The sequence below is a fragment of the Gorilla gorilla genome, chromosome 4 (genome assembly GCF_029281585.2).
Source record: "Gorilla gorilla gorilla isolate KB3781 chromosome 4, NHGRI_mGorGor1-v2.1_pri, whole genome shotgun sequence".
Classification (NCBI taxonomy): Eukaryota; Metazoa; Chordata; class Mammalia; order Primates; family Hominidae; genus Gorilla; species Gorilla gorilla.
Window position 1 is genome coordinate 54,559,255 of NC_073228.2, and position 288,358 is coordinate 54,847,612.

General features: G+C 39.7%; 4 protein-coding genes across 4 annotated transcripts; 3 read left to right on the forward strand and 1 right to left on the reverse strand.

Annotated features, from left to right (window-relative positions):
- Window positions 1–55,666: 55,666 nt before the first annotated feature.
- LOC129533810 (neurofibromin-like) lies at window positions 55,667–178,528 on the forward strand. Its single transcript, XM_063705966.1, is given in 18 exon segments — window positions 55,667–55,681; window positions 63,809–63,952; window positions 66,836–66,919; window positions 70,994–71,184; window positions 77,728–77,834; window positions 89,339–89,406; window positions 89,636–89,711; window positions 90,432–90,589; window positions 108,028–108,201; window positions 108,643–108,658; window positions 108,661–108,764; window positions 109,013–109,087; window positions 113,877–114,008; window positions 114,789–114,833; window positions 121,028–121,134; window positions 121,750–121,855; window positions 142,431–142,558; window positions 178,331–178,528. Coding segments are annotated over 17 exon segments (1,614 nt in total). The 3' UTR covers window positions 142,443–142,558; window positions 178,331–178,528.
- Window positions 155,234–158,384, forward strand: LOC134758532 (dual specificity protein phosphatase 7-like). Its single transcript, XM_063706487.1, has one exon. It carries the CDS (start codon window positions 155,239–155,241, stop codon window positions 156,496–156,498), a length of 1,260 nt encoding a protein of 419 aa, XP_063562557.1. The 5' UTR covers window positions 155,234–155,238; the 3' UTR covers window positions 156,499–158,384.
- A 35,956-nt stretch (window positions 178,529–214,484) lies between the features above and the next one.
- LOC101139671 (uncharacterized) lies at window positions 214,485–271,055 on the forward strand. Its single transcript, XM_055388414.2, has 14 exons — window positions 214,485–214,547; window positions 224,676–224,759; window positions 227,528–227,589; window positions 241,925–241,981; window positions 242,738–242,845; window positions 249,173–249,331; window positions 249,514–249,571; window positions 250,122–250,302; window positions 258,568–258,666; window positions 259,939–260,053; window positions 260,980–261,106; window positions 269,113–269,334; window positions 270,020–270,134; window positions 270,556–271,055. The coding sequence occupies exons 10-14, from the start codon at window positions 260,033–260,035 to the stop codon at window positions 270,644–270,646; spliced, it is 576 nt and encodes a 191-aa protein (XP_055244389.2). The 5' UTR covers window positions 214,485–214,547; window positions 224,676–224,759; window positions 227,528–227,589; window positions 241,925–241,981; window positions 242,738–242,845; window positions 249,173–249,331; window positions 249,514–249,571; window positions 250,122–250,302; window positions 258,568–258,666; window positions 259,939–260,032; the 3' UTR covers window positions 270,647–271,055.
- On the reverse strand, window positions 252,589–255,085 carry LOC129533812 (C-C motif chemokine 4). The gene is made up of 3 exons (XM_055388416.2): window positions 254,722–255,085; window positions 254,048–254,162; window positions 252,589–253,454 (listed from the first exon to the last, which is right to left on the reverse strand). Exons 1-3 carry the CDS (start codon window positions 254,795–254,797, stop codon window positions 253,367–253,369), a joined length of 279 nt encoding a protein of 92 aa, XP_055244391.1. The 5' UTR covers window positions 254,798–255,085; the 3' UTR covers window positions 252,589–253,366.
- Window positions 271,056–288,358: the final 17,303 nt, after the last annotated feature.

Here is a 288,358-nt window from a genome sequence, read left to right on the forward strand (position 1 = left end):
TTTCTTTAACTTTTGATTTGAAACAATCACAAATTACACTGGATTCTTAAAAATGTTGAAGGATCTTTAGGGAGCTCAACTGCAGTCGAGATGCTGATTTTTTTTTTAAATACTTTAAGTTCTGGGATACATGTGCAGAATGTGCAGGTTTGTTACATAGCTATACTCGTGCCATGGTGGTTTGCTGCACCCATCAACCTGTCATCTACCTTAGGTGTTTCTCCTAATGCTATCCCTCCCCTAGACCCCTACCCCGCAACAGGCCCAGTGTGTGATGTTCCCCTCTGTGTGTCCATGTGTTTTCATTGCTCAACTCCTGCTTATGAATGAGAACATGTAGTGTTTGATTTTCTGTTCCTGTGTTAGTTTGCTGAGAATGATGGTTTCCAGCTTCATCCATGTCCCTGCAAAGGACATGAACTCATCCTTTTTTATAGCTGCATAATATTCCGTGGTATATATGTACCACATTTTCTTTATCCAGTCTATAATTGATGGGCATTTGGGTTGGTTCCAAGTCTTTGCTATTGTGAACAGTACCGCAGTAAACATAGGTGTACATGTGTATTTATAGTAGAATGATTTATAATCTTTGGGTATATACCCAGTAATTGGATTGCTGAGTCAAATGGCATTTCTAGTTCTAGATCCTTGAGGAATCACCACACTGTCTTCCACAATGGTTGAACTAATTTACACTCCCACCAACAGTGTAAAGGCGTTCCTATTTCTCTCTCTTTTTTTTTTTTTCTTGAGACGGAGTCTTGCTCTGTTGCCAGGCTGGAGTGTGGAGTGTGGTGGCGTGATCTTGGCTCACTGCAAACTCCGCCTCCCAGGTTCAAGCGATTCTCCTGCCTCAGCCTCCCCACTAGCTGGGGTTATAGGTGTGTGCCACCACACCCAGCTAATTTTTTGTATTTTTAGTAGAGACAGGGCTTCACCATGTTGGGCAGGATGGTCTCGATCTCTTGACCTTGTAATCTGCCCGCGCTGGCCTCCCAAAGTGCTGGGATTACAGGCGTGATCCACTGCGCCTGGCCTTAAGAGCTCCTATTTCTCCACATCCTCTCCAGCATCTGTTGCTTCCTGACTTTTTAATGATCACCGTTCTGACTGGTGTGAGATGGTATCTCATTGTGGCTTTGATTTGCATTTCTCTAATGACCAGTGATGATGAGCTTTTTTCCTATGTTTTTTGGCCGCATAAATGTCTTCTTTTGAGAAGTGTCTGTTTATATCCTTCGCCCACTTTTTGATGGGGTTGTTTTTTTTTTCTTGTAAATTTAAGTTCTTTGTAGATTCTGGATATTAGCCCTTCGTCAGATGGATAGATTGCAAAAATTTTCTCCCATTCTGTAGGTTGCCTATTCACTCATGATAGTTTCTTTTGCTGTGCAGAAGCTCTTTAATTTAGTTAGATCCCATTTGTCAATTTTGGCTTTTGTTGTCATTGCTTTTGATGTTTTAGTCATGAAGTCTTTGCCCATGCCTAAGTCCTGAATGGTATTGCCTAGGTTTTCTTCTAGGGTTTTTATGGTTTTAGGTCTTACGTTTAAGTCTTTAATCTATCTTGAGTTAATTTTTGTGTAAGGTATATGGAAAGGGTCCAGTTTCAGTTTTCTGCATATGGCTAGCCAGTTTTGCCAACATCTTTTATTAAATAGGGAATCCTTTCCCCATTGCTTGTTTTTGTCAGGTTTGTCAAAGATCAGATGGTTATAGATGTGTGGTGTTATTTCTGAGGTATCTGTTCTGTTCCATTGGCCTATGTATCTGTTTTGGTTTCAGTACCATGCTATTTTGTTTACTGTAGCCTTATAGTATGGTTTGAAATCAGGTAATGTGATTCCTCCAGCTTTGTTCTTGTTGCTTAGGATTGTCTTGGCTCTACGGGCCCTTTTTTGGTTCCATATGAAATTGAGTTTTTTCTAATTCTGCGAGGAAGTCAATGGTAGCTTGATGGGGATAGTATTGAATCTATAAATTACTTTGTGTAGTACAGCCATTTTCATGATATCGATTCTTCCTATTCATGAGCATGGAATGTGTTTTCATTTGTTTGTGTCCTGTTTTATTTCCTTGAGCAGTGATTTGTAGTTCTCCTTGAAGAGGTCCTTCACATCCCTTGTAAGGTGTATTCCTAAGTATTTTATTCTCTTTGTAGCAATTGTGAATGGGAGCTCACACATGATTTGGCTGTTTGTTTGTTATTGGTGTATAGGAATGCTTGTGATTTTTGCACATTGATTTTGTATCCTGAAACTTTGCTGAAGTTGCTTAACAGCTAAAGGAGATTTTGGGCTGAGACAATAGGGTTTTCTAAATATACAGTCATGTCATCTGCAAACAGAGACAGTTTGACTTCATCTTTTCCTATTTGAATACCCTTTATTTTTTTCTCTTGCCTGATTGCCCTGGCCAGAACTTCCAATACTATGTTGTATAGGAGTGGTGAGAGAAGGCATCCTTGTCCTGTGCCGGTTTTCAAAGGGAATGCTTCCAGTTTTTGCCCATTCAGTATTAGTATACCTATGTAACAAACCTGCACATTCTGCACATGTATCCCAGAATTTAAAGTATTTAAAAAAAAAAATCAGCATCTGGACTGCAGTTGAGCTCCCTAAAGGTCCTTCAACATTTTTAAGAATCCAGTGTAATTTGTGATTGTTTCAAATCAAAAGTTAAAGAAAGCAACAATTCCCACAACTTCTAGGCCCAAAAATTCTTTCAGAAACTTTTATGCTTATAACACAACATATACCAAAATTTAATAAAACACTGAATTAAAAGAGTGCGTTTACCACATTTAACCTAGTTCAAAAAAAAACAACAACCATGTATTAGTTTCATATGCGTACCATATTTGAAAGCATAATTCAGTTTCTCTATAGTTCAGCCCTTATCCCTTAAGTCAGGCTGCACCTAACCCCTAATTCACAAACATTGAGTTTTAAGCCATATTTTAGCATTTTTCCAGGCGTTCAAAAAGAAATGCCAAAGAATATCTAAAAATACATATCATGATTTGGTTAGAAGGGAATAAGAATGGTAAACAAGGGACATTCTGCCATATAAGACCAGTTATATGACAAATGCTTCTCTTCAAGAGCATGGAAGATTTTATTTCATATATTCATTCATTCAACAAATATTTATTGAGTCCCTTCTATATGCAAATCACTATTTTTTTTTTTTTTTTTTTGAGATGGAGTTACGCTCTGTCACCCAGGCTGGAGTGCGGAGGTGCAATCTTGGCTCACTGCAAGCTCCGCCTCCCGGGTTCACACCATTCTCCTGTCTCAGCCTCCTGAGTAGCTGGGACTACAGGTGCCTGCCACCACGCCTGGCTAATTTTTTTGTATTTTTTTTTTTTTTAGTAGAGACAGGGTTTCACCGTGTTAGCCAGGATGGTCTCGATCTCCTGACCTCGTGATCCACCTTCCTCAGCCTCCCAAAATGCTAGGGTTACAGGCATGAGCCACTGTGCCCGGCTCATTTTATTTTTATTATTGTTTTTTGAGATGGAATCTCACTGTTGCCCAGGCTGGAGTGCAGTGCTGCTATTTTGGCTCACTGCAACCTCTGCCTCCTGAGTTCAAGCAATTCTCCTGCCTCAGCCTTTGAAGTAGCTGGTACTACAGGCGTGCCGCCACGCCTGGCTAAATTTTTGTATTTTTAGTAGAGATGGGGTTTCACCATATTGGCCAGACTGGTCTTGAACTCCTGACCTCAGTTGATCCTCCTGCCTCAGCCTCCCAAAGTGCTGGGATTATAGGTGTGAGCTACCATGCCCAACCTCCAAAACCATTTTTATTAACTATATTCTTTATTAAGTATATGTTTGATAAAGACAAGCATTTTTCGTTTTTTCACTGTTACATTTTTTCTGTTTAGAATAGTGATTTGCAGCCAGGCGCGATGGCTCATGCCTGTAATCGCAGCACTTTGGGAGACTGAGGCAGGCGGATCACGAGGTCACGAGATCAAGACCATCCTGGCTAACAGGTGAAACCCCATCTCTACTAAAAATACAAAAAAAATTAGGTGGGCGTGGTGACGGGCTCCTGTAGTCCTAGCTACTCGGGAGGCTGAGACAGGAGAATGGCGTGAACCCGGGAGGTGGAGCTTGCAGTGAGCCAAGATTGCACCTCTGCACTCCAGCCTGGGTGACAGAGCGTAACTCCATCTCAAAAAAAAAAAAAACAAAAAAAAATAGTGATTTGCATATAGAAGGGACTCAATAAATATTTGTTGAATGAATGAATATATGAAATAAAATCTTCCATGCTCTTGAAGAGAAGCATTTGTCATATAACTGGTCTTATATGGCAGAATGTCCCTTGTTTACCATTCTTATTTCCTTCTAACCAAATCATGATATGTATTTTTAGGTATTCTTTGGCATTTCTTTTTGAACGCCTGGAAAAATGCTAAAATATGGTTTAAAACTCAATGTTTGTGAATTAGGGGTTAGGTGCAGCCTGACCTAAGGGATAAGGGCTGAACTATAGAGAAACTGAATTATGCTTTCAAATATGGTACTCATATGAAACTAATACATGGTTGTTGTTTTTTTTTAAACTAGGTTAAATGTGGTAAACGCACTCTTTTAATTCAGTGTTTTATTAAATTTTGGTATATTTAATATACCAAATTAATATACCAAATGTTGTGTTATAAGCATAAAAGTTTCTGAAAGAATTTTTGGGCCTAGAAGTTGTGGGAATTGTTGCTTTCTTTAACTTTTGATTTGAAACAATCACAAATTACACTGGATTCTTAAAAATGTTGAAGGATCTTTAGGGAGCTCAACTGCAGTCCAGATGCTGATTTTTTTTTTAAATACTTTAAGTTCTGGGATACATGTGCAGAATGTGCAGGTTTGTTACATAGCTATACTCGTGCCATGGTGGTTTGCTGCACCCATCAACCTGTCATCTACCTTAGGTGTTTCTCCTAATGCTATCCCTCCCCTAGACCCCTACCCCGCAACAGGCCCAGTGTGTGATGTTCCCCTCTGTGTGTCCATGTGTTTTCATTGCTCAACTCCTGCTTATGAATGAGAACATGTAGTGTTTGATTTTCTGTTCCTGTGTTAGTTTGCTGAGAATGATGGTTTCCAGCTTCATCCATGTCCCTGCAAAGGACATGAACTCATCCTTTTTTATAGCTGCATAATATTCCGTGGTATATATGTACCACATTTTCTTTATCCAGTCTATAATTGATGGGCATTTGGGTTGGTTCCAAGTCTTTGCTATTGTGAACAGTACCGCAGTAAACATAGGTGTACATGTGTATTTATAGTAGAATGATTTATAATCTTTGGGTATATACCCAGTAATTGGATTGCTGAGTCAAATGGCATTTCTAGTTCTAGATCCTTGAGGAATCACCACACTGTCTTCCACAATGGTTGAACTAATTTACACTCCCACCAACAGTGTAAAGGCGTTCCTATTTCTCTCTCTTTTTTTTTTTTTCTTGAGACGGAGTCTTGCTCTGTTGCCAGGCTGGAGTGTGGAGTGTGGTGGCGTGATCTTGGCTCACTGCAAACTCCGCCTCCCAGGTTCAAGCGATTCTCCTGCCTCAGCCTCCCCACTAGCTGGGGTTATAGGTGTGTGCCACCACACCCAGCTAATTTTTTGTATTTTTAGTAGAGACAGGGCTTCACCATGTTGGGCAGGATGGTCTCGATCTCTTGACCTTGTAATCTGCCCGCGCTGGCCTCCCAAAGTGCTGGGATTACAGGCGTGATCCACTGCGCCTGGCCTTAAGAGCTCCTATTTCTCCACATCCTCTCCAGCATCTGTTGCTTCCTGACTTTTTAATGATCACCGTTCTGACTGGTGTGAGATGGTATCTCATTGTGGCTTTGATTTGCATTTCTCTAATGACCAGTGATGATGAGCTTTTTTCCTATGTTTTTTGGCCGCATAAATGTCTTCTTTTGAGAAGTGTCTGTTTATATCCTTCGCCCACTTTTTGATGGGGTTGTTTTTTTTTTTCTTGTAAATTTAAGTTCTTTGTAGATTCTGGATATTAGCCCTTCGTCAGATGGATAGATTGCAAAAATTTTCTCCCATTCTGTAGGTTGCCTATTCACTCATGATAGTTTCTTTTGCTGTGCAGAAGCTCTTTAATTTAGTTAGATCCCATTTGTCAATTTTGGCTTTTGTTGTCATTGCTTTTGATGTTTTAGTCATGAAGTCTTTGCCCATGCCTATGTCCTGAATGGTATTGCCTAGGTTTTCTTCTAGGGTTTTTATGGTTTTAGGTCTTACGTTTAAGTCTTTAATCTATCTTGAGTTAATTTTTGTGTAAGGTATATGGAAAGGGTCCAGTTTCAGTTTTCTGCATATGGCTAGCCAGTTTTGCCAACATCTTTTATTAAATAGGGAATCCTTTCCCCATTGCTTGTTTTTGTCAGGTTTGTCAAAGATCAGATGGTTATAGATGTGTGGTGTTATTTCTGAGGTATCTGTTCTGTTCCATTGGCCTATGTATCTGTTTTGGTTTCAGTACCATGCTATTTTGTTTACTGTAGCCTTATAGTATGGTTTGAAATCAGGTAATGTGATTCCTCCAGCTTTGTTCTTGTTGCTTAGGATTGTCTTGGCTCTACGGGCCCTTTTTTGGTTCCATATGAAATTGAGTTTTTTCTAATTCTGCGAGGAAGTCAATGGTAGCTTGATGGGGATAGTATTGAATCTATAAATTACTTTGTGTAGTACAGCCATTTTCATGATATCGATTCTTCCTATTCATGAGCATGGAATGTGTTTTCATTTGTTTGTGTCCTGTTTTATTTCCTTGAGCAGTGATTTGTAGTTCTCCTTGAAGAGGTCCTTCACATCCCTTGTAAGGTGTATTCCTAAGTATTTTATTCTCTTTGTAGCAATTGTGAATGGGAGCTCACACATGATTTGGCTGTTTGTTTGTTATTGGTGTATAGGAATGCTTGTGATTTTTGCACATTGATTTTGTATCCTGAAACTTTGCTGAAGTTGCTTAACAGCTAAAGGAGATTTTGGGCTGAGACAATAGGGTTTTCTAAATATACAGTCATGTCATCTGCAAACAGAGACAGTTTGACTTCATCTTTTCCTATTTGAATACCCTTTATTTTTTTCTCTTGCCTGATTGCCCTGGCCAGAACTTCCAATACTATGTTGTATAGGAGTGGTGAGAGAAGGCATCCTTGTCCTGTGCCGGTTTTCAAAGGGAATGCTTCCAGTTTTTGCCCATTCAGTATTAGTATACCTATGTAACAAACCTGCACATTCTGCACATGTATCCCAGAATTTAAAGTATTTAAAAAAAAAAATCAGCATCTGGACTGCAGTTGAGCTCCCTAAAGGTCCTTCAACATTTTTAAGAATCCAGTGTAATTTGTGATTGTTTCAAATCAAAAGTTAAAGAAAGCAACAATTCCCACAACTTCTAGGCCCAAAAATTCTTTCAGAAACTTTTATGCTTATAACACAACATATACCAAAATTTAATAAAACACTGAATTAAAAGAGTGCGTTTACCACATTTAACCTAGTTTAAAAAAAAACAACAACCATGTATTAGTTTCATATGCGTACCATATTTGAAAGCATAATTCAGTTTCTCTATAGTTCAGCCCTTATCCCTTAAGTCAGGCTGCACCTAACCCCTAATTCACAAACATTGAGTTTTAAGCCATATTTTAGCATTTTTCCAGGCGTTCAAAAAGAAATGCCAAAGAATATCTAAAAATACATATCATGATTTGGTTAGAAGGGAATAAGAATGGTAAACAAGGGACATTCTGCCATATAAGACCAGTTATATGACAAATGCTTCTCTTCAAGAGCATGGAAGATTTTATTTCATATATTCATTCATTCAACAAATATTTATTGAGTCCCTTCTATATGCAAATCACTATTTTTTTTTTTTTTTTTTTTTTGAGATGGAGTTACGCTCTGTCACCCAGGCTGGAGTGCAGAGGTGCAATCTTGGCTCACTGCAAGCTCCGCCTCCCGGGTTCACACCATTCTCCTGTCTCAGCCTCCTGAGTAGCTGGGACTACAGGTGCCTGCCACCACGCCTGGCTAATTCTTTTGTATTTTTTTTTTTTTTAGTAGAGACGGGGTTTCACCGTGTTAGCCAGGATGGTCTCGATCTCCTGACCTCGTGATCCACCTTCCTCAGCCTCCCAAAATGCTAGGGTTACAGGCATGAGCCACTGTGCCCGGCTCATTTTATTTTTATTATTGTTTTTTGAGATGGAATCTCACTGTTGCCCAGGCTGGAGTGCAGTGCTGCTATTTTGGCTCACTGCAACCTCTGCCTCCTGAGTTCAAGCAATTCTCCTGCCTCAGCCTTTGAAGTAGCTGGTACTACAGGCGTGCCGCCACGCCTGGCTAAATTTTTGTATTTTTAGTAGAGATGGGGTTTCACCATATTGGCCAGACTGGTCTTGAACTCCTGACCTCAGTTGATCCTCCTGCCTCAGCCTCCCAAAGTGCTGGGATTATAGGTGTGAGCTACCATGCCCAACCTCCAAAACCATTTTTATTAACTATATTCTTTATTAAGTATATGTTTGATAAAGACAAGCATTTTTCGTTTTTTCACTGTTACATTTTTTCTGTTTAGAATAGTGATTTGCAGCCAGGCGCGATGGCTCATGCCTGTAATCGCAGCACTTTGGGAGACTGAGGCAGGCGGATCACGAGGTCACGAGATCAAGACCATCCTGGCTAACAGGTGAAACCCCATCTCTACTAAAAATACAAAAAAAATTAGGTGGGCGTGGTGACGGGCTCCTGTAGTCCTAGCTACTCGGGAGGCTGAGACAGGAGAATGGCGTGAACCCGGGAGGTGGAGCTTGCAGTGAGCCAAGATTGCACCTCTGCACTCCAGCCTGGGTGACAGAGCGTAACTCCATCTCAAAAAAAAAAAAAAAAAAAAAAAAAAAATAGTGATTTGCATATAGAAGGGACTCAATAAATATTTGTTGAATGAATGAATATATGAAATAAAATCTTCCATGCTCTTGAAGAGAAGCATTTGTCATATAACTGGTCTTATATGGCAGAATGTCCCTTGTTTACCATTCTTATTTCCTTCTAACCAAATCATGATATGTATGTTTAGGTATTCTTTGGCATTTCTTTTTGAACGCCTGGAAAAATGCTAAAATATGGTTTAAAACTCAATGTTTGTGAATTAGGGGTTAGGTGCAGCCTGACCTAAGGGATAAGGGCTGAACTATAGAGAAACTGAATTATGCTTTCAAATATGGTACTCATATGAAACTAATACATGGTTGTTGTTTTTTTTTAAACTAGGTTAAATGTGGTAAACACACTCTTTTAATTCAGTGTTTTATTAAATTTTGGTATATTTAATATACCAAATTAATATACCAAATGTTGTGTTATAAGCATAAAAGTTTCTGAAAGAATTTTTGGGCCTAGAAGTTGTGGGAATTGTTGCTTTCTTTAACTTTTGATTTGAAACAATCACAAATTACACTGGATTCTTAAAAATGTTGAAGGATCTTTAGGGAGCTCAACTGCAGTCGAGATGCTGATTTTTTTTTTAAATACTTTAAGTTCTGGGATACATGTGCAGAATGTGCAGGTTTGTTACATAGCTATACTCGTGCCATGGTGGTTTGCTGCACCCATCAACCTGTCATCTACCTTAGGTGTTTCTCCTAATGCTATCCCTCCCCTAGACCCCTACCCCGCAACAGGCCCAGTGTGTGATGTTCCCCTCTGTGTGTCCATGTGTTTTCATTGCTCAACTCCTGCTTATGAATGAGAACATGTAGTGTTTGATTTTCTGTTCCTGTGTTAGTTTGCTGAGAATGATGGTTTCCAGCTTCATCCATGTCCCTGCAAAGGACATGAACTCATCCTTTTTTATAGCTGCATAATATTCCGTGGTATATATGTACCACATTTTCTTTATCCAGTCTATAATTGATGGGCATTTGGGTTGGTTCCAAGTCTTTGCTATTGTGAACAGTACCGCAGTAAACATAGGTGTACATGTGTATTTATAGTAGAATGATTTATAATCTTTGGGTATATACCCAGTAATTGGATTGCTGAGTCAAATGGCATTTCTAGTTCTAGATCCTTGAGGAATCACCACACTGTCTTCCACAATGGTTGAACTAATTTACACTCCCACCAACAGTGTAAAGGCGTTCCTATTTCTCTCTCTTTTTTTTTTTTTCTTGAGACGGAGTCTTGCTCTGTTGCCAGGCTGGAGTGTGGAGTGTGGTGGCGTGATCTTGGCTCACTGCAAACTCCGCCTCCCAGGTTCAAGCGATTCTCCTGCCTCAGCCTCCCCACTAGCTGGGGTTATAGGTGTGTGCCACCACACCCAGCTAATTTTTTGTATTTTTAGTAGAGACAGGGCTTCACCATGTTGGGCAGGATGGTCTCGATCTCTTGACCTTGTAATCTGCCCGCGCTGGCCTCCCAAAGTGCTGGGATTACAGGCGTGATCCACTGCGCCTGGCCTTAAGAGCTCCTATTTCTCCACATCCTCTCCAGCATCTGTTGCTTCCTGACTTTTTAATGATCACCGTTCTGACTGGTGTGAGATGGTATCTCATTGTGGCTTTGATTTGCATTTCTCTAATGACCAGTGATGATGAGCTTTTTTCCTATGTTTTTTGGCCGCATAAATGTCTTCTTTTGAGAAGTGTCTGTTTATATCCTTCGCCCACTTTTTGATGGGGTTGTTTTTTTTTTCTTGTAAATTTAAGTTCTTTGTAGATTCTGGATATTAGCCCTTCGTCAGATGGATAGATTGCAAAAATTTTCTCCCATTCTGTAGGTTGCCTATTCACTCATGATAGTTTCTTTTGCTGTGCAGAAGCTCTTTAATTTAGTTAGATCCCATTTGTCAATTTTGGCTTTTGTTGTCATTGCTTTTGATGTTTTAGTCATGAAGTCTTTGCCCATGCCTAAGTCCTGAATGGTATTGCCTAGGTTTTCTTCTAGGGTTTTTATGGTTTTAGGTCTTACGTTTAAGTCTTTAATCTATCTTGAGTTAATTTTTGTGTAAGGTATATGGAAAGGGTCCAGTTTCAGTTTTCTGCATATGGCTAGCCAGTTTTGCCAACATCTTTTATTAAATAGGGAATCCTTTCCCCATTGCTTGTTTTTGTCAGGTTTGTCAAAGATCAGATGGTTATAGATGTGTGGTGTTATTTCTGAGGTATCTGTTCTGTTCCATTGGCCTATGTATCTGTTTTGGTTTCAGTACCATGCTATTTTGTTTACTGTAGCCTTATAGTATGGTTTGAAATCAGGTAATGTGATTCCTCCAGCTTTGTTCTTGTTGCTTAGGATTGTCTTGGCTCTACGGGCCCTTTTTTGGTTCCATATGAAATTGAGTTTTTTCTAATTCTGCGAGGAAGTCAATGGTAGCTTGATGGGGATAGTATTGAATCTATAAATTACTTTGTGTAGTACAGCCATTTTCATGATATCGATTCTTCCTATTCATGAGCATGGAATGTGTTTTCATTTGTTTGTGTCCTGTTTTATTTCCTTGAGCAGTGATTTGTAGTTCTCCTTGAAGAGGTCCTTCACATCCCTTGTAAGGTGTATTCCTAAGTATTTTATTCTCTTTGTAGCAATTGTGAATGGGAGCTCACACATGATTTGGCTGTTTGTTTGTTATTGGTGTATAGGAATGCTTGTGATTTTTGCACATTGATTTTGTATCCTGAAACTTTGCTGAAGTTGCTTAACAGCTAAAGGAGATTTTGGGCTGAGACAATAGGGTTTTCTAAATATACAGTCATGTCATCTGCAAACAGAGACAGTTTGACTTCATCTTTTCCTATTTGAATACCCTTTATTTTTTTCTCTTGCCTGATTGCCCTGGCCAGAACTTCCAATACTATGTTGTATAGGAGTGGTGAGAGAAGGCATCCTTGTCCTGTGCCGGTTTTCAAAGGGAATGCTTCCAGTTTTTGCCCATTCAGTATTAGTATACCTATGTAACAAACCTGCACATTCTGCACATGTATCCCAGAATTTAAAGTATTTAAAAAAAAAAATCAGCATCTGGACTGCAGTTGAGCTCCCTAAAGGTCCTTCAACATTTTTAAGAATCCAGTGTAATTTGTGATTGTTTCAAATCAAAAGTTAAAGAAAGCAACAATTCCCACAACTTCTAGGCCCAAAAATTCTTTCAGAAACTTTTATGCTTATAACACAACATATACCAAAATTTAATAAAACACTGAATTAAAAGAGTGCGTTTACCACATTTAACCTAGTTCAAAAAAAAACAACAACCATGTATTAGTTTCATATGCGTACCATATTTGAAAGCATAATTCAGTTTCTCTATAGTTCAGCCCTTATCCCTTAAGTCAGGCTGCACCTAACCCCTAATTCACAAACATTGAGTTTTAAGCCATATTTTAGCATTTTTCCAGGCGTTCAAAAAGAAATGCCAAAGAATATCTAAAAATACATATCATGATTTGGTTAGAAGGGAATAAGAATGGTAAACAAGGGACATTCTGCCATATAAGACCAGTTATATGACAAATGCTTCTCTTCAAGAGCATGGAAGATTTTATTTCATATATTCATTCATTCAACAAATATTTATTGAGTCCCTTCTATATGCAAATCACTATTTTTTTTTTTTTTTTTTTGAGATGGAGTTACGCTCTGTCACCCAGGCTGGAGTGCGGAGGTGCAATCTTGGCTCACTGCAAGCTCCGCCTCCCGGGTTCACACCATTCTCCTGTCTCAGCCTCCTGAGTAGCTGGGACTACAGGTGCCTGCCACCACGCCTGGCTAATTTTTTTGTATTTTTTTTTTTTTTAGTAGAGACAGGGTTTCACCGTGTTAGCCAGGATGGTCTCGATCTCCTGACCTCGTGATCCACCTTCCTCAGCCTCCCAAAATGCTAGGGTTACAGGCATGAGCCACTGTGCCCGGCTCATTTTATTTTTATTATTGTTTTTTGAGATGGAATCTCACTGTTGCCCAGGCTGGAGTGCAGTGCTGCTATTTTGGCTCACTGCAACCTCTGCCTCCTGAGTTCAAGCAATTCTCCTGCCTCAGCCTTTGAAGTAGCTGGTACTACAGGCGTGCCGCCACGCCTGGCTAAATTTTTGTATTTTTAGTAGAGATGGGGTTTCACCATATTGGCCAGACTGGTCTTGAACTCCTGACCTCAGTTGATCCTCCTGCCTCAGCCTCCCAAAGTGCTGGGATTATAGGTGTGAGCTACCATGCCCAACCTCCAAAACCATTTTTATTAACTATATTCTTTATTAAGTATATGTTTGATAAAGACAAGCATTTTTCGTTTTTTCACTGTTACATTTTTTCTGTTTAGAATAGTGATTTGCAGCCAGGCGCGATGGCTCATGCCTGTAATCGCAGCACTTTGGGAGACTGAGGCAGGCGGATCACGAGGTCACGAGATCAAGACCATCCTGGCTAACAGGTGAAACCCCATCTCTACTAAAAATACAAAAAAAATTAGGTGGGCGTGGTGACGGGCTCCTGTAGTCCTAGCTACTCGGGAGGCTGAGACAGGAGAATGGCGTGAACCCGGGAGGTGGAGCTTGCAGTGAGCCAAGATTGCACCTCTGCACTCCAGCCTGGGTGACAGAGCGTAACTCCATCTCAAAAAAAAAAAAAACAAAAAAAAATAGTGATTTGCATATAGAAGGGACTCAATAAATATTTGTTGAATGAATGAATATATGAAATAAAATCTTCCATGCTCTTGAAGAGAAGCATTTGTCATATAACTGGTCTTATATGGCAGAATGTCCCTTGTTTACCATTCTTATTTCCTTCTAACCAAATCATGATATGTATTTTTAGGTATTCTTTGGCATTTCTTTTTGAACGCCTGGAAAAATGCTAAAATATGGTTTAAAACTCAATGTTTGTGAATTAGGGGTTAGGTGCAGCCTGACCTAAGGGATAAGGGCTGAACTATAGAGAAACTGAATTATGCTTTCAAATATGGTACTCATATGAAACTAATACATGGTTGTTGTTTTTTTTTAAACTAGGTTAAATGTGGTAAACGCACTCTTTTAATTCAGTGTTTTATTAAATTTTGGTATATTTAATATACCAAATTAATATACCAAATGTTGTGTTATAAGCATAAAAGTTTCTGAAAGAATTTTTGGGCCTAGAAGTTGTGGGAATTGTTGCTTTCTTTAACTTTTGATTTGAAACAATCACAAATTACACTGGATTCTTAAAAATGTTGAAGGATCTTTAGGGAGCTCAACTGCAGTCCAGATGCTGATTTTTTTTTTAAATACTTTAAGTTCTGGGATACATGTGCAGAATGTGCAGGTTTGTTACATAGCTATACTCGTGCCATGGTGGTTTGCTGCACCCATCAACCTGTCATCTACCTTAGGTGTTTCTCCTAATGCTATCCCTCCCCTAGACCCCTACCCCGCAACAGGCCCAGTGTGTGATGTTCCCCTCTGTGTGTCCATGTGTTTTCATTGCTCAACTCCTGCTTATGAATGAGAACATGTAGTGTTTGATTTTCTGTTCCTGTGTTAGTTTGCTGAGAATGATGGTTTCCAGCTTCATCCATGTCCCTGCAAAGGACATGAACTCATCCTTTTTTATAGCTGCATAATATTCCGTGGTATATATGTACCACATTTTCTTTATCCAGTCTATAATTGATGGGCATTTGGGTTGGTTCCAAGTCTTTGCTATTGTGAACAGTACCGCAGTAAACATAGGTGTACATGTGTATTTATAGTAGAATGATTTATAATCTTTGGGTATATACCCAGTAATTGGATTGCTGAGTCAAATGGCATTTCTAGTTCTAGATCCTTGAGGAATCACCACACTGTCTTCCACAATGGTTGAACTAATTTACACTCCCACCAACAGTGTAAAGGCGTTCCTATTTCTCTCTCTTTTTTTTTTTTTCTTGAGACGGAGTCTTGCTCTGTTGCCAGGCTGGAGTGTGGAGTGTGGTGGCGTGATCTTGGCTCACTGCAAACTCCGCCTCCCAGGTTCAAGCGATTCTCCTGCCTCAGCCTCCCCACTAGCTGGGGTTATAGGTGTGTGCCACCACACCCAGCTAATTTTTTGTATTTTTAGTAGAGACAGGGCTTCACCATGTTGGGCAGGATGGTCTCGATCTCTTGACCTTGTAATCTGCCCGCGCTGGCCTCCCAAAGTGCTGGGATTACAGGCGTGATCCACTGCGCCTGGCCTTAAGAGCTCCTATTTCTCCACATCCTCTCCAGCATCTGTTGCTTCCTGACTTTTTAATGATCACCGTTCTGACTGGTGTGAGATGGTATCTCATTGTGGCTTTGATTTGCATTTCTCTAATGACCAGTGATGATGAGCTTTTTTCCTATGTTTTTTGGCCGCATAAATGTCTTCTTTTGAGAAGTGTCTGTTTATATCCTTCGCCCACTTTTTGATGGGGTTGTTTTTTTTTTTCTTGTAAATTTAAGTTCTTTGTAGATTCTGGATATTAGCCCTTCGTCAGATGGATAGATTGCAAAAATTTTCTCCCATTCTGTAGGTTGCCTATTCACTCATGATAGTTTCTTTTGCTGTGCAGAAGCTCTTTAATTTAGTTAGATCCCATTTGTCAATTTTGGCTTTTGTTGTCATTGCTTTTGATGTTTTAGTCATGAAGTCTTTGCCCATGCCTATGTCCTGAATGGTATTGCCTAGGTTTTCTTCTAGGGTTTTTATGGTTTTAGGTCTTACGTTTAAGTCTTTAATCTATCTTGAGTTAATTTTTGTGTAAGGTATATGGAAAGGGTCCAGTTTCAGTTTTCTGCATATGGCTAGCCAGTTTTGCCAACATCTTTTATTAAATAGGGAATCCTTTCCCCATTGCTTGTTTTTGTCAGGTTTGTCAAAGATCAGATGGTTATAGATGTGTGGTGTTATTTCTGAGGTATCTGTTCTGTTCCATTGGCCTATGTATCTGTTTTGGTTTCAGTACCATGCTATTTTGTTTACTGTAGCCTTATAGTATGGTTTGAAATCAGGTAATGTGATTCCTCCAGCTTTGTTCTTGTTGCTTAGGATTGTCTTGGCTCTACGGGCCCTTTTTTGGTTCCATATGAAATTGAGTTTTTTCTAATTCTGCGAGGAAGTCAATGGTAGCTTGATGGGGATAGTATTGAATCTATAAATTACTTTGTGTAGTACAGCCATTTTCATGATATCGATTCTTCCTATTCATGAGCATGGAATGTGTTTTCATTTGTTTGTGTCCTGTTTTATTTCCTTGAGCAGTGATTTGTAGTTCTCCTTGAAGAGGTCCTTCACATCCCTTGTAAGGTGTATTCCTAAGTATTTTATTCTCTTTGTAGCAATTGTGAATGGGAGCTCACACATGATTTGGCTGTTTGTTTGTTATTGGTGTATAGGAATGCTTGTGATTTTTGCACATTGATTTTGTATCCTGAAACTTTGCTGAAGTTGCTTAACAGCTAAAGGAGATTTTGGGCTGAGACAATAGGGTTTTCTAAATATACAGTCATGTCATCTGCAAACAGAGACAGTTTGACTTCATCTTTTCCTATTTGAATACCCTTTATTTTTTTCTCTTGCCTGATTGCCCTGGCCAGAACTTCCAATACTATGTTGTATAGGAGTGGTGAGAGAAGGCATCCTTGTCCTGTGCCGGTTTTCAAAGGGAATGCTTCCAGTTTTTGCCCATTCAGTATTAGTATACCTATGTAACAAACCTGCACATTCTGCACATGTATCCCAGAATTTAAAGTATTTAAAAAAAAAAATCAGCATCTGGACTGCAGTTGAGCTCCCTAAAGGTCCTTCAACATTTTTAAGAATCCAGTGTAATTTGTGATTGTTTCAAATCAAAAGTTAAAGAAAGCAACAATTCCCACAACTTCTAGGCCCAAAAATTCTTTCAGAAACTTTTATGCTTATAACACAACATATACCAAAATTTAATAAAACACTGAATTAAAAGAGTGCGTTTACCACATTTAACCTAGTTTAAAAAAAAACAACAACCATGTATTAGTTTCATATGCGTACCATATTTGAAAGCATAATTCAGTTTCTCTATAGTTCAGCCCTTATCCCTTAAGTCAGGCTGCACCTAACCCCTAATTCACAAACATTGAGTTTTAAGCCATATTTTAGCATTTTTCCAGGCGTTCAAAAAGAAATGCCAAAGAATATCTAAAAATACATATCATGATTTGGTTAGAAGGGAATAAGAATGGTAAACAAGGGACATTCTGCCATATAAGACCAGTTATATGACAAATGCTTCTCTTCAAGAGCATGGAAGATTTTATTTCATATATTCATTCATTCAACAAATATTTATTGAGTCCCTTCTATATGCAAATCACTATTTTTTTTTTTTTTTTTTTTTTGAGATGGAGTTACGCTCTGTCACCCAGGCTGGAGTGCAGAGGTGCAATCTTGGCTCACTGCAAGCTCCGCCTCCCGGGTTCACACCATTCTCCTGTCTCAGCCTCCTGAGTAGCTGGGACTACAGGTGCCTGCCACCACGCCTGGCTAATTCTTTTGTATTTTTTTTTTTTTTAGTAGAGACGGGGTTTCACCGTGTTAGCCAGGATGGTCTCGATCTCCTGACCTCGTGATCCACCTTCCTCAGCCTCCCAAAATGCTAGGGTTACAGGCATGAGCCACTGTGCCCGGCTCATTTTATTTTTATTATTGTTTTTTGAGATGGAATCTCACTGTTGCCCAGGCTGGAGTGCAGTGCTGCTATTTTGGCTCACTGCAACCTCTGCCTCCTGAGTTCAAGCAATTCTCCTGCCTCAGCCTTTGAAGTAGCTGGTACTACAGGCGTGCCGCCACGCCTGGCTAAATTTTTGTATTTTTAGTAGAGATGGGGTTTCACCATATTGGCCAGACTGGTCTTGAACTCCTGACCTCAGTTGATCCTCCTGCCTCAGCCTCCCAAAGTGCTGGGATTATAGGTGTGAGCTACCATGCCCAACCTCCAAAACCATTTTTATTAACTATATTCTTTATTAAGTATATGTTTGATAAAGACAAGCATTTTTCGTTTTTTCACTGTTACATTTTTTCTGTTTAGAATAGTGATTTGCAGCCAGGCGCGATGGCTCATGCCTGTAATCGCAGCACTTTGGGAGACTGAGGCAGGCGGATCACGAGGTCACGAGATCAAGACCATCCTGGCTAACAGGTGAAACCCCATCTCTACTAAAAATACAAAAAAAATTAGGTGGGCGTGGTGACGGGCTCCTGTAGTCCTAGCTACTCGGGAGGCTGAGACAGGAGAATGGCGTGAACCCGGGAGGTGGAGCTTGCAGTGAGCCAAGATTGCACCTCTGCACTCCAGCCTGGGTGACAGAGCGTAACTCCATCTCAAAAAAAAAAAAAAAAAAAAAAAAAAAATAGTGATTTGCATATAGAAGGGACTCAATAAATATTTGTTGAATGAATGAATATATGAAATAAAATCTTCCATGCTCTTGAAGAGAAGCATTTGTCATATAACTGGTCTTATATGGCAGAATGTCCCTTGTTTACCATTCTTATTTCCTTCTAACCAAATCATGATATGTATTTTTAGGTATTCTTTGGCATTTCTTTTTGAACGCCTGGAAAAATGCTAAAATATGGTTTAAAACTCAATGTTTGTGAATTAGGGGTTAGGTGCAGCCTGACCTAAGGGATAAGGGCTGAACTATAGAGAAACTGAATTATGCTTTCAAATATGGTACTCATATGAAACTAATACATGGTTGTTGTTTTTTTTTAAACTAGGTTAAATGTGGTAAACGCACTCTTTTAATTCAGTGTTTTATTAAATTTTGGTATATTTAATATACCAAATTAATATACCAAATGTTGTGTTATAAGCATAAAAGTTTCTGAAAGAATTTTTGGGCCTAGAAGTTGTGGGAATTGTTGCTTTCTTTAACTTTTGATTTGAAACAATCACAAATTACACTGGATTCTTAAAAATGTTGAAGGATCTTTAGGGAGCTCAACTGCAGTCCAGATGCTGATTTTTTTTTTTAAATACTTTAAGTTCTGGGATACATGTGCAGAATGTGCAGGTTTGTTACATAGCTATACTCGTGCCATGGTGGTTTGCTGCACCCATCAACCTGTCATCTACCTTAGGTGTTTCTCCTAATGCTATCCCTCCCCTAGACCCCTACCCCGCAACAGGCCCAGTGTGTGATGTTCCCCTCTGTGTGTCCATGTGTTTTCATTGCTCAACTCCTGCTTATGAATGAGAACATGTAGTGTTTGATTTTCTGTTCCTGTGTTAGTTTGCTGAGAATGATGGTTTCCAGCTTCATCCATGTCCCTGCAAAGGACATGAACTCATCCTTTTTTATAGCTGCATAATATTCCGTGGTATATATGTACCACATTTTCTTTATCCAGTCTATAATTGATGGGCATTTGGGTTGGTTCCAAGTCTTTGCTATTGTGAACAGTACCGCAGTAAACATAGGTGTACATGTGTATTTATAGTAGAATGATTTATAATCTTTGGGTATATACCCAGTAATTGGATTGCTGAGTCAAATGGCATTTCTAGTTCTAGATCCTTGAGGAATCACCACACTGTCTTCCACAATGGTTGAACTAATTTACACTCCCACCAACAGTGTAAAGGCGTTCCTATTTCTCTCTCTTTTTTTTTTTTTCTTGAGACGGAGTCTTGCTCTGTTGCCAGGCTGGAGTGTGGAGTGTGGTGGCGTGATCTTGGCTCACTGCAAACTCCGCCTCCCAGGTTCAAGCGATTCTCCTGCCTCAGCCTCCCCACTAGCTGGGGTTATAGGTGTGTGCCACCACACCCAGCTAATTTTTTGTATTTTTAGTAGAGACAGGGCTTCACCATGTTGGGCAGGATGGTCTCGATCTCTTGACCTTGTAATCTGCCCGCGCTGGCCTCCCAAAGTGCTGGGATTACAGGCGTGATCCACTGCGCCTGGCCTTAAGAGCTCCTATTTCTCCACATCCTCTCCAGCATCTGTTGCTTCCTGACTTTTTAATGATCACCGTTCTGACTGGTGTGAGATGGTATCTCATTGTGGCTTTGATTTGCATTTCTCTAATGACCAGTGATGATGAGCTTTTTTCCTATGTTTTTTGGCCGCATAAATGTCTTCTTTTGAGAAGTGTCTGTTTATATCCTTTGCCCACTTTTTGATGGGGTTGTTTTTTTTTTTCTTGTAAATTTAAGTTCTTTGTAGATTCTGGATATTAGCCCTTCGTCAGATGGATAGATTGCAAAAATTTTCTCCCATTCTGTAGGTTGCCTATTCACTCATGATAGTTTCTTTTGCTGTGCAGAAGCTCTTTAATTTAGTTAGATCCCATTTGTCAATTTTGGCTTTTGTTGTCATTGCTTTTGATGTTTTAGTCATGAAGTCTTTGCCCATGCCTATGTCCTGAATGGTATTGCCTAGGTTTTCTTCTAGGGTTTTTATGGTTTTAGGTCTTACGTTTAAGTCTTTAATCTATCTTGAGTTAATTTTTGTGTAAGGTATATGGAAAGGGTCCAGTTTCAGTTTTCTGCATATGGCTAGCCAGTTTTGCCAACATCTTTTATTAAATAGGGAATCCTTTCCCCATTGCTTGTTTTTGTCAGGTTTGTCAAAGATCAGATGGTTATAGATGTGTGGTGTTATTTCTGAGGTATCTGTTCTGTTCCATTGGCCTATGTATCTGTTTTGGTTTCAGTACCATGCTATTTTGTTTACTGTAGCCTTATAGTATGGTTTGAAATCAGGTAATGTGATTCCTCCAGCTTTGTTCTTGTTGCTTAGGATTGTCTTGGCTCTACGGGCCCTTTTTTGGTTCCATATGAAATTGAGTTTTTTCTAATTCTGCGAGGAAGTCAATGGTAGCTTGATGGGGATAGTATTGAATCTATAAATTACTTTGTGTAGTACAGCCATTTTCATGATATCGATTCTTCCTATTCATGAGCATGGAATGTGTTTTCATTTGTTTGTGTCCTGTTTTATTTCCTTGAGCAGTGATTTGTAGCTCTCCTTGAAGAGGTCCTTCACATCCCTTGTAAGGTGTATTCCTAAGTATTTTATTCTCTTTGTAGCAATTGTGAATGGGAGCTCACACATGATTTGGCTGTTTGTTTGTTATTGGTGTATAGGAATGCTTGTGATTTTTGCACATTGATTTTGTATCCTGAAACTTTGCTGAAGTTGCTTAACAGCTAAAGGAGATTTTGGGCTGAGACAATAGGGTTTTCTAAATATACAGTCATGTCATCTGCAAACAGAGACAGTTTGACTTCATCTTTTCCTATTTGAATACCCTTTATTTTTTTCTCTTGCCTGATTGCCCTGGCCAGAACTTCCAATACTATGTTGTATAGGAGTGGTGAGAGAAGGCATCCTTGTCCTGTGCCGGTTTTCAAAGGGAATGCTTCCAGTTTTTGCCCATTCAGTATTAGTATACCTATGTAACAAACCTGCACATTCTGCACATGTATCCCAGAATTTAAAGTATTTAAAAAAAAAAATCAGCATCTGGACTGCAGTTGAGCTCCCTAAAGGTCCTTCAACATTTTTAAGAATCCAGTGTAATTTGTGATTGTTTCAAATCAAAAGTTAAAGAAAGCAACAATTCCCACAACTTCTAGGCCCAAAAATTCTTTCAGAAACTTTTATGCTTATAACACAACATATACCAAAATTTAATAAAACACTGAATTAAAAGAGTGCGTTTACCACATTTAACCTAGTTTAAAAAAAAACAACAACCATGTATTAGTTTCATATGCGTACCATATTTGAAAGCATAATTCAGTTTCTCTATAGTTCAGCCCTTATCCCTTAAGTCAGGCTGCACCTAACCCCTAATTCACAAACATTGAGTTTTAAGCCATATTTTAGCATTTTTCCAGGCGTTCAAAAAGAAATGCCAAAGAATATCTAAAAATACATATCATGATTTGGTTAGAAGGGAATAAGAATGGTAAACAAGGGACATTCTGCCATATAAGACCAGTTATATGACAAATGCTTCTCTTCAAGAGCATGGAAGATTTTATTTCATATATTCATTCATTCAACAAATATTTATTGAGTCCCTTCTATATGCAAATCACTATTTTTTTTTTTTTTTTTTTTTGAGATGGAGTTACGCTCTGTCACCCAGGCTGGAGTGCAGAGGTGCAATCTTGGCTCACTGCAAGCTCCGCCTCCCGGGTTCACACCATTCTCCTGTCTCAGCCTCCTGAGTAGCTGGGACTACAGGTGCCTGCCACCACGCCTGGCTAATTTTTTTGTATTTTTTTTTTTTTTAGTAGAGACGGGGTTTCACCGTGTTAGCCAGGATGGTCTCGATCTCCTGACCTCGTGATCCACCTTCCTCAGCCTCCCAAAATGCTAGGGTTACAGGCATGAGCCACTGTGCCCGGCTCATTTTATTTTTATTATTGTTTTTTGAGATGGAATCTCACTGTTGCCCAGGCTGGAGTGCAGTGCTGCTATTTTGGCTCACTGCAACCTCTGCCTCCTGAGTTCAAGCAATTCTCCTGCCTCAGCCTTTGAAGTAGCTGGTACTACAGGCGTGCCGCCACGCCTGGCTAAATTTTTGTATTTTTAGTAGAGATGGGGTTTCACCATATTGGCCAGACTGGTCTTGAACTCCTGACCTCAGTTGATCCTCCTGCCTCAGCCTCCCAAAGTGCTGGGATTATAGGTGTGAGCTACCATGCCCAACCTCCAAAACCATTTTTATTAACTATATTCTTTATTAAGTATATGTTTGATAAAGACAAGCATTTTTCGTTTTTTCACTGTTACATTTTTTCTGTTTAGAATAGTGATTTGCAGCCAGGCGCGATGGCTCATGCCTGTAATCGCAGCACTTTGGGAGACTGAGGCAGGCGGATCACGAGGTCACGAGATCAAGACCATCCTGGCTAACAGGTGAAACCCCATCTCTACTAAAAATACAAAAAAAATTAGGTGGGCGTGGTGACGGGCTCCTGTAGTCCTAGCTACTCGGGAGGCTGAGACAGGAGAATGGCGTGAACCCGGGAGGTGGAGCTTGCAGTGAGCCAAGATTGCACCTCTGCACTCCAGCCTGGGTGACAGAGCGTAACTCCATCTCAAAAAAAAAAAAAAAAAAAAAAATAGTGATTTGCATATAGAAGGGACTCAATAAATATTTGTTGAATGAATGAATATATGAAATAAAATCTTCCATGCTCTTGAAGAGAAGCATTTGTCATATAACTGGTCTTATATGGCAGAATGTCCCTTGTTTACCATTCTTATTTCCTTCTAACCAAATCATGATATGTATTTTTAGGTATTCTTTGGCATTTCTTTTTGAACGCCTGGAAAAATGCTAAAATATGGTTTAAAACTCAATGTTTGTGAATTAGGGGTTAGGTGCAGCCTGACCTAAGGGATAAGGGCTGAACTATAGAGAAACTGAATTATGCTTTCAAATATGGTACTCATATGAAACTAATACATGGTTGTTGTTTTTTTTTAAACTAGGTTAAATGTGGTAAACGCACTCTTTTAATTCAGTGTTTTATTAAATTTTGGTATATTTAATATACCAAATTAATATACCAAATGTTGTGTTATAAGCATAAAAGTTTCTGAAAGAATTTTTGGGCCTAGAAGTTGTGGGAATTGTTGCTTTCTTTAACTTTTGATTTGAAACAATCACAAATTACACTGGATTCTTAAAAATGTTGAAGGATCTTTAGGGAGCTCAACTGCAGTCCAGATGCTGATTTTTTTTTTTAAATACTTTAAGTTCTGGGATACATGTGCAGAATGTGCAGGTTTGTTACATAGCTATACTCGTGCCATGGTGGTTTGCTGCACCCATCAACCTGTCATCTACCTTAGGTGTTTCTCCTAATGCTATCCCTCCCCTAGACCCCTACCCCGCAACAGGCCCAGTGTGTGATGTTCCCCTCTGTGTGTCCATGTGTTTTCATTGCTCAACTCCTGCTTATGAATGAGAACATGTAGTGTTTGATTTTCTGTTCCTGTGTTAGTTTGCTGAGAATGATGGTTTCCAGCTTCATCCATGTCCCTGCAAAGGACATGAACTCATCCTTTTTTATAGCTGCATAATATTCCGTGGTATATATGTACCACATTTTCTTTATCCAGTCTATAATTGATGGGCATTTGGGTTGGTTCCAAGTCTTTGCTATTGTGAACAGTACCGCAGTAAACATAGGTGTACATGTGTATTTATAGTAGAATGATTTATAATCTTTGGGTATATACCCAGTAATTGGATTGCTGAGTCAAATGGCATTTCTAGTTCTAGATCCTTGAGGAATCACCACACTGTCTTCCACAATGGTTGAACTAATTTACACTCCCACCAACAGTGTAAAGGCGTTCCTATTTCTCTCTCTTTTTTTTTTTTTCTTGAGACGGAGTCTTGCTCTGTTGCCAGGCTGGAGTGTGGAGTGTGGTGGCGTGATCTTGGCTCACTGCAAACTCCGCCTCCCAGGTTCAAGCGATTCTCCTGCCTCAGCCTCCCCACTAGCTGGGGTTATAGGTGTGTGCCACCACACCCAGCTAATTTTTTGTATTTTTAGTAGAGACAGGGCTTCACCATGTTGGGCAGGATGGTCTCGATCTCTTGACCTTGTAATCTGCCCGCGCTGGCCTCCCAAAGTGCTGGGATTACAGGCGTGATCCACTGCGCCTGGCCTTAAGAGCTCCTATTTCTCCACATCCTCTCCAGCATCTGTTGCTTCCTGACTTTTTAATGATCACCGTTCTGACTGGTGTGAGATGGTATCTCATTGTGGCTTTGATTTGCATTTCTCTAATGACCAGTGATGATGAGCTTTTTTCCTATGTTTTTTGGCCGCATAAATGTCTTCTTTTGAGAAGTGTCTGTTTATATCCTTCGCCCACTTTTTGATGGGGTTGTTTTTTTTTTTCTTGTAAATTTAAGTTCTTTGTAGATTCTGGATATTAGCCCTTCGTCAGATGGATAGATTGCAAAAATTTTCTCCCATTCTGTAGGTTGCCTATTCACTCATGATAGTTTCTTTTGCTGTGCAGAAGCTCTTTAATTTAGTTAGATCCCATTTGTCAATTTTGGCTTTTGTTGTCATTGCTTTTGATGTTTTAGTCATGAAGTCTTTGCCCATGCCTATGTCCTGAATGGTATTGCCTAGGTTTTCTTCTAGGGTTTTTATGGTTTTAGGTCTTACGTTTAAGTCTTTAATCTATCTTGAGTTAATTTTTGTGTAAGGTATATGGAAAGGGTCCAGTTTCAGTTTTCTGCATATGGCTAGCCAGTTTTGCCAACATCTTTTATTAAATAGGGAATCCTTTCCCCATTGCTTGTTTTTGTCAGGTTTGTCAAAGATCAGATGGTTATAGATGTGTGGTGTTATTTCTGAGGTATCTGTTCTGTTCCATTGGCCTATGTATCTGTTTTGGTTTCAGTACCATGCTATTTTGTTTACTGTAGCCTTATAGTATGGTTTGAAATCAGGTAATGTGATTCCTCCAGCTTTGTTCTTGTTGCTTAGGATTGTCTTGGCTCTACGGGCCCTTTTTTGGTTCCATATGAAATTGAGTTTTTTCTAATTCTGCGAGGAAGTCAATGGTAGCTTGATGGGGATAGTATTGAATCTATAAATTACTTTGTGTAGTACAGCCATTTTCATGATATCGATTCTTCCTATTCATGAGCATGGAATGTGTTTTCATTTGTTTGTGTCCTGTTTTATTTCCTTGAGCAGTGATTTGTAGTTCTCCTTGAAGAGGTCCTTCACATCCCTTGTAAGGTGTATTCCTAAGTATTTTATTCTCTTTGTAGCAATTGTGAATGGGAGCTCACACATGATTTGGCTGTTTGTTTGTTATTGGTGTATAGGAATGCTTGTGATTTTTGCACATTGATTTTGTATCCTGAAACTTTGCTGAAGTTGCTTAACAGCTAAAGGAGATTTTGGGCTGAGACAATAGGGTTTTCTAAATATACAGTCATGTCATCTGCAAACAGAGACAGTTTGACTTCATCTTTTCCTATTTGAATACCCTTTATTTTTTTCTCTTGCCTGATTGCCCTGGCCAGAACTTCCAATACTATGTTGTATAGGAGTGGTGAGAGAAGGCATCCTTGTCCTGTGCCGGTTTTCAAAGGGAATGCTTCCAGTTTTTGCCCATTCAGTATTAGTATACCTATGTAACAAACCTGCACATTCTGCACATGTATCCCAGAATTTAAAGTATTTAAAAAAAAAAATCAGCATCTGGACTGCAGTTGAGCTCCCTAAAGGTCCTTCAACATTTTTAAGAATCCAGTGTAATTTGTGATTGTTTCAAATCAAAAGTTAAAGAAAGCAACAATTCCCACAACTTCTAGGCCCAAAAATTCTTTCAGAAACTTTTATGCTTATAACACAACATATACCAAAATTTAATAAAACACTGAATTAAAAGAGTGCGTTTACCACATTTAACCTAGTTTAAAAAAAAACAACAACCATGTATTAGTTTCATATGCGTACCATATTTGAAAGCATAATTCAGTTTCTCTATAGTTCAGCCCTTATCCCTTAAGTCAGGCTGCACCTAACCCCTAATTCACAAACATTGAGTTTTAAGCCATATTTTAGCATTTTTCCAGGCGTTCAAAAAGAAATGCCAAAGAATATCTAAAAATACATATCATGATTTGGTTAGAAGGGAATAAGAATGGTAAACAAGGGACATTCTGCCATATAAGACCAGTTATATGACAAATGCTTCTCTTCAAGAGCATGGAAGATTTTATTTCATATATTCATTCATTCAACAAATATTTATTGAGTCCCTTCTATATGCAAATCACTATTTTTTTTTTTTTTTTTTTTTTGAGATGGAGTTACGCTCTGTCACCCAGGCTGGAGTGCAGAGGTGCAATCTTGGCTCACTGCAAGCTCCGCCTCCCGGGTTCACACCATTCTCCTGTCTCAGCCTCCTGAGTAGCTGGGACTACAGGTGCCTGCCACCACGCCTGGCTAATTTTTTTGTATTTTTTTTTTTTTTAGTAGAGACAGGGTTTCACCGTGTTAGCCAGGATGGTCTCGATCTCCTGACCTCGTGATCCACCTTCCTCAGCCTCCCAAAATGCTAGGGTTACAGGCATGAGCCACTGTGCCCGGCTCATTTTATTTTTATTATTGTTTTTTGAGATGGAATCTCACTGTTGCCCAGGCTGGAGTGCAGTGCTGCTATTTTGGCTCACTGCAACCTCTGCCTCCTGAGTTCAAGCAATTCTCCTGCCTCAGCCTTTGAAGTAGCTGGTACTACAGGCGTGCCGCCACGCCTGGCTAAATTTTTGTATTTTTAGTAGAGATGGGGTTTCACCATATTGGCCAGACTGGTCTTGAACTCCTGACCTCAGTTGATCCTCCTGCCTCAGCCTCCCAAAGTGCTGGGATTATAGGTGTGAGCTACCATGCCCAACCTCCAAAACCATTTTTATTAACTATATTCTTTATTAAGTATATGTTTGATAAAGACAAGCATTTTTCGTTTTTTCACTGTTACATTTTTTCTGTTTAGAATAGTGATTTGCAGCCAGGCGCGATGGCTCATGCCTGTAATCGCAGCACTTTGGGAGACTGAGGCAGGCGGATCACGAGGTCACGAGATCAAGACCATCCTGGCTAACAGGTGAAACCCCATCTCTACTAAAAATACAAAAAAAATTAGGTGGGCGTGGTGACGGGCTCCTGTAGTCCTAGCTACTCGGGAGGCTGAGACAGGAGAATGGCGTGAACCCGGGAGGTGGAGCTTGCAGTGAGCCAAGATTGCACCTCTGCACTCCAGCCTGGGTGACAGAGCGTAACTCCATCTCAAAAAAAAAAAAAAAAAAAAAAATAGTGATTTGCATATAGAAGGGACTCAATAAATATTTGTTGAATGAATGAATATATGAAATAAAATCTTCCATGCTCTTGAAGAGAAGCATTTGTCATATAACTGGTCTTATATGGCAGAATGTCCCTTGTTTACCATTCTTATTTCCTTCTAACCAAATCATGATATGTATTTTTAGGTATTCTTTGGCATTTCTTTTTGAACGCCTGGAAAAATGCTAAAATATGGTTTAAAACTCAATGTTTGTGAATTAGGGGTTAGGTGCAGCCTGACCTAAGGGATAAGGGCTGAACTATAGAGAAACTGAATTATGCTTTCAAATATGGTACTCATATGAAACTAATACATGGTTGTTGTTTTTTTTTAAACTAGGTTAAATGTGGTAAACGCACTCTTTTAATTCAGTGTTTTATTAAATTTTGGTATATTTAATATACCAAATTAATATACCAAATGTTGTGTTATAAGCATAAAAGTTTCTGAAAGAATTTTTGGGCCTAGAAGTTGTGGGAATTGTTGCTTTCTTTAACTTTTGATTTGAAACAATCACAAATTACACTGGATTCTTAAAAATGTTGAAGGATCTTTAGGGAGCTCAACTGCAGTCCAGATGCTGATTTTTTTTTTTAAATACTTTAAGTTCTGGGATACATGTGCAGAATGTGCAGGTTTGTTACATAGCTATACTCGTGCCATGGTGGTTTGCTGCACCCATCAACCTGTCATCTACCTTAGGTGTTTCTCCTAATGCTATCCCTCCCCTAGACCCCTACCCCGCAACAGGCCCAGTGTGTGATGTTCCCCTCTGTGTGTCCATGTGTTTTCATTGCTCAACTCCTGCTTATGAATGAGAACATGTAGTGTTTGATTTTCTGTTCCTGTGTTAGTTTGCTGAGAATGATGGTTTCCAGCTTCATCCATGTCCCTGCAAAGGACATGAACTCATCCTTTTTTATAGCTGCATAATATTCCGTGGTATATATGTACCACATTTTCTTTATCCAGTCTATAATTGATGGGCATTTGGGTTGGTTCCAAGTCTTTGCTATTGTGAACAGTACCGCAGTAAACATAGGTGTACATGTGTATTTATAGTAGAATGATTTATAATCTTTGGGTATATACCCAGTAATTGGATTGCTGAGTCAAATGGCATTTCTAGTTCTAGATCCTTGAGGAATCACCACACTGTCTTCCACAATGGTTGAACTAATTTACACTCCCACCAACAGTGTAAAGGCGTTCCTATTTCTCTCTCTTTTTTTTTTTTTCTTGAGACGGAGTCTTGCTCTGTTGCCAGGCTGGAGTGTGGAGTGTGGTGGCGTGATCTTGGCTCACTGCAAACTCCGCCTCCCAGGTTCAAGCGATTCTCCTGCCTCAGCCTCCCCACTAGCTGGGGTTATAGGTGTGTGCCACCACACCCAGCTAATTTTTTGTATTTTTAGTAGAGACAGGGCTTCACCATGTTGGGCAGGATGGTCTCGATCTCTTGACCTTGTAATCTGCCCGCGCTGGCCTCCCAAAGTGCTGGGATTACAGGCGTGATCCACTGCGCCTGGCCTTAAGAGCTCCTATTTCTCCACATCCTCTCCAGCATCTGTTGCTTCCTGACTTTTTAATGATCACCGTTCTGACTGGTGTGAGATGGTATCTCATTGTGGCTTTGATTTGCATTTCTCTAATGACCAGTGATGATGAGCTTTTTTCCTATGTTTTTTGGCCGCATAAATGTCTTCTTTTGAGAAGTGTCTGTTTATATCCTTCGCCCACTTTTTGATGGGGTTGTTTTTTTTTTTCTTGTAAATTTAAGTTCTTTGTAGATTCTGGATATTAGCCCTTCGTCAGATGGATAGATTGCAAAAATTTTCTCCCATTCTGTAGGTTGCCTATTCACTCATGATAGTTTCTTTTGCTGTGCAGAAGCTCTTTAATTTAGTTAGATCCCATTTGTCAATTTTGGCTTTTGTTGTCATTGCTTTTGATGTTTTAGTCATGAAGTCTTTGCCCATGCCTATGTCCTGAATGGTATTGCCTAGGTTTTCTTCTAGGGTTTTTATGGTTTTAGGTCTTACGTTTAAGTCTTTAATCTATCTTGAGTTAATTTTTGTGTAAGGTATATGGAAAGGGTCCAGTTTCAGTTTTCTGCATATGGCTAGCCAGTTTTGCCAACATCTTTTATTAAATAGGGAATCCTTTCCCCATTGCTTGTTTTTGTCAGGTTTGTCAAAGATCAGATGGTTATAGATGTGTGGTGTTATTTCTGAGGTATCTGTTCTGTTCCATTGGCCTATGTATCTGTTTTGGTTTCAGTACCATGCTATTTTGTTTACTGTAGCCTTATAGTATGGTTTGAAATCAGGTAATGTGATTCCTCCAGCTTTGTTCTTGTTGCTTAGGATTGTCTTGGCTCTACGGGCCCTTTTTTGGTTCCATATGAAATTGAGTTTTTTCTAATTCTGCGAGGAAGTCAATGGTAGCTTGATGGGGATAGTATTGAATCTATAAATTACTTTGTGTAGTACAGCCATTTTCATGATATCGATTCTTCCTATTCATGAGCATGGAATGTGTTTTCATTTGTTTGTGTCCTGTTTTATTTCCTTGAGCAGTGATTTGTAGTTCTCCTTGAAGAGGTCCTTCACATCCCTTGTAAGGTGTATTCCTAAGTATTTTATTCTCTTTGTAGCAATTGTGAATGGGAGCTCACACATGATTTGGCTGTTTGTTTGTTATTGGTGTATAGGAATGCTTGTGATTTTTGCACATTGATTTTGTATCCTGAAACTTTGCTGAAGTTGCTTAACAGCTAAAGGAGATTTTGGGCTGAGACAATAGGGTTTTCTAAATATACAGTCATGTCATCTGCAAACAGAGACAGTTTGACTTCATCTTTTCCTATTTGAATACCCTTTATTTTTTTCTCTTGCCTGATTGCCCTGGCCAGAACTTCCAATACTATGTTGTATAGGAGTGGTGAGAGAAGGCATCCTTGTCCTGTGCCGGTTTTCAAAGGGAATGCTTCCAGTTTTTGCCCATTCAGTATTAGTATACCTATGTAACAAACCTGCACATTCTGCACATGTATCCCAGAATTTAAAGTATTTAAAAAAAAAAATCAGCATCTGGACTGCAGTTGAGCTCCCTAAAGGTCCTTCAACATTTTTAAGAATCCAGTGTAATTTGTGATTGTTTCAAATCAAAAGTTAAAGAAAGCAACAATTCCCACAACTTCTAGGCCCAAAAATTCTTTCAGAAACTTTTATGCTTATAACACAACATATACCAAAATTTAATAAAACACTGAATTAAAAGAGTGCGTTTACCACATTTAACCTAGTTTAAAAAAAAACAACAACCATGTATTAGTTTCATATGCGTACCATATTTGAAAGCATAATTCAGTTTCTCTATAGTTCAGCCCTTATCCCTTAAGTCAGGCTGCACCTAACCCCTAATTCACAAACATTGAGTTTTAAACCATATTTTAGCATTTTTCCAGGCGTTCAAAAAGAAATGCCAAAGAATATCTAAAAATACATATCATGATTTGGTTAGAAGGGAATAAGAATGGTAAACAAGGGACATTCTGCCATATAAGACCAGTTATATGACATATGCTTCTCTTCAAGAGCATGGAAGATTTTATTTCATATATTCATTCATTCAACAAATATTTATTGAGTCCCTTCTATATGCAAATCACTATTTTTTTTTTTTTTTTGAGATGGAGTTACGCTCTGTCACCCAGGCTGGAGTGCAGAGGTGCAATCTTGGCTCACTGCAAGCTCCGCCTCCCGGGTTCACGCCATTCTCCTGTCTCAGCCTCCCGAGTAGCTGGGGCTGCAGGCGCCCAGCTGTGGGTTTGTTATAAATAACTCTTATTATTTCGAGATGCTTTCTGTCAATACCTAGTTTATTGAGAGTTTTTAGCATGAAGGGGTGTTGAATTTTATCAAAGGCCGTTTCATCTATTGAGATAATCGTGTGGTTTTTGTCATTGGTTCTGTTTATGTGATGGGTTACGTTTATTGATTTACATATGTTGAGCCAGCCTTGCATCCCAGTGATGAAGCTGACTTGATCATGGGGCATAAGCTTTTTGGTGTACTGCTGGATTCGGTCTGCCACAATTTTATTGAGGATTTTCACAGATGCTGAATTTTTTTCTGGGAAGAATTTACTTTGACTTTTTCATCCTACAAGAATTATTCTGGTTCGGAAGGATGCAAGTGTTTCAATGGTGTCCCATTAATATCCCCAGGCCTAGCACAGTTCTTGCTTGGTTATAATAGGCAATTAACTGTTGAATGAATGAAATAATTTTAACTTTATTCTGTGGGTTACAGGGAGCCGTTGAAGAGTATTAAGCAAGTGAGTGGCATGCTCACATGTTTTGAAGAGTGTTTCCTGGTAGTGATATAGAAGATGGATTTGAAGGGACAGTAAAGGCAAGAATACTAATTAAGAAATTGTTATAATAGGGATAATCTGAGCCAGGGTACTCATTATAGGAAATCAGGGGCAAGCTGGACATGAGATTTGTTTAGGAGATGAAATTGGAAGGCTTCAGATGGATGATAGGGGTAAGGAGGAAAGGAGGAGATTTAATTGAATAAGAGAAAGGAGGAGATTTAAGTGAATAAGAGTTGAGAGGGAGGAGTTGTAAATGACAAGTTTCTTGTTTATTGTTTTGAATAAAGGGGAAAATTGCTTTCAGTTATTCCTAAAGGACTTAAAAATGGGCTTTGATCCCAAAAGTTGTTTTGAAGTTATTTCCTGCTTTATCTTTGGAGACCCTTCCTCCCACCCCCACATCAAAGCAAATGCCCTCAACTGCTTTGGATGCAGTCTTGCATTGAAATAGGTATCACATTGTTTTATTTTGCTTGAATGGGTGCTGTTGGCTTAAACATCTAATTGCATCTGCTTTGTCTTCTTTAGTTGTTCTCTACTTATGGGCCAAAAGAGCATTTCTACCTCTGTAATTTCATTTGCATATTGGTTTTCAGATAAGCTGAAATTTAATTATATGAAGTGTATGGTTTGTAATCTCAATTGAAGGTGAATTTTTTATTTTCCTGGTTGAATATAATGGAATCATTTTGGTATGGAGAAGAAATGGTTAAAAATAGACTAGTGGGTCATCTCAATGTGAAAGTCAAGAGGACTTCTAGGCTTAAGCCTCGTAGCTAAATTTCTATTGGCTCTACCCTCTTCATGATGAGTCCAAGTTTATTTTGATCTGCATCTTTCTTTTTTTAATGAATGAAATTCTCCTTCATTCAGCCTGATAAGTAACCTGGCCATTAGTACATGACTAAATAGCTCAAGCTTCTGGCTTGAATTAAGTTATAAACTTAGCACAGTGGCAGGTGCTTGAACTGCCATGTTAAAACTAGCGCATAGAATCTTTGCCATTCAAAAACTGTTTTCTCAATCCCATGAAGGAGATGAAGCCTACATGGGAATCTTCACTGATTGTACTGACTTTTCTTCTACAATTTTTCGTTTATTACATGTATAGTTTGTGAATTGTGCTAGGATATTTTGTTAATATGTTCTTAAAAATTCAAATCTCAGGGGTAAACATCAAATAATTTAATTGTGCCTATTCGACTTTATGGGAGAGTTAACAACCATATTTTTATATATGGTTAAATGTGTATAATCTTCATTCCCAGTCTTTCAGAATCCTTATTTTCCATTTTCATTTTTAGCATTAGCTGCATTATTTCTTTATACAGTGAGGAAAAGGGATTATTGAGAAATTTGGCTGATGGCTTTTTATTTTGTAGAGACAGGGTCTGTCTCTGTTACCCGGGCTAGTCTCTAACTTCTAGTCTCAAGTGATCTTTCCACCTCAGCCTTCCTAGTGTTGAGATTATAGGCATGAGCCACCGCACTGGCCAGATGGCATTTTAAAGAATAATGTTAGGAAAATAATTAATTTTTGCAAGTGAAGATAGTTGAAATGTAAAATGATGACCTAGAGGCAGCTTGTTTTGGTAAATATCTTAGTCAGTTTAGGCTGCTATAACAAAATACCACAGATTTGGTAGTTTATAAACAACAGAAACTTACTTCTCACAATTCTAAGGGCTGGGAAATCCAAGAATAACATTCGTTTAAGCAAGGTTGAATGTACCAGCTTGGGCGATAGTGGCAAGTAGCCTCCTATTCCATTGTTCATTGCATTTGTTCTAGAAAGCATTTTTTCTCTTTTCTATTATTTTTGTCTCTTTGTATGTTTCTGTGTTAGGGGGAGAAGGAGAGAGAATATTTTTATATTTTTCTTTTGGGGGGATATTTTTATTTTTAAATTATAAATACTTCTAATTTGCAAATGATCCCAGATATAGCTGAAGCTGTCTTTAAACCGCTCTCCAATCCCATTCTATCCTCTCTGTTAACTACTATTCTGGAGTTAATTTGTACTCTGTCGATTTTTATCCTTTTATTACATGTGTTTGTGTTCATAAGAAGTTACAGTTTAACATTTTTACATAAAAAAAATTCTTGTAAATATTCTGCAATTTGCTTTTTTTAATTTTATTTTTTATTTTTAATTTTTTTTTGTAGAGCCAGGGCCTTGCCTTGTTGCCTAGGCTGATCTCAAACTCCTGGCCCCAAGCAATCCTCCTACCTTGGCCTCCCAAAGTGCTGGGATTATAAGTGTGAACCACCACTCCTGGCCTTGCAGCTTGCTTTTTAAACCTATTCTAAGACTTGCTCCCTATTTATACATTGTATTAAGTTAACTCATTTTAACTGCACTTATAATATTCTATTATCAGTATGTCAGTTTATCCATTTCTGGTATAGAAGAACACTTAATTTGTTTTCAGGGCTTTTTTTTTTTTTTGCTTGTGTTTTTGTTTTATTATAAACAATACTTCAGGAAGCATATATTGTATTCTTGAATTTTTTTTTTTTTTTGAGACAGAGTCTTGCTCTGTCGCCCAGGCTGGAGTGCAGTGGTGCGAACTCGGCTCACTGCAAGCTCTGCCTCCCAGGTTCATGCCATTCTCCTGCCTCAGCCTCCCGAGTAGCTGGGACTACAGGTGCCCACCACCATGCCGGGCTAATTTTTTTTTGTATTTTTCATACAGGCGGTGTTTCACTGTGTTAGCCAGGATGGTCTCCATCTCCTGACCTAGTGATCTGTCCGCCTCGGCCTCCCAAAGTGCTGGGATTACATGCATGAGCCACTGCGCCTGGCCTTGAATTTTTATTTGACTTAAAACATACTGTGAAACTTGTAAGATTATATGAATCATGTTTGTATAGTTTATACTTTTAAAAAAAAACATGGTGAACTCTTATCAATTCACAAAGTAAAAAAACAACATTCCCAGTGCTGTGGAAACACCTCTATGGCCCAAATCACAGTTCTTTTCTTACCATTCCCCCTACAACTATCTTGAATTGTATTTTAAAATTTCCTTGCTTTTCTTTATGTCTCCATGAACAATGTATTGCTTTGTTTACTTATTTTTATTTTCATGTAATGGAATAATACTGTAAGTATTCTGATTTCTTTTGTAAGCATCATTTTTCTTTTGAGCATTATCTATGGTATTGTATGCAGTTCATTCAGTTTTACTGCTATACAGTAGTTCATTATTTGTATATATCACTATCTGGGCTATTGATGCACATTGGGATTGTTTCTAGTTTTTTGCTATTACTAGCAATGCTGCTTATGAACATTCTTATTCATGTCTTTTGTGCACATGCAGGAATTTAGAGTATATATCTGGGAGCAGAATGTTTCAGTTTATGGGATATGAGTTTGTTTAGCTTTACTAAGTAATGCCAAATTTTTCTAATTTTTAAAAATTTTTAATTAATTTTTTTTTTTTGAGATGGAGTTTCTCTCTTCTCCCCCAGGCTGGAGTGCAATGGCACGATCTGGGCTCACTGCAACCTCTGCCTCCCGGGTTCAAGTGATTCTCCTACCTCAGCCTCCTGAGTAGCTGGGGTTACAGGAACGAGCACCATGCCCAGCTAATTTTTGTATTTTTATTAGAGACGGGGTTTCACCATGTTGGCCAGGCTGGTCTCGAACTCCTGACCTCAAGTGATCTGCCCACCTCGGTCTCCTGAAGTGCTAGGATTACAGGTGTGAGCCACTGTGCATGGCCACCAAATTATTTTTTAAAGTGATTGAATCAGTTGACACTCCCAACTGCAATGTGTAAGTATTCCTATTGCTCTGTGTCGTTGCCAAAGCTTAGAATTGTTTCTTTAAAAAATTTTATGGGGCCGGGTGCAGTGTCTTATGCCTGTTCAAGGCCAGCCTGGCCAACGTGGTAAAACCTGATCTCTACTAAAAAATACAAAAAAATTAGCTGGGCATTGTGGCATGCGCCTGCAGTCCTAGCTACTCGGGAGGCTGAGGCAGGGGAATTGCTTGAACCTGGGAGGTGGAGGTTGCAGTGAGCTGACATCCTGCCATTGCACTCCAGCCTGGGCAACAAGAGTGACACTTTGTCTAAAAAAATAGAAAAAAAAATTATGTATCTGGTGGGTAAGAAATGTTGTTTCATTGTAATTTGAATCTGTATTTCCTTGACTACCAATGAGGTTTAGTTTCTTTTCAGATATTCATAGAGCATTTGTGTTATTTATTCTGTGAAATGTATTTGTGTTTCCAATTCTGTGAAATGTCTGTATATACTTTTTGCCCATTTTTCTGTTTGGATTGTTTAATTTTTCCTGATTGATTAATAGCAATTTTTTATGGTTTTAGATCTAACTCTCTTGTTTTTTGAGACAGAGTCTGGCTCTGTCACCCAGGCTAAAGTGCAATGGTGCAATCTTGGCTAACTGCGACCTTGGCTAGGCTCAAGCTATCCTCCCACCTCAGCCTCTTGAGTAGCTGGGACTACAGGGACGCACCACTGTGCCCGGCTAATTTTTGTATTTTTTGTGGAGATGGGGTTTTGCCATGTTCCCCAGGCTGGTCTTGAATTCGTGAGCTCGAGTGATCCACCCACCTCAGCCTCCCAAAGTGTTGGGATTATAGGTTTGAGCCACAGTGCCTGGCCTAGATCTAATTCTTGATTTGTGTTGCAAATATCTTTTCCGATTTATGATTGGATTAAAGAAAACTTTGGTGATTGAAATTCTTGATCTTACTGCAGCTGAATTTATCAGTCTTCTATGATTTATGTTTTAAAATTTTGTTGTGTCTCATATCATTAAGATAATTCTCTATTTTCTAAAAGTTGTTTGCTTTTCACTTTTACATTGAAGTCTCTAATCCACATGGAAAGACTTTTTGTAAGGATCCACTTTTATTTTTTTGCCATATGATAACAGATAACTGATTGTTCCAGCCTATTTATTGAGTAGTGCATTTTTTCTCCTGTGATCTCAGTGCTTGCTTGGGTGAATATTAAGTGCCAGTATATGCACAGGCTCAGTTTCTAGACTCTCAGTTCGGCTCTCTCCTCTAGTGCCAGTAATCCACTTGATTATTTGTCCTGATTGTGGTTGCTTTATAATAATTCTTAGTATAAAATATGGCAGGTCCCCAAAAGACTGATAATAATGCCTTTCCATATTGGTTTTACAGTCAGGTTATTGATTTCCACAAAAAATGATACCGGGATTTTGAATGGTATTGCATTGAGTCTTTGGATCAAGTTGGGAAGAATTGATTGACATTGTTATGATATTGAGGCTTCCTATTTAAGAACATAATATGACTTTCTATTTATTTTATGTTTTAAAAAATCATTCCAGTTAAGTTTTATAATTTTCTTTTTATGTAAAGAACTTCTACATAAAATGTCAATTTTTCCTAGAGTATTTTTATTATTTATACATATTTAAAAAGTTGTATTTTCTGATTGTATATAGAAATGAAACTAACTTATGTTTTGTCTTTATACTTTTTTTGTTTGTTTGTTTAAAGAAACGGGGTTTTGCTATGTTGCCCAGGCTGGTCTTAAACTCTTGGCCTCAAGTGATCCTCTGGTCTCAGTCTCCCAAAGTGCTAGGATTACAGGTGTGAGCCAACACATCTGGCCTGTTTTTGTGCTTTTATTGACTTATATCTAGATTCTTTGGGGTTATCCATGTAGACAGTGGATGATCTACAAATAGTTGTAGCTTTGTTTCTTTATCTTCAATCTTTTTTTTTCTCTGTGTGTCTGTTGAGGGCTTTTAATGTTGAATAGGGGAGATGACATTGGGAAGATATGTATTGTTTTTAATTAATATATTCTTTTGTACATTGACCTCTTCTGTACCTTGCACTTCTGTTTTGTTTGGTTTTGTTTTTGGAATGCAGGGACACAATCACAGTTCACTGCAGCCTTGATCACCTGGTCTCAAGCCATCATCCCACCTCAGCCTCCTGAGTAGCTGGGACTCAGGCGTGTGCCACCATGACTGGCTGATTTTTGTATTTTTTTTTTTTTTTTTTTTTTTTTTTTTTTTTTTTTTTTTTAGAGATGGGGTTTCATCCTGTTGGCCAGGCTGGTTTCAAATTTCTGAGCTCAAGTGACCCACCTGCCCTGACCTCCCAAAGTGTTAGGATCATAGGCGTGAGCCACTGCACCCAACCCTAGGGTTGTTGCTTCTTTATTGAGCTTGCCACTCAGTGCCTTTTAACTGGGGCATTTAGCCCGTTTACATTCAAGGTTAGTATTGATATGTGTGGATCTGATTCTGTCATCGTGTTGTTAGCTGGTTATTATGCCGACTTGTTTGTATGGTTGCTTTGTAGTGTCACTGGTTATGTACTTAAGTGTGTTTTTTTTTAGTGTCTGATAATGTTCTTTCCTTTCCATATTTAGTGCTGCTTTCAGGAGCTCTTGTAAGGTAGGTCTGGTACTAATGAAGTCCCTCAGCATTTGCTTGTCTGAAACGGATCTTATTTCTCCTTTGCTTATGAGGCTTAGTTTGGCCCAATATGAAATTCTGGGTTGGAATTTCTTATCTTTAAGAATGTTGTGGCTGGGTGTGGTAGCTCACGCCTGTAATCCCAGCACTTTAGGAGGCCGAGGAGGGCAGATCTTGAGGTCAGGAGATCGAGACCATCCTGGCTAACGTGGTGAAACCCTGTCTCTACTAAAAATACAAAAAATTAGCTGGCCATGGTGGCCGGCGCCTATAGTCCCAGCTACTCGGGAGCCTGAGGCAGGAGAATGGCGTAAGTAAACCCCGGAGGCGGAGCTTGCAGTGAACCTAGGTCGCACCACTGCATTCCAGCCTGGGCGACAGAGCGAGACTCCGTCTCAAAAAAAAAAAAAAAAAGAATGTTGAATATAGGCCTCCAATCTCTTCTGACTTGTATAGTTTCTACTGAGAGGTCCATTGTTAGTCTGATGGGCTTCACTTTATAGGTGACACGTCCTTTCTCTCTAGCCGCCTTTAACATTTTTTTCTTTCATTGCTACCTTGGAGAATCTGATGATTATGTTTCTTGGAGATGATCTTTTTGTGAAGTGTTTTGCGGGAGTTCTCTTTATTTCCTGAATTTGAATGTTGACTTCTCTAGCTAGGTTGAGGACGTTCTCATGAATGATATCCTGAAATATGTTTTCCAAGTTGCTGCCTTTCTCCCCATATCTTTCAGGGATACCATTGAATCGTATATTTAGTCTCTTTATATAATTTCATATCTCTTGGGGGTTTTGTTTGTTCCTTTTCATTCTTTTGTCTTTATTCTTGTCTTATTTCAGAAAGCCAGTCTTCAAGCTCTGAGATTCTTTTTTCAGCTTTGTCTGTTCTACTGTTAATACTTGCGATTGCGTTATGAAATTTTTTTTTTTTTTTGAGACAGAGTAGTGACGCGATCTGAGCTCACTGCAACCTCTGCTTCCTGGGTTCAAGCGATTGTCCTGCCTCAGCCTCCTGAGTAGCTGGGATTACAGGCACCCGCCACTACACCCATCTGATTTTTTTGTATTTTTCATAGAGACGGGGTTTCACCATGTTGACCAGGCTGGTCTTGAACCCCTGACCTCATGATTCGCCTGCCTTGGCCTCCCAAAGTGTTGAGATTACAGGCGTGAGCCACTGCGCCCGGCCATGAAATTCTTACAGAGTGTTTTTCAGCTCTATGAGGTCGTTTATATTCTTTTCTATACTGGCTATTTTGTCTGTCAGCTCTGTATCATTTTATTGTGGGTAGCTTCCTTAGATTGGGTTTCAACATTCTCCTGAATCTCAATGATTTTCATTCCTATCCATATTCTGAATTCTGTTTCTGTCATTTCAACCATCTCAGTCCAGTTCAGAACCCTTGCCGGAGACCTAGTGCAGTCGTTTGTTTTAGAGGAAAGAAGATGCTCTGGCTTTTTGAGTCATCAGAGTTCTTGTGTTGGTGCTTTGTCATCTTTGTGGGCTGATGTTCCTTCGGTCTTTGAAGTTGCTGGTTTTTTTGTTTTTGTTTTTATCCTATTTGATGACCTTGGATGTTTGTGGTACAAGGTGGGTTCAGTTAACTGGATTCATTACTGGAGGGGCCAGGGCTCATCTGAGGACTCCCAGAGTACATGGGTCCTTTAACTCTGGGGGACTGGCATTGGGCCCCAGCTTTGTTCTCTGGTTCTTTAAGGTTAGGAACCTGCTGCACTGGAAGGGCCGAGGTGCTCCTGGACCTCTGGTCACAATACTCCCGTGGGTTGTGCCAGCCAAAGTGTAGGGGGTGGCAGTGGAATCAATTCTTGTTCGCATGTGCCAGTAGCAGTGGCAGCAAGGCCACAGGGTGCTGGCCTCCATGTGGGCATTGGCAGCAACAGTGGCAGTAAGGCCAGGGTGGGGGGCTGCTGGTACACATGCACTGGTGGTGGTGTTAGCACAGGGGCAGGGTGCTGGTGGGTGCAGGACTGGGTGTGCCCTCTGTGCACGTTCATGCTGGCTTCAGTGGCCGCTAAGGCGTGGGGGTGGGTCCTCTGTTTTCTCTGCCTAGTTTCATCTTGGTGCAGGGGCTCAGTGCTGGTGGGGTTGGCACTGGTGGGCTCTGTACCTGCCAGTGCTCCCTTGACAATGGCCATGGAGGGATGGGCAGGGTATACTCACACTGGCTGCAGTGGCATGGGAGGGTGCTTGCACACATGTGTGCTGGCGGGGAAGGGAAAACAAGGTACGCCTGTGCACACATGTGGGCAAAGCATTTGTGGGGTGGCCATGGGTGAGTGCCTGCCGTCAAAGCAGCATGGAGCAGCCTTCAGTGGGAAGAGGGTATTGGCAGGCTCGTGCTTTTCCACAGGGATCACGGTGGTGGAGCACTCTGCCTGTCAGCACCTTGTCAGTGCAGGAGCTTGTATGTGGCCCCCCTGGCAGTACTGCAAGCATCCTGGCCAGGCTGGGGCCCCATGAGAGACCAGCAGACTGAGGGTACTCAGGTCACACCACCCCCACCTTATGGGCAAGACTGCCCTGCAGAGTTCAGGTCTGGCAGTTCCTCTAGGGCTAAAGTCTCCTATGGGAGCAAGTCGAGCCTTGGCGGATGGGCATTCCTGGCCCTGTTGCACTACAGATGCTCCAGCACCAAAACCTCTGAGCTCTGCTCTGGCTGGAGTTCTGCCCCTACCACTTCTCTAAGCAGCTTTCCCTGCCAGCTCAAGTGTCCTTGGTGGTTGAGGGGTCTCCTTGTGGAGGAGTCTCCTCCTGCAGGGATTCCAGAGTCCCCTGGTGAGAGTGGGTTGCTGCTTCCCTATTCAACTCAACTGCCTCTTCAGGAGTCACTGGGGGCCAGGAAAAAGTCCCGGTGCGCGGTAGCCCTGTGCAGGGTTCCTTGCTTCTTCCCTCTTCAGTTGAGCATCTGTGTCTTCCCTCTGTCAGCACTCAGTGCTTTCCCTCTGAAGATCTGCTAAGAGTGTGCCAGTCATCCTAGTCCTTTGGGAGATGTTCCTACTGGCTGCAGCTAGTTGGCCATCTTGGAGCCCCCTCCCTGTGGCTTTTCGTGCGTTCTAATAATTACATCGATGTTACATTTTGTGGGCTGTTCTTATTGAAATGTAAAAATTTAACAAATCATTTGTTGGTGTAAACTTGCTGATATTTTGTTTGGGATGTTTGCATCTATGTTTGAGTAAGATTGGTTTGTAATTTTCTTATATAGCCATTGTCTGGATTTCATATCAGGGTGGTTCTAGCCTTACAAAATCAATTGGGGAGTTTATATAATCTATTTGATCTCTGTGTTAACTGAAGTTATGTCTAATATTTCACTCCTGATGTTTATTTATTTATTTTTTCTTGATTTTTTTTTCTGTTTGTGTATTTCATTTTATTTTTATTTTTTTGAGAAAGGGTCTCACTCTGTCATCCAGGCTGGAGTGCAGTGATGTGATCACTGTTCACTGCAGCCTTAACCTCCTGGGCTCAAGCAATCCTCCCACCTTAGCCTCTCAAGTAGGTGGGACTACAGGCACTTGTCACCATCCCTAGCTAATTTTTAAATTTTTTTTTGTAGAGACGGGGTCTCACTTTGTTGCCCAGGCTGGTCTTGAACTCGTGGGCTCAAATGATCTTCTTGTCTTGGCTTCCAAAAGTGCTAGGATTACAGGCGTGAGCCACTGTGGCTGGCCTCAGTGTATTTTTAAAGACTCATTTCTAGGCCAGACTTGGTGAGTCATGCCTGTAATCCCAGCACTTTGAGAGGCTGAGGTAGATGGATCACTTGAAGTCAGGAGTTTGAGACCATCCTGACCAACATAGTGACACCGTTTCTACTAAAAATACAAAAACTAGCTGGGTGTGGTGGCGGACGCCTGTAATCCCAGCTACTCAGGAGGCCGAGGCAGGAGAATCGCTTGAACCTAGGAGGCGGAGGTTGCAGTGAGCCAAGATCATGCCGCTGCATTCCAGCCTGGGCCACAGAGTGAGACTCCATCTCAAAAAAATAAGAAGACTCATTTCTTAGCTTTTTAAACTTTGTTTACTGTTTTGTTAATTTTGTTGTTATATTTCCTTTCCTTGGGTTTATTCTGCTATGCATTTTTCCCCTAACTTTTTAATGTTACTTATTTATTTATTTTTTGAGACGGAGTTTCACTCTTGTCGCCCAGGCTGGAGTACAGTGGCGTGATCTCAGCTCACTGCAACATTTGCCTCCCGAGTTCAAGTGATTCTCCTGCCTCAGCCACCCAAGTAGCTGGGATTACAGGCGCTTGCCACCATGCCCGGCTAATTTTTGTATTTTTAGTAGAGATGGGATTTCACCATTTTGGCCAGGCTGGTCTCGAACTCCTAACCTCAGGGGATCTACCTGCTTCGGCCTCCCAAAGTGCTGGGATTACAGGCATGAACCACCGTGCCTGGCTTTAATCTTATGTTTAAGTGTGGAAAAATTACATAACATAAAAGTTACCATCTTAACTGTTCCTAAGTGTATAGTTCAATAGTGTTAAGTACATTCACCTTGTTGTGTAACCAATCTACAGAACTCCCTTCATCTCAAAAAACTGAAACCCTTTTCTCATTAAACTAGAACTTCCCATTCCTCCATGTTCCCAGCCACTGGAAACCACCATTCTACTTTCTATTTCTATGAATTTGACGACCCTGGAGACCTCAAATAAGTGGCGTCATACAGTATTTGTCTTTTTATAACTGGCTTGTTTCCGTTAGTATAATGTCTTGAAGGTTAATCCACATTGCAGCATATGTCAGAATTTCCTTCCTTTTAAAGGATGAATAATATTCTGTTATTTGTGTAAACCACATTTTCTTCATCCATTCAGGACATTTGGGTTATTTTCACCTTTTGGTTATTGTAAATAATGCTGCTGTGAACATGGGTGTGCAGATACCACTTCAAGACCCTGCTTTCAGTTCTTTTGCATATGTACCCAGAAGTAGGGTTTCTGGATCATATGGTAATTCTATTTGTAATACGTTGAGGAACTGTTTTACTGTTTTCCATAGGTAGATGCACTATTTTACTTTCCCATCAGTAGTGCACAAGGGTTCCAATTTCTCCATATCCTCATTTACATTTGTCATTTTGTGTCTTTTTTTTTTTTTTTTTTTGAGACAGAGTCTCACTCTGTTGCCCAGGCTTGAATGCAGTGGTGTGATCTGGGCTCACTGCAACCTCCGCCTCCTGGGTTCAAGTGATTCTGCTGCCTTGGCCTCCCTAGTAGCTGAGACTACTGGCACCCGCCACCATGTCTGGCTAATTTTTGTATTTTTAGTAGAGATGGGGTTTCGCCATGTTGGCCAGGCTGGTCTTGAACTCCTGACCTCAAGTGATCTGCCTGCCTCGGCCTCCCAAAATGTTGGGATTACAGGCATGAGCCACTGCATCTGGCCTTATTTCATGTCCCTTTTTGATAGTAGCCATCCTAATGAGCCATCTTGGCTAACACGGTGAAACCCCATTTCTACTAAAAATACAAAAAATAGCCGCGCGTGGTGGTGGGCGTCTGTAGCTCGAGCTACTCAGTAGGTTGAGGCAGGAGAATGGTGTGAACCTGGGAGGCGGAGGTTGCAGTGAGCCGAGATAGTGCCACTGCACTCCAGCCTGGGTGAAAGGGCAAGACTCTGTCTCAAAAAAAAGGAAAGAAAGAAAATACAGTAGTCTCCCCCACCCCACCACCACTTATCAGCAGTATTGCTTTCCATGGTTTGTTGCCCACAGTCAACTGCAGTCTGAAAATGTTAAATGGAAAATTCCAGAAATAATTTATAAGTTTAAAATTGCATGCTGTTTTGAGTAGTGTGATGAAATCTCACACAGTCCTGCTTCGTCTTACCTGGGATGTGAATCATCCCTTTGTCCAGTGTATCCACGCTGTGTATGGTACCTGCCTGTTAGTCACTTAGTCGCCATCTCATTTATCAGATTGACTGTCATGATATTGTAGTGCTGTGTTCAGTTAACCCTTATTTTATATAGTAATGGCCCCAAGGAGGAGGAGTAGTGACGCTGGCATATTGTTATAATTGTTCTTTTTTTAAAATTAGTAATTACTGTCGATCTCTTACTGTGTCTTATAAATTAAACTTTTTTGTAGGCATGTATGTGTAGGAAAAAACATAGTATATATATAGGGTTCGGTACTATCCCTGGATTCAGGCATCCACTGGGGGTCTTGGAACTTATGCCCCGTGGATAAGGGGGGACTACTGTATCTTTATTTCTCTCTTATTCTGGAATGATAGTTTTGCTGGATATATAGAATTCTGGACAGTTATGTTTCCCTCAGTATGTTAAAGATACTATTTCACTATCTGTCTGCTATCTAGCCGTTGAGAATTCAGTTGACATAATTGCCTTTATTTCATAGGTGATATTTTCTCTCTGGTTGTTTTTTTAGGTCTCCTTTTTGTTCTGTAGTTCTACCAAAATGTTTGTAGGTATATGGATCTCTATTTATTCTGCTTTGAGTTTTTGGACTTCTTGGGACTGACATTTGTTGTTGTCTAACAGTTCTAAAAAGCCATTACCTTCTCAAATATTGTTTCTTTTCTGTATTTCTATTAGTTTTCTTCTGGGACTACAATTAGATGTATGTAATATTGTTTGAGGCTGAGCCAAGTAGTGTACTGTGATTAAGTTTACTTTCTGCTACAATGTTTGTGTCTCCTAAATGTAATAAGTCTCATTTAGTCTCATTTTTTTCATTTGCTTCAGTTTTTATGTCCCTATTGTTATTTCTTTACATCATTAACATGTTCTCAGTACAGTGTTTCACATAGGGTCAAACCTGTTAATCTGTCCGGTGTGACCATTTTCCTTGAGGATTTCCTCCCATGCTACTGTTTAGAATTGGCTGCTTGCTATGCCAGGTGTGCAGCTATCATACTGTGTTCTCCCTTCACCATCATTTTGGAAATTCCTATTGCTTGTCTCCTGTGTTGATTTCCTTGTTTTGTGGATCTCATTCATTTACAGCACACCTTCCACTAGCTTGCTGGAAAAAAAAAAAAAGTACAAAGGAGATAAATTTTGAGACCTTGAATGTTTGAGAATGTCTTTATTCTACCTTTTTTGAAAAAAAAAATTGATAATTTGTCTAGGTGTTAAGTTCTAATATGAAAATATTTTTTTTTCTCAGAATTTGGAAAGAATTTCTCCATTGCCTTTTAGTTTATCACTGAGATTATTGCTAACCCCAATGCCATTCTGGTTTCTGTTACATTGTCATCAATCTGTTTATTTTTTCTCTTCTAGAATCCTTGGAATTTTTTTTCTTTATCCTTGCTATTCTGCAGTTCAATAATAACATGTTGGGATACCAAATGGGTCTTACTTAGTTTAGAGACTCTTCAAGTCTGGAAAACTTCTTGTATTATTCTTTGGCAACGTCTTCCTATCTTATTTATTAATTTTTTTCTTTTTTTCACATGTTGGAATTGATTACTCACGTAATTTTTTACTTTTTTTTCTTTCATGGTCTTTCTTTTGTTCTTTTTTTGTAGAAAATATCTTGACTTTATCTTCCAACTCTTTAATGTTTTCTTTCTTTCTTTCTTTTCTTTCTTTTCTTTCTTTCCTTCTTTTTCTTGAGACAGAGTCTGGCTCTGTCGCCCAGGCTGGAGTGCAATGGCACGATCTCAGCACTCTGCAACCTCCACCTCCTAGGTTCAAGTGATTCTCCTGCCTCAGCCTCCTGAGTAGCTAGGATTACAGGTGCCTACCACCACACCTGGCTAATTTTTGTATTTTTAGTAGAGACAAAGTTTCACTGTGTTGGCCAGGCTGGTCTCGAATTCCTGACCTTAGGTGATCCACCCGCCTGGGCTTCCCAAAGTGCTGAGATTATAGGTGTGAGCCACTGCACCTGGCCTGCTCTCTTTATATTAAAAATAGCATTCTTTAATTTTTTTTTTTTTGAGTCTGCGTCTTGCTGTGTTGCCCAGGCTGGAGTGCAGTGGTGCAATCTCGGCTCACTGCAAGCTCTGCCTCCCAGGTTCACGCCGTTCTCCTGCCTCAGCCTCCTGAGTAGCTGGGACTACAGGCTAATTTTTTTTGTTTGTTTTGTTATTTTTAGTAGTGACGGGGTTTCACCGTGTTAGCCAGGATGGTCTCAGTCTCCTGACTTCGTGATCTGTCTGCCCACCTCGGCCTCCGAAAGTGCTGGGATCACAGGCAGCATTCTTTACATTTTTAAGTACTTTTTGAAGATACTAATAATTTACTGTATTTTGAAGTTTTCTTCTCATTCTTCATTATCTTTTTTCTCAAAATTAGTTGTGTGTACTTGGTTCTTTTTCTCTCATGCTAATAAGGTTTCCTTATACCTGGTGATTCTGAGCTGTTTTCACTTTAAATATCTAAGTTTTGTTTGTTTTGTTTTTTGAGACAAGAGTCTCATTCTGTCGCCCAAGCTAGAGTGCAGTAGCATGATCTCAGCTCACTGCAACCTCCACTTCCCAGGTTCAAGAAATTCTTGTGCCTCAGCCTCTCAAGTAGTTGGGATTACAGGCATGTGCCACCATGCATGGCTAACTTTTGTATTTTTAGTAGAGACAAGGTTTCACCATGTTGGCCAGGCTGGTCTGAAACTCCTGTCCTCAAGTGATCGGCCTGCCTCGGCCTCTCAAAGTGCTGGGATTACAGCATGAGTCATTGTGCCTGGCCTACTCTTAGATCTTAAATGTTTTACACAGACACACACACACACACACACACACGGTAACTGTGATGATGGATGTGTCTGTTGATCGTGGTAATCATTTCAGAATGTATACATCTATTAAATTATCATGTAGACCTTAAATTATTATTTTTGTCAATTATACCTCAAGCTGGAAAAAAATGCAGATCTACTCTTAAATGTGAGATAATTGGAAGCTCATGTGCATGGGCTAGGGTAAGTTGGTGGAGAACTAACTTTATTGTTGGAGGCTTTCTAAATGTATGTCTTTTCTTTGAACATTAGTTTGTTCCAGAAAATATTGCGTGGTTGGTTGCCTGGGAAGATATATGTCTGATTTTCGGACTTGGAAGCAAGATAAAGGAAAGAGGCTGCTGGTTTATGGTATAGAGATTTTCACTCATTAAGGAAGTAACAAAGTAAGGAAGTAGGATAATTGTAGAAATATTATTTTACAGTTCAAGTTTGTAAAACACAGGTGAAGGTAATCGTTGGTGGGTCTCTTCCTCTGAGATCACCAAATTATCTGTAGACTGGTTGGTAGACTTGCAGAGACCACTTGTTCTTGGACAACAGTTAGAAGCATACTGCCCTAGGCAGTAAAAAGGTGGTTGTTGAGGGCAGCAAGAGGCGGTGTAACATACCAGTTCATTTTTCTTTTCTTAGCAAGCATGTACTAATTGCCTTTTAAAACTCCTGACGATAGGGATAAAACAATTACAAGAAAGATACCTTCCCTGCTCAAATGGAATTTACATTCTAGCACAACAGTGGATATTAAACAACGTATTATCTGGTTATGTAATTACAGTAATAAGAATCATGTAGGAGAGGTCAAGGAAGCTTACTGCTGTGGGGTTCAGGATGGCATCTCTGAAAATATGAATAAGGAAAGTGGTGGGAGAATAAAAGGAGAGTGGCCGAGACTCAGACTGAGAGATTAATTGGGATAATGACAATTGTGGGACTCAGTGAGGTGTATAATGTGTTTAGTGCCTGGTACTTGTGCTCAGTAAGTGCTAATTAGTAGTTGTTTATAGCAATACTGTTATCTTGGATGATCAAATAGAAGATCCCTAGCAAGTAATTTTATAGAGACAAAAATTTCATGTCAACTCTATAATAAAACAATATATCCTTAGAATCAGTTATCACTTAAAATCCTTATTTTGTAGAAATTTTTGTGTTTCAAAAGTATAGCTAGGGCAAGTCCCCCTTCAGGGTGGATACTTAAAGGAAATGAAATCACCTCATAAAGGTGTCTGCACTCCCATGTTCATTGCAGTGTTATTCACAAGGTAGCCAAGATATGGAAACAACCTAAATGTCTGTTGATGGCAAATTGATAAAGAAAATGTGTGTGTATGTGTGTGTTTATACAATGGAACGTTATTCAGCCTTTAGAAAGAAGGATATTCTGTCATTTGCCACAACACGGTTGGACCTTATGCTAAGTGAAATAGACCACGCACAAAAAGAAAAATACTATATAATCTCACTTATATGTGGAATGTTTTTAAAAAGTCAAATGTACAGAGACAGAGAATAAAACAGTGGTTACCTTGGGCAGGAGGAGGAAGGAAATGGGGTTATATAGATAATAAAATAGCAGATATGTAGAATGAAGAAGTCTGGAGAGCTTATGTATAACATGAAAACTGTAGTTAATAAAACAAAATTGTATTAAGGATTTTTATTAAGTAATTTAGCTGCTCATAACACATACACACACGCACACAGAGTAACTATGATAGATATGTTTTCACTGTATTAATCATTTTGCTATCTATACACATCCCAAGATATCAGCTTGTAAATCTCATATACACAAATTTTTTTTTTTAAGGTATTGTTGGGGCAGGGATCAGGCTTAACGTTGTGGTTGTATCTGTAGTACCCAGCACAGTGCCTGACATGTAGAAGGTGTTAGTCTTGTTTTTTGTTTTTTGGTTTTTTTTTTTAAGTATCTGAAATATTTACCAGAAATTCTATTCTCTCAGTTGAGAGACATCTATGTGATTTTAGGTATTAATAAAAGAAATACTCTTCCTTTTTTCTTACCACAGTGTTGGTATTCGTGCTGTTTCTTCAGGGACATCATTGATGGCCTTTTAGTTAGAATTTAAATGTTATCCTTTCTGTAGCCAGCAGGGATCTGTCGGGATAAAGTCTTATTTTTCTTTTCTTGAGAGTAATTGGTGCTTTCTAACTCTTCAGCACTTAGACTCACAGTGTATTACTTATCTATTGCTGCAAAACACATTACTTCAAAACTTAGCAGTTTAAAACAACAGACATTTATTATCCCACAGTTTCTATGGGTCAGGAAGATAGGAGTACCTTAGCTGGATGCCTCCGGAGCACGGTCTCTTGAGGTTGCAGTCAGGCCGTTGGCTGGGGCTATATCATCTGAAAGCTTTACTGGGGCAGGGGATGATGTACTTCCAAGTTCACTCCCCTGATTGTTGGGAGGAGGACTTAATTCCGTTTCTTGTGGGCTTCTTCCTGGTTTATGTTTGTTACCTGGTGTCTAGAGCTGATGTACTGGGCACTTTCCCCCTAGCATGGTTATTTTCTTTGTTTTTTCTCTCATTTAGGTGAAAACTTAGGTGAATTTTAATGTAAACCCTACCCCCATTATGGTCTAAGGGGCCTTTTAGAAAATGAGTAGCATGTACACAGAGGCAAACATTTTAGCCTGTGACCTTTTGAAGAATTTTCTAAGTGAAACTAGAAACAAATTAACCATTGTTCACAGAGTGCTTTGCTTTATGTTATGCCTTCTTTTGCTAAATCCTCTTGTTTGTTGAAATCTTATGTCTTAAGTTGCTGATAGTTTGTTAATAGAGATCATAGTTAAAAGGTGATTATATTTCTTCATGCAGTTTAGCTTTACATTTCTTCCATTATACCCAAAGATTTCTATAATATAGCAAGAAATATTTTTAAAAAGTGTTTTTCCTCAATTGTGTGAAAGTAATGTATCTAACTGAAGAGAAACTCATAAAAGTAAAAATTTTTAAAAATCACCTTATTCTTACCTCTCAAGTACAATGACCTCATATTTTTAATTTTGCTCAAGGTTTTTTCCTCCTCATTCTAGGCATAATTATTTTCTTATATGTGTTTCAATATTACTTTTTTTGTGAAAAATGTGGTTACAAATGTGGTCTAATTTCATTTTGCACTTTAAAAATTATTAATGAGGCCAGAAATGAGGCCGGATGCGGTGGCTCACGCCTGTAATCCCAGCACTTTGGGAGGCCAAGGTGGACAGATCACGAGGTCAGGAGATTGAGACCATCCTGGGTAACACGGTGAAACCCTGTCTCTACTAAAAATACAAAAAATTAGCTGGGCATGGTGGCAGGCGCCTGTAGTCCCAGCTACTCGGGAGGCTGAGGCAGGAGAATGGTGTGAACCCGGGAGGCGAAGCTTGCAGTGAACTGAGATCGGGCCACTGTACTCCAGCCTGGGCGATAGAGCAAGACTCCATCTCAAAAAATATATATATATTAATGAGATGGTCATATTTTTATGTATTTACGGATCACCTATCTTTGAATTGCCTCATTTCTTGAAGTTTTTCCAATAAATATTCTTATTAATAGACAAGACAACCTTATCTGTTAGTTATGTAAACTTTTTGGTAGCTAATTGTATGTACATTCTTTTACCTCCTGTTTCTTTATTAGCAGTGTCTTTTCGTTATAGAATTTATACATTTTCTTGTAAGCAAATATCAGTGTTTTTATTATAGGTGCTGTATGTTTGTCTTGCTTAGGAAAATCTTTATTACTCCAATATTATTAAATTATTCTTTAGTATTTGTCCTAATAGTTTTATGGCTTTGTTTTTTTTAAATCACACACACACCCACACACGCACACGCACACGCACACACATTCTTTGAGACGGGTCTTGTTCTATCACCCAAGCTGGAAGGCTGTGGCGCAATTATGGCTCACTGCAGCCTCAACCTCCCGGGCTCAAGATATCCTCCCACCTCTGCCTCCCAAGTAGCTGGGACTACAGGTGCATACCACCACCACCAGCTAATTTTTAAATGGTTTTTTTGTAGAAACAGGGTCTCACTTTGTTGCCCAGGCTAGTCTGAAACTCCTGGGCTCAAGTGATCCTCCTTCCTCAGCCTCCCCAAAGTGCTGGTTTTACAGGCATGAGCCACCACACCTGGCAGCACCCATATATTTTAAAATTTGGTATGAATTAGTCTTTTCTTTTTGATGTGAGCTCATTGTATTGACTAATCCATTCTTTACCATTGATTTGAAATACCACCTTTATTATATTAAATTTCTGTGTAAATATGAATATTTTTTCTGTGATTGCAATTAATTTATACTTGTACAGATTGTGTTGTAAGAGCTTAACAGTATATTTCAGTGCTTGGTCATGTCTCTTGTTCTTGTTTTTCTTTTCTTTTTTTTTGTTTTGTTTTGTTCTTTGAGACGGGGTCTCGCTCTGTCACCCAGGCTGGAGTGCAGTGGCGCAATCTCGGCTCACTGCAAGCTCTGCCTCCCGGGTTCATGCCATTCTCCTGCCTCAGCCTCCCGAGTAGCTGGGACTACAGGCGCCTGCCACCACGCTCAGCTAATTTTTGTTGTATTTTTAGTAGAGACAGGGTTTCACCGTATTAGTCAGGATTGTCTTGATCTCCTGACCTTGTGATCTGCCCGCCTCGGCCTCCCAAAGTGTTTGGATTACAGGCTTGAGCCACTGTACCTGGCCTTGTTCTTGTTTTTCAAAAATTTCTTTGGTATTCTCACAAGTTTATTCTTCCAAATTAACTTCAGAATCAGCTTACCATTTTAAATAAGCATCCCCCTTCTAAATCTATTATAACATCTCACTACTTTCTCTTCTATTCATATTAGCTTAACTTAAGCTACCATCCTCTCTTAAGACTGTTTTCTAACATACAGCAACGAGGGTTCTTTTTAAAACATAAATCAGATTATGTTATTCCTTTGCTTAAATTCCTTCAGTGCCTTCTTCCCCTGTCTTTTGGTTATCTATTGCTGTATAATAAGCTACTCCAAAGCCTTGCAGCCTAAAAACAACCATTTTATTGTGTTCACAATTTCTGGGGGTCAGGAATTCATGACAGGTTCAGCTGGGCAGTTCTTCTTTTCCATATTGTGTTGCTGACACTGGAGAATCCCTTCCATTATGGCTTCTTCAGTCACATGTCTGGCTCCTCAGTGCTTCTTGGCCTCTCTCTCCACAATGGCGTCCCATTCTTCAGAATCTCTGCATGTGGCCGCGGCTTCTCACAGCATGCTGATCTCAGAATAGTCCCATTGTTTACATGACAGCTGGCTTCTAGGAAGAGGGAAATAAAAACTGTCAGACCAATTAAGGACTATGGCCTGGAACTACACAGTGTGCCTTTAAGCTGTATTTTATTGGTCAGAATAGTCACTGGACCTGCTAGATGAAAGGAGGTAGAAAAATAAATTTCTTTTCCTAATGAGGGAGTGGCAAAATCTTATTGCAGGAAAGCAAGTGGGATGAGAGATACTTGACAGTTGGAAAATATAATCTGTGACATCGTCAAATTCAAAATAAATTCAGAGTTCTTAAAATGGCCTATAAGACTTTTCATGATCTTACTCCTGCTTCTTGAATCTCTGACCGTATCCCCTAGATTTTCCTCTTTTGTTCCCTTTGGGTTAACCACATTGGCCCTCTTGCTAGGCTTTGAACATGCCACACCCAACATCAGATCCATTTTACTTGCAACTACTCTTCTTTAGATCTTTGCATGGGTCTTCCCGTTCTCATTCATTCATTCATTCATTCATTTTGAGACAGGGTCTCACTCTGTTGCCCAGGCTGGAGTGCAGTGGCCCTATCTGGGCTCAGTGCAACCTCCGCCTCCTGGGTTCAAGCAATTCTCCCACCTCAGCCTCCTGAGTAGCTGGGACTGCAGGCATGTACCACCATGCCTGGCTAATTTTTGTATTTTTTGGTTTCATGAGGTTTCCCCATGTTGGCCAGGCTGGTCTCAAATTCCTGACCTCATGTGATCCTCCCGCCTCGGCCTCCCAAAGTGCTGGGATTAGAGGTGTGAACCACTAATCCCACGGCTGGTCTTCCCATTTTTTTACTTCATTTAGGTCTCTGCTCAAATGTCACATCTTCAGAGAGCTTCCCCTGACCACCTTATCTGATAAATTCTTGGTTACTTAGAACTCCTTAATCTTGATTTTTTTTCTTTTTCATAGAATTTGGTGCTGTTAGTAGGAGCCTGGGGGGCCTGAGTACCACTTTTCTTCCTTCCCTGCCTGGCTTCTGAGCAAGCTGAGAAATGAGTAAAGGTGGAGGCCAAAATGTATTTTTAAAATTCCTCTGATTAAAGGGAGATGAAGTAAAGGGAACAAAGGAAGTATCATGAAGAGTCTCAGATGTCCGACATGGGAAACTGGGTAGATTGTGGTACTATTTACCAGGACAGGAAACATGGTAGGAAGATTATGAATTAAGCTTTGGAAATGTTGAGTTTGAAGTGCCTACAAGTTATCCATATGGAGAAACCAAATGGACATTTGGATAACACATCTGAAGCTCAGGACAGAAGTTTACATTACAGATTCAGGTTTGGTAGTTGTTCTAGTTTTCTATTGCTATGTAACAAACTACCACAAACAGTAGCCTAAAACACGCAGAATTACTATCTTAACGATTTCTGTGGGTCAGGAGTCAAGGCATTGCTTAGCTGTGTTCTCTGCTCAGGTTCTCATCAGGCTGAAATCAAGGTTTTGCTTGGGGCCTCAGTCTTATCTGAAGCTTGGGGTTCTCTTCCAGGCTCATTGGTTGTTGGCGGAAGTTTCAGGAATCTGGGGAGACAAGATTTTTGGGAGCGCCAACCCAGATGTTTCCATTCCATGTGTCAGAGTCTTGTTCTTTCCTAGCCAGGCCCCTGATCTGGACGTAGGAGACCTGCTGCCTTTGGGAGTTCAACTTTTGAAGCCCAACACATATAGATTTAGATATCTAATCTGTCTGTCCATCCATCCATCCATCCATCCAATCTGTATATCTCTGAGATATGTAAGTATAATAAATGAGCGATAATTAAGTGCTGGTTCTGGTCCTTAGGTTTCTCTGCCCTCCTGCTGCAGGAGAGGAGAGTCTCTGTGTTTTCAGAGAGGTTCTCTGGCTTTCAAACTTAGTTTTCAATTGGAAGTTAATCAGCTTTTTTGTTGTTATCTTTTTTTCTTTGAAATCAACATCTGGGAGTGAGGAGCACTGGGCAAATGCAGTGCAGGCCCAGCACCAGCTTTGGCCAACCCCCATGGGGAGCCGGGAGGGAGAATGGGAGCCTGGGGCAAGAATGGCTCTTCTGAGTTGCCCAGAATTGCGGTGGCTGAGGTGTCCAGGCCTTCATATTGCCATATCAATTAGTCATTGGATGTGGGTTGTCTTGGGAAGGATATGACCTTGAACAGGGTTGTTCCCTGTAGGTGAGGCAATCCCTGAAGGGGCTGAGCGACAGCACTCCCAGCATTTAAGGTAAGTCCTTTTTTGAAGGAGGAACTGGGTAGCACCTCAGTGTCTACCACGATTTCTCTGTATCCACCACATGGCCAATTTGTTTTTGTTTTTTATTATCATTATGCATTCATGGATTTAAGCATATATTTAGCAAACTTTCTGTTAAATTATATGTATAGAAAAGGGCACAAATTGTAAATATACAGCTCAGTTAAATGTTCACAAAGTAAACACACCAGTGTAACCAGTATCCAGATCAAGAAATAAAACAATACTGTGAATCTAGAAGTCCTCCTTGTGCTTCCTTTCAGTCACTGTCTCCCAGGGATCTATCCTGACTTCTAGAATCATGGGATGAATTTAGCATGGTTTTGAAATTTATGTAACATCATACAGTATGTCTTGTTCTGACTTCTGTCTGTCAGTATTGTATTTGTGAAATTAAGCTCACAATTGAAAGTCATTCTCTTGCTGTATATTTTTTCATGATATGACTATACCAGTTTTTAAAAACCATTTCTGCTACTGACATTTGGATTGTTCCAGTTGTTGGGAATTATAAAACATGCTGCTATAAAACATTGTTGTGCATGTCTTTTGGTGAACATATATACATTTCTGTTGGGTGTGTATCTAGTGAAATTGCTGAACGTGTGTGTGTGTTCAGTTTTAGCAGATAATGCCAGTTTCCAAGGTAAGTACTGAGTTACATGCCTACTAGTAGCTCCTGAGATTTCCAGTTGCTGTAATTTGCTCCTGTTTGTAGAAGACACAGCCTTCGAGGGCTTATCACTGAGAACTGTATTTACTGAGGTCTCCACTAGCAGATTCTGAACTCTTTTGTCCTCTCGAAGCTGCAAGGCTTTCAACTTCTGCTTTGCTTTTCAGAAGTTTTTGGTTTAGCCTTTTTACCTTCTTCCACTCACTGAGGCATTTGAGATTCCCTCACGTCTTCAGTTTTGCCAATCTAGCCCTCAGTGAACACCAGAATCTCTGATGGTTTCTTCTTCCATTAGAGGTACATTGCCTGGGAAAAAAGCCTTATTTCTCAATCTCTTTTCCTGACTAGAATCTGCAAATGCCCCAGGGGAAAAGCAGCGGCAGAAGATCCCCTTACCTCATTATAGCTCACTCTTTTTGGAATCTGAGTGTTACTACTCCCTATTCCTTCGGTAGCTCTCTGAATTCTTCAAACAGATGATTTTTATATTTCATCTTTTGTTAGAAATTAAGTTTGTGGTGGGAGCTATTTTGCAGTGAATTATTCTATCCTACATGGAAACAGTAGTATGGATTTAAATATATTTAATATGTTTCAATAAATTGCCATCCTTAACAGTGTTCAAATTATTACACTTTTGGCCAGTGGGGGCCTCTTTAAAATTCATTCCTAACCATTTTTGACTTGACCCTTATTAGTCAGTGCTGCTATCTGGTATGACAAGATGTTCCGGGGTCATTATGTCTTTTTTTTTTTTCCTCCAGACGTAGAAGCAGCCATTTCCTAAAGGAGTCCAGATTCCTTTTACTGGGAAATGGTTGTTCAAGATTACAACTGAGTGAGGATTACTATGGGACTGGCCACTAGTCATTACTATGCGATTGGTCATTGTTTCTAGGCATTTTCAGTGGACAGAAGTAGAAATATGTTTTTTAAAATACGAAATCAAACATCTTGACTTCATATAGATACTTCTATTTCAAATTCAAGACTACAGTTTCTTTACTTTACCATTACTTTTATTTCCCATGCTAAAAGTCTTGGGTTTTTAGAGGCACTAGGAGTGATAGAATTAAAATACCACAGAATTATTTAGTTCCTCTCTTTATACCATTAAAGAATTAGATACATTTATACCATTAAATAATTAGATACAGATTTCAGTTCATTTATTTTTGATTTCTAGACTTCCTAAAATTTTAATTTTATGTTTATGTAAGTTACATAGTTCTAAAATGAAATCTACAAAAACAATATGTATTCCATATAGAATATGGATTTTATCCTTGTCACTTCTACTTTATTTCTTTTCATTTCCTAAAGGCAACCACTAATTTTTTTGAGCATTTCATTCTTCTACTGTTTTGTTTTGTTTCTTAATATAAGAAACATATATTTCTATCTCTTCCCTCTTCTTAGATGAATGGAACATACTGTGTATATTTTCTCCATCTTGTTTTTTTTTAACTTAAGATATATCCTGGAGATTATTCTATCATTTAATGAATTTGGATTCATTTTTTGGTTTTACGTTACATTTAATTTTATACATGTCTTTTATTTAAGTGTCACTGTGTTCATGTTATTTGCTCTTTCAGCATATATAAATATATACACATATATACACGTACACACACACACACACACACACACACACACACATTTTTTGAGACAGAGTCTTGCTCTGTTGCCCAGGCTGGAGTGCAGTGGGGCTTAGCTCACTGCAGCCTCTGCCCCCTGGGTTGAAGCAATTATCATGCCTCAGCCTCCCAAGTAGCTGGGATTATAGGCACGCGCCACCATGGTCGACTAATTTTTTTGTATTTTAGTAGAGATGGAGTTTCAACATGTTGGCCAGGCCGGTCTCGATTGCCTGCCTTGGCCTCAGCATATATTTTTGTATTTAGAAAGATTTATTCAGACCAGCATTCATACTGTGTAATGATAAGGAATTTATTGTAGAAATTAGATTGTATACAGCTTTGAGGGGACTAAGTGAGGTGAGTATCTGGAATGGGGAATTGGAGGATCAGAGGAGTCCACTAACCAGATTGTCCAAATCAATGACAATGGGTAGATAAGTTGGAGCTGTTTGGGAAATCTGGGAAGTCAAATATATCCAGCCACTGAAGTGAGATTATGAAGGAGGAGCTTGAGGCGGGTACTGTGGGAAGCTCTTGGCATGTAAGGTTTGTCTTAACAAAGCCCTGTAGGTTTGCACCCAAGTATCTGGTGGTAGGTTTGGGCTAGTATTGGTCAGCAAAGTGACCACTGGTCCAAAGAAAGAGCTAGACATAGAGTGAAAGAGAGAGAGAGTAAAAGCTGGAACTTTCTGGGTGCCTCTGTATCTGTCTCTCATTGTATGTTACTGTGAAACCTTCAGAATAATAGCTGCTGCTTCGCTTCCACATTTCAAACAAATTTTATACAGGTCGAGTATCCCGTATCTGAAATGCTTGGGACCAGAAGTGTTTTGGATTTCACATATTTTTGGGTTCTAGAATATTTGCATTTTACTCACCGTGATCATCCCTAATCTGAAATGAGCATTTCCTTTGAGAGTCATGTTGTTGATCAACAAGTTTGGATTTTAGAGTGTTGCAGGTTGCAGATTTTTGAATTAGGGATAGACAGCCTGTACAAATTACCCTTTAGACCAACTCTAACCCAGAACCATACAGTGAGTGGGATCTGGGAAAGTAGTTCTCAGCTTAACAGTTAACCCACCATGCACCAACAGTACAATTTGTGTTTTTGTTCTGGTGGTTACCATTATATTAATACCTTTATATGGTATTCTAATTTCCTTCTCTTTTGGGGTGGAGGGGTATTATGTGTTGGTTTTTTACTCTGAGCAATATTGAACTAGAAACCTCCTTTCATCATTTCCTTTTTCCCTAGCATTTTACTCTCAGTTAATAACAAGACAATCAAGAAGCATATTCTACTATTTATATGCTCTCACCACCCTCCTTCTCCTCAATTTTGATAATTGTCTTGTATCTATATTACCAAGTACATAAAGCAGTTACCTAATATACTTTCTTCCTTATTACCACCATTCTCAGTTCTTTTAGAAAATAGAGTGATGCTCTGGCTGGGCACGGTGGCTCACACCTGTAATCCCAGCACTTTGGGAGGCCAAGGTGGGTGGATTACCTGAGGTCAGGAGTTCAAGACCAGCCTGACCAACATGGTGAAACCCCGTCTCTACTAAAAATACAAAAAAATTAGCCAAGCAATGGTGGTGCATGCCTTTAATCCCAGCTACTAGGGAGGCTGAGGCAGGGAAATCGCTTCAACCTTGGAAGCAGAGGTTATGGTGAGCTGAGATTACGCCACTGCACTCCAGCCTGGGTGACAGAGCAAGGCTCTGTCTCAAAAAAAAAAAGAATACAGTGATGCTCCACATAATGACGTTTTGGTCAATGATGGACTGCATATGTAATGGGAGTCCCTTAGTATTATAATACGGTATCATTACCTTTTCTATGTTTAGATACACAAACACCATGTGTTCAAGTTGCCAAGAGTATTCAGTACAGTAACATGCTGTACAGTTTTGTACCCTGTATACCATATAGCCTAGAGGTGTGGCAGGCTATACTATCTAGGACTGTATAAGTACACTCTGTGATGTTCACATGACAGTGGAATCATGTAAGGACACATTTCTCAGAACATACCCCATCACTAAATAGATTTAATGATTCCTATTAATGTGGATGTCTCTCCAGTTATTCTGATAATCTGAAGCATATTCTCTAGTATATCCTCCAGGAAAAGGGAACAAAATTTCCAGGGTTCTTGCAGTTTAGCACAGTTTGTCATTGCTATAAAATTGTCTCTCAGTATCTGGGACATTGGTTCCAGGAACCCCCATGGACGGTGAAATCTGCAGATGCTCAAGTCCCTGATATGAAATGTGTGGTATTTGCATATAGCCTACACGTATCCTCCTGTGCACTTTAAATCATCCCTTGATTACTTACAATACTTAATACAATGTAATACTATATAAATAGTTGTTATACGCTATTATTTAGGGAATGATGACAAAAAGTCTGTGCCTGTTCAGTACAGACATATTAAAATTTATTTTTTGATCTGCAGTTTGTTGAATGCATAGATGGAGAACTCATGGATTCAGAAGGCTGACTGTATTTGAATTCAGTTTGGCTAGATATAAAATCCTTGGTTTATGTTTTTTTTTTTATTATACTTTAAGTTCTAGGGTACATGTGCACAACGTGCAGGTTTGTCACATATGTATACATGTGCCATGTTGGTGTGCTGCACCCATTAACTCGTCATTTACATTAGGTATATCTCCTAATGCTATCCCTCCCCCCTCCCCCCACCCCACGACAGGCCCTGGTGTGTGGTGTTCCCCTTCCTGTGTGGTTTATGTTTTCTTTAAATATCTTAAATTTATTTTACTTTATTGTTTTCTGACATAAAATTTTGTCAAAGTCTGATGAGAGTCTAATTTTTGGGGTTTTTTGTATAAATAATTCCCTCTTTCTGCCTGTAAGTTCGAAAGATTATTTTTTCTTGTTCACAGAAGTTCAAAATATGTTCAGGTGTTGGTCATTCTGGGTCACTTTTCCAGGTGTGTGGTATGCACATTAAAGATACAGTTTCGAGTTTTTAAAAATTTCAATAATAATGTCAGCAAAGTTTTCTTGAATTCTAGTTTTTAATATCCATTTTATTCCATTGGTTTGGTTTCTTTCTTTGGTGACTCCTGTTATATGTATGTTGGATCTTCTTTTTCTATCTTTTTTGTCACTTTATTGTAAATCTTTATTATCTCATATGTAATTTCTTTTTTATATTAGAACTTTCCTCCTTAGTCCCCCCTTTTTTTCCAACATTTGTTTACTCTTAAAGCATTATCTTCTGTGTTAATTCACTCTTGTGTATCTTCTGCTTAGTTTTCAATTCTGAAATGATTTATCTTCTCATTCTTTCTTGAGTTCTATCAACTTATTTCTATCTGTAATTCTTATTTGTGTTATTCCACATCTTTTGTCATTTTCTTAATTTCTCTTGGCTCACTTTGAAATAATTTATAGTTTTCATCTGTTGGTGGATATGTCTTTTTGGATACTTTGATTTTCTGTTGTTTAGACCCTTATTTTTATGTTTTTCTGTTTCCTACTCCTTTTTCTTATAATAACTTTACATATTATTTGACCATAGTACTTCTCTGTTGGCTCATTTTTATGTGAAATTAATTTTTCTGAATTGGTAGGAGGGATTTGTAGGCCAGGATAGCTTTGTAGCTTTATGGCTCTAGAGCTTATTCTTTTTTTATTTTCATGAAATAAAAACAAATGGTCTCATTCTTTCAGAGCTCTCTTGTTCATCTTTCTCTTTTTCATTTTTATTTGGACCTTTTTCCTTTTCTCCCTTTACCCCTGTTTTCAATTTGGAGTTTATTCTCAGCAGTTTCTTCTGAGTGTGGGCTAGAACTGTGCTGTCCAGTCAGATCTAATAATTACATGTGTGGCTACTTAAAGCTAAATTTAAATAAACTTTATTTAATAGTAACAAATAAACTTTAAGCTTTTGATTTCTTATCTATACCAGCTATGTTACAAGTGGTTAATAGCTACATGTGACGACTAGTGGCTGTTGTATTGGGCATTGCCCATGTAGAGCAATATCATTACCACAGCAAATCCGATTAGACAGTGATGCTTTTGAGTGTGCTCCATTCTCTTCACACTTTTATCATAGGCCTTTTTCATTCATCTGCAAATTGCAATGAGCATAACTACCCTCTGTTTTGGCTAATATTCCTAAATTGGGCTGCTGTGCTTTTTATTAAGGATGCAGTACATTGGGAATCTCCTCTTGTCAGATCCATTTTACATTCTCCTTCCACCTGCTTTCTCTTGCATAGATGCTTATACCACACCAGTATTTTTGTTTTTTGTTTTCCAGACACAGGATCTCGCTCTCTTGCCCAGGCTGGAGTGCAGTGGCTAGATCACAGCAACTTTCTGGGCTCAAGCAGTCCTCCTGCCTCAGCCTCTTGAGTAGCTGGATTACAGGCACACACTACCAAGCCTAGATTTTTTTTTTTTAAAGTAAAGATGTCTCACTCTGTTGCCCAGGCTGGTGTTGAACTCCTGGACTCAAGCAGTCCTCCTGCCTCAGCCTCTCAAAGTGCTCGGATTACAGGCATGAGCTATCGCTCATGTCGCCAACCAGTTTTGTAGCTGTAAATGGTTTGTTTCTATTTGTTCACTTCTCTGGGTTTGGGAATGAGGGGCCTTGTCCCTTCATTTTCATGTGGATGTTCATCAGTTTGTGGTTTTACTAGAGAAATTCTAGTTTATTTGATTTTTTTTTTTTTTTTTGAGACAGAGTCTCTGTCGCCTAGGCTGGAGTGCAGTGGTGCGATCTCAGCTCACTGCAACCTCCACCTGCTGTTCAAGCCATTCTCGTGCCTCAGCCTCCCTAGTAGCTGGGATTACAGGCATGTGCCACCGCACTCAGCTAATTTTTTGTATTTTTAGTAAAGACAGGGTTTCACCATGTTGGCCAGGCTGGTCTTGAACTTTTGACCTCAAGTGATCTGCCTGCCTTGGCCTCCCAAAGTTCTGGGATTACAAATGTGAGCCACCGCACCTGGCCGTTTCTGTGATTTTTATGGGATACTTAGGGAGATTCACAAGCTGCATTTTAGCTCCTGCTGTCTTCTAAAAGTTCCATTTTTGGCCTTTCAGGTTTTTTTCCTCCATAATCTTTATAATTAACATTACGAAGTTCTGTAGTTTCTGTTCTGCCCCCTCCTTTACACTCTAAAAATGCTCCCCCCGCCCACCCATTTCATTTAGTATTTCCTTTTTTTTTTTTTTTTAATTTGAGATGGAGTCTCGCTCGATCACCAGGCTGGAGTGCAGTGGCGTAATCTCGGCTCACTGCAATCTCTGCCTCCTGGGTTCACGCTATTCTCCTGCCTCAGCCTCCCGACTAGCTTGGATTACAGGTGCGTGGCACTACACCCAGCTAATTTTTGTATTTTTAGTAGAGTCTGGGTTCACCATGTTGGCCAGGATGGTCTCAATCTCCTGACCTCATGGTCTGCCAACCTTGGCCTCCCAAAGTGCTGGGATGAGCCACCGTGCCCAGCCTATTTAGTATTTCTTTACTATCAAAATAATCATCCATTATTAACTGATTGAGCAAACTTGGGCATGCCCCTCGGTCTCTTTCCGCCTTTAGTTGTACTGTGTTAAAAATGAGAAAGTTACATTCAGGTTTGTTTTTTTCACAGAGGAACATTGCTAGGTTTCTCTGTTAACATTAGCAGGGTTTAATATTAACAGTAAGTATGTCCATGATGCTTTAAATACAGAATGCTATTTTTGAGCAGAGTAGAGATGAACTTCTGGACAGTGGAACTTAACTCATTCACAGAGAAATGTAAATGTGATCTTCTCATAGAATATTTTTTCTCATGGGATTTATCTACTTGTGTTCTGTTATCCCTTCAGTTGTGTAGCTGAGGGTGCTTATCTTACTGAGTCAGTCTTATTTTTTTTTCCCAGGTTTTATAGTTTGTTCTTGCTTCTGAACAATCAGCAGTTGTTTGCCATTATTGACTAGGGGTCTAGGGCATAGATTTTCTTGATCTGTTTTTCTTTGAATGTTTGAGTTCAATGGATAAGGGAAACGGTTGTATGCATTTTATTGCAGACATTCTCTGAAATAATTTTTAGCCACAAGGAGATAGCTCTATTTCTGTGAGTCATCATTTCTTCTTATATAGTGCTGGGTAAAGAATTTAATTTTGTAGATAGAGATTTATGACTTCCAGAAAGAAAGCTGCAAAAATGGAAGTTTCCAAAGAATTTAAGATTTGCTATAATAAATGCTATCATATATTGGTGTTTGAGATGCAGATATACATATCTGTGTATCATATATTGGAGTTTGATTGAAAATCGGAGTTTGAGATGCAAATACAGGTATCTGTGGTTGATGCAGTTTTCCTAAAACGTCATGATTTTCAATGGGAAGTAAGTTATTTATAGTCGTTTTTAAGGATAAGCTCTTAACGTGTTTTTTTTCTTTTTTTTTCAGCTTCCAATAAAAATAGGACAGCAGAACACACATACCAAAGTCAGTACTGAGCACAACAAGGAATGTCTAATCAGTATTTCCAAATACAAGTTTTCTTTGGTTATAAGCGGTCTCACTACTGTTTTAAAGAATGTTAACAATATGGTGAGTATTTGGGTTACTGTGTTTTGGGGAATTTGCTTTCTTTTGTTTTTGATTAAAAAGTTTAGAACAGCATATTTTGAAGTGTGGAAAGTGATTTTCTGTGGACTTTGGATATAACCATTAATCTTATTTTGTTTACGAGCACAGATAACCTTTTTAATTTTATTTTGTCAAATTTTTAATCAGCTGGGTTTTAGATTCAGTGAGTACAACTGTAACTTTCATTTTAATTTATTATTTCCCTTAGAAACATCTCCTATCCTTTGTGACCATGTCTCCTGTTCCAGTATGTTTCTTGAATTAGGATTTCATAGAGCTTTTGTGGCATACATGAATTGACCACAGTAATCTATTACACATATTTTTCTTTAGCATCTTGTTGGAATTTACATATGATTGTCCCAGCCCTAAGTAGATGATAAAATATGATCTCGTAGTCCTAAAATGTGGATTGATTTTTTTATGAAGATATTAATGTGTTTTTTCTTCCTTCTGTAACCTGTGACAGATTCTGTAGTAGTTACCCTGTTGTTGAAACAGTTTTTCTCAAATACCAGTTTCATCAAATAATTCTACTGTTAAAAGCTCATAATTTCTTTCTTCTTCCCATTTTCTAAAATCGATTGACATTTCCTAGACTTCAGAGTACTCCAACTGTTCTCCCTCTGTACCTTTGAACATATAGCATCTTTTATCTTTCTCAAGTGATCCCTTCCTCTCCCTAAATTCCTATTTAACATCTCCATTCCAAGCTGTTTCAAACTAACATACTGCGTTCATGGCAACTGATGTGGATTTTTCTTGATTAACTCTGAACTCTCTGCCGGTCTTTAGCATTTATTTATTTATGAATGAATGAATTAATGAATGAATTAATGAATGACAGGGTCTCATTCTGTCGCCCAGGCTGGAGTGCAGTGGCGCAATCTCGGCTCACTGTAACCTCCCCCTCCCCAGTTCAAGTGATTCTGCTGCCTCAGGCTCCCCAGTAGCTGGAATTACAGGCATGTGCCACCATGCTTGGCTAATTTTTTTGTATTTTTAGTAGAGATGAGGTTTCACTATTTTGGCCAGGCTGGTCTCAAACTCCTGACCTTAGGTGATCCACCTGCCTCGGCCTCCCAGAGTGCTGGGATTACAGGTGTGAGCCACCGCGCCCAGCCTGCATTTATAATCCCAGTTTGTGTTTGTTTGTATTGAGTTGTGAAACAACTTCTGGTTATAGATTGTGAAGATTGTTCCCCCTCCCTTTTTTTTGAGATGGTCCTTAGGTTTATTAGATAATATCCTAGTATGACATTGAAAAGACATGAAATTACCTTTTTGCCTTATTCCCATATTTTAGATACTTTTGTTCTATTTTATTTTTTAATTGACATACAATAATTGTACATGTTTATGGGTACATATTGATGTTTCAATACATATAATACATAGTGATCCCACTAGGGTAATTAGCATATCCATCATCTCAACATTTATCATTTCTTTGTGTTGGGAATATTGAATATTCTCTTGTTATTTGCCAGGCGCGGTGGCTCACGCCTGTAATCCCAGCACTTTGGGAGGCCAAGACGGGCGGATCATGAGGTCAGGAGATCCTGTCTAACATGGTGAAACCCCATCTCTACTAAAAAAAAAAATACAAAAACTTAGCAGGATGTGGCGGCATGTGCCTGTAGTCCCGGCTACTCAGGAGGCTGAGACAGGAGAATGGCGTGAACCCGGGAGGCGGAGCTTGTAGTGAGCCGAGATGCGCCACTGCACTCCAGCCTGGGTGACAGAGTGAGACTCCTTCTCAAAAAAAAAAAAAAAAAAAGTTAAGTATATAATGTTAACATAGTCATTCTACAGTAGTACAGAACACTAAGTCTTATTCTTCCTATAAAGCTGCATTTCGGTATCCTTTAACAAATCTCTACCCAACCCGATTCCCCCTACCCGACCCTTCCTTCCTCTAGTGTCCTCTCTTCTACTTTTTACTCTTTTTAGCTTCCACATGAGTGAGAGCATGTGGTGTTTAACTTTTTGTTTGCATCATCCTTGGTGTGTGGTGTTTAACTTTTTGTTTGCATCATCCTTGGTGTGTTTCCTTTTAAGAAAGTTGCTTACACAATACCCTAAACTTACAAAACTAGTAAACTGGAGGTGTAGAAAATCATTTACCTTCTTTATGGAAAAAATCAGTATTTTCCCCCCAAAATCAGGACCATTCATAAATACGTAAAGAGATTTACGGAAAGACATTTAACATTTTTTGTAGCTCCTCTGTTGCAGTGTGTGGGGCACAGTTTAGTATTTGCACATATGAATATGTGGCTGTGTTCCCAGTTAGATTGAAATATTTTAATATTTGGGACCCTCTTTTCAAAACAAAACAGCATTGTTACATTGGCTTTTATTTAGTGCTTATTAAATAAGTTTTCAAAACCATAGTCTCTTGTTAATAAATACATATGTAGTATTCATTTTGAGGATAGTGAGTACTTAAAATTCACTGTGGTGCTATAGCATGTTTTTGCTATAAAAATTAAGACTTTGATTATTTCGTGGCATAAAAGTATAGTTAAATCCCCAACTCAAGATTCTGGTACAGATCTGTATGCGTGTCTAAATCCTACATATTTTTAAAGCATGAAGCAAAACAGCATCTTTTACTGTTAAAAGGTTAATGGCAGACTCTAATAAATGCCATTTCTGTTTGCCTTAGAATTTAGTTTTTATGAGGATTAGGATAAAATCAGAAATAATATATTTAGGTATAGTATAATCTGGGAGATAGAAGACTATTGTTGATCTTTTAGTCTTTCACTTTTCAGATGTGTGTTGATTGGTAGCAGAAAGTGAAACTAACTTTTGTGTTCTGAATATCTTTTCTGTTAGAGAATATTTGGAGAAGCTGCTGAAAAAAATTTATATCTCTCTCAGTTGATTATATTGGATACACTGGAAAAATGTCTTGCTGGGGTAAGTAAATTGATCTTAAGTAGGCAGGCTTTGTGAATTTAATCTTGAGAATGATCTTATGTCCCAAAGTACAGATGTGGACCAAGAGGACAGTCATATGGACTTTTGTCTGAGACATATGAATATGAGTTTTGTTAATATAGCTGACCTGGTGACAGACAATTTTTCATGAGAAAATTCTCTCATCTTTTGTAAATTAAACAGATATTAAGTTTACTTATAAAATGTTATGTTTCAGCCACGTATCTGTCTCTCAGGTTTTAAGGAAATATTTTATGAAGAGATCACTATTTGATTTAACGGATCTCTCAGAGAGTTGTGGGAGAATGGGATTCAGAAGACCAAGAGTAATCTTGTATTTCCTCCTATATGAATATGATTTTAATATTCTACTTTTCAAATTTATGTAAATGAGAACTTAGAAATTAAACCTATTAAGGATAGATGTTACCTTGAGAACACTTGTTTTATGTAGACACACACATATGCGATAGGTATGTGGAGGAGGAGAGTACCAAACCATTATTTCTCTGGTTTCCTGTAAGTCGTTACCACAGTGTATTTCAACCATGACTTAATTTGAACTTTTTCAAGAGTATTTCTATTGTGTAAAGAAAGTATTTCTATACATCATTATCCTTAATTCTTCCTGGAACATGGTAAGAGTTTATATAAATATATAAATTAAATACCTCCGTTTTAATGATCTGCCTAGTCCATGTGTATTGAAATTAACTCATTTTGTATGTTCTCTCTTCCTTTGGCTCAGAATTCAGAATTTTGCTTTTATTCAGAATTGCTTCCCTCTTCACATTATGTTGCAGTTCTCTATAGTAAAACTAGTTGAAAGAGACCTTAATATATGAGGACTGATAGTGTGGTTGAGAAGTGTTGGTGGAAGCATTGGGATAGGGAATTGAAAAAAAAAATTGTCACAACTGTGTAACCCTAGGGAAGGCTGTAAGCCAAAAAATCTAAGCATAATATATATATGTATTTTTCCTTTGAGACAGAGTCTCACTCTGTGGCACAGGCTGAAGTGCAGTGGCACCCTCTCGGCTCACTGTAACCTCCACTTCCAGGGTTCAAGCTATTCTCATGCCTCAGCCTCCCAAGCAGCTGGGATTACAGGCATGCACCAGCATGCCCAGCTAATTTTTTTGTATTTTCATTAGCCATGGGGGTTCACTGTGTTGGTCAGGCTAGTTTTGAACTCCTTTCCTCAAGTGATCCGCCCATTTTAGCCTCCCAAAGTCCTGAGATTAGAGATGTGAACCACCGTGCCTGCCCTAAGCATAATATTTTAAATTTTCTTATTGACCCTTGACCATATTCCAAAATTGTGGAGACGGTGTTTATAAGTTTTCTACTTAAAATCGAAGGTGAGCTAGTTGTTTTTGCATGGTATTTTCCGTTAACTTGTGATATGCTGTTGTTCATATGTAAAATGGAGTGAAAGAGCAAAAGAGCTGTTACATAGGATGATGGAACTGAGAAGGTGGGCAAATTTTAAACTTTTCTTGAATCAGTTTTTTCCAGTGGTCTTATTACTTTGACTGCAAATTACCAGTATATCAGCCACACCCATGACTGAATGGTGGGGCGTGAGATCATTTATTGCCTTGTTCAGTTTCACAGCTTTTCTCCATTAACATTTGTAATTGAGAGGTAATGATAAATGTATTTTGGAGAATGATTACTGATATTATTGGCCTCTGTTTGATTTACTACTCTTTGAAGATAGCCTAATAGAAATGCTAATAAGTGGGCCTAGTATAACTTATATAATGCATATTATCTTGCCGTGCTCTACTGTTGAAAAATGTGTATGCTTTTTCATTAAATTTACAATTTAAAAAATAATGCAATTTATATTGAACAATTGTTTTATTTCCTTCAGTGATTTTACAGATGTTTCTTGATTCTTAGTTTTAAATCAAAGTAAATTGAGGCAGTTTAAGAAGAACGGAGCTCACAAGTACACGTTTGTCATATACATAGTTGGAATAGTTAAGTGAAAGAAAAATACTTACCAATATGTTACGACTGAAATTTTGTAGAATTTGAGGAATCTGAAGTATTTTTGTTCCTGTGAATATGACTATTATTTAAGATTTAATACTTCTCAGATTTTTATTTGTTAGAGTTAACATCTGTATTGTTTGGTTAGCCTATAAACAAGAAATAGGCATTGTAATGTGAATTCACAGGATTTGGGAAGTCTGTTTATGTACTGTCCCTATGTTCCAGTGTATTTGCATCTGAGAGTGCTTGGATTGCAGTTAGAGAATTGAGCGTAGCATACAATTGTACCCATTTTTGTTCTTTGCCATCTTGCTCAGTGTTATTAAAATTCTTATCCGCATATAGTTATCAAGACTGTTAGGTGAAATAGTGGTGTGGAACAGCATACCTACAGGATAGCTTATCCATTGATTGTGTGTTAATTGTAAAGTATATATTTACTTTACAAAGTAGAGATTTCACTGTTAACACCAAAGTTATCAAACTTGGTGTCAGTGACGGGACCACCTGGCCTTATGTTCTCATGGTGTGATGTAATATAACCTATAGTGAATCCCCTAAACTGTTTAACCTTAATCTAATCAGACCATTAGGTTTAAATTTTAGCTTACAGAAAATATACAGGCCGGGCGCCGTGGCTCACGCCTGGAATCCCAGCACTTTGGGAAATCGAGACAGGCGGATAGCTTGAGGTCAGGAATCCAAGACCAGCCTGGCCAACACGGCAAAACCCCATATCTGCTAAAAATACAAAAATTAGCCAGATGTGGTGGCGCATGTCTGTAGTCCCAGCTACTTGGGAGGCTGAGGCAGGAGAATCACTTGAAACCAGGAGGCAGAGGTTGGAGTGAGCCCAGATTGCGCCACTGCACTCCAGCCTGGGCCATAGAGCGAGACTCCGTCTCAAAAAAAAAGAAAAAAGAAAATATACAATACAGTAACTAGAAGAGCAAATCAACCTATGTCCCTGGGAAATAATTAAATCAAGGATATGGAACATTCTGTAAGGCAGCTGGCCCACTTAAATTCATGGGAAATAAGAGTGGTGAATATGGGCCAGGCGTGGTGGCTCACGCCTGTAATGCCAGCACTTTGGGAGGCCCAGGAGGGTAGATCACTTGAGGTCAGGAGTTCGAGACCAGCCTAGCCAACATGGCAAAACCCCCGTCTCTACTAAAAATACAAAAATTAGCTGGGCATGGTGGCGGGTGCCCGTAATCCCAGCTATTCGGGAGGCTGAGGCAGGAGAATCGCTTTAACCCTGGAGGTGGAAGTTGCAGTGAGCTGAGATTGCGCCCTTGCATAGAATAGTGAAACTAAGGAAACATCATGTTGCAATTGGTGAACTTTTTTGGATCCTTATTGAATAAAAATGCCTATGAAGGACATTTTGGGGGCAGTGGTGAAATTTGAATTCAGACTTGGTATTAGATGATACAAGGGAATTGTTTATTTTTCCTTGGTGTGTTAATTGTATTGAAGTTACATTAGAGAAAATTCTTACTTTTAAGAGATGCCAAGGCACATGGGGTGAAGTATTCTATTTATAACTTACTTTGAAAAGATTCAACCAAAATAAAACTACTTTGAGTAAGTAGTGTCTGTTTCGGTCAGTCTGCACAAAAGCAAGTGTGATGGCTCACCCAGGAATTTACTTAAATGTTAAGACAGATGACACAATGCACTCATCAATCAACATGACTTAAGTTGATTCTGTAATTGTAGAACTCACAGCAAACTGGGGATTCCCAGGGAAAGGCTCATTTGATGAACAAGAGAGCAAGCAGGAATGGGAGGACTAGTAAGGATGGCAGGGGGATTGAACTTTAATTGTGATTATGGGGTCAGAGATGGAGCCATCCTCTTTATTAAACTATCTATAGACAGATGTAGCAAATATGATGAAACGTTAACAGTTGTTAAATCTAGGTGGTGTGTATGTAAGGTGTTCGTTATTTTTGTTCTGTGTGTGTGTTTGAAAATTTTCATAATAGAAAATGTTTACAGGTAAAATTAAAGTTTAGAATAATGTGATTATTTCTATTTTAGCAACCAAAGGACACAATGAGATTAGATGAAACGATGCTGGTCAAACAGTTGCTGCCAGAAATCTGCCATTTTCTTCACACCTGTCGCGAAGGAAACCAGTGTGCAGCTGAACTTCGGAATTGTGCCTCTGGGGTTTTATTTTCTCTCAGCTGCAACAACTTCAATGCAGTCTTTAGTCGCATTTCTACCAGGTTAGTGTGTAAATTCCACATGGGACTACTGAAGTAATATGAATATTAGAAGTGTTGTTTTTTGTCTACATAAAAATAAAAAGTTAGTGGAAATGAGGTTTTTTTGTTTTTGAGACAAGTTCCGTTGCCCCTCACAGCAGTTTCGACCTCCCAGGCTTAGGTGATCCTCCTACCTCAGCCTCCAGAGAAATGAGTTTGTCTGGGCTTTCGTAGAAATTTTATGCATTAATATCTTTGACATTTTAATTGTGTAATATTGTGATATTGATATGTGCAATTAAATAAGAGCACTGTTATGAATGTGAAAGTCTAAATTTCAGATAAAAATATCTGCCGTGAGCAGGCTTTAAAAAACAATACTAGGTATGAACTTTTGGTTTGGCTTTTTAAACATATTATCCCTTTAAATGAAACTACCCAATCAGATGGAATAATTAATGAGAGTCGTCAAAATTCAAATACTTTCACAACTCTACCCTTTTTCACAAGATCTTAGGTTACCAAAAAACAAAACAAAAACAAAAACAAAAAAAACCTAAGTGATGTGAAAACACAAGGAAGTGAATAATTGCAAAGTAGAATTCTCCAGAAAGTGGACTGCATTTTAAAGGTATGTAAAATACTGCCATTTATTGAGTATTTACAGCATTTCCTTTGCTGTCTCATCCTCACAGTAACCCTGATGATACTTCCCTCATTTTACAGGTGAGCAAACTAATACTCAAAAAAGTTCAGGTGATGTGCCAAATAATGGAGGACCCAAAATTTCTAAGTCAGGCTGGCTTCAGAATTTATATTAGTTTCACTATACCAGATTGCTTCCCTGTCTATTTTAGCCACATTTTGATGAAATCCGTTTTATAAAATATACTTCTGTTTTTAAAGATTTATCAAAAATATAATTTAAGCTTTTATTGACGACTCAAAATCATCCTGAGCATTAGTTGTGATATGCTACATACAGGTGGAGAAATTACTATAGGTAGTGCCCTATGGAATAGAATTATAAGTGACAGTAGCAAGTAACTGCAAATTGTTGTTATGCACATGATTTGCCTTTCTAAGGCAAGTAAAGTCAAATAGGTTATTAACTTAATTAGAAACTATAGCACAAATTATTTAGTGATTCGTGAATGAAGACTAATACCGAATAGAGAAAAACAATCCTCTTTGTTGGTGCCTGCATCTTTGGCTCGTCAGTGTTGTACGAACAGTGGACTTTGATTAGTCAGATTTACTGATTCCCTTGTTGTTTTCCAGCAGGTGTGAAAGACAACATACATCACCATTTGAGAATTTGTGTTACGGTTTTTTGGGGGAATTGATTAACTTCAAAGTCCTGCAGTCTTTTTAATCAACAATGACATTTCTATAATTAAAATCCTAGGCAGCAATATTTTTCAACCTCAATGCAATTCTTGATCCAAAGAAAATTAAAGTTTTATTTAATAGTATATTATTGATAATGTTGGGTAATATTTATACGGTAGAAAAATGTTTTCATGAAATCTTTTGAGCAGTAACATTTTATATTCTGAGTAATAATACAGTGGTTGAGTCAGCAAGGTAACAAATACCTAGAGAATAGGAGGGTGGAAAATTGTATTTAATAAAAAACGCAAACCCTTTTCATTTAGGTGACTGCTAGGCCAGCCTTACTATTTGAAACACCTGTTACATTGAAGGTAGAAAGTGATACAAAAAAACCCAAATGTCTTTTAGTCTATCAATGCATGAACTGCCTTAGAGAACACAACAAATGTGCCACCTTGGAGAATTCTAGAAAATTTCTAGTCACCAAAGGTTTTACTTTATGGGATTTTGCAGCATTAGCACATGTAAAAATAGCAACTTTTGTTTATTTCCTGAATCTGGTTCACTGCTGCCGGAATAGAAACCAAGTGTCTAAAATTTTATTAGCTTTCAGAGGACAGACCGCTCAGAAATGGCATCTGTGAAATAACATTGTTTCAGACAACTGCATTTGCAGTTTCGTTTACCTTGTATCAGAAATAGGAGCTGATCTTGTTGAAGGATCACTCACCTAAAAGACCATTATGATGGTTTACTTTAGGTGGGAACATCTTATGCTGTCATAGTATTAGGTGACTTAAAATATGTGTGTGGCTTGAATGGCAGTTCTTTCTAAAGATTGATTTTATATTTTATATATAATAGATGGAATCAGTACCATGAAGATGTTTCATGTTTGTCCATTCTCCCCGTCAGTGTTTCTCCTTTAAGATTAAGATTGGGTTTTTATATTTCTGACCTTTACTTTTCTTTAGGGGAAGATAGGCTATAGATTTCTTTCTTTCATGTTTTTGAGACACAGACTCTCTCTGTCACCTAGTCTGGAGTGCAGTGATGTGAACATGTCTCACTGCAGCCTCGACCTCCTGGGCTCAAGAGATCCTCCCACCTCAGCCTCTTGAGTAGCCGGGACTACAGGCACGTGCCACCATGCCCGGCTAGTTTCTTTAATTTTTTTGTAGAGACAGGGTCTTGCCATGTTCCCCAGGCTTGTCTTGAACCCCTGGGCTCAAGGGATCCTCCTGCCTTGGCCTCCCAAAGTGTTGGGATTACAGGGTGTGAGCTACCATGCCTGGCTGGCTATAAATCTTAAGATAGCTTTATTTTTCTCTGGGAGTATACCATTTTCTGTGGCTCATAGTATTTATGTAGCGGAGTAACTGCTTTCTTCACAGAATTACTCCACAAATGCAGTTGATCTAGTTGTTTTGTAGTGAGAAGGTGCTTCAGAATATCTAATTTGATATACCACCAGAAGCAGAAAACTCAATGACTTTAAAAGTCATTTGGTTCTTTACAGTTTACTATTTGGTTCTATACAAATCTGTTTGTTATGGTTTCTTACTCCTGTTTTAAAAATAGTTTTCAGTTTTTGTGTATGTCTCTGATCAGTTAAAACATATTTTATGTTCTCTTTAGTATTGTTTAATATTGATTTGTTTGTGCTGATTCATTCATAGTGAATTGTTTCATCTCAGTTTTGGAATCCTCGATTGCAAAGTTATCTTTAGTGTGGCCTGTATTTTGTTTGAGAATCCTTGTAGCCTTGGGCTGAGAGAGTGTTCTAGTGATGGTTTTGCATTTGCATTAGCCAAGTGCCCAGTTCTGGAGCTATTTTTTTCTTAATTTCTCAGTCCCAGCCTGTATGGGCAGTACAAATTTGAACCCTAAACTCGTAGAAGGTAAACAGCTCTAGATGACTTTTTTCACTTTATCCAAAGTTTAGGCAGAGCAGGTGAGCTTCTTTGTGCTGGTAGGTTTTTTTCTTTTTTTCTTTTCTTTTTTTCTTTTTTTTGTGGGGAGTGGGGGCGGCAGGGGGAGTGCATTGTTCTTTCTAGTTCATGTTTTATGCAGGGCCCAAGTTAGAATCCTGAATTATTAGGGTACAAGGCTTTATATCCAGTCTCCATGTGGATGTTAAGCCCCAAGCTCGTAGGTTAAGGAGATCAAAAACCTCACTCATCTTTCCTTTGTTGCAGGGCCGGGTCATGTACTCGTGCACTTAACTCTCTGGTTTTCAGTTTTCTTCTTCTTTTCTGGACCTATACATTTAAAATATCTTTCAGTATGCCTAGTCTTTCTAGCTGTTTTAGTGATAGGTTTTCTACTCTTCATTTCTTTTGCTCAGACTACCCTTTATTTGATTTGTCTGCTTCGGAAATGATGTTTAACCTTCACAAAATACCTGCTCCCTATAAGGGTACCAGACTATAAAAGGGACAAGATTTTTCTCCCATTTTTCACAAACAACCACAAGAGTCAACTTTTCAGAAGTTGGTGTTGCTGATCTGTGATGTTGTGTTTTCTAAGGAGCCGTACTCCATATTTCTACGCGCTTTGCAGCATCTGTGGAATTTTTAGCATTCAGGACAACCTCATTCCCAGCTTGAAATGCTGAGCTTTTCTTACCCTGATGATAGGAAGAGAGTTCATATAAGTGCTTAGAATAGTTGTACTGTTAGCTGTAGTCTAATTAAAGCTAAAGTGAGTGAAAGGAGAATTTGAGAAGGAAGAATGGGATTGATTACATTCTTATCAACTGAAGGTTTAGTGTGATGATTAATAACTCCTTTGCAAATTGCACTAAATGATTGAAATTCAAGTTAACACGTATAAACTATAAGACCATATAGTATTTGTGCCTTTTCACCGTAGCTCTATTGCTGCATTTATAAAAGTTTGCAATTTAATTGTGCTGCTTATATTTTTGATGTCTATTAATATGCATAATGAGTATGCCTCATTAGGTAGCATAATTTAATAGATTAACAATACCAACTTTTGAAAATCAGCACTGTGGTTTTTGGTGTAAAATGGAAGAAAAGTTTAATTCCTTTTATTAACATTTAGGCTAAGTGAATTTCTTTTATCAGTTTCAAAATATCTACATATCTGTTAAGTGTTAAATGTTTCTACATTTGTGATAACTTCATATTCAACATAAGAGAAGCTTGGGTTTAAACAGATACTCCTGTCTTTGTAAGCTTACGTTCTACTGTGAAGGAGGGATATTAAGCAAATAATTACATAAACACGTGTACAAACTGTGAAAAGTGCAATGAAAAAAGGCTTACTCGGTTTTCAAATACAAAGTAAATGTACCCTGTGAATATAAAGTTTTGTTCGTGTTTCAAAAATGTAGTTGATAAAAGTAGAAGTTAGTAAAATCAAGCTTACTTATTATAGTTTTACTTTGAATTCAAGTTATACTTTTACTTGTAATTGGAAATATGAATTTTTAAAACTATTCATTGTGGAAAAATTAAAAAATACACATAGGAGAGAGAACAGTACTTCAAATCCCCACGCATCTCTTACCCCGCTTTAACTGTTTCCGGCATGCTATGGTTTCTCTTCCTCCCTTTTCAGTAATTTAAAGCAAACCCCAGATGTCATTTCACCTGTAAATATTTCAGTATATATCTCTAATAAATAGATTTTTAAGCATTTAACTATAATATTGTCATACCTATCAAGAATCATAATTCCTTAATATCATGCATTGCCCAATTTGTGTTTTTTTTCATTATCTCAGAAATGGCTTTTTTATTTGTTTTGTTCAAATTAAGATACAAACAGGATGCATACTTTGGAATTGGTTGATATTTCTCCTGAGCCTCTGTTAATCAGTATCATTTCTTCATTTCTTCACCTTGCTCTCCATTTTTTCCCATGCTGTTTATTTGTTGGCCTGCGTTATTTGCCTTTCTACATTCTGTATTTGGGTTTCAATGGATTCAGGTTCATTTGGTTGGGGGGGACAAGAATACTTTACTGATGATGCTATGTGGTTCCTAATGAATCACATCAGGAAACATGTCCTATTATTGACTTCTAATGTTATGATCAGTGATAGGATTTCGATGTTAGCAGCATTATGCATTCATTATACAGTTTCCCATAAATTTTTGCCTAATGTTTTTAGTAATCACTGATGATCACTGCCTGGATTCCACTTCACTGGGGGCTGCAAAATGAAAAGTTTTCTATTCTGTCATTCATTCTTTATTTTAAAATTGTGACTTCTATGAAAGATTTTTGCTTCATTGTGTGTTTTAGTTATCTTGCAATACAGTCCATGTAGGGAATGCAGGATACAGACTTGACTTTCATTATTCATTATCAGAATGAGTTGGTACCCTAACAGTTGCAAAAGGTTACCCATGAAGTTTTTTCTTTCAATATTATAATAGGCTCATGTATTTTAATTTATTGTATGTGTTTCCATTGTAGACATAATTCTTTTGATCCTCAGATTATCCCATTTGTGACGGTTGAGATGCCTAAAGTGCATACCTGTGTGATATTTGACATGACTCTGATAGTTGTTGATAGTTTCCATGTTTTCAAGCCCAAGGTGACCTGCCCTCACCTTGTGTATCTTTTGCCCCCATCCTGGAATTAACTAATTTTCCCAAAGAACCCTGGCGCCGAAAGTCGGAAATATCTAGACACCTCAATCTTAAGGATAAGGATGCTACGATGCTATGTTTACTGGATTATCATGGTTTCTTGTATCATATCCCTTAAGTTAGTTATGTTCCTTTAGGTTTTTATAAGAAATATTTATTGCCTTATTTTTATATGTGTCTTTACTCTTATGAACTCATCTTTGGGGGAAGAATCTGTTGAATTCAGAATTTAGAGATACCCTAAGACTTTTTTTGTTTTTGTTTTTTTTTAAGAGATAGGGCCCACTCTGTTACTCAGGCTGAAGTACAGTGGTGTGATCACAGCTCATTGCAGCTTCAAACTTCTAGGCTCAAGAGATCCTCCTCCCTTAGCCTCCTGAGTAGCTGGGCCTATAGGTGTGTGCCATCATGCCCAGCTAATTTTTGTATTTTTTTTAGAGATGATGTCTTGCTATGTTGCCCAGGCTGGTCTTGAACTCATGGCCTCAAGTGATCCTCCTGCCTTGGCCTCCCGAAGTGCTGGGATTAAAGGTGTGAGATAGCACACCTGTCCCCTAATACTTAATTTGATAAGTTATTTTTGGTTTTTACTTTTTAGGTTACAGGAATTAACTGTTTGTTCAGAAGACAATGTTGATGTTCATGATATAGAATTGTATCAGTATATCAATGTGGATTGTGGAAAATTAAAACGACTCCTGAAGGGTAAGTTTAAATGTATAATATATCTGAAAAAAATCACTGGGTCAAAAACCAGTATCATGAATGTACTAATTATATTAATCGTGCTGAACTAGAACATCAAACTGGATTTTATAATGACATTTCCTTGTGAAATAACCAGTAATACATATGGTTAATTATTTTTCAATCTTTGAAAATAATGCAGTAGAGAAAATGAGCATTTTAAATCTTGGCAATGGAAAGTTTTGCTTAACTACCATTTTTGTTTTCAATACAGAGAATGCAAGGGTGCTATTATTTCATTTTTCTGGAATTTGATCTCTCAAGGCAGGCTATAGGTTACAGAAGCTATCTGTTTAGCTGTTATAGCGCTTTACAAAATTGTCTGTAGTGGGATATCAAAGTTTTATTGCAGAATGGAACGAGGAGATTGTGATGTTATGGTGAGAGGATGAATTGAGCCAGAGATTTCATTTCTGACATTTCTGTTTTCAGCTCTCTACTGACTGACTTTACAGCATTACAAAGTCCCTTAACCTTCCATTGGCTGGTTTTGTCTCCTTGTAGAACAAGTCAGTAGTAGTTCCCCATGGGGATATTATAACACCTAATATGTGACTTTAAAGCTTTGGAAGTACTTTACATGATTATGTGGATTGAAATAAATGATCAGAAGGAATTGAGATATATTCTGTAGTAAGCAGTGATGTGTTCATGTAAATCAGATATCAATGAGTATTCATAAACTGAGTATGAATATCTAAATTTCATTTTACAAAAAAATGTTTTTTAGTTTTTGGCATTATTAGACCCTGGCTAATTTAGATATGAAACCTTATACAGTTTACACATATTTTTATTTGTAACTTAAGGAATTGTCAAACAATAATAATTTTAATATCTGACCTAAAACAGATTGAATTATATTAGCTTCAGAAACGTCAGTTCTGCAATGTAGTTTTCAAAATACCTGGTTTTGTTTTCTTAATATTTGCTTTAAACTCAATAACTATCTCACCAGAGATGTAAAAAGGCAATACCTATATAGAGGAATAATATAAAGCTGTGTTCTATTCATATTACCCTTGTTCATTACCCTTGTTCATACTTTATGATTTTAGGTCATTACCATTGTGAAGCCAAGCAACAATTAATTCAGTAACCTTAATAAAGGAAAATATAGGGATGATTTTAGCTGTTATGCCAAGATACAAACATGTGGACAGCAATTATTTTAGATTATAATACACCGCCATTGAATTAATAGTTGAGATTTGCAAGATTTTAATATCTATTATTAAGTGTTGAGCAGTTGAGGAACTGAATGGTAAAATTTAGAGATCTCTGTGAATTAAAGTTAAGAAGTATTAGTGGGATTTTATGATTTTTCATAACTATTCAGTGATGTTTTGGAAACAAGTCTAGTCCAGGTTGCCTGTGAATAGATGTTTATAAAACAATAGAAATGTTCTATCCATAATAATTAATTGAAATGGCTCTTGTGTCCAAATAAGAGAAACTAATTGAATGTGTGGGTAAGTGACTTTCTTTTATACTGAAGTAACTTTCCCATTGAATGCAGCTCCCTCATAAACATAAATTTAGAATATATGCTGATAAATATATAAAGTATAAAACCAATATTAAATAGGCCAGCAAAAGATGGCTCTTGGTGACAGTGGTAGAAGGAATGCACCCTTTCAGTAATGAGTAGTAAAGGTAGTAATGTGTTTTAAATACAATTCAACAAGCATTTGTTGAGAAACTATGTATAAGAAGCCATGCTAAGTGCTGGAATTACAAAAATTAATAAAATATGGAATCTGTCCCTAAGGAGCTCATGGCATGGTTTATGAGACAAGTGATGTCATTATCAATTTATTTGTGGAAAAAAAACTATGATAAACTCAAATAGGGTGAGTGTAAAGTGAGAGAGGAAGTATATATTTGTTTGAGGGGATGAGAGATGAGCAAGATGTGAAGGTACAAGAATAGGTCAGATCATTTTAATAAAAATATGGCCAGGCCTGGTGGCTCACACATGTAATCCCCACACTTTGGGGAAGCCGAGGCAGGAGGATTGCTTGAGCTGGGGCAACATAGAGAGACTCCCATCTCTACAAAAAAAAAATATTAGCTGGGTGTGGTGACACGCACCTGTAGTCCCAGCTACTTGGGAGGCTGAGGTGGGAGGATCACTTCAGTCCAGGAAGAGGTTGAGGCTGCAGTAAGCTGTGATCGTGCCACTGCATTCCAGCCTGGGTAACAGAGTGAGATCCTGTCTCTCTCTCTCTCTCTCTCTCTCTCTCTCTCTCTCTCTCTCTCTCTGTCTCTCTCTCTCTCTCTGTCTCTCTCTCTCTCTCTCGATATACCTATCTGTATATAGATATATCAATCTATATGTATGTATCCAGATCTATCTATAGATATATCTGTATCTCTATAGATATATCGAGAGAGACAGAGAGAGAGAGAGAAACATTTGTTATATTTTCAGTCTGCGCCGGGCCTTGTGCTATGCAGTTTGCATGCCTTTTCTCATCAATTCTTACAATAACCCTGTGACGCAATACTAGTATTAATATTATCATCTCTTGTGTAGATGAGGAAACTGAGGCCTAAGTAAATTTCCAAAGTCACAGAGCTAGTAATTGTTCAGTAAAGATTGAGTTCACATCTGCTCGTCTCTAGAACCAAAATACTTGACTGTTGTGCTTATGAGTTCTACGAAGCTTTATTTTAGTGGCCCTGGGAAGTGATAGAAAGGCTTTGAGGTAGGGAATACCTTAATCAGTATTTTATTTTAGATATACCCCTTTGCTTGAAATTTGCAGGATGGCTTGGTAGAGGGTTACCTGAACTTCTGGGACTTGGTTATACAGTAATATAAGTGAGAAATAATGAGAGTTGTGGAGATCCAGATGATGGAATGGGGTAGGGTAAGGATGGGGACCAGTTTGATAGGTATTTAAAGAAGTGGAGGCTGGGCGCAGTGGCTCACGCCTGTGATCCCAGCACTTTGTTAGGCTAAGGTGGGCGGATCACTGAGGTTAGGAGTTCGAGACCAGCCTGGCCAACATGGTGAAACTCCATCTCTACTAAAAATACAAAAAATGGGCCGGGCACGGTGGCTCACGCCTGTAATCCCAGCACTTTGGGAGGCTGAAGCGGGTGGATCACGAGGTCAGGAGACCATCCTGGCTAACACGGTGAAACACTGTCCCTACTAAAAATACAAAAAATTAGCCAGGCGTGGTGGTGGGCGCCTGTAGTCCCAGCTACTTGGGAGGCTGAGGCAGGAGAATGGCGTGAACCCGGGAAGCAGAGCTTGCAGTGAGCCAAGATTGTGCCACTGCACTCCAGCCTGGGCAACAGAGTGAGACTCCGTCTCTAAATAAATAAATAAAATAAAATAAAAATACAAAAAATTAGCCGGGTGTGGTGGCACGCGCCTGTATTCCCAGCTACTCAGGTGGCCGAGGCACAGGAGAATCCCTCGAACCTGGGAGATGGAGGTTGTAGTGAGCCAAGATCACGCCATTGCACTCCAGCTTGGGCAACAAGACCGAAACTCCATCTAGAAAAAAAAAAAAAAAGAAATGGAATACATAGCATTTGGTAGTTAATTTAGATATATGAGGTTAGAGAGATATCACCAAATATTACAGAATAAGCTGGTTAGAGCAGAAAAGGGAAGAAAAGGTTGATGGCAGAAGAGAGGGGTTGACCAGAAAAATGACAAATTCAGTTTTAGATCTTCTGAGTTTGAGCTATCAGTAGGATGTCCAACAAGAAACTTGTAGAACTGAAAGTTACTTACTTTGGCTTTGAGAATAGATTATGGTGTATAACACATTTAAGATGTCATAAAGGTAAAGTTGTTGCTAAAGAGCACTGTGAAGAGTAATGTCATTATTTGGAAATCAATGGAGGGTGAGAGCAAAGAGAATTCAAAGGGGTACTTTTAAAAACTGATTTGGAGAGTTACTTATTTGCAAGTCTAGAAAAAAGACTCATCTCTCTCTTAGACACTTACATAGATGTAATAAAAACCTTTATCCCTTCATTAAAAGTCAACAGGAGAAGTTCTTTGCCGAGGGACCATTGCCAGTAAAATTGTTTATAGACAGGTCATTTTTTCCAGACATAACTCTTTTTCTAGATGTAGACGATAAACTTATAGAAGAAGAAATTAAAGTACCCAACATATTTAGATGGAGAAATGTTTACTGTTACTTGCGTTAAAATGCAGTCTACTATTTTGAACACTCCAATTAACAAAATAAAGAAAATGAACATGGTTTTATGATGACAAAGATAGGATGAAGGCACTTTTGTATGCTGCTTGGTGATAGCAGCATTTGGCCCAACCCTAGTGAAAGGCAGCTTGGTAATCTTTTTCAAGGGCCCTAAAAATATTCATCTCTTTGACTAGACACTTCCAGAGATTCCTTATCTTAAATAAGCAGTGATGTGGGAAAAGATTTTGATATAAAAATATTTATTAATGTTATTTATAAGAGTGAGATAACAGAAATAACTTCAGTGTTAAAACTGGAAAACATTTAAATAACCAGTGACTTAATACAGTGACTTAAATATTATGAGGGACATCAAAGCATACTGAAAAGACCTTGGTTTTAAAGCCTAATTCAATCATTTATTAGATCTGTAACCTTAGACACACAGGTTGTTCATCTGTAATATTCTGAAAGCATTAAGATTCCAAAAGAATTAAGTATATCATACTAAAAATACATGATATGTTTTAATTGTTTGTGTAATAGTTACTATTGCATATACAGCCATCAAAAATAGGCCAGGCACGGTGGCTCACACCTGTAATCCCAGCACTTTGGGAGGTCCACGTGGGCAGATCACGAGGTCAGGAGTTCGAGACCAGCCTGACCAACATGGTGAAACCCTGTCTCTACTAAAAATACAAAAATTAGCTGGGTGTAGTGGCGCACACCTGTAATCCCAGCTACTGGGGAGGCTGAAGCAGGAGAATCGCTTGAACCTGGGAGACGGAGGTTGCAGTGAGCCAACATTGCGCCATTGCACTCCAGCCTGAGGGACAGAGCGAGGCTCCATCTCAAAAAAAAAAAAAAAAAAAAGAAGGGTTTTTACTGATATAGAAATAATTAGGGATACTATGAAAAAGAACAGGTTTGATATAGCCTATGTGATGTCAGTTATGTTAAATATATTTGTTTTCTACATGCATAGGAAAAGTGATGGACGTAAAACCACCAGATGTTAACTGCGATTGTCTCTGAATGATAGAATCATTGATGGTTTTAAAAATTTCCCGTAAACGCTTGTGCTTTTGCTTTTTTTTTTTTTTTTTTGACGGAGTCTTGCTCTGTTGCTCAGGCTGGCATGCAGTGACATGATTATAGTACACTGTAGCCTTGAAATCCTGGGCTTAAGCTATCTTCCCACTCCTGCTTTCGAAAGTGCTGAGATTATAGGCATGAGCCATTGGGCCTGGCCCTGTATATGTTTTTAAAATTTTTTTATTATACTTTAAGTTCTGGGGTACATGTGCAGAACGTGCAGGTTTGTTACATAGGTGTCCATGTGCCATGGTGGTTTGCTGCACCCATCAACCCATCATCTACCTTAGGTATTTCTCCTAATGCTATCCATTCCCCCACCCCCCACCCCCCACCCCCCGACAGGCACCGATGTGTGATGGTCCCCTCGCTGTGTACATGTGTTCTTATTGTTCAACTCCCACTTATGAGTGAGAACATGTGGTGTTTGGTTTTCTGTTCTTGTGTTTGCCGAGAGTGATGGTTTCCAGCTTCATCCATGTCCCTGCAAAGGACGTGAACTTATCCTTTTTTATGTCTGCATAGTATTCCGTGGTGTATATGTGCCACATTTTCTTTATCCAGTCTATCATTGATGGCCATTTGGATTGGTTCCAAGTCTTTGCTGTTGTGAACAGTGCTGCAGTAAACATACGTGTGCATGTGTCTTTATAGCAGAATGATTTGTAATCCTTTGGGTATATACCCAGTAATGGGATTGCTGGGTCAAATGGTATTTCTAGTTCTAGATCCTTGAGGAATTGCCACACTGTCTTCCACAATGGTTGAACTAATTTACACTCCCACCAACAGTGTAAAAGTGTTCCTATTTCTCCACATTCTCTCCAGCATCTTTTGTTTCCTGACTTTTTAATGATCGCCATTCTAACTGGCGTGAGATGGTATCTCATTGTGGTTTTGATTTGCATTTCTGTAATGACCAGTGATAATGAGCTTTTCTTTATATGTTTGTTGTCTTCTTTTGAGAAGTTTCTGTTCATATCCTTCATCCTCTTTTTAATGGGGTTGTTTGTGTTTTTCTTGTAAATTTAAGTTCTTTGTAGATTCTGGTTATTAGCCCTTTGTCAGATGGGTAGATTACAAAAATTTTCTCCCATTCTGTAGGTTGCCTCTGCACTCTGATGGTAGTTTCTTTCGCTATGCAGAAACTCTTTAGTTTAATTAGATCCCATTTGTCAATTTTGGCTTTTGTTGTCATTGCTTTTGGTGTTTTAGTCATGAAGCCTTTCCCCATGCCTGTGTCCTGAATGGTATTGCCTAGGTTTCTTTCTAGGGTTTTTATGATTTTAGGTCTTGCGTTTAAGTCTTTAGTCCATCTTGAATTAATTTTTATATAAGGTGTAAGGAAAGGGTCCAGTTTCAGTTTTCTGCATATGGCTAGCCAGTTTTGCCAATACCATTTATTAAATAGGGAATCCTTTCCCCATTGCTTGTTTTTGTCAGGTTTGTCAAAGATCAGATGGCTGTAGATGTGTGGTGTTATTTCTGAGGCCTCTGTTCTGTTCCATTGGTCTATGTATCTGTTTTGGTACCAGTACCATGCTGTTTTGGTTACTGTAGCCATGTATAGTTTGAAGTCAGGTTGTGTGATTCCTCCAGCTTTGTTCTTTTTGCTTAGGATTGTCTTGGTTATGCGGGCTCTTTTCTGGTTTCATATGAAATTTAAAGTAGTGTTTTCTAACTCTGTGAAGAAAGCCCATGGTAGTTTGATGGGGATAGCATTGAATCTATAAATTGCTTTCGGCAGTACGGCCATTTTCATGGTATTGATTCTTCCTATCCATGAGCATGGAATGTTTTTCCACTTGTTTGTGTCCTCTCTGGCTGGCATCTGGTGGGTGCCCCTCTGGGACAAAGGTAGGAACAGGCAACAATCTTTGTTGTTCTGCAGAGGTAGGAACAGTTCCAGAGGTAGGAACAGGCAGCAATCTTTGTTGTTCTGCAGCCTCCACTGGTGATACTCTGGCAAACAGGGTCTGGAGTGGACCTCCAGCAAACTCCAGCAAACCTGCAGCAGAGGGTTCTGCCTGTTAGAAGGAAAACTAAGAAAGGAATAGTATCAACATCACCAACATCAAAGACCAAAGGTAGATAAATCCACGAAAATGGGGAGAAACCAGTGCAAAAAGGCTGAAAGAAAAACGAGCACGCCTCTTCTCCTCCAAAGGATCACAACTCCTCACCAGCAAGGGAACAAAACTGGACGAAGAATGAGTTTGACGAATTGACAGAAGTAGGCTTCAGAAGATGGATAATAACAAACTCCTCCGAGCTAAAGGAGCATGTTCTAACCCAACGCAAGGAAGCTAAGAACCTGGAAAAAAGGTTAGACGAATTGCTGACTAGAATAACCATCTTAGAGAAGAATATAAATGGCCTGATGGAGCTGAAAAATACAGCATGAGAACTTCCTGAAGCATACACAAGTATCACTAGCCAAATCGATCAAGCAGAAGAAAGGATATCAGAGATTGAAGATCAACTCAATGAAATAAAGTGAGAAGACAAGATTAGAGAAAAAAGAGTGAAAAGAAACGAACAAAGTCTCCAAGAAATATGGGACTATGTGAAAAGACCAAATCTACATTTGGTTAGTGTACCTGAAAGTGATGGGGAGAATGGAACAAAGTTGGAGAACACTCTTCAGGATATTATGCAGGAGAACTTCGCCAACCTAGCAAGGCAGGCCAACATTCAAATTCAGGAAATACAGAGAACACTACAAAGATAATCGTCGAGAAGAGCAACCCCAAGACATATAATCGTCAGATTCACCAAGGTTGAAATGAAGGAAAAAATATTAAGGGCAGCCAGAGAGAAAGGTCGAGTTACCCACAAAGGGAAGCCCATCAGACTAACAGCGGATCTCTAGGCAGAAACCCTACAAGCCAGAAGAGAGTGGGGGCCAATATTCAACATTCTTAAAGAAAAGAATTTTCATCCCAGAATTTCATATCCAGCCAAACTAAGCTTCATAAGCGAAGGAGAAATAAAATCCTTTACAGACAAGCAAATGCTGAGAGATTTTTGTCACCACCAGGCCTGCCTTACAAGAGCTCCTGAAGGAAGCACTAAGCATGGAAAGGAACAACCAGTACCAGCCACTGCAAAAACATACCAAATTGTAAAGACCATCTATGCTACGAAGAAACTGCATTAACTGATGGGCAAAATAACCAGCTAGCATCATAGTGACAAATTCACACATAACAATATTAACCTTAAATGTAAATGGGCTAAATAACCAGCTAGCATCATAATAACAAATTCACACATAACACTATTAACCTTAAATGTAAACAGGCTAAATGCCCCAATTAAAAGACACAGACTGGCAAATTGGATAAAGAGTCAAGACCCATCGCTGTGCTGTATTCAGGAGACCCATCTCACATGCAAAGTTACACATAGGCTCAAAATAAAGGGTTGGAGAAAGATTTACCAAGCAAATGGAAAGCAAAAAAAAAGCAGGGTTGCAATCCTAGTATCTGATAAAACAGACTTTAAACCAACAAAAAAGATCAAAAGAGTCAAAGAAGGGTATTACATAATGGTAAAGGGATCAATGCAACAAGAAGAGCTAACTACCCTAAATATATATGCACCCAATGCAGGAACACCCAGATTCATAAAGCAAGTCCTTAGAGACCTACAAAGAGACTTAGACTCCCACGCAATAATAGTGGGAGACTTTAACACCCCACTGTCAACAATAGACAGATCAACGAGACAGAAAGTTAACAAGGATATCCAGGAATTGAACTCAGCCCTGCACCAAGTGGACCTAATAGACATCTACAGAACTCTCCACCCCAAATCAACAGAATATATATTCTTCTCAGCACCACATTGCACTTATTCCAAAATTGACCACATAATTGGAATACAACACTCCTCAGCAAATGCCAAAGAATGGAAATCATAACAAAGTCTCTCAGACCACAGTGCAATCAAACTAGAACTCAGGATTAGGAAACTCACTCTAAACCACACAACTACATGGAAACTGAACAACCTGCTCCTGAATGACTACTGGGAAGATAACGAAATGAAGGCAGAAATAAAGGTGTTCTTTGAAACCAGCGAGAAAAATACACAATGTACCAAAACCTCTGGGATACATTTATAGCAGTGTGTAGAGGGAAATTGATAGCACTAAATGCCCACAAGATAAAGCAGGAAAGATCTAAAATTGACACCCTAACATCACAATTAAAAGAACTAGAGAAGCAAGAGCAAACAAATTCAAAAGCTAGCAGAAGACAAGAAATAACTAAGATGAGAGCAGAACTGAAGGAGATAGAGACACAAAAAACCTTTCAAAAAATCAGTGAGTCTCCTGACCTCGTGATCCGCCGCCTTGGCCTCAGTGAAATCCCATCTACTGAAAATACACAAAAATTAGCTGGGTGTGGTGGCCGGCACCTGTAGTCCCAGCTACTCGGGAGTCTGAGGCAGGAGAATGGCCTGCACACGGGAGGCGGAGCTTGCAGTGAGCCAGGATCGTGCCACTGCACTCCAGCCTGGGCGACAGAGCAAGACTCTGTTTAAAAAAAAAAAAAAAATCAATGAATCCAGGAGCTGGTTTTTTGAAAAGATCAACAAAATAGATAGACCACTAGCCAGACTAATAAAGAAGAAAGAGAGGAGAATCAAATAGACGCAATAAAAAATGATAAAAGGGATATCACCACCAATCCCACAGAAATACAAACTACCATCAGAGAATACTATGAACACCTCTATGCAAATAAACTAGAAAATCTAGAAGAAATGGATAAATTCCTGGACACATACACCCTCAGAAGACTAAACCAGGAAGAAGTCGAATCCCTGAATAGACCAATAACAAGTTCTGAAATTGAGGCAATAATTAATAGCCTACCAACCAAAAAAAGTCCAGGACCAGATGGATTCACAGCCAGATTCTACCAGAGGAGGAGCTGGTACCATTCCTTCTGAAAGTATTTCAAACAATAGAAAAAGAGTGAATCCTCCCTAACTTAGTTTATGAGGCCAGCATCATGGTGATACCAAAACCTGGCAGAGACACAACAACAAGAGACAATTTTAGGCTAATATCCCTGATGAACATTGATGCGAAAATCCTCAATAAAATAATGGCAAACTGAATCCAACAAGCACATCAAAAAGCTTATCCGCCATGATCAAGTTGGCTTCATCCCTGCGACGCAAGGCTGGTTTCAGCATACGCAAATCAATGAAAGTAATCCATCACGTAAACAGAACCAATGGCAAAAACCACATGATTATCTCAATAGATACAGAAAAGGCCTTTGATAAAATTCAGCCCTTCATGCCACAGACTCTGAATAAACTAGGGATTGATCAGACTTATCTCAAAATAATAAGAGCTATTTTATGACAAACCCACGGCCAATATCCTACTGAATGGGCAAAAACTGGAAGGATTCCCTTTGAAAACTGGCACAAGACAAGGATGCCCTCTCTCACCACTCCTATTCAACCGAATATTGGAAGTTCTGGCCAGGGCAATCAGGCAAGAGAAAGAAATAAAGGGTATTCAGTTAGGAAAAGAGAAAGTCAAATTGCCTCTGTTTGCAGATGACGTAGTTGTATGTTTAGAAAACCCCATCGTCTCAGCCCAAAATCTCCTTAAGCTGATAAGCAACTTCAGCAAAGTCTCAGGATACAAAATCGATGTGCAAAAATCACAAGCATTCCTATACACCAATAACAGAGAGCCAAATCATGTGTGAACTCCCATTCACAATTGCTGCAAAGAGAATAAAATACCTAGGAATCCAACTTACAAGGGATGTGAAGGACCTCTTCAAGGAGAACTACAAACCACTGCTCTAGGAAATAAGAGAAGACACAAATGGAAAACCATTCCATGCTCATGGATAGGAAGAATCAATATCCTGTGTGTGTTTTATACTTTTTTTTGAAAAAGCAAGTTATTAAAAACAAAAGGAAAAGCTCACAATCATGGACGTCCAAAGCATATTTGCTGTGTATGGAATTTTTCTTTCCTAGCAGACAACTATCGAGTTTTGGGTTTATGTTAGGTGTCTTTACCTTTCATTGCTTACAGATAATATTGGAGCAAAAGTAATATGTAAATGGAAAGTTATTTTGCTCTGAGTTGTATTTGTGTTAACTTATTCTAGAGTTAATTTTTAAACATTGTGTTTTTTCCAGAAACAGCATTTAAATTTAAAGCCCTAAAGAAGGTTGCGCAGTTAGCAGTTATAAATAGCCTGGAAAAGGTAAGTTACAACCTTTCTGGTATTCAAAGTTTGTTTTCAATGATAAAATTTGCTGCTGTTAGCATTCTGAATCAAAAAGTTATGACTTGAGTGATGGTTTCACATTAATTTTGAGGAAGAATACATTGTAATATTATTATGAAGGAAGTTAGAAGTTTGTGACATTTTATTTACTATATTACAAAAGATCACTGCTTTCATATAAAGACATGTGGTTCTTTATTTATAGGCATTTTGGAACTGGGTAGAAAATTATCCAGATGAATTTACAAAACTATACCAGATCCCACAGACTGATATGGCTGGTAAGGATACGATTGATTTTTTTTTTTTTTTGTCTTTTAAATGCCTACTTGTGACATAAAAACCTATCATCATTTTCCAAGTTATTTGTGTTATAAAGGTGCTTTTACATCTTCTATTGTCAACTGGTGTCAAATAGGAAATACTGTTTTTCTCTTAATTTCTAAATTACGCCCAACCCTCTTCCTTTCCTTGGAGCAAACAAAGTAGTTTGAAATGAAGGTCAGATCTTTAGAGCTGTGATAGGATGGGGTGTTTGGCTCTTTGTTGTAGAGAAGCATGTGCTCTGAAGCTTTATTTTGTATTTAGGGAGATGTGTATAAAGTAGTAATATTCTCACCTATAATGTAAGACACAACTGCAAGGCAGAGAATACAGATTCCTGGAGAACTTTGGTAATTCTTTTTGGGAAGCTGTTCAGTCTTTGTTGCTTGGGTACATCACACTTTGCATAAGGCCCTTCACGGTGAGACTAAATACACAATCATCCATTCTAAAATGTAAGCTTTTCCAGGAGAGATCAAGATAACTCTTCTAACACTTAGAGAATATTACATTGCTTGTCTACTTATCAGAATGCATTTGTGTAGTTGCTTAAATGAAGTTCCATGTTTATCTTTTAAAAATGTTGCCCTTGGGTTTTTACATAGTGTCAGCTTTTACTTTAATGCCAGGGATTTTGTTCCTATCTAATAATGTCATTTAATATATTTTTCGTGCAGAATGTGCAGAAAAGCTATTTGACTTGGTGGATGGTTTTGCTGAAAGCACCAAGTGTAAAGCAGCAGTTTGGCCACTACAAATCATTCTCCTTATCTTGTGTCCAGAAATAATCCAGGATATATCCAAAGATGTGGTTGATGAAAACAACATGAATAAGGTAAGGAGGGCAAAATTATTTCCATTATATCTAGATGTGAAGCAGTTTATTTTACTCTAGGTGTGTATTACTTTAGGCTTATTATTTAAGCAAAGTATTTCAGGGAACCATTTAAATTATCATTTTAGGTTTCTTTGTTTGATGGACTTAGAAGAGACATACTCATACATAATTTTATTTGGCAGAGGGAAAATAATACCAGGCAATGATCAAAGATTTAAAATAATCCCTTAATTTCATTCTTTTGTCTGAGAAGACTAAACGATACCTCTGTTATTATTAAACGTAGTTTCTCTAATATTCACTGAAAGGATTGCCCTACTTGAGCTCATCACTTTTATAGTGTGTTATTTGCATGTACTTAGGGTGTGTGTCCATATAGTGCTACTGAAATTATCTAGTAACTCATTTTAAGTATTTTAGAACAGTTTTCAAAGAATTTTGCCAGGAAGGTAAGGCTCTTGCATATACCATCTATAGTGAAATTGGCACCATGACAACTGGTAATTCTAGGAGGCTCTTAAAATTTTTTTAAATAATCACCTAGGCGATTGGAAAAAAAAAGAACTGAGTATTAATCTTAGGGTTTTACTGAAATTTCAATATGCAGTTTGTTTTGCAAATTTTTTTTTTTTTCATTTTCCGCTGCTTTTGGAGAAACACTCTTAGCTGGCTAAACATGAGATGGGTTCCTTCGTGGTTTGCCTGTAGATGGAGATGTTCAGAATCAGCTGAATGATTTATTACTTCGTAGAAGTATTCGACAGGGAATTTATACATTAAAGGGTAAATAAATGAACCAGGTAATCCTTGAGAGTCTGTGATTGCATGTTACTCCACTTAGGTGTGTATCTCAACTTTTCCATTATGAGGACACCATTTTTCATGGTAGATTGTTTTGGAGCCCTTCAAAATAGTAGGTTTGATGATAAATACTGAGTGTCAACTTGATTGGATTGAAGGATACAAAGTATTGATCATCCTGGGTGTATCTGTGAGGTTGTTGCCAAAGGAGATTAACATTCGAGTCAGTGGGCTGGGAAAGGCAGACCCACCCTTAATCTGGGTGGTGCACCATCTAATCAGCTGCCAGCACGGCTGGAGTATAAGCAGGCAGAAAAATGTGAAACGAGAGACGGGCCTAGCCTCCCAGCCTACATCTTTCTCCTGTGTTGGATGCTTCCTGCCGTCGAACATCAGACTCCAAGTTCTTCAGTTTTGGAACTTGGACTGGCTCTTCTTGCCTCTCAGCCTGCAGACGGCCTATTGTGGGACCTTGTGATCGTGCTAGTTAATAGTTAATATCCCCTTTATATAAATATTCTATTACTTCTGTCCCTCTAGAGAACCCTAATAGAGATTTTGGTACAAGCGGTGTGGTTCTAGAGGAACGGAATATTAAGGATGGAGTTTCTTAGTTTGGGGGTTTCTGGAGTTTGCTGCTTAATATGATTAGACCCTAAAATGCTAAGGACTCTACTTCTAATATTGTGGCGAACACTGATAGTCGTTGGTGTGAACTGTTTAGAGAGTTTGCAAAATAAATGCATTTGACACTCCTGATTCACCACTAATGAGAGGCAAGGAGTTTAGTGACTCTATACATAATACCTTTGACCATATATGGAGAACCAAGGAACATAATGAAGCTGGTTGGTTGCTCCTAAATTCAGTGGACAAAGTGGTGAAAGAAAATGATGAACTCAGGGATTCTGTCTCCCAGCTTCAGAAGCAGATACTGAGCCTCAAATCTGCTAAGATTGACCTGAGTGAGACCCTTATCTCCTGTAGAAAAAGAGCTGAAATTGTGAAAAAACAAACACAAACTCTTATCATGCAAGTGGCTGACCTGCAACAAAAGGTGCATGTACAGCCTAACCAGGTGTCTGCTGTTAAAGTGTGGGCATTGATTGGAAAAGAATGGGACCCTGCAACTTGGAAAGGGGATGTGTGGGAGGACCCTGATGAAGCTGGGGACTCTGAGTTTGTAAACTCTGATGAACCTTTTTTGCCAGAAGAAACAGCTTCCCCATCCCCAGTAGTGGCAACATCCCCTCCCTGAGCCATGCTGCCATCAGCCTTTCCACTTCTGTCTGAAGAGATAAACCCTGCACTGCCTGAGGCAACAGGGATGGCCTCCCCTGAGGCAGTTGCCAGGTAAGATAATGTTGATTCTCTTCAGGAGCCACCCCCAACACCCCTGTTTGTTTCTAGACCTATAACCAGACTAAAGTCGTGGCAGGTCCCTGGAGGTGAGGCTGAGAGTGTGACCCATGAGGAGGTGCACTACACTCGTAAAGAACTGCTAGAGTTTTCTAATTTATATAAACAAATCTTACTTGGAGAGACCTTGGTCACGTTTCAAATCCACAACATATGACACTGGTCTATTACATTAATGATATTATGCTGATTGGATTCTGTGAGCAAGAAGTAGCAAACTCACTGGACTTATTGGTGAGACCTTTGGGTGCCAAAGGATGGGAAATAAATCCGACTAAAACTCAGGGACCTTCTACCTCAGTAAAATTTCTAGGGCTCCAGGGGTGTGGGGCCTGTCAAGATATTCTTTCTAAGGTGACGGATAAGTTGCTGCATTTGGCCCCTCCTACAAAAAAGAAAGAGGCACAATGCCTAGTGGGCCTACTTGGATTTTGGAGGCAACACATTCCTTATTTAGGTGTGTTACTCTGGCCCATTTATCCAGTGACCCAAAAGACTGCCAGTTTTGAGTGGGGTCCAGAACAGGAGAAGGCTCTGCAACAGGTCCAGGCTGCTGTGCAAGGTGCTCTGCCACTTGGGCCGTATGACACAACAGATCCAATGGTGCTTGAAGTGTCAGTGGCAGATAAGGATGCAGTTTAGAGCCTTTGGCAGGCCCCCATAGGTAAATCACAGCGGAGGCCTCTAGGATTTTGGAGCAAGGCCCTGCCATCTTCTGCAGATAACTACTCTCCTTTTGAGATACAGCTCTTGACCTGTTACTGGGCTTTGGTGGAAACTGAATGTTTGACTGTGGGTCTTCAAGTCACCTTGTGACGTGAACTGCCTATCTGTGAACTGGGTGCGTTCTGACCCATCTAGCCATAAAGTGGGTTGTGCACAGCGGCATTCCATCATCAAATGGAAGTGGTACATACACGATCGGGCTCAAGCAGGTCCTGAAGGCACAAGTAAGTTACATGAGGAAGTGGCTCAAATGCCCATGGTCTCCACTCATGCCACTCTACCTTCTGTCTCCCCACCTATACTGATAGCCTCAGGGAGTTCCTTATGATCAGTTGGCAGAGGAAGAGAAGACTAGGGCCTGGCTCACAGATGGTTCTGCACAATATGCAGGCACCGCCTGAAAGTGGACAGCTGCAGCACTACAGCCCCTTTCTAGGACATCCCTGAAGGATAGCGGTGAAGGGAAATCTTCCCAGTGGGCAGAACTTTGAGCAGTGCACGTGGCTGTGCGCTTTGCGTGGAAGGAGAAATGGCCAGATGTGTGATTATATACTGATTCATGGGCTGTAGCCAGTGGTTTGGCTGGATGATCAGGGACTTGGAAGAAGCATGATTGGAAAATTGGTGACAAAGAGATTTGAGGAAGAGGTATGTGGATAGACCTCTCTGAGTGGTTAAAAACTGTGAAGATGTTTGTATCTCATGTGAGTGCTCAGCAACAGGTGACCTCAGCAGAGAAGGATTTTAATAATCAAGTGGATAGGATGACCTGTTCTGTGGATACCACTTAGCCTCCTTCCCCAGCTACCCCTCTCCTCACCCAATGGGCCCATGAACAAAGTGGCCATGGTGGCAGGGATGGAGGTTATGCATGGGCTCAGCAACTTGGACTTCACTCACCAAGGCTGACTTGGCTATGGCCACTGCTCAGTGTCCAATTTGCCAGCAGCGGAGACCAACACTGAGCCCTTGATATGACACCATTCCTCGGGGTGATCAGCCAGCTACCTTGTGGCAGGTTGGTTACATTGGACCTCTTCCATCACGGAAAGGGCAGAAATTTGTCCTCACTGGAATAGACACTTACTCCTGATATGGGTTTGCCTATCCTGTATGCAATGCTTCTGTCAAGATTACCATGCATGGGCTCACAGAATGCCTTACCCACCGTCATGGTATTCCACACAGCATTGCCTCTGACCAAGGCACTCACTTTATGGCTAAAGTAGTGTGGCAGTGGGCTCATGCTCATGGAATTCACTGGTTTTTTGTTTGTTTGTTTTTTTGAGATGGAGTGTTGCTCTGTTGCCAGGCTGGAGTGCAGTGGCGCGATCTCGGCTCACTGCAACCTCTGCCTCCCGGGTTCAAGCGATTCTCCTGCCTCAGCCTCCCAAGTACCTGGGACTACAGGTGTGTGCCACCACGCCCAGCTAATTTTTGTATTTTTAGTAGTGATGGGGTTTCACCATGTTGGCCAGGATGGTCTCAATCTGTTGACCTTGTATCTGCCCCCGTCGGTCTCCCAAAGTGCTTAGGATTACAGGCATGAGCCAGTGTGCCTCGTCACACTGGTCTTGCCATGTTCCCCACCATTCTGAAGCAGCTGGATTGGTAGAACAGCAGAATGGCCTTTTGAAGTCACAGTTACAATGCCAACTAGAAGACAGTACTTTGCAGGGCTGGAGCAAAGTTTTCCAGAAGGCTGTGTATGCTCTGAATCAGCGTCCAATATATGGTACTGTCTCCCATAGCCAGAATTCCCGGGTCCGGGAATCACTCACCATCACCCCTAGTGATCCACTAGAACATTTTTCTTCCCTTTCTTGAGACATTATGTTCTGCTGGCCTAGAGGTCTTAGTTCCAGAGGGAGGAACGCTGCCACCAGGAGACACAACAGCAATTCCATTAAACTGGAAGTTAAGATTGCCACCTGGACACACTTTGGGCTCCTCCTATCTTTAAGTCAACAGGCTAAGAAGGGAGTTACAGTGTTGGCTGGGGTGATTGACCCTGACTATCAAGATGAAATCAGTCTACTACTCCACAGCGGGGGTAAAGAAGAGTATGCATGGAGATCCATTAGGGCGTCTTTTAGTATTACCATGTATTGCCATGCCCTGTGATTAAGGTAAATGGGAAACTACAATAGCCCCATCCAGGCAGGACTACAAATGACCCAGACCCTTCAGGAATGAAGGTTTGGGTCACTCTACCAGGAAAAAAACTACCACTTGCTGAGGTGCTTGCTGAAGGTAAAGGGAATACAGAATGGCTAGTAGAAGAAGGTGGTCATCAATACCAGCTACGACTGCATGACCAGCTGCAGAAACAAGGACTGTAATTGTCATGAGTATTTCCTCCTCCTTTTGTTAAAAACGTGTTTGTGCATGTATACACCTGTACTAAGAAAATATCTTCATTTTATTTCCTTTTTCTTTTATCATATGACTTAAGATTTATTGACTTCATATCAGCATTTAAGTATTGTTAACTTTTAGTATTTGGGTTGGGATAGGTGTGTTTCTGGTTGTATGAAGGATAGTTGTATTATGTTAGGCATAATTATGACCTTATTATCTTTATTTGAAGAGTATGTATGATCTCAGGAGATATGTATGGGTTCAAGTTGACAACGGGTGGACTTGTGATGGTTAATACTAAGTGTCATCTTGACTGGATTGAAGGATACAAAGTATTGATCCTGGGTGTGTCTGTGAGGGTGTTGCCAAAGGAGATTGACATTTGAGTCAGTGGGCTGGGAAAGGCAGACCCACCCTTAATCTGGGTGGCTACCATCTAATCAGCTGCCAGTGTGGCTAGAGTATAAGCAGGCAGAAAAATGTGAAAAGAGAGACGGGCCTAGCCTCTCAGCCTATATCTTCCTCCTGTGCTGGATGCTTCCTGCCCTCCAGCGTCAGACTCCAAGTTCTTCAGTTTTGGAACTTGGACTGGCTCTCCTTGCTCCTCACCCTGCAGACAGCCTATTGTGGGACCTCGTGATCATGTGAGTTAATATTTAATAAACTCCCCTTTATATAAGTGTATATTCCCTTAATTCTGTCCCTCTAGAGAACCCTGACTAATACAGTAGGGTGTTTTGTTTTGTTTTGTTGTTTATTGGAAAAATAGAAATAAATAAATAAGCTATAGATTCAGTAGTACTCGAGTGAATTTACGTTTTAATAATCACAACTGTAGCTTTCTAAGTGTTTACTGGTTATTTGTGTATCTTCAGGGAATTGCTGATTTTTCCATTGAATTGTTTGTCTTTTATTGATTTGTAAGGGTATATGTGTACATTTTTACTTGGTTTCATTTTTAAACTTTATGAGTTCTTTTTACTATATAGATATTTAAAATTTGCATGTAGTCACCTCAGCCTTGTTCCTTTTTGTCTCCTAGCTTTTTTGATCAGATCTCTCTTCCCAGAAGATATTACTCATTTTATGGAGATATAATTCACATACCATAAAATTTATGTTTTTGAAGTGTAAAATTCAGCGATTTTAGTACATTAACAAAGTTGTACAATCATCACCATTGTTTCTGTGCAGAACATTGTCATCTTCCCAAAAAGAAACCCGTTAGTAATCACTCCCTGTTCCTCTCGCCTCACTCGTAGCCCTTGGCAACCAGTAATCTAGTTTTTTCTCTATAGATTTACTTATTCTAAACTAGACATTTCATACAAATGGAATCATTCAGCATGTTACCTTTTTGTCTGGCGGGTGCCAAGATTTTTGAAGTATGCTTTTTAATTTTTTTCTGGTATTTTCTAGATTTAAAAGTTTAGATTTTTAAATCTTTCTGGATTAAAAAGATTTTTTGTTTTTTTGTTTTTTTTTTTGAGACTGAGTTTCACTCTTGTTGCCCAGGCTGGAGTGCAGTGGCACAATCTCTGCTCAGCGCAACCCCTGCCTCTCAGGTTCAAGTGATTCTCCTGCCTCAGCCTCCTGAGTAGCTGGAATTACAGGCATGCGCCACCACACCCGGCTAATTTTGTATTTTTAGTAGAGATGGGGTTTCTCCATGCTGGTCAGGCTGGTCTCGAACTCCCGACCTCAGGTGATCTGCCTGCCTCAGCCTCCCAAAGTGCTGGGATTACAGGCATGAGTCATTGCACCTAGCTAACAAATGTATTTTTTAAAATGTATTACAAAAAAAAAAAATAGTTGGCCGTGGTGGCAGGCTCCTGTGATCCCAGCTACTCTGGAGGCTGAGCCAGGGATAATTGCTTGAACCTGGGAGGTGGAGGTCACTGTGAGCTGAGATCATGGCACTGCACTCCAGCCTGGGCGACAGAGCGACATTCCATCTCAAAAAACAAACAAAAAATAAAAAATAAAATAGTATTCTCACCCTTTTCTACTCACATTCCTTCTGAGCTGGTTAGTGTTATTGGCTGGGATGTATCCTTCCACTCACATCTATTTACCCATGTATTCAAATGCAAAATATACGTACATAGGGTGGTGGTGGTGGTTGTATTTTAAAATGAAATTATTTTATGTACATTACTCTGCATCGTTATTTATCTAAGAAAATATTTTAGCTGTTCCTCAAAATAGTTGATAGAGATCTAACACATTCCTTTCAGTATTAGGTAACATTCTGTTACACTAACGAGCCTCATTTACTCAGCCATTTCACTGAATGGGTGGATATTCAGATGTTTTCAGTTTTTTGACACTATAGCTAAGCCTTAAGTAAATATCTTGTTCATATAGCCTTGTTAACTGATGCTCTTAATTCTATAGACTAGAATCTAAAAACTGGGGGTTCCTGTGTCAAGAACATTTGCATTTAAAATTTGTAATAGTTATTACTAGATTTACATTCCGCAATAGTTGCAGCAGGTCAGAGTTTCATCCCCACTGAATTGCCTATTTTCCTGCATTTTTTCAGGATTAGCTGTTGTTCAATCTTCAAAATTTTGCGACACTAATAAGGTAAGATAGTATCTCATCTCAAGTATTCTTACCTTCTCTTTCAGAGGTAAACTGTGTGATGTGATGGGTATGTTATTACCTTGATTGTGGTACTCATTTTAGAATGTATAAGTTTATCAGAACATCATGTTGTACACCTTAAATATATACAATTTTTATTTTTCAATCATACCTCAATAAAGCTGAAAAAATGCCATTCAGAAAGGAAGCAAACAGTAGATACTAGCATTAAAAATATGTTGTAAATTTTCAAGCATAGAATGATAACATAAGATTAGGAACAAGAATATGTGTATAGACTTAAACATTTATATCTGTGAATATTAATGCATAGATAAAAATGTTGAAGGCAAGTTACAATCTTGAAGAAAATGAAAATTATGTTGTGTACCTATAATATGAAAATAAAAAATCACACAAAGGCATATACCTTCACTCAAGGATGTATACTCGAGTATACATATTATTTATAATAGCGCAAATTTGAAAACAGCCCAAATGTCCGTCAACTGGTGAATGAATAAACCAGTGGTGATGCTTTGAAACTGTGGAATACTATTCAGCAATAAAAAGGAACTAACTACTGACTTGGCAACGTGTGTAAATCTCAAAAATATTATGCTAAGCGAAAGAAGCCAGGCTCAAGAGATGACATACTATATGATTTCTTAAAACTTCTAGAGAAGACAAAATTCACGACAGAAAGCAGATCAGTGGATGCCAGGAGTGGGAGTTAGGGGAGGAAATTTATTGCAAAGGAGCAGTAGGAGATTGATTGTGATGTTTGAAATGTTCTATGTCATGATCATGGTTGTGGTTACATGACTATTCTGAAAGTTCATATTTAATAAGTGATAAAAGAAAAAAGTATTAATGACTTAAACATTAATTTTCCAAATGAGAGCACTAATAAAAATTCTCAAATAAATGTTGAGAACAAAGATAGTATCTCATTGTAATTTTTATTCTTTTTAAGGTTAGCGAGGTTTGAAAACAGTTCATATGTTTCTTTGCCATTTGCATGTTTTCTTTTGCAGGTGTCTGTTGACTTCCTTTACCTATTATTCTGTTATGTTGCTTCCAGTTCCTTATGAATTTGTGGAACTTTTTGTATATTAAGAACAGTAATCCTACATTTTTAGTCTGTAAATGTTTTTCCAATCACCTGTTTCTTTTGACTATAGTATCTTTTTTAAAAAAGAAGTACTTGAAATGTACAAAGAATATAACAGTTCCCCATATTCCTATTAACATTTTTGTATTTTGCTCATCTTTTAAGAAATTTATATATGTGTCCACGAAGAGTCAAACTCTATAAAATATTTTAAGAGATTTATTCTGAACTAAATACGAGTGACTATGGCGCGTGACACAGCCCTCAGGAGGTCCTGAGAACATGTGCCCAAAGTGGTTGGGATACAGGTTGGTTTGATATATTTTAGGAAGGCATGAAACAGCAATCAGATACATTTAAGAAATACATTGGTTTGGTTTAGAAAGGTGGGACAACTCAAAGTGGGGGCTTCCAGGCCATAGGTAAATTTAAACGTTTTCTGGTTGACGGTTGAGTTTGTCTGAAGACTTGGGATTAATGGAAAGGAATGTCCAGGTTAAGATAAAGGATTGTGGAGACCAGGTTTTGTTGTGCAGAGGAATCTCTCAGCAGACTTCAGAGAGAGAGAAGGTTGTAAAATGTTTCTTATTAGACCTAAAAGGGTGCCTGGCTCTTAGTCGATTATCTCCTGGATCTGGAAAGGAAGGAAGGAAGGAAAACAAAGGGAAAAGGGGATTCTCTATAGAATGTGGATGTTTTTTCCCCACAGGAGACTTTGCACGGCAATTTCAAGGTATGGCAAGGAAATATATTTTGGGGCTAAATATTTTTTCCTTGTCTCATAATGTTATGCCAGAGTCAGATTGAAAAGTAAGTCACGATATATAGTGTCAAATAAAACCCATCTGATGAGAATTTATGGTTTGTAGGGCATGACTCCCTAGACCGCTTAGGTAGGAGTTTGGGCAAGTTAAAAAATCAGAGCTTAGTCCTCACATGGCTTTTAAAAATTGTGAATAAGTAATACTTCCATAAATTCTGACTTAATTAAAAATCCCACTAATTTCTTTTTTTTCTTTTCCAGGGACAGCCACTGCAAAGGGTTAAATGTGTATTCTTCCAGTCTAGCTTCTACATTTTTATGAGGATGGGGAGCTAGACAGAGAAGTATATAGCTCAGTGTTTCTCAAAGTGTGGTCTTTAGACCAGCAGCGTCAGCGTCACCTGGAAACTGGTGAGAAATGCCAGTTCTTAGTTTCTAACTAAATACTTAGTTTCTCACTAAAAACAGCAGTTTTTATTAAGTCCTTCAGGTGATCGTGATGCACATTAAAGTTTGAGAACCATTGTTCATCTAGGTCATCGTCTTTAACTGCTGTATGGTGTTCCCTAAATTGAATATACCCTTTTTTTAAAAAGAGACTAAGTCTTGCTATTATGTTGCCCAGGCTGGTCTCAAACTTCTGGGCCTATGGGATCTTCTTCCACCTCAGCCTTCAGATAGCTACAGCTATAAGCATGCACCACCGTACCCAGCTTGAATGTGCCATATTTTAAATTCCATATTGTCAAGCATTTAAGTTACTTTCCTTTAAAAAATTAACGTTAATGCAAAGGAAACAACTGGCAGAGCGAAAAGACAACCCACAGGATGGGAGAAAATATTTGCAATGTATGTATCCAGCAGAGGATTAATATCTAGAATATACAAGGAACTCTGACATCTCAACAGCAAAAAAAAAAAAAAAAAAAATTAAAAAATGGGCAAATGACCTGAATAGACATTTCTTAAAAGAAGACAGACACATGACCAACAGATATATTTTTTAAAAAAGCTTGACATCAGTATACTGTCATCAGGGAAATGCAAATCAAAACCACAGTGAGATATCATCTCACCCCAGTTAGAATGGCTACTATCAAAAAGACAAAAAATAGCAAATGCTGGCAAAGGTGTGGAGATAAGTGAACTCTTAAATGTGGCTAGCGGGAATGTAAACTAGTACAGCCACTATGGAGAACAGTGTGAAGGTTCCTCAAAAAACTGCAAATAGAACTACCATGTGATCCAACAATTCGTTATTGGATATTTATCCAAAGGAAGGGAAATCAGTATATTGAAGAGACATCTGTACCCCCATGTTTATTGCAGCACTATTCACAATAGCCAAGATATGGAATCATCCTAAGTATCTAACAGATGAATGCATAAAGAAAATGTGGTATATATACACAATGGAATAGTATTCAGCCATGAAAAAGAATGAAATTCTGTATTTTGAGGCACGTGGATTGAATTAGAGGACATTATATTAAGTGAAATAAGCCAGGGACAGAACATTAAACACTGCGTGTTCTTATTCATACGCGGAAGCTAAAAAAAAAGTTGATCTCATAGAAGTAAAAAGTAGAACAGAATACTACAGGCTGGAAAGGATAGGGTGCGGGGAGGGTAGGGAGCGATTTCTTAAAGGATTCAAAATTACAACTAGATAGGAAGAGTAAGTTCTAGTGTTGTATACCACTGTAAGATGGCTGTAATTAACAATATGTTACACAGTTTCAAAGAGCTAGGAGGAGGATGTTGAATGTTCCCAGCACAAAGAAATGGTAAGAGATGATGGGTATGCTAATTACCTTGATTTGATCTCTGTATAGCTATGAAAACGTTACTATGTTCTTCATAAATATTAATACATCAAAAAATTTAAAATTAATAATGAACAAAAGATAAAGGGCCCTGAACTCTAGTTTTAGAGCTGAATTGTATCCAGTCAGATAGTTTCGATGTTACTTAAATGTTCACTTTAAATTTGGAGCTGAAATATATTTGGAAATCTTTACTTTTAGTATGTTCATTTGTGTGTGTGTGAGGTAAACTTGGTTGGCTATTGGCAAATATATTGGGTCGTTGCTTAATAAAACATTTCCTTCCAGTGCTTCAGCTTTCTGATGCTTAAAAAATATGTATATTTAACATAATACGCATTATCACTTTTGAAAGTAACTAATTATTCTAACAGTTATTTGTGCCAAATTAGTAATGTGAATTTGGGAACTATCAGTCTTTTCTATGGCCCGGAATAATTTAAATAATAGAAATTATCTGATTAGATAGAAATCATTGTAAAATCATCAAGGTTAGAAGCTGTTAAGATTTCCTTTGACTTTTGCTTATCATTAGTTGTAAAGAAAAAAATAAATTGACATAATGGAAATTTTCACTGTACATCAGGAAGGGAATTCAGTGGAAAAGTAAGCTTGCTATTCACTCTTGACCTTCAGTTTATACTTTTTTTCCTAAGTCAAGTACTGCTACTGGTTTCTTATGCTATTTCTAGAACTAGCCTATCTGTCTATTGCCTATTTAAAATAACTCATTAATCACCTTTTATTTGAGCTCCCTTATGGATCTGTGTAGTTTTTCTGTCTCTTTTTAAAATTTTGTATGCGGTAAAATACACATAACATAAAATTTACCATCATAGCCATTTTTAAGCATACAGTTTAGTAGCACTATCTTTCACATCGTTGTGCAATCAATCTCCAAAACCTTTTCATCTTGCAAAACAAATTCTGTATCTATTAAACAGCTCTCCATTCTTCCCTACCCTCAGCTCCTGGCAACCGTCCTTTTACTTTCTGTCTTTGTGAATTTGACTACCTCATATAAGTGGACTCATACAGTATTTGTCTTTTTGACATGGGCTTATTTTACTCAGCATAATGTCCTACAGTTCCATTCATGTTGCCTTGAAAGACAGGATTTCATTCTTTTTTCGTGGCTGAAATAGTATTCATCCATGTTGTAGCATGTCAGGATTTCCTTCCTCTTTAAGGCTGAGTGATATATTCCGTTGTATGTATATACCGACATTTTATTTATCTAAATTTATCTGCCAATGGATTTTTCAGTTGTTTCCACCTTTTGGCTATTATAAATAATGCTACTGTGAACATGGGTGTACAAATAACTTCAAGACCCTGCTTTTAATTCTTCTGAATATATATCCAGAAGTGCAATTGCTGGATCATATGGTTATTTTATTTTTGATTTTTTGAAGAATTTCTGTTGTTTTTAAAGTCACTTGTGATGGTTTGTTCTTTGCTAGAAAATATATATTTCAATTTTATCAGTGCAGAGTTGTATATAATACATATTTTACTTGTACAATTATATAAAGGTTATATTATATTTCCATATTCTCATATAATTATCTTTAGTATCCATGTTTGTAACCGTTTACTCATTTCTCTTTCCTCGTTCATGTTTACTATTTTATTGGTCTTTAAAACCTAGGCTTTGATTTTGTTTCCTAGCATTTAAATTTTTCTGTTTCATTAATTTTAGCTTTCATTTTATTTATACTGTTATTTCTTGAGGCAATGGCTTGGTTCATCTATTTTCAGTTTTTAAAAAAACTGTAAAGTATTTGTAAGGCTCTAAATTTTATTTTATTTCTTAGTTATAGGAATTTTTAATATATTCTGGTTATTCATCCCTTATGAGATACATTATTTGCAAGCATTTTCTCCGACTCTGTGGATTGTTGTTTCATCTTCTTGATAGTGTCCTTTGATACACAGAGGTTTTTATTTTGATGAAGTCCAGTTTCTCTGTTTTTTCTTTTGTTGCCTGTGCTTTTTTGGTATCTTATACAGGAAATCTTTGCCAAATCCAATGTTGAAAATATTTTTTTTCCTATATTTTCTTCTAGGAGTTTTATAGCTTTACTGTTAAGTTTTGGTCTTTGATCTATTTTGAGTTCATTTTTGTATATGATGTAAGAAAAGGGTCCATCTTCATTCTTTTGCATGTGGATAATCAGTTTTCCTAGCATCATTTGTTGAAAAGACCGTCCTTTCTCTATTGAATGCTCTTAGCACCTTTGTCAAAAATTGGTCATATGTGTGAGGGTTTCTTTCTAGGCTCTCTATTCCATTGGTCTGTATGACTGTGCTTATGCTAGTACCACATTGTTTTGATTACTGTAGCTTTGTAGTAAGTTTTCAAATAAGAAGTGTGAGTTCTCCAACTTTATTCTTTTTGAAGATAGTTTTGACTATTATGCAGCTCTTTTGAGATTCCATATGAATTTTAGGATGAGTTTTTCTTTTTTTTTTTTTTTTGAGATGGAGTCTCGTTCTGTTGCCCAGGCTGGAGTACAGTGGCATGATCTCAGCTCACTACAAGCTCCGCCTCCCAGGGTCACTCCATTTTACTGCCTCAGCCTCCCAAGTAGCTGGGACTACAGGTGCCCGCCACCACGCCCGGCTAATTTTTTTGTATTTTTAGTAGAAACGGGGTTTCACCAAGTTAGACAGGATGGTCTCCATCTCCTGACCTCGTGATCTGCCCGCCTCGGCCTCCCAAAGTGCTGGGATTACAGGCGTGAGTCACCGCGCCTGGACTTTTTTTTTTTTGGAAAAAAAATACCATTGGGATTTTGATAGAGATTGCACTGAATCTGTGTATTGCTTTGGGTAATATTGTTACCTTAACAATCTAGGAACGTGGGCTATCTTTCCATTTATTTATGTTTAATTTCTTTCAGCAATGTTTTATAGTTTTTTATTAAGTTTTTCACCTCCTTGATTAATTCCTATATATTTTATTTTGGATGCTATCATAAGTGGAATTGTTTTCTTAATTTCCTTTTTGTGTTTTTCATTGCTAATGTTTAGAAATCCAGCTGATTTTTGTGTGCTGATTTTGTATTCTGTGACTTTGAATTTATTAGCTCTAACAGCTTGTTCTTGGTGTGTATGTGTCATCTTTAGGGATTTCTACATATATATCATCTGTGAATAGTCATAGTTTTGCTTCTTTCTGTCCAATTTCAATGAGTTTTCCATCTTTTTCTTGCCTACTTGCTCGGTCCAGAATTTCTAGTATTATGCCAAATAGAAGAAGAAAAAGTGGGCATCCTCATCCTGTTCCTGATCTTAGGGGAAAAACTTTTCAACCTTTCACTATTGAGTATGTTGTTAGCTATTGGTTTTTAATATATGGCTTTTATGATGTTGAGGAAATTTCCTTCTATTCCTAGCTTGAGTGTTTTTTTATCATAAAAGGTGTTGAACTTTGTCAAGTGGTTTCTCTGTATTGATTCAGATGATCATGTGGAGTTTCTTCTTCATTCTATTAATGTGGTATATTACATTGATTTTTTCATTGTTGAATCATCTTGTGCTCCTGGAGTAAGTTTCACTTGGTCATGGTGTGTCATCCTTTTAATAAGCTGCTGATTTTGTTGAGTTTTTCATCAATATTCCTAAGGTGTATTAGTCTGTAGTTTTCTTGTAGTATTTTTGTCTGGCTTTGGTATCAGGGCAATGTTGGACCATAGAACTAATGAAGCGAAGTGTTCCCTTCTCTTTAATATTTTGGAAGTGTTTGAGAAGCATTCTTTAAATGTTGGGTGGAATCAACCAGTGAAAGCTATCTGGTCCTGGCCTTTCCTTTGGGAGCTTTGTGATTTCTGCTTTAATCCCTCTTTACTAGTTATAGTTCTATTTAGATTTTCTATTTCCTCATGAGTTAGTTTTGGTAGATTGTGTGTTTGTAGAAATTTGTCCATTTTGTCCAGGTTATCCAAATTGTTGGCATACAGTTTTACATAGTATCATCTCATAATTCTTTTTATTTTTGCAAAATCAGTAGTGTCACCTCTTTTTTGTGTGGGGGGGGTCGGGGGGGGATAGAGTCTTGCTCTTTCGCACGGGCTGGAGTGCAGTGACAAGATCTTGGCTCACTGCAACCTCCGCCTCTTGGGTTCAAGTGATTCTCATGCTTCAGCTTCCCTAGTAGCTGGGACTACGGGCATGCACCACCATGCCTGTGTAATTTTTGTCTTCTTTACAGTAGAGACGGGGGTTTTACCATGGTGGTCAGGCTGGTCTTAAACTCCTGACCTCAAGTGATTCGCCTGCCTTGGCTTCCCAAAGTGCTGGGATTACAGGCATGAGCCACTGCATCTGGCCATGTCACCACTTTCATATCTGACTTTAGTAATTTGGTGTTCTTTCTCTCTGTCTCTCTTTCATTTATTTATTTTTTTGTTAACCGATCTAGCTAGAGTTTTGTTGACTTTTTCAAAGAATCAGCTTCTGGTTTTGTAATTTTTCTCCATTGTTTTTCTGTTCTCTGTTTTCACTCTGATTTTTATTATTTTCTTTCTTCTGCTAGCTTTGGTGTAGTTTACTCTTTTTCTAGTTCCTTGAGGTATATGGTTAGGTTATTGAATGAGAACTTTCTTATTTTTTGATGTAAATGTTTACAGCTTTACGTTTTTCTTTTAGCCCTGCATTCACTGCATCCTATAAGTTTTAGTATGTTGTGTTTTTGTTTTCATTTGTCTCACGTTGGTTTCAAATTTCCTTTGTGATTTTTTCCTTTGATCTATTAGTTAACATTCACAAATTTTCACATATTTGTGAATTTTTTAGTTTTTTATCTGCTGTTGGGTTTTCATTTCCATTATGATCACAAAACATACTTTGTATGATTTCCATTTCTTTAAATATATTAAGGCTTATTTTGTAGCCTAACATATGGTCTGTTTTGGAGAATGTTCCATGTACACTTGGAAGAATATATTATGCTGGTGTTGGGTGAGTTTAGTTTTTGACATGTTACATTTGAGCATTCATTTAGGAGAAAAGCCAAGGGAAGACATTTGTTAATGAACTGTAAAGAGGGGTTGACATCACAAGAGTAGGTAATTTTTTTTGAGAAACAAATTTAGAGCAACAGAACAGCCTTGAATATATTCTTATTTAGAAGGCTGAAGGTTGAATATAACCTGGAGTGTTAGAAAAGGGTGGAACAGTTTATCATAGACCAGAGCCAAGATAGTATAATATTTAGACTTTAAATATCAAAAAGAAGATATGATCAGCTGAATTCAAAGTTGAAGACTAAGCGTGGTGGCTCATGCCTGTAATCCTAGCACTTTGGGAGGCCAAGGCAAAAGGATCACTTGAGCCCAGGGGTTCAAGACCAGCTTGGCCAACATGGTGAAATCCTGTCTCTACTAAAAATACAAAAATTAGCCAGACATGGTGGCAGGCGCCTGTAAACCCAGCTACTCTGGAGGCTGAGGTGGGAGAATCGCTTGAACCCCAGGAGGCAGAGGTTACAATGAGCCGAGATCGTGCCTTTGCACTCCAGCCTGGGCAACAGAGGAAGACACCATCTTGGGACAAAAAAAAAAAAAAGTTCATAAAACAGCTTGTTTGGGAAGGACTGTTTTTTGTATTCCTTTAACAATTCAATAAAGAAAATAGAAAAAGGTTTTTTTTAAATTTGAGAAACATTTAAATGATGACCACTACTTAAATTATGAAATTGAAAACCACAAATAGAAATTAAGCATTCTTTATAGTATGAGTTTTAGAGGCTGTTAATTTGCTATAATATTAGGTACATCTGGAATAGAAGAAACTTCATATATTATCTTATTGCTATATTTGCATTCTGTAGAAGTTATTTCTGGACAGTCTACGAGAAGCTCTTGCTGGCCATGGAGGAAGTAGGCAGCTGACAGAAAGTGCTGCAATTGCCTGTGTCAAACTGTGTAAAGCAAGTACTTACATCAGTTGGGAAGATAACTCTGTCATTTTCCTACTTGTTCAGTCCATGGTGGTTGATCTTAAGGTAACATGCTTATTCTTTCTCTACTACAAACTTTAAGAAAATTAAATGAATTTTCTAGCATAAGTATTATGTCAAAGATAATTGCTAACATTAAAGTTCTGATTCTTCGTTGATAAGTTCATAGGACTTGCTTTTGTTGTTACTGTGTTCATCAGCCTAAATGGACTGAGAATATGAAGAAAACACCATTTTCTTAAATGAGCATAAATATACAGACTTGGGTTTAAAATAATTTGGCAATTAGGGCCTGAAAGGAACCTATATATGGTATAGGAAGAATTGTATCAGACTGATGAACCACAGTATGGGTGCTTTGTGCTTCTTCTGGCAGCTGGATTTTACTGCCATTTGTGTGGGTAATGTGTTGATGTCATTACATGTTAGTAAAGAAATACTGCATGGGTATTTAAAGGCTTTTGTTTTCTGTTGGGGTTTTTATAGAACCTGCTTTTTAATCCAAGAAGCCGTTCTCAAGAGGCAGTCAGCCTGCAGATGTGGATCTAATGATTGACTGCCTTGTTTCTTGCTTTCGTATAAGCGCTCACAACAACCAACACTTTAAGGTGAGAGCATTGGTTTTTATCTAACTGTATTTACTGACGTTGTTATCCTTTATAAACAAAAAGACTATAGAGATTAATAGGTTCACTTTTATCTGTATTTCTCACTATTATGTATTGATGTTCGTTTCAAGACCTTAAAAACTCAGTGTTTTTTTTAACTTTCTATTTGCTGTTCTTTTTGGCTTCATTTGTATTACTGAGTATTTTTCTCATAGAAATAATCTGCTTTTTTTTTTCTTTTTCTATAGATCTGCCTGGCTCAGAATTCACCTTCTACATTTCACTATGTGCTGGTAAATTCACTCCATCGAATCATCACCAATGTAAGTCCAAAAGGTATTGCTAAATTACTAAAAAAACTTTTTCTTTCTTTTCTTTCTTTTCTTTGCAATTTCTTTTTAAGAAATGCACTCCTGGTTTTCAAAAAGGTTCTGAATTTAGATGTATGAAATAGGAAAATTTCTCCACAGTGATTCTATTTGATAATTGATAAATATTTATATTTTTCATATTAAGTCTTGTCCGAAGGGACCATATTAAGGAAGATGGAGTTAATAAGATGCTTTGGAAAGATTAAATCTAAAACGTTTTATTCAGATCAGAAGCCCTTGAGAAAAATGTCACTGAAAATACAATTTAAAATTTTCATGCCAAAGCTTTTCAAACATATTATTTGAATACTCTTAGCCCTTTTACAGCATTTGATACATTGACTTGCCACCTTACCATTTAAGTTAAAAGTAATAGTATTTATGTTGTAGTCTAGTATAGCACATTGACAAAATGATGGGACTATATTTGATGGTACTTTTAAATCTTTTGATCCTAAATTCATTCATAGTGTAAAATTTCATTTTTCTTAAACAAAATGAAATATTAACATACTTTAAAGTAGGTATTCACAAGATACAAAAGCATATCAGACAAAGTAAGTGAAATCATTAAAAGGTACTTGCGAAACCTTCAACTCTGTCTGACGTGGAGACATTAAATAGACAGCAAAACTTTATCAGATTTGGACTGTGGATTTTTAAAATTCTGTTGTTGTAATTATGAACAACCCTATTTTGAAAGTTTTCAGGTGTTATTTTCCATTGTTCCACTTTTATCAAATGATACTCACATTTATGGGTAAATTGGTTGATGCTTTCCTTCCTTAAAGGAGGCTGTAATCATTGATAACTTAGTATATTTGACCTGTTTATAATCAAATCCCATTTTAAGACTGTGCCTCTGGTGAGTTGAAAATAACCCTTCACCTCATTTGCCCTGGATGTTGTATTTATTTAAAATAAATACTGCCCATATTCTATCCATTCCTGCGGTGGAAAATTAACTATTGATAAAGCTATTTGGTGACACATTTAATTTTTCTCAGCAGGTGTTTAGTGAGCATTTTGGGAGGACAGTCCTTTGTTGTGCAGGATGCCTTGGGCATTGCAGGACCTTTAACATCTCTGGCCTCATTTCATTAAATGCCAGTTGTGCTGCATCTCCCCATCCCTAGTCATTATGAACAAATAAACATGCCTGAGGGAATGATACCTCCTCCCTTAGTTGAGTATCACTGAGTTAAATTGTAGGTGAAAGTAACATTGAATATGCTTTGTTCCAAAAGGGAGAGTTTAATGAAGATTGTAAATAAGGTATGTTTGTATTAAAAACTTTAAAAAAAGTCACTGTACTTTTGTCAGCATAATGAGCCAGGGCATTGTACCTTCAAGGTTTACTTTCAAGGCCATTAAAAAAAAAAAGATGATTTCCCCCCTCAAGTTTATGTGTAACTCAGAAATAAGACATTATTGCTTTTTTCTGCTGTGGCTCAGAACACTAAAAATATTCAGAGAGTGGATAGCTTTGCATAAATGCTTAAAATTTGTATATAATAAACCCAAATATATACTTTTTTGATACTTTGTGGCTAGTTACTTTAATTGTGAAATATTTTTGTCTACAACTGACTACATAGAGCACTTTCAAGCATGGACTTGGCACTGCTGTAAGTGGCTGAGCTGCTCCTTTCTGGGTTCCAAGCATGCCTGGAGTGGTGCTTCATGCATGCCTCAGTGTACTTGGTGAAAGTGGCTGTGCATCCTCTTCTACTCTAATGAGCACTGCATGTGTGGAGGGTGGAGTGCGTCTGTATCAGAGATCAAGTTATATGAAAATCTGTTTTTATAAAAAAAAAACTACATCGACTAATTTTTAAATATTAAGTATCAATAACTTTTCAATGAAATAGCTTGAAAAGGAACATAAATATTAGTTCAAAGTATCTTTTTAAATTATGCCTTGGGTAGTGACACTTTATTATTATAGATAGCATGGGAAATTGTTTCTCGTTAGGATATTTTGCCCGTTGGTTTGAGGCTAATCGCTATTGAATCTGAAGTACTCTTTTGGTTGAAAAGGACTATTTATAAAGTGAATATACAAATTTATGAGATTGCCTATTTTAGAGTTTCATTGAAGACATTTATTATGGCAATATTTTTGTCTTGAAAAATCACAGGAAATTATTCTTAGATATGTGGACTTCTGATCTTAAATTCATTCATAGTGTAAATTTTTTTTCTAATGATTCTTGGTTCAGTGTACCTCATAAGTTCTCTTCTCCCATGGTTCTTTAGCCAGTCCACACATTTTTTTTTAAAGCATCACATTCTCAAGTAAGATAAAAGTTTTACTGATGTGTATTGAGGGTTTGTGTAGAAGTAGTAAGGTGTTTGGAGTTCTACTTTTGTGAAACATACTCATACTCAGTTCATAAGTACTGAGTTTAGATCTAAAATATTCTAGTGTTTCTTCTTAGAAAATCTTAGAATATATCCACTATTTGATTCTTATTATAATGCAGGTTCCTAGCAGTTGCTAAAATAGCAGTTGTACCGTCATCTTTTTTATTATGATGTGCCATAAGAGATGAATTATAGTTGTAAGATCTATGTTATATGCATAATCTTCATAGACTTCCTTTAGGTTAAATTAGATATGTAATTGGGAAATTTAAAAAGTAATATACACACTTATGAACCAGTTATCTTAGCCATCACTGGTACATGCTATAGCTGGTATATTACTTATTTCTGTTTTTTTCCTTACGACAATTTATCGTAATTTACATATGGATAGTTCACATACTGAAAATGAGATGATTTCTTTCTACTGAGAGGTTGTAGTTGAAAGGAATTATTTCCAAGGCATTTGAAAATTATTTAAATCTCTTGAGGAATTGCCACATAGTTTGTCCATATCAATGTTAAGTGTTGCCATTTGGCTATAAACATGGTATTTCCAAGGAAAAAAAGAGTAAGTCTACTTTAATTGACTGGTGTTCAGGAAGGGCACATTTAGTAACTGCTCAAAATACTAAACTTTTTTGCCAACCACATGATGTCTAGTTTTTCATGCTTATTTTATTTGAAAATGTATATTTTACTTTAAAATGAATATATTATGAAAAATGAAAACTATGAAAATTACTAAATCTTAAGCCTGAAGTTATTTTATATGGTGCACCTGGTACCACAATACAGTTTCAAAAGCTATTAAAAAAAGACAGAGTAATTTGAATAGGATGTTGTATGGGATGCCTTTCTTAATCAGTTTCTGACAAGATCTTATGAGATGTGTTGGGTAGGGAAGACCCTTCACTCAGTGACTTTGTTATTATTCAGCTTTTTGTTACTTTAGGCTGATTAACACAAGCTGTATAATTTAGTAAGTATAAGAAATCAAGTTGCATTGGTTGCTTTGGGCAAGTCAAAGTTGCTGAGAGTTGGAGGAATCCATTATACTATCAGACTAAAAATTGATCATTTGTAGGAACTAGATTAAATAAAGTAGGAGTTGAGGGAAAAATGTAAACAACCATACTGTCCCAAAAAAGCATTTCTTCCCTCCCAGTTTTGGGATTCCTCCCTGAATGAGTTCAGTATTCAAAATGTGTATCATAAGTTGGTTTTATATTTTACTATCCGGTGAACAGGATTTGTAATCCACAGTTTGGGTTAAGGTAATATAACTTGATGCTATTCAAAATATTCTGAGAATTCCAAGTGAAGAAATTAAAATGTCAAGACTTCAATTAGCTTAGTTTTGAATAAGAAAAAATGTGGGAATGAGATGTGAGAGATGTGAGGCTATTCAATCTCTCTTATCTACAATTTGAATGTATTATTGTTCCAGATATTTTTTATAAACATCTGGAGTATTATAAATTAGAAGCCTGCATTTTAGGTCATTTAATGCATACTCTACGTATGTAGTGAAAATTCATCCAGTCAGTTTTGTATTAAATGATAGACTTTAAAGATACAGTGATTTTCACAATTGTCATTTTTTAATAATATATCAAATCATTCATTTTAAAGTTAAAGATATACTTCCAAATAAAATAGGCCCTAAAAAGTAGACATCAGAGCTAAACAGGTTAAATTGAAATAGAAAATACATAAAATAATTGTTTAAAAAATATTTCACTAGGATCAGTTTGTCTTTGTTTATGGTAATTGTTAGTCTCCCATGTATCATGTCATCATTGCATATCAATTTAAGATTATAGGTTTACTTAATAGTTTTATTTCATTTACTGATTTCGTGTTGTAATTATCATTGTTGTCTGTAAACATATAAGTAATGGTTTTCCACATACACTTTTAATACGGTATTGAACCACTAATCACTTTTAAAGCTTTGATAATAGCATTCTTACCTGGGAAAATATATGCCATGTATGCATGTGTTGCAGAAATTGTAAAACATTAAACTTAAAAAAAATAAAAGAAGAAGATTGGCTACAGATTAGCTCTCTGAAGAGTTTATTTTTCAAATTCACTGGCTTATCATTGAGAAAAGATTGTCTCACATGCACATGCTCCTGAAGTGGGCAATTTGTCTCGTGCCCACTATTATGTTTTATAATATAATATATATGAGTTAGTGTTTGAATTAAAGACATTGTTTGAAGACTTTGGAAATCATGGTGTGTGTTTGCATGGTCTTAGAAAGTTCCCGACAAAAGGATAAAACTTAAAACTACAGTGATAAACAGAGCATACAATTCATGTAATTTTGTACTTTTTCTTCCTTATGGTCTTTGTTTTTTTCTAGTCGGCATTGGATTGGTGGCCTAAGATTGATGCTGTGTATTGTCACTCGGTTAAACTTCAAAATATGTTTGGTGAAACACTTCATAAAGCAGTGCAAGGTTGTGGAGCACACCCAGCAATACACATGGCACCGGTAAGATAAATCACGAATTTTGAATCTCACCTCCTTTCTATTGCATTTTTTTAGTGTCTTTATCCCATTCCTGCTGCTTTGGTTACTTTAGAGAATTGAATGGGTCCTTCATTTCCTCTAAATGTTGTGGTATGTTGTATATAGGATATTGTTGAATACTAGATTATAATGTTTGTTTTCCACTGTTTCCATGAGTTGAACTTAACTTTTCTTAGATAAATTTTCTCACAAAACACTGAAAGTCTTAATGAATGTCACCTTTTTTTTCTGTTTTTAAAGTTTTTTTTTCTCTTTAAAACTTTTGAACGAAAATATTTTGATTAGCTTCTCACATTTTGGGGATGAGTAAGGGAAGCTGACTCCTGGGTTAGAGTGAATGTTGCTGCTAATGCACATTTTAGCTCATTGGATGGTGGCTATTACACATAGGAAACGAATAAAATTTAGAGTTTTTGTATTTAAAATAAGAATATTTTATATTTCAACAAATATGCCTTGAGGTTTTACAAATGACAGGAACTTTGATACTGACATTTGACTCTAAACTTAATAAAAAGCAGACTTAAAATTGGGTGTTCTCACAGATTATTACTCTTAATATGGAATTTAAAACTCCTATGGAATCAATTTAAAAAGATAATTATAAGATTGTGGAAGTCATTTTTTGGGGTTTATGTATAGCAAGAGTATTATACAAGAGCAACTCTTGACATTGATTAATGGTGCTTTGTCTTCTGCTTCTTATTTTCTATCATTGGCTGCTGTCGCTGACATGATCAGATGCCAACCAGTCACAGTTTTGCATGGCAGTGGGCTTCTGTGGCTGTAAGTATGACCCATTGTAACTATATCAGAAAAGTCCTTGGTTTCTTTGACTTTTCTGTGTATAGTTAACCATTATAGTCACATCTTGTCATTTCAACTGAAAATATAGCATGTCTTCACCTGTTGGTTTTATCTAGTAAGTTAGTCATTTCACAGTTAGGAGATAATGTAAACAGCTTCCTCCCTGGCATGCTTCTCTTTTTCCAAGTCCCCTTAGTCAGTAAAATATTTTGGTTTTATACAGTTGTGGTTCACTCTTATCCAGTTGTCAGTAATTATTCCTGAGGATTGTTTATCTTAGATGTTCAAATAGAGAAGTTTTTTATGTCATATATTTCGGGATTATTGAGCCTAAAAAATATAGCCAAAAGATCATGGCAGTGATGTTTCCTTAAGTAAACTTTAAAATGCAAGGTTACCTTTCAGTTGACTTTTTGTAATGCCAAGTACTTCATTTTTTTTTAAGTTGAAAAAATTTTCAATACAGGTATAAGTTGATTGGAAGTAAGCATAAATAATAGCTGTTTAAATGTTATTTACAAGACGTTTTTAAAAAATCTTTAAAAACTACTTGAAATAAGTTGTTTAAAAGTTATTTATTGACCTGTTGATTCCAGAGATCTTCTGGGAAATTAGAAGTTTATTTGACTTTTTTGTTTTAAGTTTACTACCTTTTCTGGTAGAAAATTAATGGCCTCCAATAATAGGGCTTGGTGGGAGGTTAATATTCACTTCCTATTTAACTTCAATATCCACTTCACCAGCTGCCCATAATTTTCTGTGAATAAGGACTAAAAATGAAAGTAAATGATTATTTTGAACAGAGGTAAAATTTGATTGGTAGTCTGAATATGTTCTCTACACTTAGAAGTTATTTTACTTCTTAGCCCTAGTTATAAGCTGATTCTCAGAGCTACATATTATTTTACCAAAAAGCCATAACTAGAGAGGATTCCTCTTTTGGCCCAAGGATACCTGTAATAAGAATTTAGTTTTTATTTCTAATTATTTTCTGAAAATATCAATATACATTTAATTTTCAAAATCATTCCTAAGCTGTTTATGTTTTTGAAATGTTATATGTATGTATATTTGTACATAATGACTAAAGGACAGCTTTCGGGCTGATATTTCCAGGAGAGAAAATAAATAACAAATTTAATATGAAACAATTTTTAGAATAAGAAAATTTTAGGTTTTGAATGGCTGTTAGGGTAAAATCTCACCCCTCATAAACTTGGTGAGTTAACAGTCAGATAACCAGTATGGAAGTATTGACCTACTTTTTGCCAGGGAAGCATGATGAACTAAACATACACAGCACTTCCCCTCACTGAGATTCCAAGCAAAAGGCTTATAGCTTTTGCTTGAAAATGCATAATGAAGAGCTCAACACCGGGCACGGTGGCTAACGTCTGTAATCCCAGCACTTTGGGAGGCCAAGGTGGGCGGATCACCTGAGGTCAGGAGGTCGAGACCAGCGACCAGCCTGGCCAACATGGCGATACCCTATATCTACTAAAAATACAAAAATTAGCCAGGCGTGGTGGTGCATGCCTGTAATTCCAGCTACTCAGGAGGCTGAAGCAGAAGAATCGCTTGAACCTGGGAGGCGGAGGTTGCAGTGAGCTGAGATGGCGCCATTGCACCCCAGCGTGGGCAACAAGAGCAAGAATCTGTCTCAAAAAAAAAAAAAAAAAAAAAACTCACTACAGGTGGTGTGGAGTCTGGCAACACAGGCAAATATATATAATAAGTGGTTTACAGATAATATCTAACATCAGAGTTTCCTACTGTTGGCACTATTAACATTTTGGACTGGATAACTCTGTTATAGGGGGCTGTACTGTGCATTGTGGGATATTCAGCAGCATCTCTGGCCTCTACCCACTAGATGCCAATATTCCCTTTACCCCCCTTTACCTCCCAGTCATGAAAACCAAACATGTCTCCAAACATTTCCACATGCCCCCTCGGGGACAAAATCACCCCCAGCTGAGAACCACTGTATTACAGAGTATGTTCAGTGGGTTGTCCCTCATTTGTATTGCCTTAAATGATTTGAGACTGATAAACCTGAGCCATTAACTTGCTTCAGAAGTAGCAATCAAGGAGTTCTGTTGCAAAACAGTCAAAGTAAAATAATATCTGCTTCAAGGCTTTACTAACATTTTGTATTTTGGAGAGACAAGTTACTTGTTGGAAGGAGCTAATTATTTGAAAATTTTCTCTTCGACCAAGATAGAATCATGTCTCTGTCACTTCCAGCCATCATTGATCCTCTTTCTTTTGGAGCTCTATAGAATACTTCTGATTCTTCCACCAGGTGGCCCTGCAGATATTTGAATAAGGTTATTCTGTACTGCTAGAATTCTTTTTATTTTTATATCGTTTTGGCATTGGAAGGGATTTTATTCTTTTAGCTCTCTCTTTTTTTTTTCTTCTTGAGACAGAGTCCCACTCCGAGTCCCACTCTGTCACCCAGGCTGGAGTGAGTGCAGTGATGCAATCTTGGCTCACTCCAACCTCTACCTCCCAGGTTCAAGTGATCTCCTGCCTTAGCCTCCCAAGTAGCTGGGGTTACAGGCGCCCACCATCATGCCAGCTAATTTTGTATTTTTAGTAGACCATTCAGCACCATTTTGGGCAGGCTACTCTTGAACTGTGACCTCAAGTGATCCACCTGCCTCGGTCTCCCAAAGTGCAGGGATTATAGGCATGAGCCACTGCGCCTGGCCTCTTTTAGCTCTCTTTAAAAGTGTATGTGTGTTTGTTGGGTCTGTTTTTATAGCTAAAGAAACTGAAGCTTAAATAAAGTTATATTAACAACAAATGCATGGTTAATGAACAGTCAACCAGAGTTAGTTCTGTGGTCTCTTGACATTCAGTTCAGTGTCTTTATCAGGTTCTTTAGTTGTCGTTCTTCACTAGCAAGTTAGCTTGATGAAAGCAGTAGCTTTGTCTGGCTTATTCAACACTGAATCCCTAACTTTTGAACAACATCTGATACATTTTGGGCGTTTAGTACATGTTTGCAGAATGAATGAAGGAATGAATTTCTTACTTGATCTGGTTTCAAAATCCTCGTCCAGGCCAGGTGCAGTGGCTCACGCCTATAATACCAGCGCTTAGGGAGGCCAGGGCGGTCAGGTCACTTGAGACCAGGAGTTTGAGACCAGCTGGGCCAACATGGTGAAACCTTATCTCTACTAAAAATGCAAAAAAATTAGCCAGGCGTGGTGGCAGGCACCTGTAGTTATAGCTACTCAGGAGGCTGAGGCAGGAGAATCGCTTGAACCCGGGAGGCGGAGGTTGCAGTGAGCCAAGATTGTGTCACTGCACTCCAGCCTGGGCAACAGAGCGAGACTCTGTCTCAAACAAAAACAAAAAACCAAAAACCCTCCTGTTTCTGATTTGCTTCTCTTCTGGAAAGACCAACCTGACAAAAATTTTTAAAATTAAAATGCCGTATTAAGATCTGATGTTAGTGATACAGATGTAATACTATGATGTAACAATTGATAAAAGCTATTAAACTGTTGTGTTTGTATACCCTGTTTCTATTAATACAATCTAAGATAGTATTATTATTTTATATTGACTTTTTAGTTATTTAAACTCTTTGGCCATTTTTATATGAATGTTGAGCCATAACTTCTCCTTTGTACTTTTGTAGTATTTTTTTAATATTTGAAATGTTTGTTTTAGCACTAATTTTACTATTTGCAAACTAACATCTCCTGCTTTCATAAAATTGAAAACTGCCAATAACAGATGTATGAATTTTCACAAATATTTGTTATTTCTCAACATTTTTTATCTTAAATGGCATGCTGGCTCACCTGATCTTTCTTACATGCCTGTTATTCAGTCACACGGTCTAAATTAACAAGTGGTTTGGGCCTTTAATAGATACCTGAAGACTCTGGTTCATGAATTTCTTCCCAGACATGATTGCATCTCATCTTTGGCCAGATCACATGTACCAGCTTGTATTCCTACTAGTACCTGCAATATAGGAGATCAGCTAATGAATGAATGAATTTTTTTCTTACATTTCTAATTAAGAAACACATTGCTTCTTTAGCATGTTGTTCCTGACTTTCTGTAACCCACTAAAATTAAAAGGTATTTGAGATGAATTAAATTTATTGGAATTTCTGAAGTCATACATTTCATATTAGGCAGCCATGTTGGAACAGAAGTTACATGTTAATACTTGGGATTAAGAGGTGACATAATTAAACTAATATAGTCATACATCACTTAATGACAGGGACATGTCTTGAGAAATGAGTGCATCCTTAGTGATTCAGTCATTGTGCAAACATCATAGAGTCTGCTTACATGAACCTAGATGGTTATACAGCCTGCTACATACCTAGGATATATGGTTTAGCCTACTGCTCCTAGGCTGCAAACCTAGGCTAAACAGCATGTTACTGTACTGAATACCGTAGGCAGTTGTAGCACAATGGTAAGTATTTGTTTATTCAAACAGAAAAGGTGCAGTAACAATAAGCATAAAAGAAAAAATATATAGGACACTTAACACAAATGGAGTTTGCAGGACTGGAAGTTGCTGTGGGTGAGTCATTGAGTGAGTGTTGAGTGAATGTGAAGCCTAGGACATTACACTACTGTAGACTTAAAATTTTTTTAAATGTATTTTACTTTTAACACTTTTGCATTTTTCTCATACTCAGGATCTATACTGTAGACTTTATAAACACTGTACACTTAAGCTATATCAAATTTATAAAAAATATTTTTATATGATTAACTTTACGGTAGCTTTTAAAATATAAACTTCTAAATTTTTTAATTTTTTGACTCTTGTAATAACACTTAGCTTACAACACATTGTACAGCTAGCTGTATAAAATATTTTTCTTTATATCCTGTAAGTTTTTTCTATTTGAAAATGTTCTATTTTAATTTTTATTTTGAAAACTGTTTTAAGATCTGGGACACAAACATACACATTAGCCTAGGCCTACATGGGGTCAAGATCATCAATCAGTGTTACTGTCTTCCACCTCCACATCTGCTCCCATTGGAAGGTTTTTAGGGGAAATAACGTGTGGAGCTGTCATCTCTTGTGGTAACAATGCCTTCTTCTGGAATACCTCCTGAAGGGCCTTCTGAGGCTGTGTTTCACAGTTAACTTTTTATCTTTAAGTAGGAGTATAACAATACAAAGTATACTATAGTAGGCTGGGCCTGGTGGCTCACGCCTGTAGTCCCAGCACTTTGGGAGGCCAAGGCAAGTGGATCACCTGAGGTCAGGAGTCGAGACCAGCCTGGCCAACATGGCAAAACCCCTTCTCTACTAAAAATACAAAAAAATTAGCTGGGCGTGGTGGTGCACGCCGGTAGTCCCAGCTACTCGGGAGGCTGAGGCAGGAGAATGGTGTGAACCCGGGAGGCAGAGCTTCTAGTAAGCTGAGATGGTGCCATTGCACTCCAGCCTGAGGGACAAAGCAAAACTCCGTCTCAAAAAAAAAAAAAAAAAAAAGGAAGCAAGCTGGATATGTGCGTTTAGAGGTGCTGTACATTTTCAGCATTATAAATGAATAGAGATGAGTGGCAGTAGTTTTTTTGGTCCATAGATTTTTGGTATCTTAACTAGTTTTGGTCTCTTCCACTAAAGGGATTGCCTGTTCAACGTTGTTAGGAATGTAAGTACTGAAGGCAAAATGCCTGGGTTTGAATTTTGTTCTGTCCCTTGCACCCTGCCTGGTTTCAAATCCTAACTCTGCTTATTAAGTTCTTTTAAGGGGATGACCTTTGAGCAAATGTCTTAGCTTCTGTTTTCCCCAGTAAATGGATACAATAGTTGCTACTTTGTGAAAGATTCATGTAATTGACCAGCATTTACCAAGAAGCATCAGTGTTTAGTTTCAGTCATTGGTGATTCTGCAGTTGGACTGTGAGGGGGTATTGGGGTGGGGGGTGGTGTGTGTGTAGCACTTAATTGCAGGCAGGAAGGAAAAGATACTTTTGATAACCGACAGGCAGCTTTTCTCCGCTTTTGTGTCAAAAGGGAGGAAGGGAGTTTGGAGAGGGAAATGAATTCTCTGTAACACTAAGCTCTCTTCCACAAAAACAGAGGTAGATAGAATGTGTAATAATTTACAGAATTTCTAGACTTCAATGATCTGATGTTTTTTAATTTATTTTTATTTTTTCAGGTTGAGACTGAGCTAAAGTTAATCTGTGGCGACGTTCTGGATGTACTGGACAAACACCTCATTCCAGCAGCTACCACTGGCAAGTCCAAGGTTTTGTATTATGAAATGTAGGTTCTATACTAGAAAGGAAAATGTAAGATTAAAAGTTGGCCTTTTTAGAATCATGACTTTCTTCTATGTAGGTTTCCAACTTTTATTTACAAATAATTGTTTAATGTTAGTAGAAGGATAGTTGATGTTGGAATAAAAGGATGGTCAGGCTATTATAAAAATGCATTAGCTTTTGCTTTACTTATTTATATTGTTTTACTTTCATGGGACCTATCTCATTCCCCTCCCCTAAACGGCCACACATTGCACAGTGCTGGCTGAGTGTTTCATGTAGAAATTTTATTTTATGATTAATACACTCGTGCCATTTCTTGAAACCACTTGCTTGTTTAATTCTAGTCTATCAAGTGATAGTTTTGTTAATATTTAGAGGCTCCTCAGTTAATTTCTGTGGGATTTTTGGTTATATTTAATAAGGAAAATGGTATGAAATGTCTAAGAAAAAAATGAAATGAAGCCAAATATTCCTGAGTGTTTAAAGTTGTTGAAGTACACTTGTTAATTGTTACGTATATTTTCTTCACATATTTCATATTATATAGAACAATTTTAGCTATTTTACTTTAAAAGTCATCGTTCCTGGCTTAATTTTTTTTTTAATTTTGCTGTAGGAAAGGGGACTACCACAGGTATCTGGCAGAATTTGCCACAGGAAATGACAGGAAGGAGGTGGCAGAGAACAGCCTGGTGGCTTACAAAGCTGCTAGTGATATTGCAGTAAGAGAACTTTCACCAATGCATCCCATTCATTTATGTCTTGCTCTCAATTTTTCCATATTCTCCTGTGAAATTCTGAATTTCCCTGACCCTGCCTGCAGGTAAGCTGTGGGGTAGAACGCAACCTGTCAGTGTGAAAGTGAAGAAGGATAGCCATTTGAGTGTTCCGTCTTGTTTCTTGGGACTGCCTTTGTAGGCTTGGCTGCGTAGTAATTCTTACGGCTCTTAGTTGAAGCTGCCTTGTATTAAAACAGACCCATCTCAACCCAGTAGCATAGCAGTCAGGATAATTATTTTGATGTGGCATATTGTTGTTGTTAGTGGACTGAAAAGAAATCTAACATGTTAATATAACTAGAGGAAGGAAATGAGAGAAAATTATAATAGAATTATCTTAATTTTTGTATATTAGTGTTCAGTCTTTGTGGGCATGTTTTTAACAGTTATTCTCCTAGCAAACATCATTTTATATTTTCTGTTTTAGCATAAACAAGTTTCATTGTTACTGATGTGTGTTAAATTGTTCCTCTTTTTATACTTCAGCTTGTTCCCAGTTTTTGATAATGTAGATACAAATTTAAGGAATATTTATATGTATATAACTTTTTACTTTTAAAAAGTTGTGACAAAATATACATAAAATTTATCATTATAGCCTTTTTGAAATGTACAGTTCAGTGGCACCAAGTACATCAATAGTGTTGTGTAAACACCACCACTATGTGAAAACTTTTTCTTCACTCACACAAAACAAACTATAGCCATTAAACAATAACTCTTCATTTCCCCCTCCCCAACTGCCAGTAACCTCTATTTTACTTTGTCCCTATGAATTGGTCCATTTTAGATACCTCATAGAAGTGGGATCATATAATATTTGTGCCTTGTGGCTGTCTTTTTATTTCAGTTAGCATAATGCTTTCAATGTTTTGTTAATATTAAGCGTGGATCAGAGCTTCAGTCCTTTTTATGACTGAATAATAATCCATTTTATGTGTTTTTCACACATCGTTTAGCCATTGAACTTTTGATGGACAGTGAGTTTCTTTTCACCTTTTCCTATTGTGTGACTAATGCTGCTATGAACATTGGTGCACTATTTGCTTGAGTTCTTGTTTCAATTCCACCTGGGAGTGGAAGTGGAACAGATAATTACTTTTTTTTAAGACACAGGACCTTATTCTGTCCCTGCAGTGGTGCAATCATAGCTCACTGCAGCCTCAACTTCCTGGACTCAGGTGATTCTCCTGCCTGAGCCTCCCAAGCAGCTGGCACTAGAGGCTCGTGCCACCATGCCTGGCTCATTTTTAATTTTTTTTGTAGAGGCAGGGTCTCGCTATGTTGTCTAGGCTGGTCTTGAACTCCCGGCCCAAAGTGATCCTCCTGCCTCAGCCTCCCAAAACTCCATCTCAAAAAAAAACAGCAACAACAACAACAACAAAAGGGGAGGGAGACCCTCTCTCTAAATCAAAAATGAGCCGAAAAACCCCACATAGCCCTCCAAATGGATTAATTTCTCACGTCAGTTTGTAGTTGACACTTTGCAGAAGTTTGTATTCAAGGCCAAACTGTTTGGTAGATTTATTCTGGTTTTTCTCTTATATATTTGTTTTGGGCATTATTTTTGGTATTTTAATAAAATTACATACAAAATTTTATTTACAAAAATGGTTTATCTTAATGCATTCTTTTAATAATCCCTTTGTTTCTGACAACTTCATAACTATTACCATGAAGTCACAATATAGACTAATGAAAAAACTAATAAAAGTTTTGTACTTAACGAGGACAAGAGTTCCTTGGGGAAATATTGAGTGAATGATTACAGGGAAGATAATTCTTTAGTTACAGATTAATTCCTTGAAAGTTAAATTCAACTTTAAAACATGGTCATTTATATTTTATTTTATTTATTTATTTATTTATTTATTTATTTTTTGAGATGGAGTCTCGCTCTGTCACCCAGGCTGGATTGCAAGTGGCCTGATCTCGGCTGACTGCAACCTTCACCTTCTGTGTTCAAGCGATTATCCTACCTCAGCCTCCTGAGTAGCTTGGATTACAGGCACGTGCCACCGCGCCTGGCTAATTTTTATATTTTTTCATTAGAGACAAGGTTTCACCACGTTGGCCAGGCTGGTCTTGAACTCCTAACCTCATGATCCACCCGCCTCGGCCTCCCAAAGTACTGGGATTACAGGTATGAGCCACCTCGCCCGGCTAAAACATGGTCATTTTTAAAGAAATAAGCTTATTTATGAAATTAGATTAACTGAATAGAGCTTAGTTGATAATGAAGACTGGAAAACAATGAACATTTTCTTCATTTAAACAAAACTTTCCCTTTTTGAAATAAGATGATTTCTTAACTAAAAGGCATAAGGAATTAACTTTCAACTTGAATATTATGGGTTTAGATAGTACTAGTAGTAATGTATAACATCTGACCTTTTTGTAATCATTTGATGAAGATGTAAATCCATGTTGTTATTTGTGGCTTTCTTTACAAATATAAAATTTGAGTCTAAAATATAAGGTTTGACTTGTATATAGAAGATGAATCTCATTAGAGGATTAGGTTTTTGTTTCTTCACAAACATTAGTGAACAATGGAATTTATGGATAAATTATGGATAAATTTATGGATAAATTATGTTGGCCTTTATTATGTTGTAAAAGACTGCTCATAAAAGTGAAATAGAATGGACATAGTAAATGATTGCAAATTTATGAATGTTAAATATGATTGGCTTGGGCTGCTGAGTGTGGTGGCTCTCGCCCATAATCCCGGCACTTTGGGAGGCAAGGCAGGCAGATCACTTGAGGCCAGGAGTTTGAGACCAGTCTGGCCAACATGGTGAAACCCTGTCTCTACTAAAAATAGAAAAATTAGCCAGGCATGGTGGCGTGCACCTATCCGAGCTGCTTGGGAGGCTGAGGCACGAAAGTCACTTGAACTTGGGAGGCAAAGGTTGCGGTGAGTGGACATCGCGCCACCGCACTCTAGCCTGGGTGATGGAGTGAGCTTCTGTCTGAAACAGACAGACAACCCCTCAAAAACCAAATAAATATGATTGGCTTAGCAGGTGCTGTGGTCTGAGTGTTTGTTCCCTTATACCACCAAATTCATATGTTGAAACCTAATTCCCAGTGTGATTGTATTAAGAAGTGGGGCCTTCAGGAATGATTACTTCATGAGGGCTCTGCCCTCATGAATGCGATTAGTGCCCTTCTAAAAGAGGCCTGAGAGAACTTGCTTTGTCCCACCATGTCAGGACACAGAAGGTACCGTTTACGAGGAAAAGGCTCTCACCAGACACTGAATCTGCTGGTACTTTGATCTTGGACTTCTCAGCTTCCAGAGCTGTGAGCAGTAAATTTCCCTGGTTTATAAATTATCTAATCTGAGATATTTTGTTATAGCAGCCTGAACAGATTAAGCATGTTTTGGGGGAATAATAGTGCACGAGAATCATCACTGATTCCTTTAGGAAACCTGAAAACTTGTAACCTTGTGTGTAAGGTGCCCCCCCACCACTTCCTTCTTTCTCCCTCCCTTCCTCCTTCCTTCTCCCAGAAACAAAAGAACCAACACAGAGTTGAGAAATTACAAGAATTTTATGAAATTATACCTATTCAGGCACAGTGGCTCACGTGTATAATCCCAGCATTTTGGGAGGCTGAGGTGGGAGGATTGCTTGAGCCCAGGTGTTTGAGACTAGCCTGGGCAACGTAGGGAGACTCTATCTCCACCAAAAAACCCTCAAAAAACCGAAAAATTAGCTGGGTATGGTGGCATGGACCTATGGTCCCAGCTACTAAGGAGGGTGAGAGTGGGAAGTCAAGCCTACAGTGCACTACTGTACTCCAGCCTTGGCAACAGAGTGAGACCCTGTCTCAAATTTTTTTTTTTTTTTTTTGGAGACAGAGTCTCGCTCTGTCACCCAGGCTGGAGTGCAGTGGCGCTTTTTTTTTTTTTTTTTTTTGAGACGGAGTCTCGCTCTGTCACCCAGGCCGAAGTGCAGTGGCGCGATCTTGGTTCACTGCAACCTCCGCCTCCCGGGTTCAAGCAATTCTCCTGCCTCAGCCTCCTGAGTAGTTGGGACTACAGGTGCACGCCACCACACCCAGCTAATTTTTTGTATTTTAGTAGAGACGGGGTTTCATCGTGTTGCCTAGGCTGGTTGCGAACTGCTGAGCTCAGGCAATCTGCCCGCCTCAGCCTCCCAAAGTGCTGGGATTACAGGTGTGAGCCACCGCGCCTGGCCTCAAAAAATTTTTTTTAATTTAAAAAATTTAATATTTTTTTAAAAATAGAGATGGGGTCTCACTGTGTTGCCCAGGCTGATCTTGAACTCTCGGTCTCATGTGATCTTCCCTGCTTGGTCTCCCAAATGCTAGGATTATAGACCTGAGCCACTGTGCCTGGCCAAAAATTCTTTTTAAAGAGTAAAATGCTGGATTAGATGCAACATTTATTATTAATCTTATTTTGTTTAATGAGTTAAAGACAATCAGTTATTACGATTTGGTTAGATTTGTAAAGGAAATTGGACTATTAGCTGTCTTTTGACTAAGGTGTTTTTTGTTTTTTGTTTTTTTTTTTTCCTCTCCTGAGGGAAAGAAGGATACTTGGAAACATTTTTTAATATAGTTGAACTAATGAGTACCACATTTTTGATAGCTTCAGAAGTTTGTGAACCAGGAGAATGATAAATTGTGTATTTGATTTGAGAAACTGCTGGAAGCCAATGAATAAACTAGAACATTTGTCATCAACATATGTTAAATAGTCATTTTGTTATATTATGGAAACAAAAAAACTAATGAATACTTAAGGACATTCTCTCCATGATATGTTTAAGACTCTTCTGCAGCGTTTAAGTGTACAACAGATTTCCTGTGACAATAAACTAAGTGATATCTTTTTAAATTTATGTTCTGTTCTTGTGGGCAGTTTTCAAAGACACATTCCTCCTCAGAAATTAATTTAAATTGTTAATTTTATAGTGGCGTATTTTACATGTTTCAGAACGGGAGCATTCATTCTTAGTAGAGAAAAACCCATCCAACTTGCGTATTTCTCCATTTGTCCTCTAAAGTTTAGAAATTGTTACTGGTTGATTCATGGACAAAGAGCTTTGTTGTACAACATACAGATTTCATTCTATATTTTTCTTCACATTTTTATGCTTGTTAATACGAACTTTCTGATAGAAAAGAGCAGAATTTTCTCAGACTACGATTTTTTTTAATGTGATGTATTCAAGCTCAGGGATGGTGGGGGAACAGAAGTAGTGGCAGATGGGGCAACCTGATGCTTTGCAAAGATGAGGTGGTTCATTTTGATTATAGACACTGGCAGTCTGTGAAGTAAAGATATGGAGCCACCATCCATTCTACAGGCTGTACTAACCATGTGTATTGTGGTAAAGCCAAGAACAACTTTGTATGGACATAGTAGAAGGGAAGAGTGGATCCACTTTTAGTTTCCAGGCACATACCCACATATAGTAATACTGTTAACACTATATCTTTGTGTTAACATTGAGCACTGAGGCCAAATGGCATATATATGTATATATGTATCTTTCTCTCTACACACTGTTTTCTACTTTGAATTACAGATGGTCTGCTTGGGAATAGAAATGAGGACATAATAGCAGGGTGCCAGATTTATACCTTCTGAATGACAGGATAAGTGGATATTGATTTTTCTTCATTATTTAAACAGCTACCCTTAGATAGGCTATACAGGATAGGTTCTTCTATAATTTTTAAAAAGTTGAATTGTAGAAACTATCTAAGCAATAGTGAACAAGAGGCTAGGAAAAGCACAATTGTGGGAATGTAAATTGGTAGAGCCACTTGGAAGGAAGTCTGGCAATATGTATTAAACCAAAAAACTGGGAATGACCGTAGTGCTCACTGGAGAAGCACTCTCTGCATGTATCTAAGGAGGCATGTATATGATTTTTCATGACTGGTAACAGCCTAAATATGAACAGTAAGAGAATACCTGTATATTACTAATGTTATATAATGAAAAACTATACAGCACATAAGGAATGAACTAAATCTATATGTAGTAAGTTGCATTATAGTATGTATTATATGCTAACCGCTGTAAGTTTCTGTGGGGGTACATCTTATAAAAGCATGGAAAAAGATCTGAAAGGAGACAAACCAAACTGATTATCTCTTGGGGAAGACTGAATGGGCACGGGAGGGATTAGGACTGAGGGGAGGAAGTAAGTAGGATTTTATGGTAGTGGTATGTTTAGCTTTATATATACCGGGTTTTTGTTGTTGTTGTTTGTTTGTTCTGAGGCAGAGTGTTGCTCTGTTGCGCAGGCTGGAGTGCAGTGGCATTTTCTCAGCTCACTTCAATCTCCGCCTCTCAGGTTCAAGCAATTTTCCTGCCTCAGTCTCCCCTGTAGCTGGAATTACAGGCATGTGCCACCACACCTGGCTAATTTTTGTATTTTTAGTAGAGATGGGGTTTCGCCATGTTGGCCAGGCTGGTCTCGAACTCCTGACTTCAAGCGATCTGCCTGCCTTGGCCTCCCAAAGTGCTGGGATTATAGGTGTGAGCCACCGTGCCCGGCCTACTTTATGTATACTGTTTGAATTTAGAAGAAGAATGCATTCTCTTACTGCTTGTGTAATGAAAAACTCATTTAAAAAATTAATCCCAGCACAACAACCACATTTTTTTCACATTATCATCTACTTCTGTATGTATTTTGTATAGTTTTAGTTTTGCTTTTTTTTTTTTTTTTTTTTTTGCGATGGAGTCTTACTCTGTTGCCCAGGCTGGAGTGCAGTGGCGCGATCTCGGCTCACTGCAACCTCTGCCTCACTGCAACCTCCACCTCCAGGCTCAAGAGATTCTCCTGCCTCAGCCTCCCAAGTAACTGGGACTACAGGCATGTGCCACCACGCCTGGCTAACTTTTGTATTTTTAGTAGATACGGGGTTTCTTCATGTTTGCCAGGCTGGTCTCGAACTCCTGACCTCAGGTGATCCACCCACCACGGCCTCCCAAAGTGCTGGGATTACAGGCATGAGCCACTGCGCCTGTAATACAAAATACAAATACAAAAAATAATTTTTGTATTTTTAGTAGAGACGGGGTTTTGCCATGTTGGCCAGGCTGATGTCAAACTCCTGTCCTCAAGTCAGGAGGCCACCTCGCTTCCCAAAGTGCTGGGATTACAGGTGTGAGCCACTGTGCCTGGCCAGTTTTAAGAATCTTTGTCTTACAGGGCCAGGCGCGGTGGCTCACGCTTGTAATCCCAGCACTTTAGGAGGCTGAGGCAGGTGGATCACAAGGTCAGGAGATCAAGACCTTCCTGGCTAACACGGTGAAACCTCGTTTCTACTAAAAATACGAAAAAATTACCCGGGTGTGGTGGTGGGCGCCTGTAGTCCCAGCTACTTGGGGGGCTGAGGCAGAAGAATGGTGTGAACCTGGGAGGTGGAGCTTGCAGTGAGCCGAGATTGCGCCACTGCACTCCAGCCTGGGCAACAAAGTAAGACTCCGTTTCAAAAAAAAAAAAAAAGAATCTTTATCTTACAAACATTGTCATGTTTCTGTGAACTCTTTATCTATTATTTTCAGACACAAGGTCTCATTCTTCATGGAATGCTGGAGTATAGTGGTTCAATCATAGGTCACTGCAGTCTCCAATCCTAGGCTTAAGTGATCCTCCCACCTCAGCCTCCTGAGTAGCTGGTACAGGTGCACACCACCATGCTAATATTTTTGTTTTTTGTAGAGACAGGGTCTCCCTGTGTGGCTCAAGCTGGTCTCAAACTCCTGGGCTCAAGTGATCCTCTCATCTCAGCCTCCCAAAGTTCTGGAATTACAGGTTTGAGCCCCTGTGTCCTGTTTGAAAAAACATTTTTTCTGAGTTCTTACTGTGTGTCAGAAGTTGTTCTAGATGCTGAGGTTTAGTAATAAGCATAAGGCCTTGGACAAAAGAATAGATAGCACATTCATTTGATCATTTAAAAAATTCTGTCTTTATCCAAAAATATCAATGATATTTAAGGTTCTTTGCTGGGTGTTGGGGATACATATAAATAAGGCAGTTTCTTTGTTCTTAAAGAGCGGAGGGGAGATATACAATTCAATAAACAAATACCGTATAAGCTGTGTTATTTTAAAGTTAAAGCATTGAGAATTTGATATTGAATAAGTGATTATAGGGAAAGTTATTTTGTGGGAGGGACACCTAACTTTTTAGGTGGTGGGGCATGGAAGCAATTAGAATAGGCTTCCAAAAAATAAAGGAGGGACATTAAGCCAAGCCTTGAAGGATGTTGGATTGTTCAGAGTATGATTGGAGCTCATAGGCAGAGGACACTGCAAGGACAGTAGCAGTGAACATAATGTGGTTAGGGAATGAGAAGTAGTTTGCAGCAGCTAGAACCTCTCGTGTGTCTCTACCTTCTGGTTCTAAGGTTTGCATTTTAAATTTTTATCAATTTATTGTGTTATATCATTTTAAATCTTTTTGGCTTAAGCCAGAGATTCTCATTCTTGGCAAGTGACATCCCTGTTGGCCCTGTAATCATAGACTAAGCTATATTTTCTTAGTTGTCAGTGGTGCCCCATGATGTAATATCAAAACCTTGCGAAGCACCGTCATCCTCAATATCCTGGTCTCATCTAGTTTCTCAAAATTAGATCTATGATAAACTTCTTCTGTAAGAATAATGTTCATTTTTTAATCTCATTTTTAGATGTTAAAAACTTACTTGGCCTTCTGTTTTCCTAGTGGTCTTTTATATTCTTGAAGCACAGAGGACTATTACGTTTGTTTTTATTTTTATTATTATTTTTTTTAGATAGAGTCTCTCTCTGTTACCCAGGCTGTAGTGCAGTGGCATGATCTCGGCTCACTGCAACCTCTACCTACTGGGTTTAGTGATTCTCCCACCTCAGCCTAGCAGGTAGCTGGGACTACAGGTACCCGCCACCACACCTGGCTAATTTTTGTATTTTTGGTAGAGATGGGGTTTTACCATGTTGGCCAGGCTGGCCTCGAACTCCTGACCTCAAGTGATCCACCCGCCTCAGCCTCCCAAAGTGCTGGGATTACAGGTGTGAGGTACCATGCCCAGCCTGGATTGTGTTCAAAAGTTTATCTGGAATTTAAAACTTATTTTTCCATAGAAACAATGTTATAAGTGATGATTAGGTTCATAGGGTGGTGGCTTACAGAAATTTAAGTCATAGTATAGCTGAAATACTCTATATTTGCAATAAAAAAGTAGTAGAAACAATACTATGGGAATGCTAGATGAAGCAGACAATTAAATGGAAAAAGTCATTTAAAAATATATCTAGGGTTGGGTGCGGTGGCTCACACCTGTAATCCCAGCACTTTGGGAGGTGGAGGTGGGTGGATCACCTGAGGTCAGGAGTTCAAGACCAGCCTGACCAACATGGCGAAACCCCATCTCTACTAAAAATACAAAATTAGCTGGGCATGGTGGCACATGCCTGTAATCCCAGTTACTTGGGATGCTGAGGCAGGAGAACTGCTTGAACCTGGGAGGTGGAGGTTGCAGTGAGTTGAGATCGCCCCATTGCACTCCAGCCTGGGCAACAAGAGTGAAACTCCGTCTCAAAAAAAAAAAAAGTATCTAAATGCCAATGCTTGAGAATATGAATACTCTTCACTGCTGGGTCACCCAATCCTTTCCAGAGATTAATTCAGCTTCAGCCTGAGAATGTTTAATGATATTAACTACTATTAATCACTTGGAAAGATAAAGGTACCCTTAGGACATTTTTGTCCTTTTGTATAAGGAATTGGGAGTTGTCAGCAAGAGATGTATGACTACGCATGTACTGATATATCTACATATCATATATATATATATATTTATTTTTATTTTTTAAGAGGCAGGGTCTTGCTCTGTTGCCCAGGCTGGAGTGCAGGGGTTCAATCATAGCTCACTGCAGCTTCCAACTCCTGGGCTCAAGCAGTCCTCCTGCCTTGGCTTCCCGTGTAGCTGGAACCATAGGCGTGTGTCACCATGCCTGCCTAATTATTATTTATTTTTTGTAGAGATGGGGTCTCCCTGTGTTGCCCAGGCTGGTCTTGAACTCCTGGTCTCAAGCTGTCCTCCCACCTGGACCACTCAGAGTTCTGGGATTAGAGGTGCGAGCCAGTGCCTGGCCTCTTCATTTGTTCTTTCTGTTCCTCAGACTGGATAATCAAAATTGACTATCTTTAAGTTTTGTAATTGTTTTCTTTTTTTGAGATAAGGTCTTACTCTGTTGTCCCGGCTGGAGTGCAGCGATGCAATCATAGTTCACTGCAACCTCATACTTCTCAACTCCAGAATTGCTAATTGGTTTCTTTTTATAATATCCATCTCATCTCACTATTGATATTCTCCATTTGGTGAGGCAGTGTTCTCATACTTGAAGTCATTAGGCATTTTTTTTTCTTCTTTGAACTTGTTTATAAATAGTTCATTGAAGTGTTTACCTAGTAAATCAGATGTCTGGACTTGCCTACAGACAGTTGCTATTTAATGCCCTTTTTCCTGTGTATGGGCTTCATTTTCTTATTTAAATGCTTTGCAATTTTTTGTTGAAAATGAGACATTTTAAGTACTGTAGTGTGGCAGCTCTGGAAATTGGATTCCCTACCTTAAGGTTTGTTACTGCTATTTGTTGTTGTTCCTGCTATTATTTATTTGCTTAGTGACTTTCTTGGTCTGATTTTATAAAGTGTGTTTTCTTTTTTTGTGTGTGCTTATTTAGCTTAGTGGTCAGCTAAGATTGGACAAGGACTTTTAAAAATGCCTTGAACCTATAAGTTCAGCCTTGGCGGAGGGGTTCTATACTACTCGGGTGTGTGTTCAAATGTTGTACAGTCAGTTTGCAACTCTGCTTTAGCCTTCACTTCCTGCTTGTGTGGAGCTTTAAGGTCAGCCAAAGTGAGAGATATGGGAATTTTGGGGCACATGCACAGCTCTCCATATGCAGGTGGCCTTTTGGATTTCCAGGAATATGTCAGAGCCTTTCAAAGCCATTGTGGATTTGCTGCTTTCCAGGTTTTCCTTTCAAGTTTTTTGGTTCACCTCTTGTTAGCCCCATCTGCCAGTGCTTTCTCAGGCAGCTGTGAAGTTATATAGTTGCCACTGATTGTTTTTGAAGAATGCCGGGGGGAAAAAGTTTTATTTGTAGAGTGAACTCAAAGCCAGATCAAATAGAGACAAACCTTGAGAATGGAACTTTTTAATGAGCTACCAGATAGGTCAAATATTGATACTTCTTTTGAGAAGCTCTAAACCCATTCTGCCTCCTTCAGTGGCTGCTTGACTGTTGGTTTTTACAGCTTAGGGAGATTTTTGGTTTTCCAAGCTATTGCATAGCTGGGGAGAAGGTGATGGGAATAGAACATGTGAAAACACCACAAATACTGCTTTTTTTTTTTTTTAACAGAGGTTCAGCCATTCTTTTTTTTTCTCTTTTTTTTTTTTTTTTTGAGAGAGTGAGCTGTCACTCAGCCTGGAGTGCAGTGGCGTGATCATGGCTGACTGCAGCCTTGACCTCCCAGGCGCTAGCGATCCTCCCACCTTAGTCTCCTGAGTAGTTGAGACTATAGGCGTGTGCCACCAATTTTTGTAGTTTTTGTAGAGACGGTGTTTGCCATGTTGCCCAGGCTGGTCTTAAACTCTTGGGCTCAAACAATTCATCTGCTTCAGTCACCCAAAGTGCTGGGATTGCCACCGCACTCGGCTCAGTCATTTTTCTGGAATAAAGCTCTTTGGATTATTGCAAGCATTTGGTTGATTTCTAGAGTTCTGAAAAAGTTGGATTTTGACAGTTTTTGATAGTGTTCTTGCTGCTTTTTTAGAAGAATGGATTTTCAGAGGTCTTTACCATTCCAGCAATCAGCCTCCTTACAGGGTTTTTTGGAGGGAAAATTTTTATATCCTAAAATGCAAAAGTCATGTGTCCTTGCATTTTGACAAGATAGAGAACATTTCTATCACCAAGAAAGTTGACTTGTTCCTCTTACCAGTAAATCTGCCACATCCTCAGATGCAATAACTGTTCTGACCTGTCATCACTGATGAGTTGTTCCTGTTCTAGAACTTGGGGAATCACAGAATATCTGCTCTCTTTTTTAATCAGCCTTCTTTTACTTAGTATAATATCTGTGAGCATCATCCATGTTGTTGCATGTATCAGCACTTTCATTTTTTCCTTTTTATGCTGAAAAGTATTCTATAATAAGAATGTATCATAGTTTTATGTTTTTGTTTTTGAGGCAGAACCTCATTATGTTGCCGAGGCTGGAGTGCGGTGGCGCTATCTCGGCTCACTGCAACTTCCACCTCCTGGGTTCAAGTGATTCTCCTGCCTCAGTCTCCTGAGTAGCTGGGACTACAGGCACCGCCACTATGCCCAGCTAACTTTTGTATTTTTAGTAGAGAGGGAGCAAACTCTGTTGGCCAGGTTGGTTTCGAACTCCTGACCTCAAGCGATCTGCCTGCCTCGGCCTCCCAAAGTGCTGGGATTACAGGCGTGAGCCACACACCTGGCCTTATATCATACTTTTTTGGTGACATTTGGCACAAAGTCACCAGTAGCAAAAAAAATTGCTAGTTGTAGGCCCCCTCTTGCCTGAGATGTCCCATCTGGGTTTTATCATCTACCTGAAGTGGCTCTGCAGTAGCTTTTTTTAGCAGGGACCCTACCAAAGTGACTTTTGATAGGTTAATTTACTTCAGATCAGCTGCACCAAGCAGATTTACAAATATGTTGGTTGTGTTTTCTTTGCTGCATTATGCAATTTCTTCTTCTCCTAGGTTTGTAAATTCTTAGCCCATTTTGGCAGTGAAAGGCATATTTCCCAATGTTTATTTATCTCTGTGGTTATCCTCTGATTCAGATGTTGTTAAATTTTCCTCTTTGCCTTTGGAACCAAACTGTTAAAACGGCAAATCCTATCCTATAACAGAAATCAGAATGCATGGTCCTGCCTTGGCTGTCTTAAAGAAACAGAGATGAAGAATAGACTTGGTCTTTGCTCTCAAGAGACTTAAAATATACTTAGAGAGGTAAGACAAATATTACCTTTGAAAAAAAGTGATGATATAAAGCAGTATATAATAGGGGAATAGAACGCCAGTATTGTGGTTTATTGTGAAATATTTTATACCATGTAATGAGTAATAATAAAGTATTGAACTTTAAGAAAAAAGCTTACCTTTACAAAAATGGATTTAATTTCATGCATTTCACACATGCATGTGATTTCTTGACTGGAAGTGGAGAGTATAGTTGCAGCTAGAATTTAGGGAATGCTCATGGTAATGACAACATCCATCCTGTGTCACTGCAGAAAAGGTTAATAACTACTGGTGTAGACAAGGTAACCTCTAAAAGTTTAGAGCGTGACAGTGAGCATTGTGCTGCTCTCTTATGTTTGTTTTGTGCAATTGTTAATTATATAATTTTATTTTCTTTTCATGGACAGTGAGTTCTAATTTCTTCATATGACTTTGTAAAAGCGATTTACATAGATTATCTAAATTATTTTTAAGTTTTTATTTGTTTTTAGACAGAGTCTCACTCTGTCTCCCAGGCTGGGGTGCAGTGGTGCAATCTCTGCTCACTGCAACCTCTGCCTCCCAGGTTCGAACGATTCTCCTGCCTCAGCCTCCTGAGTGGCTGGGATTACAGGTGTGTGCCACCATCCCTGGCTAATTTTTGTATTTTTAGTAGAGATGGTGTTTCTCCGTGTTGGCCAAGCTGGTCTTGAACTCCTGGCCTCAAGTGATCCATCTGCTTCGGCCTCCCAAAGTGCTGGGATTACAGGTGTGAGCCACCGCGCCGGCTTCTATCTAAATTAAAATGGAGGAGTTGCTCTATTTACCATTGGTACTATAGAAATGATAGTAGTCAGCTTGGGCTACCGTCACAAAATACCAAAGACTGGATGATTAAACGACAGAAATGTTATTTCCCATTGGAAATAACGTTTGGTTCCAGCAAGGTTTTGTTTTTGGTGAGGGCTCTCTTCCTGGCCTGCAGAAGAGAGCCTTTCCTGCTCGTTGCATCCATACATGCTCTTTCCTCTGTGCCTATGTTGCGCTTGAGCCCTTTGGTGTCTCTTCTTCTATGGACACTAATCCTGTAAGGTCAGCGTCCTATCCTTATAAGCTTATTTAACAATAATTGCTTCCTTACTCCAAAACCAGCCACACTGTGTGTTAGGGCTTCAACATATGAATTTGAGGGGAGGATGCATACATTCATTTCATAACAGAAATGTAAATACAATGCAATATACTCAAATTCTCCCCTAGACTTATCTTCATCAGTAGCACTGAGTATATCTTAGGAACAGGCAGACACTTTGAAATCATCAAAGATCATTTTTTTCTTTCTAGTCCTTTGACAGCTAATTATTCAGTGAACCCTGTTCAGTTAATTTTATCTCTTGAATCTGCCTTCTTACCTCCCTTTTTACTTTATGCCTTAGGCCTGTAATCCCAGCACTTTGGAGACACAGGCAGCAGGATCGCTTGAGGCTGTGCCTTCGAGTTCTTTTCTGGAGTTCATCTCTTGTCTGAACAAATGCAGTAACTGCTCAACTGGTCTTTATACCTCCATTCTGACCTTTTCCCAGTCTTGTTTATTGCATTGACACCCATGTGCATGTAAACCTGATTGTTACTTCTTTGTTTAAAGCTAGGGAAGGATTTTTAACATGGCTTAGAATGGCCTTCCATAAACTTGTACCTGATACCTTTATCAGTTAGGTTTAAGTTTGGATATATATTAAACAAAATAATAGTTTAAATAAGATATAAGGGTTTATTTTTCTCACATGTAAATCTGGAGGTAGGATATCCAAGGGTCATATGGCAGTTCCATGGTCATCTAGGCTTTTAAAAATCTTTTTGACCTCGCCATCCTTACTGTATGGCTTATAACTTTGACGTTCACTCAAAAATAGATATGTAAAATGGCTGCTGGAGATGCAGCCATTGTATCTAAGTGCCAGGTGGGAAGAAGAGATAAGGGCAAAAGGATATTTGCCAGCTGTTACCTTTTAAGAAGCCTTCATGGAGGTCCCCCCAGTCATTCCTACTGCATTTCATTGGCCATTTCTAGTTGCAAGGGAAACTGAAAAATATAGTCATTTAGCTAAGGACATTATCATCTTGAATAAAGTCAGGGCTCTGTTTTGTCTGCCCATTATCATTCTAACCTCATTTCTGACAACTCTGCTTCTTATACCCTGTACTCCATTTATATGATACTACTTGCAATTCCTTGGTTATCCATGCCACTTTATTCTTTTATATGTGTTTTCCCTGCATGGAATAGCCCTTTGCGTTTTTTTTTTTTTTTTGCCAGGTGAACCCCGACTCTTTAGGAATTACCACTTCCTAATTATTCCCTATTTTGGAACTCCATTGAACACCTCCAGTTTAATATTTCCTATTTTGTGTTATAGTTATTTTTGTTGTGTCCTATCTTTTCTACTAAATTTTGAAGTATTAGAATATGGAGACTATGTATTACTCATCTTGACTGAGATAAGTAGACATTTAATAAATGCCTGACAGCTGGGCTTGGTGGCTCACGCCTGTAATCCCAGCACTTTGCGAGGCGGAGGGAGGTGGATCACCTGAGGTCAGGAGTTCAAGACCAGCCTGGCCGACATGGCGAAACCCCGCCTCTGTTAAAAATACAAGAATTAGCTGGGCATGGTGGTGCGTGCCTGTACTCCCAGCTACTTGGGAGGCTGGGCAGGAGAATTGCTTGAACCCGGGAGACAGAGGTTGCAGTGAGCCGAGATCGTGCATTCCAGCCTGGGGGACGGAGTGAGACTCCATCTCGAAAAAAAAGAAGCCTGGCACACTAGACATTTCATAAATGCTTGTTGAAAAAAATCAGCTAAAGGTACAAATTAAAAATAGCTAGGAAGGGCCTGACATAGTGGTGCATGCCTGTAGTCCCAGCTACTTGGGCAGCTGAGGTGGGAGGATCACTTGAGCCCGGGAGTTGCTAAAAGGTTGGTGTGAAAGTGATGGGGGTTTGGGTAGGTGGTAGATTGGTGCCTGATTGCCTTGTGCTGCAAGGGTCCAGAGAGTCTAACTACTCCTCATAGACTTTGAACCAATCTCTATTTTTTTTTTCTCAGCCTCACCTTTTACCCCCCTGACTTCTGTGGTAATCGGTACCATCCATTTCTGAGCCTTTTGGGGCTATGGACAGGGTAAATTTGTTTGCTTCTTGTTTGAATTTCTCAGCTGCTAGGTTTTAACTTTCTTGGGTTGGCTTAGGTCAGTGGCCACTCCAGATACTTAATGTGCACCAGAAAAATTTGACTGTCTTTTAGGTTCTCGTGTCTCTCTTGTCCTATTTTTGTCTTTGTGAGTTAAAAAAAAAATTTCAATAGCTTTTGGGGTACAGGTGGTTTTTCGTTAGGTGGATGAAGTGTGCAGTGGTGAAATCTGAGATTTTTAATGCACCCATCACCCGAGTAGGGTACATTATACCCATTATGTAGTTTTTTATCCCTCTGTCCTTGTGAGTTTATATCTTGTTTTATTCTCACTGTAATTTTACTGAGAGAGGGATAGAGGGAGAGAGAGAAGATTTAAGAAAAGTCCTTTTGTCCTTTTCTGAAGCTACTTTTTCTTTCTAATACGAAGATAACTAATACCATTTTCTTATTTAAAAAATTTACCACACCTGGGCCGGGCACGGTGGCCCATGCTTGTAATCCCAGCAATTTGGGAGGCCTAGGCTGGCAGATCACTTGAGGTCAGGAGTTTGAGACCAGTCTGGCCAGTGTGGTGAAACCTCATCTCTACTAAAAATATAAAACTTACCCAGGTGTTATGGTAGGTGCCTGTAATCCCAGCTACTGGGGAGGCTGAGGCAGGAGAATCACTTGAACCTGGGAGGTGGAGGTTGCAGTGAGCCAAGATCATGCCACTGCACTCCAGCCTGGGCTACAGAGCGAGACTCAGTCTCAAAAATTACCACATCTGTAATCCCAGTACTTTGAGAGGCCAAGGCAAGTGGATTGCTTGAGCTCAGGAGTTTGAGACCAGTCTGGGCAACATGGCAAAACCCCATCGCTATTTAAAAATTCAAAAAATTATCCACGTGTGGCAGTGGGAGCCTGTGGTCGCAGCTACTTGGGAGGCTGAGGTGGGAGGATTGCTTGAGCCTGGGAGGCAGAGGTTGCAGTGGCTGAGATCATGCCACTGCATTCCAGCCTGGGTGACAGAGTGAGATCCCGTCTCAAAAAACAAAACAAAACAAAACAAAAAACCCAACAACAACGAAAAAACCACAGAGCAGAACTTAGGCTTGATTCTATTATATTTTCTGTCTTGCTTAAATTTTTATTTTCAAAATTTTCAACATTTCAGTGTATGGTGAACATTTTTATGTATTTATTTTCAGTAAATATGGATCTGTAGGAATATTTCAGTGTCTGTATGATATTCTAAGTGTATACAATAATTTATTCAATCTGTCCTTTGTTGATGGACATTGTTTGCTTCTTATAAATGCTTTAAAAGCTTATTTATATGTACATTTCCCTACAGTTTAAGTAAATAAATTCATTAGTCATCAGATTGCTATATATATATATATATATATATATATATATATATTTTTTTTTTTTTTTTCTTTTGAGACAGAGTCTCACTCTGTCATTGTCCAGGCTGGAATGTAGTGGGGCTATCTCAGCTCACTGCAACCTTTGCCTCCTCAATCCTCCTGCCTCAGCCACCTGAGTAACTGGGATTACAGGCACCCACCACCATGGCTGGCTAATTTTTGTATTTTTAGTAGAGATGGGATTTCACCATGTTGGCCAGGCTGGTCTCGAACTCCTGGCCTCAAGGGATCCACCTTCCTCAGTCTCCCAAAGTCCTGGCATTACAAGTGTGAACTATCGTGCCCGGCCACCAGATTATATTTTTTAAAAACATATTACCAAGTAGTTCTTCAAATAATCTGTAACCAACACTATAGGAGATTACCTATACTGTTATACAGGTAGTCTATTAGATTAATATATAATTAATATGTTAGATTAATTATATTGTAATATATTCTAATACTATGTTACTCTAATATTTAATCATATATTATTCTAATAATATATTATTTGAATGTTTAATTTTCTTGTCTCCTCCACTAGACTGTGAACAACCTAATTTGTTACTAAAGCCATTAATGAAAATTAGGCATCTTGAAGAAATCAGCTAGACCATCTTGGCTAGCACTGCGTGAGCCACTGCGCCCAGCCTTTCCTGACTTATTCTTGCATTCTCTGTCTACATAATAACATAATCCTTGAAGTTTCTCGGTACTGGCTGTGTGCGGTGGCTCAAGCCTGTAATCCCAGTCAAGGTGGGCAGATCACTTGAGGTCAGGAGTTCAAGACCAGCCTGGCCAACATGGTGAAACTAAAAATACAAAAATTAGCCAGGTGTAGGCCGGGCGCGATGGCTCACGCCTGTAATCCCAGCACTTTGGGAGGCTGAGGCGGGTGGATCACGAGGTCAGGAGATCGAGACCATCCTGGCTAACACGGTGAAACCCTGTCTCTACTAAAAATACAAAAAATTAGCCCGGCATGGTGGCAGGCGCCTGTAGTCCCAGCTACTCAGGAGGCTGAGGCAGGAGAATGGCATGAACCTGGGAGGCGGAGCTTCCAGTGAGCAGAAATCGTGCCACTGCACTCCTGCCTGGGCGACAGAGCAAGATGCCGTCTCAAAAAAACAAACAAACAAAAAAAAATTAGCCAGGTGTGGTGGTGTGCACCTGTAGTCCCAGGTACTTGGGAGGATGAGGCAAGCAAATTGCTTGAACCTGGGAGACAGAGGTTGCAGTGACCTGAGATCACGCCACTGCACTCCAGCCTGGGTGACAGAGTGAGACTCTGTCTCAAAAAAAGAAAAAAAAAAAGCTTCCCAGTACTGCTTCTACTCTCAGTCTAGCTTCAAGTTCTGCTGACCCTCTGGATATTTCCCACATTTAGCTCCTTTTCTTGTAGTAGCAGGCTATTGCTTCCAGATTTGTTCTGTTCTCTATGTTATTGGTAGAGTGAGCTATCTGAATTATATCTCACTGTGTTTTGTTTCTCGTCTGCCTGCAGTTATCTGAGTTGTATCTGACTGTATCCGTTCCTTATGACAGGACAGAGTCTCTGTGACTTGGTCTTGCTGCCTCTCTAGGTTTATCGTTTGCTACTCCGTGCCTTGCTTATTTTGCTGTAGTAAGATACTTTTACGATACATTTTTATACTTCATTGTACTTCGAAGCAAACTGTAATTTCTGACCAGCACATCCTTGTTCATTTTGCTTGGTTTAGCCTTTAAAATTTAATGTAATTATCTTCATCTGGAAGAATTGTCTGTTTTCTCTAGCATGGGTCAAAGGTACCATTTCTGTGCCTCTATTGTGATTGTGGTACCGATCATGTAATAGTAAAGGGTGTTTATTTCTTTGTTCTTGTAGATAGAGATTGTTCCATATAGTGAAAAAAAGTTTTCAATGCATAAAATAAAGTAATGGCTCAGTAATTTTTTTGTTTTTGATAATAAGTATCTAAAAATTTTAGTTTGTTAATATCATCTATTTATGAACTATTTTCTTTGTAAATAATGACAAAATCCAAGCTAAACTTGAAGACTGTTCTCCATATGGATAGAGATGTGCTCAAGGAGTACAAATAATATAATTTTTATCACAAAGGAGATTAATGTATTGCTGCTGAAAACATTAATGCCAGAATCCAGTGGCATTTAGCTTACCTGCTAATTTGAAATATTTGTTACTTCTTTGCCCCTGCCTAAAATTTGTATGCCTCTATTAAAGTTTTGTCTTTTGAAAATTGAATGTTAAGAATTTTGGCTTGGCATGCTGGCTCATGCTTTTAATCTCAGCATTTCTGGAGGCCAAGGTGGGAGGACTGCCTGAGCCCAGGAGTTCAAGACCAGCCTGACAACATGGCGAGACCCATCTCTTAAAAAAAAAAATTATACTTATTTTCTAAATTAGATTTGAAAATATTAGAATTATGACTAAATGTCATAGAGTTTTATTTAACCAAAAAAGAAGTGTAATGCTTGCCAATTTTTCTTTTTTTTTTTTCTTTTTATTTATTTATTTTTTTGAGACAGAGTTTCGCTCTGTTGTCCATGCTGGAGTGCAGCGGCATGGTCTTGGCTCAGTGCAACCTCCATCTCCCAGGTTCGAGTGATTATTGTGCCTCAGCCTCCCAAGTAGCTGGGATTATAGGCATGCACCACCATGCCCAGCTAATTTTTGTATTTTTTGTAGAGATGGGGTTTCACCATGATGGCCAGGCTGATCTTGAACTCCTGGCCTTAAGTGATCCACCTGCCTTGGCCTCCCAAAGTACTGGGATTATAGGCGTGAGCCACTGCGCCTAGCCTCAATTTTTCTTAGGAGCCAGGTTGAAAAAAATTATGAGACACCTCTTTTCTCTCCTGATTTCTTACCCATCTTCTGTTTCTGAATTGCAGTTACAGATGTAGAGCTAAAACGACTGAAGGATGCCTTCAAGAGGACCCGTGGACTCTCATATTACATGGGCCAGCACTGCTTCATCCGGGAAGTGCTTGGGGATGGAGTGCCTCCAAGAGTTGCTGAGGTAATCTTTTTGTTCTAAGTTTTCCTTTGAGGTAGTTATCCACCAGCCTAGATTCCTGACGGGCCTTCTGCTCTTAACAGATTTAATCTTACCTGTAGTTATTTTTCTTCCTGAGTGGGTAAACAATGTTTTGTTTTAGATGTCAACGTGGCTGTGTTCTTAGAGGTCAAATGGGAGTACTACAGAGCTGTAATTCTGTTTCTTTCGTACTTTTGAGCTTTAATAGCCACTGATTATGATCATAGGAACATTTCCATGATTGGCTTCTTATTCTTAGAAAGTTAATCTCTGTGACATAAAAATTTTTATGTTGCAAATATGTTTTATAAATTTTATGTTAAAGAAAATTTTCCGTATAGTAAAACATAGTTAATTCTATAAAATGAAATGTTGTAAATGAAATACTAACTTATTGGGACTTAATTAAATTTTTATTTAAGTTCTACTAAAATGTTTAGGTAGAAATAAAATGTGCTAAGTTGATATAAATATTCTGTTTCTAAAAATAATATGTTGAACCAGGCGCCACTGTGCGTCCCTGTAGTCCCAGCTACTCAGGAGGCTGAAATAGGAGGCTTGCTTAAGCCCAAGAACTCGAGTCCAGTCTGGGCAACATAGTGAGACACTGTCTCTAAAAAAAATAAAATAAAAGTTTACTATTTTGTAGTTATGTACACAGATGTGCATTTTGTCATTCTAAATGAGAAATAAGAATAAAATTTATTGGCTGGGTATGTTGGCTTATGCCTGTAATCTCAGCACTTTGGGAGATCAAGGCAGGAGGATCACTTGAGCTCAGGAGTTCCAGGCCAGCCTGGGCATAGTGAGACCTTGTCTCTACTTAAAAACAGCAACTAAAAAAAATTAGCAGACATGATGGTGTGTGCCTGTAAGTCCCAGGTACTCAGGAGGCTGAAGTAGGAGGATTGCTTGAGTCCAGGAGATTGAGGCTAGAGTGAGCTATGATTGCACCACTGCACTCCAGCCTGGGTGACAGTGAGACCCTGTCTCAAAAGAAAAAAAGAATAAATTTTATAAGATAATAAAAACTGTGGCTGGGCACGGTGTCTCACACCTATAATCCCAGCACTTTGGGAGGCCGAGGCGGGTGAATCACAAGGTCAGGAGTTCGAGACCAGCCTGGCCAACATGGTAAAACACCATTTCTACTAAAAATACAAAAAATTAGCTGGGCTTAGTGGCGGGTGCCTGTAATCCCAGCTACTCGGGAGGCTGAGGCAGGAGAATTGCTTGAACCCAGGAGGCGGAGGTTGCAGTGAGTTGAGACTGTGCCACTGCACTCCAGCCCAGGCAACAGAATGACACTCTGCCTCAAAAAAAAAAAAAAAAATAGGAATTTTAGGCTTGGTATATTATATAGAACCATTCTTTGCCATTTTTAATTAACCCTAGTTTCTATTTCTTTTTGTTTTCTTTTTTTCTTTGAGACAGAGGTTTGCTCTTGTTGCCCAGGCTGGAGTGCAATGGCATGATCTTGGCTCACAGCAAGTTTCGCCTCCCAGGTTCAAGTGATTCTCCTGCCTCAGCCTCCTGAGTAGCTGGGATTACAGGCTCCCACCACCATGCCCAGCTAATTTTTTGGTATTTTTAGTAGAGACGAGGTTTCACCATGTTGGCCAGGCTGGTCTTGAACTCCTTACCGCAGGTGACCTATCCGCCTTGGCCTCCCAAAGTGCTGGGATTGCAGGCGTGAGCCACCACGCCTGGCCTTCTCTAGTTCTTTTTTTTTTTTTTTTTTTTCCAAGGAAAAATTAAACAAATGTTTTATTCTAATTAAATATAAAAAGATGATATTTGAAAATAGTGGAATACCATAAAACCTGTACTTGTGGGGCAAATTTTTTTTTTTTATTATACTTTAAGTTTTAGGGTACATGTGCACATTGTGCAGGTTAGTTACATATGTATACATGTGCCATGCTGGTGCGCTGCACCCACTAACTCGTCATCTAGCATTAGGTATATCTCCCAATGCTATCCCTCCCCCCTCCCCCCACCCCACAACAGTCCCCAGAGTGTGATATTCCCCTTCCTGTGTCCATGTGATCTCATTGTTCAGTTCCCACCTATGAGTGAGAATATGCGGTGTTTGGTTTTTTGTTCTTGCGATAGTTTACTGAGAATGATGGTTTCCAATTTCATCCATGTCCCTACAAAGGACATGAACTCATTATTTTTTATGGCTGCATAGTATTCCATGATGTATATGTGCCACATTTTCTTAATCCAGTCTATCATTGTTGGACATTTGGGTTGGTTCCAAGTCTTTGCTATTGTGAATAATGCCGCAATAAACATACGTGTGCATGTGTCTTTATAGCAGCATGATTTATAGTCCTTTGGGTATATACCCAGTAATGGGATGGCTGGGTCAAATGGTATTTCTAGTTCTAGATCCCTGAGGAATCGCCACACTGACTTCCACAATGGTTGAACTAGTTTACAGTCCCACCAACAGTGTAAAAGTGTTCCTATTTCTCCACATCCTCTCCAGCACCTGTTGTTTCCTGACTTTTTAATGATTGCCATTCTAACTGGTGTGAGATGATATCTCATAGTGGTTTTGATTTGCATTTCTCTGACGGCCAGTGATGATGAGCATTTTTTCATGTGTTTTTTGGCTGCATAAATGTCTTCTTTTGAGAAGTGTCTGTTCATATCCTTTGCCCACTTTTTGATGGGGTTGTTTGTTTTTTTCTTGTAAATTTGTTTGAGTTCATTGTAGATTCTGGATATTAGCCCTTTGTCAGATGAGTAGGTTGCGAAAATTTTCTCCCATGTTGTAGGTTGCCTGTTCACTCTGATGGTAGTTTCTTTTGCTGTGCAGAAGCTCTTTAGTTTAACTAGATCCCATTTGTCAATTTTGTCTTTTGTTGCCATTGCTTTTGGTGTTTTGGACATGAAGTCCTTGCCCACGCCTATGTCCTGAATGGTAATGCCTAGGTTTTCTTCTAGGGTTTTTATGGTTTTAGGTCTAACGTTTAAATCTTTAATCCATCTTGAATTGATTTTTGTATAAGGTGTAAGAAAGGGATCCAGTTTCAGCTTTCTACATATGGCTAGCCAGTTTTCCCAGCACCATTTATTAAATAGAGAATCCTTTCCCCATTGCTTGTTTTTCTCAGGTTTGTCAAAGATCAGATAGTTGTAGGTATGCGGCGTTATTTCTGAGGGCTCTGTTCTGTTCCATTGATCTATATCTCTGTTTTGGTACCAGTACCATGCTGTTTTTGTTACTGTAGCCTTGTAGTATAGTTTGAAGTCAGGTAGTGTGATGCCTCCAGCTTTGTTCTTTTGGCTTAGGATTGACTTGGCAATGCGGGCTCTTTTTTGGTTCCATATGAACTTTAAAGTAGTTTTTTCCAATTCTGTGAAGAAAGTCATTGGTAGCTTGATGGGGATGGCATTGAATCTGTAAATGACCTTGGGCAGTATGGCCATTTTCACGATATTGATTCTTCCTACCCATGAGCATGGAATGTTCTTCCATTTGTTTGTATCCTCTTTTATTTCCTTGAGCAGTGGTTTGTAGTTCTCCTTGAAGAGGTCCTTCACATCCCTTGTAAGTTGGATTCCTAGGTATTTTATTCTCTTTGAAGCAATTGTGAATGGGAGTTCACTCATGATTTGGCTCTCTGTTTGTCTGTTGTTGGTGTATAAGAATGCTTGTGATTTTTGTACATTGATTTTGTATCCTGAGACTTTGCTGAAGTTGCTTATCAGCTTAAGGAGATTTTGGGCTGAGACAATGGGGTTTTCTAGATAAACAATCATGTCGTCTGCAAACAGGGACAATTTGACTTCCTCTTTTCCTAATTGAATACCCTTTATTTCCTTCTCCTGCCTGATTGCCCTGGCCAGAACTTCCAACACTATGTTGAATAGGAGCGGTGAGAGAGGGCATCCCTGTCTTGTGCCAGTTTTCAAAGGGAATGCTTCCAGTTTTTGCCCATTCAGTATGATATTGGCTGTGGGTTTGTCATAGATAGCTCTTATTATTTTGAAATACGTCCCATCAATACCTAATTTATTGAGAGTTTTTAGCATGAAGGGTTGTTGAATTTTGTCAAAGGCTTTTTCTGCATCTATTGAGATAATCATGTGGTTTTTGTCTTTGGCTCTGTTTATATGCTGGATTACATTTATTGATCTGCGTATATTGAACCAGCCTTGCATCCCAGGGATGAAGCCCACTTGATCATGGTGGATAAGCTTTTTGATGTGCTGCTGGATTCGGTTTGCCAGTATTTTATTGAGGATTTTTGCATCAATGTTCATCAAGGATATTGGTCTAAAATTCTCTTTTTTGGTTGTGTCTCTGCCCGGCTTTGGTATCAGAATGATGCTGGCCTCATAAAATGAGTTAGGGAGGATTCCCTCTTTTTCTATTGATTGGAATAGTTTCAGAAGCAATGGTACCAGTTCCTCCTTGTACCTCTGGTAGAATTCGGCTGTGAATCCATCTGGTCCTGGACTCTTTTTGGTTGGTAAACTATTGATTATTGCCACAATTTCAGCTCCTGTTATTGGTCTATTCAGAGATTCAACTTCTTCCTGGTTTAGTCTTGGGAGAGTGTATGTGTCGAGGAATGTATCCATTTCTTCTAGATTTTCTAGTTTATTTGCGTAGAGGTGTTTGTAGTATTCTCTGATGGTAGTTTGTATTTCTGTGGGATCGGTGAATCTCTGGGATGCATTCAAAGCAGTGTGTAGAGGGAAATTTATAGCACTAAATGCCCACAAGAGAAAGCAGGAAAGATCCAAAATTGACACCCTAACATCACAATTAAAAGAACTAGAAAAGCAAGAGCAAACACATTCAAAAGCTAGCAGAAGGCAAGAAATAACTAAAATCAGAGCAGAACTGAAGGAAATAGAGACACAAAAAACCCTTCAAAAAATCAATGAATCCAGGAGCTGGTTTTTTGAAAGGATCAACAAAATTGATAGACCGCTAGCAAGACTAATAAAGAAAAAAAGAGTGAAGAATCAAATAGACACAATAAAAAATGATAAAGGGGATATCTCTAGTTCTTTTAATTGTGATGTTAGAGTGTTGATTTTAGATCTTTCCTACTTTCTCTTGTGGGCATTTAGTGCTATAAATTTCCCTCTACACACTGCTTTAAATGTGTCCCAGAGATTCTGGTATGTTGTGTCTTTGTTCTCATTGGTTTCAAAGAACATCTTTATTTCTGCCTTCATTTCGTTATTTACCCAGTAGTCATTCAGGAGCAGGTTGTTCAATTTCCATGTAGTTTTGCAGTTTTGAGTGAGTTTCTTAATCCTGAGTTCTAATTTGATTGCACTGTGGTCTGAGACAGTTTGTTGTGATTTCTATTCTTTTACATTTCTGAGGAGTGCTTTACTTCTAATTATGTGGTCAATTGTAGAATAAATGCGATGTGGTGCTGAGAAGAATGTGTGTTCTGTTGATTTGGGGTGGAGAGTTCTGTAGATTTCTATTAGGTCTGCTTGGTGTAGAGCTAAGTTCAAGTCCCGGATATCCTTGTTAACCTTCTGTCTCGTTGATTTGTCTAATATTGTCAGTGGGGTGTTAAAGTCTCCCATTATTATTGTGTGGGAGTCCAAGTCTCTTTGTAGGTCTCTAAGGACCTGCTTTATGAATCTGGGTGCTCCTGTATTGGGTGCATATATATTTAGGACAGATAGCTCTTCTTGTTGAATTGATCCCTTTACCATTATGTAATGGCCCAACATGGCCGAATAGGAACAGCTCACGTCTGCAACTCCCAGTGTGATCGATGCAGAAGACGGATGATTTCTGCATTTCCAACTGAGGTACCTGGTTCATCTCACTGGGACTGGTTGGACAATGGGTGCAGCCCATGGAGGGTGAGGTGAAGCAGGGCGGGGCGTTGCCTCACCCAGGAAGCGCAAGGGGTTAGGGGATTTCCCTTTCCTACCCATGGGAATCCATGTCAGACTGTAACTAGAAAAACGGGACACTCCTGCCCAAATACTGCACTTTCCCCAAGGTCTTAGCAACCAGCAGAGAAGGAGATTCTCTCCCGTGCCTGACTCAGTGGGTCCCATGCCCACGGAGCCTTGCTCACTGTTAGCACAGCAGTCTGAGATCAAACTGTGAGGTGGCAGCCTGGCTGAGGGAGGGGCGTCCTCCATTGCTGAGGCTTGAGTAGGTAAACAAAGCTGCCTGGAAGCTTGAACTGGGCGGAGCCCACTGCAGCTCAGCAAGACCTACTGCCTCTAGACTCCACTCCTGTGGGCAGGGCATAGATGAACAAAACGCAGCAGACAACTTCTGCAGACTTAAACGTCCCTGTCTGACAGCTCTGAAGAGAGCAGTGGCTCTCCTGGCATGGCATTTGAGCTCTGAGAACGGACAGACTGTCTCCTCAAGTGGGTTCTCCTGACCCCTGTGTAGCCTAACTGGGAGACACCTCTGAGTAGGGGCCTACAGACACCTCATATAGGCAGGTGCCCCTTTGGGAAGAAGCTTCCAGAGGAAGGATCGGGCAGCAATATTTGCTGTTCTGCAATATTTGCTGTTCTGCAGCCTCTACTGGTGATACCCAGGCAAACAAGGTCTTGAGTGGACCTCCAGCAAATTCCAACAGACCTGCAGCTGAGAGACCTGAGTGTTAGAAGGAAAATGAACAAACAGAAAGGAATAGCATCATCATCAACAAAAAGGACATCTACACCAAAATCCCATCTGGGTGTCACCAACATCAAAGACCAAAGGTAGATAAAAACCACAAAGATGGGCAGAAACCAAAGCAGAAAAGCTGAAAATTCTAAAAATCAGAGTACCTCATCTCCTCCAAAGGATCACAGCTCCTCGGCAGCAACAGAACAAAGCAGGATGGAGAATCACTTGACGAGTTGACAGAAGTAGGCTTCAGAAGGTTGGTAATAACAAACTTCTCCGAGCTAAAGGAGGATGTTTGAACCCATCGCAAGGAAACTAAAAAACCTTGAAAAAAGGTTAGATGAATGGCTAACTAGAATAAACAGTGTAGAGAAGACCCTAAATGACCTGATGGAGCAGAAAACCATGGCGTGAGAACTTTGTGACGCATGCACAAGTTTCAATAGCGGATTCGATCAAGTGGAAGAAAGGGTATCAGTGATGGAAGTGATCAAATCAATGAAATAAAGCGAGAAGACAAGGTTAGAGAAAAAAGAGTAAAAAGAAATGAACAAAGCCGCCAAGAAATATGGGACTATGTGAAAAGACCAAATCTACGTTTGATTGGTGTTCTCTTGGCAAAAGCCCTACAAGCCAGAACAGAGTGGGGGCCAATATTCAACATTCCTAAAGAATTTTCAACCCGGAATTTCATATCCGGCCAAACTAAGCTTCGTAAGTGAAGGAGTAATAAAATCCTTTACAGACAAGCAAATGCTGAGAGATTTTGTCACCACCAGGCCTGCCTTACAAGAGCTCCTGAAGGAAGCATTCAACATGGAAAGAAACAACTGCTACCAGCCACTGCGAAAAGTGATGGGGTGAATGGAACCAAGCTGGAAAACACTCTTCGGGATATTATCCAGGAGAACTTCCCCAGCCTAGCAAGGCAGGCCAACATTCAAATTCAGGAGCAGAGAACACCACAAAGATACTCCTCAAGAAGAGCAACCCCAAGACACATAATTGTCAGATTCACTAAGGTTGAAATGAAGGAAAAAATGTTAAGGGCAGCCAGAGAGAAAGGTCGAGTTACCCACAAAGGGAAGCCCATCAGACTAACAGTGGGTCTCTAGGCAAAAGCCCTACAAGCCAGAAGAGAGTGGGGGCCAATATTCAACATTGTTAAAAGAATTTTCAACCCAGAATTTCATATCTAGCCAAACTGAGCTTCATAAGTGAAGGAGAAACAAAATCCTTTACAGACAAGCAAATGGTGAGAGATTTTGTCACCACCAAGCCTGCCTTACACAAGAGCTCGTGACAGAAGAGCTAAACATGGAAAGAAACAACCGGTACCAGCCACTGCAAAAACATACCAAATTGTCAAGATCATCGATGCTATGAAGAAACTGCATCAATTAATGGGCAAAATAACCAGCTAACATCATAATGACAGGATCAAATTCACATGTAACAATATTAACCTTAAATGTAAATGGGCTAAATGCCCCAATTAAAAGGCACAGATTGGCAAATTGGATAGAGTCAAGACCCATCAGTGTGCTGTATTCAGGAGACCCATCTCACGTGCAGAATCGTACATAGGCTCAAAATAAAGGGATGGAGAAAGATCTACCAAGCAAATGGAAAGCCAAAAAAAGCAGGGGTTGCAATCCTAGTCTCTGATAAAACAGACTTTAAACCAACAAAGATCAAAAGAGGCAAAGAATTTTTGTATTTTTTGTAGAATCGTGGTTTTGCCATCTTGCCCAGGCTGGTTTTGAACTCCTGAGCTCAAATGATCCTCCCACCTTGGCCTCCCAAAGTGTTGGGATTACAGGTGTGAGCCACTGAGCTTGGCAGGGCTGGTAATTTTGAAGCTTGAATTTAGTTTTAGTGGGTGGATAGACTCATGGAATGGATGATCTATATTCCACAACTGCAGGGAGGTCAAGTTAAATAATGGGATTTATAAACAAGGTAATTATTTGCAAAGCTAGGGAAGGGTCAGTGCATATGACCCTTGTGAGTTCTTTTTTAAAATCCTATGGAGAAAAAAAAAATCCTATGGAGAGCTTGGACCTTTAAGTCTGAGTAAACAGAGCATCATTATTCTTGGTGAGATTCTGAAATTAATGTTTTGAGATATCATAGTATTTTAACATCAATATATCTATAAAGAAAGCTACAGGACTACACAAGCTGCCAGTTGTAGATGGAAAGAACTTTATTTCCTAGCTAATAATGTTTTGTTTTAATAGTAAAAGTAATAACATATATTTTTTAAGACCAAGGAAAGGTATTTTTGGGATTTTATTATAAAAGGATCATGCACTTAAAAAGGATAACCACTTTAGAATATATCATATAAGGAAGCAATGTAAATTTCTAAATTATTTTCCTGAAAACAGTAGCTTTATATTTTTAGAGCAAAAGAGAGATTTTTCTAGGATTAATGGAGCTCCGATTTTTACTTCTGAAGACTTACTGTTATAAATTCCAATGCAGAGAATATTTTAGGTGAGGAATAAGAACTCATGGCAGTTTATACTTTTTTTTTTTTTGAGATGGAGTTTTGCTCTTGTTGCCGTGGGTGGAGTGCAACAGCGTGATCTCAGCTCACTGCAAACTCCGCCTCCCAGTTTCAAGCAATTCTCCTGCCTCAGCCTCCCAAGTAGCTGGGATTACAGGCATGTGCCACCATACCTGGCTAATTTTGTATTTTTAGTAGAGAGGGGGTTTTCTCCATGTTGGTCAGGCTGGTCTCGAACTCCCGACCTCAGATAATCTGTGGGCCTCAGCCTCCCAAAATGCTGGGATTACAGATGTGAGCCACCATGCCTGGCCTGTAACAGATTTTTAGTATAATTTTCTGAGACAAAGGTTAATTTTTTACATTGCTTTTCAAAATGTATTTTTTATTTCTGTTGAAGTAATGTGAGACATCAAGATAAGGTATCAATGCATTGAAACAAAGAAAAGATAAAGTATCAAAGGTAAAATGAGGGTGACTTTTAACCATACCATTTACATGTTGTTAATTACCATTAATAACAATGGGAAAATATAAATATAAAATTCTATCTATAGGAACCCATTGATCTCAGGGGTAGGGGAAATGAGGTTTAAGAATTGGTTTCTTCTCTTGCCTCATGTGGAAGACACTGAGATAGTCTTTTTCGAATCAAGTTAGTAGCATTTTGAAAATGTGTTTTCACTTTTTTCTAGAATCTGGTTAGTTTTAAAAATAGTTTTTAATTAAAAAAATAATATATATATATATTTGAAACACGGTCTCACTCTGTCACCCAGGGTGGAGTGCAGTGGTGCAATCATAGCTGATTGCAACCTCGAACTCCTGGGTTCAACCAATCTTCCTGCTTTAGCCTCCCAAGTAGCTGGGACCACAGGTGCACCACCATGCCCAGCTAACTTTTAAAAATGTTTTTGTAGAGACAAGGTCTCACTGTGTTGCCTGCCCAGGTTGGTCTTGAACTCCTGGCCTCAAGCAATCTTCTTACCTTGGCCTTCCAACGTGCTGGTTTTACAGGCATGAGCTACTGCACCTGGCCTGGTTTATGCTTTTAAAAAATCATTTTATAGTTTGCACTGCTGATTGCTTAAGCTATTTTATGTATGGGTGGCAACTTTACTAGTATTCTACCTTTGAAGAAGAATTTCTTAATTTCCAAATGGCAGAAGCCGTAGAGATGTTTTGACGCTTTTTAGAAAACAGTAAAGCATATAGTACTTCACATGAAGGTTTATCTTGAACTACTTTTCCAGTCTTCTTTCTTGTTATATTTGGCTTTCAGAAATTTCAGGTGAGAAATAAAAAGCCTTATAGGAGCAGTATTCAGCAAAGTGTGTTTAACCAACTTTGTTACATACACCAGTTCTTTGCTTTAAAAGAAATAGTGTTTTGTTTTTCTTAAAAGCTTTTATTGAGCTATAATTTACATGTCACACTATTCACACATTTAAAGTATACAATTCAGTGGCTTTTGGTATGTTCGTAGAGTTGTGTACCCATTACCACAGTTTCATCTCCCCAAAAAGAAACCTTACTTTAACAGTCATCCCTGTTTTCTTCATCTTCTCCTCTCACAGCCTTTGGCCAACTAATACACTAATCTACTTTCTTTCTGTCTATATAGATTTCACTATTCTAGTAATTTCATATAAATGGAATCATAGTTTTCTGTGATTGGCCTCTTAGATGAATCTTGAAAACATGTATCAGTCCTTTATTCCTTTTTATTGTTGAATAATATTTCATTGTATGCATATATACAACATTTTGTTTATTTCATCAGTTAATGAATATTTGGGTTATTTCCACTTTTTTGTTATTATAAATAATGCTGCTGTGAACATTTGTTTGTATACCTTTGCGTGGATATATATTTCCATTTCTTTGGATATATACCTTGCATGGAATTTCTGGGTCATATGGTAACTCTTCATTTAACTTTTTGAGGAACTGCCAGACTATTTTCCAAAGTGGCTGCCCATTTTACATTTCTACCAATAGTATACGCGGGTTCCAATTTCCCTATATCCTTGGAGTTTAATTATCTGTGTTTTTTATTATAGCTGTCCTAGTGGGTATGAAGTTGTGTCTCATTGTGGTTTTGATTTGCATTTTCCTGATCTCCAGATGTTCAAATTTCTTGATCAAATGGACTAGTAAATCTGAAATGAAAATATTTATACATTCATGTGGTGTATATGTATATGGAAATTTGTAATTGGCTTAATTGGCTCAATCCATTTTAGTGCTTTGAAGAATGTTAAAGTTTTCTGTTTTTTAGCAATAAATATCTTTAAAATGTTAAAGTGGTAATTGTTAACCAAATTTAATGTTGATATATGGTATTTATATTTTATGTGGTGATTCTATAAATGTAACTCCAAGTCTAGAGCCCAGGGACTATCTCCTTTTTTTGAACCCTGAGTCAGTTAATTTTCGTGTTTTCTAATCTTGACCCTTTTTTGAAATTCTATTTTTTTAGTGTGTAGAACAAATATCAGAACTTTTCTGAAATTACATCTATTTATTAAAATCTATTTTTAGAATACCGATTAAGTTATGAATTTTGTATAAATAAATTTTTGTGAAGATTTACTAATACAGAGAGCCAAAATGAAATCCATGTGGATTTCAAGTAGTATATGCCATGCTTTTTCTTGGCTTTTAGTATAATGCTTATTAAATTCATTGATTTAAGAACAATATCTTAAACACTTAAATATGATTTAGGGAGCCAGGCGTAGTGGTATGTTCGTGTAGTCCCAGCTAATGAGGAGGCTGAGGTGGGAGGATCCCTTGAGCCTAGGAGTTCGAGGCAAGCCTGGGCAACATGGCAAGAACTCATCTTAAAATAACCTTAAAAAAAAAGTTTGGCCTATAGAGTTACCTACTCAGTTCACTTTAAAGAACCAGCATGTTGAGTCTTATATTAAACACGTCTTATAAAGCAGTGGGCCTATTTTGTATCTAGTTGTCACATTTTACTTAACTTTTTTTCTGTCTCATAAAGACATGCTTTTATTCTATTTATTTCTGTTTATTAAGTTTTCTCAACAGTCATTGAATGCCAACTATGGGCACTTTATTGCAAAGGGATGACTAAAGTTGTGGCAAAGTTCAAAGAAAATTTCTTTTTCAGTTAGTATCACTAGGGCTAAAAAAAAAAAAAAGCCATCTGATTAAAACAGTTACCACTGAGGTGTTAATGATTAATAGAGTTGACCATCACAACGAATGGTCACTGTTAAAAGAGAAGCTTGTCTTTCCAGATTTCCAATTGATAGATTTAGGGAAGTGGCTTAAAATTTTTTTTAATTGGGGCTGTCAGGCCGCGGTGCGCGCGGAGGGCCGGCCGGGCGGGACGGAGGCCGGGAGGCCGGGAGGCCGGGGCGGCGGGCGCGCAGCTCGGCGGGAGGCGGGCGGCCGGAGACGCGGCTGGGGTCCGCGCGGCCGGGGCGCCGTCCCAGGGCAGGGCTGCCGGGCCCCGGCCCCGGGTCGCCCGCGCTCCCCATGAAAAACCAGCTCCGCGGCCCCCCAGCGCGGGCGCACATGTCGACTTCGGGGGCGGCGGCGGCTGGGGGCACCCGGGCGGGGTCCGAGCCCGGTGCGGGGTCGGGGTCCGGCGCAGGCACCGGGGCGGGCGCGGCGACGGGGGCAGGGGCCATGCCCTGCAAGAGCGCCGAGTGGCTGCAGGAGGAGCTGGCGGCGCGCGTTGGCGCGTCCTTGCTGCTGCTCGACTACCGGCCGCACGAGCTCTTCGAGTCGTCGCACATCGAGACGGCCATCAACCTGGCCATCCCGGGCCTCATGTTGCGCCGCCTGCGCAAGGGCAACCTGCCCATCCGCTCCATCATCCCCAACCACGCCGACAAGGAGCGCTTCGCCACGCGCTGCAAGGCGGCCACCGTGCTGCTCTACGACGAGGCCACGGCCGAGTGGCAGCCCGAGCCCGGCGCTCCCGCCTCCGTGCTCGGCCTGCTCCTACAGAAGCTGCGCGACGACGGCTGCCAGGCCTACTACGTCCAAGGTGGTTTCAACGAGTTTCAGACAGAGTACTCTGAGCACTGCGAGACCACCGTGGACAGCTCTTCCTCGCCGAGCAGCTCGCCACCCACCTCAGTGCTGGGCCTGGGGGGCCTGCGCATCAGCTCTGACTGCTCCGACGGCGAGTCGGACCGAGAGCTGCCCAGCAGTGCCACCGAGTCGGACGGCAGCCCTGTGCCATCCAGCCAACCAGCCTTCCCTGTCCAGATCCTGCCCTACCTCTACCTCGGCTGCGCCAAGGACTCCACCAACCTGGACGTGCTCGGCAAGTACGGCATCAAGTATATCCTCAATGTCACACCCAACCTACCCAACGCCTTCGAGCACGGCGGCGAGTTCACCTACAAGCAGATCCCCATCTCTGACCACTGGAGCGAGAACCTCTCCCAGTTCTTCCCTGAGGCCATCAGCTTCATTGACGAAGCCCGCTCCAAGAAGTGTGGTGTCCTGGTGCACTGCCTGGCAGGCATCAGCCGCTCAGTGACGGTCACTGTGGCCTATCTGATGCAGAAGATGAACCTGTCACTCAACGACGCCTACGACTTTGTCAAGAGGAAAAAGTCCAACATCTCGCCCAACTTCAACTTCATGGGGCAGCTGCCGGACTTTGAGCGGACGCTGGGGCTAAGCAGCCCGTGCGACAACCACGCGTCGAGTGAGCAGCTCTACTTTTCCACGCCCACCAACCACAACCTGTTGCCACTCAATACGCTGGAGTCCACGTGAGGCCTGGTGCACGGGGGGCATGGCACCAGGCCCCTGCTCGGCTCTCCACAGGGCTAGGTGGGAGAGCCCAAGCCCGCCACCTCTGGCCTGAGGAACCCCCAGATGTCACCTGTGCCCAGAGGCCCAGGCTGATCGGTGTCGGAGCGCCCCTCACCATCCTTGGGGGTAGGGCCCGCAGGCAAGGTCTCCCACTGCAGGGCTTGCTGGAGAGGCCTCGGCTCTTGGACACGTGGCTTTGGGCGTCCACCAGGGCCTCATCCTGTCCAGGACGCTCCTTTCTGCTGACGGCCCAGCCAGTTTTGCTGTTTTTTAAAGACACATCCACGGACCTGAGTTTACTTTTTACTTTTGGCAGGTAAATCTAAGCTCCCTGGAGCACAAAGAGTGTTTGAGCTCTTCTTGATTTTTCTTTTTTTTTTTTTTAAACAAAAAGTGTTATTTTCAGGCTACATGCAACAGTGGATTGTATAACCCAGTATTTCATCCCTTTCCTGATCCTGCAAGAGAGAGAAATGTTATCAGTTTTGTTTTTCGTTCAATTTCAAAAAGCAAGTATCGTGTTTGTTTTTGTTTTTGTATGGAAAAGACAGACCCCATGTTGACCTTGACCAAATGCGTTTTGCACATGTGTGAAGCCTCTGTTTCCTCAGCGGGCCCTTCTTGAAGGGGTGGCTTACTGCTCTTCAGGTATTGGGACCCCCAGTCGTGCCGCCTCCCACCCTTGGCCCAGTCTGACTTAGCCCTGCATTCGCCTGTGATGACTGCTGCAAGTTGTGATTGGTGGGCTGGATGGTGGTCTTTGCATTTTCTGCCGTCTCATCCATCCCTCTGGTGGTCCCTGCAGACCTCCCTGAGGCAGAAGGTGGGGAACCTGGGGCCCTGCCGCTGTCCCCCAGGAGGTGGGCCGCAGGGGGCTGCCAGGCAGTAGCATTAGCCCTCTGGGCTCAGCCCCTAAGAAGGCTTGGGCTCTGAGCCCTTTTATATACTTAGCCACTGCTTCTGTCTGTCTGTGTGTCTCTCTCTCTTCCTCTCCCTCTCTCTCTCTCTCTCTCTCTCTCTCTCTCTTTCTCTCTCCCCCCCTCCCTCTCTCTTCCTTTCCTCTCTCTTGTTGTAACTGGGAGTGGAGGCCCAGTGGCTGGGGAGACCTTAGGTGGTGGGGCCCAGCCCGACCTCCAGGTTCTTCCTTCTCCCTAGCTGTCGCTTTGGTCTGGCCACTCCCAGCCCCCTTGTCCCCTTGGAAGCTTGCCCTGCCCTCATCTTGCCCATGTCTTCTACTGCCAGGAGACTTGCACCCATTTCAACCCTAGGGCGGGGGCAAGTGGGGCAAGGATGCACCAGCAGAAGGGGGGTAAGGCTCTGTTCACTTCCCCCTGCCTCCACAGAACGAAGCCACGGATTCCGTTATCTTCCTCCAGTTTTGTTCCTTCTCCAGCCTCAGTTCCACCAGGTGTCAGGACTGCATGGGGGCCTGGGGCAGGCAGAGGGGTCAGGCCAGGGTCCCTGACGGAGCAGCACTCAGCATGTGAGTGAGGCCACAGAAAAACTCTGCCCCACTGCTTCTTACCTCACGGGGGTGGCTTTCAGGGATTCTTTAGGGCAGCAGATTAAAATCTTGCCACAGTCGAGAAATTGACAACAAGTCTCCATGCTGTACATGGTTCTCTTTTTCTCTCTTTTATTTTTAAAAAGAAAACCCAGAAAGATGTACCAGATTTGTGTAAATGAGGGTATGCCAGTAGGTGGCCAGTTTTGCTTTATGATCTTATGAAGGAAGATTTGTGACCCTACATATATATATACACACACACACATATATATATATCCCGAACCAACAACGGGACTTTGTTTATATTGCAAATAAATATTATTTTTTCTTTAAAAAAAAATTTGTTGTTGTTGTTGTTACTGTATTTTTCATTGTAAAATTTTCATTTGGTCTTCTGTATTTTCTGTTACTATGTTTAAACTGTTGTGTTTCCGTTCATTTCAAGAATGTTTGCCCTCATTTCTTTGGGAATTTTTGTAATAGCTGTTCTAAAGCCTTTGTCTATATCCAATGTGTCTCACCTGATTGATGGTACCTGTTGATTGATTGTCGTTTCCTAATTGAGATGATAATTTCCTGGTTCTTTATGTGCTGAGTGATTTCAGATTATATTCTAGACATTTGGAATATTGTGTTATGAGATTCTGATTGTTGCTTTGGAGATGTCGGTATATTTGTTTTATCAGACCTTGATAATTATGGGCTCAGAGCATCAGTTCCCACCAGTCTTAACGTTGGTTGTAGTTCCAATGTCAGTTAAGTTTTTAGAGTCTTTGCAGTGGTATTTGTATCTGTCCCATATGTGTATCACCCAGTAGCTAGACTGGGACCTGGGTTTTGGTCTATGCTGAATTTTAATTCTCAGACTTTGATAAGCAATTTAGGCTTATATCCATTCATATACAGCTGGGAGGTATACCCAGGAGTTCAAAAGACAACTTTCCTGAGCTTCTTCCTCTCCTCAATATTCATTTTACTTTCCATTTCCCTGGATCTCTGATTTTCAGTCCTCTGGTTAGAGAGTTAGGGTTTTTAGTTATACTACTGTGCCATATACTTTGTGCTACTGCATCTGTATCCAGAGCCAAGCTGTAGGAGGTAAGAGGACAGAGATGGGGGATAAAAAGCAATGAGAATTTGTCCCATTCTCCTAGGACCGTAGCTACTCTGGAGAGGGTTGTAGGCTAAATAATGGCTTCAAAGATCTCCAGGTCCTAGTTCCTGGAACCTGCATGTGACATTTGCCTGGAATTCTGGTAATCATTGTACATGTTCTAAAATGCTAGTTTTATTGCTTATTACCCTTTCTGAAAATATTTTTATTTATTAGGGAGACTCTTCCTTGATTACTTAATAGGTTTAAATAACTGTGTGCAGCACGTCCTCAAATAATGTCATCTCATCACTCATTCGGTGTTGTTTTTCATTATAATGTTGATGAAAAAAACATCAATTTCTGGCCAGGGCCACTGTGTGGTTTGCATGCTCCCCTACATGTCTGTGTGGGTTTTCTCCAGGTACCCCGGTTTCTTCCCTCATCCCAAAGGTGTGCACGTTTGATGACTTGGCATGTCTAAGTTGTCCCAGTCTGAGTGAGTGTGGATGTCTGTGTGAGTGTGCCCTGTGATGGGATGGTGCCCTTGAGCTGCTGACATAGGCTCTGATTACCTGTGACAATGAACAGTAATAATTGGGTAGATATAGTAATTTATCTTACTTTTTATTAATTTTCCTCAAATGTATGTATAGCTTACATTTATTTCAGTGTTTAATATTAGAAATGTTTTGGGGTATTTATTCAGAAGTTTGGTGATATTTTTGTGACCAGAAACATACCTCAGGAACTTGACTCTATATCAATTAACCTGTGGTAAAATTGGTTTTATTCTACCTGGTGTCCTTTGAAGTTGCAGTTTCCAAGAACCTATCCATGATGTTAAATGAGGACTTAATTGTATTCTTGGTAGTTTGTTTAAATAACAGTTTGGGATTTTCAACAGATTACTCCCCGAAAATATATTGTATGAGAGAAGAGTTCCAATGCTGATATTGAAGATACTTACGCGGTCATCCTTGGTATCTGTTGGGGATTGATTCTAGGCCCACCAGGATACCAAAATCTGCAAATGCTCAAGTCCCTTAAATAAAATGTTTAGTATGCACACACCCCTCACCCCCTGTATACTTTAAATCATCTCTAGATTATTTATAATACCTATTGCAATGTAAATACTACATGAATAGTTGTTATAGTGTATTTTTAAATTTTGTATTATTTTTATTTTTATTTTTGAGATGGGGTCTCACTCTGTCATCCAGGCTGGAGTGCAGTGGCGCTATCTTGGCTCACTGCAACCTCTGCCTCCTGGGCTCAAGCAGTCCTCCCACCTCAGCCACTTGAGTAGGTGGGACTACAGGTGCGCACCACCACTTCTGCCTAATTTTTATATTTTTTTGGTAGAGATGGGGTTTCACCATGTTGCCCAGGCTGGTCTCGAACTCCTGGGCTCAAGCAATCTGCCGGCCTCAGCCTCCCAGAGTGCTGGGATTACAGGCATGAGCTACTGTGCCTAGCTCACAGAAGTACTTTCTATCTAAGTGTTTATTATACTCGTATTTATTATCTGAATATTCTTAATCTGAGTCCCTGTATTTTACTATGTTTTAAAATTTTTGTTGTGGCAAGAGCTACTGTGCCTAGCTCACAGAAGTAATTTCTATCTAAGTGTTTATTATACTCGTATTTATTATCTGAATATTCTTAATCTGAGTCCCTGTATTTTACTATGTTTTAAAATTTTTGTTGTGGCAAAATATATAAAACATAATATTTGCCATTTTAACCATTTTAAAGTGTACAGTTCACAGACACTAACTACATTCACAATATTTTGCAGCTATCACCACTATCTTTTTCTAAAACCTTTCATCATCCCAAACAGAAACTCGACTCATTAACCATTAATGCTCCCAACCCCTTCCCCCAAACCCTCATAACACGCAGTCAACTTTTAGTCTTTATGAATTTGCCGATTCAAATTACTTTACGTAAGTGGTATCATATAATATGTGTCCTTTTGTATCTGGCTTATTTCACTTAGCATAATGTTTTCAAAGTTCATTCATGTTGTAACATGTATCAGAACTTCATTCCTTTTTATGACTGAATAATATCCCATTGTAACTAATAACTTATTTTAAAAAGTGGTCAATTTTTCACTCACATCCTTCTCTAACATTTCTCTTACAAGGCTACCATTTTTGTATCTTGCTAAATGTTGGATGTTATAAATTGATGTAGCACACCAGCTTGAAAATGATGTAGGATATCATTAATTCAGTAAAATTTTTGTGTTTTGGTTCTACTCCATTTAAGTTTGGGGGCAGGAAAACAATTCTGTAAATTCACCTGACCTAGTCCCAGCCTCGTTTTCTGGGTTTGGAGGTGGGGGTGCAGCTAAAAGCCGCTAATGATTTTGTCACAGTTTCATAATCCTGAAATTTTTGTTGTCTTTATTTGAGTCTCAACTGGAAATCCTCTGCTTCATGGAGGTGGAGTTCAGCTGTTTGAATTGGGAAACTGGAACTTTCCCTCCTAGAGATGTGAACAAGTCCTTTTCCCTGCTGCTTCTTAACCACAGTTAATATGCATAATGGTTAATCCCATGCTGTTCTCTAGATGGAATTAGATTAGTGAAGAGTAGGAGAATATATAATTCTTTAATCACTACCATTCAGCATAAAATTGTATTAGCCTAAACAAGCCAAAAGGTCATCACTTTGTTGGCTAAAAATTTCAAGCTTGATCTTCTTCTATATCTTTATATATGCTGAGTTTATAAGGAAACTGCAGTTTAAATAGATTAATTTTGTTGCTTTTAGCCTAGTGTCACAGCCTAAGATGAATTTGATTTAATTCTGTTAACCTTTTAGCCATCCCTACCAACTTTGTCATTTACAAAACTGATACACATGCTTTCTATGTCACAATTTGTACCACTGATTTTAAAAATGTTTAACAGTCATGATCAATTACAAAAGCCAGTTGGCTGGTTTTTTTTGTTTGTTTTCTGTTTTCTTGAGACAGAGTCTGGCTCTGTCGCCGAGGCTGGAGTGCAGTGGCACCATCTCAGCTTACTGCAATCTCTGCCTCCTGGGTTCCAGTGATTCTCCTGCCTCAGCCCCCCAGGTAGCTGGGACTATAGGCGCATACCACCATGCACAGATAATTTTGTATTTTTAGTAGAGACGGGGTTTTACCATTTTGGCCAGGCTGGTCTCACTGTGTTGCCCAGGCTGGAATGCAATGGTACCTCAATCTCCCAGGCCCAAACAATCCTCCCACTTTAGCCTCCTGTGTAGCTGGAACTGCGGGTGCATGGCACTACACCTGGCTAATTCTTAAATATTTTGTAGCGGTGAGGGTCTTGCTATTTTGCCCAGGCTGGTCTCAAACTCCTGGCATTAAGCGATCTTCCTGCATTGGCCTCCCAAAGTATTGGGATTTATAACATAAAATTAACCATTTTAACTTTTTTTTTTTTTTTAGACAGGGTCTCACTCTGTCACCCAGGCTTGAGTGCAGTGGCTTGATCATGGTTCACTGTAGCCTTGACCTCCTTGGCTCAAGTAATCCTCCCAGCTCAGCCTCCCGAGTCGCTGGTACTACAGGCATGCATCACCATGCCTGGCTTATTTTTAAGTTTTTTTAATAGAAATGAGGTCTCACTATGTTGCCCAGGCTGGTCTCAAACTCCTGGGCTCAAGTGATCCTTGTGCCTTGGCCTCCCAAAGTGCTGGGGTTATAGGCATGAGCCACTGTGCCTGGCCCATTTTAATCACCTTTAAGTGAACATTTCGGTAATATTAATTACATTCACAATGTTGCCCAATCACCATGCCTATCTACTTTCAACATTTTTCATCACTCCATTTTTCTCAAATTTACATGGAAAAATAATTTTTCTTTCATCACACCAAACAGAAATACTGTACCTGTTAAGCAGTTATTTCCCATTCTTCTTCCTCCCCAGCCCCTGATAACCTCCAGTCTACTTTCTACTTCTATGAATTTGCCTGTTCTAAATATTTCATATTGTGGAATCATACAATATTTGCCATTTTGTGTCTGGCTTATTTCACTTAGCATAATGTTTTCAAGGTTCATCCATTTGTAGCGTATATCAGAACTTCATTCCTTTGTTTGTTTGTTTGTTTGTTTGTTTTTATGAGTCGAAGTCTCGCTCTTTTGCCCAGGCTGGAGTGCAATGGTGTGATCTGTGCTCACTGCAACCTCCACCTCCCAGGCTGAAGCAATTATCCTGCCTCAGCCACCCGAGTAGCTGGGACTACAGGCGCCCACCACCACACCCGACTCATTTTTTGTATTTTTAGTAGAGACGGGATTTCACCATGTTGGCCAGTCTGGTTTCGAACTCCTGACCTCAAGTGCTCCCCCTGTCTCAGCCTCCCAAAGTGTTGAGATTACAGGCATGAGCCACCGTGCCTGGCCCATTCCTTTTTTTGTAGTTACAGGAACAGCACAGAAGAGAGACAATATTAAAAATATGTACTTGCTAGTTGAACTGCGGAAACATGCTCACTGAAACACTTTGACTTGCATTAATGCTTTACATACCCATATTTATATTAAAAATTCTCTTGCAACATGAAAATAGAAAAACTCCCTATACCTGATTTCCGTTCCCCATTTTCCCACTTGCAGTCATTTACTTAGGTAGCTTTTCACCCCATGGGGAAAAAAAAATCTAGGGTTCAGAACTACCAATAACAGGGAAGAGAGAATTTTTTTTTTTTTTGAGAATGAAATGTTACTCATCATAGCATATTCTTAAGCATGTGCTCCATATATGCGGCAAGGTAGCTGAATGTCTTGGCATAATTGTTACATGTTTGGCATGGATAGCAGAGTGGTTGATGTCTTCAAAAAGGCCAACCATCATTTGCCTCCTGCAGAGCACCAGTAACTGTATTATGAAGCACAGATCTGTTTTGAAGTCCCATATCAGATGCTGGAAGGGAGGTTTGTGAATCAGAAGTTCAGTGGACTTGTAATCAGGTTCAGTGTCACAGAGTACCAGGCCTGTAATGATGACGTTTCTTTACTCCTCCAATAGAGGGTGCACTCTTGTGAATGGCTTTTGTGGCTAATTGCTTCCTGGGTGCTTTACCACGGGCAGTTTGCAGGCTATCTGTTTTGTACAGGCCATGCTATAGAGACTTGTTTACTTATTCTTCAGCTCCCTCTGCAGGAGCTCAGTGAGCTAAAGGTGCTAGAGAGCTGTAATGGCTGCAAACACCCATTCTTTTTTATGGCTAAATAATACTTCACTGTGTGTATATACCACGTTTTATTCATCTTTTTATGGGTTGTTTCCACTTTTCTTCTATTGTCAATAATGCTGCTGTGAATATTGGCATACAAGTATCTGTTTGAATCTCTGTTTTCAATTCTTTTTGGAACAGAATTGTCAGGTCATATGGTAATTCTATGTTTACCTTTTTGAAGAACCACCAGGCTGTTTTCCAGAACAGCTGTACCCTTTTACATTTCCATCAACAGTGTATAGATGTTGCAGGTTTTTTTACATTCTTGTTATTTATTCATTTTATTTTATTTATTTTTATTTTTTGAGATGGAGTCTCACTCTGTCGCCCAGGCTGGAGTGTGGAGTGCAGTGGCATGATGTCGGCTCACTGCAACCTCTGCCTCCCGGGTTCAAGCCATTCTCCTGCCTCAGCCTCCTGAGTAGCTGGGACTACAGGCGCACACCGCCACGCCTGGCTAATTTTTTTGTGTTTTAAGTAGAGATGGGGTTTCACTGTGTTGCCCAGGCTGGTTTTGAACTCCTGAGCTCAGGCATTCCGCCCACCTAGGCCTCCCAAAGTGCTAGGATTACAGGCGTGAGCCACCGTGCCTGGCCTTATTCATTTTATTATAGCCGTTCTTGTAGGTGTGAAGTGGTATGTCATTGTGGTTTTGATTTGCATTTCCCTAATGACTAAAGATGTTGCATCTTTTTATTTAAGTCATTTGCTCTTTTTAAAATTGAGTGGTCATTTTGTTGTTGGATATATAATCCCAGGCTGTTTTTTTCTTCTTTCAGTATAGTAAAATTGTTTCTTCTGTTGTCTTGTGGCTTGCATTGTTTCTGATTACGAGTCAGTGATTATTCTTATTTTTGTTTCACTTTATACCTTTTTCCCTCTCAGTGCTTTCAAGATTTTCTCTATTACTATTTTTCAGGAATGTATGATATACCTTTGTTTGGTTTTGTTTATCTTACATATGAGTTTCTTTGAGCATTTTGGATTGGTGGGTTTATCATCAAATTTGGAAGGTGTTTCGGTACTGTTCTTCAAATATGTTTCTGTTCACCCTTCCCTTTTCTTGGTCTCTAAGTACAGGTATGTAAAAAGCTTGGTGGTTTTTCACGGGTTACTGAGACTGATTATTTTCTCTCCTTTCCTCCCACCACCCCCAGTTCTAGCTCTTTTTCTTCACTTCTCTTTTACTTCAGATTGGATAGTTCCTATTCCTGTTTCTTCAAGTTCACTGCTCTTTTATTCAGTAGTGTTTAATATGCTTTTAAGGCTACACAGGGCCAGGCACAGTGACTCACCCCTGTAATCCCAGCACTTTGGGAGGCCTAAGCAAGTGGATCTGGATCACTGGAGCCCAGGAGTTCAAGACCAGCCTGGGCAACATGGTGAAACCCTTCCTCTACAGAAAATACAAAAAATTAGCCAGGAGTAGTGGTATACACCTGTAGCCCCAGTTACTTGGGAGGCTGAGGTGGGACGATTGCTTGAGCCCGGGAGGCAGAGGTTGCAATGAGCCAAGATCATGCCACTGTATTCTCCAGCCTGGGCAACAGAGAAAGACCCTGTCTCAAAAAAAAAAAAAAAAAAAAAAAAGCCACACAATAACTTTTTAGTTCAGATATTATATTTTTCACTCTAAAGTTTCATGTTTCTTTTTAAAATATAGTTTCTATTCCCATGTTTTTATTTTTGTTTAAATTCTTGAGCATATTTATAACAGCTGTTTTAAACTTCTTGTATACCAGTTTTTATCATCTCTGTCATTCTTTTGCCTCATAATTTTCTGGTGATTGGTTACAATTTTCTGTTTCTTGTATCTAGTAACTTTTTGATATCTAGTAGACATTGTAAACCTTATGTTATAAGTAGCTGAATTTGTTGTCGTTATTTTTAAAATGTTGGATTTTATTCTAGCACACACTTAATCACAGATTAGCTAATCCTCTTTAATCCTGTGTTAAAGCTTTGTAATGGTGAGTCTTGAATAGACTTTAGTATAAGTATGGTTTACCTCTAATACTAAGGATTAACTCTTGGGGTCTCTCCTCAATGGTCTGGATGTTCAATGAGGTGTCTCTTCTGCTTGACTGATAAGCTCAATGTGAGCTTTGGGTACTATTCCGCTTTCTAATCCCTGGTAGTTGTTTCCTCAGTGTATGTTCTTTGCTTAGACTTCAGGAATTTATACTTTGCATTTGTATATTGTTATTTATTCAGAATTTCAAGGGGCCCTTTATTTTTTTTTTGGAGCTAAGCATGACTCTACCTTATGATATTTACTTCCAGGAAAGACATGGTTAGTATTATGAAACACATTTGAAGAAAAGAAACATTTTGTTCTATTGGACTCTGCACTAAAGAAACAGTAATGTGAACACACACACTTTTTAGTTTTAGAAGGAAAAGTTTTTCAAAACACACACATATAGGAACAGAGCTTGCATTTTTTTAATCTTATTTTTATTTTATTTTTTGAGACAGAGTCTCACTCTGTCACCCAGGCTGGAGTGCAGTGGTGCGATCTTGGCTCACTGCAACCTCTGCCTCCCAGGTTCAAGCGATTCTCCTTACTCAGCCTCCCGAGTAGCTGGGATTACAGGTGCCTGCCACCACGACTGGCTAATTTTTGTATTTTTAGTAGAGACGAGGTTTCACCATGTCGGCCAGGCTGGTTTCAAACTCCTGACCTCAGGTGATCCACCCAGCTTAGCCTCCCAAAGTGCTGGGATCTGGGATTACAGGCATGAGCCACCGTGCCCAGCCACAGAGCTTGCATTAAATGTTAACATTTGAAATTTTATCAGTAGTAAGTATGTTTTATGCAAATGAGTACTTAATGTATTCATACACCATGGGCCTTATGTTGTGTTTGAGTTATTCTTCGAAGCTCACCAACATACAGCATGACTTATTTTGTGAATTCATGTTTCATCTTTGTCATTACCTAAAGATGGCTTTTAAGCATGTAGGTTGGTGACATCAAGTTCTTTGGAAAGGTATATATTTTTTGCCTTTTTAACTTATGTATACTTTCCTTTTTAACTCTGTGTCAGTCAGGATAAATTTTTTAGCCTGGGCAACATAGTAAGATCCCATCTTTACAAAAAAATGAAAAAATTAGCAAGGTGTGATGGCGTGTTCCTGTGCTCTCAGCTACTTGGGAGGATCACTTGAGCCTGGGAGGTCAAGGCTGTGATGAGCTGTGGTTATGCCACTGCACTACAGCCTGGGCAATAGAATGAGACCCTGTCTCAACAACAATGACAACAACAACAACAACAGATGGAAAAGTATTGATCCTCATGAGAATTATATAAAATGAAAATTTGAAAACATTAATTTGGTTCTGTTGATGAATTAAGCAGTTAGATTGGTGTACTAGAGTTTACTCTGGAAAAATATTTTCAAGCAAAAGTTATGAGCTCATCAGTGCTGAATTCTTACTAGTTAACAAAGTGACTTCGAACTCTGGGTTCGGCCTTCTGTCCTCAGATAGTATTTCCCACCCAGGGGCTGCTTTCCAGCTTAGGTCTTGGAATGAGATGACTTGGCACATTGCTTCAACATATGTGTCATGGAATGCAACTAAGGCCCAGAAAGTTAAGTGATTTGCTTAAGACCACATAGTTGGTATATTAATAAAGCCTGGCTTCAATGTCAGGCCTTTCTGACTCTAAAAGCCATGATAAAACAGTATCTGTCACTTAACTATTTCCCCTAAGGAACTGTGGGATAACCCTTTACCCTATATCCATTAGACAGTGGAATGACCAGGACCAGAAAGCAGCAGTTGAAACATGCTACAACTGTTTCTAAACTCTGGAGACCTACACATATCTACCGTTTTTTTTTTGGTTTTGTTTGAGGTGGAATTTCGTTCTTGTTGCCCAGGCTGGAGTGCAATGGTGCAATCTCGGCTCACTGCAACGTGCGCCTCCTGGGTTTAAGGGATTCTTCTGCCTCAGCCTCCTGAGTAGCTGGGATTACAAGTGCCTGCCACCACAACTGGCTAATTTTTTTGTATTTTTAGTAGAGACAGGGTTTCACCATGTTGGCCAGGCTGGTTTCTAACTTCTGATCTCAGGTGATCCACCATCCTCGGCCTCCCAAAGTGTTGGGATTACAGGCGTGAGCCACTGTGCCCGGCCTACATCTACCCTTTTTTGACCTCTTAACTGTTAGACAAGAGGTAGGTTTTTGGTATGTTATAGTATAAGTCTTTTTCTTTGACAATACAGACAGATTTCCCTTTCTTCAGAGCTAATCATATTATTTACTGGGATGACATCATTGTCTGAAAGGAGGCTAGTGAGATCATTACCACATACATCAATCTTTTATATTAGTATAACAGTGTATTAAGTCTCTGACTGGATAGTCATGGCTACAAAATGTTTAAGAAAGTGTTTTTCTTTTCCTTTAGGGTTGCATAATAGATACATTTTTGGGGGGGTACATGTGATCATTAATCCATTCATAATTTGGAAATATAAAATCTCAGTGTACTTGGAATATTCATTACCTTAAATGTTTGTCCTTTATGCTAGAAACATTTGAATTAATTTTTTCTAGTTATTTTGAAATGTACACTAGATTATTATAATCACCTTACTAACACTACATTTTATTTCTTCTGTCAAACCGTGTATTTGGGCCCATTAATCAACTTATCTTTCTTCCCCCCTCCTCCCCACTACTCTTCCTATCCTCTGGTAACCACCAATCTACTCTCATCTTCATGAGATCTACCTTTTTTAGCTCCTACACATGAGTGAGAACATGTGATATTTGTCTCTCTGTGCTTGGCTTATTTTTGTTTTTTGGTAGTGATGAGGTCTCACCATGTTGCCCAGGTTGGTTTCAAACTCTTCAGCTCAAGTGATCCTCTTGCCTTGGCCTCCCAAAGTGCTAGGATTACAGGCGTGAACCACCACGCCTGGCCTGCTTGATTTATTTCACTTAACATGTTGCTGCAAATGACAGCATTTTTTTTTTTTTTTTGGATGGAATCTTGCTCTGTCCCCAGGCTGGAGTGCAGTGGGGCGATCTTGGCTCACTGCAACCTCCGCCTCCCGGGTTCAAGTGATTCTCCTGCCTCAGCCTCCCAAGTAGCGCCCAGCTAATTTTTGTATTTTTAGTAGAGACAGTTTTGCCGCATTGGACAGGAAGATCTTAATCTCTTCACCTCATGATCTGCCCACCTCGGCCTCCCAAAGTGCTGGGATTACAGGCGTGAACCACCACACCCAGCCTCTTTTTTCTGGCTGAATAATGTTCCATTGTGTGTATATACCACATTTTCTTTATCCATTCATCTGTTGATGGGCACTTAGGTTAATTCCAAACTTTGACTATTATGAATGGTGCTGCAATAAACATTAGTACAGGTATCTTTTTGATACATTGATTTCCTTTCTTTTGGATATATACCCAGTAGCAATTTGCTGGATCATATGGTAATTCTATTTTTAGTCTTTTGAGGAACAGCCTTAGCTGTTCTAATTTACACAATGGCTGTACTAGTTTACATTCCTGCAAACGGTGTACAGGAGTTTCCCTTTCTCCACATCCTCGCCAGCATTTGTTATTGCCTGCTTTTCTTTTCTTTTTTTTTCTTTTTTTTTTTTTTTCTTTGATGGAGTCTTGCTCTGTCACCCAGGCTGGAGTGCAGTGGCACAATCTCGGCTCACTGCAACCTCCATCTCCCAGGTTCAAACAGTTCTCCTGCCTCAGCCTTCCGACTAGCTGGGATTACAAGCGCATGCCACCATGCGCGGCTAATTTTTATATTTTTAGTAGAGGCGGGGTTTCACCATGTTGCCCAGGCTGGTCTTGAACTCCTGACCTTGTGATCCACCTGCCTTGGCCTCTGAAGGTGCTGGGATTACAGGTATGTGCCACTGTGCCCAGTCTGCCTGCTTTTTGATATAAGGGGTGAGATTTTAACTCATTATAGTTTTTATTTGCCTTTCTCTGATGATTAGTGATGCTGAACATTTTTTCATATACCTGTTGGTCATTTATATGTCTTCTTTTGAAGATTTCAGATCATTTGCCTATTTCTTTATTTTTTTTAGAAAGTGTCTCACTTCATTGCCCACACTGGAGAGCAGTGGTGCAGTCTTGGCCCACTGCAACATCGGCCTCCTGGACTCAGGTGATTCTCCCACCTCAGCCTCCCGAGTAACTGTGATTACAAGTGCGTGCCACCACACCCAGCTAATTTTTGTATTTTTTGTAGAGACAGGGGTTTCTGCCGTGTTGCCCAGGCTGGTCTCGAACTCCTGAGCTCAAGTTATCTGCCTGTCTCAGCCTCCCAAAGTGCTGGGAATTTCCCCATTTAAAAATGTAATTTTTTTGTGGGTTTGTTTTTGTTTTGTTTTTTTTTGCTAGTAAGTTGTTTGAGCTCCTTATACAGTCTGATTATTAATCCCTTGTAAGATGGGTATTTTGCAAATGTTTTCTCCCATTCTACAGGTTGTCTCTTAATTTTATTGATTGTTGCCTTTGCTGAGCAGAAGTTTTTAGCTTGATCAAATTCCATTTGTCTGTTTTTGCTTTTGTTATTTACCCTTTTGAAGTATTACACAAAAAATTTTTTCCCCAGAACAATCTCCTGGAGCATTTCCCCCAATGTTTTTTTCTAGTAGTTTCATAGTTTCAGGGTTTGGATTTAGGTCTTCAGTCCATTTTGATTTGATTTTTTTGTGTATGCTGAAAGATGAGGAGTCTAGTTTCTTGTTTTTTATTTTGAGACAGAGTCTTGCTCTGTCACCAGGCTAGAGTGCAGTGGCACGGTCTCGGCTCACTGAGACCTCCGCCTCCTGGGTTTAGAGCAATTCTCCTGTCTTAGCCTCCTGAGTAGCTGGGATTACAGGCATGCGCCACCACGCTCGGCTAATTTTTGTACTTTTAGTAGAGACAGGGTTTTGCCATGTTGGCCAGGCTGGTCTTGAACTCCTGACCTCAAGTGATCCACTTGCCTCAGCCTCCCAAAGTGCTGGGATTCCAAACATGAGCCACCGCATCCAGCCTAGTTTTATTTTTCTGCATATAGTTATCCAGTTTTCTCAGCACCATTTATTGAAAAGACTGTTCTTTCCCCCATTGTATTTTCTTTGTGCGTTTTCATGAAGATGAGTGGATTGTAAATTTTTGGATTTATATCTGGGTTCTCTTGTCCATTGGTCTGTGTGTCTGTTTTTATGCCAGTATTGATACTGGAAAGGTTCCCTTGTCTCCCTCGCAGGGTGTGTGATGGGGGTGTGGCTCCCTTCTTCAGTGCCCTGCTGTTCAAACCTTTAGGGAAACATACAGATGGGCAGGTTATGGGTCTTTGACACCAGGGGCAGCATCTAGGGGTGACTGTTTACAGCTGCTGAAGCCCCAGTGCGTTTGTGTTAACGTGTGCTCTTTTACTTTTGCTGTCTCTAGGTGGCTTGTGTTTATCAGCTCAATTAGACCCTCTGCATTATCGCAAGGGTTTTCTGTATCCCGGATTCTTGCCTTGATGTACCAGAAAAGTCGGATCACATGTGGACTTGGAGAATGAGTGCAAGATTTTACTGAATGGTAGAAGTAGCTCTCAGCAGCCGGACGGTGAGCCAGAAGGGGATTGGTAAGGCAGTTTTCCCCTGGAGTCGGGCCGCTCAGCGGCCGGACTTTCCTCTGACTGCCCCACCCGAACTCCGCATCGTTCTGCTGGTCAGTGGCCTGCCGGCATCTGCCAGTGCCTGTCAGTGTGCTCTTCAACTGATGTGTTCCTCTGGACGTCCAGCCACTTGTGCGTTCTTCTGCTGATATGTTCCTCTCAACGTCCAGCCAATTGTATGTTTCTGCTTGCTGGGGTCCTGGGATTTTTATAGGCACACCTTGGGGGCGTGGCAGGCCAGGGTGGTCTTGGAAAATGCTACATTTGGGCACCAAGGCAGGAGTGCCTGTCCTCACCTAGGTCTGTGGGCACAGGCCTGAAGGTGGAGCCCTAGCCAGGCACCTGCCTTTCTCTACCCAGCACTTCCCTGCCCTGCTCCTGTATCAGTACCATGCTGTTGTGGTTACTATAGGTTTTTAGTAAGTTTGAAGTCAGGTAGTATGATGCTGCCAGTTTTGTTATTTGCTCAGGATTGTTTTGGCTATTTGAGGTCTTTTGAGATTCCATGTATGTTTTAGGATTCTCTTTTTCTTTCTCTATGAAGAATGTCATTTATATTTTGATAGGGATTGCATCGAATTTGTAAATTGCTGTGGATAGTATTGTCATTTTAACAAAATGAATTCTGGCTGGGTGTGGTGGCTCATGCCTGTAATCCCAGCACTTTGGGAGACCAAGGCAGGCAGATCACTTGAGGCCAGGAGTTCAAGACCAGCCTGGCCATCATAGTGAAACCCCATCTCTACTAAAAATACAAAAAATTAGCTGGGTATTGTGGTGCGTGCCTGTAATCCCAGCTACTCGGGAGGCTGAGGCAGGAGAATTGCTTGAACCTGGGAGGTCGAGTTTGCAGAGAGCCAAGATCGAGCCACTGCACTCCAGCCTGGGTGACACAGCAAGACTGTCTCAAAAGAAAAAAAAAAAAAAAGAAAGGAAAAAAAATTAATTATTCCAATCCATGAACATAGAATATCTTTCCATTTTGTGTGTGTGTCCTCTTCAATTTCTTTCATCAGTGTTTCATAGTTTTCCTTTTATAGATCTTTCACATCTCTGGCTAAACTGATTCCTAGGTATTTTATATTCTTTGTAGCTATTTTAACTTGGATTACTCACTTGGGATTTCTTTTTTAGATTGTTTACTGTTGATGTATATAAATTGTATTGATTTTTGTATTTTGATTTTCTATCCTGCAATCTTTCCTCAATTTATCAGTTCTAACAGTTTTTTGGTGGAATCTTTAGGTTTTTCTAAATATAAGGTCATGTTATCTGGTAACAAGGCTAATTTGGCGACCTCCTTTCCAATTTGGAGACCCTTTATTTCTTTCTCTTGCCTGATTGCTCTGGCCTTTCCTTTTTTAATAGCTAAAGACATTTTTTTTTCTTTTGAGACGGAGTCTTGCTCTGTTGCCCAGGCTGGAGTGCAGTGGTGCAATCTGGGCTCATTGTAACCTCTGCCTTCCGGCTTCAAGTGATTCTCCTGCCTCAGCCTCTCAAGTAGCTGGGATTATAGGTGCCCACCACAACGCCCAGCTAAGTTTTGTATTTTTAGTAGAGACAAGGTTTTACCACATTGGCCAGGCTGCTCTCGAACTCCTGACCTCAAATGATCCACCCCCCCTCGGCTTTCCAAAGTGCTGGGATTACAGGCATGAGCCACTGCGCCCAGCCAGAAAATTATTATAGGGATTTTAAAACAAAAGTCTTGCAACAAATTATATAAATAACACTTTACCTTCATTAAATGCTTTTCAAAAAATGACATAAAGACCACCCTGGACTGCCAGTATCCTTGCTATCCTATTCACACTCCGTCTTCTAAATCCGAAAATGAAAGCTAATTAGTAATGAGTGTGGCACTTAATATTCCCTAAATGTTAAAGGACTGCCTATTATAAGGTGACCATTTAAATAGTTGTTCTTTTTTTTTTTGAGTGAAAAAAGGGTACTTAGATATTAGAGGTGTTAGATGCATACTGCTTTCTGAAACATTGATTAAAGGCGGAAAATATGTACATCCTAGAACTTAGGAAATGGTGATTTTTTGGGGCTTCCTCTTAATCATTTGTCAAATGAACTGGGTGATTCTAGAAGGTTATTGCTGTACTTGTATTTTGGGAGTGATAGGGAGGTAGCAGTATATTCCAAACAAATATATTCCATACAAAATCTGTTACATTTTACAAGTACTTGCAAAACTGAAAGTCATACCTTACTCAAAATTTCTTCCTTAATTTTACCCTCACTGCTTTACTCTTTGTATTGAAGTCAGTGAAATTGTCAAAAGTGAAGAGACTGGATTATCAAGATACAGTGAATGGAAAGGGATGCCAAAAACTCAGTGTTTATAAATTGAATTTGTTACCATTTGAAATTTCTTTGTTTAATCTTCAGGAGATTTCACCAAAATGATGTATGTCTTGCTGATGATGTCTTTCATATAATTCTAGACAAATTAACTAGAAATGAATGTATGTAATTGATATAGTTTGGATATTTGTCCCCTCCAAATCTTATATTGAAATGTGATCCCCAATGCTGGAGGTGGGGCCTCGTGGGAGGTGTTTGGATCATGGGGGCAGATCCCCACGAGTGCCTGGGTGCTTTCCCCACAGTAATGAGTGCACTGTCACTCTATTAGTTCATGAAAGAGCTGGTTGTTTAAAGGAGCCTGATACTTCCTCCTCTCTCTCATGCTTCCTCTCTCACCATGTGACATGCTTGTTCTCTGCTCCCCCTTCACTTTCTGTCACAAGTGAAAGCTTTCTGAGGCCTCATGAGAAGCTGAGCAGATGCTGGTGCCATGCTTATACAGGCTGCAGAACCGTGAGCCAAACAAACCTCTTTTCTTTATAAAAATTACCCAGCCTCAGGTATTCCTTTATAGCAATGCAAAACAGACTAACGTATTAATTGTACTATAGAACTAAAAGTTGGTTAAAAATTCAGTTTCAGAAGCCTGTCTTTCCTAGGTTAAAATTCTGACTCTGCTGCTTCAGTGATGTATGACTTTGGACAAGTTACTTAATCTCTTTGGGCTCTGGTTTCCCCCAGCCCTAAAATGAGGATACCAGCATTCCTTGTGGAGTCATCTAAAGGCTTAATACTGGTAAAGAACTTACAGTAGTAAAATGCCACATAATAAGCATTTAAATATTAGCTATTGCTTTTATTATAAAAATAAGAGTTTATTAATGAGGTCAATGTTAGGCTTAAACACTAGAGTACTAAGGTCACATAATTTCCTGGTGACTGGCAGTTTAAAGATGAGATATACCACATGTGAATTGGTATAATAAACCATTTAATGGTGTATAGACAACATTTATGTGTACTATACAACAGTATGCTTCCAATTCCTTTCTCCCATCCTCTGTGCTATTGTTACGTGTTTTACTTTTACATATTCTATAAAGACACTTTACATTTCTTCTCTTACTGATGTAGACTGCTAGTTAATCTTTCACAGTGATTTAAAATAAGAAAAATGCTTTTATATTTACCTTCATTTATGCCATTTCCAGTATTCTTATTTCTTTATGGAGGTACATGTATCTCTAATGGCATAATACTTCCTCCAGCCTGAGGTACTTTCTTGTACCCCTTTTTGCTGGTAATGACTTCTCTGTTTTTGTTTCCGTTAAAAAAAAAAAAAAAGGGAAGCAAAATATCTTTTCTTTTTGAAAGATATTTTCACCAGGTACAGAACTTATGGTTGAGTTTTTTTCCTTTAGTGCTTTCAATATTTCACACCATTGATTTCTGGCTTACATCATTTTTGATGATAATCCAGCTATAATTTTTTGGTTTTTTTTAATGTAATTTTGTTTTTCTTCTGGCTGCCTTAAACATTTTCTTTTTATCTTTGGTTTTGAGAAGTTTCAATGTGATTTGTCTAGTTGGTTTTTGGGATTACAGGTGTGATCTATTCTGCTTGTTCTCTGAACTTCTTAATATCTGTGGTTTTGTGTCCATTCGTTTTGAAAATCCCCAACCTTATCTCCTCAGATATTTATTTTGCCGCATTCTCTTTTTTTTGTAGGATATCAGGATTACTTGAATGTTAGTTACATCATTGATATGATCTCACAGCTCTTGGGTTTTCTGTTCTGTCTACCTTCCCCTGCCCGCTCTCCTCACATTTTCCCCCTTTTGTTTCGTTTTGGATAATCTCTTATGCAACTCTGTTGAGTTTACTCTTGAGCCATTCCAAAGCATTCTTCAAACTCCATTAGCATATTTTTCCTTTGTCTCTGACAATATATCGGGTTTTTCCTTCTTCTTTCTGTGACTTAAAATTTATGGTTGAAATATAAGTGTTTCATATAGGACGGAAGAGACTGAGCCAAGTAGTATCTTCCTTCAGCTTGGGAAGTTGAGTCAATATAGTCTATAGTTTAGCCTAATTTTGGTCTTATTGCTGTGGTTACCCTCAGTGCTATACAGACTTCAATTTCCATTCTAGGGTTACTTTTTTTTTTAGGGGTTGGGGCTCTTTCTTAGAGGTTTTTTCTGATGTTTCCTCTACCTTCAACTTCTGATGTTACCTTCTATTTGTTATCACACCTCGAAGACATTCTCTGTAGTCCTATTTCTGTCTCAGTTTTAGGCAGGTGCTGTGTCCCTGGATATTAGGGGTGACACTTTTACATTGATCTTCCTTCTTCCCAGTGATAGGGGATCTGTAAGGTCTGGGGCCATTATGTTTTCCTGCCCTTCCCCAGGGATAAAGGTGTTTTTGTTTTTGTTTTTCCCTGTTATTTTCTTCTAGTTGGGAGTGGGAGATGGGGCAACTAAAAATAGTTATTTTACAAAGTGTATTAGTTCTGTTTATTTGTTTTTTTAAAAAATACTTTTAATGTTCTGTAGCTATTTCCTTTGGCTAGTTTTTGCTGGGTTGAGTTATCACTGGCACTAGAGATAGATAGTTTTTGACATCAGTTGTCAGGTGTTATTAAATATATTTATAAATATAATTTGGTGACTAATATATATATTTTCAGTTTTCATATTGACTGACTTCTCGAATTATTGTTTAATCATGCATTTTTATTGACAAACACTTTGCCTGGCAGATAGTAGGCACTCAACAAAGAACTGTTGAATGAATGAATTTATTGTGATTTCTGTTGTCCCTTTCCTATGCATAGTTTTTCTTCTTTATTTCTGATTACTATAAAACTTATTTCTGAGAGTGTTAAAAAATATTTTTTGGAGTCTGTTTGAATTTCTGAACATTCAGTTAGAGAGTATCTTTTTTTCCAATGAAAGTAATGTGCGTAAGTTTTCCCAGGTTTGAAGGAAGTTGTGTAATTACATGAAATTCTTATCACATTATTGTGGCTATTGGAGGACCTTTGTACTCTTGGACCTTGATAAGGACTCCCAAGAGAAAGAATAAATAATTCAGTTGTGTGAGTCTGTAATATGCAGATACTCCTCTACTTACCCTGGGATTACAGCCCGATAAACCCATTGTAAGTTGGGAATATTGTGAGTTGAAAAGGCATTTCATACACCTAACCTACCAAACATCAGAGCTTAGCCTAGACTGTTTTAAATGTGCTCAGGCCAGGCGCGGTGGCTCATGCCTATAATCCCAGCACTTTGGGAGGCCAAGGTGGGCAGATCATTTGAGGCCAGGAGTTCGAGACCAGCCTGGCCAAAAAGGTGAAATGCCATCTCTACTAAAAAAACAAAGTTAGCCTGGCATGGTGGCACATGTAATCCCAAGTGACCTGTAATCCCAGCTACTTGGGAGACTGAGGCAGGAGAATTGCTTGAACTGGGAGGTGGAGGTTGCAGTGAGTCAAGATGACGCCATTGCACTCCAGCCTGGGCGACAGGAGCAAAACTCCGTCTCAAATAAATAAATAAATAAATAAAATATTTATATATATGTGCTCAGAACACTTACATTAGCCTTCATTTGGGCAAAATCATCTAATGCAAATCAGATTTTATAATAAAGTGTTAAATATCTCATGTAATTTATGGAGTACTGTATGGTTTCTACTGAATGTGTATCACTTTCACACCATTGTAAAGTTGAAAAATCAAGCTGAGGACCATCTGTACGTATTTTACAGTAGACGCAGTCTATTCTTGGCTGAGTGCAATAATAAGGTCCAAAAGAGGAAGAAGAGGGAGAAACTTAACAGGATTTCACTAAAATTTACCAGGGCCTTTTCTGGAGGTGGAGATAAAATTTGTTAAAGATGATAGCTGCCTCAGATTCCTCAACAACTGAAATGCCTCCTAAGGTTGGCTTTATCATCTATTTCCAGGTGATTTACTGTTCTTTTGGTGGAACATCCAAAGGGCTGCACTTCAATAATTTAATAGTTGGACTTGTCCTCCTTACAAGAGGCAAAGATGAAGAGAAAGCAAAATGTAAGTACTTTTATTATCTCAAAAATAATACATCTATGTACAGAATAATTTATCTCAAAATTCTGATGACAGGTAGAGGATTTGAATTGACATTTTCCCAAAGAAGATATACAAGTGGTAAATAAACACCTAAAAAATGTGCAACATAATTAGTCATTAGAGAAATACAAATTAAAACTAGAGTGAGATACTACTTCACACCTAGTAGAGTGGCTAAAAGTAAAAAGCCTGATAATAACAAGTGTTGAGGAAGATGTGGAAAAATTGTAACCCACATCATACATTGCTGATGGGAGTATAAAGTAGTGCAGCAACTTTGGAAACCAGCCTGGTGGCTCCTCAAATTGTTAAACGTTGTTACTGTGTGTCCCAGCAATTCCACTCCTAAGTTTGTAAAGTTTGTACCCAAGAAAATTTAATACATATGTTTACCACACACACACAAAAAAACTTGTACAGAAATAGTCATAGCATCATTGTTCATAATAGAAAATGGAAACAACCCTAATGTCCACCAGCTGGTAAATGGATAAACAAAACCTGATACATCCACATGCTGGAAAATTACTCTGGTATAAAAAGGAATAAAGTACTGATTCATGCTACAGTATGGATGAACTTGAAAACATTTTGCTTAGTGATGGATGTCAGTCCCAATAGGCCATATATTATGATTCCATTTATATGAAATTTCAAGATTAGGCAAATCTACAGTGTCAGAAAATGGTAGATTAGTGGTTGCTAGAGGTATCAGGTGAGAGGGAAATGGAGAACTGCTAATGGGTACAGGGTTTCCTTTTGGGTTGGCGAAAATGTTCTGGAATTACATAGGAGTGACAGTTGCACAACCTTATAAATATACTTTAAAAATCACTGAAATGTTTACTTTAAAAGGGTGAATTTTATGGGATGTGAATTATGTCTCAATATAACTTATTTTTTAAAATTCTGATGACATAGACATAGGAGTCTATTTGTTTCACAAACAAAACCAAAGTTTACTTACCTGATAACATTTTATATACATTATTTGTAAAAGGTTTAATTTTTTTAATGTCTTACTTTTAACTTCAGAAATTAATTTTATTAGGTGAATTATCTAAGCAGAGAAAAGAGTGGCACCTTATTCATTACTTTTAAATCCTGCTGATCAGGGAAATGCTATAATGAGAGGACACCATTTCCCCTGCTGAATGTGAAAGGGAAGATAATCTTAGTTGCTTAGTGTCCGTCTGTGTTTCGTGGGATATAGATTTATTTACTTTTAAAAAGTTCATTCATTTAATTATTTATAAGGTCTTCTGTCCCCTCATTCTTTTCTTTGAACTCCCCAAAGACAGATCTGCCTTACCAAAAGCATTCATAAGCACTGCATATTTTATTGAAGGTTTCCCAGGGGAAGTATGGAAGCTGTTTATATTACACAGAATGTAACATTTTGTTCCCAAAATTCCTTTGCTTTTATTCTTGACCACCATATGCTGGGTCTTTCTCTCTTCCTTCTTCCTTTTCTAATCTGCCTACTATGGTCTGAATGTTTGTGTCTCCCTCAAAATTCATATATTGAAATCCTAACCACCAAGGTGATGGTATTAGGGGATGGGGCCTTTGGGAGGTGATTAGGTCATGAGGGTTAATCGTAAGTATCTTATGAGTGGGATTAAGTGCCCTAATAAAAGAGGCCCCAGAGAGACCCTTTATATTTTCCCCTGTGTGAGGATACAATGAGAAGGTGGCTGTCTATGAACTAGGAAGTGGTCCTTCACCAGACACCAAATTGATAGTGTACTTCCCAGCCTCTAGAACTGTGAGAAATAAATTTGTTATTTATAAGCACCCAGTTTATGGTATTTTGTTACAGCAGCCTCAGCAGACTAAGATACTGCCCTGAGACTGCTTGTAAATTTCTCAGAATCCCCTCCTATTCTTGAATCTAGACCATTATTTTTAATTCTTGCTATGGTTTGAACACGTTACCCAAAGTTCATGTGTGGAAACTTAATCCCCAGTGCAACAGTGTTGAGAGGTGGGACCTTTAAGAGATGATTAGATCATGAGGGGTCCACACCCATGAATGAATGAATGCTGTTATCTCAGGAGTGAGCTTCTTATCACAGGAGTGGCATCCTTATAAAGGAAGAATTCAGCCTCCTTCTCTCTCCCTCTTGCATGTGTTCTCTTGCTCTTCTGCTTTCCGCTATGGGATGATGGAAGAGCAAGAAGGTCCTTTTGCCGCATGCAGGTGCCTTGACCTTGGACTTCTTAGCCTCCCGAATTGTAAGAAATAAATCTCTGTTCATTATAATAAGTTGCTAGATCTGTGGTATTTTATTATAGCAGCACAAAATGGACAAAGAGATCGTTTTTAAGAAAAGTTTTATTGAGGTATAATTGTCATACAATAATATGCACATATATAAAGTATATATTTTGATACGTGGTTTTGTTTTTGTTTTTGGAGGGGATAGGGGACAGAGGAGATAGCCGCACTCTGTAGCCCAGGCTAGAGTATAGTGGCACAGTGGCACATAGCTCACTGCAGCCCTTAACTCCTGGGCTCAAGTGAACCACCTACCTCAGCCTCCCAAGTAGCTAGGACTATAGGTGCATGCCACCATGCCTAGCTAATTTATTTTCTTTATTTTATTTTTGTAGAGATAGGGTCTTGCGAGGTTGCCCAGGCTGGACTCAAACTCCTGGCCTCAACTGATCCTTCTGCCTCTGTCTTCCAAAGTGCTAGGATTACAAACATGAGCCAGCATACTTAGTTACACATTTGTATATGTTTTGACATGTGTATATGCCCAGTAAACCATTACCATAATCAAGATAATGAATGTATCCATAAACCCAGTTTTATGTATGGGAATATAATTGTGATCTTGATTTTTGCAAATTAGCATTTTTTCACCAGCAGAAATATAAATTGGCCCCAGGCAGCAATAATTAAAAATACAGGACAGGTATGGTAGTGCATGCCTGTAATCCTAGTTATTTGGGAGGCTGAGGCAGGGGGATCTTTTTAAGGCTAGGAGCTTAAGGTAACAGTACAGCAATAAAAATAATACAAATAAGAAACAATACACTATAACAACTATTTACATAGTATTCACATTGTTTTAGGTATTATAAATAACCTAATGATGATTTAAAATGTATGGGAGGATGTGGATAGGTTATATGTGTCAACGGAAAAAAATTATGATATCTATAAATTTGGAAAAGAGACTTTATTTCTTATAAAGGGTTACAGCCTGCAAGGTGGCCATTTTGACAGGCTGAGAAGCATAGCCTCCAGCAGATACCCCAAACAGGTACTGTGCAAGGGAGAATAGAACAGAGATTTATGCTGAAGAGGTTGGCCAGTTGTACATATTCAACAGCTTATCGGAGGGTCCATGAATATTCATGAAGTGGTTCCTGACACATGCATACTGTTATATGTGTCCCATGTTTACTTTGGGGTGGAGACTTAATATTTAAATGCATTACAGTTAGGCCCTATAAGTCAAAAGGTGGAACAAGGACAGCAAGGCAGTCAAGTGAGCAGCCTCTGTAAACCAGCCAGAACCAGTCCATGGTCAGTGGTCTTCTTATCAGGAGACCACTAACTTGTTGATAGCTACTGAAATAGCTCTCTTGTCCAGTCAAAGCTGTAGTTATGGCTTGTGGAACAGGAGTCAGTAGGTTAGCATTTGGTGGTGAATGAGCTGCAACTGTTTCAGTATTGCTTATCTCAAGGCCAGTGCTTATTCAATAACTGCTAGAGAAAAAGAAAAATGGCCAGGCACGGTGGCTCATGCCATGATATTTTGAGGTGGGTTGTGGTGGCTCACACCTGTAATCCCAGCACTTTGGGAGGCTGAGGCATGTGGATCACCTGAGGTCAGGAGTTTGAGACCAGCCTGACTAATATGGTGAAACCCTGTCTCTACCAAAAATACAAAAATTAGCTGGGTGTGTGACTGTAATCCCAGCTACTAGGGAGGCTGAGACAGGAGAATTGCTTGAATCCAGGAGGTGGAGGTTGCAGTGAGCCGAGATTGCGCCACTGCACTCCAACCTGGGCGACAGGGCAAGACTGTGTCTCAAAAAGAAAAAAAAAAAAGAAAAGGAAAAACATTGTAGCGGTTAGAACATAGTTTATTGATTGATTGATTGAGACAGGGTTTCATTCTGTCTCCCAGTCTGCAGTACAGTGGCAAGATAGCTCACTGCAGCCTTGAACTCCTGGGCTCAAGTGATCCTCCTGTTTCAGCCTTCTGAGTAGCTGGGACTAGAGGCACATGCCACAATGCCCAGCTAATTTTTAAATTTTTTGTAGAGATAGGGGTCTCGCTATGTTCCCCAGGCTGGTCTCGAACTCCTGGCCTCAAGTGATTCTCTCGTCTTGGCATGCCAAGGTGCTGGGATTACCAATATGAGCCACCATACCTGGCAGTTTATTCTTTAAGTGTAGGGGTACATGACTTAATGCCTTGCCTGGCATAGCTTAGGTTCTGTTTACAATTTGGGATCTTTCTGCCACAAAGAGTCTGTCAGTTTTCTGATCTTTATTTTTAATGCTGGTTAGTTGTTGCATCTCTAAACTGCAAAAGGGATTGGATATAATGAGATGTGTCTGACTGCCCATCCCCTCATGACCAGTATCTGGTTTTAAGGATTTTCTGGGGTCCCGTTGGCCAAGAGAGGGAGTCTGTTCAGTTGGTTGGGGTGCTTAGGATTTTCTTTTTTAGTTTTCATGTACAAAATACCATGCCATTTTATATGAGGCTTGAGCACCTGCAGATTTTGGTGTCCTTGGGGGTTCTGTAACTAATCCCCTTTAGATACTGAGGTACAACTGGTAACAATTTTTTAAGTCACAAACATATATTTTTAAAGTTTCTTCATTTTTTAAAATGTGATTGTATTGGTTTTCTAGGGCTGCCATAACAAAGCACCACAAACTGGGTAGCTTAGAACAACAGATATTTACCATCTCATAGTTCTGAAGGCTAGAAGTCCAAAATCAAAGTGTCAGCAGGGCCATGCTTTCTCTGAAACCTGTAGGGGAAAATTCTTTCTTCTCTCTTGCTTCTAGGATGACTGACAATCCTTGGGGTTCCTTGGCCTGCAGCTATATCGTTCTAATCCCTGCCTTTCTTATCCCACGGCTTTATTTTTCTGTTTGTGCTTTTCTTCTTATAAGGGCACCAGTCATACTATATTGGGTCCCACCCTAATTACCTCATCTTAACTTGATTATATCTACAAAGACTCTGTTTCCAGATAATCTCACATACACAGGGACTTCAAGGTTAGGATTTCAGTATATCTTCAGGGGGATAAAGTTCAGCCTATAACAACAATATTTCAAACATACATCTAATACATACCTCCACCTAGCTTAACTGTTTCTTAACATTGTATCATATGTCCCTGATTTGATTTTTTAAAAATATTAAAACTAAGGTGAGGTTTTCTTTGTATCCCTTCATGATCCCACTCTGTTCTTCCCTCTACAGAGGTTACCACTTTCATGAATTTGGTGATTTTTTTCTCATGCTGGTTTTCATACAACGTGTTTATGTGTCCTTAAACATTGTCAACTACTTTGCAGGTTTAAAGTTTTAAATAAATGGTACACATTAGTTCCCCCTTATCTGCACAGATCTGTTCCAAGACCCTCCCAGTGGATGTCTGAAACCATAGATAGTCCCAAACCCTATATGTACCGTTTCTTCCTATACATATGTATCTATGATAAAGATTAATTTAAAAATTAGGCACAGTAAGATATTAACAATAATAAAATAGTAATAACAATATACTATAATAAAAGTTTTATGTGAATCTGGTCACTCTCTCTGTTAAAATATCTTCCTGTACTCACCCTTCTTGTGATCTGTAAGTCTGATAAGCAAAATGGCCACTAAGTGACTAACAGGCGAGTAGCATGTGGATACACTGGAGAACAGGATCATTCAGGTCCCAGGTGGGATAAAGAGGGAGGCAAGAGATTTTATCACGTTACTCAGAACAGTGTGCAATTTAAAGTTTATGAATTGTTCATTTCTGGAAATTTCCATTTAATATTTTTGGACCTCTGTTAACCACAGGTGACTGAAACCTTGGAAAGCAAAACCATGGATAAGGGGGTACTACTGTACTATACAGATGATTTTGTCATTTGCTTTTCCTCTGAATATTATATCTTTTGATATTTATCCATCTTGAAACACATATTTTAACTTCTTTGTAGTATTTCATTGTGTGTATCTCATTTTACCTGTTCTCTTGTTGATAGACATTTATCTTTTTTTTTTTTCGAAGTTTTGCTCTTACAAACAGTATTTCAGTGAACATCTTGTATTTTGTACGCAGGTATCAGAGTTTTTCAAAGATGGAAGTGGAGTTTCTGGAATGTCTCTTGACCTTTACTAGATTTTGCCAAATTACTCATGAAAGTGGTTGCAATAATTTGTGCTTCTATTAACAGTGTATAAGAGGTCCTGTTTCTCCTAGTCTTTGCTAACACTTTGTATTGTTATACCTAAAGATTTTTGCAAATTTGGCATGTTTGAAAAGATACTACACTGCTGTTTTAAATTTTTGTTGCTGAATTATTTTAAGGAATAAACTATATTTATAAAGTGCTTGGCCCTAGTAATCACTCAGTTATTGTAGCTTTGTCTTTTCTCCCTACTTCCACCAACGTATATTTGATCTTTGTTAAGATTAATTTATTCTATCTTTCTTTTTCTTAGACACTTTTAGTCTTTTTTCAAGTGAATCTGGGAACTATATTATACGGGAAGAAATGGAAAGAATGCTCCATGTGGTGGATGGTAAAGTCCCAGATACACTCAGGAAGTGTTTCTCAGAGGTATAGTTAAAGATTTACATTTTATCCCTTTTCGTTGACAAAGTATTAACTCTTAGTTGTGTAAAAAGTTTTAAGTATGACAAACAGATGTTTATGTGCAGATTACTCTTGGCATTTTTATATTTATTGATGTTTCCATTTATGTGCTATTGCATGACTCATTACTGTTACATTTGTAAATCTGAAAATTTTCAATTCTACTGTAAAGGCAACTATTCACACTTAACAGTATAATGAAACACAATTCTATATACTCACACTAACACAGTAATACACACACACACACACACACACACACTCCTGCAGGAACCTGAAACAGTGCTCATGTTGTAGTGTCTTTGCTTTTCATCACGGATATCATTCATTCATTAGCCTTGAGCTATCTGTGACCTGTTTTATCAAAGCCTATTTTGTCATTTATTTCCCCTAGTTGATTTGCATAGTGAAATATTTGTGTTAAAAAATTGTCATCTTTGGGCCAGGCAAGGTGGCTCACACCTGTAATCCAAGTACTTTGGGTGACCCAGGTGAGAAGATCTCTTGAGCCCAGGAGTTCAAGACCAGCCTGGACAATGTAGCAAGACCCCGACTCTACCAGAGGGTGGGGAAAGTCACTTTTTCTGTTTTCAAAAATAATATATTTTCATTGTGTCTTTATAGAAAAATTAAACAATAGAAAATTCAGCAATAGAAAAAGTATATCTTTAACAGAGAGAATTATTTTATTTTTCTTTTCAGAGGTCTGCTAGTATGTGACAAGTCCTTAGTGATTGTAGAGTAAAAATCCCTTTAGAAGTTCTGATTCTTTCATGCAGCACTCAGTGCTGCCCATTTTCTTTCGGGTGGCTTTTTGACACAATTCCATTTCACCAGTATGACAGTCCTCCATTGTTGTTTGTTTTATTTGGGGAGTTAGCTCTGCCTTCCTGACTGTATAGACACTGATTGTCCATATTTCAGCCATTTGCATGTATCTGGTTCTGATATATCTTTGGACTGTCTATCATTAGTTTCTTACCACTCTGGTTTTGAATATCTCCTGTGTTGATAGCACCTGGTGATACCTCTTTCTTGCTTTTGAGCCTAGCATGCAGTTTTTGGTGGTGGTTATGGTGCTAACGTTTTATCCAGCATTTCCAAGTGTCAGGTGCAAAAGGATGCGCTTCTTGTGTTTTTGGTTCTGACATATTGACTGGAAGTTGCTGTGATAGTAATTTACTACTTCAGGACGAACTGAGCTATGATTTGTTTGTTTTTTTCCCCCATAATAAAATTTGCTTGTAAGAAAAAAAGATAATCTAGCAAACCTGACTGATTGGATTTTTGACATAGATGTCCAAAACATTAATACTCTTTTTTCTTTTTCAGGAAGTATGATATTTTTTCGTTTTAATAAGGTTTATGCAGACATTCTCATTTTTGTAGATGGAAACTAAGGGTGGTTGGCTACCCAGTACTCTAAAAATTTAAACACAATAGCAGACACATGTATTAGCTGATAATTAGTGCTATAGGGGAAAATAAAGTAGAATAAAGGAAGAAGGTGGTAATAGAGAAAATCTGAATCTTGTTATTTTATATAGAATGGTTAGGTCTATCAGATAAGTAAGATTTGAGTAAATAATTTATAGCAAGTGAGAAAGAAAACCATGAAGATATCTGGAGGACCACTTTTCATCAAGAGAATATAGCAAAGGCCTTGAGGTGGCGGTGTACTTGTATGTCCAAGGAACAATAAAAAGGCCAATTTAGTTGGAATGGTGTGAACAGGGGAGTGGTAGGAAATGATTATATATTGTCCTATAGGACAGCATGAGTCCTTTGACTTTTACCCTGAGTGAGATAGAAACCACTGGAAGGTTTTGAGTAGAGGAGTAACAAAATATGAGGCTTTTTTTTTTTTTTTTACACACATGATCACTTTGGATCTTATGTGGGAAGTAGGCTGAACTGAGTCCAATTGAGATATCTGAATAATCCAGGCATGAGGATCATGATTAGCAATGGTTAGTGATTTAATCAGTCACTTAGAACATGGTGTAGCAGTGAGGTAGTGAGAAGTTTTCAGATTCTGCATTTATTTCAAAGATAGAGTTGGCCTAGAATTTTTTCTCGTATTGATTATGGACTATGTGACAGAATGAGTAGAGGGAAGATGATTAGTATTTAGCCTGATTCAGTAAATGAATGGAATTACCACTAAGTGAGATGGCTAAGAGTAATGGAGAAGCAGGTTAGGGGGTTGGATATCAAGAAAGTTGTAATTACACTTGAGAATCCTATTAAGACACTCAAGTGGAGTTGTCAAATGAGATTTTTGATATATAAATCTGTTGTTGAGGAGTAAAGGATTTGTTGTTGGCTTACAGGTGAGGATGAGATCATCTAGGAGTAAGTTTAGATAGAAAACATGTTGGAAGAATGAGTCCTGTCATCCAGTGTTTAGAGTTTGGAGAGATGAAGAGGACTCAAAACAGACCACTAAGAAATAGCCTGCAAGAAAAGAGGATTAATAAAAGAGAATAGTGTCCTGGAAGCCAACTGAGGACAATGTTTCAAGAAGGAAGGAGAACTCAACTATGTCAAATACCCTGGAAGGTCTAGTGAGTTGACCTTTGATCACTGAGAAGTGATCATTAAATTTGGTGATCTGCAGGTAGGTCATTGGTGTAGGTCCTGTGGAATTAAAAAATTGCTGGTGTAGGATACTAGATGAAATGTACTCATAAGAGGAAATGGTGATAGGAAGAGTGGAATGCTTAAATTTTCAATTATGGGAAGAGGAAGTTACTATAATAAAGACATCATAAGACTGTGGTAGTTAATGCCTGAGTTGGTGGTGTTTTTAATAAGATCTTTAGAGGAGAAAAGATCAAAGAAATGTGAAGCTCATGTATATGGCTATTTGAACTATTAGATACCTCTAGTTGGTATAAAACCAACATTGTAAATGGGCTATTGGTATTTGATTCAACTATTTGATTTATTTGCCTGCTGTAATATCTGAGTAGTGTGTCTGATGATTGCATGTAGAACCTTGCTATCCAAGTATTTATATTAGAATAGGTTAATTCAGACCTTCAATAACAATGCTTTGTGTTGTTTTTGTGTTTATACACACACACACACACACACACACACAGAGAAGCACTTTAGCTAAAATATAAGGACCTAGTGCTTAGATTTAAGTGATATGGGTCTCAGCTTTTTCTATCTTGTGCTTTATTATTAGCCTTGACAGATGAAGTTATAAAGGAATCCACCTAGGTGTTGTATGAAGTTTTTTTCTCACTGACTTATTTTAGGTTGTTGACTCTTAAAATGAAAATTTATATTTTATACTATTCTTCTCTTTTTAGTAGAGATCCATGACTCAAAAACATAAAAAATCAGATTTGACCGTATAATTTTTGGTCTACCAGTTATGTGGAATGATTCCCAATGGGCAAGTGAATTTCAGAGATTACTTTGTATTTCACTTAGACAGGCAGTGTGCTAACTTTGGAGCCTGGACTACCTGAGTTCAGTCCTCTTTCTTCCACTGAATAACAGTAGGCAAATTCCTTAACCTTTTGGTGTCTTGGTTTTCTCATGATAAAATGGGGATAATAATAGTGTCTTCTGTAGAGAGTGTTTTGAAGATTAAATTAGTAGTTGAAATATTTAGAGCAGTTCTTAGGACATTGTAAACATTTGGTATTAGCTCTGTATGAAGGTGGTAGAAGGGTCTACCTGGAGATAGCATCAGATCCCACAGGTTGAGGGATTAGTTCCACAAAACTGACCCCTAGACATCTTCGCTAGCGATCATGATTGATTAAATCATTGACCATTGGTAATCAGCTCAACTTTAAGCCCTCTCCCCTCCCTCCCTAGAGGTTAATCATTGTGGTTTTTTTTTTCCAGTGGCCAGCCCCCATCCTGAGGCTATCTAGCAGCCCCCCACCCAGCTGTGGGGTCCCTTCATTAGCATGCAGAGTCATTTATCACTTTGGAGATTACAAGAATTTTAGGAGTTGCATGCCGGAAAAAGAGATGAAGACCAAATATATATTTAACAATATCACAACCACTAAGAAATTACAATTAAAGGATGCTATTGATTTTAAGACTTATCCCAATGTCAGAGATGTTAATGTGTGTAAAAATGTGCATCAGCTTGTAGAATTTATACTAAGCTTCTTTCTAGACTAAACATGGGATACAGAAAGAATATGGGTAGGAACTCTCATCTCTAAACATGTTGGCAGTGTACTCATATGTCCCTGCAACATGTCTGAATGTCATTGTCAATGTCAAAATAAAAATGTATAGAGCATACATGAAGACTGAGTGATCTTCAGTATGTCCAAAGAACAAAGAGAAGGTTGGGAGTTTTCTAAAAAAGGGAGTGTTACATATGGTCCTGAGAGAAAGTTCATTGGTATTAGTAAAGCTTTAGGGAGCTGGCAAACTTCAGTTGGTGGGCAATGGTGGTGGGCAAAATTAGTTGCAGCAAGTCATCTCAGCAGCTGGACTTACAGAGAATTACATTTCGAGAGCAATGTATCGTGAATGCTTTCTACCCCGGGCCTGTTGACTCTGATTTAGTTATGACAAGAATGACCCAATTTGTATGATCCACTTTCACACCATATTCTTCCATTCAGAAAAACGAGACTGTCAATGTCTTGATTGCTTGGATTGCAGTCACGTTAAATGTTCTGAAAGTACCGGGCAAGAGTATCGCCTCACTTAATGGGATGCTACTAAACAGTGTAGATATGTTTCTACCATATTTCTTTTAGGGAACTAATTATTCGTATTCTTTAACATGTCTATTAGGATTAGAGCTGCTCCAATCTTGACTGTCATTATTCAATGTATTTCTTTCTTTTTTTTTCCTGATCAAATAGTTCAGGTTGTAGCTTCATTGTATTTCCTTGTGAATTGCTTCTCCCTCTTTCTGCTTAGAAATACCTGGCTCCCACTAAACCTAGGATCTCTTGTCTTCCAAGCAAAGGGATTGGCGTGAACAACCATGTGATGCTCTTTTTCAGCCTGGATACTTTTCTCCAGAGATTTATCAAGAAAAATACCTGGAAAGAAAGCAAAGAAACAGAAATCAACTTGCTTCTTTTTGTTCTCTGTGTACATACATGTTTTCAGTGATGCCTTCTGGGATCCTGATTGTCTACTCTAGGAGGACACCTGGATAGTTGTTTTTAATTCACAAATGAAATTTAAACAGTATTTTACTTCCATACAGATTTAATTAAAATATAGTAACTCAGGCAGATTGAAGAGTGCTAAAGAAGAGGGATAAGGCAAGTGAAAAATTGGATTTATTAAATGTTTAAAGAAATGCAGATGGCTGGGCACAGTGGCTCACGCCTATAAATTCCCAGCACTTTGGGAGGCCGAGGCGGGCAGATCACAAGGTCAGGAGATCAAGACCATCCTGGCTAACACAGTGAAACCTCATCTTTACTAAAAAATACAAAAAATTAGCCAGGCATGGTGGTGGGTGCCTGTAGTCCCAGCTACTCAGGAGGCTGAGGCAGGAGAATGGCGTGAACCCGGGAGGCAGAGCTTGCAGTGAGCCGAGATCACGCCACTGCACTCCAGCCTGGGCTACAAAGTGAGACTCCGTCTCAAACAAACAAACAAAAACAAAAAACAAAAAACAAAACGCAGTTTACTGGTTTTGGGATATACTTAGCAAACAAAATCTGACTTATTGGCAGTGTACTGCTTTACTGAATTGATGAAATAATTTGTAGTTAACATACAGATTTTATGCAAGTAGAAGTTATGAAGCACAAGTATTTTAGAAAACAGTTTGATTTCCAAATACGTATATACACCCTGCAGTGTTATTAGATAATCCTTCCTTTGTAGATAGCAGAAAGGTAATTGCCAACTAATTGCAAATTTCAGGTTGTGCAGGTTCCAAGTAAGATACCTTAAAATTTGACTAAACTTATGTTTTCTTGTTTTAATTTTAAGGTGAAAAGGTAAACTATGAAAAGTTTAGAAATTGGCTTTTTCTAAACAAAGATGCTTTTACTTTCTCTCGATGGCTTCTATCTGGAGGTGTGTATGTTACCCTCACTGATGATAGTGATACTCCTACTTTCTACCAAACTCTGGCTGGAGTCACACATTGTAAGTAATGACATTTCATTGTTTTCTGTTTGCCTTTTTTTATATATATAATTGGCTGGTAATATGAGAATATGCTTATAAAGGAGAAATTTATTTAAATTCTGTCCCAGGCTGGAGTGCAGTGGCACCATCGTGGCTTACGGCAGTCTCAACCTCCTGGGCTCAAGCAGTCCTCTCACCTCATCCTCCCAAGCAGCTGGGACTACAGGCACTCGCCACCATGCCTGGCTAATTTTTTTATCTTTTGTAGAGACTGCGGGGGTCTATATTGCCTATGCTGGTCTTGAACTCTTGGGCTCAAGTAATCCTCCCACCTCAGTTTCCCAAAATCCTGAGTCGTGAGTCACGATTACAGTTGTGAGTCACTGTGCCCAGCCAAGACTTTTTTTTTTTTTTTTTTGAGACGAAGTCTCCCTCCGTTGCCCAGCCTCAAGTACAGTGGCGTGATCTCGGCTCACTGCAATCTCCACCTCCCGGGTTCACGCCATTCTCCTGCCTCAGCCTCCCGAGTAGCTGGGACTACAGGCGCCCACCACCATGCCTGGCTAATTTTTTTGTATTTTTAGTAGAGTCGGGGTTTCACCGTGTTAGCCAGGATGGTCTTGATTTCCTGATCTCGTGATCCACACGTCTCGGCCTCCCAAAGTGCTGGGATTATAGGCGTGAGCCACCACGCCTGGCCTGAGAAATTTTTTTTTTGTCAGTATTCTGTTTTTTTCAAAATGTAATAAAAAGAAATGCTGGGCATAGAAAATATAGGCCTCTATGAATTGTCCTTAATGAAGCTATATTAGTTTCCTAGGGTTGCTGTAACAAATTACCACAATTCATAAACTGAAACGAGACATTTACTCAGTTTTAGCAGCTGAAATCAAGATGTTTATAGGGCTGTGCTCCCTCTGAAGTCCTGTTACAGAACCGCAATTGGGTCTGCTTACCTGGCTCAGTAAAAATCACATATCTTCACCAGAGTTTCTGTAGCAGTAGAAAGGAAGACATTTATAGGGCATTAAGCAAAGAGGACCAGGTAAATGCTCAAAGCCCAACCTCCCCAAGGCTCATGGGTAAGGGTTTTTAAAGGCAAGGGTAACTTTCAGGAATATAGAAGCTACAGGGAAAAATCGTAAATCAATACATGGAGGATGCTCGTTGGTTTTGGCCTAAAAGGGCCAGATACCTTGAAAGGGGAGCTTACAGGTAGGTCATAGATAGGTAGACAGATTTAAAAATTTTCTGATTTGCAACTGGTTAAGGAAGAGAACCATCTTTTTAAAATTTGAGGTCAGCAGAAAAGAACGTTAACTGGCTCACGGGTGTGACTCCCTCCAGGCCCTTCAGGAAGAAATTAATTAATTAATTTGAGACGAAGTATTGCTCTGTCGCCCAGACTGGAGTGCAGTGGCGCGATCTCAGCTCACTGCAACCTCCACCTCCCAGGTTCAAGTGATTCTTCTGCCTCAGTCTCCTGAGTAACTGGGATTATAGGTGCCTGCCACCACGTGCAGCTAAATTTTTTGTATTTTTAGCAGAGAAGGGGTTTCACCATGTTGGCCAGGCTGGTTTCAAACTCCTGACCTCAAGTGATCCACCCGTCTCAGCCTCCCAAAGTGCTAGGATTACTGGCATGAGCCACCGCACCCAGCCTGGGAAGAAATTTAGAACAAAGAAGGATGGTGAGCATTGAGTCTTTAGTTCTCCTATGGTCTAAGGTCTGATCAGCTCAGTGGGAGTTCTTGGTGAGGGAGGGGGTCTGTGCTTTTGAATGACAACTCAGGGACACATATTAAGATGTTATCTTTAGTTGCTATAGGGAAATCAAACATCTTCTTTTAGGCTACTATTACTTTCTGGCTTAACAAGTTACTTATTTCTCAGGGCTGGCTAGATAGATGCCTAGAGTTTCACTTGAAGGAACTCAGGAGTATCCTTTATTTCCATGCATGCAGGGACCCCTAGGCCCCTCGGCCCCTCAAAAGGTACCTCCTGCTCTGCCTCAGTCCCTAGAAAAGAATTATTCCTTGCCTCTTCCATTTTTTGGTGACCCCAAGCATTCCTTGGTTTGTGGCAGCATCTCCCATTCTTTGCCTCTGTCTTCACATGGCCCTCTCTGTATGTTTCTGTGTCCTTTCCTCTTTGGATTCAGGACCCAGGCTAAATCCAGGATAATTTTACCTCAAGATCCTTAATTCATTACATCCGCAAAGACCCTATTTCCAAATAAGGCCATATTCTGAGGTTCCAGATAATCATGAATGTTTGGGAGACAGTATTCAATTCACTACACAGGCCTAAGTGTGAATTTCTACTGTTCTTCTTTCCATTGGATACAGAAAACTGTTAATACACTCTGCTTTTCCTTTTTTTTTTTTTTTTTGGACACACTGTCTCACTCTTTTGCCCGGGCTGGAGTGCAGTGGTGTGATCTCAGCTCACTGCAGCCTCCGCCTCCTGGATTCAAGTGATTCTCTTGCCTTGGCCTCCCAAGTAGCTGTGATTACAGGCATGCACTACCATGTCAGCTAATTTTTGTATTTTTATTAGAGACGGGGCTTCACTGTGTTGGCCAGGCTGGTCTTGAACTCCTGACCTCAGGTGATCCACCTGCCTCGGCCTCTCAAAGTGCTGGGATTACAGGTGTGAGCCACTGTGCCTGGGCTGCTTTTCCTTATGCTTCTTTCTATCACTAAAATGCCTTCTCTTTTTCTTCTACGTGTTAAATCCTAATAATCATCCATAAAGACTTAAATCACATACCCTCTTTTTCATGAAACCTTTTCTTGCCTTCTTATCAGAAATTATCTCTCATTCCTCTGAACTCTGATAACACCTTACTTGTACCCTTTTTGAATTAATTTATCCCATTCATCTTTGTATTATAACTACTTATAGCATTCTGCTTATTTGTACATGTCATATCTCCTAACTCATAGGATCCTTTCCGGCAGAGGGGGTCTGCAGTGTTATCCTATCTTTCCAATCTTGGGCCAAGCCTGAATAAGTATTTGTTGACTGAACAGAGGAATTTGGGTGTCAAGTGCTATTTGTATCCATTACTTTATATGACATATAACTTGACTACAGATTACACACCAGCTACTTTCTCCCATTTTCATTCTGTTATTATTAAAAGTTCTGACTGGTAAGTTCTGGCATGAATGGGCAATAAGCTTAATTCTACTACTTTTCAGTGCCCTTATCTTTGTTTTAAATAGGAAAGCCTTTTAAAAAATTATTTTGCTTAAAGTATTGAGGGAACCTTTTTATACTCACTGTGTAAACTCTAACTTACCTTAATATTTATGTTGTTACTCATATGGATATTCTGTTGAACTTTCACTTTTATTTGTGATTGTATGGTAAATTAGTTTTCTGTTAATATTGAAAAGAGTGTGACTGCTTTCCTTAAATGCCTTGTTGTGTTAAAGAAAAAATAATTCTGATATTTGTTAAAACTGTAAGGAAGACATTATTCAGGACTACTGCAATTAAGGGTATTGCAGTAGGGGAGAGAGATAAGCTCAGCTCTCAATATAACAACGACAAGTGGGGATTTATAGCCAAGGATTAAGGTGAGGTGGTCAGTGGATAGAAAAATTACAAAGAGGAGACATCAAAGGTAGGGGATTCTTGCTAAAGCAGCCCAAGGTGAGGGGAATGACTATTGCTGGATTCTTATCTAAAACTGGTCTAGGATAGACCAATGACAGGAAGGGAACCAAGAATGAGACTTAGTAGAAGTGAGCTTAGAGGAACCTAAAAAATTTTGGTCAAGGAGCTAGGCTTTGTCAGTTGATTAAAAGATTACTTTGAAAGCAGAAGCTGCTTATTTACTGTTTTTGAAAACACTGTATTATTAGAGAAAACAAATTTATCAGTCAAGTAATTTTCAATATGTTAAAAATGGCTCCGTTTTATTTGAAAAACACCTTTTTTTGGATTTTTTGTAGTATCTAAAAGTTAAAAATACTTTTGCCTTAAGAAATCTTCAATTAGGCTGGGCGTGGTGGCTCATGCCTGTAATCCCAGCACTTTGGGAGGCCAAGGCGGGCGGATCACAAGGTTAGGAGTTTGAGACCAGCCTGGCCAATACGGTGAAACCCCCGTCTCTACTAAAAAAAAAAATACAAAAATTAGCCAGCCATGGTGGCAGACCCCTGTAGTCCCAGCTACTCGGGAGGCAGAGGCAGGAGAATCACTTGAACCTGGGAGGCAGGGGTTGCAGTGAGCCAAGATCATGCCACTGCACTCCAGCCTGGGCGACAGGGCGAGACTCCGTCTCAAAAAAAAAAAGAAAAGAAAAAATCTTGAATTGTTTGAAACAAATATTCCTGTACATTGATTGTTTCACCTACAATAATGACCTTCTAATTCCTAATGATTGTTTTCTTTTTAGTTTCATGTACCCCCTAACATCTCTGCAGCATTTTTACACTGTTGACCAATCAGCTTTCTTCAAACTCTCTTCTCCTTTGGCTTTTGAAACATTGTAGTTTCCTAATATTCTTATTATTTCTTACGAGTTTTACTGTTCCCCTTTTACCACCTACTTTTAAAATAAAAGTTATTTCCAGTGGATCAGCCCTTCACTCTGTTTTGTTCTCGGATGATGTACATTCTTTGCTTCATCACAGCCATTTCCATGCTTCACCTATCCTTCCTATCTTTGTAGGTGATACCTAGATGAACTTTTCTGCTCTTGAGGTATTTCTGAAACCTCAGATTCATTTTAATGAATGCCTCTTGCTTATACTTTCTAGCACCTAAATCTTATATCTAAAGTAAATTCATCTTTCCCTGCCACGATCCACCTAAAGGTATTAAAAAAAAAGAAAAAAAGGCAAACTTGTTCTTCCTTCTGTGTTTTATATCCTGGTTGATAGTATTTTTAATTCCAGTGTCTAACTTGACTAACCTTTGACTTTTCCTTGTCAAGCTTCATATTAGATTCTATCCATCTTAACTCAGACATATTTCTTGCATCTTTCTTTCTTGGTGCCATCATTATAAGTTTCTTATCTTTCTTATTTTACTTCCTCTCAATGATACGAAAGGATGAAGGACAATTTTTTAATGTATTTTTAATTCACATTAAATTGACATTAAATTTCTTTTAATTACTTCACTTCTCTGCTTAGAAACCTTTGTTTAAATTCCTTAGCATGGCTTCAGAGTCTCTTAGTTTCCTATCCTTGACTTAATTTCCCATGCTCATTTCTCCTCACGTGTGTTCTTTGCCTCAACTACAGAGCACTGGTCAATATACCGTGACCACACCATGAACTTTTATATTATAGCTACACTATATACATCACTGCTAATCTTCCTTCATTTAAGAATGTACGTCATCTTTCAGCCCTTGACAATTGAGATGATTGTTTGTCATCAAAGCCCAATTCAGATGCTGCCTTTTCTGTCATGCTTCTCCATTTCTCTTTAATTTGAGTTAATTTATTTTACTATTTGCATTTCTGCAACACTTTATATTTCAATTGAAGCAATTAATTTGCTTTTTGCCCTATCTCTAAGTCTGTTGGAAATGATTTTGTTTACCCCTACAAGTTGCAAGCCCCTTGAGAATATGGCTCAGGTCCTATTCCTTTGAGTTTTTCTTAGTTTAGTGGACGAAATGCATTTTGTTGGATTGAACTGGATTGAAAATTTTTCAGCCTCTTAAAGTGTACATTCTAAGTCTTGATTTAAACATTTGATTGCCTCCAGAGTGAGCAGAAGGGATGTGTCCTCTTAGGACTGTAAGGCTAAAGCCATACCAAGGGGAGAAGGACCAAGATAAATCATCATGTTTAAATAAGGTTTAACAACTTCATAGCATGGGGATGTTCTCATAAAAGTAGACTATGTTTGGCTGGGTGCGGTGGCTCATGCCTGTAATCCCAGCACTTTGGGAGGCCGAGATGGGTGGATCATGAGGTCAAGAGATCGAGACCATCCTGGCCAACATGAGGAAACCCTGTCTCTACTAAAAGTACAAAAATTAGCCGGGTGTAGTGGCATGTGCCTGTAGTCCCAGCTACCCGGGAGGCTGAGGCAGGAGAATAGCTTGAACCTGGGAGGCAGAGGTTGCAGTGAGCCGAGATTGCACCACTGCACTCCAGTCTGGCAATAGAGCGAGACCCCGTCTCAATAAAAAAAAAAAGAGTATACTGTGTTTTTAGGGGGAAATGAATTATGATACTTACACACTTAAAGTACTGTTGAAAGTTGCAGAGTTCTAAGGTCTTCCTTCTAAAACTTTTGGTTAGCTAAATGATGTCAGATATAGAACATTGATTAACATTCAGTTTAGGCACATGAAGAGTCAGTTTGCTTTAAATACATGTAATGATTTTGACTGCTCTTACAATGTGCCCATTGATTTCCGTGGTAGTCATTGAAATAAATCAGTACTGTGTGGTAAAAGCCTGAAGAAATATTATGCTGTTTTCTCAGTTATTTATAACATTCTTATTTGCTGGCATCTTAGTTGAGTTTTGTCCTATCCTTATTTCTTGTAAGAGAAATACCCCCAAATTAAAAACAAGTCAGCCGTAAGTCTACTATGGCATATTGATAGTTACCAGCTATATTGAGCATTGCAATTATTTGGAGAAATTATTGAAAGTGCAGGTTACTGGCTCTGTCGGCAAAGGTTTTGATTTAGTGGGCCCTGGGACTTTGTACTTTACAGACCTCCAGGGTGATTTTGATGTAGATGGACCATGAACTGCATTTTGAGAAGCACTGATAAAATATTTAGTAGTTCTTCAACCTCTGTGTCACACAGACTACCCCTGCCACTTACTATTGCTGTGGGAAATAGATTTAACCTCTTTGAACTTCTTTTTCCTCCTTTGTAAAACAGGGATAATGATACAATTTACCTTATAAGCCTGTTTTAAGGAGTAAATTAGGTAATACCTTTTGTTATTATTAATAAAAGGACTCAGCTTGTGCCTGGTATACAGCATTTTTTTTTTTTTTTTGAGACGGAGTCTCACTCTTGCCCAGGCTGGAGTGCAGTGGCACCATCTCAGCTCACTGCAACCTCCGCCCTCCGAGTTCCAGCGATTCTCCTGCCTCAGCCTCCCGAGTACCTGGGATTACAGGCGCCTGCCACCGCGCCTGGCTAATTTTTTGTATTTTTAGTGGAGATGGGGTTTCACCATATTGGCCAGGCTGCTTTGAACTCCTGACCTCATGATCCATCCGCCTCGGCCTCCCGAAGTGCTGGGATTACAGGCGTGAGCCACTGCACCCGGCCAGAGCATGTGTTTTATAATGAATATGCATCCTCTTATATTTGTGAACACTTGGCTTTGTGAATGTCAGTGGTTTTTACCCCTCTGTCTTCAGAGAATAATTGTTTTGGGATCAAGCAAATTTTCAAATAGAGGGCTGTAGATCAGTATAAAAATTAACTTGCCCAGATTTGTGGAAAGACAGTGTTTTTCTTACCAGTTTGTTTACTTTTATTTTATAATTTATAAAAACAAAGAACCAACAATAAATTTATTCAACAGACAACTGAATTGCTGCTGGCTTCCGGCAAGCAGCTACTTTCTTAGTGAGTCTTACTATGAAAAGCATTATCACAAAGTCAGAATTACTGCTAAGTTTCTTAGAGAAATTCTGACATGGTTAGGTTTACAATTTGATGACTATGATTTATATTATGTATAAATTCTCAGTCTGATTCTGGCTAAACAATTCACTATTGATGTCTTTGCAGGCTCTTCTACTCAAATAATATTTGGTACATTGAACTGTTCTAATAATGTATTAGGAATGGGGAAACTTGTGATAAAAATAGGGAATGTTATTAACTGATTTATAAGTAGACATTTATTTTAAAGCATCAGTGACTCCATTTAAATTTGTGTAATGAGCCAAGGTATCTAGGAAACAAAAAGGAATTACAATTTTTAACTTCTAAATAACATGTTAACATGCAGATGCCTTTAATTACTTTTTCATACACAATTATGTAGTAAAATTTGAAGTCACGGTAAGTTGAACACACTGCCACGTTTAATCATATTTTGTTCTCTTTGATGTGAATCACAAAGGAAACTGTGGAGCTATTTGTATTCAGTACAGACTTAGAATAATCAACTTACTTGATTTGGCCAGGCGCAGTAGCCCGAGCCTGTAATCCCACCACTTTGGGAGGCTGAGGCGGGCAGATTACCTGAGGTCAGGAGTTCAAGACCAGCCTGGGCAACATGGTGAAACCCCGTCTCTACTAAAAATACAAAAGTTAGCTGGGTGTGGTGGTGGACACCTGTAATCCCAGCTACTCGGGAGGCTGAGGCAGGAGAATCGCTTGAACCCAGGAGGTGGAGGTTGCAGTGAGCCAAGACTGTGCCATTGCACTCCAGCCTGGGTAACAAGAGTGAAACTCCATCTCAGATAATAATAATAATAATAATAATAATAATAATAATATTAACTTACTCAGTTTACCCAAGATTTTAGATTTTGTCATGGTAATTACATTTTTCTGAAGTGCAAATTCCAAACTATTGTTACCTTATCTATTTAAATTAAGAAGTGGAATCAGAACTTTAGCCCAAAGTTCAAGTGTTTATGGTTTAATACATCTTAACTAATTTTTTATCAATACGATTGTATTTTTCTATCTTAATTTGCTGTTTAAACATTTTATTATTATTATTATTATTATTATTATTATTATTATTAGAGACAGGCTCTGGCTCTGTTGCCCAGGCTGGAGTGCAGTGGCCCTATCTAGGCTCATTGCAACCTCCGCCTCCCAGGCTTAAGTGATCCCCCCACCTCAGTCTCCCAACTTGCTGGGACTACAGGCGCACACCACCAGGCCTGGCTAAGTTTTGTATTTTTAGTAGAGAAGGGGTTTTACCATGTTGCCGGGGCTGGCCTCAAACTCCTGGGCTCTAGTGATCTACCTGCCTCAGCCTCCCAAAGTGATAGGATTACAGGTGTGAGCCAGCATGCCTGGCTATTTAAATACTTCAGATTTTATTTGTAAAATTACTTGTGAAATATAGATAAGGTTTTTTTTTCTTTTTTTTTTTTTTGAGACACAGTCTCGCTCCCCAGGCAGGAGTGCAGTGGTACAATTATGGCTCAATGCCGCCTCGACCTCCCAGGCTCAAGGGATCCTCCTGCCTCAGCCTCCTGAGTAGCTGGGGCCACAGGTGCATTCACCGCACCCGGCTAATTTCTAAAAATTATTTGTAGAGATGCGATCTCATCATGTTGCCCAGGCTGGTATCAATACTCCCCTGCCACAGACTCCCAAAGTGCTTGGATTACAGGTGTGAGCCACTGTGCCCAGTCACCAGGATTAATGACAAGTTAATCTTTAAAGCCGTTTGTACTGAAGGTACAGGAGGACAGATATGATGTTTGTGATGATGCTGAGCATCTCGATGATGATGTTGAGTCAGAAAGCCTGTATAGGGAGCATAAACATTCTATGTAATTAAAAGTTTGAAATAAGTTAGTACAGTTCTTCCCTCTCCTCCCCTGATTCTACTTTGAATGATCAAACCCTAGTCATTTTTGTTTTTTCTTATAATACTCTTTCCTTTTCCATTTTGTCCATAGTTATATAATACACACAGTGTTGGAGTTTGGAGAGACAGACTATAAAGTTAAAATGTAATTAGTTTTAATTGATTAGTTTTGATCAGACTTTCACTATTTTAAATCTGTCTGTGCCATCCCCTATACTGTAGTACATGAATAGTCCTCTCCAAGCAGTCTAGCAGCTCCAAGTCATCTTCTCTTTGAAATGTCTACGTTGTGACTGAAATGCCTACTATTGTCATCTTTATACCTTTTTTGTTTTGTCATTGGAAACTAAAATTCTTTCCTGTTTTTTGCCTTTTATCTTGGGTCCATGGTATAAACCTTTCTATAGGTGATCCTTTTTCTTGTTTTTGAATTAAAACTTAACACAACTGCTTTTTTGTCTTTCTGTCCTATTACTATCTGTCTTACCTTCATACTTTAACACATCCTGTTTTACCTCTGCTTATAATTTCCTTCTTCTGCCACACTCCTTTTCCTTTCCCTAGTTAACCCTTAGATTCTCTTCATGTACCTCTTTAAACATCGAGACCTCCAGGGCCTAGCCACATATGTGCTCCCAGAAAACTCTCTATTTTTTCATTGTACTTTCCACACTAGATGAAAATGATCAGTTTTCACTTCTCATCTCTAAACATAATTGTCTTGTTCACAGTCATATCTGTAGTTTTTAGTACAATGTCAGGCATATAATACGTTTTTACTAAATGTTTCCAGAATATGATGTGGCTTTTAAAATTTTTATTTATTGTCTGGGTGCAGTAGCTCATGCCTGTAATCCCAGCACTTTGGAAGGCTGTGGTAGGAGGCTCACTTGAGTCCAGGAGTTCAAGGCCAGCCTGGGAAACGGCAAGGCCCGTCTCTACAAAAAATTTAAAAATTAGCTGGATGTGGTAGCACATGCGTATATTCCCAGCTACTGTGGAGGCCGAGGTGGGAGGATCACTTGAGCCCAGGAGGTTGAGGCCACATTGAGCTATGATCATTCCTGGGTGACAGAGTGAGACCCTGTCTCTTCAAAAAAAAAAAAAAAAAGGAACTATTATTAAGTTATTTTCCTTAATAGTCATATTCTTTTGTAGAATTCAGCAATATTTGGAAGAAAACATGTATCTATTCTGTCTTGTAAATGTTTTCCAATAAATAAAGAAAGTTTTTGGCATTTCCTGAAAATGTATCATAATGTATTCAGCTTGCTAACTGAGTGATTTCTTTGAATGGTAGAATCTGGATTCTGAAGTAGTTAAAATTCTAATTTTGGTGATGGGACTTTATACTTCATTTTGATTGTTTCTCTTTTCAGAGCTAACTCAAGAAATTTATATTGTCCTTATCTGTTTTAGCATTTATTTCAACTAACAATATGTATATTATTATGGTCCCTTACCACATTTTAGTTTACAATGTTAAAGCCTTCTGTCAATAGGGAATAAAGGACTTTGGTGATTCTTAGACCATGAACTGCCTAGTAAATCTGTGTGCCTCTCCTTCATTATCCTCTTATCCGTTAGTGATGCAAGACTTACAGCCATTTTAAGTAGATCTCAGAAGGTCATTGCTCCTGAGAGGAGGTTGTTTTTCAAAAATGTTAAAGAAATGTGTTACTGCATGAAAATATTTGGATATGTGCCTGGCCTTTTTGATGAGGATTGACTTCTGGCATTAAAGAGTTGTTGTCTGCAGCTGGAGCCTTTGGTGAGGTGAGACCTGATTAGGATGGCCCAAAGTGCAGACCAAGAACTACTTAGAATGTTGGGAATATGGTATACTGCTGTTGTGACCCAGAAAATATTATGCCTATAGGTGGGTGATAAATTCATTCTTATTTAGCCAATAGACTATAAGTTTTCATAGTGACTTATGCATTGCAAATAGAAAGAGTAACTACTGAAATTACTGCTTCAAACTTCTGTAAGTGAAAATAAGGTTAGTTAAACTCCCTCTTCCTAGTAATTTAGCTGCCAATTCATGTAAAATGTTTGGTAATTACATATATATATATATATGTAATCTACTTTAGCTTGCTTTTGACAAATGTTTGATTGAGGAATGTGCAGTCTATATCCAGAAAATGAACAGATCACATACACTTAAACATCAGCACTAAAGGATGTTTTTCATTGGTGACCATGACCAATCTGATCATTTTTTCTTGTGAATATGTTTTACTTGTCTTTCCACATTTCTGCTTCAGCAAAGAAATTGTGTTTTTTAAGGAGATTGAGAAACATAGTTTTCAAAGTAAAAAAGAGAATCACAGTTAATATGATTTTTCTGTTTCAATTTACTGTATTATGTAAACACCAATTAATCAGAAGTACTTATTGAACACCTATTTCTCAATACTGAGAAGTATAGAAATAAGAACAGTCTCTATCGTCAAGACTGCTATCTTCCTCCTTTTGTTTCAGGGTTGGATTTTTTGTATGCTGATCTACTACTTGGAAGAGTTTAGAACTTGAAAAAGCTAGTGTTTCTCTGGAGGAATGAAAGAGGCTTCTTTTTCTTTTTAGCATCATAAATGGAATAGATAGACATCTTATTTAGGAATCTCAATTTATATATCAGATTCCTTTGTTGTTCTCCCTATTGCTAAAATTTTAAAATACTCTCTCCTTTTAAATAAATTCAGTTATCTGGATATTTGAAGTAGATACTTCAGCATTAAAAAACGAAAACAGCATTCTTTAGTATGAGTTTTACATATTTTATTTTATCACAAAAAGTTGAAACAGGGTCTCACTATGTTGCCCAAGCTGGTCCTAAACCCCTAGACTTAAGCAATCCTCTTACCTCGGCTTCCCAAAGTTCTGGGATTATAGGTATGAGCCACCACGCCCAGCCATTATATATTTTAAAAATTAGATCCCATTCCAAAGTAATTGGACCTTTGCAAACATTGACCCATCAGGCGATTACAATCTAGTGAATTAGTTACTTAGTTTAAAAAGCAAAACTATATGACACAGTGTATATTCCTCTGTGAAAATTTTATCTTTATTGCTCCATACTTTTTTTTTTTTTTTTTAAATAGAGACAAGGTCTCTACTAAAAATACAAAAAATTAGCCGGGCATGGTGGCAGGTGCCTGTAATCCCAGCTACTCAGGAGGCTGAGGCAGGAGAATCGCTAGAACCTAGGAGGCAGACGTTACAGTGAGCTAAGTTCACACCACTGCACTCCAGTCTGGGCAACAGAGTGAGATTCCGTCTTGGAAAAAGAATACATCAAATGCTTTGAAAGCCCTGGAAATTTTGGGAACTTTGTTCTTATCTTTCCAGGTAACTTAAGAGTTACCTTGCTGAACTGACCTAACAGGAAAAAAAATAAATGAAAGTTACTAGATGCCAAGGTCACGTCTGGTACTAATTGTTATCTTTTATCACAGTTAGCATTATCCTGAAGAGGGGTGTGGGGGTATGTGTGTGTATGTATGTATAAAACAGCTCAACAAATAACTCTTTTTTGTTTGTTTTTGAGATGGAGTCTTGCTCTGTTGTCTAGGCGGGAGTACAGTGGTGCAATCTCGGCTCACTGCAAACTCTGCCTCCCAGGTTCAAGCGATTCTCCTGCCTCCTGAGTAGCTGGGATTACAGGCACACGCCACCACACCTCACTAATTTTTGTGTTTTTAGTAGAGATGGTGTTTTACCATGTTGCCTAGGCTGGTCTTGTACTCCTGACCTCAGGTGATCCGCCTGCCCTGGCCTCCCAAAGTGCTAGGATTACAGGCGTGAGCCACCGCGCCCGGCCAATACTTCTCATTTATTCATTAAACTTATTTATTGAGTGCTCAAAATGTGCCTGATATTATTCTGGTGTTAGACTGTAACGGGGAACAAAACATACCAGAAACTCAGCCCTCAAGCTTATGTTCTAATCAAGGGAGATGCTCAATAAACAAAACAAATGAATAAATTTTATATTAGAGTTGATAAGTATTATGGAGTAAAGTCGAGCAGGGAAGAGGGATAGAGGACTATCTTTGAAGGTGGTGTGGTTTGGATGGTCTGAGAATGTGACATTTGAGTAAAGATCTGAAGGAATTGTAGGTGTAAGCCGTGCAGGATCATGGGGAAGTATTGAAAGGTTTTGAGGCAGAGAAGTAACATTGTTAGCCTTATTCTGTTTACATAGACGCTTAACTGGTCTTCCTGCTGTCTGAGGAATGCCCTTTAATAGTCCTTTTGGTGTGGTTCTGCTAAAACACTTCGTTTGTCAAAAAAAAAAAAAAATCTGTACTTTGAATTTATTTTTGAAGAATATTTTCACGTGATACAGAACTGGAGGTTGACAATTTTGTTTTCTTTTTCAGTACTTCTTCCCTGTTGCTTTCTGGGGTTTTTTTCTGGAGATAAATTATTATCTTAGTTCTTTTGTTTGTAATGTGTTTTTCCCCCATCTTGCTCCTTTTAAGATTTTTCTCTTTATCACCAGTTTGATTATGACTTGCCTTGTTAGGGTTTTGAGTTTTCTCACACAAGGTTCATTGAACTTCTGGATCTGTGGGAATATAGTTTTCGTGAATTTTAGAAAGTTTTCAGCCATTATTTTTTGAGATATTTTTCTGCCTATCCCTTTCTGGGATCCCAATTGTATGTATGTTTGATATTATCTTATAGGTCACTAAGATTCTAATACGTTTTTAGCCTTTTTCCTCTTTGTGCTATCATTTAGATAGTTTCTATTGCCTGTCCTTCAAGCTCACTAATCTTTCCTGTCTAGTTTATAATCGGCTGTTAAGTCCTCTAGGGAATTTTTTTAAATTTCAAATATTGTATTCTTCATCTTTAGTAGTTCCAGTTGATACTTCTTTATAGTTGCCATTTCTTTCCTTAGTATATGCATGTTTTTCTTTAATTCCTGAGATACTTACAATAGACATTTTAAAGCTTTGCCTGTTAATTACATCATCTGTTATTTCTAGGTCTTTTTCTATTGACTAATTTTTTTTTTTTTTTTTTTTTTTGAGACTGAGTCTCGCTCTGTTGCCCCAGGCTGGGGTGCTGTGGCGCAATCTCGGCTCACTGCAGCCTCCGCCTCCTAGGTTCAAGCGATTATCCTGCCTCAGCCTCCGGAGTAGCTGGGACTACAGGCACCCGCCACCACGCCCAGCTAATTTTTGTATTTTTAGTAGAGATGGGGGTTTCACCATATTGGCCAGGCTGGTCTCGAACTCCTGACCTCAAGTGATCCACCCACCTTGGCCTCCCAAAGTGCTGGGATTACAGGCATGAGCCATCACATCCAGCCCTCTATTGACTAATTTTTAATCCTGATTTTGGGTCACATTTTTCTACTACTTTCATGTTTTCTTTGGATGATAGACATTGTGGATGTTACGTAGCTGAGCATCTGGATTGTTGTCTGTCTTTAAAAAAGGAACTTGTGTTTTATTTTGATAGGCAGTTAAGTTACTTGTGGATCAGCACCATATTTTCCAGGATTGTTTGTAAGCTTTGTTGGGACAAGTTTAGAGTAGCCTTTACTCTAGAGTTAGTTTTTCTCTGTTTATTAAGTAGAGACCCTCTGGAGTTCACAAATGCTCCCAATGTCCAACAATGTGTTTCCACTTCAGCTGGTCACAACTCAGACATCTCCCAGCCCTGTATGAGCTGTAGGACTTTTTTAGCTTACAGTTTCCTAGCATCTGGGCTGGGTGCGATGACTCATGCCTGTAAGTAATCCCCACACTTTGGGAGGCCGAGGCAGACAGATCACTTGAGGCCAGGAGTTTGAGACCAGCCTGGGTGATATGGCGAAACTCCATCTCTACTAAAAATACAAGAATTAGCCAGGCATGCTGGTGCATGCCTGTTATCCCAGCTACTTGGGAAGCTGAAACACGAGAATCTCTTGAACCCAGGCGGGTGGCAGAGGTTGCAGTGAGCCAAGATCACGCCACTGCACTCCAGCCTGGGTGACAGAGCGAGATTCTGTCTCAAACAACAACAAAACAAAACAAATTTCCCAGCATTTGTACCTAGCCCAGCCTAACTGTATTTCACTTCATGTATACACAGGTTACTGTTCTGCCAAAACTCAGTAAGACACAAGTGCAGATTTCTGGAGCCCTTTCTTGGCACAACTCTTTCCTCTCCAGTACTCTGTTTTGCAAATTTCAGCTACCTTACCTCCAACCTATCTTCTTAACTCAATGAAATCTCTCTGCTTACAGTACTCATCGCTTGTTTAGGTCTGGAAAGTGACTGTGGGGAAAAAATCCAGGGCAATGAAAGGGTTCACCTTACTTGTTTCCTCTCTCTCAAGGTTCACAGTTCTATGCTGCTTATTCTCTAATTTCTAGAAATAGTTTTATATATTTCATACAGTTTTCTAGTCATTTGTGGTAGGAGGTGAAGTCTGGTGCTAGTTACTCCATTATAGACAGAATTTGAAATTTCTAGATTTATATTTTAACAGGATCACTTTGGTTCCTGTGTTTAGTTGAGAATAAATGTCCTATGTATGCTTTCTAAATTTTACTTTAGTTCCTTGGAGGAAAAACAAACACAGATAAAATGATTTAGAGCCTATTTGCGATTTTTGATGTATATTCTGAGGAATGGGGAGAGACAGGTGTTCATGCTTTCATGGCTTTGCTATTGCTATCACATAGGGACTCCTACTCCATCTCCTCTGTCACCGCTGACTTTTTTCATTTATTCAATAAGTATTGAATGTGTAAGTCATTAATTGTATTGACAGGATGAATCAGACATAGGTCCTGCCATTATGATGTTTACAGTCTAGCCAGGAGAGAAGCTGTGCATAGAAACTTTAAATCCAAGATAGAGATTGAAAATAAACAAAAATGGCTGAGCACGGTGGCTCACACCTATAATCCCAACACTTTGGGAAGCAGAGGTGAGAGGACTGCTTGAGACCAGGAGTTTGGGACCAGCCTGACCAACACAGCGAGACCCCATCTCTGCAAAAAGTTTTTTTAAAAATTAGCTGGATGTGGTGGCATGCACACGTAGTCCTAGCTACTTGGGAGGCTGAGGTGGGAAGATGGCTTGAGCCCAGGAACTTGAGACTGTAGGGGGAACTATGATCGTGTCACTGCACTCCAGCTTAGGAGTGACAGAGCAAAACCCCATCTCTTAAAAAAAAAAAAAGAAGAAGAAAAATCAGTACAGGTAAAAGTGGTGTGGGAAACCCAAAAGAAATAGCTTAATTTTTATTTTAAATGTTGGATTTAACAGCCTACTTAAATGGGGAATTGTAGATTTCTTTTTTCTGTTTTAAAGCTTCATTTTGTTTATTTTGGTTTAATTTTCCTACCATTTTGGATATAATAGATTTCAGTTTTGTTTTTGGTCGTGATTATTTTTTAGCAATTGAATTGTGAAACTAAAATATATCTGTGGAAGATATATTATCAGGATGAACTGAACTCCTGAGAAGAGAATTCTGAGGTTTTATAATCTTTTTTGATTTGACCCTTAGTGGAGGAATCAGACATCATTGATCTTGAGAAACGCTATTGGTTATTGAAGGCTCAATCCCGGACTGGACGATTTGATTTAGAGACATTTGGCCCATTGGTTTCACCACCTATTCGTCCATCTCTAAGTGAAGGTAGGGATCATTCCATTTTCTACATATGTTCACTGGTAAACATACCTGAGCCCATCTCATATTTGTAACCAATACATTTTAACTCTAAGAAACCATCTTCTCATATGTTTGCAGGTTTAATGGAGTGGGGAAAAACAAATGGGAATTAATATTATAGTCTTGAGCCTGATATTCTACCTGTTACAACCTTGCATAAATCAGTTTAGCTCTCTGCACCCGAGCATGCTCATGTAGAAAATGTGTTTGACCAAGGCAGTGGTTGTGATACTGTGTTCCAGTAAGGTGCATTAGTAGCTAGTGCCTGGAGTCATGTGGTGGCCACTGAATGGGCAGAGCTTCATGTTTCCACACATGACCTCGTCTCTTCCTCCAGTAGGGTGCCTCTACTTTTTTTCTTTTACATAAGAAGATTCCATTGCTGTATTCTTCCCTCCAAAAGAAGATAAAGAAACTATTGGACTAGACCATCTCCAAGGTGCTCTCTAGCTCTAAACTTAGTGCTGTTACTTTTTTTTTTTTTTTTTTGAGGCAGAGTTTTGCTCTTGTTGCCCAGGCTGGAGTGCAATGGCGCCATCTCGGCTCACTGCAACCTCTGCCTCCTGGGTTCAAGCGATTCTCCTATCTCAGCCCCCCCAAGTAGCTGGGATTACAGGAATGTGCCACCATGCCCAGCTAATTTTGTGTTTTTAGTAGAGACAGGGTTTCTCCATATTGGTCAGGCTGGTCTTGAACCCCCGATCTCAGGTGATCCGCCCACCTCAGCCTCCCAAAGTGCTGGGATTACAGGCGTGAGCTACTGCACCCAGCCTGCTGTTACTTTTTAAAAAATAAAGAGTCCAAATATAGTTTTGAGCACATCATAAAAATCATATTTTGAATATGAATACTTGAGTTCTGCTTCCAGCTCTCACCTTTTAAAACTTATATTTGGCAAATCATGTAATCTTCTCTGAGCTTTAGTTTTCTAATCCCTAAACTGAGGGCACTGCGTTAGATTCTGGGAATATACTATCTGTATTCTTCAAATTTCTAGAGTACTTCGGAAGTACTTGTCAGGGGAGCCAGGGCAGATAGGGCTCTGGGTTTCTACCTACTTCAACAACAGTGCATTGTGTTTTTACCTTTTTAGAATTGGGATTGATGTATCATTTCATTTGAAAACAAAATTATTTCATTTCTTTTTTTTACAAAATGTTTGAAAACCACAGGATTAGATTATAAATTCCCTTTGTGAAATTTAAAATATTCATGTATAAAAGATTAAACAGTACAAAGAGACACTGTAGTAGAGAATTTCTTTCTCTTATGTTGCATAGTGTATCTTCCTTTGCTTCATGAAAGAGCTTTATGGGAGCTTATTAATGATACCATAGTGTATCTTTGAGTATTCATTTAATAAGCAGTTCAGTTTTTCTTTCTTTTTTCCCTTTTTCTTCTTAGTCTTTCTAAGTAAGAATAATTGTAATTTCTGACTTTTTTTTGGTTTTTAATTTTTATTTATTGACTTCAAAAATAGTCATTTTAGCCATTAAAAATGATGCAAGATAAATATAGATGGACATAACCAAACACTAAAGGATTGTAATGTATTTTCTGCCATGATCAGAAGTTTCAATTATAATTATACCAAGAGGAAAGAGATACTTCCTGAAACATTAGGAACTACTAATAAACTTAAAAAAAAAATTCAGTCAGTTAATGGGAAAGAGTCATTCCTCCTTTTGTAAACATGTCATTATTAACATTAGGAAGCTTGGCTGTGATTTATGGCGTCTCTTCCTATTTTACAGGTTTGTTTAATGCTTTTGATGAAAATCGTGACAATCACATAGATTTTAAGGAGTTATCCTGTGGGTTGTCAGCCTGTTGCAGGGGACCCCTGGCTGAAAGACAAAAATGTAAGTGTGTTAAACATTGTCAAAAAATTGCAAACTATGTAGAGAGAAAATCAGTTTTCATCAATGTAAAATTATCTGTGGATTAAGGCTTGAATTTTTATAACTTTGTCAGATTAGCAAATATTAATCTCACGTTAGGGTTTTACTGAGGTCACTCTAAGGAATCAATCACCTCTTCTTTTTCACTATGGAATAGTTTGGGATATTTTCTATTAACAATGGGGTTGATTTTCCTGAAGAATTTGTAATTCATGATAAATGAATCAGATCAGCTATGATATAATTGAAAATTGTAAACATTTAGGAAATATTTTTCTGTTAGAATTTTGTGTCTTATGTAAGTTGAGGCATAAGTCATTTTCCTTCCACTGGCACAGATTAATATTTCATTGGCAAAAGAACATTTGTGGTCAAAACTAATTTTGTCGAATACTAAAATGATCTTTTTTAAACCAACTAAAATGTTGTAGCATAATTTGTAAGCATAAGTACATTCCATTATTAAATCTTAACCGTATTTGTAAAAATGCAGGCATTTACATTTAATTGGAACCTAAGTCAAATATATTTACTGGGGTCATTATCTCCACGTCTTTCTAAAATAAATCTTCCCAAATGTTGCATATTTCGGGTGTGGTGTTCAATATTTTTATCGTATTTAGTACTGTTGTACTATGATGCACTCAATTGATTTAATAGCCATAATTCTATTATGAAGGTATATGAAATAATTTTCCAACTAAAAATTCAAATCTCTATTTTTATTCCCTGTTGTTATACCACTATTTCAAACTGGCTTGGTTGTTTCCATTACAATTTGCTGTTAGATGAGGAAGCTAAAATCTTTTTTTTTTTTTTTTTTTTGAGACAGGGTCTTGTTCTGTTGCCCAAGTTGGAGTCCAGTGCAGTGCAGTGGTGTGATCGTAGCTCACTGTAACCTTGAACTTCTGGGCTCAATGGATCCTCCATCCTAGCCTCCTAGGTAGCTGGGACTACAGGCATGTACCACCATGCCTGGCTAATTTTTTTTTTTTTTAATAGAGATAGTGTCTTGTTATGTTGCCCAGGCTAGTCTCGAACCTCTGGACTTAAATGATCCGCCCACCTCAGCCTTCCAAAGTGTTGGGGTTATAGACATGAGCCTCCATGCCCAGCTCTGCATTTCCATTAAAGTTAATTGTTGTCTTAAAAAATTTTTGTTTTAATTTCTTTTTTTGCTAATGAACTAATGGAAGTTAAACTACAATGATTCATTTGGAGTTAAATAGCAAAGCACTGGTGTTCTAATTATTAGCATGTTGTGTTTCAGTTTCATTAAAGAGTTAAAATTGTTGGCCGGGCATGGTTGCTCACGCCTGTAATCCCAGCACTTTGGGAGGCCGAGGCAGGTGGATCATCTGAGGTCAGGAGTTCAAGATCAGCCTGGCCAACATGGCAAAACATAGTCTCCGCTAAAAATACAAAAATTAACTGGGTGCAGTGGCAGGCATCTGTAATCCCAGCTACTTGAGAGGCTGAGGCAGGAGAATTGCTTGAACCTGGGAGGTGGAGGTTGCAGTGAGCCAAGATTGTGCCATTGCACTCCAGCCTGGGAGACAGCAAGACTCTGTCTCAAAAGAAAAAAAGGCCTGGCGCGGTGGCTCACACCTGTAATCCCAGCACTTTGGGAGGCTGAGGCAGGCGGATCACAAGGTCAGGAGTTCAAGATCAGCCTGGCCAATATGGTGAAACCCTGTCTCTACTAGAAATACAGAAGTTAGCCGGGCGTGGTGGTGGACGCCTATAGTCCCAGCTACTCGGGAGGCTGAGGCAGGAGAATCGCTTGAACCCAGGAGGCGGAGGTTGCAGTGAGCTGAGAACTGCACTCCAGCCTGGGTGACAGAGCGAGACACCATCTCAAAAAAAAAGAAAAAAAAAAGGAGTTAAAATTGTTTTTGCCAAAAAAAGATTGAATGTACATTAGTTATATTGGAAAGGTAACATGGAAGTGGACTGTCTTTATATCAGCTTAAGATTCTTGATATAAATAGGATTTTTTTTTTTGAGACGAAGTCTCGCACTGTTGCTTGGGCTGGAGTGCAGGGGCACGATCTTGGATCACTGCAACCTCCGCCTCCCGGGTTCAAGCAGTTCTGCCTCAGCCTCCCAAGTAGCTGAGATTACAGGCGCCCGCCACTACGGCCAGCTAATTTTTTGTATTTTTAGTAGAGACGGGATTTCACCATGTTGGCCAGGTTGGTCTCGAGCTCCTGACCTCGCGATTCGCCCGCCTCGGCCTCCCAAAGTACTGGGATTGCAGGCGTGAGCCACCATTCCCAGCTGTAAATAGGATATTTTAAGCAAACAAACAATTCTGCTGGCCTGGCACCGTGCATCATGCCTGTAATCGTAGCACTTTGGGAGGCCAAGGCCGTTGGATCACTTGAAGTTAGGAGTTTGAGACCAGCCTGGCCAACATGGTGAAATCCCGTCTCTACTAAAAATACAAAAATTCGCCGGGCACGGTGGCTCACGCCTGTAATCCCAGCACTTTGGGAGGCTGAGATGGGCTGATCACAAGATCAGGAGATCGAGACCATCCTGGCTAACACAGTGAAACCCCGTCTCTACTAAAAATACAAAAAATTAGCCAGGCATGGTGGCACGTGCCTATGGTCCCAGCTTCTCGGAGGCTGAGACAGGAGAATTGCTTGAACCCGGGAGGCAGAGGTTGCAGTGACCTGAGATCATTCCATTGCACTACAGCCTGGGTGACAGAGTGAGACTCCATCCCAAAAAAAAAAAAAAAAAAATTACCTGGGTGTTGTGGTGTGCTCCTGTAATCCCAGCTACTCGGGAGGCTGAGGCAGGAGAATTACTTGAACTCGGGAGGCAGAGGTTGCAGTGAACTGAGATCATGCCACTCACTGCACTCTAGCCTGGGCGACAGAGCGAGTCTCCATCTCCAACAAACAAAAAGAAGAACAAGAAACAACTCTGCAATGATCAATTTTGAATATTAGAAATTAACCTAGGGGCTTGCATTACTTCCTAAAAACTTGTAAGGTATTGTAATATTTATTGTATAGTAACTTCACCCTTTCTTGACAGTTTGTAAGGCATTTAGCTTTAGATTTGGCTGAAGGGGTAGGGTCTTATATCTGAATAATGATTTAGAGATACAGATTCATGATATGCAGGAAGTCCTACAAGTTCTGAGGACTATAATGACATAATATAGTTTATTACAGATGAGAACTGTTCCAGAATACATATACTTGCTTAAAAAACTAAGTAATTATACAAGGGCAACTTCTAGTAAAATATATTATACCTCAGAATACAAAAATGATTTTCCTCCATAAGAGTTTCTTTTCATTAGTTTGCTTCAAGGTATTTGATGTTGACCGTGATGGAGTTCTCTCCAGGGTTGAACTGAGAGACATGGTGGTTGCACTTTTAGAAGTCTGGAAGGACAGCCGCACTGATGATATTCCTTTAAGTTATGATTGTGTATGTCTTGTTGCGTATAAACTTCCAATGGGAAATTGGAGGGAATCATTTTCTTTAAAAGCATAAAATAATTTGTTACTGCTTTTAGTTACTATATTATGCTACTCAAAATATTGATAGCTGAAGATGCAAAATTGGAAAGAGAGTTTGGCTTAGAAAATCTTAAACTGAACTATGTAAAATAAGAATGAAACCATAGGAAAGTTATCTTAATTTTTAATAATATATGAGAATCTATGGTAATTATAAAAATACTTGAGCAAGGCTGGGTGCAGTAGTTCTTGCCTGGAATCTCCGCACTTTGGGAGGCCAGGGCTGGAGGATCACCTTAGCCCAGGAGTTTGAGATAATCCTGGGCAACGTAAGGAGACCCCATCTCTACAAGAAAAGCAAAACAAATCTTGCTTAATATACTTTAGCCATTGAATAACAAAATCAAAAGTATATTCACTGGTTTCTAATTACTCCTTTGGGTTGTTTTTAAAGGAATTACATATGGATCTCTCTGATATTGTAGAAGGCATATTGAGTGCCCATGACACCACAAAGGTGAGTCTAGATAGAACTAATTTATCTTTTTCTAAAAATATCATGTACTCCATTTGGGATGTATTGCTTATATACATGCTTGAATCTCTTCAGCATCCTCCCTACCAAGTACTTATCTGGACCTGTGGGTAAAACACCTCCAAGTTATTTCCAAAGAGAGCCATTCCATCTTTAAGCAACTCTGAAACTGTATGTGAAAACATTTATTATAAGCTAGGCATTTTATAAGAATTATGTAGACAGAGCCCTTGACAACTATAGCCTATCATCTGTATTTCTTCCATTTGACTAAGTTGTGGTAAGGCTAACCTTATATTGAGCAAAAGAAGTCAAACAAAAAAGAATATATACTGTATGATTCCATTTATATGAAGTTGAAGAACACAGAAGCGAAACTAACAAATAGTGATAGAAGTTGGAATAGTGATTTCAGGGGTGTGCAGATTAATTGGGAACAACCATAAGGATATCTGAGATGATGGAAATGTTTTTTTCCTCTTAATCTGGCAGTACATATATTCTCTCTCTTCTTTTTTTTTTTTTTTTTTTTTTTTGACAGAGTCTTGCTCTGTCACCCAGCCTGGAGTGCACTGGCAGGATCTCAGCTCACTGCCACCTCTGCCTCCCGGCTTCAAGTGATTTTCTTGCCTCAGCCTCCAAAGTAGCTGGGACTGCAGGTGTGTGCCACCATGCCTGCTGATTTTTTTGTATTTTTAGAGTAGAGATGGGGTTTCGTTATGTTGGCCAGGCTGATCTCAAACCCCTGGCCTCCAGTGATCTCCCTGCCTTGGCCTCCCAAAGTGCTGGGATTATAGGTGTGAGCCACTGCGCCTGGCCAGTACATCTATTCTTTTAAGAAATTTCTTTTGTTTTTTTTTTTTGTCTGTTTGTTTTTTTGGAGACAGGATCTTGCTCTGTTGCCTAGGCTAGAGTGCAGTGGTGGGATCTTGGCTCACTGCAGCCTCGACCTCCTGGGTTCAAGCGCAATCCTCCTGCCTCAGCCTTGCGAGTAGCTGATACTATAGGTGTGCACCACCATGCCCAGCTAATTTTTTTTTTTTTTTTTTTTTTTTTTTTGTAGAGACCAGGTCTCGCCATGTTTCCCAGGCTGGTTGCAAACTCCTGGCCTCAAGCAGTCCTGCCTCAGCCTCCCAAAGTGCTGGGATTACAGGTATGAGCCACTGTGCTGGCCTAAAAAATTTTTTTAAATGGTTGTGGTAAGGACCTCTCCTGTGTCCTTTAGTGGTAGCCAGAATAAGCATGTAATAGCAAAACTAAACATGTACTTTATAAATTTAAAAAAAAATCCTTGACTTATTTAGTTTGGTAACATTTATTAGTAATGTTATCATAATAGATTTACTCCTATAGCTTGCATTACTATGATGTCTATGTGTCCCTGTGAAATTGAAAATAAATTACCTGTATGAGACAGATTTGCATAAATTTTAGTCTTTCTACTGAAGCATTGACATGTACCAAGTAGCAGATTGGTAGGATCTACACCACAATGGTGTTATTAAATAGAGGTTTAGCATAAATAAAGAACGTCAGTTTTTTTTCTTTCTTCAATCACAATTTCAGAAGAAATTGTTAATGGCCCTGTTAACTGATTCTGAATAGAAACAAATAATAGAAATGAGTTTCAGGCTAGAGCTTTGACAATTCAGTCCCCTTCTTTCTCCTCTCTGCCAGAAACTAAGTTATCGACTTCTATTTCGTGTGTATGAGAACAAAAACCAGGAAAAGTTTCAGTTAGAAAATGCCTTGTGTAGAGATAAAATTTTGAACACCTTTTTTCTAAGTGTTTCATAAGTATGTAGGTATTTTTGCTGTCGCCTTTTATGTAAGATGGAGTTTCTACTTCTGGCTCTTCTGTGAACATTAAACAAGATCATTTAGCTGCTTCATTTCCATGTAACCATGATAATGAAATAGTAATAGTTTAGGATAGAACTTGGGTTTTCTAACCAAGCCTATTAACCATATTCGCTGGTGACTAGATTGTACCAACATTACTCATTCTTTTTCTGACTACCAACTCTTCTCTGTTTTATCTAATTCATCTGTTGACTATTTAATGATACTCTGTAGTGGCTCAAGAGATCTAGATGTTACCCTTGGATAGTTTGTGGTATACAGGTAAAGATAGACAAGTGTGATCAGGGCTATGTTAGAAGTTGAGGCTGGGCATGGTGGTTCTCATCTATAATCCCAGCACTTTGGAAGGCTGAGGTGGGAGAATCACTTGAGCCCAGGAGCTCTCGACCAGCCTGGGTAACATAACGAGACTCTATCTCTAAAAAAAGAAAAAACGTAGCCAGGCATAGTAGCACATGTCTATAGTTCCAGCTACGAGGGAGGCTGAGGCGAGAGGATCATTTGAGCCTGGGAGGTCAAGGCTGCAGTGTGCCATGATTACACCACTGCACTACAGCCTGAGCAACAGAATGAGAACTTGTCTGGGAAAAAAAACGGTTAGCACCAAGTATTACGGTGGGAGGGTAGAAAGGGAACCATGTAAATTGAACTTGGAAAGTCCAGAAGATTTCTGCTGGGATGTGGCACTTTAATAATTAGTTAATTATGGTTAACAGAAGTAAAAAGTTGAAAGGTGATTCCTAAAAGAGGTAACAACTAGGGGTAGAATAGAAGACATTATTACTGTATAGGACTGTACAGTAAAACATCCTGTGTAGTCCTAGAACTGCAAATATTCTGATGTGGCTGGAATAACAGATTCATATATTGAAGGCTGTAGACCTGGATTGGAGACGTATCTTGAAGGGCCTTGGGTACAAAACTCAGGAGTTGAACTTTATGCCAAACTATGGAGAAACCTCCAAAGATTCAAGGAGAACACAGCAAGTGATCAGCTGACACTATTTTGAAAATCAGGGCCACATTTAAATGGAGGACATTTACAAATAAGTCATATAGGTTGGGCATGGTGGCTCACGCCTGTAATCCCAGCACTTTGGGAGGCCACAGTGGGCGGATCACCTGAGGTCAGGAGTTCGAGACCAGCCTGGCCAACATGGCGAAACGCTGTCTCTACTAAAACTACAAAAATTAGCCAGGCATGGTGTTGGGCATCTGTAATTCCAGCTACTCAGGAGGCTGACGCAGGAGCTTCGCTTGAACCTGGGAGGCGGAGGTTGCAGTGAGCCAAGATGACACCATTGCACTCCAGCCTGAGTAACAAGAGTGAAACTCTGTCTCAAATAAATAAATAAATACATAAATAAAACAAAATAAATAAGCCATATAGTCAGTGAATTTGCTTTAGGAAAAGTTCATATGATACCTTGCTTAGCAGTAGTCCTAACTGCAGTCAGTAAAACATCCATTAAATTGGGAGAAAATAAAATCCATTTACAGTTCTAGATTTTAAGCATAATGTTCTGTATGTTTTTACAGTGTGTTAATTATTACTCAGGTGGCAGTATAGCAAATGGGCTTTTGATCATCATTGTATGCATGATGATTCTGTACGGTGGTATCTATTATTTCTTTTCGTGACGTTTCTTTCCTTTTGGACAGTATTAACATATCTTTGAGGTCAGTGTACCTGAAAATTGTTCCTTGAATATTTGTGGTTATATAAAAGAGTCAGATTATCATCTTAAAAATACTTGTTACCATCTTGAGCATTTTATATTTTGTTCTGTTAGATATAAAATGTTCTTATACCATGTATTAATAATTTATCACACATATCAAATTACATTTGTCCTTTTTTGTTTTTTTTTTGTTTGTTTTTATTTTTGTTTTTTTGAGACAGTCTTGCTCTGTCACCCAGGCTGAAGTGCAGTGGAATGATCTCGGCTCACTGGAACCTCTACGTCCTCGGTTCAAGTGATGCTCCTGCCTCAGGCTTCCAAGTAGCTGGGATTACAGGCTTGCACCACCACACCTGGCTAATTTTTGTATTTTTAGTAGAGACGGGTTTTGCCATGTTACCCAGGCTGGTCTCAAACTCCTGACCTCAAGTGATCCACCCGCCTTGGCTTCCCGAAGTGCTAGGATTACAAGTGTGAGCCACCGTGCCTGGCCTACATTTGTACTTTCTAAACAGCCTTTATTTTAGTTTTATTAGTAGCATTTTAGATTTTCAAACGATAAAATTAATAGAAGTTATTACATTTTCATATTTCACTGTGATTTTCCTATCTGTTCTAAATGCTGAATCGTATAAAATTAAAATGAGTTTACACTAGCTGTTAATTTTGTCATCAGTGCAGAATCATTGACAATTATTACTTCAGAGATAAACAAGTAGCATTTTGAAATATAGCGTGTGTTCAACATAGCTTCTCCCTCTGTTGGCATTCTTCATTTTTCTGTCCTGGAATTTTAGTCGTGACTGTTCAGGGTAAAACTCCTGAATGAGTTGAAATTTATCAGATCATATCCTCACCCTTGGAGTTCATTAAGTTATGTGACGTGTTTCTCTTTTGCCTCCTCATGACTGAGATACATGATGTGGCAGAGCTTGCAGTTCTTCTGGGGTTTTTTTTTTGTTTTAAAAATTAAAATTTTAGTTATTCTCAATGGATGTTATAGGGGAAGATACACTATTCTGACTACTATCAAATGTAGGAGAAATTTATATGTATTGTGTGTGTTCTATATTTAAAAATTGAATAATACTGTATAAGCGATTATGCAATAATTTTTTTCTGAATTTTCCTAAATCTGTATATAATTTTCTATCTAGCATATGAAAGATGCTTAGTAAATAAATGTTTACTTCATAAACTTAGTAAAATGTTTACTAAGCATCTTTCATATGCTAGATAGAAAATTATATATAGATTAACTTAGTCTTTTTATCCTCTGCATAGTATTCCATTATGATTATGCTGTGATTTATTCCTGTATCTTTTTTTTTTTTTAAGTCTTGCTCTTGTCACCCAGGCTGGAGTGTAATAGCGTGATTTTGGCTCACTGCAACCTCCGCCTCCTGGGTTCAAATGATTCTCATGCCTCAGCCTCCTGAGTAGCTGGGATTACAGGCGCCTGCCACCACACCCAGCTAATTTTTTTGTATTTTTAGTAGAGACTAGGTTTCACCATGTTGGCCAGGCTGGTCTCGAACTCCTGACCTCAGGTGATCCACCTGCCTCAGCCTCCCAAAGTGCTGGGATTACAGGCGTGAGCCACCGCACCCAGCCTATTCCTGTATCTTTTAAAACCATATTGCTATAGCCAAAAAGTCATTTTCAAAGGCAAGAGGAATACTAATGATGGATGGTTATCGAGTAATTGACGGTTCTGATAGCATTGTAATATGAACAACAGGTCTCTTAAGTCAAAGATTCTTTTGTTCATAATGTGTTACAGTTCCAGATGCCTTTAACTTCTTGTACAGTTAGTGGTCACTTAATGTTGTCTTTAGGTTCTTGGAAACTGCAACTTTAAGTGAAAGGGTATAGAACAAAACTAATTTTACCATAGGCAAACAAGAGTTAAGTTCCTACAGCATATTTCTAGTCACAGAAATATCACCGAACTTCTAAATAAAGACCCCAAGCACTTCTAATATTAAGCTTTGAAATAAATGTGAACTATAAAGAGATCTAAGAAAGACTGATAAAAACAAGATAATTATTTACCCAGTTTTTTGTGAATTAGTGAGTGACAGCAGCAGTCATAGTGGTGATGGGTTAAATCAAGGGATAAATTTGCAAAATGAAAATTATAAGGAACACCTCCTACCACCTTGCAGTTCAAAAACTAACAATAACAAATATGGGAGGCTCATTGAGTACTTTCTCAGCATATCATTTATTATCATGCATTTGTATGATCATTGCATGCTTCTTATTTTATGGTAATTTGTATTCATTTCCAACCCGCTTATTCCAGTTCAGGTTAGTGGCTGGCCAGAGCCTATCCCTGCAGCTCAGGGTACAAGACAGGAACCAACCCTGGACAAGACTCCATCCCACTGAAGGGCGCACTCACACGTATATCCACACTCACTCATACTGGGACAATTTATTATTTTTTTCATTTTTTTTTGTTTTTTTACATCACAGCATTGTTACGTGAATTGTTTACAATACAAACAAAAAGGGCATATATGCTATATATGAATACAGCTCAGTGCAAAATAGTGACTTCTTCTCTTTAAAAGGCCATGATTCCTATTGCTAGTAAACCAAAGAGACCGCAGGTTGGTCTTTATCTTCTCAGTGTTGCCTAGAAGTGATCTGTAAATGCATCTTCCTCCTGCTACTTACCATAAAATGTATAAAGGGAGCTAAAGGAAAGCTTCCTTGCTGGTTCCTACCATGTGAAACATGCTATATTCTATTTTAGCAGGGCCAATATGTGGCAAATACCTAAATTTAAGTGTTATTACAAAAATGAAGCAATAATGAGATTCTGGCTAAAGGGGCCACTAAATAAGAATAATATATATTTAAAGGATTGTGTAAAAAAGTAGTTCTAGGTGCACTGTAAGCATATAGGGTTTTTTCCCATGTGTATTTTTAAAGAATGGAAGGGTCAAAAAATAGGGTCGCCTGTGTTAGACTGATTTACCTTATTGTATATGCTGCATGAGATGGAACTTTTGCATTATAGTTATCATAGAGAAGCATAGTTTGCCTCGTATTATGGCAATTTATCTTCAATCAAAACCTTCCAGAGTCATTTCATTTTGGAATGTCCTGTAAACATTCAAACTGCCAGAATATGACTGTAAAACAGCTAAGTGTTCTCTTGCATTAAATTGAAGATACCTGTTTAATTTTTTAAAAAGGAAAAGAAAATGTAGGAAAGGTACTTAGAGCTGTTACTTTCTAAGTATACAACACCCTACAATTCAAGGCATCTTAATCTCCATCACGATCAACAACAAAGTCACTTTTGTCACGCTGTTAAATCCATCATAATGGCTGATGCAGATTGGTCAAAGGGATCCAACAAACATTGATGTCCATAATGGCATATTGGCAACTAATATGTAACTCTTGGTCAGTAGAGAGTTTAAAAGACCTTCCCTTTCTTCTTGATCTTTGCCAAGGTTCTTGAAGAGTTCTGATGTTCTAAAATACGTTGTTGAGCTTCCCAGTTTGCTTACTCATCCTCAAACTGACAACAGTTTTTCTCTTAATTCTTTTTGCTGTGCTTCCAAATTGTTTTTTATTTGCATTAAGTGAACATAATGTTCATTTATCATTTGCATCATTTCATGTTTTTCATTTGCATCATTTCATGGCACCGTTGGAGCTCAACTTCAGAGTCCCTCAGGTTTTGAACTACTTACTCACCTTCATGTCAAATACCTGCTCTGTCTTGATCTCCATCTTCTTCATCTTATCTACTTGCTCCCTTTTTTCTTCTTCCATTTGTGCCAGAGGAAGACTCTTAGTAAGCTGCCATTTATTTTGTTATTGAAATTGTGCCCTAAAGAGTTAAAGAAACCAATGACTATATTCTTGGGCTTACAGGATAGAGGCTAAGAAAAAAAGCAACTTAGTAAAAAGCTGAAACTAAAACTGTTCCCCAAAGAGTAAGAAACCGATAACCAGGAGAACTCCTTGAGTTTGCAGAATAGCAGATGAAAGGAAAAAAAAACACCAAAAAGCTGGCCTGTGTGGTGGCTCTCGCCTGTGTAATCCCAGCACTTTGGGAGGCCAAGGTAGGAGGATTGCCTAAGGCCAGGAGTTCAAGACCAGCCTGGGCAACATAACTAGACCTTGTGTTTCTGTGTTTTTCTCTTTTTTTAAGCCGGTTTTGGTAACCTGTGCCTGTAGTCAGGAGGCTGAGGCTGGAGGATCCCTTGAACCTAGGAGTTTGGGACTGCAGTGAGCTGTGATCACACCACTGCACTCCAGCCTGGGTGATAGAGTGAGACCCTGTGTCTTTTTTAGAAAACAAAATAAAATAAATAACAACTTGCTGAAATGCTAACCCTCTCTCCACTGTGAGATTTTAAAAACTGGCTGAATTGGCTAGAACCAATAGGGCTGAGTAGAGTTTACGCAGAACGAGCTTGCTAATTCCCACTGTGTGTTTCATACTGACTCCCCCCAGTTGGCACATGTGATCCACGAAGTAACATGAAGAAATAACTGTGCATGCCCAAGGGCTTTCCAATCCTCTCCTTCTACCAGTCATCTGCCAATCCCAGAATCCACCCTATAAGGCTTTTTTAATAAAATTATTGCCTTAAAACAAGCACAGGGAGACAGACTTGAGCTGGACTCCCATCTCCTTTTTGGTTGGCTTATAATGAAAACCTTTGCTTTTCTCAAAAACCCAACATCATAGTATTGGCTTCTATCTCATCAGGCAGCAAGCCTCCTTTGCTTGGTAACGTTATCAACTCCATTATGTCACAGCTGCCGGTTTTCTGCTTCTGTAGTTCTTCATCATTAGTAACATCTTTCAAGTTCTGCATGTGTGTTCTTATCAATATATTTCTTAGAATGATGAAATCACGTTGTTGGTCAGTGTTTTTTATTCTATGGGAAGGACCTGGATACTCTGGAGAATACAAATCTGTGAGGAATAATAAGTTGATTAATGTTGACTGGCCCAATCCAGAATTCACCTATAAGTATGAATTCAAACCCTCTCTTCACCAATTTTTTGTATACTTGATTTGGGAGACTGGCAGATCTTACATAGCCTTTGAGGTTCTTCTGTTGCTGTGGTGCAGACATTGATGTTCCTCTCCTCACAGCAACAGATACCACACTATAGTGGGACAATTTAGACACTCCTGTTAACCTAACGTGTATGTCTTTGGGATGTGGGAGGAAACCGGAGTACCTGGAGAAAATTCATGCAGACATGGAAAGAATATGCAGACTCCACACAGATAGTGGCCCCAGCTGGGAATCCATTTTTTTCCCCATTAACATTATAATAAAATGATATTGAATGAAACATTATTCAGGGACCTCTGCTGTACTGATTTGGGTGGAAAAAAAACAAAAACCTTATCACAGCACTTCCTCTGCTGTAAGTGAACAGGACAATTTTTTGAAAAGTGATCATGATAAGAAAGATTCTGTGATTCAGTGTTAGTCATAATCTAGTGATTTGCCTACCCCTCTCCCTGCCTTCTACTTTTTGAATGTGAACTTTTTTGAAAAAACAAAAATGAGTTTTTGTTTTTTTTCCTTTCCCTTTAGCTTATTTCTCTATTCTGATTTGGAGGATTTTCTTTATTATTATTATTTTTTTTTTCAAAGAGATGGTGTCTTGCTATGTTGCCCAGGCTGGACTCATGCTCCTGGGCTCACGCTTGCCTCAGCCTCTGGAGTAGCTGGGACTACAGGCACATGCCACCATGCCCAGTGATTTTTCTATTAAATCTCTCACATGTCTGTTGTTTGATTATAAGACAGTTGATCTATACACTTCAGTGATTCTGCAAGTCAATATGTTTTTCTCTTTAGAGAACAATATGTGTATATATTTTCCTTGTTATTAGTGCAGACTGCCACCAATATATTTGAGGCATAAAAGGAAGCGAGGACAAATAATGTTACCAGAACATCTTTGTTGATTTAGTTATCTAAACCTTTTAAAGAAAATGGGCAGTATTTCTTACTGTGTTGATAAAATTCAGAGATATTTAGTGAATTTTACCAACCGTATATGATTAAACCATATATGTTTGCATTACCACAAATTGTAAAATTTTGCTATTGAATGCATTTGGGGAAACATACAGGAACGAACTTGAACTAGTTTACCTTCTGCATTGTAGGGGAGTTAGGAAAGTAAAGAGGAAGAAATTACTTTTCTGTGTTAGTCAACATTTAGATCATGGCAGGTGCCTGTAATCCCGGCACTTTGGGAGGCCAAGGATCACGAGGTCAGGAGTTCAAGACCAGCCTGGCCAACATAGTGAAACCCCGTTTGTACTGAAAAATACAAAAATACAAAAACTTAGCCAGGCATGGTGGCGGGCACCTGTAATTTCAGCTACTTGGGAGACTGAGGCAGGAGAATCGCTTGCACCCAGGAGGCCGAGGTTTCAGTGAGCCAAGATCGTGCCATTGCACTCCAGCCCAGGCAACAGTGTGAGACTCCGTCTCAAAAAAAAAAAAGAAAAAGAAAAAAAAGAAGATGTTCCTAACATGAGTGTCTCTGTTTCAGATGGGTCATCTTACTCTGGAAGACTATCAGATCTGGAGTGTGAAAAATGTTCTTGCCAATGAGTTTTTGAACCTCCTTTTCCAGGTATGTTTAAGGTAAATGACAGCAACAGAGGGTAGTAGTACCAGTACTTCTACATCTTTTCCATCATATAGTAGCCAGAGTTGTTGTATCTAGGCTGCAAAACCATATATTAAAAAAAAAAAAAAGAACTACATTACCCGTCTGAAAGATGGGTGCTTGCTGAAGTTTGTCAAAATCGTGACGTGGGAAATAGGAAAGTGGGATGTAGATTATTATAACTCATTATAGAGCAGTACATAGACATATAGAGAATAAGTTGCAAAAGCCATCATAATTTGCTAGGTTCTTCATTATGGTCTTTTTAAAAGGGCTTCCTTGTAATAAGACTGACTAGGAGAATTTTTTTAAAAGAAAATAAATAAATAAAAGGCCTTCCTAATAAGTAAGGCAGTATGACCAGAAAGATGAATCATAAGGAGGTAGCTATACATTTTTCTTTTCTTTTATTATTATTATTATCATTATTTTTAATTTTGAGACAGCATCTCACTCTGTCATGCAGACTGGAGTGCTGTGGTGCAAGCATGGCTCACTGCAGCCTTGACTGCGCAGACTCAGGTCATTCTCCTTCCTCAGCCTCCCAAGTAGCTGGGACTACAGGCATGTGCCACCACGCCTGGCTAATTTTGTATTTTTTGTAGAGACAGGCCTTGCTATGTTGCCCAGGCTGGTATTAAACTCCTAGGCTCAAGTAGTTCTTCTGTCTCAGCCTCCCAAAGTGCTGCAATTACAAGAGTGAACCACCACGCCCAGCCCAAGTTTTTCAAAGTATACACTCTCTCTGGTTAAGAGATCATTGAAGGTATGAGGCTGTTTCCTAATTTTTATTCTTTAGAAGGTCCAAAAAAGATTAAGTGGGAAGGAAAGAAGGAAAGCTACCAGAAGTGAACACTAAGTCACAGAGCTTGCCAAATTTTAACTATTGTCCTGGTTAAACTAATTCCCTCGCTCTGATTTTTAAAGAGAATTTATATTTTCCCATTTTTATAGTTATTCACAAATATTTAACTTGATTTAATAGTGGTTATTTTAGTTTCTTCTTACTTTATTTTCCTTTCACCACTGTGAAGGTCAGAGTGGTTGAGTATGTTTATACGTATCATGATCTACCATTTTAAACAAAGAATAACTTGTCTGCAACACATCTATGTTGGAATAAATGGAAATTGGTCTCTTCTGAGAGTTAATGACTAAGTTTTATGTATTTAAAACATATATAATCTGATAGGCCTGTAAATCAATTATTTGCTTTATTACAAGTTATAATTTTCAGCATAGATTCAAGTTGATGGCTTTATAAAATATATATGAAAATAATATAGATCACCACTATAAACACAACAGAATTGCTTGGTAACATGAAAATGGGTCAACTATTTTTTATTTATTTATTTATTTAGTTAGTTAGTTAGTTAGTTAGTTAGTTAGTTAGTTAGTTAGAGACAGAGTCTTGCTCTGTCGCCCAGGCTGGAGTGCAGTGGTGGGATCTGGGCTCATTGCAACCTCTATCTCTCAGGTTCAAGCGATTCTCCTGCCTCAACCTCCCGAGTAGCTGGGATTACAGGCGTGTGCCACCACCCCCAGCTGATTTTTGTATTTTTAGTAGAGACGAGGTTTCACCATGTTGGCCAGGCTGGTCTCAAACTCCTGACCTCAAGTGATCTGCCCGCCTCAGCCTCCCAAAGTGCTAGGATTATAGATATGAGCCACCAAGCCTAGCCTGGTCAACTATTTTTATCTCATTTAAAATAATATCTTCAGTAGTGGGTTCTGTAGGCTTTTTTTTTTTAATTAAACTATTGTTACTTTTTAAAATAACAATCACATGTTCAGTGTACGAACTTTTTGTATGAACAGTACGTGAACACATTCAATGTATTGCTCATGTACAGTTGACAGTTCATATGCTGTTTGTACACGAACATATTCAGTGTACTCTTTATCTCATATTCAGTGTATGAACATTTTGGTCACTTAAGTTTGTGTCTGAGTCATCTTGTAGCTTTCACAGAGTATAGCATTTTGACTTTTGGTATTGCCTTTCCTATTTTGTCATTCTTACTAAGGACTTGGAGTGGCACTATTTTTGTGACTCTAACTTACGAATAAACATATACTTTATATTTGCTTATGTATGTTTCCAACATTTTATACTGAAAAGCTGAAAGTTTTTTTCAGGAAACACCCAATAATCTACTCAACACCTAAATTTTATTACATTTTACTGTATGTGCTTTGTCACGTATTCAGTTATGCTCATATGTACAATTAATATATGCAATTAATATATGAATAAGCAGACAGTTATGCTAAATAGTTTTTATTTTCCATCTGTGTTTTAAAATTGATAGAGTTAATTTGTTAGGTTAATGATACAATATTGAACTATGCTTTTATTTGCCAAGGTCTCATACATGGCTTAGTGTTTTGGTTATTTAAAATCTAGCATATGCAAGTGTCAGAAGAATTATTCTGAAATCTGTTCCTGAGGTAATATCTTCCCCTTTCCCATTTTCTTCCTTCCCTTTCTCTTCCCTTCTTATCTAGAGATTTGAAAGTTAGCTTCCATTGGAATGCCTTGTTTAAAAAAAGGAAACAAAACCCCAAAACCACAAGGCTAAAGTTAAAATTTGCTCAAGTGAATAATTGATAATTCATGAGTTGAAAACTGTGGCTAATTCAGATTCCAATTTAGGAAATGGGTCTTATGCGGAGAATGTGAAATAGTATGCAGTTAATAAACTTTGATTTACCATTTTTTTCCCTAGGTGTGTCACATAGTTCTGGGGTTAAGACCAGCTATTCCAGAAGAAGAAGGACAAATTATTAGGTAAATTTGTAGTTTCAATTATATAGTTGAAGTTTCACATACTTGAAATATATTGGTTACTGAGGAACAGCATGTCCTATTTTAATGTAATCATTAACTATTTCTCAAAAATAGTTACATATTGAAATATTTCTGTTAAAGTACCTTCCTAGATAAGGGAAGGTCCTATAGATTAATTAAGAAGGCAAATTCTATTTAACATTAAAATTGCACTGAATACTAAATTTCATTTTTTGAAATGAGATAAAAGGTAGCCAGTTTTCTTTAGTACAAAAATATGTTTATTGGAAAAATTAGAAAATACAGCTAAACAAAAAGCAGCAGAGAAAGATTTTATAGATAATTTATAGGTAATTGCTGTAGACATTTTTAATATTCATATAAACATATGCCCACAGTGATATTTGTAAAATTCATATAAAAATGGGAATATTCTGAAATACCTACTTTATTCCCTGCTCCTATTTTCACTCTAGACCATATAAAATAATACTTTAGTATATTAGAATAAAGCCTTCTTTGAATATAATTTTAAATGATTGGCTAGCATTCCAGTTCATTCTCTATTATTCTTTTTTAGTATAAGCATATTGGACCAATTTTGTTAATAAAATCTCTATGTCTTGGCTTAAGGATTTACTTTAGGATAAATTACTTAAGATCAAATATCCGGATTATATTTAAAAAACAAAGGTATGGATATTTTATAGCTATAGTCCAATTTTTAATAACTTGAGTGTCTTTCATTGCTTTGTGACATTGCTATTATGCTACACATTTGTGTAGATAGTTTCAGAAATAGGACTGAATTTCTAGTAAAATTTGCTTTTAAAATAAACTCTCAATAGGTACTGTCACTTGACTTTTTCTTGAAAGTATTGTGCATACAAACTTTTCAGTAGTTTCTTCTGGCCTGGGTTTCTGGATAGATGGGAGTTTACTAAAATAGAGTTGTTTGGAATACCTGAGAATAGGATTACATATTCAGCATTTAAACAGGGCATGCCAATTAAGATTTAGATATTTAAAGTAGTAGATACATTTTCTAAGTTTTTAAAAGACAAGTTTTAAAAATGGTTATTTATTATTATTATTTTTTTTTAAGTGAAGGCAAGTTTATTAAGAAAGTGAAGGGGCTGGGTGTAGTGGCTCATGCCTGTAATCCCAGCACTTTGGGAAGCCAAGGCAGGTGGAATGTTTGAGCTCAGGAGTTCGAGACCAGCCTGGGCAACATGGTGAGGCCCTGTCTTTACAAAAAATACAAAAATTATCAAGGCTTGGTGGTACATGCCTGTGGTCCCAGCTACTTGGGAGGCTGAGGTGGGAGGACTGCTTGAGCCCAGGAGGTCAAGGCTGCAGTGAGCCAAGATTATGCCATTGCATTCCAGCCTGGGTGACAATGTGAGACTCTGTCTCAAGAAAAAAGAAAAGAAAAGAAAAGAAAGGAATAAATGGGTGGCCACTCCATATGCAAAACAGCATGGTTATTTCTTAAAGAAGATTAAGCAAAATCTAGTTTTTTAAATGTTGCTTTCATAAAACTCTAGTCTCATGTAGTTTTTGTTTGTTGGTTTTATTTTCTGTCTTCGTTTTTTTTTGAGACGGGGTCTCACTGTATTGCCCAGGCTGGTCTTGAACTCTCCTGAGTTCGAGAGATCCTTCCACTCCAGCCTCTTGAGTAGGTGCGATTACAGGTGTACACCAATGTACCCAACTTTCATGTAGTTTTTAAAATATTCATACTCAGAATTCTCAGTCTTGATATTCTTGAGTGTTTTCTTGATTGTCTCTAGTTTTTAGCTACTAAAAGATTTTAAAATATATTAACATGTAGGATTTTAAAATAATTGACATGTAGAAACCAGATATTGTAAGGACATACATAAAGGCTTTTATGTGTCTATAGTGACTTTTTTTCTTACAATATTACAATCTAATTTATTATAGTAATATATTCTGAGGTAAATATCACTTAGCATAGGTAGAAAGAATGCTATGTAGCCTATATTTATATTTATTGGCTTATTTTACAACTACTCATAGCATCCCTATTTCAAAAAATAAGGTTGATATAATCATATTTTCATAGAAAGTTATTCTCTGCAAAATACGTATAGTTACATTATCTCATCTGGTTCTTAGAATAACTGCATGAAATTAGTGTCTCTCATTTTGTAAAAGTGGAAACCAAGATTTATAGAAGTTGAGGACCTGAAATTACATGGGACTGGCAGAATCAAGTTTAGGACCTCTTTCATTAAAAGTACCAATAATTTGCCTTTTGTATTTTGTATTTTTTAATAAGTCTAGATTTAAAATTGTTGGTTCCAAATCGGTTCATTTCATCTGTGGGTTTTTAAAAAAATTTGTTTATTCATTTTCAGTTTTATTTTATTTTGCCTCTACTATTACTTATAAAAATTCATTTGACTGTGATAATTTTTAAAGGATGATTCAGGTTGGTTCATATGCAATGAGGTGAAACAAATATTTGTCTCTAACTTACAGTCAGTACATTGTTAAAAAAAATAACTATCATGATTTCTGGAATGGCCGAGTGAAGATCTCAGCCAACCCTTTCCCCAGAAGCACTTAAAAAACTGAACAAAACTGTCAAACAACCATTTCAGGACTCTGGAAACTGACCAAATATATACAAGAAATTGAGAAGCATTTATTCAAGAACTACTAATCCTTGGTGAGAACAATGGAAGTGTGTGGTAATTTAACCAGGAGCAGCTTTCGTTTCCTCCCATCCAGCAAGTCTGCATGGGCTGTCAGTCTGATTCATGATTTGAAGGAGAGCAGGAATAAATGCCTGTCCAAGGATAATAAAATAAATACATACCCTCATGGTGGTAAACAATGAGGGAAAACTGACATCACCAGCTTGGGGATAAAATACTGGTTAGGGGAAGCAGCAGACTAACAACAGACCAGTCAAATTTTTAACAGGGAACAGGATCACCATAGTGAGCCTTAGCAAGCTTTCTCATGTCCCCAGTGATCTGTAGACTGCTTGTACAAGGCTATACACAAACTCAGGAGAAACCAAAGTGGGCTTGAGCACTTTATTCCTCCCTAGTTGAAGACGAAGCCTTGCATGTGCAGAAAGTAAAAGCCAGGGTAGGCTTGTAACCTGCCCAAACTTTAAATGCATTCCCCAAACCATGTACAGATCCATCAGGAAAAGGGTGTGAATGTTACTGGCTAAACACAGCCAGTAAACTGCTGTGAGCACAACCTCTCAGCAGTCATTGGCTGACCAGTAAGTTAGGCTAACCCCAAGAAAGCCAAGCTTAAAAATAAAAACAGAGATAATTAAAAAGAAAACAAGAAGAAGCTGAGCAGCTTCACACTGCAAGATACTGTACGGGAAGATAAACTCTACAGAATTGTTCCAGGAAGTCGTAAAACAAAACAAAACAAAACACACAGGGGTTCAGAATCCAGAGTTGCTAATATAAAGTATCAAATGTGTTCAGTTTTCAACAAGAAAAAATTGTGAGACATGGAATAAAACAGGAAAGTGTGACCCATATACGAGGAAAAAACAAAGAATAGTAGAAACTGTCTCAGAGGTGGCAGCAGATGTTCTCCTTAGCACACAGAGACTTCAATACAACTATTGTAAATGTTTTCAAAGAGCTAAACGAAGCTGTATTTAAAGAATTAGAGGAATGTATGATCTCACTGACTTGTCCAAATAGAAAATAGCAATAAAGAGATAAAAATTTAACACAGAATCAAATAGAAATTCTAGCAGATTTGACAGAGAAATATTCAGCAAAGCAGAATATGGATCAATAGAGATTATTTCATCAGAAAGAGAGAAAGAAGACCAAATAAATGAACAGAGTTTCACAGAAGTTGGAACACGATCAAGTTTACCAAAATATGCATAATGAAAGTCTCAGAAGGAAAGAAAGAAGCAGAAAAAAGTTTGACAAGATATTTTCTGAAAGTTCTAAAATTTCTCGAAAATTATTAATCTTAGAAGCTTAATGAACTCCAACTAGGTTGAACACAAAAAGAATCACACCTAGACATATCATTGTCAAAGTGTTGAAAACTAAAGACAAAGGAAGAAGTTGAAAGCCACAAGAGCAGAAAGACTCATCATGTAGAAGGGAACCACAATGTGATAAACAGCTGACTTTTTGAAACAATAGAGCTCAGTGTGCAGTGGTATGAGAAAGTGATATAAGGAAAAAAAACAAGAAAGAAAAAACTGTCAATCCAGAATTCTTTATCTAGCACAACTGTAATTCAGAAATAAAGGTGAATTACTACCTGACTTCAAAATACACTACAAAGCTATAGTAACCAAAACAGCATGGCACTGACATAAGAACAGACAAATAGACCAATGGAACAGAACAGAGAACCCAGAAATAAATCCAAGCCAGGCGTAGTGGCTCATGACTGTAATCCTAGTGCTTTGGGAGGCTGAGACAGGTGGATCATGATGTCAGGAGGTTGAGACCATCCTGGCTAACATGGTGAAACCCCGTCTCTACTAAAAATACAAAACAATTATCCAGGTGTGGTAGCACATGCCTGTAGTCCCAGCTACTCAGGAGGCTGAGGCAGGAGAATCGCTTGAACTGGGAAGGTGGAAGTTGCAATGAGCCAAGATCAGGCCACTGCACTCCAGCCTGGGCAACAGATTGAGACTCTGTCTCAAAAACAACAACAAAAACAAACAAACAAAACCCCCCACATTTACAACCAACTCTTTTTTAACAAAGATGCCAAGAGCATACATTAGAGAAAGGACAATCTCTTCAATAAATGGTGCTGGAAAAATTGGATATCCACGTGCAGAAGAATGAAACCAGTTCCCAATTTCTTACAATACACTAAAATCAAATCAAAATGGATTAAAGAGGCTAGGCGAGGTGGCTCATGCCTGTAATCCCAGCTACTCAGGAGGCTGAGGTGGGAAAACTGCTTGAAACCGGGAGGTGGAGGTTGCAGTGAGCCGAGATTGCCCCACTGCACTCCAGCCTGGGCTACAGAGGGAGACTCCACCTCAAAAAAATAGAAAAGAAAATGGATTCAAAGACTTAAATCTAAGACCTAAACTACTAGACGAAATTTGGGAAATGCTGTAGGACATTTGTCTGAGTGGTATGACACTGTATAATACCTCAAAAGCACAGTCAGCCAAAGCAAAAATGGACAAACAGGATTTCATCAAGTTAAAAAGCTTTACAGCAAAGGAACAGTCAACAGAGTGAAGAGACAACCAACAGAATAGGAGAAAATATTTGCAAACTATCCATTCATCAAGGTTTTAATAACCAGAATGTATAAAGGCCTCAACTCAATAACAAAAAACCAAATAACCCAATTTAAAAATGGGCAAATGATCTGAATAGACATTGCTCAAAAAAAGACATACAAATGGCCAGCAGATATATGAAAAAATGCTCAACATCACTAATCATAATTGAAATATCAAAACCACAATGAAATATTATCTCCCAGTTAAAATGGCTATTATAAAAAAGACAGAATGACAGATTCTGATGAGGATGTGAAGAAAGAGAAGTGCTAGTACACCATTGAAGGGAATGTAAATTAATACAGTCAATATGGAAAACAGTGTGGAGGTGCCCCAATAAGCTAAAAATAGATCCACCATATTATCCAGCGATCCCACTGCTGGGTATATATTCAGAAGAAAGGAAATCAGTAAAGCAAAGAGCTATCTACACCCCTGTGTTTATTGCAGCACTACTTACAATAGCCAAGATACAGAATCAACTTAAGTGTCCATCAGTTGATGAATGGATAAAGAAAAAAATATATATATATACACACACACACGCAATAAAATGTTATTCAGCCATAAAATGAATGAAATCCTGTCATCTGCAGCAACATGGATAAAACCGGAGGTCATTACGTTAAGTGAAATAGGCCAAGCATAGAAAGACAAATATCATGTGTTGTCACTTTTAAGTGGGAGCTAAAAAAGTTGATCTCGTGGAATTAGACAGTATCATGATGGTTATCAGAGGCTGGCAAGGGCAGGAGGGATAATATTGAAGAGAGGTTAGTTAATGACTGTAAAAATACAGTTGGATAGAATGAATGACTTCTAGTGTTTAATAGCACAGTAGGGTAACTATAGTTAAAAATAATTTATTGTATATTTCAAATTAGCTAGAAGATTCGGAATATTCCCAACACAAAAAAATGATAAATATTTGAGGTGGTGAATATCCTAATTACCATATTTGATCATTACGCATTGTATGCATATATCAGAATATCACATGTACCCCAAAAATATATACTATTATATATAATTTTTTAATAGAAACATTTTTAAAGCTTTTTAAAAAAAACATTAAGAAAAAAAGAAGGTGAACTAAAGACATTCCTATATGAACACTGAAAATTTGTTACCAGGAAATCTGTCTTTAAATACTGAAGGAAGTTCTTCAAGCTGAAAATAAGTGACACCAGACGGTTATTAACATCCACCTGAAGAAATAAAGAGGCTGTCTTCCTTGGCGCTGCCTATGGAGGTGGCAGCCATCTCCTACTCGGCATCATAGCTGCCCTCAGACCCCTTGTGAAGTCCAAGATCATCAAAAAGAGAACCAAGAAGTTCATCCAGCACCAGTTACACTGATATGTCAAAACTAAGTGTAACTGACAGAAACCCAGAGGTATTGACAACAGAGTTTGTAGAAGGTTCAGCAACAAAAAGCAAACCACATGCGGCCCAGTGGCTCCCAGAATTTCCTGGTCCGCAATGTCAAGGAGCTGGAAGTGCTGCTGACGTGCAACAAGTGTGCTGAGATTGCCCACAGTGTTTCCTCCAAGAACTGCAAAGACATTGTGGAAAGAGCAGCCCAGCTGGCCATCAGAGTCACCAATCCCAATGCCAGCCTGTGAAGAAAATGAATAGACAGCTCATATGCATGTTTTATGTTTAAATCAAACCATAAAAACTGCCAAAAAAAAAAAAAAAGAGCACCAATAGTAGAAATTACATACGTAATAATAAAAGACAGTATAAATATACTATTCTGTTTATTTTATTTTTTACTGGTTTAAAAGACATTTTTACATGACAATAATTATAAAACCATGTTGTTCCCATTACATATAATGATCTTATATGAGTGACAACAATAGCACGAAGGTGAGAGTAGAAGGGGAGCTATATTTGAGCAAACTTTCTATGTTTTAGTTTCTACACTTTTTTAGTTTCTATACTTTACTGGAATAAATTAATATCAATCAAACATAGTAGACTATGTTGGCTGGGTGCCATGGCTCATGCCTGTAATCCCAGCTCTTTGGGAGGCCAAGGCAGGCGGATCTCTTGAAGCCAGGAGTTCGAGACCAGCCTGGCCAACATGGCAAAACCTCGTCTCTACTCAAAGTACAAAAATTAACCTGGCGTGGTGGTGTGTGCCTGTAACCCTATCTATTCATGAGGCTGAGGTGGGAGAATCACTTGAACCCAGGAGGCAGAGGTTGCAGTAAGCTGAGATGGCACGCCTGCTCTCCAACCTGGGCGACAGAGCAAGATGACATCTCAAAAACATAAAATAGACAATAAAGTAGACTATGTTAAGATCCATATTGTAAACCCTACAACAATCTCTAAGAAGATTCAAAAAGAAACCTCCTTGCTACCTGCCAAATCTCTGTAGAGCCAGCCATGTTCACACATGAAACAGGACAGTGACAATAGCACCAGGAATAGCTACTCCTGGTCAGATGCCCTCATGAGCTCAACTCTGTGGGATGGGGACACTGGGCCCTGCTTAGGGGAAAGGAAGGGGGTTTGTAGAGGAAGCCCAGCCAGCCAAGCAACCAGAGATGGGAAAAACCTATTGGGAAGAACTTGCTTGCTCTAGCTGGGCTTTGCAAAGAACAGGAAAATATGAGTCTGCAGACAGAAATGGTCTAGAATGGCTGAATGTGTCATGTAGAAATTTTATGTTATGATTAATACACTCGTGCCATTTCTTGGAACCACTTGCTTGTTTAATTCTAGTCTATCAAGTGATAATTTTGTTGATATTTAGAGGCTCCTCAGTTAATTTCTGTGGGATTTTTGGTTATATTTAATAAGGAAAATAATATGAAATGTCTAAGAAAAAAAGAAACAAAGTCAATTATTCCTGAGAATGTTTAAATTTATTGAAGTACACTTGTTAATTGTTAGTATAGAACCTACATTTCATGATAGAAAACCTTGGACTTGCCAGTTCTAGCTGCTGGAATGAGGTGTTTGTCCAGTACATCCAGAACGTCGCCACAGATTAACTTTAGCTCAGTCTCAACCTGAAAAAATAAAAATAAATTAAAAAAAAATCAGATCGTTGAATTCTAGAAATTCTGTAAATTATTACACATTCTGTCTACCTCTGTTTTTGTGGAAGAGAGCTTAGTGTTACAGAGAATTCATTTCCCTCTCCAAACTCCCTTCCTCCCTTTTGACACAAAAGCAGAGAAAAGCTGCCTGTCAGTTATCAAAAGTATCTTTTCCTTCCTGCCTGCAATTAAGTGCTACAGACACACCACCCCCCACCCCAATACCCCCTCACAGTCCAACTGCAGAAGCACCAGTGACTGAAACTAAACACTGATGCTTCTTGGTAAATGCTGGTCAATTACATGAATCTTTCACAAAGTAGCAACTATTGTGTCCATTTACTGGGGAAAACAGAAGCTAAGACATTTGCTCAAAGGTCATCCCCTTAAAAGAACGTAATAAGCAGAGCTAGGATTTGAAACCAGGCAGGGTGCAAGGGACAGAACAAAATTCAAACCCAGGCAGTTTGCCTTCAGTACTTACATTCCTCACAAGGTTCAACAGGCAATCCCTTTAGTGAAAGAGACCAAAAGCTAGTTAAGATACCAAAAATCTGTGGACCAAAGTAACAATTGCCACTCATTTATATTCATTTATAATGCTAAAAATGTGCACCACCTCTAAAGGCACATACCCAGTTTACTTTTTTTTTTTTTTTTTGAGAGGGAGTCTGGCTTTGTCACCCAGGCTGGAGTGCAGTGGCGTTATGTCAGCTCACTGCAACCTCCACCTCCCGGGTTCATGTTATTCTCCTGCCTCAGCCTCCGGAGGAGCTGGGACCACAGGCGCCTGTCACCACGCCCAGCTAATTTTTTGTATTTTTAGTAGAGATGGGGTTTCACTGTGTTAGCCAGGATGGTCTCGATCTCCTGACCTCGTGATCCGCCTGCCTCGGCCTCCCAAAGTGCTGGGATTACAGGCATGAGCCACCACGCCAGGCCTATTTTTTGTTTTTTAGACAGTCTTCCCCTGTCACCCAGGCTGAAGTGCAGTGGCCCTATCTCAGCTCACTGCAGCCTCTGCCTTCCAGGTTCAAGCAGTTCTCATGCCTCAGGCCCCTGAGTAGCTGGGATTACAGGGGTGCGCCACTGTCTCGGGTTAATTTTTGTATTTTTAGTAGAGATGGGGTTTCACCATGTTGGCTAGGCTGGTCTTGAATTCCTGGCCTCAAGAGGTCCACCTACCTCGGCCTCCCAAACTTCTGGATTATAGGTGTGGGCCATACGTGGCCCAACTCTACTATTTCAATGCAGTTCCTGTACCCTAGGTCATCACTGACTTCCCAGTTGCTGAATCCAGTTGTCTTTACTGAGTTGGTCCTTAATTTAACTTTCTTTTGCATTGAAGCTACTGACTGACCACAGCATTTTGAAACTCTGTTCCTCTTATTACTGTGATTCTACTTTCCTTATTTTTCATCTTATCTCTTAAGTCTGTGGCTTCTCAGACTTCCTCACAATTGATTGCTTATTTTAAAAATTCAAAAATTTAAACCTCCCGAGCAGTTCAAAAACAATATACCTTTGAAATTTTTTAAACTTTTCAGAGTTGCAAGAATAGTTCAGTGATCACCAGGTGTTACCATTTTGCCATATTTTCTTTGTCTGTGTGTCCCTCCCTTTCTACCTGCCCCCACATATATGTGTATATATGAATATTGACATTTTTTAACATTAATAAATTTTCTTCCTGTACAATTTGAGAGTTAACTGCAGATTTCATAGCACTTCACCCCTAATTTCTTCTATACATCTCCTAAGAATAAGGGCTTTTTTTTTTTTTTTTTTTTTTTTTGAGAAGGAGTCTCACTCTGTCACCCAGGCTGGAGTGCAGTGGTGCAATCTTGGCTGACTGCAACCCCCACCTCCTGGGTTCAAGCGATTCTCCTGCCTCACCCCCCAAGTAGCTGGGATTACAGGTGCCTGCTACCATGCCTGCCTAATTTTTGTAATTATAGTAGAGATGGGGTTTTGCCCTGTTGGGCAGTCTGGTCTCAAACTCCTGACCTAACTAAGGTGATCCGCCCTCCTTGGCCTCTCAAAGTGTTGGGATTACAGACGTGAGAGTCCATTCTCAGCCTCTTTTTCCTTTTGTAATTAACAAGTGATGTATGGCATGATAGAAACAGTGTGAATATTCTGTCCCATAATAATCTTTACTTAATGGTTTCATGTGGATTGCTTCTTGCCCAAATCAAATATTACTATAGTGATTAGAAAATGGAGACTTTTCTATTTTTTCTGTATTTTTTCTATATTGTCATTCTTCTGTAAAGATTTTTTTATACTCCTTTTTTTGTTTTTTGTTTTTTTTTTTTTTTTGAGACGAAGTCTCGCTTTTTCACCAGGCCAGAGTGCAGTGGTATGTTCTCAGCTCACTGCAACTTCCGCCTCCCAGATTCAGGCGATCCTCCTGTCTCAGCCTCCAGAGTAGCTGGGACTACAGTCATTTGCCACTGTGTCCAGCTAATTTTTTGTATTTTTAGTAGAGATGGGGTCTCACCATGTTGGCCAGGATGGTCTTGACCCCGTGATCCAGCCACCTCGGCCTCCCAAAGTGCTGGGATTACAGGTGTGAGCCACTGCACCTGGCCCTTTTTTTTTTTTTGAGACAAGGACTTCCTCTGTTGCCCAGACTTGAGTGCAGTGGTATGATCATGGCTCACCACAGCTTGGACACCAGGCTGCCTCAGCACACTGCAACCTCTGCCTCCCGGGTTCTAGTGATTCTCATGCCTCAGCCTCTGGAGTAACTGGGAGTACAGGTGCTCACCACCATACCTGGCTAATTCTTGTATTTTTAGTAAAGACGAGGTTTCACCATGTTGGCCAGGCTGGTCTCAAACTCCTGGCCAACATGGTGATCCACCTGCCTTGGCTTCCCAAAGTGCTTCATATTGTTAGCCCTAATTCTAGTCAAATTCCATAGCGTTCTTCTTCTTTATTTTTATTTTTTTATTTTTGAGACGGAGTCTTGATCTGTCCCCCAGGCTGGAGTGCAGTGGTGTGATCTCGGATCACTGCAGCCTCCACCTCCTGGGTTCAAGCAAATCTCTGCCTCCGCCTCCTGAGTAGCTGGGATGACAGATACCTGCCACCATGCCCAGCAAATTTTTGTATTTTTAGTAGACACAGGATTTCATCATCTTGGCCAGGCTGGTCTTGAACTCCTGACCTTGTGATCCACCCAACTCGGCCTCCCAAAGTGCTGGGATTACAGGTGTGAGCCACGGCGCCCAGCCTGTATTAGATATTTTTAAGTGAGTTTCCTAAGACAATTAAATATTTCAGGTAGTTGGGACTTTTCTTTTTTTGGTTTGTTTTATTTTGCTTAATTTAACCATTTTAAATATGATTCTCTGGGAATTTTTTCTTCAAAATATAGAATATGTGTGCATTAGTTTGCTAGGCTTGCTGCAACAAAGTACCACAAACTGGGTGGCTTAGACAACAGAAATTTATTATCTCATAGATCTGGAGACTAGAAGTTCTAGATCACGTTGTTAGAGTTGGTTTCTTCGACAACTGTGAGAAACCTTATGTTCCATGCCTCTCCCCTGGCTTCTGGTGGTTTGCTGGTCATCTGTGGCATACTTTGGCTTGTAGGTGCATCACCTGGATCTCTGCCTTCATGTTCACATGGTGTCCTACCTGTGTGCATATCTGTGGCCAAATTTCCCCTTTTTATAAGGATACCAGGCATATTGGATTAGGGTTCCTCTCTACTCCAGTAGGACCTCATCTTCACTGATTACATCTGCAATAACCCTTTCCAAATAAGGTCACATTCTGAGGAACTAGAGGTTAGAGTTTCAACATACGAAGTTTTCTGGGGGGTGGGTAAGGGACACGATTCAATCCATAACAATATGTTTATGAGTAAATGAGTTAGTGTGTTATTGTCTTTCTGCCACCTCACAGTTTCTTTTTCCATTCCTTGGGCTGTAGGTGGAGAAGGAGGAGGATGGTGATGGTGATGATTTTTTGGTCACGGAGCATAATGTGACCCACTTTAAAAAACAACAGACAATTTTAAGGAGGAGAACTGTCATACACCTACTGCCCAGCTTAAAAATAATTAGATCATCTTCTTTAAACATAACTGTCATCCCATCATCACACCTAAGAAGTTGACAGTTTCCCCAGTTTTTTTTTTTTTTTCTCTTTTTTTTTTTTTTGAGATAGGGTCTTTCTCTGTTGCCCAGGCTGGAGTGCAGTGGCATGATAGTGGCTCATGGCAGCCTCAGCTTCCCAGGCTCAAGGGATCCTCCCATATAGCTGGGACCACAGGGGTGCATCACCACATCCAATTTTTTGAATTTTTCTAGAGATGAGGTCTCCCTGTGTTGCCCCACCTAATTTTTTTGTTGTTGTTGTTCCATTCTTTTTTTTTTTTCCTCCTGTTTGTAAGGATTTAATAAAGGTCTGTATGTAGTTTGGTTACTATGTCTCTTAGGTCTCTTTTCATTTATAGATTCCCCTCGTGATTTACTGAAGAAACGGGGTCATTTGTCCTGTAGAATTCTCAAATTTTGATTTTGCTGATATTATCCCCAGAGTGTCATTGACCATGTTCATCTGTTCCCCAAATTTCCAAAAACTGGTAGTTAAATTTAGGTGGTTGATCTGATTCAGATTACACTCTCAGTATCACATATGCTTTGATCAGGAGGCATAATGTGTACTTGTGTGTGCGTATGTGTGTTTTTTTAGTGATGTTAGTGGTCACTGCCTGTGTCAGCATTTCACTACCAGGGTAATTTGGCAATGTCTGGAGACACACTGATTGTCACAGCTTGGGAGAGGGAATGCTATAGGTACTTTCAGGGGTAAGAGTCAGCACAGCACAGCCCCCTAACGCAAAGTATTAATAGGCCTAAAATGTCAGTAGCCCTGAGGTTGAGAAACTCTGGCCTACTTTTGTAGTTTCATCAGGTGTTTGTGAAATGGGTTTTATTCTAACTGTTACTTCTTCTTTCTTTGTTAGCTGGAATTCTTTCATAAAGAGAAACTCTTTGATCAGTTAGTTACCCAAGGTACAGTTCATACAGGAAAGGCAGGATGTATGTTTGATTCTTTCCTAGTTTTCAAAATAATGAATTAGTTCCCTAGCATCTTCCAAAATTGACCAATGAACTTTGTGTGTGTGTGTGTTTTTCTTTTTTAGTATATTATGAACTTACACGTTTTAACATATTTGTGTTTCCTTTCATCGCAGTTATTTTTATTTATTCATTTATTGTTTTGAGGCAGGGTCTTAACTCTGTCACCCAAGCTGTGGTGCAGTGGTATAATCGCTGCCCACTGCAGGCTTGACGTCCCAACCTCCAGCAATCCTCCCACCTCACCCTCTTGAGTAGCTGGGACCACAGGTACACCACCATGCCCAGCTAATTTTTGTGTTTCTGACAGAGACGGGGTTTTGCCATGTTCACCAGGCTGGTCTTCAAATCCTGAGCTCAAAAGCAATCCACCTGCCTCTGCCTCCCAAAGTGTTGGGATGATAGGCTTGAGCCACCGCACCTAGCAGTTATTTTTATTGGTGCTCATTTTTTCCCTTCGTTGAATGCTGGGTGCAGTGAATGCTGGGTGCATCTTCATGTTGGGTTCTGAGTCCTTTTGACATGAGCACATTGTCTGGTGTTGTACGAGAGAGCAAAATAAGGAAACTGGTGTTCTATGCTTATCTTGTACATTTTCCACACATTTGGAATCAGCCATTCCTCCAGGGAGTGCAGGTTCACAGTCTGGGCTCTAAGAGAATTATAAGGTCAGTGTGGTCATCATCTTTTAGTATTAAGTCAGATATTCTAAATTATTATTTACTTCTTAAATTTGGCCCAAGAATTTAACCAGATATTTTGGGAAAGAGAGAAGGAATTAAATAAATAAATCTCATGGTTAGAACTGAAGTGATAACTATACTTTCACAAGGAAATATAACTTACAACCCATGCAGAATAGAAAATTATTTTTGCTCCTTTAGATTTCTGAAGGAATGAAATGAGCTGTGGGAAGAAACTTTAACTGGAGCATCTTACCGGTATGATTCATGTTTTAACTGTGCTTCAGTAGTTTTTCAGGTTTATTACAAACTTGCAGTAGCCAACTGAATTAATTATCTCTAAACAGGGATTTAGCCAGTGGACTAGGCACACTGAAGCTTTCTGAGAGGGGAAATTGATGTTCACATTTTTTCCAGCTTGTTTTGAGCTCGATATATTCTTTTTTTTTTTTTTTTTCATTGAGACAGACTCTCGCACTGTCACCTGGGCTGGTGTGCAGTGGCATGATCTCTGCTTGCGGCAACCTCTGCCTCCCAGGTTCAAGCAATTCTCCTGCCTCAGCCTCCCGAGTAGCTAGGATTACAGGCGCCCGTCACCATGCCCGGCTGATGTTTTGTATTTTTAGTAGAGACGGGGTTCCGCTTTATTGGCCAGGCTGGTCTTGAACTCCTGACCTCATGATCTGCCCGCCTCAGCCTCCCAAAGTGCTGGGATTACAGGCCTGAGCCACCATGCCCAGTCAATATATTCACATTTTTAATAGGAATAACAGTATACTAAAATCTTTTTTAGTGCATGTTTAAGATTTGAAGATGTAATTTGACTCAGTACTTTCCACTTGCATTTTTTTCTTCCACTTGCATTTCTCCACTATTAGAATAGTGCCTGCTAAGACTATTCTAATACTTTATTATAGTTAACCCCTGCGAAAAGAGCTCCCAGAGCTTACAGTGCATTTGATTGATGTCATATGGACTATTCATTATTTTCTGAATTATTTTGTTTGTATAAAGCAATCTGAAGAGGATGTAAGTCAGTTTGATTCCAAGTTTACACGTCAGACACCTGTCGACAGCCCAGATGACGCAACTCTCAGTGAAAGTGCCAATCAGGTCTTTTTGGTAAGTGAAAGAATTTCCATGTAGTCATGGGAAATTTTAAGTATGAGGATGGGCTCTTCGATAAGAAAATTCAGTTTGCTTGCTTTGCAGCTCATGTAGGTAACCTGGTCCACTTTTTTTTTTAAATAAGCCATGCTCTTATAACTTCTTGATACCTACAAAATTGATTTTCATAACCCAACATTTTATTTTAGCAATTAGAGTGGGAATGTACAATTCTTTGGAGAGTATGATTCCCTTTTTTGGTTGGGCCACAGACTTAAAATGATGTTTAGCTTAGCATCTCAACCAAAAATTAAGTCATAGCAGTGGGAGAGAAAAACCTCACTAACTACATGTATTTTATTCCTGAAACAGCTACAGATTTTTGGTACCTTTTTTTTTTTTTTTTTTTTTTTGAGACAGGGTCTCACCTTGTAGCCCAGGCTGGGTGTAGGGTGTAGTGGTGTGATCACAGTTCACTACAGCCTTGACCTCCCAGGCTCAAGTGATCCACCCATTTCAGCCTCGTGAGTACCTGGACTACAGGTGTGTGCCCCATCCAGCTAATTTTTTATTTTTTTGTGGAGACAGAGTCTCACTATTTTACTCCTGGACTCAAGCTATCTTCCCACCTCGGCTTCCCAAAGTGCCAAAATTATAGGCATGAGCCATCATTCCTGGCCCTATTTTTGGTACTTTTAACATAAGTAGGGGATTTTTTTGTTTTTTTGAGACTGAGTCTCACTCTGTCGTCAGGCTGGGGTGCAGTGGCACGATCTCAGCTCACTGCAACCTCTGCCTCCTGGGTTCAAGTGATTGTCCTGCCTCAGCCTCCTGAGTAGCTGGGACTACAGGCGCCTGCCACCACGCGCAGTTAATTTTTGTATTTTTAGTAGAGACAGGGTTTCACCATGTTGGCCAGGATGGTCTTGATTTCTTGACCTCATGATCCACCCGCCTTGGCCTCCCAAAGTGCTGGGATTACAGGCATGAGCCACTGCGCCCGGCCAAGTAGGGGATTTTTTAAACCTAATTGTGAATATTTGACATCAAATTATATTGGTTCATATGTAATAGTGAATTCTCATTGTAGAAATATCCATATAGATTTATAGCTTGTCTCCTCAGAAAAGTAAAGGTTTTAGATGTTGGCCAACAGAAATGATGGATTTATATCAGATGACCATCAATGCATACACACTATTTTGCTTAAATACCATATATGCTTGTTGATTTTATTACTGTACTTATATGTCACATGAACATCCTTCTCATTTTGTATCCTTTTTTTTTCTTTTGTCATTCATGTATGGACTACCTCTACGGAGAATAGAATATGGGGAAAACAATTGTTTGGGAGTGTTTTTTCCCTCTTTTTGAGTTCACTGGATTTGTCACTAACTTAATTCTATGCTTTTCTTCCCCACACTGCTCACTATATAACACAAGTAGTGTTGTATCTTATGGGATGGGAAATAAGCTCTAAAGTTAGCATGGAGTTGGGACATGGTGGCTCACGCCTATAACCTTGAGGTCAGGAGTTCGAGACCAGCCTGGCCCACATGGTGAAACCCCATCTCTCCCAAAAATACAAAAATTAGCCGGGTGTGGTGGCATGTACCTGTGGTACCAACTACTTGGGAGGCTGAGGCAGGAGAATGACTTGAACCCGAGAGGCAGAGGTTGCAGGAGCCAAGATCGTGCCACTGCACTCCAGCCTGGGCAATAGAGTGAGTGAGACTCTGTATAAAAAAAAATTAATTAAAAAAATAAAGTTAGCATGGAATGCAAAAGTTGTGTATAGTACAGTACAGTTTCAAGTAAACAACACTGAATAGTAATGATCCTCTAAATTAGTAATATAGAGCACATAGGCAAAATCTAATCTTACAGTATTAATTACATAAGAGATAAAAGATGAGTGAGTGCATGCATGTTTTTAAGTTCAAGTTTGATGTGTGCATGATCAAAGTTACGGCATCTCTGTTAGTAAAATCTTAGGTTCACTCAGGGAAGTGGGCATGAATCACTTTAATTTTGGCTTTTTTTTTCTCTTTCATGTACTACTGATGTGGAATTTATACGTTTGATTTAACATAGACACCTTTTCATCAATTGAACATTGCAGAATTTCAACTTATGTGACAGTTTCCCCCCACAAAATAGAAGCATTTTATTTAGCTACCAAGAAATCCTAAGTTGTGGTGGTAAATGTGAGATATTGACGCTTTCATTGCCAGTTAAAGTATTGTTGAGCTTTTCATAATTACTTAAATTGGCTATAACTGATGAACAGAGCAACTCATTTGTTAGGTTGTAGCCAGAATTCTGTACATAAAGTGGGTCTCTTGAAACATTAGTAAAAACAAAAATAGGCCAGGTGCAGTGGCTCATGCCTGGAATCCCAGCACTTTGGGAGGCTGAAGTGGGTGGATCACAAGGTCAGGAGTTCTAGAACAGCCTGGCCAATATGGTGAAACCCCATCTCTACTAAAAATACAAATATTAGCCAAGTGCGGTGGCACACGCCTGTAATTCCATCTACTCGGGAGGCTGAGGCAGGAGAATCACTTGAAACCAGGAGGTGGCAGTTGCAGTGAGCCAAGACCGTGCCAGTGCATTCCAGCCTGGACAACAGAGCAAGGCTCTATCTCAAAAAAAAAAAAAAAAAAAAAATCCGCATATATAAGAAGAGAATATGCATTAAAAAAATCAGCAGAGCCTCACATTCCAGGATTTTCTACACAAGAAACCATTCCTAAAATATGTGCTTGGAATTACTAGGGTTTCTCTTGCAAACATTTTAATAACACGTCATTCGTTTTTTTATTATAATATTTATTTAAGCAAAATTTCTTTTTTTATTTTATTATTTTATTATTATTACACTTTAAGTTGTAGGGTACATGTGCACAATGTGCAGGTTAGTTAACATATGTATACATGTGCCATGCTGGTGTGCTGCACCCATTAACTCGTCATTTAGCATTAGGTATATCTCCTAATGCTATCCCTCCCCCCTCCCCCCACCCCACAACAGACCCCAGAGTGTGATGTTCCCCTTCCTGTGTCCATGTGTTATCATTGTTCAATTCCCACCTATGAGTGAGAACATGCGGTAACGCCTCATTCTTTAGGGGTGTGGTTATATGTGTCATGTTATTAGATCTTTACAGCAACTCTCCTGGGTAAAGCGGTTATTACTAGGTCATTTTATAGAAGGAAAAATAACCAGTACTTTTTTTTTGCTTTACTTCAGTAGCTATTGCCTCCTTCAATTTGACATTTCAATCCTGGCACATAGTGGGGGCTCAACAAATATTTGTTGGAGGAATGCCATTTAAAATACAGTGATTGGATAGGAGAATATTTGAGGGCATTAACATTTTTTAAAAGCCAAAAAAAATTACAATTGGACTTCAGAGATTTTGATTTTTTTGTGTATTTTCTTTTAAAAAATAAGCTTCTCTAGGCTGGGCTTGGTGGCTCATGCCTGTAATCCCAGCACTTTGGGAGGCTGAGGCAGGTGGATCACCTGAGGTCAGGAGTTTGAGACCAGCCTGGCCAACATGGTGAAAGCCCGTCTCTACTAAAAATACAAAAATTAGCTGGCCATGGTGGCACACACCTGTAATCCCAGCTACTAGGGAGGCTGAGGCAGGAGAATCGCTTGAACCCGGGAGGCAGATGTTGCAGTGAGCCGAGATCACACCACTGTACTCCAGCCTGGGTGACAGAGCAAGACTCTGTCTCAAAAATAAATAAATAAAGTACATAAATAAATAAATAAGCTTCTGTTTTGGCTTCCTCCAATGTAGTCTCTTTGAGTAGGAAGAAATTGTTATGATTCAAACTAGTAAATTCTTTTTTTTTTTTTTTTGAGATGGAGTCTTGCTCTGATTGCCCAGGCTGGAGTGCAGTGGCGTGATCTTGGCTCACTGCAGCCGGCTCACTTGAACCGGGTTCAAGTGATTCTCCTGCCTCAGCCTCCCAAGTAGGTGGGATTACAGGTGCCTGCCATCACGCCTGGCTAATTTTGGTAGTTTTAGTACAGATGGGGTTTCACCATCTTGGCCAGGCTGGTCTTGAACTCCTGGTCTTGATCTGCTGACCTATATCTGCCCGCCTCGGCCTCCCAAAGTGCTGGGATTACAGGTGTGAGCCATTGCGCCCGGCCGACAGGTAAATTCTTATATCAAAAAACTGAGTTAGACTTGGTCCCTGGAGCCGTTTTCCATCCCTAAAAAGATGATGTCAAGCTACCATGTATAATAAATAACAACTCAATTGACCACATATTTTCCTTTAAGCCTAATGATGAAATAATATTATAATGAAATACTTAGAAGTTGTAAGGGAAAAAATCCTTTAAGTCATTAAATTAAAATTGAAACCAAAACAATAACTTCACTGTTTTAGGATAAAATTGGCATATGAAAGGTTTGTTAGTGAATGACAGTAAGATTAACCTACTACAGCATTTGCCTTTAGCTTTTACTGAGTAATACTTGGAGCTATATATTTATAGCATTTGCTATAAATGTGCAAATGAAGACATTATTTATTGTATTACTGCTGAGATTAATATTGTCTTTTTCAGATTTCTAAAACATTACAGCAAATGCACACATGTGGGCGCTCTAATCAGCTAGATGTGGAGAGGGTAGGCATTTGTTGACTGTTAAGTCAAAACTAGTTCTATACTTTTACAGATGGAAAAATCAAGGTCCACTAAAGAGGTTATGATTCTACATGAGTTATTCTCTAGAGGAAACAAATTGGGTATTAGAATTTTGAAAAGATTAAACAGAAATCCCTGTCAGTGAATTTATGCTGGAGAATTTTGACTTTTATCCTAGCAACTCCTTACTGAAAATCTTTACCCATGCCATGATATAATTTATCTTCAATCTTAAATGGGTTTGGTAATAGTGTTTATAAGATATAGGAGAGTTAATTAGAATATTTATTTTTATGAACTTTTGGTTTATAAAATTAAAAAATGTTAATTGTGCTTCATTTATACTTTTTTTTTTTTTTTGAGACGGAGTCTTACTCTGTCACCCAGGCTGGAGTGCAGTGGCGTGATCTCAGCTCACTGCAACCTCTGCCTCCCAGGTTCAAGCGATTCTCCTGCCTCAGCCTCCCAAGTAGCTGGGACCACAGGCACGTGCCACCACACCTGGCTAATTTTGGTATTTTTAGTAGAGACGGGGTTTCACCATGTTGGCCAGGGTGGTCTCGAACTCCTGACCTCAAGTGATCTGCCCGCCTTGGCCTCCCAAAGTGCTAGGATTACAGGTGTGAGCCACCAACACCTGGCCCATTTATACTTAAGGCTGATTCTCAACTGATTTGGGTAAGATCCTTAGTCTTTCCCCATCTCTGACGTAATTCCTAGTTTGTCGTTTGGCTTTCCTGTATATATAAAGCTATCAGGCTGCTTGCAGACTTTCCGGGGAATAAGTCCCATAAACACTCACAAAGATTTTATTAGGGAGAAGCTATGATGCGAATATAGAATGTAGATTTTTTAACTTCAAAATCATATTAGGATATATATAAATATATAATATAAATATACAAATAAATCATGTGTAAGTTAACATTTAATATGTATATATTATATAACATATATGTATAACACATATATATACATATATATAAGTGTAAGTTAACACTTAATAAATCCCATATATATATGGGATTTATTAAGTGTTAACTTATAAGATCACAAGGAAACAACCAGCAGAGGAGAAAGATGTAGGCTGGGAGGCTAGGCCCTCTCTCCTTTTCCAAGTCCCTAGCAGAAAGACAAGAGGTCCCCCTAAGCAAATGAATCAGGAGTCACTGTAAATAACAAATGTCTCCTTGAGGAGCCCAGGGACATAGGGTCCTGAGATTTAGAAGCAGCTAACACTGCCTGAAGAAATTATTTCCCTGCAGCTGTGCTGGTCTCCCAGTTGGGAATGTTTCCATAGAAGGGAAGAGTCTCCCAGACCATCCTCCATCAAGTCCCATCAAGCCCATCTTCCCTGAAAAAAATTAATTTTGATTTTCTCATTCCTTCTGAATATATATATTTTACACATTTATCATGTAGAGCCATCCCTTGGTATCCACAGGGGATTGGTTCTAGGAATTCTCATGGCTTCCAAAATCTACACATGCTCTAGTCTCTGATGTAGCATAGTATTTGCCCATAACCTATGAACATCCTCCCATATACTTTAATCTCTAGATTACTTAGAATACCTAAACAATGTAAATGCTATTAATAAATGTAAATGTAGATCATTGTTATACTGCATTGTTTTTTATTTGTTTTTCTTTTTTCTTTTTTAGTTTTTGAGACAGCATATTGCTCTAGCGCCCAGGCTGGAGTGCAGTCATGTCATCTCAGCTGTTTGTAACTTCCGCCTCCTGGGCTCAAGCGATCCTCTTGCCTCAGCCTCCCAAATAGCTGGGACTACAAGCATGTGCCACCTCACCCAGCTAATTTTGGTACTTTTGTAGAGAAGAGGTCTTGTTATGTTGCCCAAGCTGGTCTAGAATGCCTAAGCTCAAATATTCCTCCCACCTTAGCCTCCCAAAGTGCTGGGATTACAGGTGTGAGCCACTAAACCTGGCCTATTGTGTTTTTTTCTTCCCAAACATTTTCCATCGATCATCGGTTGAATCCACAGATTTGGAACCCACATATTCAAAATGTCGACTGTATCTAAAAATGAAACTATTTAAAAGGTAGAAAAATGCAGCCACGATTTTGTCTCTCAATTCTTTTCTTCTATTTTCCTGTATGCTAGACTCAGTTGGGAACCCAAGACAGAAGGAGTTTAGAAGGGAGAACAGGTAGAGATAAGTGGGAAAGAGAGGGTTTTAAGGCCCTCAAATCTGTAAAGGGTGAATGCAGACTGCAGTACAGGACTGCCAGCTGGTCTCTGGTCTCAGCCTCCAGGAAGAACTGTGGCTATGTCACCATCCTCAGCTCATCTTGCTCCCTTGATCCCTGCTTGCTCGGCTCCTGGCCTCCTTGGAGGAAAATGCCTGTGTCAATGGGAGCATGATGGAGGGTTCCAGGTTGAGGTGGGATGGGGGATGAAGACATGTTTGCATGAACATGTCCTAAAGGAACATGTACATAAGGAAATGGACTCCCATCTGGAGAGTGAGCTGGGGGAGGTGGGCACTGCAAGGACTAGGAAAATAGGCCGGATGTCTAGAAGTTGCTCCATAATCCATAGTTCCTTTTGAGTGTCCTGCTTTGTCTGTTCTGGCTTTTGCCCCCACCCAGAAACCTGGAGAAACCTCAACTGGAACGTCAAGTAAGCAGATTCCAGCTCTCTGGGCCCAGGGTGAGAAAAGGAAGTTGTATGAAAAGAGGAGAAAGGAAAAAAACAGTCTCGTATTGTGCAACAGGTGAAGTCCCACATTGCCCCACTTCGAGGATTCCATTCTGCCATTTGTAATTCCTGGTAAGCATTTCTTCATGAGGCTGCCCTGGCCTCCTGCAACCTTCCCTGGTGGCCTTGCCTCTGTGGAGCTGAGCTCCTCCCTTTCCATTAGCTGAGGGGCAGGGAGGATTGGGAAAGGGACTCCATCATGAGGGAGAATCCCTCCATCATGAGGGATTCTGGCCCTAACCCTGCCTGCTCACTAACAATGAACCAGAGACAGGTCATGGTTCTGCTCTGGGCTGCATCTGACAGATGAGAGGATGGACTCTTTCCCAGACAGGAATCCAGGACCCCTCAGAGCACCCTAGATGTCTCAAGAAGGGGCATGCTTCCTAAGGGTCTTGGACCCTGGATCAAGCCTCAGCCCCAGAACTCAGTTGCTGAAGCAGATCTCCTCTTGGGATGCCTCTCCTCATTATAGTTCATCTCCTTGAGGTGTGTCCCTCTCACCCTGGGTTCCTCCTGCAGGGAGGTTTGGCTCACCCTCTAGAATGCTCCCTTTCCTGCCACACTGAGCTATTGGGGGTCGCTATCGGTGACACATCAGTTGGTGGTTGTATTTGTTTCCTATTGCTGCTGCAAAAAATTACCACACACTTAGTGTCTTATGACCACATATTCTCTAAAAGTTCTGGAGGTGAGAAGTCTGCAATTAGATTTACTGGGACACTCCCTTTGGAGGCTCTAGGGGAGAAACAATTTCCTTGCCATTTGCAGCTTCTAGAGCTGCATCCTAAAACCTCTTCACTCCTGGCCTCTTCTTCCATCTTCCAAGCTTGTAGCATAGCATCTTGCTTCTGCTGTCACATTGCTACCTTCTCCTCTATTACCAAATTTTTCTCTTCCTTCCTCTGATAAGGACACTCACAACTACATTTAGGGCCTGACCAGATAATTCAAGGTAATCACTCCATCTCAAGATCCATAACTTGATCATATCTCCAAAGTCCCTTTTGCCATACAAAGTGACATTCACAGGTTCTGGGGAATAGGATGTGGATGTCTTGGGGGCCATTATTCAGCTACCATAGTGATCTATACCTTGTCTCTGGCCTGGGGTCATCCATTCTCTCTCCCATCCCGTCCCCCCAGAATAGAATTGTGTATCTTTCTCCAAATCTGCACCCTAATCTTACAGACCATCCCAACTGCTCCTCCCTTCACTCTCTTTAGGCTCTGAGAACATCCTAGGAGACTGCTCTCCAACAGAACTTTCTGCAATGATGGACAGAAAGTCCATAATCCGTGCTGTCTAACATGGGAGCTAGCCACATGGGGCTACTGAGCACTTGAAATGTGACTAGTGTGACTCAGGAACTGAATTTTAAATTTTATTTCATTTTAATTAAATGTAATGAAAATGTAAATAGCCACTTTGGCCAGTGGCTAACATATTAGACAGCTCAGATCTAGGCAAATGAAAGCAGAAACTATGGCCAGGCACATTCTTTGCTGCTAGCCTCTTCCCACACCTGTTTTGGATCAGCTCTGCCCCCTAACCACCTTCTCTCAGTGTCCGCAGAATCTGAAGGAAGTTTCCACTGGGGCTCTGGAATGACGGAGGTGACTAAGGGCAGGACAAGGAAAGGGATTGTGTCTGTTGACCCCAGGGAAGTGCAGGGCCCCAGTTCTGCTTTTGCACAGGACTAAGAACACTCAAATGATTTTCAAGATAGTCTCTGCCTTGTCCTTACTCAACCGGTCTCCCTTTTGAGGACCACAGAGGTGCGTCACTAGGGAAGGTGTGCAGGAAAGGGCCCGAGCCTGGGAGCTGGCACTGGCCAGGCTCCTGCTCTGCTATGCACTCGTTGAGTGGCATGTGGCAAGTTACTTCCCAGGCCTTGGCCCTCAGTTTCCATAAAATGAGAGGGTTGGACCAGATGGTCTAAACTTTCCTTTTAGCTTTAGTAGACTACGAGTCTGTGTCCCATGGATCAGGCTTTATTGTGCATGTAATTCTACTTCAGAGTTGTGTTGTGTCTGACCCATGGAATAGGCAGTTCTGATTTAAGGATAATTAAGTAGAAGTGGCTTTAGGTTACTCCTGCAACACTTCCAAACAAAACCTCCATCCTACTGTCCTCATGACAACACTTCACAGTAGATTGGGATTTAGAGTGCTGATCTGTCAACTGACTAATCTAATCCTCATGATGATCCTGACAATTGTTAGGTCCATTTTAAGTGAAAAGGCTGAGGCTGAGAGGGGGAAGGAGAGAATCTTCCAGGTGCCCAGTCCCATGATGGGTGCTTTACACATCACCTCGTAACAGCCCTTTGATGAAGGGGTTAATATTATCTACATTTCACACGTGTGAACACTGAGGTCTAATAAGGCAAGATGACTTTCCCAATGTTATGCTGATAATAAGATGATGAAGTCACTTTTCTCACTCTTCTTCCACCTTTGCTGTGCTGCTTCCCCTCTTTACAACTCCCCCCCAAGATGTTGAAATGATAACCTCCTTTTTTAAGGCATTTTTTCATGACACTCCCCAAGCAGACCTACTAGCCTCAGCAAGTCACTTCACCTCTCTGTGCCTCTGTTTCCTTAACTGTGAAACTGGGGGCAACAGTCCCTACTTCATAAGGGTGTTAAAACCCTTGTTGAAAGTATGCAGTGAGATATGTATTAAGAGTGTTCAGCCCAGAGCTCATATTAAGGACTCAGCAATTGCTGATTCTTACTGCTTTTGGAAACTGTAGCTTACCCCACCGCCCAATGGTACCAGGTAATTCCTTTTACCCCCAAATCAAATTAAAATCACAAAGAAACTGTTTGCATTTTATCTTAAAGTTTTATTATGAAAACACATGGAATTAACGGTGTTATCCATGTATTTGCAACAGCAGAGAAACAGTGACAGTGGACCATCCCCATAGGGGACACTTATCCTTTGGCTAAACTAATATAAATAATGGAAATGACACCTAATACAATAACACGGCACATAAAAAAGATTAAATTAAGGGAAGGGACAGGAACTGCGGAGAGGAGTCCTGAGTGTGGAGGAGATGTGTCTCATGGAGAAGCATCCAGGCTCAGGTGACCTTCCCTGAAGACTTCCTGTCTCTGAGCAGCTCAGTTCAGTTCCAGGTCATACACGTACTCCTGGACCCAGGTCTCACTGGGGTCAGCGCAGACTTGCTTGCCTCTTTTGGTTTGGAATCTGTAGAACAAGGAGCAGCCAGATTAGAATCCCATGGGACCTTTGAGGTCATCTGGCTTTATCCCTTGCCTGTGGTAGGCATCTTCCTCTGCCTGACCATGGTCCATGTGGGGCAGCTCTGGTGGATGGGATCCTTCCTGGAGCAGCACTGGAAGCAGACTCCCTGTAACTTCCACTCACTGGATTTAGCTGTGGGCCCCAGGGGTTGCCCAGATTAGGAACCAGTGGGCATTGCAATCAATATGAATAGATTGCCCCATTCCCTGCCAGCCTGGTAGTGACTTTTCCACATGTTTTTCTAGCATGGTTTAAGGAATTGGTCCATATCTCATAGGACCTATCTGCCTTCCCCTGCTTCCCTGTCCTCTGAATAACTTCCTCCCCAGGAACCCCCTTCTGTCTCGGCTGCCACTCAGCCGCCTTCAGCACTTGAAAAGTGAGTTCATGACCTGTGACCTCACTGCTCTCAGGGAAGGCTTCAGCCCTGAGAGCTGCCTCCCCAACGCTCAATCACCTCCTCCCCAAAACAGGCCCCCTTTAAAAATCCAGCCCTCACCCTTGCCTCCCAGGGCAGCCCAGGGGTTGATACTCACACCACAGCTGGCTGGGAGCAGAGGCTGCTGGTCTCATAGTAATCTACCACAAAGTTGCGAGGAAGCTTCCTCACGGTGTAAGAAAAGCAGCAGGCAGTGGGAGGGTCTGAGCCCACTGAAAGGAAAGGCCAGGGTGAGATCAACACTGTCAATGGGAGCTGTTTATTTTGACTTCTAATTTTGCATCTTCATTGAGCATCCCTGTAGAGCTACCAGAACCCCAAATATGGTCCCTTGTATCCATTCCCACCTAACGTGAGCAGGAGTCTTATTCTGAATAGTGGATCTTCAGAGAAGAACGAGATAGAAATCTAGAAGATTGGAACTGGATTCAGTCTCTGAACACATCGCACTCCCTTCATATGACAGATGGGGAAACCAAGGCACAGAGAGGGACACGGGCTTGCTTAAACAAATAATTAAAGGCAGAGCCAATTCAACAGTCTTGACTTCCAGCCCATCGTTTTCCTCTGCTGGTTGCTAATTCTTAAGAAAATAGGAACTTGAATGTTACTGAATATCTACTAGACTCTACATTTAGCAGCAGACTACATGACAATCTTCCTAGCTGCCTTTTGTCCCATCCCCAGATCCCACTGTTTGCCAGCCATGACTAGAAAAAAGGACTCTGCCTACACCTTGACTCGAAATAGCAGCTGCAAAAGTAGACTTACTTGGTGCTGAGAGCGCTGGAGAGCAGAAGGCAGCTACTAGCATGAGGAGAGACAGGACAGTCACGCAGAGCTTCATGGTGTTGGTGGAAAAGAGGTTTTCTCAGAGGTGAGGCTGCAGAACTCAGAAGCTTCAGAACCCAGCTGTGTCCTGTGCTGATACTGAGTTGGGAATCTCTCTTTATAGGGACTCTGAGGCCTAGGACAAATGTGGGGGCACAGGAGAGTGAGTGGAATTTCCATGGTAGAGATGATGTCATGGCTCCTGAAGCTAGCTGAGTGAGGAGTTCCTCTCAGCTTCTCTTCCCCAGGGCGATGTCATCATAGAGGAAAGATGAGGGAGGTGCAGGCGAGAAGAAAAGGGAAGTGGTACAACCAAAGGCAGTGACCGAGACTGGGGAGAGAGTTGCAAACCCCAGAGGAAAAGATGAAATGTTCACACCTGCTACAAGTGGCTTGTAGACAAGAACTGTGCTGCTCTTGGTGGTTGGCACCCCCAGATGCTGGAGGGTTCATGCCAGTCTTTCCAGGCTGGCCACAAGTCTGGCCCCAAGAACAAAGCGGGAGCCAGGACTCCCCCATCCCCTTCCTGTGCCTTCTTCTGCTGAGCTGAGTGCCACTGACTTTTGTGCCCTATATGTTTCCTTGGGCATGAAGAGTCCAGCATTGGATGTGCGGAGGGATCCAGTAGGGTGGCTCAGGAACATTTGTAAGTTCTTATTGGACACTTACCTTGTACCAGGCACTGAGAAAGCTGTGTTACACATATTATATATAATCCTACCATAATCTTGAGCAGGGGTGTCTAATCTCATTTTACAGATAAGGCAATTGGGGATCAGAGAGTGGTCCACTGATGCGCTCAATGCCACAGAGCTGATGAATGGCACTGCCAAGATTTGAATCAAGATTCATCTGACTCCAAAGTCCATTTTCTTTCCATGCTGTAGTCTCCAGAATAAACATAGAGTGTGACCACAAAGAGAAACCATTGACTGATAGACTGCTAGGAGCTATTCCACACTCAAAGACCGATTATACTCAGACTTAATTCAGGGAAGGGATAGGGCTAGTCTGTCCTAGGACGAGGAGGGAACAGAGAAGAAATAAAGATTTCAAGATATTTTCTTGGACCAGCAAAAGAACAGGACAAATTAACCAGTAAGAATCAAGTTTGGAAGACGCAGATAGTGAATGTTCTTCTAGTATAAAAACAGAATTGAGCTGGGTACAGGGCCTCACACCTGAAATCCCAGCACTTTGGGAGGTCAAGGCAGGCAGATTGCTTGAGCCCAGAAGTTTGAGACCAGCCTGGGGAACATGGTGAAACACTGTCTCTATTAAAAAAAAAAACACACACAAAAAACTTGACTGGGAGTGGTGATACACACCTGTAGTCCCAGCTGCTCAGTAGGCTCAGGTGGGAAGATCACCTGAGCCCAGGAAAGTCCAGGCTGCAGTGAGTGGTGATTGTGCCACTGCACTCCAGCTTGTTTGACAGAATGAGACCCTGTCCCAAAAACAAAGCAAAGCAAAACAAAACAAAACAGAATTATATACCTAGTAATGAGTTTATCTATGTTACAGGCAAAATGTGTAATCTAAGGATGTGGGTGTGTCCCAGCCAGTCCATAGGGAATGCCCATGCTCATGTTAAGCCCTGGCTGGTTTGACAGTTGCTGGGCACCTGTACAGAAGGTGAAGCTTACAAAGGCCCTGCATACAGGAGTGTGCAAGGTTGGACAAATGAAGGGAATGAAGATAACTGGATCAAGATCTCTATCTGCCTTTAGCTCTGCTACTCTAACCCACCTGCTCACCTTTAACCCCACATTGTTACCTGCTCTTCTGTGAGAAAGAAAAAAGAAGAGTAAAAAAAGGGAGCCATGACTTCAAACTATACCACAGGGCTGCAGTAACCAAAACAGCATGGCTCTGGTACAAAAACAGACTCATAGACCAATAGAACAAAATAGAGAGCTCAGAAATAATGCTGCATACCTGCAACCATCCGATCTTTGACAAAGTTAACAAAAACAAGCAACAGGGAAAGGACTTCCCAGTCAATAAATGGTACTGGGATAACTGGCTAGCCATATGCAAAAGATTGAAACTGGACCCCTTCCTTACACCATGTGTAAAAATCAACTCACAATGGGTTGAAGACTTAAATGTAAAACCTAAAATATAAAACTATAAAAATATGATACCTGTAAGATAACCTAGACAATACGATTCTGGGCATAGGATCTGGCAGATATTTCATGATGAAGATGCCAAAAACAAATCACAACAAAACCAAAAACTGACAAATGGGATCTAATTAAACTAAAGAGCTTCTGCACAGCAAAAGAAATTATCAGCAGAGTAAAGAGATAACCTACAGAATGGGATAAAATATTTACAAACTATCTGACAAAGGTCTAATATCCAGAATCTATAGGGAATTTAAACACATGTACAAGCAAAAAACAACTCCATTAAAAAGCGGGCATTGAACATAAACAGACACATTTCCAAAGAAGACATACACGCGGCCAAGAAACATACAAAAAATGCTCAGCACCACTAATCATTAGAGAAATGCAAATTAAAACCACAATGAGATACCATCTCAAACCAGTCAGATGGCTATTTTTAAAAAGTCAAAAAATAACATGTTGGTGAGGCTGTGGAGAAAAGGAACACTTATACACTGCTGGTGGGAATGTAAATTAGTTCAGCCATTGTGGGAAGCAGTTTGGTGATTTCTCAAAGAACTTAAAACAGAATTACCATTCAACCCAGCAATCCCATTATTGGGTATATACCCAAAGGAATATAAATCATTCTACCATAAAGACATGTGCACATGTATGTTCATCGCAACAGTATTCACAATAGCAAAGACATGGAATCAACCTAAATGCCCACTGATGGTAGACTGGATAAAAAAAATTTGGGATATATATATACGTATATATATGTATGTATATGTATATATATATGTATATAGATGTATATGTATATATATGTATATGTATATATATATGTATATGTATATATATATATAATGGAATACTTCTCAGTCAAAAAAAAAATAACAAGATCATGCCCTTTGCAGCAACATGGATGGAGCTGGAGGCCATTATCTTAAGCGAACTAACACAGGAACAGAAAACCAAATACTGCATGTTCTCACTTACAAGTGGAAGCTAAACACTGAGTACACATGGAGACAAAGAAGGGAACAGCAGGCACCAGGGCCTACTTAAGGGTGAAGCGTGGGAGGAGGGTGAGGATGAAAAAAACTACCTATTGGGTACTATGCTTATTACCTGGGTGATGAAATAATCTGTACACCAAACCCCCGCAACACACAACTTACCTATATAACAAACCTGCACATGTACCCCTGAACCTAAAATACAAGTTAAGGAAAAAAGGGACCCACAGCATCTGGGAGCCACAGGAGAGGTTGGAGCAGCATCCCGGGGTACTTCAGGGTCATTAAATAAAGTACAAGGTCATCCTACCTCAGCACTCTCCCTCACTCCCCACCCGCACACACAAGCTGCACTTCTCTCATCTCTTCTCTCCCCCTTTTCTTTGTACAGCTCTTGCTTCAAATGTTCTGATCTTCTCCAAGACCCTCGCCCCCAGCTGTAATGTTCCGTGTTCCCTGATAGCAGATGTGTTAGTACCTCTCCTGGCCTTTCCTAGTTGGTGCAGTTTCATCTTCATGCATCGAGGACCTCACTTTAAGGGAAGCAGTATGTGTTTCATGTTCTCTGGATTCACACAGACTTCATTATCTATGACATTTTTATTCAACCCAATGTACTAACTATCTGCTGTTTGCCAGGGCAGACAGAGCTGAACGAAGCCCCATCCCTGCCCTCGAAGAGTTCCATGTCTAGTGATGGCACTGACAGTGACAGAAATAACTATCCCATGAGGAGGAATAAGGTAAGTGTCATGTCAGAGGAAGAAACAAAGTGTCAGGAAGGCTGAAGGATGGAGAAGCCTGTCTATCAGCTGTAGATGAGTAGTTTCAAGTTAAGTCTCAATCCCCACTAGAGCAGCTGTCTGAATGAACAGGGTGGAGGGGTTAGGAGGAAGCCTGTTCTGGGGCTTCAGGAGAATAATGATTGATAAAATGGGTGATTAGCCATCACTGAGCCATACAATGAGTTTGTCTGTTGACTTTTGTTTCCTCGCCTTGATATGATCTTTGGCTCATGGGGGTAAAACGTTTTGATGGATCTTCATGAAGATCCTAACAACAATACTATGTCTGCACCAGTGGAAGTCCACACTGAGAGTAAAAAGGACTTGTATCATTTTGTTCAGCCATATTAACTTACCCCCCACCCCCAATAAGATTTAGACACTGGTGCCATTTAGAACTCCTGGAGGGCAAATGTGGAGACTGGAAAGCCAAGAAGAGCCAATAAACAAATGATTCTCAAATACATGACAAAAAAGATGTTCATCTTCTCTAGAGAAACTTCCCTGATCTCTTTCCCAAGTAAACTCTGTATCCTTCACTGTGCTCCTACAGTCTCCTGAACTACTTCCTTCTTACCACCTATCACATATTTATCTATTCATGTGGTTTCCTCCCCGACTAGGAAGTGAGCTCCTTGATGCAGAAACTACGTTATGCTTATCTCCATGGAGGGGATGTGATGAGTAATATGGACTCAAGGTGTAGACCCCTATATAGCTAAATGAGTAAACCAAGTACGAATGAACTGGTTGTTCTGACATTCCACCCAAAAGGTGATTCCTCAGCCCTGCTAGTGTGGTACTTCCCCTTCTCCCCCACCCTCAACCCACGCATCCAGTAGTTTTATCATAATGGATACTATTCTTGGACTCAACTCTTTGTAGCTCAGGGTTGCAAGAAGTGACAGCAAGGGTCATCCATGGTTCCAGGGAGCTCCATTCAGAGGGCCACCCCCTCACCCCTGAGCAGGGAAGCCCTTCTTTCCCCCTTACTTGTGGTCATTTAGAGGTTTCCCCCTCCACATCCTTGACCACCACTATATTCATAACTCCATTCTGGGCATTTTTACATTTGTCTTGTCATGTTGTCCTCAACCTCTCAGGCTGCAGACAGGCCCAGCAGCCACAGCAGTAACATGACCTTGAAAATGTCCTGGTATTTTTCATTTTCCTCAGCATATCCGTGGCCTGTGGTTTTACCTGACCCTGATCTGTTTTGCCACGGTACAGATTAGGAAAGCAAAACCTAGAGAAGTGAAAAGACCTGATCAAGGTCACACAGGATGCATGTCAAGACCCAAGGCCTACAATTCCCAGTTCAGAGATGACCAGAGTCCCTCTACAGGTATGACCTTCTGAGATTACACATATAGGCAATCTCTGTTAATAACAGACTCTCAGAAGAGATTACCAAAGTGCTGAGGAGCAGGGTAGAGAGGCAGTCAATCTGGACATCCTGGCCTCTCCTAGAGTGTTGGGGAGACCTCTGAGTGTTGGGGCCAAGAGGTGGCCTCCAGTAGGTGGATGCCTAGAACTAGAGAATTTCTGGAGGGTAAATGTGGAGACTGGAAAACCAAGGGGAGCTGGAACATAGGGTCATTTTGCCAAGATAAGAAACTAAGACGAGGCAGATCCTGTGGTTTTGCCAGTATGGTATCCAAGTCACTTTGGGGGAAATGGGAGCTGAAGCTGAATTGTGGATTGAAGAAACAAGTACACAATTATCCAGAGTGCAGCATTCTTCAGGATGAAATCTGTAATACTGTAGTAAACTGAGGAATGAAGAGACCAATATGGGAGAACAGGAGGATATTTATTTTAAGGTGTGCACTGGCTCAGTGAATTCATATCCAAAAAGCTGAGCATTTGGAGCATTTCAACAAAGACAGAGTGGGGTTTTACAAGCAGGCTTACAGAAGCAAAACAAAAGCAGTTAATCATATCATGATAGGTCCCATAGTCTATAGCATAGCATAACTTGTGGCCTTGCTTAGCTGGTGGCCTTGCAGCTGCACTGAAAGAAAAACAAGAACTGGGTAAATACAGACATTTGTCCCTTTTTTTTTCTTCAGACTTGTTATGGAGGCGGGGTGTCTGGAGCCCATTCCTTTGGCTTCGAATTCTCAAACAACGTTATCTTATAACTGTCCTTGAAGCGAGCTTCCTAGGCAGAGGAAAACTTCTTCTCCTTTATTTTATAACCCTTCCTTGCCTGTTATTTTCTTGGAATGAACGAGTGCATATTTATTTTTTAAATTTCTGCCTCCGTAGGACAGTGAGCGGTTGGAGCAGCTCATCAGTGACTGCCACACTCTGACTACGGAGCTGGCCAGCCCCACTCTTCTTACCATGGAAATGGACCTTGGTCACCGCCACAGCCTGCTCTTAGTTGTGAAAGGTAGAGGTCAGGAACTTCAGGAGATGTTAAATTCCTGAGAGAGGGGTAAAGCCTCACCAGCATTCATGAGGTCAAGAAAACTTTCAGTATTCCTTGTGAAGCATCTTCCTTCAAATTGTTTCTGGCCTTTTTCCATGCAGGTGATAGGGAATACTCCAGCAAGAGATGAACATAATTCAGTAAAGCTGTATTGAGTACCTACTGTGTGACAGGCATTGTGTCCGAGGGCGAGGGTAAGCACTTTAGATGGTGGTAGTGAAGTGTTATGGAGGGCTTCCAAAAAATGTGAGATCTGGTTTTTTTTTTTCTTTTTGAAAAAAAATTTATGGCCAGGGGCGCTGGCTCATGCCTATAATCCCAGCACTTTCGGAGGCTGAGATGGGTGGATCATCTGAGTCAGGAGTTTGAGAATAGCCTGGCCAACATAGTGAAACCCCATGTCTATTAAAAATACAAAAACTTAGTTTGGTGTGGTGGCACATGCCTATAGTCCCAGCTACTCGGGAGGCTGAGGCATGAGAATCTCTCGAACCTGGAAGGTGGAGATGGCAGTGAGCCAAGATAGCTCCACTGCACTCCAGCCTGGGTGACAGAGCGAGACTCTGTCTCAAAATAAATAAATAAATAAATAAATAATATATATAACTAATATATGTATTATATCTATATATTTATAACTAATATATATATCAGTTTGTTTTTCTTTTATAGAAAGTATACATGGTCGTTTACAAAATTGAAAAAATATAGGGAAGCCTATATAAGAAAATTAAAATTGCCCTATCATTCTGTACCTAGCTTTATATTTTACTATTGGTACTTAATATTCTTTCATGACCTAGTATATCTTATTATTGCTACTTAGTCTTCTTCTGTGTCATTACAAACTTAAATATTACTCAAAAATGGCGTGAATATACACATGATATTCTATTGCATAGATATACCAAAAGTTGTATTTAATCATTAACATCAGTCCATTTACATTGCTCTAACTTTTCTCTATTATAGGTTAAACTGAAATTAGCCAGGCAAAGACAGGGATAGGGGTATCCAGGCAAAGAACAAGAGACCTGCACTTGTTTTGGATATAAAATGGAGGTATTGAAATATTTCAATAATAATAAAATGGTAATAGTAATAATAGTAGATAGCACTTACTATGAACCAGTAATGTTCTCGGCCTTTCACAGGTATTAATGCATTTAATCCTCACAGTGGCCCTCTGAGTTAGGTGCTGTAACTATCCCCTTTCACACACGAAGAAACTGAAGCACAGAGAGGTACGTAACTTATGGAAAAACACACAGCTGACACACAGCAGATTTGAAACTGAAGCCAAGAAGTCTGGTTCTAGAGCATGAATAAATCACAAAAGGGAAGTGTGCTGTATTATAAATTTATGTTAAAAGCGTAACAGCCAAAGTTTCTGTTATTCTGGTGTAAAATGTCTTTTCTGTTTTGCATTTTGCATGTCTTTGAACAGCAAGATCCATGGGTTTCTCTCTTTTTCTTGGAAAATTTGGGGAATTACATGCTGGGTTTGCTGGCTCATGCCTATAATTGTAGCACTTTGGGAGGCTGAGGTGGGCAGATCACTTGAGGCCAGTTCGGGACCATCCTGGCCAACATGGTGAAACCCTGTCTCTACTAAAAATGCAAAAATTAGCCAGGCATGGTGGCACATGCCTGTAATCACAGCTACTCGGGAGGCTGAGGCAGGAGAATCACTTGAACCCAGGGGGAGGGGGAAGGGGAGGCGGAGGTTGCAGTGAGCTGAGATCGCCCCCACTGCACTCCAGCCTGGGCGACGGAGCGAGACTCTGTCAAAAACAACAACAACAACAACAACAACAAGAAAAGAAAAGATGGGAAATTACATAATGTTTTTCCTTAATTGTTCTAAATATGAATCCCTGCAGCTGTCATGGGATGTGCCCACATTCATAGCATTTCACTCTGCCCTGTGGTTTACAAGAAGGTGAAATTGTGCTTTACCAAGTGGACACCTCCTTCATTAAAAGCAAGGTAGAGAGCTGCACATTTAAGGAACCACGAATAGTGCAAAAACGCTGAGCCTTGGTTTTCAGGAAGTCTCAGCAGGCAAGTCACGAGGCCAGAGAGGTAGACAGGGGTCAGGTTACAGAGAAGCTTCCATTTCATGTCAGAAACGATGCAGAATGTTTGCAAGATTTTCAAAGGAGAGAAACAGAGACTGATTTGAGCTTTAGCAAAAGTATATTGGATGCTGTATGGTGAGATAGATTAAAAAGAGACAAAACTAGGCCGGGCATGGTGGCTCATGCCTGTAGTCCCAGCACGTTGGGAGGCTGAAGCAGGCAGATCACTTGAGACCAGGAGTTCAAGACCAGCCTGGCCAACATGGTGAAACTCCGTCTCCACGAAAAATACAAAACATTAGCTGAGTGTGGTGCCACATGCCTGTAATCCCAGCTACTCGGGAGGCTGAGACACAAGAATTGCTTGACCTGGGAGACCAAGGTTGCGGTGAGCCAAGATCGAGCCATTGCACTCCAGCCTGGGCCACAGAGTGAGACCTTGTCTCAAAATAAATAAATAAATTAGAGACAAAAGTAGAAGAAAAAGCAGTTGCTAGGACCCTCTTCTAGTTGTCATGGTGAGAATCCATAAGAACCTGACCTAAGACAGAGGCAGTGGGAATGGTGAGAGGCAGACGCACGTAAAATTGAATGTAGACTAGAGTTGGTGATTGAATAGCTGTAGGAGATGACAGAGAAAGAGGAGACAAGGGTGACTCTCAGCTTTCTGGACTGGAAGACTGATAGGAAGAGGCACTTTTTATTGGGTAGAGAATATGGAAGAAGGGGCAAGGGACCAGGAGAGGGATCGGATCCAGTACCAAGACATGCGCCCTGACCTACTGCACACATGCAAGAAATAGCTAAAGAAAATAACAAGGACTCAGGACGGGAAACAAGGGGCTGGCTGCAGAAAGAAGGGGCTGTGTCAATGAGACATTGTCTGTCTAAGATACTAGACAGGGGGCTCCAGGCTGCTGCTTCTGCCTGCATGAAAAGTGGGGCCCACACCTGCTGCAACCTGACCACGCAGACCACATATGAGAAAAGGAGGCCAAAGCTGGGCCAAACAGGATGTCATCATCAGTGAACCCATCCGTGGGGCGCCTGCTGCCAAAGGAGATAGCGGAGGGTGACACTTGGGGAAGTGGAGCCTCGGGGCCAGAATCTGGAAGGAAAGCAATGCTCCGCGCTGGAGAGCACAGGCAGCAGCACGCAGTGGGGAGGCAAGCTGAGCAGCGCAAGGCAAAGACGCCGCAGAGGACAAACTGCCCAGCCAGGATTCCCCGCACTGCGGACTGGGACGCTCTGCTGGACTGAGGTGGGGCCTCGCAGAGGCTGAAATGAGCCAGAACGCTGGGACACAAATCAAATCCCTCCATGCTGAAGGGTCCATGGTGTTGACTGCTGGCTACTTTCTGTCACCACCACCTAAGGAATCTTGGGTGGTCAGTTTCCCAAAGATCAAGACTGTGACACCATGGCCTTTTTCTCTTTTCTCTTCTTTCTCTCTCTCCTTCCTTCTTTGCTTCTTTCTTTCTTTCATCTTTCTTTCATTTTTCTTTCTTCTTTCTTTCTCTTTCTTCTTTCTTTCTTTCTTTCCTTTAAAGCAAATCATAAACTTTTAGATCCAAGTTACTGAAAACTTCTTTATATAAGTTTAATTTACATTTCTCTTTCAAATTTTATCTTTATTGGGACCCTCAATTCTTTTTTTTTTTTTTGAGACGGAGTCTCGCTCTGTCGCCTAGGCTGGAGTGCAGTGGCGCGATCTCGGCTCACTGCAGCATCCTGGGTTCAGGTGATTCTCCTGCCTCAGCCTCCCGAGTAGCTGGGACTACAGGCATGTGCCACCATGCCTAGCTAATTTTTTGTATTTTTAGTAGAGACAGGGTTTCACCGTGTTGACCAGGCTGGTCTCAAACTCCTGGCCTCAGGAGATCCGCCTGCCTCAGCCTCCCAAAGTGCTGGGATTACAGGCATGAGCCACCGTGCCTGGCTTCAATTCTCATTTTATTTAAAAATTCTTCCTTGGCTCTGGAGACCTGTCACGCTTCTGACTGTCTCTCCTGATTCTGTGTGTGTGTATGTGTTTGTTTTATTTGAAGTTCAGGGATGCATGTGCAGGTGTGTTACATAGGTAAACTTGTGTCATGGAGGTTTGGTGTACAAGTGATTTCATCACCCAGGTATTACGCCTAGTACCCGTTAGTTGTTTTTCCTGATCCTCTCCCCGTTTCCACTCACCATGGCCTTTCTTATCCTACCCTTCCAATTAGTATTTCAACTCCATAGTGAGAGTTCAGGCATAACACATATTGTTAGTCCAATCAGGGATTTATTTATTCACCAAATAGATATTAAGCTTCACTATATGTCAGGCATTGTGATTATCACTGGAGATACACTGGTAGCTAACACAGATAGGGGAATATAAAACTGACCAGTTCCATCCACATGACCCTGGGTACGTCATTTCAACTGGGAACATCAATTTACCACCTAGGAAATGTCTAAGACCCTCCCAACTCAACCCCGTCCTACATCTCCCTTACATTATTCATTCAACGTATATAAATTAAGCAAATGCTATGCGTGCAACTATATTTTACTCCAAGCCAAAACACATGGCAAAGGGCTATTTCCTGGTTTGGGGATTGATAGAGAAAGTCTTACAAATATATAAACACTGAGATAGAATTATGTATTCAATAAATCATCTTTATTATAAAGAACACAATCATAAGAGATGGAGACTAGGTCAGGAGGCTCATCATGTTATAATCATCATGCGCTAGGATTTGGTTTAAATCAACCAACGAGACATGGTCTGGAGTTGGTTTACAATCTGAGAAGACACTCTAAAAAATCTGCCATTATACGATTGGTGTGAGGATCAAATATAATAAGTTGTGGTACAGAACGTGTAGCGTGTGGTACCTAGAGTCAGACTACCTGGATGTGAATCCCTGCTCTGCTAGTCATCAGCTTTATGGCCTTAGGAAAATTGCTTAACCTCTATTTACTTTGGTTTCTTCACCTATTCAACTGAGAAAGTATACTGGTAACTAAATCATAGGGTTGTTTGGAAGACAGTTCATACATGTAAATCCCTATTATGGAAATCGGCATATGGTGATCACTCGATAAATATTACTTATTGTGAACTAAAATTTGTGTAGTTGCTAATCTATCATTAGTACAAAATAAAAGTTTGTTTCCAAACTCCCACATTGCCTTTATTAAACTATAAATTTCTTGAGAAAAAGAAACTAAAATAAAATCAACAGGACATGGTCTAGGTTTTTGAAGAGCAAATTACATAGGTAACTAATTATAACACACAGTGCTGTAATCACAGAGATAGAAGATGTCCCTTATCAGAACACTGACTGATTCAGCAGTTTCCATTTCCTTTTCTCACTCTCCACAACTCACAGAAGCCAGCTCCCAGAAAAGGAATCACGAGTATGGAGGGGGTTCCCCTAAGAAATGAGTGAGGGAACGCAATTCAGGGTATCAACGAGAGCTGAGAGGCAGAGGGTGGGGTGAGAAGGAGCCATTGCCTGTGATGTAGGTTTCTAATGACACAAGTGGCAGAGATACCTTTATTTGGAATTGGTAGCAATAGGGGAAGATAGGTGGATGCCAAAGCTCCGGTGAAACCTACCACGGCCCCTGATCTTGCCTCTGCTTCTCTCTCAAGACTGGCACTAGCCATCACTGGGGTGGAATGGAAACAGAGCTCATGTGTATTAAAAGACCTAACTCTAAAGACACTCAGGAAGGACAGAATTCCAAAGGCGTGGTCGCACTTGGCTTCTGTCCTCCGTTGTTCTCCAGCATCAAGTGTGTCAACTCTAACCCCTTTGGGGGGAATTCACGGCCTGTCCTGGTTTGGTCCGAATTTACCTTTATCATCCATATTCACCCCCACTGCTCTGCAGCTCCAATGAAGCACCCCCTCTTTCCTCTGAGCCACAGTGTCACACCCAGGACTCTGCCTCAGCTGGGCCTCCACTGCCCACCCATCTATAGATGCCTAAATCCCGGGCAGTTATCCAGACACAACTAAAGTTCCATCCCTTCCATGAAGCCTTCCCCAACCCTCTGGTGGAAGGTCACTTCTTCCTCATGGGGTTCTGAGCTTTCATTTCTTTTTCTACTAAGAGTTTTACAATTACCTGTTCATACACTCTACCTGCCCCCATGAGACCAGGGGCATCTCAGAAACAAAGATCATTAAAACCAACGAAATCTATTTCTCATTATAAAATGAGATGCTGATTGATTGCAAAATAAGAAAATAAAGTATGGAAAAGAAAAAAAAGCATATAATCTGGCTGAGAAGGTACAGACCCTTCCACACCACTGAAATTATGTGTTGAAAAGAATAAGGAAAAAACTGCTTCAGTTTGGCATTATTTATGTAAGTATAGTATAGGATCCTTAAAATGGTTCAGAGAAATGGGAAATCAAGACTTCATTTTGGCAAAGCCCATTGAACAGAAACTGTAGCATATTTATCAGTAATTTCTTTCAGATTAAACAACTGACAACAACCCACTTTTCAACCAGTGATGTTGGAAATGTTTTAAAACAAAATTAATTCATAAATTTGTGGGCTGACCAAGAAGGTAATAAAGTCTCACTAAATAAAATGAGGAAAATTCAGAAAAAGAAAAAAATAAGAAAATAAATCACCCATGGATCTAAGCACTATTCATTCTTTAAGGCATGTATTTCCAAGCCTTTTAATTTTTTCCATGCCTAGAGTTGGCATGGCATATATATATCTTTATACAATTCTTCAAATTTTATAGAATTTGTATAATGTTTTATCTTGCTTTTTTTAACCACTGATGTTATAAGCATATTTATGCCACTTCATTCACTTTAGAGACTTAATAATAAAGGATCTTGTGGATAATTTATCATTCCCTGATAGAGAAAAATTTAGCTTTGCTTATTTTAGAGTTATAAATGATGCTGGGTCAGGTATCTTTATGTTTGAAGATGGCTCCGTATTTGGGTTGTTTCCACAGAACTCTTTCCCAGAAATGCTTTTTCTAGGTTAATGGCTACACATATTTCTAGGCACCTGACATACTGATACCCACCTCTAAAGTATTTTTATGATCCACAAGTAGCATTCAACACAGCACCCCAGTCACTCCGAGACTAATAAATAGACAAATGACTGAAACGTGACCTCATGCTTTCTATTCCTCCAGCTTTCATTGAGTTCCTTTCCTCTGGGAGGATTGGGGGTTGTCCAGCCCTCCACAGCATCAGCCCATTGACCCTATCCTTGTGGTTATAGCAGCTGAGGAAGCAGAATTACAGCTCTGTGGGAAGGAATGGGGCTGGAGAGTTCATGCATAGACCAGTTCTTTTTTTTTTTTTTTTTTTTTGAGATGGAGTTTCACTTTTGTTGCCCAGGCTGGAGTGCAATGGCATGATCTCAGCTCACCACAGCCCCCACCTCCTGGGTTCAAGCGATTCTCCTGCCTCAGCCTCCCGAGTAGCTGGGATTACAGGCATGTGCCACCACGCCCGACTACTTTTGTATTTTTAGTAGAGATGGAGTTTCTCTTTCTTGGTCAGGTTGGTCTCAAACTCCTGACCTCAGGTGATCCGCAGCCTCGGCCTCCCAAAGTGTTGGGATTACAGGTGTGAGCGACCATGCCTGGCTGCATAGAACAGTTCTTATGAGAAGGGATCAACTAAGAATAGCCTTGGGTTGACACACACCCCTCTTCACACTCACAGGAGAAACCCCATGAAGCTAGAACCAGTCATGAGTTGAGAGCTGAGAGTTAGAGAGTAGCTCAGAGATGCTATTCTTGGATATCCTGAGCCCCTGTGGTCACCAGGGACCCTGAGTTGTGCAACACTCAGCATGACAGCATCACTACACTTAAAAATTTCCCTCCTCACCCCCAGATTCCATTTCCCCATCCGCCAGGGCTGCCTATAAAGAGAAGGAGAGATGGCTTCAGACATCAGAAGGACGCAGGCAGCAAAGAGTAGCCAGTCCCTTCTTGGCTCTGCTGACACTCGAGCCCACATTCCATCACCTGCTCACAATCATGCAGGTCTCCACTGCTGCCCTTGCCGTCCTCCTCTGCACCATGGCTCTCTGCAACCAGGTCCTCTCTGCACCACGTGAGTCCATGTTGTTGTTGTGGGTATCACCACTCTCTGGCCATGGTTAGACCACATCAGTCTTTTTTTGTGGCCTGAGAGCCCCGAAGAGAAAAGAAGGAAGTTCTTAAAGCGCTGCCAAACACCTTGGTCTTTTTCTTCACGACTTTTATTTTTATCTCTAGAAGGGGTCTTAGCCCTCCTAGTCTCCAGGTATGAGAATCTAGGCAGGGGCAGGGGAGTTACAGTCCCTTGTGCAGATAGAAAAACAGGGTTCAAAACGAATCAGTTTGCAAGAGGCAGAATCCAGGGCTGCTTACTTCCCAGTGGGGTCTGTTGTTCACTCTCCAGCTCACCCTAGGTCTCCCAGGAGCCCTGTCCCTTGGATGTCTTATGAGAGATATCCAGGGCTTCTCTTGGGCTGGGGTATGACTTCTTGAACCGACAAAATTCCCTGAAGAGAGCTAAGAGAACAGTGCATTCAGGTATCTGGATCACATAGAGAAACAGAGAACCCACTATGAAGAGTCAAGGGGAAAGAAGAATATAGACAGAAACAAAGAGACATTTCTCTGCAAAACCCCCCAAATGTCTTCCAGTCACTTGGTCTGAGCAAGCCTGCCCTCCTCAACCGCTCAGGGATCAGAAGCTGCCTGGCCTTTTCTTCTGAGCTGTGACTCGGGCTTATTCTCTCCTTTCTCCACAGTTGCTGCCGACACGCCGACCGCCTGCTGCTTCAGCTACATCTCCCGACAGATTCCACAGAATTTCATAGCTGACTACTTTGAGACGAGCAACCAGTGCTCCAAGCCCAGTGTCATGTAAGTGCCAGTCTTCTTGCTCACCTCTAGGGAGGTAGGGAGTGTCAGGGTGGGGGCAGAAACAGGCCAGAAGGCCATCCTGGAAAGGCCCAGCCTTCAGGAGCCTATCGGGGATACAGGACGCAGGGCACTGAGTTGTGACCTGACTTGGGGCTGGAGTGAGGTGGGTGTTACAGAGTCAGGAAGGGCTGCCCCAGGCCAGAGGAAAGGAACAGGAAGAAGGAGGCAGCAGGACACTCTGAGGGCCCCCTTGCCTGGAGTCACTGAGAGAAGCTCTCTAGACGGAGATAGGCAGGGGGCCCCTGAGAGAGGAGGGGGCCTTGAGCTGCCCAGGACAGAGAGCAGGATGTCGGGGCCATGGTGGGCCCAGGATTCCCCTGCTGGATTCCCCAGTGCTTAACTCTTCCTCCGTTCTCCACAGCTTCCTAACCAAGCGAAGTCGGCAGGTCTGTGCTGACCCCAGTGAGGAGTGGGTCCAGAAATACGTCAGTGACCTGGAGCTGAGTGCCTGAGGGGTCAAGAAGCTTCGAGGCCCAGCGACCTCGGTGGGCCCAGTGGGGAGGAGCAGGAGCCTGAGCCTTGGGAACATCCCTGTGACCTCCACAGCTACCTCTTCTATGGACTGGTTGTTGCCAAACAGCCACACCGTGGGACTCTTCTTAACTTAAATTTTAATTTATTTATACTATTTAGTTTTTATAATTTATTTTTGATTTCACAGTGTGTTTGTGATTGTTTGCTCTGAGAGTTCCCCCGTCCCCTCCGCCTTCCCTCACACTGCGTCTGGTGACAACCAAGTGGCTGTCATCGGCCTGTGTAGGCAGTCATGGCACCAAAGCCACCAGACTGACAAATGTGTATCGGATGCTTTTGTTCAGGGCTGTGATCGGCCTGGGGAAATAATAAAGATGCTCTTTTAAAAGGTAAACCAGTATTGAGTTTGGTTTTGTTTTTCTGGCAAATCAAAATCACTGGTTAAGAGGAATCATAGGCAAAGATTAGGAAGAGGTGAAATGGAGGGAAATTGGGAGAGATGGGGAGGGCTACCACAGAGTTATCCACTTTACAACGGAGACACAGTTCTGGAACACTGAAACTACGAATATGTTATAACTCAAATTATAATATGCATGCTCTAGGAGAATTCACTACTCGAATGGACACCATTAAGCAGAGTATTCTGTAGGGCATATTCATGATGAATCCAGCTCTTAATAGCAATTACTTACATTGTTGAGGCTTACTCCTACTGAGTGCTTTTTATACATTGCTCATTTAATCTTACCAATGCAATAGTACAGGTTAGGTACTATTAATACCTCCACTTGACAGAAAAGTAACCCAGGGCTCAGAAAGGTTAGACAACTTGGCTGAGGTTACACAGCATGTGAAAGGTCAATTGTGTTCCAAAACTGGACTTTTATTGAACTACAGACTATGCTGTTAACCATTGATCAAGTTATTTCCCAAAGTATGACCCACCTATGCTCAAATCTTACCCCATTCTTTAACAGATGATACTTTATCCATTGCAACCACTTCCTGTCAGGATTCTGAGTTGACATAGAGTGTTTCAGCAGTGATTATTTAAGCCAGTTACATCAGGATCTTTAGGTGTAGACCTGGGAACTGATATTTTTATCAAGCTCATGAGGTGTTCCATAGCATGTTAATGACTGAGAGCCACTGTCAACAGAATTCACCACTGTTTTCTAAATGTGGTAAGTATCTGCATATGGCAACAGGTGTATTACACATTATTTCTCTAGAATCTACACTCTACAAAATAAATAGCTAATGTTAGAGAATGAAAAGACAACCAGCTTCTGTGTGGAGCAGGATGCTGTCTATAGGTTTGAAAGGTAAGTTATTTAATAGATGGATTGCTTGCATTATATGTACAAGAAATGCATACTAAGCTAGGGTCCTTTTTGCAGAAGAAAGGGAAATTCAAAATATTTGTGTGAAAACCAAACGTGTTAATTTTTATGAGCTATGCTTATTTCATTTTGTTTAAAATAATCTAATTTCTGTGTCCAAACATGTTTAGAATTGTAGGGCTCAAACTCTTTAAAGCATAATTAAACACTACTACTTAGCAAATATTAAAATGCACATACTATGTGACCTACATCCCATTTGACCTGATCCCATTTCTAGGAATCTGCTTCATAGAAACACTGCCAAAAGATAAGAATATGTAGACATGAGGATATTCTTTCAAGTATGGTTGGTAAAGAGCAAAGAAATGCAAACAGTCATCAGTAGGGGATTAATCAGTAGAGGATTAAGATGTCCATCAATGGAATATTCTGCAGTCAGTAAACAAAAGCAGCACACATCTATAACTGTGGAAAGTGTCCGTAATATTCTAGGTAAAATGCATACCTATTTACATTCAGTATATGCATACATATTCTCTACATATGCTACAAAACTGTCTGTAAAGGATATTATTTTGTTTTTATTTTTAAAAGCCATATACACACATATTTACATAGGCAAATATTTGGAAAGACACACATCAAATAGCTAACTCGTTTCTTTGAGGAAATGAGGCTTTTTTTTTTTTTTTTAGGAATGAGGGCTTTTCCTTTTTATATTCTGCACTTTTAAAACTTTGAGTTATTTTCTGATTAGCTTGCATAGCTTACCTCTCTGGTCTCATCTTACCCTGTTCTTTGATGTGTGATATTCCATCCATCACAACCACTTTCTGGTAGGGATTCTGAGTTGATGCAGAGAGAATAGAGCTCAGCCTGGCTTACAGCATTTTGATGCCATGATGGCTTTCGTATAATGAGGGTACAGCAACAAACACATCCTTTTGACAAGGCTGTTCTCTCTCTCTCTCTGTCTCTCTCTCACACACACACACACACACACACACACACACACACACACACACACACAGAGGAGCAGTTTTGTCCCCATAGATGCAGTGAAGGTGTCATCATTCCTTCTTTATTGACTTTCAGGAAAAAAATATAAGGGCATACAATATTTGCCTGCACTGAATTGTTTCACAAGGTCCAGAAACCCAAAGCTAAACAAAGTTTAATCATGCCCAATATTCCCTAAATACAAGTGTTGTGAACAAACAGAGTAAGTTAAACACAGACTCCTGTTAGGGAACTGGAGAATGGGAATTGCATTTTTAGGCAGTTCAGCTGATCTGGCAGTCCCTAGCTCTCCTCCCTGGGGGAATGTCCTCCACGGACAATCTGAGATGTGCAATGTGGAGGATCTGCTTTCTGGAGGCTGCTGACTTCCTGTCTGTGTGAGTTAGCCTGAGGTTGCCTTAGGTATTGTGTAATCAACGACTGTTTGGAACCAGTCTTGTAGTTTCTTTGGCAGTGTGACTCCCTTCTAATGTCCATAGGCTACTATTTGCTTCTGATCAATTCCATGGGCCAGGGAGCCAGAAGCAGAGATGTTTTCAGTTACAAAGCTCGAATTTGCATTTTAAATGGGGTTGGGGAGACGCACTTTCTTTTTTCTTTTCTTTTCTTTTTTTTTTTTTTTTTTTTTTGAGATGGAGTCTTGTACTGTCGCCTGGGCTGGAGTGCAATGGTGTGATCTTGGCTCATTGCAACCTCAGCCTCCTGGGTTCAAGAGATTCTCCTGCATCAGCTTCCCAAGTAGCTGAGATTACAGGTGCCTGCCACCAAATCTGGCTAAATTTTTGGATTTTTAGTAGAGACGGGGTTTCACTATGTTGGCCAGGCTGGTCTTGAACTCATGACCTCGTGATCCACCTGCCTCAGCCTCCCAAAGTGCTGGGATTACAGGTGTGAGCCACCGCGCCCAGCAAGGGATGTGCACTTTCTAGCACAGACCTCACTACCAGTGTCACCTCTACCACCAAGTCCCTGGTGAGAGACCTCTGCCTGCATCTTGGCCCATGTGGAGGTGATGAATATTTGACCCTTGGCCTCATTAGGTCTCTCATCTTCCTGTCTCTGCTCATGCTAACTTTATCTTAGAGTAGAAAATTCTGCCATTACAGCCCTTCAAGTCTCCAGATTACTGGGTTCTCAGTCAATAAGTTGGAAGGGCCTTTTTTAGCAAGTTCAATTTCTTCCTTTTTCAATTTCAGATGAGCCCATTTCAAAGCAGCCTAAACTCTTTCTTAAAGGACCTTACTGATGTAATACATAGCTACTAAGTTCCAATATTCAGAATCTTCTTCTTTTTTTTTTTTTGAGACGAAGTCTTGCTCTGTCACCCAGGCTGGAGTGGAGTGCAGCAGCGCAATCTCAGCTCAGTGCAAGTTCCGCCTCCCAGGTTCACGCCATTCTCCTGCCTCAGCCTCCCAAGTAGCTGGGACTACAGGTGCCCACCACTACGCCCGGCTAATTTTTTGTATTTTTAGTAGAGACAGGGTTTCACCATGTTAGCCAGGATGGTCTTGATCTCCTGACCTCGTGATCTGCCTGCCTCGGCCTCCCAAAGTGCTGGGATTACAGGCGTGAGCCACTGCGCCTAGCCTATATTCAGAATCTTTTCTATCACATTCCTTAATGCTGCAGCGTTGGTATTTGGCACAGGCTTTTAGCACCAAAATAAGACAGACCACAGTTCAACCAGCACGTGCAATACCTTGTAATGGGTATGGCAAAAGGTAGTGTCCAGACAGGACGGCATGGTGAATATCACCTGGGAACATGGAAGAAATGAACATTCTAAGCCCCACTTCCTTTCTTAATGGACTAGGGCCCAGCAACCTGTGTTTTCACAAGGCTCCAGGTAATTCTGATGCATGTAAGGTTTAAAACTCCTTCCATTTCACAAGGTCCTCCCCAAATTACCTCTTACTTTCTCATTTCAGCCAGTTCCACACTTCAGTCAGGGCCTGTGACTTTTAACAAACCCTGTGTCTCTGCACAGATACAGATCTCGTATCTCTCAGGATGCTGGCAGTTTCCAGGCAGAAAGCAAACAAGCAAACCAAACTCAAAGAGGCTTTGAGTAAATGCACGTTGTGGCTCCAAGACTATACGGCATCGAGGTGGCCCTAGCTCCAGGCAAGGCTGGATGCAGCGGCCCTATGGTATCTCATGAGTCCTCTTTGCTTCTCTTTCTGATCTCCCTTTCCTGTGAGAGGCCCTGGGTGGCTGCCAGTACCTGCCAGTGTTACATGAATCCTTTGTTCATTTTCTGCAAGGAAGAGTGAGTCTGTGATCCCACTGGAAAAAACATCACTAGGCCCTTTCGGATTTGACTGACTTAGGAACCGAATTTCCTAACCAGTCGCTGTGGTTATGGGGATGGGTTTCATTGATTTGCTTAAGTTAATCAACGCACATAACTTGAATCTTTGGGTTTACTGAATTTTACATAAACTTAAAGCCTGAGAATGGTGCAGAAGGGAGATTTTCCTGAGGAAATGTGAGTTTCTGGCATCAGGAAACATGCAGAATAGATGCTGGTTAGGAAAAATAAGTTTTCACTATAATGTGTTTGTCTTTTTCCTGTTATTTTTGTCTTCATGATATAAAAGGCACTAATACTTTGTGTGTGGTAAACATTTCTTCTCCTATGCTCTCTAGATTAGAAGCTATTAGTCGTCCACTTTCCTGAATGACTTTATTTTTAATAAGATGCTGACTCGTGTATTTCCTGTTGCACAGTGAATGACTATTGCCCAAATCTAGGGCAAAAGAGACATAAACTCTTCATGATGTCAAGGTAACCACTAGAAAATGGGGCTACATACCCACGCCAGAACATACTAAGAAAGGTAGAACTGGCCCTGCCATAAGCACTACCCACCTTCCTTCATAGAAGCCAAAGATTGGGCACTGAGGATGCAGGAGGAGATGAGACAATTCTTAGAACAATGAGTCCTCAATAGAAATTGTCCATATTAAGGAAGAGAAGGGAGTCCTTTCATAGTGGATGGACAAAGGGGTAGACAAGGAGACTGCAAGCGAAGGAGACACTTCATACTTGCAGTTTTTATTCCTCTTCTTTCCTGGGAACTGCACCCACAAAAATACATTATGTGGGATTGACCACATCCCAAATGCTAGGTGGCTCCTGATTAAAATAAGCTGATTTGCATCTTGAGTTTTTTAAACTTACCATAACATAAGCATTTCTCATGTCATTGCATTGTTTGTAAAGGCTGCCTAATAGCCAATTAAGGGAAGATTCCATAATTTTCTCAGCAATTTCCATATCATAGGCATTTAAATTTGGTCCAATTTTAAGTTGCTATAAATATGCTGGGGACCAAATACACTTATGCATTGTTCATTTTTTCCATATTTGAATTTATTTCTATAGAGAATAGATTCCTAGACATGGACCCTCTTGGCCAAAGGCTAAGAACATTTATTTCAAGGTTCCTTATGCATATTAGCACCCACATTAAACACATCTTTAGGTCCTTTGCTTAGCGCATATCTCTCTTGAATGAACAGATGTCTGAAAGCCTGGCTGTACTCTCATCGCTCAGTAGCTCAGGCTTTGCTAATACAGCTCTGTCCATCTGTGTGTGATTGAAGTTGGGCTGTGCTGCTCAGGACTCCTGGCATCATTGCATAAGTCAAGTCTACACCGTTAGAACAGCTGTGGGATAACATAGAAGTTTCTGCTCTGCCAGGGGAAACTATGACGACAGAGCTTTAGTGAGAAGGAACTAGCTAAGTGTGGTCTGGGGTAACACCAATATCTCACCTCCTGTCGCTGTGGAAACCACTTCCCCACAAACAGCCCCAAGACAAGTGAGCACTTGAACTGTTCCTGCAAATACCCTGAGCCCTGTGGTTACCCAAGACCCCCTTGCATGTGCAAGTCAACAAGATACCACGGTGCTTAAAAAACATCCTGTCTCATCAGCCCCGGTTTCCATCTTCCCATGACTCAGGGCTTACCTCTTTAGAGAAGGGGACACAGCTTGGACCCCAGAAGGGGGCTGGTGACTGAGTGCGCAAGCCCTGTCCTCTTTTGCTCACTTTCTTGGGCCCCCACGTCCTCCTCATTCACAATGGCCCCCTGTTCCTAGGCCTCCTCTCACGAGTCTCTTTGTCCTGCTTTTTGCTGTTGTTCCCCTCACTCTCTAGCTGGGGTCAAACCACATCACCAAAGTCCAAGGACAAAGGTACCCAAGTGAAACAGAGAACTTCCTAAGGGATTTTCAAAATGCCCTGGGCTATCTGTTCAGGAAGATTTTCTTCCCCAAAGAGTTTTCAGTTTTTATTCTATAAACCTTAAAGGCAGGATACGGTCTTGTCCTACTTAGGGAAGGAGAACATTGAGTAAGTTTCAACAAGCGGCAGAACCCAGCTACAATCCCGGTGGCCAGCTGAGTCATAAAATTGCCACAGGTCTGCCTCACAGGTGATTTGCAGAGATGGCCTCTTGCTGGAAAAATCTCTTCTTAGACCATATTATGTTCCCCCAGTAAAGCTGGAATAAGAGGCAGAATATTTAATTAGCTGCAATTCCTACAGAGGGAGACGGAGGCCAAACCTAAGGCTCAAACAGAAATGGAAGGGAAAAGTGGGGAAACAAGAAATCCCCAACTTCCTGCTGGTTCTTCTCACCCCCAAATCCCCAACTTCCTGCCAGTTCTTCTCATCCCCAAATCATCCCCTGAACAGTGCTGTCTCCATCTGCTTCCTTCTGATTTTATCACTGGGTAGAAGGAGTTGGCTCATTTGTCCCCAGTGAAAAATGACTCAGGGTCACGCTGCTCCTTCCCTCAGAATGCCCAGGTCCCCAAGCACCCAGGCATCTGCTGCTTTTCCTAGGATCCCCAGAAGCCCCCTAGCAAAATGGTAGATGGCAATTATGAGACTCACTGCTGGTGCCAGGTGAGGGCTGGTGCTCCTGCCCATCTCTGGAGAGAAGCAGGACTTGGAGGGTGGCAGCCTGCAAGGGCACCAGTCGGTTTGAGGGCCATCCTGGGGACCCCAGGCCTTTGAGGTCCTATCTGGTGGTGGGACACAGGGAAGGGCCATAGAGGTGTTTTCTGGCCTGACCTGGGGTCTGCAGGGAACCAGGGAAGAGCTGCCCCTGGCAGAGGGAAGACAGGAGGAAGTGTTAGCCGGAAGAGGCTGCCTGAAGAGACCCCCTGAGCCACTGATGAAAGGTCTAGGGAGCTGAGGTTGGACAAAGAGTCCTGAGCAAGTGGACAGGCCCTACACTTGCCAAGACAGACAGAAGAAGGCAGCACAGAACCAGGAATTCTCTTGCTGATTCCTCAATTTTTATAACTGTCTCTTTAACAGCTTCCAAAATGAAAGTGGCTGAGGCTGGCAGGTCTGTGCCAACCCCATCGAGTTCTGGTGCCAAGTGCATCATTGACCTCAGAGTCGAATCCCTGAGTGACCTGGAAGCAACAAGACACTGTTACATTTGTGGCAAATTAGGAGGCAGGGACCCAGGCCCTAGGGACGTCCCTTCGATTCCTGAACCTACCCCTACCCAAGCAACCACACTCTGGGGCTCTTCTTAACATGCATTTCAACTTATCTATTTAATTTTTGTAATGTATTTCTATGCGTTCTTGACTGCTTGTCGGAAGGGACCTCACAACACCCTCTACACCCCTTCCTCAGCCCCTCCAGTCACGCAGTGGCTGACACATATTCAGGCACATGGCTATTCTTTTTGGCTCTCATACAAGGTGGGTGGCTACGTTCAGCTTTTTCTAGAGGACATTGTTCCAAAGCTGTCAACCAACAAATATTTATAGAACATTATTTATCATTTCTGTGTTCAGCTATGTAAAATAATGAATTCGTTTTGAGTAAACCAGTCTTAAACTGTTGGTGATTCTATTGGCTTTGTTTTGTGACAAAGCAAGGTGGTGGGATGGGAGGGGAAGAGCAGAAAACTCTGAAGAGGGGAAGTCAGCAGAAAGGAAATGACAGTAATGCCTCTCCCCAAATAATGAAACACTACTTTATAAAACAAGGATTATTTTATAAAATATTATGCACCCAGTGTATAATGCATATGCACTAGGTAAATTCATGCTTGATATATATATTCATGCATTTAAGTTTATTTTTCTCATGAGTCAAGCTCTCTTAAAAATTATTCATTGTGCTTCAAATTCTAACAGTGTCTCCAAGGGCTAAGTATTATTAATATTCCCATTTAATAGAAGAGGAAATGTTGGCTCAGAGAGTTAAAACAACTTGTCCATGGCCATGCAGCGAATAAATAGTGTAACTAATATGCAATCCTATGAGCATTCCAGAACCACCTGGGATGGTCGTTTAAAATGCTCACAAGAGAACTGGGTTTGGATGCGGGAATCTAGATTTTTACCAAACCCCCAAGTGATACACATGCAGACTAAAGACAAGAAACTACTGAACTTGTCAATAAGACTTTTTTTTTTTTTGAGACTGAGTCTTGCTCTGTTGCCCAGGCTGGAGTGCAGTGGCATAATCTTGGCTCACTGCAACCTCTGCCTCCCAGGTTCAAGCAATTCTTCTGCCTCAGCCTCCCAAGTAGCTGGGAGAACAGGTGCCTGCCACCACACCTGGCTAATTTTTGTATTTTTAGTAGAGACGGGTTTTCACCATAGTGGCCAGGCTGGTCTCAATCTTCTGACTTTGTGATCTGACCACCTCGGTCTCCCAGTTTTTTGTTTGTGTGTTTGTTTTGTTTTGTTTTGACTTGTTTTGAGATGGAGTCTTGCTCTGTTGCCCAGGCTGGAGTGTAGTGGTGCCATGCCGGCTCACTGTAACTTCTGCCTCCCGGGTTCCAGTGATCTTCCTGCCTCAGCCTCCCAAGTAGCTGGGATTACAGGTGCATGCCACCACACCCAGCTAATTTTTGTATTTTTAGTAGAGACGGGGCTTCACCATGTTGGCCAGGCTGGTCTGGAACTCCTGAACTTGAGAGAGCTGCCTGCCTCGACCTCTCAAAGTGCTGGGATTACAGGCATAAGCCACTGCACCCGGCCTCAATAAGAATTTAACCACTCTTTTAAAAATAAGACACACATGGTAATAGACATCTTACCTGGGTATTATTTCCCTAGAATCCATGCTCCACAAAATCAGTGGTTAACATTAGAGAAAGGAAAGACAGTCAGCCAATATATACAATAAGACTTCTATTGTGAATGCAGAATTACTTGATTGATTGCCTAGACTGAGGTTAAGAAACTATGGTCCTCAGAACAAATCTAGTATGACCCCTGTTTTGTAAACAAAGTTTTGTTGAAACACAGCCACTCCCACTCTTTTACATATTATCTATCCCAGCTTTCCAAGACAAAGGTGGAGTCACATTGCTGCAACAGAGATTATATAGCCCACAAAGAACAATATTTACTATCTGGTCTTTTACAGAAAACGTTTGCTAACTCCTGGCCTATGTTTTAGTATATACTTTTTTAAGTATAAGAAAGTTAGACTGAGTCAGGATTCCTGCTGTACAATGCAAGGGGGAGAAATTCAACACACTTGTGAGAAATGCAAAATATATTAACTTTTTGATAAGCCCCACTTACTTTGTGTGTTTAAAACAATCTATTTTTTAGTATCAAAAAGTGACATTTTGGTAATCGGCATTTTTAAAAAGCAATGACACAGTCTGTAAAAAAATTTAAAATTTACATACTCTTCAGTCTATCTTATTTCTAGGAATCTATTTCAAGAAACACTATCTAAGGAAACAAAGGAGGGCCAAGCACGGTGGCTCACCCCTGTAATCCCTGCACTTTGGGAGGCCAAGGCAGGTGGATAGCTTGAGGTCAGGAGTTCGAGACCAGCCTGGCCAAGATGGGAAAACCTCATCTCTACTAAAATACAAAAATTAGCCGGGCATGGTGGCAGGCGCCTATAATCCCAGCTACCTGGGAGGCTGAGGCAAGAGAATTGCTTGAACCTGGGAGGCAGAGGTTGCAGTGAGCCGAGATCTTGCCACTGCACTCCAGCCTGGGCGACAGAGTGAGACTCTGTCTCAAAAAAAAAAAAAAAAAAAACCACACACACACACAAATTGTTGGCACACCGCTGTTGTTTGCAGCTGTTTGTAAAAACAACCAATATAAATCAGCTCTTTAAAATATGAATAGTTTAAACCATGATGGTATAGCCACATAACATGAAATTACTGAAAAGAATAAAGTAGATACACATACTGAAAACAAAGCTATCTATGATATTAATGTAAAACTAGGTATATAGAATATATTCCATATGTGGAGAAAGAAGCAGAATGGCAGTTGCCAGGGGCCGGGGGAGGAGGAATGGGGAGGTGTTGTTTAATGGGTCCAGTTTCAATTTTGCAGGATGAAGAGGCTTCTGGAGATGGGTTGCACACAGCGTGAAGGTAGAAAGTACTGAGCACGACTGAACTATACGGTAAAAATGGGTGGGTGGGTGGGGAGTGAAGGAGCAAAAAGAAATGGTTGAAATGGGAAATTTATATTTGTGTATTTTAGCACAATAAAAAACACCAAGAGTCTCCCAGGACTGGTAGTGCTCATTGAATGCTCACAACAGCCACGTAGGGCAGGGACAATCAACCCTATTTACAGATGGGCAAACTGAGAGACTGACCCTTAGAAGAGTGGACAAGCAAGGGTGCACCCCGGGGCGTCCAGACTCCCCCAGGCCCTCCAGAGGCCTGTGCCAGTCCTGCTTCAGCTTGCCCACCCTGGGCCCCTCCCCACACCCCAGTCCCAGCTCCCCACGACCCAGCCCCAGCTCCCCACGCCCCAGGACCCCGGCTCTTCCGGGAAATGCACCACATCCCCGTCCCTGCAAAGCTGGATTTACACAGAGAAAGAACTGGGGACTGGGGGAGCCACCATGGCTCGGGGCCTCCCATCTGCACTTCCAATGCCTGAGGGCTACACCCCTAAGTGGACCCCTAAGCAGACCCCCAATCCTGGAGAGATGGGGGGGTCTTCGCTCCGGGGGGCACTGGTCATCCCCATCTTCAGCTTCCGGTGGCACATTTGATGCTAGGGAAACTCCAGACTGGCAGCCTGCAGGCCCTGGTGAGTGCCCAGGCCCAGCGCAGACACCCCTGTTGCTCAGGGGAGAGGCCCTGGAAAAGCCTGAACGGGACTCTCCCCAGGCAAGGTCCACATCCCAGGCAGGGCTGGGGTTTGACGCTGGTTTTCTGAGTGACACGGCGGGGGCCACAGCTGGGCTGGGGCTGGTGGGGTTGGGGAGGGGGTCTCCCATCCCACCCCCACCCCACACAAACCGATTCCTTGCTGGACCGCGACCTCTTCCGGCCTCGGTTTCCCAGCCAGTCCCGGCCGGGCCGGACAGGCACCCTCGGGGGCGGGAAAAGGTGCCAGAACGCCCGCCGGCCGGGCCTTAGCCCCGGGACTCCGGCGTTTGCCTGCTCCATGGGGCTCGGGGCTCGGGGCTCGGTCCGGGAGGAGGGGGGTCCTTTCTGCTCCAGGACAGCTGGCGCGACCGGTGGGCAAAGGTCCGCGGCCCTGGAGAACGCCACGGCGGGGTCCACGGACACCAGAGGAGGAACCGCCAAGGTTTTTCCAAAGGACAAGCGGCCCGGCCCGGCGGTCCTCCTAGTTCTTCGGCCCGCGCGCCACCCGGGAGGCCGAACCGGCCCCAGCCCGGGGCCCCCTCTCCAGCCCGCCCCAGCCCCGACTCTCCGCTGCGGGGCCCTCACGGAGCGGCCGGCCAGCGGGGAGCGACTAGGCTGCCGGCTGCAAGGCGTGTCTCCCCGGGACGCAGCTCCGCCCTTCCCAGGAACACAAGCCGCTGCCCGCGCCTGAGCTCCCAAAGGGCTGGCGGGCAGGGAGCGGGCGCCGCGCCGGCTCCCCGGAGCCCAGCCCCGGAAACGGGACACCCACAGCGGGTGCCCCCAAACTTCCCACCTCTCTGGTCCGGTCTGGGGAGGGGTCGGGGCCGGGGCCGGTGGGCAGGGCGCGGAGAGCTCATGGAGCTCTTAGGGTCTGCGGCCCCGCGGCTGGGGGTTATGCCAAGGGAGAAAGCGACGACGCGATGGGGAGGGACCGAGAGCACCCCGAAGCCGGGGCCATCAAGCCGGAGCCAGTGGAGGGGCGCGAAGTCGGCGAGTTGGAAACTAACTGCAATCGTCCACTCGTAGCCTTCGGCGTCCGGCTCGTCCTCTGGCGGCTTGGCGGGCGGCTGCACAGGGCTGGACCTGTGTTGGATCCTCAGGCTCCGAAGATATGGTCCCCATCCTCGTCGTCGTGACACTCGGGACAAGTGGAGAGCCATCAGGACAGGGACCCACAGAACGCACACTCACATGTTCCTGCAGATGCCAGCACATGCTGGGCTCCGCTCTCACGGGACACACGCAGGTGTGCAAGGACAATGCAAGTGCACACACACATGTGCAGACACGTAGTGGAAGCATCCACTCGCTCACACCTGTAGGACACACACAAACATATGCACACATACAGAGTTGGTTGAGGATGCTGTAACACAGTACACCCCCAAATGCAGTGCGAGTCCCCGCGTGCACACACACACACACGCACACACACACAGGTGATCCAGGGCACCCAGGGCACAATCTTCCCCAAGCACCCCTAACAAGACGCACAAACATGCACCCATAGAAGTAATCAGGGGACCCTGGGCACAACTCCCTCTCTCCTTCCCCATCTACCAGGACATGGAGTCACACTCCTAGGCATGTGCGGACAGGCTGCCTACACACTGGCAGGACATGTACATGCTCAACTTTACAAGGACACTGTGGGCACACTCTGCGCACACGTATTCTCAGGTCACATAAACACAGCACTCTGTAACCTGGAGTCAGTCCCTCACTTGGTCAGTGAGTGGGCTGAAGCACCCACTGGGACAAGGTGGCTGAGAACCAGGAAAGGGCCTGGTCAGGAGGGGTTGAGGGCAGGGCCTGGGAAGTGAGTGATGCAATGAGGTTGGGCATGATGGCATTGGTACCACCCCCCACCCAACCACCCACTGCAGGCCTCCCACATAATCGGGTCACTAAACAAATCCCAGAGGGCCCAGCCCCAGCTGTTGCCTGGCTTTCCAGAAACAGAACTCGGTTGGGAATGGTTGCTGCTTGGACAGGTCTGTCCCCAGAAAGCCCTGGGCATGGATGGAGTCCTGTCTACCCTCTGCTTTCCACTGACACATTTATCTACCAACATTCTGTCCAAGTCTCCTCTTTGGAGCCCTCACCAGAATCACCCTTAATGAAGAGTCACAGGGAGAAGACGTCCACCCACGCATGAGGAGACAGGCCTGGAACAGAGCCTTCCTGCACAGCCTCAGAAGGGACCCACCCTGCTGACACCTTGATCTTGGACTCATGGCCTCCAGTACTGTGAGACAGTAACATTCTGTTGCTGAAGGTGCCCAGTCTGTTTACAGACTCTGTTTACATTCTCTATTCTAGTCTGTCTGACCTACTCATCACTCTACCACAGACCACAGTGCATTCCTGTCTCTGAGTCTTGGTGACATTCACCTAGCTGGATTGCTCTTCCCGCACTACTGCACATCCATTTGTACACAAATGTTCATAGCAGCATTGTTCACAATAGCCAAAAAGTGGAAACAACTTAAATATCCACTAACTGATAAGTGGATAAAGAAAATGTTGTATATTCATACAATAGAATATTATCCAGCAATAAAAAGGAATGAAGTATCAGTACATGCTGCGATGTAGATGAACCTTGAAAATGTTATGCTAACTGAAATAAACCAGACACAAAAGGCTACATGTTGTTTAATTACATTTATAGAAAATATCCAGTATAGACAAATCTGCAGAGACAGAAAGAGGTTGCCTCCGGCTGGGGAGAGGGGGCATAATAGGAAAATGAGGAGTGACTGCTAACGGGTACAGGATTGGGGGTAGGGAAGGTGATAAAAATGTTCTAAAGTTAATGACGAATGCATAACTTTGTGAATATACCGAAAACCATTGAATTGTATACTCTAAATAGGTGAATGGAATGATATGTAAGTTATTTCTCAATAAAGCACCTTTTAAAAAAGGAAAAGATAATGTGCATGTATCAAACATTTCAAAGCATATAGAGGAGTCTAAAATTAAACAAGGTTTTTCTTCTTATCTACCCTCCAACTTGTGGTTCTAGCCTCGTGGGAAGACCACTGTTAGAAGATTCTGGTTTTTTGTTCTTCTAGTAGTTACCGTTTTAACATTAAATAATATATATATTATTTAATATATAATTCAATCTCTTAATTGAGCTGTCATTTTTAAAAGTATGTTTAACACTCAACTTTGAAAAGAAAAGAAAGATGACACGGTTTGACTGTCTCCCACATCCTCTTTCCCTTTCTGCTTTCCAATTTTTCTGAATTTATTTTGGTAATAGTTTCTACTTTTATAACTTCAAATAACATACTCAAGCTTCTATTTCTTGATTTATCAATTTCAGACACCAGCTCTTATCTAGAAGAAGGTAGACTTTAAATGTTTCATGGCTATAAACTACATGGGAGAAGTCCCATTAAATAAAATATTGAGTCCTATCAACAGAAGAATGCTCTCTACTCGGTTTAATTATGACATTAAGAACTTAATTCAATGTTTCTCAAAGATGTTTCAAAATTTGGCTAAGTGATAACACGATTATCTGAGAATTGACTATAGTAGGTAAGAGTACTGACCATGTTGCCTAGGTACCAAGAATAAAAAGGCCAAATTCTAGCCTCACCTTAAATTCTTCATAGAATTTACTCGATGGGTGTTATTTAACATATTTTAAGAAGAGAACACATCTACTGATGGGAATCTGTCAGATGACCACTGGAAAGTTGGACAGACAACCACTGGGACTTCCTTTCCACATGGAGAATGTGTGGTTCTAGAACTCTGAGTTCGTAGGGATGTTCTGCTGTCTCCTGTTAGCACTGTATCTCAAGTCTAGTCATGGTGATTATTTTGGATCTTGGACCAGGTGGTGAATAGAGGATGGTAAAGTCTAGTTCAGGACTGGGGCATACTGTGGGACAGAGGAGATAGAGAACAGTGGAAAGGGAGAGTGGCTTTAAGACACACCCCAGGTATTCCAGTGATACATAATCACTTGAAAGAAATGCTTAACCTCAGCAGCAAACAAACAAACAAACAAAAAACCCAACGTGAAGCAGCTCTAAATTCCCATTGCATACTCCTTACAAGGGAGGAATAGACATTAGCGGCCTATTTACTATATACTGTGCCTTGTGCCGATGCTTTGCCTGCACTATCTCATTAAATCCTCAACCCTGAAAACTCATTATCCACATCCACAGATAAAGCAACTGAGACAGAGAGTCGAAGTAAGGTCCCTTAAATTACCAAGAGCAAAGTAATAATTCAAAATCCAGTGTTGACAAGGCTTTGGGAGGACAGATACACTAGATAAATATTGGTATAATCTTCCTAGAGAACAACTAACAAGAGGCATACAATGATTAAACCTAGGTTCTAGTCATCCCATTTTAGAGAATATGCTCTAAAAACAAAAATATGTAATTAAAAAATGATTGTACAAAACTATTCATTGCACTGATATTTTTTAAATGCTATCAGGAAATAAATCTACTAGCCAATAATTGAAGACTGATTTTGTTATAAACTATCATTAAAAAGTGGTCTTATTTGGACTATATTGATGTGCCAAAAAAATTGTACATAAGACAATGTTAAGACAGAAAAGTAGAACCCAACAGATAGTATGTGAACAGCAAAACGAGTATATAAAATGCCATGTATAGTATTAATTTGTCAGATTCACATAGCTCACAAGTCAGTGCAGATATTTGTTAGATTATTTTTCCCATGAAGTTACGTGCATAACAATGTATTGATTTTAAATTCCCACAAGTGATTCTGTACTCTCTAGCACTGGGATTCATTTGCAGGTTTGAAGAAAGGTATGAGAGAAAGGGAAAGAACTGTTAGACACACGCTGAAAGCAAAGAAGGGTTGCCCCGAAAATCTCTCTTGTGTGTTCCTGAAGACTTTTGCTCTGGGAAGCCACGAATTCTGCTGTGATGTCAGTAATGCTCTCTGAGGGAAATTCCCTGAAGGGGAAATAGTGATGTCTCTGCCCTGCCCCTGAACCAACTTCTTTATAGACACACCCATAAATATTGTTCAAGAAGAATTTGTGTTGAAAGCCAATGCCTGCAGAAAAGACTGAGTTGTCTCATCTGAACAAACCCCCAACGTAAGACTAAGGTATTATTCCCATTCTCAGCACTGATCTTGCAGGCCCCCATCCTAAGCCTTCCAACAAACTTTCCTCCTGCCTGCAATGCTCTGATATGCCCATTCTACACAGTTTCAAGACCCCTCTTAATTCCTCCCTGTTCCAGGAAGTCTTCACAGGAAGACATTACCACCTCCTGTAATTCCTATAGCACTTAGAATTCACTTGTTCTGCCAACATTTCATAGACACCTGTCTATCTCTCTGTGAAATGGCAAACTCCATGTGGTGAGAAGCCCTGTGTTTTTTAAATTGTTTTTGGAAACTTCATGTTACATTAATACTTAACAGAGTGCTTTAAAATCCAGCACAAAGTGTTCAAACAATTATTTGTGAAGTTGCTACCTGTTTCTTTCAAAAGAGGTCTCTTTTGTCCATGGTTGCTTTAATGACTGTTAGTGTTTCAAGCATGGATTTGGGAATCAAATATTCTCTCTCACCCCTTTCTTGCAACTTCAGGCAAGTTTCTCAACTTCCTGGAGACCATTTTCTCATTCATTAAGTAGAGATACAAAATATTTCACAGAACTATATAGTAAGGATTAAAACTAGTCATTCTTCACGTGTCAGCTTAAACATTACTTTGTTCAGGATCCCTTTCTTGACACCTCTCCTCACCTCCACATTTAAATGAGAAATGTCTCTCTGTGCTTCCAAACACTCTAAACCAGTGCCATCCAACAGAACGTTCAGCAAGAATATTGTTCCATAATCTGTGCTATTTATAGGTAGCCACAAGCCACATGTGCACTTGAAATGTGGTTAATGTGACTGAGGGACTGATGTGTAAGTATTATTTAATTTTAGTTGCTTTTAAATAGTCCCATGTGGCTGGTGATGCCCGGACTGGACCGCACAACTCTAAACAATTCCCATTTTAGCGCTTGGTTCACGGTTGATTCTCTCCTACAAGATTGAGGTCTGTGATGAAATTCACCTGGACTGTGATGCTCCCCATTATATCCATAGCACCTGGGTCAGGGGCTGGTGCACAGTAAGCTCTCAGCACACCAGTTATCATCATC

Coding starts and splice junctions, on each gene's coding strand:
- LOC134758532 (XM_063706487.1), top strand. CDS start 155,239: ATGAAAAACCAGCTCCGCGGCCCCCCAGCGCGGGCGCACATGTCGACT.
- LOC129533812 (XM_055388416.2), bottom strand. CDS start 254,797: ATGAAGCTCTGCGTGACTGTCCTGTCTCTCCTCATGCTAGTAGCTGCC. Junction 254,163..254,721: donor TCCAGCGCTCTCAGCACCAA/GTAAGTCTACTT, acceptor CTTTCCTTTCAG/TGGGCTCAGACCCTCCCACT. Junction 253,455..254,047: donor TGCTCCCAGCCAGCTGTGGT/GTGAGTATCAAC, acceptor CTTGTTCTACAG/ATTCCAAACCAAAAGAGGCA.
- LOC101139671 (XM_055388414.2), top strand. CDS start 260,033: ATGACCAGAGTCCCTCTACAG. Junction 260,054..260,979: donor TGACCAGAGTCCCTCTACAG/GTATGACCTTCT, acceptor CTGCCTCCGTAG/GACAGTGAGCGGTTGGAGCA. Junction 270,135..270,555: donor TGCTCCAAGCCCAGTGTCAT/GTAAGTGCCAGT, acceptor CGTTCTCCACAG/CTTCCTAACCAAGCGAAGTC.